Source organism: Vulpes lagopus, chromosome 1, assembly GCF_018345385.1.
Source record: "Vulpes lagopus strain Blue_001 chromosome 1, ASM1834538v1, whole genome shotgun sequence".
Lineage (NCBI taxonomy): Eukaryota > Metazoa > Chordata > Mammalia > Carnivora > Canidae > Vulpes > Vulpes lagopus.
The window spans coordinates 26,072,492-26,360,849 of record NC_054824.1 but is presented as its reverse complement, the minus strand read 5'-3'; the positions used below and the strand labels follow the sequence as shown (position 1 = coordinate 26,360,849).

Sequence of the window (288,358 nt, the reverse complement as noted above, 5' to 3'; positions counted from 1 at the left end):
TGGTTCAAGTGAAGAAAGGAGACAATGGTGTTTTAAGAAACATCAATGACCTAAAATATCTTTTCTTACTGTTACTTCTCTGTACTAGTGAACCACTTACGCTGAAAATTAACTTCAAAAGAAAGGGATATAAAGCGTAACTCACAGTTCATTTTAATTTAAGTCTTTCCTTACTCATCGGTAGATGAAGACAGGAAGTGTTGATATGAGAATGTATGTGTGTCAAAAGCGAAAGCAAAATAGTTTTGTGAAGTGTATCCTCTGTACTGAAGAGAATCAAATACATATGCACGTATGAACTAAGAAATACAAATTGTATAATTTCAGTAATTAAGTGTACAAGAAAAATGCTCTTATACATATTTAAAAACCAGCATCACACAATATATAAAGATGAATGATAAAACTCATGATGATTCAAAATTTTAATTTTTCTTTACTTACAATGATATAAAGTGGCAAACAAAAACACTATAACAACTGGACAGAGAGACTGTGGAAGAAAGGAAAAACTATATATTTTTTCCTGCTTTTGGGAAAAGGACCCCACAGTCTCAGTTTGTACTGGACCATGCAAATTATATAGCCTGCTGTGACAACATAAGTTTGTGCGATATAGAAAGTCCCAAGTTAGAGGAACATATAATGTATTGTTACTGTGATTGTTGGGAAGAAAGGAGAGATTTGAGTCAGGAAAGATCATCCAGCCATCTGGTTGTAAGGGGAGGACAGTGCCTTTGAATATCAATGAGAAAATACCAATTTTCAGAATCAAATATTGGGGAAAAACTGATAGGGATTTTAAAAGTCTTGCCAAAAACCCACTTAAAGGTAAAAGTCACTGATTTAAAGGAAAAAAACCAACAGATTTGCACTATGGAAAGACTATGTCCATGGCCGCCACAGAGAAAAAATGACATATGTGTTAAAAGGGGTATATACAAAAATATTTGGAGCAGAGTGCATATAATAGCCCCAAACTGGGGCAGCCCAGGTGGCTCAGCAGTTTAGCGCAGAGACTTTTCTTTACCTGACAAATGGGTTCATGCAAGGGTATTAATTTTAATATTTTTCTTTGGACAGTACATATATGTTTCATAGACTTTTTTCTATATATGAGGTATTTGGTCATTAAATAAAAATATTTAATATAGCCATTTCGTTAAACATAATAAAAAACATTTGCTTTTTTAAAAAAATACTTTCAGCAAACTACACATAGGGAAAATTCTGCATTCTGCATTCTAATGAAAGCTATCAGACAGAAACCTGCATTAAGCATCACAAGTAAGAGCAGAACATTAAAAACATCCCCAGTAGGGTCAGGAGCAGTGCAAGGCTACACTGTCACTGTTAGTCTTCATTCTGGATAAGAAGCATATGATTTTTTTTAATAAATTTGAAAACATTTAATTCATTAATAAGTAGTTGATTCTTATTCCACTTATCATATTGACAAAAGGCAGGCCAACATTCTCATCATAATGTGACTTTGTCATATTCCCAGGAACAATTACAAATATGCATTCCAACTCATTTAATAATGAACTAAGCATCCCAACGATACTAATTGCCTTGAACTGAACTTTGTGGACTTCCTTTCTCTGCTTCCTTTGGCCATGGATTACCTTTTCGAGATCCATGCATTAGAAGATGAAACAATGAGGCAATCTGGTATAGCAAAAATGTGTAGACCTTGAAATCCATCACATATATGTGCCAATCCAGCTCAATCACTTCCAAGTTGGGTACAAACATAGGCATATCACTTAATGTCTCCATTCTTCTATTTGGTATCTTAAAAACTGAAGATTATAATGCAGACTTCAATATCTACTTTGCAGAAATCTCATCAACCTTAAAAATCATATGTGGTAATAATATCTGTCTAGATATAAAAGATGATTAAAAACAATGTAGTCGAGGGGCACCTGGTTGGCTCAGTCATTGGAGCAGGTGACTCTTGATTTTGAGGTTATAAGTTCGAGTCCCATCTTGGGTGTAAAGGTTATTCAAAGAAATGAAATCTTTAAAAAAAAAAAAAAGTAAAATAAAAATACACAAATACATAAATAAATGATGTCGTTGTGATTATGTTCTTAATTTCATACGAGCCAGCCAGCTAAGTTTCTGAATCCAACCTACAAAATACTGCCAAAGGAGCAGCCCCGGTGGCTCAGTGGTTTAGCACCACCTTCGGCCCAGGGCGTGATCCTGGAGACCCAGGACGGAGTCCCACATCCGGCTCCCTGCATGGAGCCTGCTTCTCCCTCTGCCTGTGTCTCTGCCTTTCTCTCAATCTCTTTGTCTCTGAATAAATAAATAAAATCTTTTTTAAAAAATGCTGCCAAAGAGTCCTGGGCAGAACTCTGTGTGCAACCACTGTACCTGTTGGCCATCTCCTATTCTACATGTTTATCAAGAGCGTGAGACACAGATGGAATGATCATTACATTTCTAGATGACATAAAACTAGACCAGATGAATAAAACAATTCAGTACTCCCCAAGAACACTGGGACCAACACCAAAAAGATAAAATTTGATGTGAATGGATCAAAGGCCCCAGGCGTGATCTTTCTGACATTTGTACGCACTGTGCACCAGTACCCAGTCACGTCTGAAAGATCTATGTGGCTTTGAGTTTGATATGACCTAACATGAGAGCCCTATCACAGATGCAAATTTAGGCTACGTTAGTAGCCCTTATCCACAGGTGTACATTCCAAGACCCCTAGTGGATGCCTGAAACTTCAGACAATAAGACTCTATATAATATTATGGCTTTTTTTTCTAAACAGATATACCAATCATAAAGTTTAATTTATAAATTAAGCCTAGTAATAAACTAACGATAACTAATAATAAAATAGAAGAATTATAACAGTATACTATTAAAAAAATTTGTGAATATGGTCTCTCTTTCAAAATACGTTAATGTACTGTACTCACCCTTCTTGTGATGATGTGAGATGATAAAATGCCTATATCACGAGGTGAAGTGAGGTGAATGACTAGGTTTTGCAATGTAGCATGAGGCCACTGCTGGCCTTTTGATGATATGTCAGAAGGAGGATTATCTACTTCTGGACCACAGTTGATAGTGTGTAACTAAAATTGCAAATAAGGAAGGACCACTATACTTGACAAGACAGGCAGTGTCCAAAGGAAGCAACTGAGACAGGATATGGCAGGCTCCAGTGCAATAGCCAGGGAAGGAAGCTCTCAGCCTTCTCAAGGCCCTTGTAAAGTGGCGGTGGGAACACACAGAACTTGGATTATGTGGATATCGAACCAATTTTTAAACTGCTAGAGTGTCTATTTCAATAACAGCCTCCAGGAATAGATATTACAAACCATCACAAAAACTTGGGTTTGTATTTTGCGGGGGTGGGGGGGTGTTGTTGGTTTGCTTTGGTTTGGTTTGGTTTGAACCATCGTGGCAGCAACAATATAATGAAATGTCATGAAATAATCAAAGGAACAAAAGCAAAGAGAAAGAAAAGGTAAGAATTACAGTCATGGTGATTGCAATGACCTCTTCACATGCCTGCTTTGGAATCGCCAGTTTCTTCAGTTCATTTCAAAGAAAACTAATTGTTTCTAATATTTTCTTCCAACTCCAAATTCTTTTTTTTTTAAATGTTTTTGGTCACATATCACCACTGGGTGGTGCTCAAAGTCCACAAAAGTATCTGGGGTTGCAGCAAGCAATAATATGCAGGCAGCCGTGGACTGGTTTTCAGACACATGTACAAAACATTTAAAATATTTTCTCTCTTGTGTTGATGCATAAAGGAGCACAAATACCGAAGGGAAAGAGGGAGAAGGAAGTAGCCATCTTTAAAGAAAAAAAATGCATCTCTGCTACTGAGAGAAAAACAAAACAAACAGAACAAAAAAACCAGCCAGCTATGAAAAGAGACTGCTGAAGCAGTTTTCAGAGATCGATAATGTGCAATCTCCTGAAGGTGTGATCGGTGGCTTATAATAATGACAGAATCGAGGTGCTTATACAGAGAGATATGGGTTTTTTTATTCAGCTTTTTCACTAGCACAGAGGCACTTGCCTCTTCTGAAGCTCTGTTTTGCGTATGGACGCTGTGTGGATACGTGCTTCTCATAGGCATATGTTAAACATGTTCCTGTAAAGAAGGCCAGGGGATGCCCTTGGGACCCAGACAGTCTGTCTGGTTCCAGCATCTATCCCTTTGGGAAAATCAAATACAAAATGCCACTCGGACAACCAATTACTGCACTGTTTTAGATAAGGCAACTTGCCCTTTCTGCCTGTACCAAATTCCTGAAAGGAAGGGGTGCAAACCAGAGAAGAAAAGAATAATGAGCTTTTCATTACCTATAGAGCATGTGCTGAAAGGTCTTTTGACAAAGAAAAGATGGAAATCAGATGTGCCTTGAATGGCTCTTGTATTTTCTTTTGTAGCTATAATAACATTTGTTTCAATTTTCAGTTTCTTTTTATTGTACTGATTTACCTGATACAAGTTTAGCAAAATATCCACTGGATAATAACAAAATAGCTCGCCGTGCTGGGTAATTTTTAAGAAGCTGACAAATAATGAGCTTTTACTACATGCCAGGTGCTGAGCAATTTGCCTCCTCATTTCCTTTAATACAACAACCCTATAAGGAAAGAATTATTATTATATCTACTTTGCAAGTATAGAAATGAAACCTCAGCAAGGTTAAGTAATTTGTGAAGGACACACAGCTAGGAAATGACAGTACCAGGCTCAGATGCATTTCTGCACCAAAGCACATGCTCTTCCTTTTCTAGAAGCACATTTCACTGAGATTTCAGATGTCCTACTTAAAGCACTGCGCCTAAGGGATGGTGTCCTGGTTATGAGCTACCTTGCTGGCCCTGCCCCATCAGCTACTTGGTCTCACAGAGCAGCACTATAATCTGAATGTGAAGGAAGGCCTGACCTTCCAGCATGAATTTTACCCAAAATAAGCTCTGCATCCCCTCTGCTCCCAAAGGAGAAGCTTGGTGGAGCCTTGATTCTACGGACCTTCATTTCCATCCTTGGAAGTCCCTAGAGATCACCCAAATCTAATGGGCCATAAGGTTACTAAACTGCACTTGTGGTTTTGAGTCATTGAAATACAAATAATATCTACCACTTAGAGTGTTGGGAGAACTCAATGAATGTGCATAATGCTTCCAACATTGCCTGGCACGCTATACAAGCTAAGAAGCGTTGACCATTATCAGTATCATTGATCCTACATTTCTAGATTTGCAGCCCCTTTTCTAATCAGTCTCTCTACCTGCCACCTCTCTGCACACATGACTGCTAGTCCACCACAGAAGTATCTGCACTTCCAGGTCCCTCCCTCTCCAAAGAATCTTGCAGCTGGCTGACAAAACTAGTGTCACTAAAATGCCACCAGGTTTCTCATACTGTCCATATTAAAGAATAATAGTAATGCTTCTCCATTATCTAGAAGCTAAAGTTTTCTATTCTTAGCCCACTATCCGATGCTTTCAACAATCTGCTCCCAACCTATCTTTCCAAGCTTTTCTCCTCAGTTCTTGCTTTATTTCAGTCATGCCTCTTGACCACACCAAGCCTTTATACACAATGTTCCACATGCCTGTATGCCCACCCCATTTGTCAAAAGCTGACTTACCATCCAAGACATAGATTAAATTCTACTTCCTTCCAGCCTGAAATAACTGTTTTCTAGTAGGAATTACCACAGCTTTTCTTTTTGGCCACTCATTTATTCCTCTGCACTTATTCACTTGTTTTATCGTTACTCCACCCTTGCTTTTATGGCTTTTTCCTCAAGTAGGTTATAAGCAGAATGAGGGTGAAGACTAATGAAATTGTATATACTGATTTCTATACCTACAGGTCCTGAGCTGGTATATGAGAAACTCTGAAGGAATTATTTTCCAGAACAAAGCTAGACAGAACTCCTCCCCCAGACTAACAGGAGTCAATATTTGTGGTCCTGAGAGACTGAAAGCTTAAGTGGAAGCTTCTTAAGAGGGTGGATGTGAGGTGTTTGGTCCTCTGGATTTCCTGAGGTAGCAAAGTATTGTTGGAATTGCCAAAGGGAGAGAAAAGCAACCTCACTGGCGCCAAGCACCAGATTAATTTTTCCTAAAGACTCTGGTCAACCAAACACTTCAGCAATCTCTAAGGATGTAACAGAACTGCTATTACCAAGAAATTTTAGGAATTATCAAGAGAGAACATACAGTATATTTTTTAACGATTTTAACATTCTTGAGTAAGGAGCTATTCCCTAAGTATCAGAGTCTTCTGGCCAAAAAGCTTGTGAAATATAATGTGGGGTTTTTTGTTTTCTTTTCTTTTTCTACATATTTTATTGCTTTAAATTGCTTCTCTTCCCATGGGTTTGATTTTGATTTTCCAAACACTGACCACTCTGAGGAAAACACGGCTCATGTCTTAGAGAATTCTTTGGTAGGTCATAATGCTTGCATTGGTTGAGTCTATGTAGGCAGTTCTACAGTGGCCAATCCCAAGTTCTCAGTGGCTCAATAGAACTAAGCTTAACTTTTCACTTATGCTACATGCCCATTGCATATGGGGAGCCCTGCTGCATATAGTAGTTACTCAGGGACCCACACTCATGGAGGCCCCATCATCTGGAAATTCACCCCGGAACAGTCAAGTAGGAGGCAAAGAGAACTTACATGAAAGTCACTTACACTCATAGCTTATTGGTCAGAAGTAGTCACATAGGTCTACCCAGCTCTACGTGGACCTCTTGATGAGCATTTCTGCATTCATCCAAGACAACTGATCTACATTTCTCCTCTGATAGATATCAATAAAAGGAACATGAAATTCAATAATGTTACTTAAATAAGTGAACACATTGGGAAGAACAAATAGTCCAAGCAGATTACCTCAATATGTTTAATTCCTGGTTAGAAAATTAAATTACTTCTGAACTCCACCAATATCTGTCTTTTTGAGTTAAAATAATCATCTAGGCCATCTTTGATATTTTGATTAATGGAACAATCACAGAATGTGACCAAGTGGAACATTTTTCTCCTTCCCTTCTGAGTAGAGAATGAACAGACAATAAACACTTGAATTTATTTGATTAAGAACAAGGTTATAAAGACAAGATTTTCCTTTGTTCTCTGACTTCATGGAGTTGTTGTTTGTGATAGCAGTGATTTTTTTATTGCCTGTGTCCTATGAGAAGGAATATGCATTAATAAGAGCCCCCTAACCAGCTTTCTTCACATAAAAATATGAGGTAACATGACAGACGAATCTATTGGGAAATTCCTCTAATTTGAGTTGAGCCAAAACTACAGGGACTGAGGGCAAGAATCATTGCTGCTTTCTCTTGCTAAAATATAGTCCAAGATATTTATTTGAGAGAGTAAAAGGAGAAGAAATGCAAAATAAAGGATTTTCAAGCAGTACTTCAAAATTAAGACTGAATGTCCCTAAGGAAAGCAATTTCAAAAATAAAAATAGATGACACCAGTCGCCATTCTTATTTGTATTCTTACACCAAATAGGACTTTTAGAATCATCTGGAACAGCATTGTTCAATCAATGATGGACATTAGAAACTCCTATGCAGGGGTGCCTGACTGATTCAGTTGGTAGAGCATGCAACTCTTGATCTCGGGGTTGTGAGCTCAAGTCCAGAGTTGATGTAGAGATTACTTAGAAATAAAATCCTTAAGAGACACCTATGGGGGCACCTGGGTGGCTCAGTTGGGTAAGTGTCCAACTCTTGATCTCAGTTTAGGTATTAATCACAGGGTCATGAGTTCTAAGCCCTGTTTTGGGCTCCATGCTGGGCATGGAGCCTACTTTTAAAAAGAAAAGAGAAAAGGAAAGGAAAGAAAAAGGAACACCTATGGAGTTTTGAAGTATGCACATACCTAGGTTCAAAGACATAGGGATACTGATTCACTGGGTCTGGGGTTGAGCACAACGATCTATCATTTTTAAAGTCTTAGATGAGATTATGATTTTTTTTAAATTAGAAAATGCATCTAAAGGCAAGACTTCTGTTACTTAGAGGAACATATTATTCTGCCTTTTAGTCTTCAGTGCAATCGTCAACAGCATCCTCCATTTACTGAACTAAGGAAACTGAGTCAGGCCACCAAGGGAAAGAGTCATTATCACTACTGAAATCACATCTAGGATTTCTTAACCAATAATCTTTCTGTTATTAGCAGCCACATAAGCGATAACTAAATCCTGCTCATCAAAGTTACTCTCTGAACTGTGTATGGTCTTTATCTTGCTAGGAGTAGATTGTTAGTCCATGACACGAGAACAATTGGCATTTATCTTCTCTCTGTACTTGGGACAAAAGCAAATTTTTTGTGATGTGGCCCTTATCTACCTTTACCCATTCCAGCAATACCAGATTTTTTCTATTTCAGTATGTCAGCTGGACTCTAAGTGGGGCAGGAACATGGACTACTGAGGAACTGAGGCAGGGAGCCGGCTGTGGCCCTGGGAAGAGTCCAGCCTAGCTGGAAGGACATGAGTGACCAGTCAGTGTCAGGAGGCACACCACAAAGTAAGGAGTATGTGGGGGTACACGATCACCCATAATTCAAAGGTAATTGAAACCTGGGGAGCCACTAGCAGCCAGACATTCAGAGTCTGGAAAGGCATTGAAATTAGGGTCCATGCCTGGTTCCGAGTTTCCTCGAAATATGCAAAGGGTCAATAAGCTGATTTTCATGAGATTCATTTTCTGCTCTAATAAACATAGAAAAGTATCTTAGATGATGTTCAATAACATTGAAAGTCAGGAAGATTTTGTCACAACTGTCTGTGATTATAGAACAATTAAGCAGCTTAATTGAATTTCTTTACTAATTTTTTTAATGAAAACATGAATAATTCTTTTTACTGACCCCTTTACATAGATTGAGAGCAAAACTCAATTGAGAACAAAATAATTTCCTTAGAGCAGCTCCTTTGTCCTGTGGGCTTCTCATACAGATTTAGCCAGGGCTCCACATTTCCCAGCCCACAGCATTGAACCGCTGCATCAGAGTACTGGATTATTCCTCACTCACACCAAGTCATAGCAGGTCCCAGAGCATGGAGACAAGCTATTTCCTCTGACTGGAATGTCGTCCTTGGATTTCCTTTCCTGCCATGTGAGGTGATGTTTATGGGTCAAAGCCTGGCTTAGATATTACCACCTATTGAAAGTGGTCCCTGCCCAAACCTCCTGTCCCAGGCAGAGCTGAATACCCCTCTCTCTACCTTAAGCTAGCACATCTCAAGGCATTCTCATGGGCAGCCAAGGTTGAGAATTATTGTCTTAGAATGAGTGTCTATTACACATTTTTTGAAAGCCAACAATTCTCTTTTTCACTTAGATTGAATCCAAATGAAACTAAATTAAAACAGCATATACAGTGCGACCATGCTAGTCTGCATATTTATCCTTCTTTGGTGTATGTATTAAAATATCTGGTTATGATGATTGTTTCTGAGTGGTAGGATTATGAGTAATTTTTTACACTGATTTTTATATTTTTCCATATTGATGAAATTGTTTTAATAAGGATGTTTTTATAAAATTAATAGTCATTTTAAAAGAGACTTTATATTATCTAAAAATGTCTATGCACCCCCACCACATTATTCTCTATCACTTCATGATATTGATTTTCTTTATAGCTCCTACTACAATTTGTAGTTATATATTTATTAATTCATGTGTTTCTTTGTTTTCTGTCTTTGCCTCTTGACCACAAACTCCTCAAGGGAAGGAGTTTACCCTTCCTTTGAGTTCCCGTATACCCTTCCTTCACTCACCAGTGTATACTCAAAACCTAGCTCTGGGCCTGGTATGGAGCAGTTGCTCCAAAATCCTCATTGCCTGATGGATGCCTACAGAGCATCTGCTCAGAAATATTTGTTGCTAGATGAACGAGTGAACAAACAAATATGTGATATAATAGAAGGGGATCCAGCCTGCCTTGAGGAAAAAAGAAAAGAATGAATACTGTTAGAGAAAATCAAAGAAGGCATCATAGAGAAGGAAACACATGAACTCATCTGAGTGGAATAACAAACAGGATTCTAGACAGTGAAGAAGGAGAGATTTCTAGGAGGTCAGGATATCCAGAGCAAGGGTACAGAAGCATGAAAGGATATAAATGTGAAGCAAAAGTTGCATGTGGCCAGAAAGTAGGCAGAATTATATGAAAAAATGAGGCAGGAGGGTTGGGTTGGAGCCCACTGTAAAGAGCTGTAATCACACTAAGAAGTGGAGACTTATTTATCAGGCAACTTTAGAACATACAGGCAAAAGAGAAGGAGAGCAAAGGACAAAATTCTGAGAAATACCTTCTGGAGAGACAGAGATGGGAAATGGGTTCAAATAGAACAATTGGAGGGAAGGAAAATCAGGAGAAAAAAGTGTGATGTGAGGCAGGGAAAAAAGAGGCTTACACTGGAAGAGGCCCAGAAGGTCAGATGCTACAAAGAGACAAAAACAATAGAATTTGGCACATAAACTGATCAGTGGTGGCCATAAAAAGACTCAATACACTAGAGTAAGGGATATAGGAATATGGTCAGAAGGAGGATTTCTGTTAACTTTTTACATTGGAATAGTTTTAGATTTGCAGAAAGGTCAGAATGTAGAACAGAGTTCTCATATACCCTTCACTCACCTCCCACTGATGTTAACATCTTGCACAACCAGAAACCAAGAAATTAACATTGGCACAATACTGTCAACTAAAGTAGAGATGTTATTTGGATTCCACCAGTTTTCCACTACTGTTCTTTTCCTGTTCTGGGATCTAACCCAAAAACCCCACTTTGCAGTTAGCTGTTGTGTCTCCGAGGTCTTCTCTCACATGTGACAGTTTCCTATCTCTCCTTGTCTTTCATGACCTTGACTTTTTTTGAAAATAACTGGTCAGTTATTTTGTAGGCTTTCCCTCAATTTGTGTTTATCTGATGTTTCTCACAATTAGAATGAGATTATGCATTTTCAATCCATCTTGTGTCTTCCTGGGGGCTTTGATGTTGACAGCATCTTATTATTGGTGTAAAGTTATGACGGTTTCCCCTTGTAATGAGTAGGTGTCTTTGAGCAAATTCTTTTTGGTAATGTATATATCCTGTTTTTCCTTAAACTTCTGCCCACCAATTTTAGCATTCAACAGTGGACCTGTCTATGACAATTATTACTGTGGTGGTGACTTTCTATTTTTCTCATTTCTTTCCCTTCTATTAATTGGGATTCCACAATAAGGGAAAGCTGCATCTTGTCCTTATGTACCCATACAGTTAAGCATTTATGTCAGCATGGATTCGTGGATATTTATATTATGAGCTTAATCCATTACTATTACTATTTATCTTGTTGCTCAAATTGTTCCAACCTTGGTCATTAGGAATTATTTTAGGTTGGCTCTGTGCTTTTCAAAATGCCTCTATCAGGTGAAGTTTCTCACTTAGAGATTTGATTTCAGCTTTTAAAATAAAATTTTAGGGATCCCTGGGTGGTGCAGAGGTTTAGCGCCTGCCTTTGGCCCAGGGCGTGATCCTGGAGACCTGGGATCGAATCCCACGTCGGGCTCCCGGTGCATGGAGCCTGCTTCTCCCTCTGCCTATGTCTCTGCCTCTCTTTCTCTGTGACTATCATAAATAAATAAAAGATTTAAAAAATAAATAAATAAAATAAAATAAAATTTTAAAAATAATAAAATAAAATCAGCCTTGTAGAAAGGTTGTGCTATAATACTCTAATAAAAACTCTCCACTCATTTCCTCCCCAAACCTTGGAACAGATTTATTAGGAGCCTTAGGTAATGTCAAAGACGCTATAAAGTAGCCAGTAAGATTTTAAATTATGTGCTGCCATCTTAGAGATGGGTATGAGAGCAGGTGTGAAGGAGGCACATGCTCCTGGAGTGAGTGTCAGAATCACCTGTGGGGCCCCAACCACACCATCTCCTTCAAAGCAGCCATGAGCATCCGTTACTAATGTGTATTCAAACAATCCTCCAAGTCAGTTGTTGCAAGGGGGTGGGGGGACATGAAGGCAGAGAAACACTAATACAAGAAGTTCTGGAAATGAGAAGACAGCAGTTTGTCAAACCCCCTTGTAACCTGCCTTTGGCCATGGACTTACTGTCCTTTTACGACATAACTTTAATCTACAACTCTTGAGTTCCCAGGCTCATCAACCTTCCTAAAGCCCAATCCTGAAAGGCAAAGGGACCATCTGGTACTCAAGTGGACCTCATCTGGGAGCTAGAAGAATTTCAGAGATTTTAATATTCCTGGTGTGGGGTAAGCATCAGCCTTCAAGAAGATCTCCTTCACCTCCAACTTTCACCACAAATTGCTGCTTCCCAGTTTTATGTTGAAACTGGTCACACTAAAAAGTAAAAGTATATTATTTCTATTCTAAAATATAATCAAAGACTTACTGAGGTTCTGCTATCCAGATAAAAGAGCCTAAAAACTTCAAAGACCGATGCAATTGGAGGTGCCCTTTGGAAAATTGTGGAATTGATAACAGGTGTGGGATAGAATTCTTTGAGAAGAAAGTTTGTGAGGTGCCCATGAGAGAGCCATAAACCTGCCCAACTTTGGTTTTTCTCTACTACTCCTTTACCTCTATTTCCTTTTCTGTAGCAAAGGGGTCCATCTACAACCCCTTCCCCCTAGCAAACAATGGATAGGTGGAGGGAAACTATTTCCTTCAAAGTTCAGGAGCTAAATAAGTCCTGGGGAATGTAATGTACAATATGGTGACCATAGTTAACCATACTGTATTGTATATCTGAAAGTTGCTAAGAGAGTAGATCGTAAGAGTTCTCATCACATGAAAAAAATTGTAACTCTGTGAGGTGATGGATGTTAACTTGTGGCAATTGTTTCACAATAAATATATATCAAAGAAAAAATATACGTATATCAAAGCATTATGTTGTATACCTTAAACTAATACAATGTTATATGTCAGTCATATCTCAGTAAAAGTGGGGGAGGGATAAAAGCATAGTGGTTTTCAACATTATCTTCTGAATAAACTTATTTAAAATTTAATTTCATGTTTAAAAAAAAAAAAAAAGCCAGGATCACTGGTTCCAGTTCATCTCTACAGTAAACTGGGCCCAGAACTCTCTGAAACCTGAATAGCAAGTCATTCTCACATCCTACCCAAATTAAGCTCTCAAATTCAAGTAAAGAGACACACGAGTAAATGAGCCCACAGAGATGAAACAAATATTTGTGGCCCTTTTTCCAACCACAGGAGAGAGAATGAACTTGGCAGAATGAACCTATGAAAGCACTTATAAATATTTTTATGTTCACTAATGTAAAACGATAAAGACAGCAAACCAAATTATGATAATGTTAATGGCATTTCACATATCTTAAATTATATAATAGGTTATTATATATTTAATTCTATTTCCCATCCTTATCTTACTAAACATTTTTCAGGATCTCTCTTTACTGAATGTTCAGTAGATGAGTTGGTGATGCTTTGTTGTAGAGAGCAATCAGTCTTTTTTTGTCTTTTTTTCTAATCTTGTCTTCTGTCCTATTGCTTCCCAACCTTTCCCCTCATGGCACACAGAATGGGGTGAACTGGAGAGTATTTGGAGATATCCATATAGGGTTTGGTTTAAGAAAAAAAAAAAGACATGAAATTCATCATGGAGACTTTCTAATGACAATCTCTTCCAATTCATGATAGTCCTTACCGGATGAAAACTTTGTGCATGTTGGGAATAAAAGAATTTTAGAGCCATTATTTCACAAGCATTCAAAAATTTATAATAGTTTAAACTATATGTAACGGAGCCAATGGCTTTTCTTTTTCTTTCATTGACAATTGTCATGTTGAAGTTAATGTAATCATGTGAATAGAATTTGAGCTTTAACTTTAGCTCATCAGATATTTCTGAATAATGTTAAAGCTATAATTTGCTGAGTGCCCATGCATAAAACCTGTCACCCTGCAGCTGGCTGAGTATCACTAAAAGGACACATCAGAGGCAAACGAACAGCAGGATCCCATCAATATGAAGACAAATGTACCCAGTTAGCTAGACCCATCCTGCTGGCATCCTCGGAAAAGCACATGGCTCGCCAGCCTCACACACCAACTCTTCCAAATCCTCAATGAGCCACTTGTCCAGTAGGTACAGCAGCATCTCTGCTCCTGACTGATGGACTAGAGGAGAGAGCACATGGGAGAGATGCTCCTTGGCCAGGCTCAGCTTCACCATGTCACAGTGAGCGCTAGTGTCTTCAGCTTCAGGAACCACAGGGCACACCTTCAGAGCTTACTCCGTCTAAACAGTGAATATATCCCTGATGTTATGACTGTCTTCCACATCACAGAGTGGTAAGAGAGACACTCTGTTATTTTTATCATAATTTAATTTAAATAGTTAAGAAATTCTCTCTCTAGGAACACCTGGGTGGCTCAGTCGGTTCACCTCAGGTCATGATCTCGGGGTCCTGGGATCAAGCCTGGCCTCAGGGTCCCTGCCTAGCAGGGAGTTTACTTATCACTCTCCCTCTGCCCCTCCTCCCACTTTTTCTCTCTCTCTCTCTCCCAAATAAATAAATAAAATCTTTTTAAAAAAATTCTCATATCCACATGCCCATCATCCCACTTCCTCCGTCCTCACAAAGCAGCAGGTGCATTTCTAGGTCAAGCCCAGGTTTCCTTTCTTCCTCTTCTTTCATGCCTCTAAAACCACCTTGGGCAAACCACTACTTCTGCTTTACCTCCCAGTTCCCCTCTGTTTCCTAGGCCTAACCCTTATGCTGCCTTGTTCTAATTATCCCCAACATGAACTGCAATTGAGAAAAAGGTATGTGGAAGGAAATTTGCACATTCTGAAATTCTACTTACTGTCAACTTACTTGAGAATCAATTACTGTTAGAGACAATTTACAACTGAATAAGTGACTATAAGTCAAACACTTTCTGATCAAGAGCATTTGGAGAAAAGTCATATAGTTTTCTGTTCTTTCCAGCTTTCCTATCCTACTTTTTTTTTTAAAGAGGGAAGGATTTTTTTTAAGGTTTTATTTTTTTACTCATGAGAGACAGAGAGAGGTAGAGATATAGGCAAAGGGAGGAGAAGCAGGCTGCCACATCCAGGGTCCCCGATGTGGGACCCCAGGACTCTGGGATCACGCCCTGAGCCAAAAGGCAGACGCTCAACCACTGAGCCACCCAGGCGTCCCCCTATCCTACTTTTCTGCAAACATTTCATTCATGGATAATGGCTTTAAAACAGCAGAATATCTTCATTGGAAACATTCTTACCAACTTTCAATTATGTGCCAACCACCCTGGCTGCTTCTTCATAGACTCTTCCCTAACCCCCATTTCCCTCATTCTCCTCCCAAACCCTCAGCTGGTAAGCCCTTCAGATGAGTGAGCTCTGAAAGTCAGGTTCAACAGGCAAGTACTTTTCAGAGCATGTGCTTCTCTGGTGTTCAGAAGGGGAATTCATTAAAAAAACATCCAGCCGTTATTTCCTTTTTATGTCTCCCATTTTGAAGTTTGATACAATAATTAACTTCTCTCTTTGCTGCAAGCAAATTCAGACTTGGCTTCAGTTCTTTGTGAAAACAGCATTTAATATTTACAATTCCATATGCTACACAGTTTTGAATAGAATATGGAAATCCTACTTGGGTTTCAGAACAGAGAAATCTCTTTGTGTTTCTCCTAATTAAGTTCAAAAAGAAAGTGTCTGAAGGAGATGTTGAATGAATTTTTTAAAAATGCCATAAAGGTAAAACTGAAGTTCCAACTTCCAGACAAAACATCGGTGGACAATTCATAATTCAAACTTCATTTCTTTTAATATGATGGTTTTTCACCCTGGGCAAATCTCCAAGAGGGTTCTCCTATCCAGGGAAATATAGGTTCTTTGCAGTTAAAGCAAACACTTCACACCTTGAGAGAAAATTGGAATTTGAAAGAAGCAGCAAAAAACTGGGCATGGGGAGACCCACGATCCCACACATTCTCAGTCCCTGGACAACTAGAGTTCACTGTGGCTCCATTTATTCAATTTTCCATGGAGATAGTACCACCTGTCCTGACTGGCAGTTCACAAGGGGCTGAGTCAGACTCACCGGCATTAGGCACAGAAAGCTCTGGGAAAGTAAAAGTGCTGTACTAGTGACAGGTGGTTTGACATCTATTAACTTTTTATTAAGTAAAGTGACCTCTCTGGACCTCTTGAGGTTTGTGGTCCTAACCAACTTCTTCATGTCAGCTTCATGGTCATTTACACGTGGATTCTTGTTTTTACCTTCCTGTTGGACCAGATTATGGGCTGCTCTTCTAGTTTCCCCATAGCTAGTAAAAGCAAAACCAAACTATTTGGGGGAATATTTTCTCCAGAAGCCTCCCAGTGCTATAAGAATAATTAGGAATCAACATTTGGAATCTCAGACATCAACTAAGATTCTCATCAATTTGAGACATTATCTCCCCACGGTCATATCAGGATAAAGAGATCATGGTTATGGCTGCCACGTACAGTTGCACAGTGTGTGGACTACACAAAAGGGTTAAGGATTGTTTGATATCCACTTTTCTGTGTCATTTAGTTATGAAGCCATTAACTTAAGGTGCTCTGCTTGCTCAGAGAGCACATTTCATCCATTTGTACAAAGGCTCCATAGAGGCTAGAGGTCTTGACTTTGGGTGATTACTTGGATTCCAGTGGTGGTGAAGGAAGAGATGGCAGTGTGTAGAACCATGGCTTTTTTCTTTCTGCTTAATCCAAGTCAGCCACCTCAGAGGCTGTAGACTCCTCCAGCACCCCTTCTTGTCTCTCCTCCATAGCTCTCACACATTTTTTGTGCCCCAACTTTTTCTACTCCCTCATTCTTCTTTCTCTTCCATTCCCAGTGTCTTTTTCCCTCTCATCTTCTCCTGCCCTCTCCTCACACTCTCAGGAGACAGACTGATGCACAGGAGCCATCCCTATTCCCTGACCTTCTTGAGCCCTCATCATCAGTGACATTCCTGTAATCACTTAGGAGTTTCTGCTCATGGTTAATTCTTGACACAACTACAAAGTAGAAGAAGTCTTGCATTTTTGTTTTATCCTTTTATTATTTTGCCTGGCACCTCTCTCCCTAGTGACCAGGATCCAGGATCCGTGCAGACAATACCTAGTGGTCTGGTTAATGTATCTTGTGGTGTTAATGGTCAACTGCGTCGCCTCAGTCATATGTGTCGTCATGTAGAAAGAAGGTACCTGAGATAGGAAGGAATCTCAAATGGGAGAATTTCAGGCAACTCTCTGGATGAGATAAATGGTAGAGAATTTTTTGATGGAATAATCCCTCAAACACATGCTCATTTTACCTCTTTCTTTTAGGAATTTTTCACAGATTGGCTTGAAATAAAATGTCCAGCCTCCACGCCTGCCTCTCTTCTTCCTCCCTGATTACATATTTTAGATTGTCATCTGTTCTTTAGAGGGCTCATATCAAGGCTTCCAAATTGACTATACCACAGGACATAATAATATTTTTTTCAGCTGGGCTGGCCCAGAATCTATCCTTGGTGGTCCAGCATCTTCTCTTCGCCACAACTCCACACTCTCCTGAGCAATCCTAGCCACCCCTGTGCTTTTGGCACCACCCACCACTGATGATTCTCAAGCCTGTACCTCCAGGCTGAAGTCCTTTCCTGAGCTTCATATCACTTCATATCACTGTACATGCTGCCTATCAAACATGTTCACATGGTACTCCTTAGACAGCTCAACTCAACAGGCCCTAAAGTGAATGTCATCTCCCCACTCTGCTGCCATACCAACCTTTTCCATTTCCTAGTTATTGACACAATTGTTCACCAGCCACCCAAAAAGCCAGGAGCCACACTCACAATTATCTCTTCATTTCCTCCTAATTCCTCCCAAATCTGTCCCTCCCTCATAGCCTCACCCTCACTGCTAGCACCATCTCTTGCCAAGACAATTGCAAAGACTCCAACTCATGATCCTGTGTCCAGTCTCTCACTTTTTTGAATCCCCCTTTGCTTGCTGCCAGAATGATTTTTCCAGAGTACAAAGCTGACCACGTTAATTCTACAATAATAGCTCCTCCATTTAAGTACTCCTAAGGCAAGAAAAGTGAAGGCGCTCCCAGCAGGTTTGGGAGGGGTCAGAAGAGCAGGATCTGGAAGGCCCACCTTCAGCAAAAACATTCTTTTTTTAAATCTGATTCTTGCAATTTTGCATTCTATTCTATAATGTATCAGTCTTTGTTTTAAAATTAAAGTAACATTTCCACAAATCTTCAAGCAAAATTGATCCTGTAGAAAGGGACATGTTTATCCTGTAGCTTCAGGAACCCCAGGCTCTCTAGTTTGAAAAGCTACTATCCTAGCTGGAATGCACATTTCTTTGCACGTTATACAAGGACCTTCTTGACAGATGTCCATTTTTCTGTGCAGCTCTGGCTCTTTATCCATCTCCCTGCAACCCAGTCACACTGAACTTCTTACAATTCTCTGATCATCATACTGGTTCCCATCTCAGGATGTTTACTTACTCTGTTTTCCTCAAATTAGACTGAACCCATCCCCCTTCTTTCTACTTAACTTCTAGATCCAACTTAAGTACCCCCTGCCCTGTGAAGCTGTCCATGACAAACACTACAAGGCTGAGCTAACCATCCCTGTTTTGGGGCCACCAAAGTCCCACACCTCTCCCATAGCATGTATCCCACTAGATTGTAATTATTTATTTAGGTCTCTCTTGCCCCACTGGACTGTGGATTGTTTCATAGTAAGGTCTATATCTTATTCATCTTGACCTTGCCGGAAACAGCACCATGCCTGGCACATGCCCTGATGGGAGGTCAATATGGCCAAGACATTTCATCCCAGTGCTCTCCAGGATTGATTTGACTAATCTGAATGACCATGGGGGATTTCCCCTTCCCCTCTGTCAGTTAGATGATCCCAGATGGACAAGGGCACTCTAGTCTAGGGCATATCAGTAGCTTTCCTCTCCTGCTGAATCCTCTCATGAGCTCTCCAGACCTGACACATAGTAGATTCTCAATGAATATCTACTAAATATCTGGATGTACTAATGATTGGCACCACTGTCTCTCAAATCAAGCTACATTATATTTTCTCAATCTTATCTTTCAGAGAATCCTGATATCTCTGAATCCCTATAATGTAACAATGTGCCAACACTTACAAGACACTAAATAAATGTATAAAAAATGAATGAATGAGCAAATGAATTCATATGTTGTGTTTTTCTTAAAAAGTACATGCATTCATCTTAATTTTTCATCCTGACACCTGATATGTTTACCAATGTGTTAGGAACCAACTTTTCACTTAGAAATGGAATCTTAACAAATTGATGATAACTGATGTTTTTTTGAAAACCTTATCTGTGACCAGTGTGATTTTTTTTTAATTTCAGGCTCCTTTAGGAGTAGAATTTTTGAGTAACTTTGATCTCTTCCATAGCTAATATAATTTTATGTATAAAAGCATGATCTTCAGAGGAAGGGCTATCTCTGTTTTTTAAGTATAAATACTCAATAAATGTGGCATTGCTCTTAAGCATTTGGATATAACTACATAAAATTTTACTAAAGTAAAAAGCTTGGCACCTCACCTAGCCCACAGTGAGGGCTCAGTGAGCACTTAGCTCATCATTTATTCATTCCCTTCCAAGCTTGAATGTGGAATATAAGAGTCAATGTATCTAGAATATTCAAAGCAATGACCAATTTCAGTTGGGGACAATAATGCCCTTTCTTTAGCCACCATTCAATCATAACTTAGTAGCCAGGGACCAATATAATGTACTCTTTTTTTGGACAGGTATAAGCTAAGTGGATAAAAACTTCAGGCTGGGAAGGATTTTATCTGGCTCAAAACTTACAGCAGTATTCTCTTTTTTTTTCCCTGATTCTACACACTTCTACCAGTAAAAAGTGTCTGACCAAACATCCTCAATATATGCATAACTATTTATTTAGAAATTGCATACACTTATTACAATACTAATATTATATACTTTCCTAAAAGTCATCAAAGGAGTGATATAAAAATGAATAGCAGTGGAAGTTTTTATGTTTTCTTTCCTCACCCCAACAGATTGTTTTATAGCTATCCCACTGGCTAAAGGATGCACAGCTTTCTCTGGAAGCCTTGGTGGGATCAAGGTTCTCCAGTGTGGGATCACTGAGTGCATGGGACCCAGCTTACCCACTGGTGTCTTCAATTGTCCTTATCAAAAGTAACTGGCTTAAAACTCTCAAGAAAAAATTAGAATCCAATGATAGAATGATGATTTAAAAGGGTTTATTTGCAGAGGAACCAGCTTTTATGGTCACACTAAATGCTGTATTTCACGCCAATTGAAAAGAACTAGACTTCTGATTATACTGTGGGATAAAGAGAAAAGCAATAAAGCTGCAGTACATCCTTGAAGCATGCCAAAAAGAACATAGTAAGAGAAAAGAGGGTTTTATCTCACAAGGCCATAAACACTGAAGAAATTAATTTTCATTCCAGGAAATCAGCAATCATCAATATGCTCTTTGCAAAATATTTAAGATTTGTGATAATAACAAGTACTGCAGTGGCACTCCGTGTGATTCTCCACTTTGGCATTTCCCATCACTGTGGCCTAGAAGGGAAGGGAAAAAAAATGAATAGATGGGTGGATTGATGGATAGACAAAATTGAGAATGTTAAATAAAATTGTCAGTAGCCAGCTAGACTAAATAAATGCTAGCTACTTTTGCACATTCTCCATTTCAGCTAATATTTCACTCTAAAAGATTAGGTTTGCTCTGTGTGTGTGTGTGTGTGTGTGTGTGTGTGTGTGTGTATGCTATACTCTCTTCTAACCTACCCCTCATCACCTCCACAGCTATTCCTTTCATTCTGAATAAATCCAGCCTGTCTCCACAAGGTTATTTTTGATTTAAGGGGACAAATCTCTGTACAAATCTCAAGCCAAGGATGGGTCATTAGACACCTCTGACATTAAACCTCATGCATGTGCTCTGGGGACACTTCTCAGGTTAGACTGTTAGAAAACTTCTGGGACCCCTTAAGTTCTCACCTTGGTAAAAGCTTTGGCCACACAGCATGTGGCTTCTGAGGTGATGTTCTTTGGGACCAACATTGTCTTCTTAGACCTTGCAGGAGTGGGATATGCTCTGGAGAAGCAGCAGCCCATGCATTGATAAATTGGGGCACCCAACTTGGAGAAGTATTTGTTTTCCTTTAGCTTGCATTCTGGGCAACCTATCACCAAAAAAGGCAAAGAGTAAAATAATCCAAGAATGATTCAAAAAGAAACAGGAGCACCTGGCTGGCTCAAATAGTGGAGCATGTGACTCTTGATTTTGGAATCCTAAGTTTGAGCCCAACATTGGGCACAGAATTTATTCTTTTAAATTGAAAAATAATAATAAAAAAAGGAAACTCAATTTTCCCTTATTATGAGATGGTGAATTTATTTTTCCATTAAAAATAGAAGGAAAATAATAAACACTTTTTGGCTATCTCTTAATTTTCATACATAGTATTATTTGTACTGATTATATTTATCTTCATGGGAAACAATTTTTGTCAATATGGATGGGAGATCTCAAGAGTAGTAGTTTCTCACAAATATATATTTAAAAAAAGAGTAGTAGTTTCTGTCTCTTCAACCATGGATTCTGTATCCCAATGCCTATAGAGAGCACAAAACTTGACAGATGAAAGCACCACGCTCATCTGAAAGGAAGATTTTGCCCAGAGGCAAAATATTTTCCCCTTTAGATTCTGCTATTGTTTTTTCCCCCATGGAAACTCCAAATATTGACAGAGAAAAATATGTCAGAATTAAGAAAGCTTGCTGAGTGGAGAGCCTGATATTAGATGGAGCAGCTACACATAAGAACTGGAATTGAAATATTACCACTTCTCTAAGAAAAATCATAACTAATAGTAGCTCACAGTTTCATAACAGATGGAATTATATCAGTGACTATATGAGATTTTTCAAACAATACAGTGAAACAAATGTACTGCATAAAATGGTTTTGTTTTTCTCACTTGTTAACTGATGTGAATTCATCTACAAAGGCAATGTTAAAATCTTCCCAAAACTTCTGGGAGAAATGTAAAAAAAAAAACTAGGCTAACTGAATAAGGAGCATTTTCGGCTTGTAAAACTCAGATAAAGAATAATAAGGAATCTATTTCAGATGAATATGTACATGCTGCTATTTAAATGGACATGTTAGATAAATTTTCACTATACATTTTCTGAACCTAATTTGACTTTATATGTACAATCCAAAAGAGCCTGGATATGTAGCCAGCAGCAAAGATTTATCACATTTGAAAGGAGGTGGAAATGTAATTAATGGAGTTATTGATGTACATGTAGGAATGTGTGTTTTTCTTATTACTGCAAATCCATTTGGTCACATACCCTGCATTGTAAACTCTCCATCAGGAAAGGAATGGAGAATATGCAGAAACACAGACAATGCGGCCAGAATGACAACTGCATATTTTCTGTAGTAATCCATGGCTCTCCTGCAAAACAGACGAGGAAACAAAGTTACTCTGAAATTGGTTTACCATTCATAACAACTTGTAGTTTTAACATTACTAATAATAGTCATCAGTGTCTTGATCATTCTGCTTACATCTCCCAACACACTCTGGAACTGTGTAAATAAGAAATAAAATAAAACAAAATAAACTTTTTTCCTTAGGGAAGAGCTAGGGAATAGAATCTATTGCTCATATAAACCCATAAAATTGGATTTTAAAATGTTGTTTTTAAATATATCATTCTGCTAAGCCTCAGTGTCCTTATTTGTAAGACATGGAACTTTAGATAATGTCTAAGAAGACAGATCAATAAACTCATATAAAATAGATAAGCTTATATATGATATGAAAATGTATGAGCATTTGAGTTCATCCTTCTCAATCCTATATTCCCAGGCGAGAAAACAGAAGGAAAGGACAGTGTCTCTCTTGCTTTTTATTCACTAATGGTAGGTGAACTCTAATGCTCGCTATCATTGTGGGACAGTAAATGCTATTCAGCAATGTGGCAAGAATAAACAGCAGAAAATGTTTATCAGTTTTTCTAAATGCACTTCTTGATTTATTTTTTGCCAGTAGTTAAACTTTACCTGAGCATTTTGAGTGCATAAGATCAGGCTAGCCAAGGTCAGCTGAGTGATTGACCATATCTAGCATTGACCTCACTGCAACTGAGAATGGACAGACAGGGAATTGGATTGTATCCACACATATCCTACAGAAATCTCATATAAGATCAAATGGGCAAGTTTTTATTCCTATTTTTAAGTGAAAGTGTTATGGATTACTTATGTTCAAACCATGAGAGATAATATGAACAGAGCATCAATTACCAATAAAAAAAAAAACATTCAGAACATTTAAAGGAGAGCTAACATCAACCTTACAGAATCTCTTTCAGAAAATAGGGGAGGGAGGAATAGTTCCAAACTCATTTTGTGAAGCCAGGAGTACCCTGACACAAAACCCGAACCAATTCAGTCTGAAATAAAGAATGGACATAAGAAAGAAAATAAAAGACCAGTATACCTCATGGAATTAGATGCAAAAATCCTAAACAAAATAATAACAAATTGAACCCAGCAATGTATAAGAGGATTTATATATGACCAACTGGGAATAATTCACATATGAAAGGTTGGTTCAATATTTTAAAATCATTTAATGAAATAGGATAAAGAAGAAAAAGAAGTATATGATGTATCAATTGACACAGAAAAGTTATTTGACAATATTCAGTACTCTTTCATAACAAAAATTTTCCACAAATGACAGTCAGAAGAGTTTTCTTAACTTGATAAAGAGCATTTATAAAAAACCTGCAGCTGACATCATATTTAATGGTGAAAACTGAATGTTTTCTCCCCAAGATTAGCAACATGGCAAGGATGTCCACTCTCACTGTTATCCAGTATAGTATAGGAAGTTCTAGCCAATGCAATATGACAAGAAAAAGAAATTAAAGGCACACAAATTGAGAGGAAAAAAATAAAACTATCCATATATGTAGATGACATAATCATCTATGTTTTTTTTTTTAAAAAGGAACCTACAGAAAAGGTCCTGTAACTAATTAGTGAGTTCAACAAGATTGCATGACATAAAATCAACAAACAAAGATGAAGTACATTTTTATACTAAAAACAATAATGTGAAAACAAATTTAAAACACAATAACATGGGGTGCCTGGGTGGCTCAGTTGGTTAAGTGTCTGCCTTCCACTCAGGTCATGGTCCCAGGGTCTTGCGATAGAGCCCTATGTCAGACTCCCTGCTCAGTGGGGATCCTGCTTCTCCCTCTCCCTCTGCTCCTCCCCTTCCTTTGCTTATGTTCTCCTTCTCTCTCTATCTCTCTCAAATAAATAAATAAAATCTTTTTTTAAAATAATACCATTTACAATTATTACAAAGAAGATACTTAAGTATAAATCTACCAAAATATATACAGGATTTGTATGCTGAAAATTATGAAATATTGATGAAATAAATCAAAGAAAGCCTAAACAAATGGAGAGACATATCAGGTTCATGAATTGGAAGGCTCAACATGGTAAAGATGTCAATTATTTCCAAATTTAATGAAATGCCTATCAAAATCCCAGTACAGCTTTTGTAGACATGGGCAAGATTATTATTATTGAAAGGCAAAATATCTAGAATAGCTAAAACAATTTAAGAGAGAAAGTAGGAGGAATCACTGTTCCCAGTGTTAGGACTTAGTATACAACAACAGTAATCAAAACTGTGATATAGGCAGAGGAACAGATACATAGACCAGTAGAACAAAATAGAGAACCCAGGAATAGACCTATACAAATATGGCCAGCCAGTTGTTGACAAAGATGCCAAAACAATTTAACAGAGGAATTCAACCTTTTCAACAATAGCTGCCAATACAACTGGAAAAAAAAAAAACTTAATGTAAACCTCATACCTTATATGAAAATTATTGAAAATGAATCATAGACAAATGTAAAATGTGAAATTACAAACATTTTTATTAAAAAAGAGAAAAAAGGGGCACCTGGGTGGCTCAGTGTTTGAGCATCTGCCTTTGGCTCAGGTCGTGGTCCTGGGATCAAGTCCCATATCAGGCTTTCTGCAGGGACCCTGCTTTTTCCTCTGCCTCTCTCTCTGTTTCTCTCATGAATAAATAAATAAAATCTTTAAAAAAAATTTGGGGAACCAAGGACTAGGTTAAGAGTTTCTAGTGTTAACAATAGAATCATGACCCATAAAAGAAAAATTAATAAATTGGACTTCATAAAAAATTATGGGTTAATCCTTCGTTAAGAAGATAAAAATACAATGAACAGGCTTTTTTTTTAAAGATTTTATTTATTTATTCATGAAAGACAGAGAGAGAGAGAGGCAGAGACATAGAGAGAGGAAGAAGCAGGCTCCCTGCAGGGAGCCCGTTGTGGGATTGGATCCCAGACCCCAGCATCAGGCCCTGAGTCACAGGCAGACGCTCAAACCGCTAAGCCACCCAGGCGTCCCCAGGTAGACTTGAAGAAAATTTTGCAAGCCACATAACTAACAAAGGGTTAGATCTAGAGTAGACAACAAGCTCTCAAAACTCAACAGAAAAAATCCAATTAGAAAATGAGTGTTGCAGGGGTGCCTGGGTGGCTCAGTTAGTTGGATGACTGAGTCTGTTTTAGCTCAGGCCATGGTCTCAGGGTCATGAGATCGAGCCCCACATCAGTCTCCACACTCAGCAGGGAGATTCTCTCTCCCTCTCCTCTGCCCCTCCCCTTGCTCATTCTCTCTCTCTCTCTCTCTCTCTCTCTCTCAAATAAATAAAATCTTTAAAAAGAAAAAGAAAATGGATTCTTCAGCAGAAAGAGAAAGGATATATAGATGGCAAATCAGTACATGGAAAGCATTTAACATTATCAGCCATTAGTAATATACAAATTAAAACTATAGCAAAATAGTATATATGCATCAGAATAGCTCAAACAAAACATCATGATAATACCAAATGCTGTTGTGGATGCAGAGAAACAGGATAATTCAAACATTGCTGGTGGGAATATAAAATAGAAAATCACTTGGAAGTTTCTTATAAAACTTACCATATAACCCAACAGCTGTACTCAGGCATTAACCTCAAAGAATGAAAATAATGTTCATACAAAACTTGTGTACAGAGTTTCAGAGCAGCTTTATTTATAATAAGCAAAAACTGGAAACAATCCAAATGTCTTCAACAGATAAATGGTTATATAAGCAATGGTACATCCACACCACTGAATACCATGTAGCGACATGAAGGAATACATATTGATATGCATGCATCGCAGATGGATCTCAAGAATATTGCATTGAGTGAAGGTTGCATACGGTATGATTCCATTTATATAACACTCTCAAAATAATAAAATTAGAGAGATGCAGAATAAATTAGCAGTTTTAAGGAGTTAGTGTTGGGGAGGGAGTTGAGGGGGGATAAGTGCAGCTATAAAGGGAACTATGTGGCAATGAAACAGTTCTGTGCTTAATTGTGATATTTGTAAACTAATGTACACACAGGATAAAATTTCATGGAACTATACACACTCACCCATGTACACACACATACACACACAATACCAGTGAAAGCTGAATAAGCTCCATGAGTTGTACCAATGTCAATTTCCTGGTTTTCACATTGTACTACACCTAGGCGCAGTATTATCTTTGGGAGAAACTGGCTAAAGTATATCCAGGACTTCTCTGTACATATTTTCAACTTCTTCTAAATCTATAATTCTTCAAAACAAAAGTTTATTTTAAAAAAGGCATTCTAAAATAAGCTTTAAATTTGCATGAGTCAAAATTTGTGGTTATTTTTCATGCAGACTGACACAAAGAGACCATATTTTTGCAAAGCTTTATATGAACTTATACATCATTTAAGAAAAAAATGTCAGCAGAACTAACAGTTTAAATTATAGAAAGACAAACTGCATAAATATTGGTAAGGCTAAAACAAGAGTAAGCCATTATTTCTCCTTGATGTATATACTTATACATCAGTAATTATGGGTTTTATTTATCTCCATACTTAATTAGCACCAAATAAACATTGTTCTAAGTTGGTGGTTCTCAGATTGTGATCTGAGAATTTTAAACACTTTTCAGTAAGTTTGTGAGGTCAAAATGATTTTCATAGTAGTCCTAAGATGTTACTGACTTTTTTTCACTCTCAACCTCTCATGGGTGTTCACAGAAATTTTCCAAGGGCTACATAACATGTGCAATTGCAGTGGATTGAGTATAGATGCACATGGGAATCTAGCTAGGTTCCACTGGACCAGTCTTTTTTTTTAAAATTGCAGAAAGATAAAACAATGCTGCCTTTCTTAAAAATACAATGAACAGGCTTTTTTTTTTAAAGATTTTATTTATTTATTCATGAAAGACAGAGAGAGAGAGAGGCAGAGACATAGAGAGAGGAAGAAGCAGGCTCCCTGCAGGGAGCCCGTTGTGGGATTGGATCCCAGACCCCAGCATCAGGCCCTGATGTTTTTTGTTTTAGAAATTGTCTTTTTTTAATAAATATATATTTCTGTTAACATGTGATAGTTGTTTTTTAATAAATAAATATGTTAAGACTTTTTCTAACATAATTTCTAAATCAGTAAATATTGGAAAATACAATTTCATAAAAAAATTCTTTAGACTCTTCAACAATTTTTAAGAGCATAAACAGTTTCTGAGACCAAATAGTCTGAGAACCACTGCTTAAGTGACACACAAAGCCACAAGGAAGTTTTCAGAATTGAAACTGGTTTCCTTTTTTAAACTAAGTATCATTTTTGTGCTTTGATATTGCAGCTCATATTTTATGAAAATTCAGCATTATGCAGTGAACAATTATATCAGAATTAATTCAGAGAGAAACATTTATAACAAGATTGCAGAATGTGAGAGCATGAAGTCAATGCACATTTCAGAATTTGCTTTATTATAAAGTGAAGATTGAAAAAACAGAACTAAAGTCACCATTGCTGTAGCTTTCAATAACAGAAGTGCCTTTATCTTTATTTTACAAAGAAATGGGATTCATCAAAGGATTAACCTTCAAATCTTGAAAACATTTTAATAAATATTTGTATCATTCTAATCATCTTTAGGTCTTTATGTTTTGGAATTTGAGAGAAAAACATTAAGAATCAGGACAGGAAAAAGAATTAGGTTCGACTGGAATTTATGCTATTTTGCAAAATATGCTCAATCTAAATCAGATTTATTAACCTCGCTCAGCCTTTATTGGCATTCCAAGTGAGTACCTCGCAAACATCACAGTCTTTATACATCTGACCCCACAGTGCCTCCCCAATGTCCACTCAACATGCTCTTACCTCCTGCCACCTGCCACAGCAGAATGGTGTGAATCCAAGAAATGTGTGTTTTCTCATCTTGGCCAGTAAAGCCTTTCTTTTCCTCCTCAGTCCATCCATCTCAGTCCCTTTAAGGACTGCCCAGCTGTCAGCTTCCCCATGAAGGTTTCACATGACCTCAAAGCCAGAATACATCATTCCCTCCACTACATTCACCTATCACTTTGCTTAGAATTCCTAGATGAAAGTTCCGCAATCTGCCCTGAACTCTAGCCAGTGATTGATATGTTTGTCTCTCCAATTCTGTGAAAACCTCATAAGGGTTTGCAGAGTAGATGTCATTATGTTGCACTGGGACTTTAGAACAGTAATAATAATAGCAAACCAAAGTTGCTAATGTAGAGCTGTCATTAAGGAACAAGGTAACTCTCAAATGAGGACTTAAAATAAATGTTTAATAAAACAAAATAATTTCAAATAATAAATTCATTAAAAACTGTATGTTCTCACTAAGCTCTATAATTTGTAGGTGGCTAATATGAGAATCTATACGTGTTAAATACGTCACAGGTAGAAGCCACTTTATGCTGATATAAAAGTCATAAGAATTCAAAAGAAAGTGGGATCCCTGGGTGGCGCAGCGGTTTGGCGCCTGCCTTTGGCCCGGGGCGCGATCCTGGAGACCCGGGATCGAATCCCACGTCGGGCTCCCGGTGCATGGAGCCTGCTTCTCCCTCTGCCTATGTCTCTGCTTCTCTCTCTCTCACTGTGTGCCTATCATAAATAAATAAAATTTAAAAAAAAATTTTTTTTTAAATAAAAAAAAAAGAATTCAAAAGAAAGCATTAATAAAAAGCATACATAAGAGCTTCAAGGCTTAAATTAGGGGTCTCTTTACATCAAACTGTATGTGTGCATAAAATTTAATTCTTGATAAAACAGGAAAATATAGCATGCTTGAAAGTATAAAAGAATATTATTGTCATAATTTACTACTATTATCTAATGTGTTTTCATGTTATTTATTGTGATTATATATAATTAATATATTAAATGATTTACGAAGTAGGTAAACACTCTACCAGTACCCCATACAAGCTAGACAGATAGACCAAGTATCCTATACACACACACACCCTGCGTGTGTGGTTATCACCGTGGTCTTCCTCACCCTGCTCTCAGTGGTGATCTTGATCTTCCTTTGCCTGTACAAGAACAAAGGCAGCTACGTCACCTATGAACCTGCAGAAGGCGAGCCCAGCGCCATCCTCCAAATGGAGAGTGACTCAGCCAAGGGCAGGGACAAGGAGGAGTATTTCATCTGATGATTCCGGGCCCCGAGGAGCTCATTCAGGCTCCAGTGCTAACACACTATTTATTAGGTGAAAGTTTTATCTGAAGCCAGTGAGAAGCATCGACTGATACGAGCAAACCTGAGCTCCTTCTAGGACACAGGCCCAAATGCCAACATGACTGATGCCAGGGACCCAGGGAAAGCTATTTATGGGGTCTCTAACCAGGCCTTTGTAGTATAGCTGGTTTCTGTGGCTGCCCAATGAGGTGGAGCAACACCAGGCCACTATGAGTTATGTGCCCGGTCATCTTCAGTTTTCAAGGTGGAAGGGAAGGAGAGTTAGGCCCACTGGCTGCTGTTTTTTGTTTTTACTGGAAGCTCAGGTGGCACATGACAGTTCATAAAATGGCTTCAAAGGTATGGGCTGGGGTTGGTGGGGGGTGGGGGGAGACAAAAAATAAACTGGGGTGGGAAAGAAAACCAGGAGGAGGTAAGAGCTGGCTGGTTCCTTCTCAGCCTGATTTAGGGGAGGGAGCTGGTACCTATGAACAATAGGATGGATCCCTTCCTTCACCCCTTGGTAGGGGAGAGAGAAAAAGCAAAAGGCTGTTGCTTCAGCCCTCCTGAGTCTCAAGGAAAAGGGGAAAGCCGGTGTTCTGATGTCATGAATTCTGGGAAGGGGGAGAGGGCGCTGGGTCGGGTAGGGGGCAGCTGGAAAAACTGGCAGATAACCAGATGATAGCTCTAGGGGGGGTCCTTCATGTTGGAGTCACTCCAGTATGGTGGGGTGGGCATCCCCACTGTTGATGGGGGCCGAGGACTTCTTGTTTTTTTTTTTTTTATTTAAAATGTTATCCTTTAATTAGCAAATTTGGGGGGTAGGGGAGAAGCCACATTAGGACTCAGACAAAGGCAGAGACCCCAAATCAGCTGGCTTTTCCCTGTCAGGCTGGAGCAGAATTTCAACCAGACCATATACATTCCAGCTCTGGAGACAACAATCTACTCTTCAAATCCTGATTCCAGGTATGTTGGTGGCAAACTGGCTTCACTTCATCCAAGGACCTAGCTGTAGGGCTTTCATGGCATCCTCAAGTTTGAGCATCCCTCGTTCCTGTCGCTGGCGGTGCCACTCGGCCATGGACTGGAGCATCCACTTGGCCCTGAGCTTGTACAAGTAAGAGCCATAAACCAAGACCTCAGTGAGGCCCGAGGATTCCAGAACCTTTAGCTCGAGCATGACTTTGCTCACTTGCTCGATGTACGGGATTCGAGATCCAGCTAGGCCAAACATAGCTTCCAAGAGCTGCATCCGGGCCTGCAACACCTCGGGGTCTTTCAAGTCTTCCGGAACTTTCACCCATGGTGGAATAAATGGGCATTAAATGGGGTGCAAAAATAGACACACCACTTTTTGATGTGGAAGTGGCACACATACTCTCATACTACAGAGGGAATTTAGTCCAAGATATTTGTGTGGCCTTCTTTGGAAATACAACCTGCTATCACATGAAAACTTAGGGACAATGAATACCCAGGGGCCTTCTCTTTGGAGCTCCTCTGTTCTGTTTTTACCACAGAAAAGGCCCTTATAAAGTTTGGTGTGTGTCTATCAACAATCCTGCCCTGTCTGTTGTAGCCTGGAAAGACTTCAAGGCTAATTAAATGTTTTTACATTATTATATGTGAGTAGATGTGTGTGTCTCTATGTGCGTACACATCTGTACATATAAAAGATAGCTCCAAGATTACAAGTGCTTGGTACAATATGAAATCCTGCCCTTCACTTGCAAAGATGATGCCATCGTTCCCCAACTGCCAGAGAGCAAGGTTTTCGGTTTTTCTAATGGTAGTGATGGCAAGGGTGACTCATCTATACTCTGCACACCCAGAAGTCATCTGACTCATAGCACACTTTTGAGATGACTAGTTAGGGTTAGAAGCACAATTCTTTATTAACAAAACAGTAGAAATCTAACTGACTTCTAGAGGCTTCTCATTAGCCACATCTAACTCAGCTAACTACCAAGGAGAGGCAAAGTCAGTTCCCTTCAGTGAACAGTAACTAATGAAGGGAACCTCTAAGGTAAAGCCCTTAATCCCTAGCACATTGCCTGGCATGAGGCAGGTATTCAATAATTGTTTATTAAACAGAGGATAGGCCTGTAAGTTTTAGCATCTTGCCTGGTGAGAGAAGATAGCCTTGGCTCACCTTGAAGAAAGATTTGAAGGAAGAAAGTCACAAGGGAAAGTAGAATGTTTGGAATCCATCATCCCACCACTTCCACAGAGTCAGCTCATCTCTACTTCCTGCTGAGTGACCACCTCTGTCTCCAGCTGGACGAATTTAAAGAGCCTGGGGCCCGTAGTAAGAAAACTCAGCTTGGAGTGACCCTGGTAACTATTTTTCTTTGCCCATGCTCTCTAGTTGCAGTAAGGGGGTTTCTACTTTGTCCTTGTAACAAGTTCTTCACAGCAGGTAGAGCATGAGAGTGTTTCACGATCCCTTACTCCAGGCCCTAGCCTCAATAGTCCTCCAGGTTCCCCGTTCTTCCAAGTAGACAGTCAAACATTGTTTCCAGGCACCACAGTGACCTTCAGACCCATTAACATATTCACTGATAGTTTTTCCAAAGGTGGTGACGTGGATGGCTGACCAGTTGTGGGGACAAAGGGAGACTGGTTAATACTCCCTCAATCTGTCCCCAATCATCTCATCGACTCTTGAATATAGATAATTACTGTTTTCTCTATCCTGTGATGAGTTTGGGTGGGTACCTGGGTGGCTCAATTGGTTAAGTGTCTGTGTGTGGCTCAGGTCATGATCCCAGGGTCCTGAGATGGATCCCTGCATCAGGCTCCCTGCTCAGTGAGGAGTCCGCTTCTCCCTCTCTGTCTGCCCCCCACCCACTCCCCAGTCACGCACTCTCTTTCTTGTGCTCTGTCTCTCAAATAAATAAATACAACCTTTAAAAAATAATTTTAAAAAATAGAATAAAAGTAAATAAACAAAAAGATGAGTTTGGGATAATTTGACGGGAGTTAAGTGCAAAATTGAAGGTCCAAGCTGAACCCTTGAGAGATTTAAAGACTGAATAAGCACCTGCTACATGTCAGGCACAGTGCTAAGTACGGATGACACAAACTTGAATAAGTTTCCTGCTATCTGACCCAGATACAAAGGCAAGTAACCGTGAGAGTGAAGAATGTTGTAATGAAAGCCTTTGTAGACCCTGAGCATTCGCTGGGCAGAGGACATGACAAAGGAGAGATGACAAGCAAATGAGAATTAAGAACGTCTACTTGACTGAAAGAGAATCTCTACAGCAGTTAATATATATTTTAGGATTTTGATATTTGTGCAAGAGCTTCATGGATTCAGTAGTCCCCATAATTCATGAAGCAGCTAGAGGTGGCAAATAATATGCCTCAAAGAGCCCCATGATCCAGAAGGAAATAAGGCCGAGTGAAGCCACACAGCTCAGTGGCACCATTTGGGATGGGATTTCGGTCTATCAGTCACTTCACAGTGTTTTGTGCTTCTTTCGTTGGGCTGTAGACATGCCATCCAGACTGAGGAAGATCCAGAAACCTCAGGGGCACGTGAGGCATGGCCCCAGCCACATGGGCAAGCGCCGGAAGCACCCAGGAGGCCAGGGTAATGCTGGTGGAGTGCATCATCCAACAGGATCAACTCTGACAAATAACACCGAGGTTACTGGGGAAAAGTTGGTTTGAGGCGCTACTTAACGAGGAACCAGAGCTTCTTGGCCAGCTGTCAACCTTGATAAGCTGTGGACCTTGTCCCTTAGCAGACACAGATAAATGCTGCCAGAAACAAGGCTGGAGCTGCTCCTATCATTGATGTGCTGCGATCTGGCTCTACAAACTTTTGGGAAAGGGAAAGTTTCCAGAACAGCCTGTCCTCGTGAAAGCCAAATTTTCAGTACAAGAGCTGAGGAGAAGATGGGGGGGGGGGGGGTGCGGGGGGGAAGGGGCTGCATCTTGGTAGCTTCAGGACATGTGGAAGGAGGTTTATTAAATGGTAACAGGTGCTTTTCAAAAAACGAACAAAACAAAACAAAACACAACAACAACAGTGCTTTGTGCCTTCCCAAAATCTTTAAAGGGAGCCAACTCCTTTTCCAGATGAAATGGGGAGAAAGGAAATGGGGGAAAAAGGGGTCTCATAGATAGAAATATACAGCATAGCTTGTACCACTATGTTTTACAAAAAAAAAAAAAAAAAAAAAGTTTCCATAAAGAAGCACTGAACAAAAGAATGACAGTAAAATATTTACCTTAAAAATATTTATTTTTAAAAATAAAGGAATGGGGTACGTGGGTGGCTCAGTCAGTTAAGCATCTGCCTTCGGCTCAGGTCATGCATAACCTCAGGGCTAGATCCTGGGATCCAGCCCCACTTCCGGGCTGCCTGTTCAGCAGGGAACCTGCTTCTCCCTCTCCTCCCACTCCTGCTCCCTCTCACTATCTCTGTCTCTCTCTCTCAAATAAATAAATAAAATTTTAAAAATAAATAAATAAGAATAAAGGGGAAAAAACAAGCAATAATTAGAAGAAAATTGAAGGACTTATGGACTTATGAAAATGATTTTAATCCCTTTATGACCATTCTTTTAACAATTATATTTTGAGAAGTTTCTTTTCTTAATTGAATAAATTTAAGGGGCTTATAATAAGATGCATACCTTCTACTTGAATTGTTATTTAAGGCACGTTACAATGTTAACTTAATTATGTAATTAAAATCTTAGTTTTTCCATTACCCTTTGGTTTTCCTAGCACATGAGCATTTTTTAAATCGTCTGCATACAAAATCAATAAGGAATTTTGATAAGACAAACTCTGTGCCCCATAAAATATTGTTCTCAATGAGAATTTCAAATGTTTGTTGTTTAAAAATGCCCAATTTTTTAAATTAACATTATTGAAGTAATAAATGCTGGCAGGAATAGAACATCAGATAGTTATCAATTTATCACTCAGAAAAGTAAAATATCCAAAGGCTAGAAAAGTTTTATATGGAGCATTATTATAGGAATCTAAGAATATTTCCTGTAACTTTTCAGATTTGTGCATTGTATTTTGTTATGTTTAGCTGAGCTATTTTTATGCAATCTTTTGACACACCAAGTGTCATTCCCATTTAAAAGCATTAAAGCATAAAAACATATTTCATTTGCCTTGAAGTTTTTCAATAATAGAATAGACAGGCCAGAATTATTGATTTCTCTTCCCTAGAACCTTACTTTACAAGGATGTGTGTGTGTGTGTGTGTGTGTGTGTGTGTGTGTGTGTGTGTGGTAAAAACAGCAGAAGAGCTTCAAAGAGAAGCTCCTTTATAGCCCCTATGTTTCATTGCTATGGCAGGTCATACTTCCCAAAGATGGCAACAAAAATATCTCCCAGCTTATATTCCTTCTGTAATATGACACTTCCACTTCCACATCAAAACACACCATGTTTCTTTTTGTACCACATTTGAGCGAGGTGGGCCCTCTGCCTACTGGAACCAACAGAATATGGCAGGTGCAACTTTGGGCCGGTTGTTGGTAGATCCCAGCCCAAACCTGGCAGTTCCCTGGTTTCTGTCTCTTGAAAGACTTCCATAGGAAGTGCTACTACTCTGAGACCACCCAGAGATAAGAAGCAAAGCCACTGGGACACCTGGGTGGCTCAGTGGTTGAGCATCTGTCTTTGGCTCCAGGTGTGAGACTGGGATCCGGGATTGAGTCTCACATTGGGCTCCCTGCATGGAGCCTACTTCTCCCTCTGCCTGTGTCTCTGCCTCTATCTCTCTCTCCCTGTGTCTCCCATGAATAAATAAATAAAATCTTTTTTAAAAAAAATTTAAAAGCATTAAATCATAAAAACATATTTCATTTGCCTTGAAGTTTTTCAATAATAGAATAGACAGGCCAGAATTATTGATTTCTCTTTAAATCTTTTTTTAAAAAAAAATTTAAGAAAGAAGCCAAGCCACATGGAGAAAGAAAAGAAGGCCAAGAAGTAAGAAATGAAGAAGTCATCCTAGATGACCGGTTTGGTTGTATCTCCAGATGACTCCAACCCCAGCCACTATCTGATCACAAATACATGAGAAATCCAAGTTAAAAACTGCCCAGATGATCCTGGGGCCACCTACAGAACCAAGACAAAACAATAACTTGTTGTTTTACCCACTAAGGTTTTGGGGAGTTTGATGTATCATGGTAGATTCCTGGAACAATCAGCTATTGCTCTGTCTTATAGCAAAAATTTTTCTTCCACGGTCTGCAATATCAGACCCCAGTCTTGCCTTTCTGCTTTCTCCTCTTTCTACTGTCTCCTTACTTTTCTTCTGTGGGAGGTTATTTATATAACAGGTATTCAGTTACTCTATTTAGGAAATGTAGCGATGTGTGAAAAAATTTTGGAGTTAGCATTCTACACAGTATCTGTAATACTGGGTTTGATAATAACAATAACTATGCTTTAAAAATAATTCCTACATTTAATGGGGCACTTTCGTGTGCTAGATGTTCTTTTGGGCATCTTTAAACACACAAACATATTCAATACTCACAACAATCTTGTGAAAGAAATTCTTGAGGCAAAGTAACCCAGACAAAGTCACAAAATTTGTTGCGGGTGGAGCCAAGATTTTAGAATATCTCTTTACAATTTCAAGCTCTGAACCACGCTTCACTGTAGTGCCTTCAAATCTTTATATTTTACAATGAAGTTCTTAAATGATTTTTTTCAGATGGTATATCCCTAAATAAGATGCTGACATTTTTTGTTGAGAGCAACATTATGTTGTGCCAGCTTAAATATAACTTACCTATGTAATCTTTTATTTTACATGTTTATTTGACTTCACCTTCTTCAGAACAGCCTTGAGAAAGCCATTTCATGTGGATTAGGAGGCATTTTATACCTGCTTAAGTTATGAGGACTGCTGTCTGACTGTGCTAGAAAGAGGGTAACGTTGGCTTTCACATACATTCTTTTGTTTGATTCTCTTTACACCTCTATGAGGAAAACATTAATATGGCACCTATTTCATAGACTAGAAAAACTACACTTCAGAAAATTAAAGGGCTCTGCCAAAGTCACTCAGAAAGTGATCTGATCCTAAAATCATACTTTCCACCCATACCACTGCTATGACCCAGAAGTACATAGTTAATCCATTATCTCCTTTAAGACATTGATTTACACAGAGATCATGCTGTTACAATTGTCTTTTCTAATTTGATTTCCAATATTGCCTTGATTCCACTCTCGGTTCAGCATCAGTCCTGTCTACACCCTCTCTTTCTCTTAGACCCTGGTGTATAAGGATGCTAGAGTATTTTTATAATATTATCCCTAATTCTGATGGACCAAGAAATTACCAGATTACTTTATGCTACATTACAATAGGTAATGCTGACATGTTATACATCAAAACAGAAGTTTGCAAAGATCATAAATTAATGCCAAACTACTCCACGATTCACAATCTGTAAAAATAGAAGTTTGGTGCTATGGGTCATACTGTTCTCAGTGGGAAATATTAATTGATCCTGTACATCTTCTCTTTGTGAAAACAAATTATCTTGATCTATTTTTGAACAAGATGCATATTACCTTCTAATTTTACTATTTCTATTTCCCAGCTCTTACTGTGAGTTTTCATGTAAATTTGAGTCCCACATTTATAAGAAATGTACAATGAAACTGAGAATCTATTCTGGAACATAATCAATTGCTTTTCTAACATTGTACACATGCTACCTTTTTCAGCAGGAAATGGTAAGAAATATGACTCAAAATTTCAAAAACTCTATTACTGAAAAAAAGAAAAAAGAAACTTAAACCAAAACCAAAGTTAAAATTGAAATGAAAGCACATGAACTGTTCATAAGTGGTAACTGTTCTTACCTTTTTAAAATAATTCAAGACTATAGCAAAGGATTACAATGCAATTTGGATGGCCAATATTTTTAATAATTGATTTGGTATTAAGTCGGGTAATTATTTAAAAGACATCCTCAGAAAATTAAAAAGATTCCTCTGATCTAATATAAAATATCTTATTTTTGAGTAGGGAAAGGATTGTAAGTACTTAGGAAATAGAAGTTCCTATGAAGTTTAAATGGAGCTTCTGCATTCCCAAGGGACCCATAATTCTTCCATGTGCCCAAATCCTGTTCCTCAGCACTAATAAAGAGGAACAAGAGACCACTTTTATTTTCTAGTCTCAATTTCCCAATAAGTTGCCATTTCAACTACTCATGTAAATACAAGTAAGGTTAGCAAGTTTCCAGAAACTCTCACTGGAACACACCAACTAGATTTGGTCAAGAGATTCAGAATTACAAGGTCATCAGTAATACTTGGAGAAATAGCACTGAGTCTTAATTTTGTAGCATTTTATGAAAGAAGAAAATAGAAACAATGTTGTCCAAAAATTGTCAGTGTTACTATATGCAAGTCTATAGGAGATCATCTATTCAAAAGATATCAGAAGCTATGGTCATCTGAGTAAACAAGTGAGCTGCTTTATGATTGGCCAACTTGAAGATACAATCATGCATCATTTAAAAACTGATGGTAGGGGCCACTGGGTGGCTCAGTCAGTTAAGCATCCCACTCTTGATTTTGGCTCAGGTCATGATCTCAGGATCCTGGGATCTAGCTGAGAGTCTGGTTCCCCACTCAGCATGGAGTTTGCTTGAAATTCTCTCCTTCTCCCTCTGCTTCTCCCCCCACCCCATCACAGGCTTGCTCGTGCTCTCTCTCTCCCTCTCTCTAAAATAAATAAATAAATAAAATCTTTAAATAAATAAGCAAATAGAGGCACCTGGGTGGCTCAGTGGTTGAGCATCTGCTTTTGGCTCAGGTCATGATCCTGGGGTTCTGGGATTGAGTCCCTCAAAAGGCTCCCTGAGGCGGGGGGAGCTTGCTTCCCCCTCTGCCTATGTCTCTACCTCTGTGTGTGTGTGTGTGTCTCTCATGAATAAATAAAATCTTTAAAATAAATAAATAAATAAAAACTGATGGTAAAACAATATCAGCAACTTATATAATGTCTACTCTCCTTCTGCCTGTAAGCCACTCAAACAAATGTCTTTCAAATGATACCCAATATTTCTTGAAGAAAATGTTTAGATACTGACAGGCACTTGCACATCTCAGCAGGAGACATTTGGTTTCTGGTTTCTGTTAGATAACATCTTAGCCTGTGATCAGACCACAGTTTTGCAGACTTCCTCCCAATTCAATCATGAGTGTTGAAAAGAGAATGTGTAAATGTCTGTCTCTCTCCTCACTAAGGCTTATGCATAGCTGACCTATATTATAAAATAGTTTATACCTCACTCAATTAAAATCCCACAAAATTGTTTCATTCATATTACCTTCCTCCGGACTTTTTGCAGGATGTGCTCAGGGCAGCTGATTGTGGATCTGAAGATGGATTTTAGCTTTGCCTCGTGATTTCTCAGTAACTACAGTTAATAAAGTCCTCACTTGTCTTTTATACCAGCAGAGTAATAAAAACTGCATGTTCCCACCTGCATCTAAGCCCAGGGATCAACAGTAAATTCCATCCAGTGATTGAATGGTCCTTCATGTAATTACTATGACATCAATTTGATCTTATCTTGTTTCAATCCTTAGATCATTTTTTGTTTTGAGCCATTTTCAGGAGGTGGTGACTGCAAGGTCAGCCTATGAAAAGACAGTACACGTCATTTTCTACGTAATTTTATCAAGACTTACATACAACATCCTGAAAGTTGACACTTTTCTATAAACAAGACTCTATGAGTATCACATTTAATTAGCTAAGTAACTGATGTTTACTGAAAACAGGAGAAAACTATAAATTTCAGATAATAGATACAGAACATTACCAGGCTTACTTTATTCTAGTAGGAAACAGAAAACCAAAACGCATACCTATTTAAATTTTTCTAACATTAAGTATGTATTTGGATTTGATAAGGATGCATAGAGAAAGTATGAGATGGTTCTGAGAAGGACTGATTCATTCTCAATATTGTACTCTCTTTTTCCTTTTCTTTTTTTAAATTTCACTTTGGTAAAACCCAGTTTCTTCCTAAACAAAAAATACATGTCTACAACTTGCCAGATGTGGGACACTTAACTCCAAGATTCCCAATACATGTCTCTCTAAAACTACCCAGCTCCTCAGCATTCAGCTCTGGCTTTTATCCAGAGATTATGATCCCTCAAAGTTTCCTGTCTCCATATACTCAGCTCAGTACCATTTCTGTAGGAATTGGCTTGGAAATAAACAAGGACCCCCAGGGGAGAGTTTAGGAGATGTGTGTGATACAAAAAGCAACTCTTGTTTAGGTAAAGACACAGACTGAAGAAAGAAACATTGTGGTGTGATTTATTATCTGTGATAAGTTGATTTGTTTCAGTTCTTACACCTTTTCAGATTTCCATTATCTCCTTCCAATGGTTTTTCCTAGGATCCACTCTATCCATTCACCTTTTTCAGGTGACAATTGTTGTCACCGTTACTCACGAATTTCTATCAGTTACATCTTGAAGGATTAACAGTCTATTTTCAAAGTAGCAGACTTATTGTGGAAATCTTGAGACTTTATAGCTCCAGGAGAAGGAAATCTCTCTTAGTCTTATTAGTCTCCCTTCCCTTCATTCAGACATTGTCTATTCTCTTCCCTCCCTTTGGGCCTTCTTTTGATCCTTCTTTCTTTGTTATTTACATGATTAAGTAGATATGATGTTTCTTATATTCTCTTATTAAATCATTTTCATTTGATTTATGATTTAGTAATAGGTTTCATTTTTTTTCATGTTTCTGATAAGAATGAGGAATATTATTATTATATTATCATATGAAGGTTTTTATAGTATATTTTTTAATTTTTTTTTTAAGATTTTATTTATTTATTCATGAGAGACATAGAGAGAGAGAGAGAAGCAGAGATACAGGCAGAAGGAGAAGCAGGCTCCATGCAGGGAGCCTGATGCGGGACTCAATCCTGGGTCTCCAGGATCATGCCCTGGGCCAAAGGCAGCCGCTAAACCGCTGAGCCACCCAGGGATCCCTTTTATAGTATTTTTAAAGTTTACATTGATTTATATTTTTTTTAAACATGATGTGGCAAAATAAATAAATTAGACAAAAGAGTTGTCAAAACAGTCCCTTCCACATGTGACCTCTCATCCTCCCCAGATTCTCAATTTCTCTATTCAGGAGTGACATTTGATTCACTACATTCTACACCTGAAATCAATACTATGCTGTATGTTAACTGGAATTTAAATAAAAACTTGAAACAAAAAAAGAAGAAAGGAGTAATATTTTTAGTTTTTATATATGTTTCTGCATTTATCCTATGTATATATAAGTAAATGATACATAACTCCCACTGTCCATCCAAATTCTCTTTAACATGATAAACAGAATACAAAAATTGGAGGAAACTGAATTTGTGTTCATAATTTAAAGACATTTCTGTTAATATAGTACAAATTATAGTTCTCCATACTTTCAAAATCAAACATATATTACTTTTTTGAGCGTATGTTACTTTTAATTATAACTGGAGAAATGAATTTTTAGTTAATGGGAAAATAACAATCTTCAAGTACTGGTAGGGAAAATATGTTTTTTAAGTCTCATTGTTTTGTATAGCTGCTTTCCCATTCTGTTGACAATTCTATCCCATACCCCACAAATTCTCCTCTTGGATAACTGATAGGGCTGGTGGGTCAGAGATCCAAACCCCTCCTCATTCATTTATAGTTACTCTTCAGATGTACAATTTGGAGTGCCCATTTCCGAGAAGGTAGACTGGCTGCAGACACAGGGATGACTGGGCAACTAGTCACTTTTACTAGGCAAGGTCCTGAAAGCATATCATGCCATGTAGAGTGTGTCAGGAACATCTTTGCCTGGCAATATAACACTGAATTTCATACACGCTAGGCTAAATGCCTGAATTTTTCCTGATGAAGTTTTGTCATCTACACACTGAATTTTTTAAAATAACCACCTTTGTAAATGTTTCATATGCTTAATTGATCTGTTTTATTAAACATAATTTGATCTTTCTAATAGCAAAGTATGATTATCACAAACATTATGCTACAATCAGAACAGCTGAGGCATGTTAAATACTTGCTTTCTCCAGTAGTTTATTCTTCAGTAATTTTAATAATACATGACATGATTTTAAATTTTCAAGCAATCCAAGAGTATATATAATGAAAAATAAGTCTTCCTTCTACCCCAAAATCTTCACTCCCATTCCCAAAGTTAATCCATGCTTAATAATCTCTTACTGTTTCCTGACATTTTTTAGGCATATAGACACATTTTCTGAAGTTGGAAAACCTGTGTCAGGGAGCAAGAATTCCTGTCCCGTTTAAAGGTCCTTTTAGCTGGACTAAGAATCAAATTGACACAAGACAGTTTATCAGGAGAAAATCAAATTTAATAGGCGTACATATAGGGAATCCACATAGGCATGGAAACTCCAAAGACAGTCAAAATGAAGTATATATGCCATTCTGAACTAAGGAGAGGGAGATTATGAGATTCTGGGAGATAGGGGTCTGGGACTTCCGAGAGAGGAGTCTGGGACTTCTAAGGAGAGGAATGCACTTTACAGGGTGATAAGAAGCACAGATATTTAGTAATTAGATGTTTGCACTGCCATACAGATGGGTCACTCAGATAAAATTTATCTCTGTTAATAACCCTTATTCTGGGAAAGACCCCTAAATTTAGGTTCTTCTGTATGGTTAAGAAAAGGACAAATGTTTCTCTTGAGCCTATAGGGTCTCAAGTGCCTTCAGCTCAAAATAATCCCCATGCCAAAATGGCACATTGTACAGAGGGGCCCGTACTGAACCCCTTTAACTGTATAGAAATATACACAGTGTTTAGGACCCTGACTTCTTTCCACTTCTTAAAGTTTATTTATTTACTTATTTATTTATTTATTTAAAGTAATCTCTACATCCAAGTGCGGTGCAAACTCATAACTCCAAAGATCATGAGTCATGTGCTCTTCCAATAGAGCCAGCTAGATGTACCTTTCTTCTTTTTAAACCTAATGATGTATTTTGGTGGGTTTTTTCCACATCCAGATATGCAGATCTAACCATACTTTTTAAATACCACAAAGTATTATGGACCATTAATTATTTAAGTAGCCCTCTGTTAATAATCATTTGCATCATTTCTAGTTCTTTACTATTACAAACAATGCTATAATTATCATCCTTGTTCTGGTTGCATGTACAATTATAGTCCTAGAAAACATTTTTAGGAGTGCAATTGCTGGATCAAAGAATATGAGTATTTTAAACCTGTATAGAGATTACTCAAGTGCTCTTCACCATTCCTTAAAGCCAATGCTATAAACTATGTTTGTTTTTATGAAATAGATGAAAATTTATCTTATTTTCACTTGCTTCTATATGATTTCGAGCAGGATTAAATGTCAGCTCCTAAATTACAGTTCACTTATGGGTTATTTTTCTATGAACTGCCTATTCAAAAATCTTTCTGAAGTTGTTAATTTCATCTTTAATTTTAAGCTTGAGTTTTGACTCTTTTATGATATTTTTATCACACGATAGTTTATGTAGGCAAAGATATCTATCTTTAACTTTTAGACTTGTTGGTTTTATGCAATGCCAAGATACTAAAAAGAAGTGTTCATTTTTTTATTCTAGAATATATACTGCTTTATTTATTTTCAGTTTAGATCTTTAATTCACCAATAACTTATTTGGGAATGAAGAGTGAAGTAGAAATCCAGCTTCTTTTTAAATCTAAATGGCAAATCGGTTGATATAATACCATGTAGGGAGTAATCAATCCTTTATTTTTCTGATCTAACTTGAAATGATACTAAATTCTCAAATATTTGAGATCTAGTTTTGGGTTCTCTATTGTGATTCATATCAACAAAAATCATTCCATAAATGATAATAGATGTCTTAAATTTGTTAAGATAATTAAGTAGATTTCATTATTTAGTAGACTCTCTGTACCAACCAGAGTACATTAGCAACCAAAGAGAAATTAGATGTAAATCATATCCTTAAGTTGCTAACAATCTGGTTGCTATAAATTGAGCTATAGGGATTTTCCCTCATCAATTCTCTTTGACTTATTGTGAAGCTACTAAGACAGAACCCGGATTTCCTAACTTCCACTCAGCTCGTTGATGCTATGTAGCTATGTTTCCTGAGGTATGTCCCATTTTTCATCAATATCAGAATTTTCAGGCTGTTTAAGATACAGATTCCTGAGTCCCATCTGAGACCTACTGCATCAAGATCTCTGCTAGTTGAGCTGAGAAATTTGCATTTTATGTACCAAAGCATGAAAACCATGACTGTACAGCATTGTTTAGTAAGCCAGAACTGTAGTTAAGGAACAATATGGTTTGTTTTCATCATCAGCTGCCCCTGCAGCACAACCAGATTGAAAATGGTAAAGTCATTTGTTCAGCTATGTGAGCCTCCACTCCGCACAAACCCTGAAACACACAGCAGTGGGAACACGATAAAGATAGCGCAAAGCACCGAACAACTACCCCACGGTCACAGACACAAAAACAGCAGCAGTTTCTTGGTTGAGATAAGGTTTTTAATCAGCGCAGCAGGTAGGGTGACTGACAGTCTGAAAGAACAACGTGAGACGTGATGTCTAACACAGGCGGCGGCAACAAAAATCTCCCCAGAATTGATGGACAAGAAGCAGGCCGACTTGACACATGCAAAGCAGCCAAGAATATTCTTTACTATTTCAGTCAAAACAGCAGAGCCTAATCAATAATGCAAACATCCTGTTTCTCAGGCTAACAACCTCTGTCACTTGAACCCTCAGAGAGATAAAGAAACTGCCGGTGCGATTATGCATAATCTTCCTCTAGTCTGAAATGTCAATAGACAAGGCAAATAAGGCGGCGAAGAAAGGGAGGAAAATCTCACAGGTGAAAAGTAATTTGTTTAACATTTTTCCATTTCTTTCGCTTTGCACATATCTCCTCCCAATTCCATTCCAGAAAGCTTTCAGGGATGGGCTATCGATGAAAAGCTTCACAAGAGAAATGGCTCTTGCGCAGAGCCAAAAAAAAGAAGCAATGGTACTGATTGAGAGAAAGGTCCAGTTGTATTTATAGTGCAGCCTGGGAGGGGACAAAGGAAGCCCAACAGAACTTCCTATCCCGATTTTGCAGGGGAACCTTGGGAAATGAGATGTCACGTGGGTTTGCCTAAGGCATCTCTGTCCTAACGGGCTTGGCTATTTTGCCCGGAGAGGAAAGGGTGCTACATAGAGAAACCTGTGTTTTTTCCCCTCTGTGGCTGTATACACAGCCATGTGCAGCTTTAGAGACAGTGAAGAACTTAGTGGAAGGGAATTGGAGCCACTTTAATTAAGTAAAGGAGATTTCCTTTGGACAATGTTTTTTGTGTAGGTAACAGAAATCCCATTGTTTCCATGAGAAGGAGGTGCCAATGGTGCCAGTTGTCCTGGCCTAAAACCTTGGCTGCTACTCCAAAGACAATACTCTTAGAGAGAGAGAGAGAGAGAGAGAGAGAGAGAGAGAGAGACCCTGTACAAACATTATCCTGACATCCCCCTCCCCACAAACCCAACCACCCTGGAGCTCAAACTGAATTGGAGGGTGGGAGGATTCGGTGTATTCTCAGACTCTCATTGCTGTCAAGCACTCATTTGGGCTGATGTGAGTTACAATCATCCTTCATTGGGAGACTATCCCTCCCACAGGGTGCCTCCATGCTTTGCCAGCTTTGTTTTTTTTTTTTTTAAGTTGTTATTTATTTACTCATGAAAGACACAGAGAGAGAGAGAGAGAGGCAGAGGCACAGGCCAAGGGAGAAACAGTTCCCCGCAAGGAGCCGGATGCAGGACTCGATCCTGGATCCTGGGATCATGCTCTGGGCGAAAGGCAGATACTCAAAGGCTGAGCGACCCAGGCATCCCTAGCCTTTTAGAGGCAATTACCCACCAGCCCTACTCCACACCCACATATTCCTCATACTCACATCTTCAGGATAAATGTACTCTCTGGGTTTGGAGGACCAGCTGGAAAGAGAGGTAAAGATTTCCCCACTTCATACTTCTTTAGGCCTGATCAGATTCCTTGGGAGCTGTTTTAACTTGGGTCACTGTGAAACACTAAAGCTGGATTCCGAGGGAAAAAAAGAAGAAAGAGGAAGATTGGGAGATAAGGAATTTGCATATAGCTGAAAATTGTCAAAAGAATAGAACGTCATATAATACAGCATTAGAACTGTTGATAAAGATATGGTGAAAACCAATGTGGGGACTGACACCTAGAATTCAGCGAAATGAGACAACTCAATCTTTATTTGAGTATGTGGCCCCCTCTCCTTACCCCCCAAATACTGTATTTTTTAAAATTAATTTTATTTTGGGGTGTCTGTGTGGCTCAGGATCCCGGGGTCCTGGGATCAAGCCCTAAGTTGAGCTCCCTGATCAGTGGGGAATCTGTTTCTCCCTCGCTCCCTCTGCCCTCCCCCATGCTGTCTCTCACTTTCTTTCTCTCAAATAAATAAATAATTAAAAAATAAAATTAATAAAACTAATTTTATTTTGAAAATTATTTATATCCTTTGAGATAAAGACATTTTGGATGTGGTCTCAGAACTAGGGTTGTAAACTCTGACCTTAAGCACAATCCACACAAAATTAGTCTTCTCTCATAATTTCACATGAAATCTCTATTCCACACCTGGCATCATTGTTGAACTCCACACCAGTGTCTTACTTAGTTCAGTGTACTAACTACCTATTGCTGTATAACCAATTATCCCACACTTAGAAGCTTAAAACATTTTATTATCTTACGTAGTTTCTTAGGGTCAGAATTCTGGGAGCCTCTTAGCCGGGTGGTTTTGAATCAGGTTTTGAATCAGGCAATCATGAGATTGCACCCAAGCTATCAGATGGGGCTACAGTTATCTCAAGGCTCAGTCAGGTGAAGAATCCACTTGTAAACTCATTCATGTGGTTGCTGCAAGCCTCCATTCCTCAGTAGCTGCTGGGCAGGGACAGGGTGGTTACCATGTAGACATCTCCTTGGGGCTGCTAACAACATGGTAACTGGCTTTCCTGAGGGAGACAGAAAGCGAGAGAGAGAGAGAGAGAAAGAGAGAGAGAGAAAGAGAGAAGACACCCAAATTAGCCACTGCCTATGAGGATACAGAGTAACTGGAACTCTCATACGTTGTTAGTGGAAATGCAAATCATTTTAGAAAACAGCTTAGCAGTTTCTTATGAAGTTAAATATATAATGTATATTTACATTATGATCCAGCAATCTCTCTTCTAGGTATTTATTTAAGAGAAATTAAGACATATGTCCTATGCAAAAACCTGTATGTGAAAGTTTACAGTAGCTTTAAGCATAATAACCAAAAACTAAAAATAATTCAATTGTTCTTCAACTTGTGAGTGTATATACAAAGTATGGCACATCCATACATAGGAATGCTATTAAGCAAAAAGAAGACGTGAACTATTGATACATGCAACAGATGAATGAAACTCAAAATCATTATGATAAGAAAAGAAACCAGACACAAAAGGCTATATACAAAGTGTGATTCCCTTACATGACATTCTGGAAAAGGCAAAACCATAGGGACAGACATCAGTTTAGTGTTTGGGGGATGGAGTGAGGGGATGGACTCCAAAGGCACATACACAAATTTCTATATCTTGAGTATAGTGGTGATTACATGACTGTATATTTTGTAGATATTCAGACCATACATCTCAGAAAGGATTGATTTATTGTATGTAGATTATACATCACTAAATCTGACTTTAAAAAATAATAAAAATAAAGGTAGGAAAGACATTTCATCAGAGGTAACACAAGAGAAGAGAAAAGGCATGGAAGTATGACAGTAGCGCGCGTGCAAGAAAGAAACTACAATATTACAACACTCAATATTACAAGGACATAACAATCAAAGCAAGGGGTTCCAGGCAGTGAAATCCTGACCTTTTCACAAACATCTCCATCTCCACCTCAAATTCAATATATCCAACATCACCTGCTTCCTTCTCTCCCCAGAAGAGCACCATCTTGCCTATTGATGATGTCATTTCCCTAATCACTGAACCTCTAAAGCTCAGAATCATTCTTGACTACTTCTGTTACCTGTCCTACCAAATCCATGCTACTCTCTTGCAATGTTGTGTTTTTTGTGGTGTCTGCGGGGGGCAGCAGTCATGCGATGATGACAGAAGTGATTTTCTACTTCCATTATATACCCTCTTACTTACCCCACTGCTGTCATACAGTTCAAGCTTTTATTTCCTCCCACCAGGCAGCCCTCTGCCTAGTCTTCGTGCACCTGATTACTCCCCCTTGTTGTCAGCTACCAACACCATCCCACTACATCCTCATCAGAAGTTCAAGGTCCTTGTCGATGAAAAGATGCTCTCTACTTGATCCCAATCCACTTTTTAAGTTTATTCCTCAATACACCTAAGCCAACAACCTGCTTCAGAGGTGACCAGCTTGAGTCGTTCATTCCTACCTGTGTGCGTTTACAGTTCTGCCCAAGGTACCCACTCCTCTCCTCTCCTCTCCTCTCCACATATTTACCTCCTCCCTGTCCACCATGGCCCAGCACAAATCCTGCCTCCCCACTCTCACATCTCCCTTTCAAAGAAATTCTTCCAGTCACACGTTATTCCTTCTCCGAACTGCAACGCTTCTTGTTCCACCCTTCTGAGGTCTTCGAGTTAGATTGATAATGGTAGCTTGTATTTCTACAGCCCTTGAAAAGTTTCAAAGCCCTTCCTATTCCTCATTCTATTTGAGGTCTTCTCAACAAACTGATGAGATAGTTCCTTTCTCAGAGATAAAGAATGTAGGGCTCCATAATGCACTGTAAATTGCCCAGGTCACACTGCTAAGTGGAAAATTTTTATTTATTTTTAACTTTTTTAAGTAGAAAATTTTTAATGTATATATTTTTTAAGATTATATTTATTTATTTGAGAAGGAGAGAGAGTAAGTGGGAGAGAGAGGGAGAGAGAATCTGAAGCAGATTCCATGCTGAGCTCAGAACTGGACTCGGAGCTCAATCCCACAACCATAAGATCACAACCTGAGCCAAAACCAAGGATCAGATGCTTAACCAACTGAACCATTCAGGTACACCTAAAATTTTTAATATATTTTTTAAATGAACAAATGAAGACAGAGCCAGGATCATGACTTGGCAATCAAGAGGAAGAGGCAAGACTTATTTGTTTGGTTTTACAAAATTGTAATATGTTCTACTTAACTCAATGTATTCAAAGAGGAGAAGAAACCATTTAAATGGAGAAGAAACTATTTAAAGTCCAAAAAAGACTGTGTAGGGCAGCCCCGGTGGCTTAGAGGTTTAGCGCCGCCTTTAGCCCAGGGCGTGATCCTGGAGACCCGGGATCAAGTCCCAGGTCAGGCTCCCTGCATGGAGCCTGTTTCTCCCTCTGCTTGTCTCTGCCTCTCTCTGTGTGTGTGCGTCTCTCATGCATAAATGAATAAAAAAATAAAATAAATCTAAAAAAAAAAAAAAAGAAGACTATGAGAAGTCAAAATTTGACCACGACTACATTCAAAGTGACCACATTGTCTGCTCGGCTTTTGTGAGACTGGTAAGACAAAGAGCAGAATTTAATCTAAACAGTTCAACATGGAACACGTGGTTGGTTAAGTTGGTGGAGCATGAGATCGTGGGGTTGTGAGTTCGAGCCCCATGTTGGGTGTAGAGATTACTTAAAAATAAAATCTTTTAAAAATAAATAAATATTTTAAAAATATAAATAAGTAAATAGACACTACATCTGAAACTAATGATGTACTATATGTTGGCTAATTGAATTTAAGTTAAATAAATAAACAGTTCAACAGATGAATTTTTTAAAAACTTAAAGCTGGGAAACTATACCCTTAGCAAGCACTTATTTCTGTTTTTGTGACTGCTGGAGCTAACTGTGTGGGAGAGTTAACTGCTGCGTAAAAAAGTGAAATTAAAATTTTAAAGTTCTTATGTATATTTTTAGAGAACAGAAACAATTAAGATTAAATGTAACTCAAAATCCAGTTAGTAGAGTTGGCATTTAAATTGGCTGTTTAATTAGCAAAATTCTATATGATTAAAGTAGTCACTTGAAAATGTCTTTTAGAGCAAAGCATTTTAATATGCTTCAGTTCTTAGATGACCCGTATTACTGGATCTTCATGTTCCCCTCCGGAATTGACTTGTTATACAGTCTCAGTTAAGGGGCCCCTGGACTAATGATTTAAAAAGAAGCTTATCGGGATCCCTGGGTGGCGCAGCGGTTTGGCGCCTGCCTTTGGCCCAGGGCGCGATCCTGGAGACCCAGGATCGAATCCCACATCAGGCTCCCGGTGCATGGGGCCTGCTTCTCCCTCTGCCTGTGTCTCTGCCTCTCTCTCTCTCTCTCTCTCTGTGACTATCATAAATAAAGATTTAAAAAAATAAAATAAAAATAAAAAGAAGCTTATCAGAACAAGAGCAGAAAGTGAATCTTATTTGACAATAAAATACACTAGGCCTTCATAAACTGTTAGCTATCTCTAGTAAATAAAAGATTAGAGGGAGAAAACTTTTTCCATACTGAAGTCTTAGATGCCTAGCCTACATTTCATCTGAGACAGTGAATGGGTGACTACCTTTGAGGGCATTGATGAATCAGCGAATTCTTCAGGGTGTGCTCCTGATCTGAAATATGTTTTAGAGATGCCTGGGTGGCTCAGTGGTTGAGCGTCTGCCTTTGACTCAGGGCCTGATCCTGGAGTCCCGGGATTGAGCCCCACATGGGGCTCCTTGCATGGAGCCTGCTTCTCCCTCTGCCTGTGTCTCTGCCTCTCTCTCTGTATGCTTCCCATGAATAAATATATAAAATCTTTTAAAAATATATGTTTTAAACAAACACACATTTTAAAAACCCTTACATACAACTATAAGAAAGTCTTCAAGAAAAGATATGTAGTTCAATCCCTCTTTTACATTTAGATCTAGACTAAAATCATAACCAGTGGATAAAAATCTAAATAGGTTTTTTTAAAAGATTTTATTTGTTTATTCATAGAGACAGAGAGAGAGAGAGAGAGAGAGAGAGAGAGAGAGGCAGAGACACAGGCAGAGGGAGAAACAGGCTCCCCGCAGGGAGCCCGATGCGGTACTGGATTCTGGATCCTGGGATCAGGACCTCAGCAGAAGGCAGCCACCCAACTGCTGAGCTACCCAGGTGTTCCTTAAATTTTATTATTAAGTAATCCCTAAGCCCAACATGGGGCTCAAACTTGCAACCCCAAAGATCAAGAACCATATGCTTCACCAACTGAGCTATCCAGGGACCCTCAAATAGTTTTTTTTAAAACTCCCCATGGCAGAGACTAGCTAGATATATGCCAAATGTCTTTTGGCCTCCTCTGTACCCGGATAAATTACATTTTCCTGACTTCCTTGCACCTAAAGGTAGGATCATATGATTACTACTTTTGAGTGAAATGTGAGAACGGATGTGTTACTGCCCCATCATGGCAGTTAAAAGGAGCATACCTTCCTCCATGTACTCTCATTTTTCCCCTTTGTGCCATCTGGATGATGCCAGGTCCTTTGAGGTGACACGTTGAGTCTGGCAGAGCCACAGCATGGAAGGAGCCGAATATCTAAAGGTCTGTATACAGGGGTGCCTGGGTGGCTCAGTGGTTGAACATCTTCCTTTGGCTCAGGTCATGATCCTGGGGTCCTGGGATAGAGTCCAACATCAGGCTCCCTGCAGGGAGCCTGCTTCTGTCTCTACCTCTCTCATGAATAAATAAGAAATCTTTAAAAATAAATAAATAAAAATAAAGGTCTGTATACAGAGACCCTCCCGACATTGTGATGCACAGCCCCATAACTCTCCCACCACTGACTGCATTGATCTGTGAGGTGAGCTGGAGTTAAACTGCAATTTTGAGAAGTCTCCGGGGTTTGGGGGATTGTTTATTAGACCACTGGGTGTTGGCCCGCCCACCTGCTAACTCTACCATGAAAAGAAATTCCCACTGCCACTATAATTCACAGTGCAATGTCCAAGCAATGTTGCTTCATGCCCTTTTGTATTAGTTGCCTATGATAGAAGCCAGTGGATCCTAACCTTTTTGGAGTCAATGACTTTTTGAACCTGATAAAAACTCAAAAACCTCTCCCTTGAAAAATAAATGTACACGTTCTCACAATTTTATCTAAAATGTCAACATGTTTAAAGAACCCCAAGAAGCTCATCAATAGTTTCCCAGCCTAGATCCCTGATATCAGTAATTATTGTATTAGAAATGTAAAGGAGCTCTGAGTAAGTATTAAATATGTATTACTCTAAGCTTTTCAATTTTATTCATCATTTTTTTCATATACAGCTGCCCCATCATATTCATGCCTATGATCTTTGGATTTTAAAAATGCAGAAAATTAAGTGTTTCAACAATGATGTTTCTCTCACAGAGGAAAGATGTCAGTGTAACAGTCCTGATGCCACACATCAATTCTGTGACCATGCCTTTTGATTTCTGGATCGATTGTGAGCAGCCTCTACATCAGAACCATCAGCAATGTGATGGTCAATATTCTATGCCAGGTACTGTGCAATTGCTTTTGGAAACAGAATCTTAACTACCTAGCGTGACCCTTGAAACCTTTTCAATTTTGTTTTGTCAAGCTCCCTAACTCCTTTGTCATCACTCCTCTAAATCAACTGTTTGTTCTTTTTTCTTTTTTAAAAAATATTTATCTATTTTTGACAGACATAGAGAGAGAGTGTGTGTGTGAACAAGCAGGGGGAAGGGCAGAGGAAGGGAGAGAATCCCAAGCAGTCTTTCTGCTGAGAGTGGAGCCCATGAGGGGCTTGATCTTACAACCCTGAAATCATAACCTGAGCTGAAACCAAGAGTCTCGTGCTCAACCAACTGAGCCACCCAACTTGTTGTTCTTTTAATACATACTAGTCATGGTACACTGAACCTACCATGTCTCATGACTTTGCCTGTAATGTCTTTTCTTTGACTATCCAAAAATTCCTATTATCCTCTAAGATTCAGCCCTAGCAACACCTTTCTGGTAATCATCCCTGGTCTGCCCTATCCTGAGTGAAGCATCCCCAAGAGTACTCCTTCGATGTTGTCCAACCCCTGCCATCATACATGGTGAGGATTCAGTGCTCTGCCTCCCCTTGAACTGTTGTCTCCTTTGGAGTAAAGACTATTTTCTATTGCATATTCTTTATGTAGCATGGTGCCTGACACAGACTGAAGCATACCACCCATATACCATGTCTAGGTTCCAGACAATATTAGAGAGTGAACAGTTTTTTACTTGATTAATCTGTTAAACTCCCTTGAGTAGCCTCAGCAGCTAAGATTTCTTTCTTTCTTTTATTTTAAGATTTATTTATTTATTCATGAGAGACACAGAGAGAGGGATCCCCGGGTGGCTCAGCAGTTTGGCACCTGCCTTTGGCCCAGGGTGCAATCCTGGAGTCCTGGGATCGAGTACCGCATCGGGCTCCCGGCATGGAGCTTGCTTGTGTCTCTGCCTCTCTCTCTCTCTCTCTCTCTGTCTCTCTCTCTGTGGTGTGTGTGTGTGTCTATCATGAATAAATAAATCTTTAAAAGAGAGAGAGAGAGAGAGGCAGAGACACAGGCAGAGGGAGAAGCAAGGCTCCTCGCAGGGAGCCTGATGTGGGACTCGATCCTGGGACTCCAGGATCATGCCCTGGGCCAAAGTCAGATGCTAAACGGCTGAACTACCCAGGCACACACACACACACTCAAACAAACTCATCTTGGGTTACAGCAGGATCTGAGCTTAACTATCAGATCAGATCGGATAAGGAGGGCAAGATCTGGGGCCAAGTTATTCAAGGTATAAATTTGTGAGTTAAACTGTGGAACCTCGGATCTTGGTTGATGAAACCATCATTATTATCATCATAGTTATAAGTTATTTCTGGGGGTCAGAACCCAGACTAAGCAGTTGATATACATCATATCACCATAATATGATCATAACAACTCTGAATGAAAGGAACAATCTTGACAGAAATGAAAAGACACTTATTAGAAAACTGGGAAGCAGTAGAGCCAACATTTGAACTCAAATCCTAGCTTCCCACAATCTAGGATGCTCTCTGGTTAAGTATCAGTATTGTTTTCATCTGTTGTATATTGACTTTATTTTTTTTAATATTTTATTTATTCATGAGAGACACAGAAAGAGAGAGGCAGAGACACAGGCAGAGGGAGAAGCAGGCTCCATGCAGGGAGCCCGATGTGGGACTTGATCTTGGAACTCTAGGATCACACCCTGGGCCGAAGGCAGATGCGGTTAACCGCTGAGCCACCCAGGCGTTCCTGTATATTGACTTTAAAAGCTCAACCTAAATGAATAAAAGAGTAGGAGCACAGGAGATTGTGTGACTGTAAATTGTCAAGCCTGAAGCACTGTTCCTGAATGCACACTACTTTGTTCACCTTCATTAACTCTACACATAGAAACCTGTCAAATTAGATACCAATAGTACTTTAATCCCATTTTCAAAGGGCAATTCTTTAACCTGGTAACTTACTACATCTTCCATCCAATGTGCATGCCAATTCTGTGTTTTTTAAACTAATGCTGGATTTCTCGAACCAATGTTTGCTATGAAGAGCAGGCATTCTTTAGAGAAAGCCATTTCCCTATTAACATTATTAAGCTCTTCGATTATCTTGTCGGAGAACTCTTTTACAAAAAAATGTATCAGTGGGGGAGGGGAGGAAGAAAAATGTATTAGTTGAAAACCAATAGGAAGGGTGTGATTTCCACCTTCCCACTCACATAAGGTCCTGACCAGCAATTCCTACTGATTCAGCCTCCGGAGTTGTCGCAAATCTGTTCACCTGGATGTCTCTCGCCATCCCCCTCCTCCCATAAAACCCTGCCGGTCTATTCTTCAGCAGTGCCAAGGAGAATCTTTTTTTATTATTATTTTTTATTGGAGTTCAATTTGCCAACATATTGCATAACACCCAGTGCTCATCCCACCAAGTGCCCCCCTCAGTGCCCATCACCCAGTCACCCCAACCCCCCGCCCACTTCCCCTTCCACTACCTCTTGTTCATTTCCCAGAGTTAGGAGTCCAAGGAGAATCTTTTAAAGCACATCTGCCCCATCCACCCCCCACTTACACTCCTTTCATCTCTGCCCTTGCCAACTGGGCAATATCCCAGCCTGCTCCCATGGTCCCCTGAGCCCTGAGGGGCCTGCCTGACTCAGGCCCACCTCTTCAGCCTTCTCTTTGGCACCTGTTCTTGGAACATAGCAGTGTCTCGCCTTTGCACATGTTGCCCTACTAAACCTTGACTTGCATTGTGCTTGTCATCCCCACCACCCACCCTTCCCTTTCAGGGATGGAGTGAGACCGTCCATCCAAACCTTTTCACACTGGCCCATCTTTGTTCTTCTCTTGACCTGACCTTCTACTCTCCTCATTGCTCTGTCTGCTCAGCCACATCCTTCTTGCTGATTCTAGAGATAACAGTTTTTCACTTAAGGGCTATGCCTTCTGCCCCAAATACACTTTCCTCAGACACAGCTCACCCTCTCCCTCACTACCTATCTGCTCAGGTGTTGACTTCTCAGTGGGGCCTTCCCTGAGCATTACATTTAACATCACATCTCCTTGCACCTCCTTCTCCTCTCCTCTTTCTTTTTTTTTTCCTCTCCTCTTTCTTTTCTCCCTAGGCAGTCATCACCACCCCCTAATACACTCTATCGAATACAATTTTTTTAAAGTATCAGTTGAAATATACAAAGTTACACTGTGGTTACAAATTAATCTTGATTTCTCAGTGGCTTAACTTGATGCAGATTTAGGGGATCCCTGGGTGGTTCAGTGGTGTTTAGCGCCTGCCTTTGGCCCAGGGTGTGATCCTGGAGTCCCAGGATCCAGTCTGGGGATGGAGTCCTGCATCGGGCTCCCTGCATGGAGCCTGCTTCTCCCTCTGCTTATGTCTCTGCCTCTCTCTCTCTCTCATGAATAAATAAACAAAATCTTTAAAAAAAAAAAAAAAAGCTTAATGCATTTATTTCTTGCTCATACTACACATCCATCACAGATCAGAGGAGTTTCTGGGACCCAGGCTGGCCAAGGCCCCACCAACGTGTGGATGCTCTATATGGAACACATGCATCCTTGATCAGAAGAAAAGAGTGACTGAAAAATCATACACAGACTTTTCACTACCTCAATCTGAAGATGACTTTTGTTCCCAAACTAGTTACATGGGCTTACAAACTATAAGAGGACTGATAAATTAGGAGATCAAATGGAGCATTTAATGACCATTACTGTCTTTGCCACAAATAATAGTTATCTCATCTTTTATTCATCCATCTTCTCCTTTGAGAATAGAATAAATTATTGGTTAGGTTACATGAACTCAAATAGAAATCTTTTTTAAATTTTGTTTTGTTTTATGCTCATTTAAAATCTGTATATACTTAAAGTAGCTTGAGAAAAAGAGTGAAAAAAAGAAGTGTTGTTTTTTTTTTAAGAGTGATTTCTTGATATATTAGCTAATGATTTCCACTGAGGCAAAATGGGTCTCTCCCATGCAATGGTCTCTCCCTTTGATATTTTTTTGCCCTTGTATTTGACATTTTTCCATGATCTGGATACATGACCCAACTATGAAGAAAAGAAAGATAAACACTCTCTTATATAGATGATGTCTCTATTCAAACATTCCAAGATGGGCTTCAAGAAAGAATTAACCATTACTTCCCCAAAAAAGGGTAGAGACTAAGTATTCTAGAATTAAAGTCATTATACTTGTTCAATCATTACCCAACATTAAATGGGCTCATGATTTAAAACTCTGTAAATCTGGGACACCTGGATGGCTCAGCAGTTGAGCATCTGCCTTTGGCTCAAGGAGTCATCCCAGAGTCCCAGGATCAAGGCCCACATCAGACTTCCTGCAGGGAGCCTGCTTCTTCCTCTCCTGTGTCTCTGCCTCTCTCTCTCTCTGTGTCTCTAATGAATAAATAAATAAAACTTTAAAACATAAAAAATAAAAATAAAACTGTAAATCTACTTATCAGTATTTCACAGTTTAACTTACTATGTTCACCAGGAAATTATGTTTCTCAAAGGTATACCCCTTCTAGGTCCTTTACTAAAATACTTTTATGACCAAGGTCAGTGTCTAGTTACAGCTACTCTGAAGTTTCTCTGGGATAAAATAATTGCAGACATCATCAAGGTGAAGAATTTTGACTTTCTGAGAGCTCATTTGTCTATGTTTTAGTGCTCACCAAATATCACTTTGAGAAGAGTTTTGGCCCGCCTAAAGATGCTGTCATAGCTATCTTTGTGCAGAGGTGAGGTGGCTGCCTTTTCAGATCCCTAAACTGTGCTTACAACCAGTATACTGTAAAATACTAAAGCCTGGGGCTCTTCATGTTTACATCACCAGAGAGTCTGTTAGATTATCAGAAACTGGGGCCCTAACTCAGACCTACTAGATCAGAATCTGGATTTTTTTTTTTTTTTTTTTTTTAGAATCTGGATTTTTTAAAATAATTTTTTAAAATTTTTATTTATTTATGATAGGCACACAGTGAGAGAGAGAGAGAGGCAGAGACACAGGCAGAGGGAGAAGCAGGCTCCATGCACCGGGAGCCTGACGTGGGACTCGATCCCGGATCTCCAGGATCGCGCCTCAGGCCAAAGGCAGGCGATAAACCGCTGCGCCACCCAGGGATCCCTAGAATCTGGATTTTTAACAAGAATTATACGTCTAGGGGCAGCCCCAGTGGCACAGCGGTTTAGCGCCGCCCGCAGCCCAGGGCGTGATCCTGGGGACCCTGGATCAAGTCCCACATCAGGTTCTCTGCATGGAGCCCGCTTCTCCCTCTGCCTGTGTCTCTGCCTCTCTCTCTGTGTCTCTATGAATAAATAAAAAATTTTTTTAAAAAATAAGAATTCTTATTTTTAAAATAAGAATAAGTAAAGTTCAAGAAGCACTACTCTAAACCACATTCTTAACCTTTGGTCTGTGGATTCCTGGATGGGCCTCAGGAAGACCCTAAATCCCTTGAAATTGTGTTTAAGTATTGTGCATTTGTACATTTTCTAGGGAGAGACTACATGACCATCATCAAATTTTTGAAAGGTTTTGCTTTGAATGTATTCACGCAGATTTTCTAAAATATTTTCTAAATTATTCTTTGTTTCTGTCTAAAGAATCAGAAAGGTTTGTACCTTTACCACTTCTATTAATTATCTATTGCCACATGAGAAATTACTCCCAAATTGAGTGGTTTAAAATAACATTTATGGGATGCCTGGGTGGCTCAGCAGTTAAGCACATCTACATTTGGCTCAGGGTGTGATCCTGGAGTCCCAGAATCGAGTCCCACACAGGGCTTCCTGTGGGGAACCTGCTTCTCCCTCTGCCTGTGTCTCTGCCTCTCTCTTTCTGTGTCTCTCATGAATAAAAAAATAAAATATTTTAAAAAATAACATTCATTATATTGGTTTCTACGGGTCAGGAATTTGGAAATGGCTTGGCTGGGTACTTTGACTCAGGATCTCTTACAAGGATGCAGTCAAGCTTCTGAGCAGGGCTGCAGTCCTGCAAAGGCTCAACTGTGGCTGGAAAAATCTACCTCCAAGCTCCCTCACATAGCTGTTGACAGAAGAGTTCCTTATTAGCTATTGGCTGGCGGCCTTAATTGCTCACTTAAGTGGGTCTCTCCATAACTTGTTTGAGTGCCCCTCAACACGGGGAGAGGGAGGTCTACCCCCAGAGCGAGTGAGCCAAGAGAAAGACAGAATGAGGCAAGAAGTCACACTGCTTTTTATGACCTGTCTCCAAGTTACATACTATCACTTCAGCCTGATTCTCTTCCATATCACAATGGTTTTGCGAGGATTAGTTGACATGATGCATGTAAATAAATATCTTCATCATTGTTTCTCACGTGGTAAGTTCTTAGGAAGCGTAATCATTTCACTGAAGGCTACTATAAGGAGCAATCCTATAAAGATCACTATTATAGAAAATGTAAAGGTATTACTGAGGACACTGTCCACTATGCTCCTCAGAAATCTCTTCATGAAATACTATGGAAGGATTTCTATTTGGACTCAGTGAAAAGAATAGTTGATCCAACTCCTAGATATTGTTAGATGACTGTGTCCTTCCCGTGTTGACTGGTAGAAAGTATATAACCACATTCACGGCCTGACCCAGCAAGGGTACAAAGACCCTCTCAACAAGCATTTTATGCTCTACTCTTGCTCTTTACATTATTTTCCTACCCTGTGTTCTATCTACTCTGGCCCCTCACATACCTAAAGTAATATTTTATTTTGTTTTATTATATAGAGTTTTGTAAGCTGTTGAAAACTTTTTGGAATCCTGTAAGGTATAAGATAATCTTTCAACTTTCACTAGTAAGGAAGAATGCATTAGTTACAGTAAGACATTAAGACTTAAGACATTCTCTCCATAACACGAAATTTAAACATTTTTAGTAATAGTTACTTACTGATGAAGGCTGTGGAAATCCTCCCCGCCCCCCTCCAAAATGCACAAACACACAAAAAAATTTAGCATAATTTTAGGGAGCTTATGCACTATGCTAAAGCGCATCCACAGACCCCAGGTTTAGAACCTATTTTCCACGAGTGTTTCCTTGATAATTAATTAAGAAGATTCCACTTCTCCAAACTTCCTACAAGTAAAGCAAAGTCTTTAATTGAGATCTGCATGACCCTGGGAGTACTCTAAGACTTTTCAAAGGATAACGGGGTGTGAATAGTTTTAGGACCATCAAATTTCCAAATCCTCAAATTCCATAGCCATTCTTTTCTAAACTTGATCTGCTTAAGAACATATCACAGTCAAGACATGTCTGTGCTCCTTTCCCACCTTCGCTTTCTTTTTATAATTGCATTTCTCATATTACAAAATAAAGATATGTCTCTCATGCAGCCCAGAACTTACCATATTGTATTGCCCTGAGAGTAAAAACCACAGAGTGAAAACATAGGGAGAATTCAAAATATCAAAAAAAAAAAAAAAGAATTCAAAATATCTGTATTGATCAAGCCATCTCATTTAAAAATGTTTTTATTTAAATTCAATTTGCCAACATATAGTATAACACCCAGTGCTCATCCCATCAAGTGCCCTCTTTACTGCCCGTCACCCAGTTACCCCATCCACCCATCCACCTCCCCTTCCACAACCCATTGTTTCCCAGAGTTAGGAGTCTCTCATGGTTTGTCTCCTTCTCTAATTTTTCCCCACTCAGTTTCCCTCCTTTCCCTTATAATCCCTTTCACTATTTCTTATATTCCACATATGCATGAAACCATATGATGATTGTCTTTCGATAGACTTATTTCACTCAGCATAATACCTTCCAGTTCCGGTCACATCAAAGCAAATGGTGGGTATTTGTCCTTTCTGACGGCTGAGTAATGTTCCGTTGTATATTGATGAAGCCATCTTTACTTGAGATAGCATAAGCCCACAGTAGACCTTAGCACCTTTCTCTGTCTTAAATCTATTTCCAGGGATCCCTGGGTGGCGCAGCGGTTTAGCACCTGCCTTTGGCCCAGGGCACGATCCTGGAGACCCGGGATAGAATCCCACGTCGGGCTCCCGGTGCATGGAGCCTGCTTCTCCCTCTGCCTGTGTCTCTGCCTCTCTCTCTCTCTCTCTGTGTGTGTGTGACTATCATAAATAAAATAAAAAATAATAAACAAAAAAATTAAATCTATTTCCATTAAGAGTGAAGGAAATTGCTGGAAATCTTTGTTGAGATGTTTCAATTTTACTTTTTTAAGCAATCTCTATGCCTAAGGCGGGGCTCAAACTCACAACCCTGAGATCAAGAGTCACATCCTGAGCCATTCAGGCCCCTTGAGATATTTCAATTTTATTTATTTTATTTTATTTTATTTTTGAGATATTTCAATATTAGATGGATGGTAGAGGAGGACAGCAGAAGTCATGGCCATTTTTGCTCAAAGACCTCATTACCTGGATCACCTACATAGTATCACAAAGTGCATTGTCCCTGAAGATATACCTCTGAGAGCAAAACAAAAGAATCTTAGGCAAAATAACAGTCTTTTCTTTCACTTAGTAATGAATTCCTAGCAAAGCTCCATGACTTAATCTAAACACTTAACTCTAGCATTAGAATTAGGAAGGAACCAAGTGCCTGGGCGTTTCAGTTGGTTAAGAGTCTGCCTTTGGCTCAGATCATGATCCCAAGGCCCTGGGATTAAGCTCTGCATGGGGGAGCCCGCTTCTACCTCTCCCTTTGTTGCTCCCTCTTGCTTGTGCTTTCTCTCTGTCAAATAAATAATTAAAATCTTAAAAAAAAAAAAAAAGAATTAAGAAGGAGGATAATTGATTGGATGTATACTAATTTATACATTTGATTTAAAAAAGAAATCAGGGATGCCTGGGTGGATCAGCAGTCAAGCATCTGCCTTTGACTCCAGTCATGATCACAGGGTCCTGGGATCGAGTCTTGCATTGGGCTCTCTGCAAGAGCCTGCTTTTCCCTCTGGCTATGTCTCTGAGTCTCTCTGTGTGTCTCTCATGAATAAATTTTTAAAAATCTTTAAAATAAATAAATAATAAAGAATAAATCAGGTTTCATCTGATGGAAAGTATGATTTGGCTCATTGGCTGGACAAAAGGGCTGGTGTGGCCATTTTACATGTTGGACATTTTTCAATAGACTGAATGAATTAACCTAAAGCTCCAAAGATTTTACCTCCTCTCAGAAAAAAAAGTCAATCACAAGATATATTTGCAAAGGTGAATTGACATCAATAGTTTCTCAATATTCCCAACCCTTTCTGAATACATTGAGATGCCTCTAAGTGAATGAGTAAGAGTAACTAATACTCATTTGCTAACTCTTAGTGAAGCCTCTTTGGGAGACTTCTGAGAAATCAACGGACTCTAATGACTAACAAATACTTTGTAAATTTTTGTGCTTTCAACAAAATTGAAGGAGCCCCTAATCAAGTTGTCAGTTGCAATATTTTTAGCATATAACTTGAAAGAAGTTTTAAAAATTGAGTAATATTGCCACAACATAACTTCTTCCACTCCATTACATTGCCTGAATGTTTTGTGTTAATATTTTTCAAATCATAATACATATACATTGTTTTGGTAAATTAGAACTAAAAATATTTTTGTGGCCCAGAAGGGATGTTAGGATTATCCACTAAAAATTTTCAAATATTGAAATATATTATGTTGGGATAAAATTGTGTGGAGAAATGCAATAGAAATTAATTTGAAAAGAAAAGGCGAGGATGCCTGGGTGGCTCAGTCAGTTAAGCCTCTGCCTTCGGCTCAGGTCATGATCCAGAGTCCTGGGATCAGGGGCTGAGTCAGGCTCCCTCTCAGCAGGGTTTCTGCTTCTACCTCTCCCTCTGACTTGCCCTCCTGCTTGTCCTCTATCTCTGATGCTCTCTCTCAAATGGATAAACTCTTAAAAAGAAAGAGAAAGAAGAAGGAAAGAAAGAAAGAAAGAAAGAAAGAAAGAAAGAAAGAAAGAAAGAAAGAAGAAAGAAAGAAGGTGACAATGTAAAATTCCTTTATTAAAGAAGAGTTCATATATTTTTTTAAATGGCTCATGATAGATATCAAATTGGTATAGCATTTGCATTACATGTGATACATTTAAAAGAGTGATATAACCATTTTAATTTAAAATGTCAAACTTAGAATATGCAGGAAATTACACAACTTGCAACTACTTAAATTTATGATAGAAATATTTTAGAACCTAAAAAATATATTGACTGGGCACATACATTATGAAGATTGATGAAGACCACTGCCCTAGAGCTCAGTCTTTGGTTTTCCACTTACTCTCTATCACCTGCTTAATCACGCTCATTGTTCAATTAGCCTCATCATCAGCTTTAACTGTTAAAGGGAGATTCTCTGAGCAGACATCTTTACACATTTGCATTTTAGTTTATATTTCCAAATGTCTGTGGAACATCTCCAGTTACTGTTCTAACAACCTCATGCACAACTTGTTCAAACCAAACTTATTTCTCTTCCAAATTCTTATTCTATTTTTGTTAGTGTATGTATTTTTAAGTTACAAAAAAAAAACCTAATACAAATGTAGCTTATTTTAGAAGGGGATTTATTGGTTCATATAACTGAGGCTTTCATTATGAGGGATAGTTGGACTGGTTTCAGGGCTCAAGCCTTGTCTTTGGAGCTCAGCAACCCTCCACAGCTTGATTCTCCCTCTACTGTGTGGGCATTAGTCACAGACTCCATATATATGACAGCAGATGGCTACAGCAGCTCTGGACTTCACAATCTCTGAGTTCTAACTCAGCAGTCAAGAGCATCTGCCTTTCTCCTCAAAAAAGACTCCTACTGTCTTATGGGTTCCTTTGAGATCAGTCACCCATAAATGACTAGGGCCAGGGGACCTGAATGCCTGGCCAAGATGGAATCACCTGAATCACTTGCCTCCACAGTTCAGGGCCCAATAGAGTCCAGTGTGTGAGAGCTACACAGACTGAGATTCTGAGAGGAAAGATCCCAAAACAAAACTTGAGGGCTATATCTAACTACAAGGGAGTTTAGATACCAGGCCACAATTCCATTGTCCACCCTGCAACTTCCCTTCCATTCCAGCCTCATTCTCCATCTTGCTAATAGTATCACCAGTTTTCTTGGGATTGCTTTGACTTCTCCTCTTGTTTGATCCCTGTACGCATTCACTCAGAGTGAGACTGTCTGGGCTTAAATCCCTACTCTTTCCTAGCTCCACAAATCTGGGCAAGTTTGCTTCCCTGTTCTTTTTGTTAGTCTATTCATCTATGAGATGTGGATATAGTATCCTTTTCATGGGGTTACTGTGAGAAGTAAATAAGCTAATTCAGGGGCACTGGGTGGCTCAGTCGGTTAAGCATACGACTCTTGATTTCAGCTCAGGTCATGATCTCACGGTTGTGATATCCACCCTACCTCAGTCTTTCCACCGGGCATGGAGCCTGCTTAAGATTCTCTCTTCCTCTCTCCTCTGCTCCTTCCCAACCCAATCTCTACATCTCTTAAAAAAAAAAAAAAAAGCCTAAGTCACATAAAACACTTAGACAATGCTTAGCACATAAAAAAATGTTCTGTGCAAATTTATTATACTAATAATAATAATTATTATTATTATTATTATTATTATCCCCCCTACACTTGGCACAAAAGTTACAAAGATTAATAATGGAGACACTATAGCACCTGCCTATCAGTCCCTGCCTGGTCCTACCCTGCTTTTCAAGCTTTCTTTTCAGTTACAATCCAAGATAGATTTGGGATCATCTTATCTGGGAGATTCTTATCTACTTTCCTTACATTTCCTGTATTTCCTGTCTTCTGCTTCTCTACTTTGTTCACTCATTCATTTTTCCCAAAATGTTCATGTCCAGGTGTAGCCGAGTTTGGTGTTGGTATTTCTTTTTTTGTTAGAGGCATAGGCTAGCGTAACTGCAGGCTGGGCTGCAGTTTTTGAAGCCATAAGGGTCAGCTAGTTAATGGCACACTAGATCCCAGTCTGACGGGATCCCTGGGTGGCTCAGCAGTTTAGATCCCAGTCTGACTTTTAGTAATAGTCCATGCAGCATGTTTTTAGCAGCATAATTGAGATCTTGTTGATGAAAAGAGAGAGAATGCTATTGGTGAGCAATAAAATATACACTTTATCTTAAACGCTGAGCAGAATGTGCTCTTCACTGCTTGGGGGCTTACTGGAGTTTGATAGGACGAGTCAGCATTCTGGGATGAAAAAATGAAGCAGTGCAGAATTGAAACACCCTGGACTCCTGACCATCTGTAAGGCCCAAAGAGATTCTAATAAGATTGCATATCTCCTCAACCTCATCAAAGACTTTTGATAAAATTGTGGAAAATTTGAACCTGTCCTTCTGACCAGCATCACAAAACAAGATTCTTTCAGAGGTTCTGTGCATCCCTGGTCTCTATGAGGAAATGCCTCCATAGTCAGCTCTCATGAGGGATGCTGTATCAGTCTATACCTTGTCCAACCCAGATTTATGACCTCAGTTGTCATGGAAAAAGTGGGAAAAGTACAAGTTGGCATACATAACTCAATAGTTTTTAGCCAAAACTGAGTTTTGGTTTTAAAAAAAAAAAAGTCATATAAGTTCATAATTCCACAGCCCTATGTCTGAAATTTAAAAATGTCTTAAACCTGAAATTTTAAAAATATTTTTAAAAAGATTTTATTTATTTATTCATGAGAGACACAGAGAAAGAGAGAGAGAAAGAGAGGCAGAGACACAGGCAGAAGGAGAAGGAGGCTCCATGCAGGAAGTTCGATGTGGGACTCGATTCTGGGACTCCGGGATCACGCCCTGGGCCAAAGGCAGACACTCAACCAATGAGCCACCCAGGCATCCCATAAACCTGAAATGTTATTTATAATTTAGTTGACAGTAAAATCCAACCCAACTTACACTCATTTGGCAGTAAATCCAAGCCTAAACTGAGAAGACCATTTATAATCTTTATTTTACTTTGTGTGAATATTTATGTTTTGCTGAGAAATACTGGTACACTTGATTATGAGTTACTTTCCCAAACTGTACCCAAGAGAGATACCAAATAATATTATATTCTCTATATGCATCTATATCTATGTCTATAGCCTGATAGAGCTAGGAAAAGTAACTCATAGTCAAATAATCAAACACCCCAATATTTTTCAGCAAAACATGTATATACATATACTTTTCCTAAAATTAATGCCTTTTTTTTAAAACATCTATGAATTCTGAAACACCTGTGTCCCCCAGGGTTGCAGACATGGAATTATGAAACTTTTTAAAAATGTTTATTTATTTATTCATGAGAGACAGACTCAGAGAGAGAGGCAGAGATATAGGCAGAGGGAGAAGCAGGCTCCTCACAGAGGAGCCTGATGCGGGACCCGATCCTGGATCCCAGGATCACGACCTGAGCCAAAGGCAGGCACCCAACCGCTGAACCACCCAGGCGTCCCTGGAATTATGAACCTGAACAGATATAAAAACAGCTACCAAATATAGTCTTCCTTTTGCTACGTGTTTGACCTATTAGATAGGGACTGGGGTTGATTGAGGCTGGGTCTAAAAACATTTTAAATGAGTAATAATGGGCACCACACAACTAATTTTTATTTACCATTTCCTGCTTTCTAGAAAGTTTTCCAAATCTCCTTCTTAAGTCCCACAAAAATGCTGGTAAACTCATTTCACTTCCCTGGAGATAATGTCCATTCTAAAAGTTGTGCTTTTTGTGCACCTGCTTCTTCACCCAAATGCTAAGGCCTTTCCTCTTTCATTACTCAGAACTTGTACTGCTGTCCGCAGAATCCCAGTGCATGCCTGAAGCGAGGCCCCAATTCACCTGCTCCTTTAGAGATATCTCAGGGTCCTTTGTCCTAACAGAGGTAGCAGGCTGGTTCCAACATTAGGCTTATTTTTTTCCGTCTTGTCTAACTCTAGATTTCTAAAATCCTATTCTCCTAATTCTCCATTAACACTTTTGTCATTTTCTTCTTTTCTGTTTTCAACTCTCTCTTTACTTTATTGGTCCCAAAATAATTGTGCACCTGTTTTGGAAATAAAATCTTCACGATTATCAAAATGCATACAGAAATAAAATTAAGTATACTAGAATTTCATAAGAAGGAGCTTGCATCTAAGGAAGGATTGCTGGCCTTCTAAGACTTCAAATATAATTTCTAGCTGCCACTTTCATACAGACAGCCCTGATTCTGTATATGCAGCACAGTCATAATAATTCATGGGATAATGTGACTTTCCTCTGAAGGTGAGACTGATAATTCTTTTTCCTGGCTTATGAGTGGCTTAAATAACTCAAGCAGTTTTTCTCCTGCACATGCCTCCACACCTGATGCAAGCCGTTACCAATTTGGGATTAGTTTAATCATTCAATCTGATTATCCTGAAGTTTCTCCACACTACACTTTTCCAAGAAGACATTGCTACAGAGTCAGGCATTTTCTCTGGTAGATGGCTCAAATCTTAAGCATTAAACTCTGCTTTTCAGGTTTATACTTGTTGAAGTAGACATACACCTCAAACAAAAAATCTTGAGTTCTGTGTATGCAATGATAATTAGCAGCACAGGATTATTTTTCCATAAGAGTCTCAGAGAAAGTGTAAGCTGTACAAATTGCAAAACCTTGGCCTTAACAGAGGAAAATGTGAGACTTCTTAATCCCTGAGACAACATGAGGGCTTCTCTGTCAACTGTGCATATTTCTGTTTTCTAAGTCATATTCTCTTAAATAATAACAATTAGTATGTCTTTGCCACTGGCATTTTATGCAGACCAGCTCTGGCACTGATGTAATGATATATAAGTGGTAAGAAGCAGTAGTTTGTGTTCATCTTAATACACTCCTGTAGACTAAAAGTGAATAACCACTTGACATTCAGAAAACATCCTCACACTAGAGAGTCCAATTCTTCTGCTTGGTTTGCTCAGGCTGCCATAATAAAATACTTCTTGGGATTTAAACAACAGAAATTTATTTTCTCACAGTTCTAGAAGCTGAAAGTCCAAGATCAGGGTGCCAGCATGGTCAGTTCTGGTGACAGCTCTTTTCCTGGGTTGTAGATAAATACCTCACCATGTCCTCACATGGTAGAGAGAAAGCAAACTCTGGCTTCTCTCCTTAAAGGGGCAGTAAACTTATCACAATGGCCCCACCCTTATGACCTCATCTAAATCTAACTACCTCCCCATAACCTCATCTCCAAATGCCATGACACTGGGGGCTAGGGCTTAACTATTCATTCGAGAGGACACAATTCAGTCCACAGCAACTTCATAATACCTTTTCCAAGTAAGCAATGGAATAGTTATACAGAAGCTAAGCTTTGTGTGAAAAGCACCTGGAGAGAATGATGTGTCAGACACAGGTGCAAGGGCTTTATTGTGAACTATACACACACACAGACACATATACACACACACGATTTCATGATGTGGCATCTGAGAAAATCCCCCAAAGTGTAGTGCTTGGTTCTTCACATAAGCAGCAATGTGCTCTCTAGTTTGATGATTCTATTAGTTTGATTCTATTATCAAAACTATTCTAGTTTTGATGATTCTAATACATTTCAGAATAATTTTTGATTTTTTTTTTTGACAATTCCACCAGAAGACTAGCCAGAGAAACAAAAATAGGGAGCAGTAATTTTTCCCTGGCCCTTTTTCCTGCTGAAGTGGTCTCCTTGCATATTTGCATCGACAACCAAGCCTTTACAAAGGCACTATTTTGCCCATTACTGGATTGGACACATTGAAGGGAAAAGGCATTGTCATTTATTGTTCATTTTTAATTCTTTTCAGTTTCTGTAGAGCCATGCTACAGTGGTGGGATTTAGCCTACAGGGGATTCCAGGAATAAAATATTATTCTTTAAAATAAAAATAAAAGATTATTCTTTTGAAGATCTATTCCTTCCTTGCCTGGTTTTTGTGTTTGGGATTTGTTGTATTTTTACTAAAAACCAATATATCTCCACCTCCTACCCAAGACCTGTCTCCTCCATGAATCTTATTTCATTCTTCTCTGAATTTTTCCTTTCTCTGGATCTTAAAACACATGTTATGTGGCTATACAATAACTTTCTAAAAAGTTTTCTTTTTTTTTTTAATTTTTATTTATTTATGATAGGCACACAGTGAGAGAGAGAGAGAGGCAGAGAGAGAAGCAGGCTCCATGCACCGGGAGCCCGACGTGGGATTCGATCCCGGGTCTCCAGGATCGCGCCCTGGGCCAAAGGCAGGCGCCAAACCGCTGCGCCACCCAGGGATCCCTCTAAAAAGTTTTCAAAGGTGGTCAATATAACATTCAATAAGTATTTGATTGATTCATTGATATTTTTACAGATAGCTCTAATCCATTAATTATGTATCTACTATGTACAGTTCTTAAAAAGAGAGAGGGATGGGCAGCCCGGGTGGCCCAGTGGTTTAATGCCACTTTCAGCCCAGGACATGATCCTGGAGACCCGAGATCAAGTCCCATGTCAGGCTCCCTGCATGGAGCCTGCTTCTCCCTTTGCCTGTGTCTCTGCTTCTCTCTCTCTCTCTCTCTCTCTCTCTCTCATGAATAAATAAATAAAATATTTAAAAAAGAGAGAGAGAGAGGGAGAGGGAGAGGGAGAGGGAGAGGGAGAGGGAGAGGGAGAGGGAGCAGGGGAGAGAGCAAGTTGTATGCAATTGAACTTCTTCCTGGAAGCCTCTTTATTGTTTCTGCCACCCAGAACGTCTCATCTGACCCATGGGGCCACCTGAAAGAAGGCAGGACACCAGACACACCCACTCTTGGATACCCAAATTTATCTGTAGAGTCTGTTAACATCCCTCTCCCAAGCCAGAATTTTGTTTGAAGAGGTGCAGACATCTTTTCAAGGGACTTGTCACTAACATCTGACTACAGTTTCCTTTCCAGTGTCTTCTTCCTCATCCAGGATAGGATGAGGTTTGTATGGAGGTTTTGTTTTGTTTTGTTTTCATTGCTCTTAGGATCAAAGGGAGGTTGGGATAGAGTGGAACTCACTTACCCAGTATTCTTTCCAATCTTTCTGCCTTATACCTGGCCCTGGAGATTTGAACCTAAAAAGCAAGCAAACAAACAAAAGCAGAAAGTTGCTGCCTCAGTTCTCTGGTTCAGTTGTCCTTGGGGAAGTTAGGAAAACCAAAAAGGAAGGGAGGGGACCACATCCATTCATATTTTGAAACACCATCTAGATGTAGATTACGGTAATTTGGTTCAATGTCAGTGGTCTTGCAATAAGTATTGAAGAACTTATTAAAATTATACTTCTGGGAAACAGGATTTTGTAATAAATTCAGGTACTATTCTTAAATAAATCATAAAATTAAGTTTATCCTGGATTCCATTATATTTTCTCAAGTCTTAGCTCAGGCAACAACAACCTAATACTATCTATGATCTTTTTCCTGTGAAAGTCCATGTGCAATTTATATCTATAAACTGGAATTTTGATCTCTGATTGCTGTGAAAGCAGTGGGTTGCTTTCAGCAAAGGTGACATTTTGCCCCTCATCAAGTAAGAGAATAGCTGTGAAGAAGCTGTTATCTTGTTGTTAAAGAATGGAGACTGTGTTTCTCTGACAAGGAATGTATTTGCAAGTTGTCGATCTCGGGGGAGATTTAGGGGAGGAAGTTAATATTTTCTTGCTAAAATCTCTATCATCATGACTATGAACTAATTGTAAATAATGCAAAGGCTTGTTTGAGCAAAAATTATCTGTATACAAGGAGCTGTGGGAAAGGAAATTTAGCTACTGAAGATATATATTATAAAGATTTTCTATTAAAAAGTGGTTAATATTACAGTCTTCTCCCAATATTTTCTACATTCTTATTACTGCTAGTCAATTATGGTACAAGAGGAATTTATTATACTCCTTGTATTCCTATTAATCTTTTAGAAAATAAATATTATATTGTTTTTCATTTTATCATTTCACAGCTATTGTTTCTTCACTAAGCAATGATTTTTACCATATGGTTGAAATCAATAGACATTTCACAAGTAATATGCATAGGTTTATCAACAATCAAAAACCTCAAAGACCTAACACAACACTTAGTAAATTGAATTTGAACTCATCCTTGCTATTATTGTCTCTTGTGAAAGTATTTTTTTAAAGATTTTATTTATTTATTCATGAGAGACACAGAGAGAGAGAGAACAAGGCAGAGACACAGGCAGAGGGAGAAGCAGGCTCCATTCAGGGAGCCCGATGTAGAACTCGATCCCGGGGCCCCAGGATCACACCCTGGGGTGAAGGCAGATGCTTAACTGCTGAGCCACCCAGGTGTCCCTGAAAGTATTTTTAAAAGATTCTTGTTTGTTTTACTGAGAAAATAATGCAATTCTCAATACTAATTCACAAAAATTTAAGGAAATATAATTCAGAAAAAAATTATTTACTTCACGTAGTTGGAATGTGAAAATTTGGAAGCTTTTTCTTTCATACTTGCTCTACCTCTGGTAACAGAGTACAATAGGATATTTTGAGACTATTTTGATTTTTGCCATTTTTGCATAGAAAACCTTCACTTAAAAAATGGGTTGGAGGTAGAGTGTTTATTTTCCAGGAAGACAAAACCAAATCCTCTCTTTAGGAAAGGCTATAGGAAACCATGTATTGCTTTTAATTATTTGATTATGACACCTGCCCCCAAGTCAAGACACTAAAATGAGACAAACTAAAAACTTAAAGGGCCGAGGCACCTGGCTGGCTCACTCTGTACAGCATATGTCTCTTAATCTCAGGGTTATGAGTTCAAGCCCCATATTGGGTGTGGAGCCTAAAAGAAAGAAGGAAGGAAGGAAGGAAGGAAGGAAGGAAGGAAGGAAGGAAGGAAGGAAGGAAGGAAGAAAGAAAGAAAGAAAGAAAGAAAGAAAGAAAGAAACCTAAGGCAAATATTAAAGTGATTGTAGCACCTAAATTAGAGTATGACACTAATTGATTTTGAGAATAGAAGAGGAAATACATAGTTAAAATTAAGAACATTTGAAAATGTGGCTGTGGATTGGTATGCATATATAAAGAATCTAACTAGGACTTAGAGGTCCTGGTAATGAAATCCCGACAATTCCAGGGATAGAAAATACAGAGATGATAGAAATCAGCTGCTGCTGTGCCAGGACCTCAGACTTCATACATCAGTTTCCATAGTTGCAGAGTGCTTGGGAATTCCTGCTTCATACGCATAGTATAATCCTCCTTAATACAAATACCTAGTCCTTTATTGTAGCCCATCATAGTCCAATCTGCACTAGTTTCTCTGGGTAGGAACCCACCTGTAGGTTTCTCTCACCTGCCAGGAGGAATTTCACAGTTGAGTGTTTATGAAAGAATAATTCTCACTTATATTAACATGGCAGGGCAGCATCAGTGTTATAAGCACTCTCTCTCTCAATTTAAAGAAACTTGCTGCTATGATTTTTATACATTATCTTCATGAAATTGAACTTGGCGTCATTTGCAATGGCAGTATGCATGTACATGCACACAAAGTTATAGAGGAAACTTACCAGGAAATGTTTTGATAGTAGAGAGAAGGAAAAGAAAGGGAGTAAACACTTTGAACAGAATTAAATTTAACAATTAACTATAAATCTCCGCAAGATGGTGGGAATTTCATAAAATAACCGTAAACCCTCTGGGCTCACAAATCATTCTATAGTCATTCTGACCTCTCCATAAAAGCTATCAGTGAACTATCCTTCCCCCTCCCCCTTTCAAATGGGAAAAGGACAATTTGAAATTTGAAATTTGGAGAAAAGGCAGAGACAGAAACCTCTTGACTTCTCTATGGCTAATATTATTTTTGCAGAATATGATACAACTTGACTATATAGTAACCCATAAAATGTTAGAAGCAAGATTAGGGTAACAATCATCACTTCAAGCTTTAGTTAGTATTCCTTTAGAAAAGGGTGATTTTTCAGAAACTTAAATGCTTGCAACTGAAAACAGCTTTTATGAATAAGAATAAGGTAGATTCTTACCAGATCAATACCTTGTTTTCAAGGGGCCAGGTTCTCATTCCATGTAACTATGGAAATCAGATTACACAGGAAGGCAATCTTCCCCAGAGGGAGCTGGTTACAGGTGAACTTTCTGATACTGCCAGTGAAATTGAAATCCAGCTATGTTAATTGAATTCCACACACTCTAACGGGCATATACATCGTTTTAGTAAATTTTATTCTGGTAAAGGGAAACAAAGCACAAGTAATATGACTGAAAGGTTTACTTATCCTCTAAACATATGCTACTGAACAAATATGGCAACATTCTCTGTATCAGATCCTTGTCTATTTAATATGGCATCTTGTGACTACTTCCAGCAGTAACAAGTTAGCAATTGATCTTGATAAATCATTATTTTTTTTTTGATAAATCATTATTTGAGCCAAATTACTAACATCTACCTTAAGTATGTTTTTTTTAAAAGATTTTATTTATTTATTCATAGAGACACACACACAGAGAGAGAGAGGCAGAGACACAGGCAGAGGGAGTAGCAGGCTCCATGCAGGGAGCCCGATGTGGGACTGGATCCCAGGTCTCCAGGATCAGGCCCTGGGCTGAAGGCTGAAGGCTGCACTAAACCGCTGAGCCACTCAGGCTGCCCTAATCACCTATTTTAAAGTCAGATTAGCAAGTGTAATTCCACTTGCAACCATAATCCTCCCTGGCTTTGTAACCTAACATAATCACAGGTTCTAGGGATTAGGGCATGGACATCTGAGATGAGAGGGCATCGTTCTGACCACCACAATATCCCAATGTTTATTGTAATTTATCACATCCTCAAAGACTCATTTTTGGACTAAGATATATTTCAACTTTAAAAGATCTTTATAGGGCAGCCCCGGTGGCTCAGTGGTTTAGCGCAGCCTTCAGCCTAGGGCGTGATCCGGGAGACCCAGGATCGAGTCCCACATCAGGCTCCCTGCATGGAGCCTGCTTCTCCCTCTGCCTGTGCCTCTGCCTCTCTCTCTCTCTCTTTCTGTGTCTCTCATGAATAAATAAATAAAATCTTTAAAAAATAAATAAATAAAAGATCTTTATAGGTTGTACTCTGTTATAGGTTGGATTGTGTCCCCCAGAAAGTCATGTCAAAGTCCTAACCTCTGTTACCTATGAATGTGACCGTATTTGGAAATAGGGTTTTTGTGGATTCAGTCAAGTTAAGATGAAGTAATTAACATGGCTCCTACTCCAATATGACTAGTATCCTAAGAAGAAGAGAAAAATGTCTTGCGATCTGTAAATACACAGACCAACCACCACAGAGACACAGGGGGAAAATGCCATGTAATGGCAGAGGTAGAGACTGGAGTTGCAAACCAAGCAATGCCAAGGACTTAGAGCTACCACCACCAGGGGAAGCTTCAGAAGAGGCAAAGAAGGATTCTTCCCCATGGGGTTCAGAGTGAACATGGCGCTATCAGGATCTTAATTTTAGAACTCTAGACTCCCAAACTATGAGACAATAAAATTCTGTCATTTTAGGCCATTTAGCTTGCTACTAAAGCACTACTCTATCGCAGCAGGCCTCAGAAACTAATAGTGCATACTCTCCGTTCTTATCACCTTTGTTGACTCTGCATGGATACTTTCTAGTCTATCAGCATCTTTCTTCCACTGGGCTCCAGAGTACACAAAGCTTTACACAAAATGAAGTTTTACCAAAGATGAGTTGAGATGACTTTTTGCATTTCTTCGAAGTTCCCCGGTTTAAGACATGTTCAAGTATTTCCTTCATTTTGTAGCAAAATTTTCCATTGCCCCATGAGGTCCTGTAATTTCCAAACAAGCCTGTATCATTTGCTGCAGATAAAGCAAATTATAAGTTTAACTTCACTTTTAATATCAGCACTGTTTTTTAGCAACCTCGTGAAAGATATTTTCAGATCTTTTCATGAAAACTTATTGAAGGGGGTCTATGTAACGGTGAGAAAATACAAAAATGATGAAACACTACTCATGCTCTAATGACCTTATTTTCTGCTACATTAAATATCTTTGGAGCATCTTACCCTGCAGGGACTTTCTCTGAGAACTGCCCAGCACGGGTAAGCCCTGGCAGCCAGGTTTGTCTGAGATCGCCTGGCCTGCTGTTATGACGGACTGACCGGCTTAGAATATGTTCTTACCTAATTCTATTTCCCAGAAATTTAGAATTAGGATGTAGTGCCATTTGATTTGTGCGTGAAACCAAGTAGACGAAAATAACAAGCCCTGAACTGAGATGGTTACTTCTGGGTAGAAGGAGAAGTAAAAAAAGTCAAAGTGCAGAGGCAGAAACTGAAGCCCAAGTGCAGAAACAAGTGGAGCCCCCAGGGCCCCAAATTGAGAGTGATTGAGGGAGTGCCTTCCATGGTTCCTGAATGCTTTCCAGTTCCTGACTAGTCCATACATGTGAGTTAATGATTTCCTTCCTTTTTACTCAACTAACTGTGAAGAGTGTACATCGTCTATAACTGAAAGAATGGGGCAGCCCTGGTGGTGCAGTGGTTTGGCGCCGCCTGCAGCCTGGGGTGTGATCCTGGAGACTCAGGATCGAGTCCCACATCAGGCCCCCTGCACGGAGCCTGCTTCTCCCTCCGCCTGTGTCTCTGCCTCTCTCACTCTGTGTCTATGAATAAATAAATAAAATATTTTAAAAATATATATATAACTAAAAGAATGTTGACTAAGACAAGGGAATTAGATAAATAGCTAGGAGACAAACTAGAAAGTAAACACTTAGATAAGCAATATGCATACAGAGAAAGGTTTAGCGTATATGACTAAAGAGAGTTTTAGAAGGTCAATAAGTGGGATTCAGAGCTAGAAAGGTAGTTTAAAGCAGCACTGTTTGGTTGACATGGCACTATTGACAGTTTGGAGCAGCAAAGTGGCAGATAATAACTGTTAACATATATTGAGCACTAATTATATGCCAGGGATAAGAATCTTATGTGCATATTTTCATTCCGTTGCAATAACTATAGGTTGTGGGAATTATTAACATCCACAAAACAAATAAGAAAAGAGGGAATGAGAGATAAAGTGGCTTAACCAATCCTCCCACACTTAGCTCACTCCAGATTTGGGGTTCAACTCTTTTAGATTGTCTCATCTTAAAATCAGAGTTGTACTTTAGAAGGACAGCTCTAGCTGGAAATCCTTAGCACAAAATAGAAGAAGAGGCAGATGGTAAAGAGACAAATTAAGAAAACTTTCCCTAGGAGAGATTTGGGAGAGCTGCTGGGAATGACATTGGGAATGGAAAAGAGAAAGGATACAATGATTTCTTTGGCACAGCTGAACAGCTTATGGCAACAGGGAAAAGGAAGGAAAAAGTAAAAGCTGAACTCAAGGTTTGGAACCTAAAGCTTGGAAGGATAGTAATGCCCCAAACAGAAAGAGAAAAGCGAAGTCTGAGTGAGAGCAAGGGTGGGAGGGGACTTTGATGAGTTCATTTGGGGGTTGAGATGCCAGCAAAAAATCTAGGTGGAGCTGCCCTACAGGCAGGTGGATGTGTGAAGCTAAAGCTCAGGGGAAAATTCAGATTGGAGATATTGATTTGGGGAGTCATATTCAAAAAAATAAAAATTAAAGCCACGATAATGGATGAGATTGCCAAGAGAGAGGATGCAATGAAAAGGTTGATAGCAGAATACTCAAAGAAAATAAAGGCAAGCATTTATATAATCTTGAAAAAAAAAAAAGAAAGAAAGAAAAGAAAAGAAAAGATTGATAGCAGGAACTTAGAAAAACATTTAGCAGCCTGAAGAGTTTCTAGTGAAATCAAAGTTCTAATATATTGGAATTACGTTGTATCACTGGAGGCAAGAACAAAGAAAATGATTAGTAACTCAGTATCTTGAGCAACTAGGAGGCAATTTCAGGTCTTAGGGACCTTCAAAGATTCGCCTTCAAACTAGAAACTTAATAGTGGTAAACGTGGCTCTTTCTGGGCTTGGTCCTAGCTTGCAGCAATATAGCTAAACTTAGTAAGGTCAGAATCATTGGCAAATACAGGAGCCATTATGGTGCCTCCCTCCAGAAAATGGTGAGGAAAATTGAAATAAGCCAGCATTCCAAGTACACTTTCTCCTTCAATGGTGAAACCAAAGTGAAAAGACCAGCTGTGAGCATGTGGCACTGTGGTTCCTGCATGAAAACAGTAGCCAGTGGTGCCGGGATTCACACCACCATCTCTGCTGTCACAGCACCATCTACCATCAGAAGTCTGAAGAATTGAAAAACCAGCAGAAGCTCCACCATTTGAAATCTTGCCAGCCTATACTAAATGGGTGAACTTATATAACAAAATTACTATTTGTTGTTAAATTTATTAATTAGATGTTCTGACTTGCATTGATTTTGCTTTCTCAAAAAGAAAAACTTGGAAGCTAAAATCCTTTTAATTTTTATGGGAAAAAATCATGGTAAATGTGTCATGAAGAAGTTATTTTCCAAAATAATTGTATAAAAGGGGGCTTTATGAGATCAGAGGTGGACGTAAGGAGTTTGAGGTTCAGTTCATGAAGCTCTTCACTGTAAGTTTCTGGGCATCCTACATTAACACACTCAAGGCACATGTAATAATCTGCAATCATCTTTAACAGAATGAGGTGCTTTACTTTCATTGGGCTTTGAAGGGAAGAGCATTTGGAGTAACTGAAATTTCTCAGTGCAAAAAAACTTATACAAGCAAGTGATGGTAATCAGTTACCCTTTTAAAAATATAGTCTTTTGCTTCCCATATAAATAGTTCAAGTATGTGAAAGATTTAGAATACTCCAAAAGATTGAGTTTGTAATAAAACCAGCTTTTAAAGTTTATAGCTCTATAACCTCAAATAAAAAGTTCAGAGCAGTTTCTCATAATACTGTGAGGAACAATACACAATGATCATTTGAAAGTTTAAAAAATCATGTTTTGACTTTAATCTTGAAAGTTCATTTGAACCACATCTGGTTCATTTTTAAGTCCAGGTTTTATGCGTTTGACAGGAAACTTGAGCAAAGAGAAAACAAATTTCTAGTAGTTTCTCCTTTCAGCTTTACTCCCCTGCTGTGTGGTGCCAGTCAGTGCTCTGCGAGAAATGATTCTTGCTTTCTAAATGATGCACCAAAGCTGCAGACAGTTGAGTGCTTATAAATGTTCTGTTACTTTCTATGCTTAAAATAGGGCAAAGCACCAAAGAAGGAAATGGAAATGACAGCAAGATTTGAGCATCCTGAAGTAGAGGGGAAAGGAAGTTGCCTCCTTGTTTCACGTTATATTTCATGCACAGAGTAAGTAACTCTTCCTAGAAATCAAACAATTTACCTTTGTCACTAATTCAAAAGAGGAATAATATACCAGAAAGCTATTCAATTGGCAGAAATATCAAATAAGAAAGAAACATTAGCTCCATCTTAATATTCCTCTATCAACTTATGAGTAAAGTATTTCCTTAAAGGTATATATGTTAACATCTAACTTAAAGAATTCCAAGTGCAGTATATTCATGGAATTCCATATTAATGTTATACAGAGCTAACAATTGCTTAAAATGCTTTCTGACTTTTTAATTATATCCTCCAGAAATTAATAGGAGCAATGACCAAGTCAAGAAATGCTCAATCTGACCTAAAATTTAAGAAATGCTCATTAAAATGGGATACTATTTTCAAACTGAAATTGTTTTTTTTTAAAGGAATGAAGTTCTTTTTTTAAAATTTTTATTTATTTATGATAGTCACACAGAGAGAGAAAGAGAGAGAGGCAGAGACATAGGCAGAGGGAGAAGCAGGCTCCATGCACTGGGAGCCTGACGTGGGATTCGATCCCGGGTCTCCAGAATCGTGCCCTGGGCCAAAGGCAGGCGCTAAACTGCTGCGCCACCCAGGGATCCCCTGAAATTGTTTTAAAAGTTTGACAAAACAGTTCTACTAAGTATTTAGAGAAAACAGACTCTCTTCTACTCTGTTGATGGGACTATAAATTAGTTCGACACTTTGGAAGGGCAATTTGGTTATATCTGATGAAATTAAAAACACACATTGCTTTTGATCCAATAATTCCTTGTTATGGAATTTATCCCATGGATATTTACTTGCTCAGGTAAGTAGATATATGCACAAGGAAGGTAACTGCAGCATTTTTATAAGTAATATAAAAAATGAAATAATTGCTCATCAATCATATAAATAATAAAATTATCTTCATTTATACCATGAAATACCATACAGTCAATGCAAATAATGCTGATACGAAAAGATTTCTGGATGAATTATTAAGAGAAAAAAAACAAAATAGAAAAATGCTTGAATGGTCTGAGTTGATTTGCTTAGGAAAGTGAAGTGGTGATATATACACAAATGCTTCTGTACGCAGACAAAAATTCTTAAGAATAAATTAACTGTTATTGAGTTTTAAAAATGGTGCAAGGGCCATGAGTTGGAAGGAAGGAAAGAAAAGCAGAGGTATACAACCATAGATCTAGAACAGTATGATCTGAAGGCCCCTGAAGCAGGTTTCCAGGGCCCAGTTATAGTCCAACTGAGTTGGACAGATTTTCTAGAAGTCTGGTCTGGAAATCTGCATTTAAGTTAAATTGTACAATTGATCTTAACTACACTGAAATTTGAAAGCTTTTCTCTCAGATAATTCAGATCCTGAAGAGTAAGTCCTACCTGGACCCAGAAGTAGTCTCCATATTTATTTTCTCCTTAGGTTTCTAGGAAGGTAGTAAGAGCCCATATTAAGCAGTGCATTGGATGTTAATTGGTAAACTCATCGTGAAGAAATTGCAAGAAGAACCAGTCACGTTAAGAAAACAATTGAGTTGGGGATCCCTGGGTGGCGCAGTGGTTTGGCGCCTGCCTTTGGCCCGGGGCGCGATCCTGGAGACCCGGGATCGAATCCCACATCGGGCTCCCAGTGCATGGAGCCTGCTTCTCCCTCTGCCTGTGTCTCTGCCTCTCTCTCTCTCTCTCTATGTGACTATTATAAATAAATAAATAAATAAATAAATAAATAAATAAATAAAAATTAAAAAAAAAAACAATTGAGTTGGAAATTTAGAACCTCTCAAGAAGACGATAAAAAAAAAATCAATACTGTGACAAAATATAAGAGCAAAGACAAAATTAAATTAGACCTAAAGCACAGATTAAGTTTGTAAAATAGAAAGCTAGAGCCCACATGTTTGCAGTTCATCTATTACAGTGTAACAACTGAGCATATATCTTGTCTTCTTTTGATTGTACTTGAGTCACAACTTTTGGTTATAGACAATTTTATTGCTAAAGTATAGATTCCCCCAAATATTTGAAAGACAGTCATAGATAAGCTTCTAAAGTTTGGAGAGCATCTGTTCTCCCTGCAAAGTCTATTACATTTCAAATAATGAAGGTAAACATAGATCTGTATCCACATGACTATAAAATATAAACTGAACTGAATTGGTTTCAATGGGCATTTATGGACTACTTATTATTACCTTGCAACATACCAAAGGGTATTAGAGAACTGAGGCTGAATACAAAACACAATCTCTACCCTCACAGGACTTACAGGCTCCTGAGTAAGGCTCGTCTATGAATTAACTGTAATAAAAGGCAAAGTGACAGCAAAGTGACAGATTCCAACCCAAATATAGTAAGTAGCAAATCAAAGCTATGGGAGTTCTGAAGAGCTGTTATTTCTGTAAGGGAAGGGCAGGTAAAGGAAAGCAGAACAAATGAGTCAAATCTACTCTAATGACGGATGTTACACCTAAACTTCACTCCACCCAAGCAGACCGAGGAAGGCTTCACAGAGGAGCTCTGGTTAGAGAGGAACTCAGGAGGATGGATGTGGGGAAAGAAATAGTAAGAGAACAGTTTTGTAAAGGTCTGATGAAGATAAGTGCTTGGGGGACTGATTCTGCCCAGGATATGAATAGAACTGCAATACTCAAGTTGATATATTTTTTAAAGATTTTATTTATTGGGGGATCCCTGGGGGGCTCAGCAGTTTGGTGCCTGTCTTTGGCCCAGGGCGCAATCCTGGAGTCCCCAGACTCCGGGGTCACACCCTGGACTGAAGGAGGCGCTAAACCACTGAGCCACCGGGGCTGCCCATCAAGTTGATATTAATGGAATGATTGTTATTGTTTTATTGAAGAATATGTCGGTAAGATTCACAGAAATCAGCAAAATTTCTTAAAGCAAACCTTCTTAAAGTTGATGTCCTAAAACAGGAAGAGATCTGTGCATTTCCAAGTTCATCACAGGTTGACAGTCCTATTTTTAAAAATCCAGATGCTTACGGGTGAAATAGCTGAGGGGCAGTAAGAGATACAAATTTCTAGTTACAAAATAAATAAGTCATGGTGATGAAAAGTTCAGCATAGGGAATATACTCTATAATATTGTGATAACATTGTACGGTGATGCATGGTGACCATACTTATTGGGGTGAGCATTGAGTAATGTATACAATTGTTTAATCAATATGTTATATACTTAGAATTAATATCACATTGTACACTAATTTTATTTAAATAAAAGAAAGCATTAAAAAAATCCAGATGCCTGGAAGAGAGTAGAATTTGCCACCCCAAAGTGTTTCTCTTTAGCATGAGGATTATTTTATTAATTAATTAATTTATTTATTTATTTATTTTTAATTCAATTAACCAACATATAGTTTATCATTATTTTCAGATGTAGAGTTTAGTAATTTTCAGTTGCATATAACACTCAGTGCTCATTACATCATGTGCCCTCCTTAATGCCCACCACCCAGTTATCCTATCCCTCCACCCAGCTCTCATCCAGCAATCCTCAGTTTGTTTCCTAGGGTTAAGAGTCAGCACAAGGATTATTTTAAACTGATTATTATTATAAACTGGTTAAGAAGTGGCAGACACAGGGCACGTGGGTGGCTCAGTGGTTGAGCATCTGCTTTTGGCTCAGGGTGTGATCCCAAGGTTCTGTAATGGAGTCCCACATCAGGCTCCCCACAGGGAACCTACTTCTCCCTCTACCTATGTGTTTGCCTCTCTTTCTGTGTCTCTCATGAATAAATAAATAAATCTTAAAAAAAGAGAGAGAGAGAGAAAGAAATGGCAGGCGGAGGTAAAGCTGTGAAAACTGAGTAGAAGTTACTCTTTTGTAAGAGACATTTATATGTATGAGGGAAATCTCTGTTTCTAATGGTGTATCCCTCTCTGTGCCAGGAAGGGGGGAATGACTCAATCTCTAAAAACTTTTATCAGTGGAGAATACAAGGACTTAAATCTGAATTACAACCATACCTTGGTTTGCTGTGCTTTTCTTGGTCACCTCCCACAACTGACTCCCCCGCAACATTTTCTTTTGTCTTTAGCTAAAGATGATATTTAAGGTGATGGCTTTGGCCATTTGGGGGAGTTACTCAGTTTTTCAGGGTCTCTTCCATGTATACAGGAAGTATATATCAGGAAACAAGAATTCTTTTTTTTTTTAGATTTATTTATTTATTTGAGAGAGAGAGAGCGCGCGCACTTGCATGTGCACATGCTCATGAGGCAGTGGAAGAGGAGAGGGAGAGAGAGAGAGAGAGAGAGAGAGAGAGAGAGAAGCAGACTCCACACTGAGTGGGGACCTCACGTGGGGCTCAATCCCATGACCCTGAGACCATGACCGGATCAGAAACCAAGAGTCCAAGGATGCTCAACCACTCAACAAACTGAGCCACCCAGGCACCCCAGGAAGCAAGAATTCTTGTCTGTAGAGGGCACTTTTAAGCAACATGCTTGAGCAAAGAAAACCTGAGCAGAGTAGAAGGGCCCACAGTGACCATGGGGCTGAATGGAAACAGGCTCATTAGCAACCCACTTTGAAACAGCCATAGGCCCTAGCTGACCAAAGGGCTACTTACAACTGGGAACAGGTACCAAAAAAGGAAAATTCTATATGTTCCCATACCTCCTCACTTCCCCTTTAACTATAGCCCCTCGCCACTGCCTACCGGCAGACAGTCTCTCCCTTTGCTATCCTGCCTGCTGCTCCTTTGCAGTATATTCAATAAACTGCTGTCTCCTTTGTTCCTCCTTGGGTGCATTCTTCCACCACCGGTGCCACTGGGTTCCATTCAATCAGGTCACCCTACATTGTCCCCTCAAAGGTCCTTCTAATTGGACTAAGATTCAAATTGACATAAGACAGATTAATGGGAGAAAATCAAATTTAATAGGCGTACACACAGGGAATTCACATAGACAAGAAAATTCCAAAGACAGGCAAAATGAGTCATATATGTCATTCTGAACTAAGTAGAAGGAAGTAGGGGTCTGGGATTTCAGAAGAGAGGAATGCACTTCACAGAGTGATAAGAAGAGCAGATGCTTGGTAATTAGATGTTTGCCCTACCATACAGATGGGATACTCAGATAAAATTTACATCTGTTAATAATTCTTAGTCTAAAAGACCCCCAATTATGATTCTTCTTCTGTGTGGTGAAGGGAGGAACAAAAAGTTTCTCTTGAGCCCACAAGGTCTCAAGTGCTTTCAGCTCAAAATAATCCACATGCCAAAGTGGCACATTTGGGGAAGGGCCTGTTCTGAACCACTTCACAAACATGTTATTAAAGTTCACTTTTCTCCTGTTAATTCTGTTTGTTTTTTTTTAAGATTTTATTTATCTATTCATAAGAGACTGAGAGAGAGAGACAGAGAGAGAGAGAGAGGCAGAGATATAGGCAGAGGGAGAAGCAGGCTCCATGCAGGGAGCCTGACATGAGACTGGATCCAAGGACTCCAGGATCACGCCCCGGGCCTAAGGCAGGTGCTAAACCACTGAGCCACCCAGGGATCCCCTCTTTTCTAAATTTATATTAGCAGAGAAAATATTTGTGGAACTAGTTCCTTGGGTGTAGTGACTTTGGTAAAGGTTTGTTTTGAGTACTCTTGGTTTTTATTGATCCTTTTCCTCACAGAGATTGTCAATGTTTTTCTTAGTTTCTGTCTGTTGTGTTGTTTGTCATATAAAGAAAAACCATAAGGTAGAATGTAGGAATAGGTATGCCTCTATACCTGTTGTTCGAGCCCGCCTCAGACTGGCAGTTCACAGTTCTTACCAGACCAGCATCTGTCTAGACAAACTTGGCTGTAGGTTAATGTGCAAATGAGGTAAAGGTTGTTGCTATGGGACATATTGGAAGCCAAAGCCACTATATTGGTGGGCACATAAAGAGCACTTAAGGGCAGTAAGAGTGCTTGGCACCTAGCCCAAAGACCCCCATGTTAGGATAAGTCGGTCACAGAACAGGTTAGATTGATACAAGGTCACCCACCAATGCCAAGACAGTTTCTGTGCAATGAGACACTTTGTAAAACACCACACAGTCCCTCTAAGGTATTATTTTGATTCCAGGAGACCCCAGGCTTAAAGTTGGGTGCATATAATAAATGTGCAAATAAGAAAAACTGAATGAGGCTTTCCTTTAGTCTTCTATGTCTTGGGAGCATGACTTTGTCACCAAAGGGAATATGGCTTTGTCACTGCCAACTGTAGGACACATGTACCAGTGTACATCTGGCAGACGGCCGAATAGGCTGTGGATCCAAAAAGAGAGGGAGTCATGGGAACCTCTGATTTATAGCCAGTCAGAAGGACGGGTAACAACTTGGACTTGCAACTGGCATCAGCATTCTCTTCATCCAACTGTGCCAGTTCAGGAGAGTTTGTTATAAGGGGTCTCGGTTCATAAGGGACCTTTGTTTCCTCAACCTCTGTTGTTTTGTTAGTGCTGGAAAAGTCCCATTCCAGTAGCGCCTGCCCAGTGTCACAGATTAGTGGGTCTGTAACTGGAGGCATCTCACATTCTTGTGGGAAACTGGATACACTGCACTACACCATTCTTACCACTGTGCCAATGAAGTCTGACTTCTGAGGCTACCTCTGGGAATGAGCTTTCTAAGTCTTGTGATAGCTGCATCTTTTGCACTCTTCCTTGGGGATGTGTCCTATGTCCATGGTTAAACCATAATAAGGCTTATTGGTTTGAGTCACTGTTGAGATTAAAATAAGTTCCTACTCATCAATGGTCAGATGATGGACCCTTTGAACTAGACAAATTTCTATATCTAATTTTTCCCCAAAGAGCTTTTATCCTAAACAATTGTCTTAGTGGTACCTATGGAAAGGCCAAATTGAAAAGTAGATACAAAGGATGATGGCTAGCCTTAGGGGCTCTCTTAATAAGATGAAAGAACAGAAATCAAGCATAGCACAAAAATTAGAGTCCACATTATAATGTAAATTCCCCTTCTCTACTCTCTCATATAGCCTCTTATGCCCACCTACCTGTACCGGACCCTCCAGGAGATCTTTTATATCTGGGCCCCTCGTTTAACCTCCATTTCAAAATCCAGCCCAGGTAGCCCGGGTGGCCCAGCAGTTTAGTGCTGCCTTCAGCCCAGGGCGTGATCCTGGAGACCCTGGATTGAGTCCCACGTCAGGCTCCCTGCATGGAGCCTGCTTCTCCCTCTGCCTGTGTCTCTGCCTCTCTCTCTCTCTCTCCGTCTCTCATGAATAAATAATAAATAAAATCTTAAAAAAAAATCCAGCCCCATTGCTCCAGCAAATTCCCTTAGATACCAAAACTCCTCCAACTTCATACCTTAAATACCCAGTTGCCTGTTTTGAAACACCTTTCTTTACAAGATTTATAGAGAGCACCCTAGTCTGATTTCTAGCCCCAGGGTATACAGGTTACACAAGTAAATATTAAAAGTAAAGAAGTGAATTTAGCAGAAGTACGAGAGAGTGATTGTGGAGCTCACTGTGCTATGTTCCTTACAATTCCTCCTACTTTCCAGGGCTCTGTAATCACAGAGTGACAACTTAAAGCCTCCCTATACAAGGTTCTTTGTGAATGTATCCTGGACCTCCACTGCAAAAAAATCCATATCCCGTGGACAGCAACAGATCTTCTATTTTTTTTAATTTTTTAAATTTATTTATGATAGTCACACACAGAGAGAGAGAGAGAGAGAGAGAGAGAGAGAGAGAGAGAGAGGCAGAGACATAAGCAGAGGGAGAAGCAGGCTCCATGCACCGGGAGTCCGACGTGGGGCTCGATCCCGGGTCTCCAGGATCGCGCCCTGGGCCAAAGGCAGGCGCCAAACCACTGCGCCACCCAGGGATCCCAGCAACAGATCTTCTAAACTATAAATCCCTCTTAGAAGACCCTACCAAATTTAGAGAGGAGTTGGAAAGTTTAGTGGTCATTCACAAGCCCACTCACAGGGGCCTAAATTGGCTGTTGAGGGGTGTTCTTCCCAACCAAGATTATACTATAACCATCAGACAAGCCAGATGGCTCCCAGGGAGACTCTCCCCCACCCCAAGGAAACAGATGACCAGAAACTCTTTCAGGCCCTCTCTCCTACAAATAACCAGGAAATAGTTCAGCTGGAGATTGATAGGGACTTGATAAGAGAAATATTAGAAGTTTTCACCCTAAAATGAAATGGTCTAAGATTGAGTTATGCATTCAGAAAGAAGAGCATCCAAAGGCCTTTTGTTAAATGCTTTATACAGACTTCTTAAAGACATTAAATACATTAAGCCCTGAAGTTCCAGAACAAAGACATTTTCTGAATTCCCATTTTATTTGTAATGGAAGTCTTCCTGATATAAAGAAACAAATTGAAGATAATTTAATTGAATGGGTAGCTCAGCCCCTCGATATTCAGGCTGCAATCCAGTTCTTTAAAGAATTGGAAACAACTGTCTTTGTCTTGCAAATCTCTACAAAGCCAGAAATGTGGTTCTAGAAGCAATTCAAAGCCTACTATTCTCACTAATCCTCAAGCCCCTATTCATCTCAAAATTCTTTTTTTTTAAATCTTTATTATTTTTTTTAATTTTTATTTATTTATGATAGTCACACACAGAGAGAGAGAGAGGCAGAGACACAGGCAGAGGGAGAAGCAGGCTCCATGTACCGGGAGCCCGACGTGGGATTCGATCCCAGGTCTCCAGGATCGCTCCCTGGGCCAAAGGCAGGCGCCAAACCACTGCACCACCCAGGGATCCCTCATCTCAAAATTCTTATAGGTATTGCAAAAGATCAGGAAATTGGAGACACAAATGTCTTACACTTAAGGAAAGGAAAAATTTAATTAGTAACTAATGTAGGGGTGCCAGCCTGGCTCAGTTGGTAAAGCATGCGACCCTTGACCTTGGAGTCATTAGTTCAACCTCCACATTGGGCAGAGAGCCTACTTAAACAAAACAAAACAACATAGTAATTAACTTAAACCTCTGATAATAGGCAAATATACCCTCAAAACTCCTACTGTGAGGGAAGGCCAGGTCCAAGGATCTGGGGAGCAGGAGGGAGAGGTCCCAAAGGACCAGCCAGAAAGGTCCTTGGCTATATGAAGGATAGAAATCAAACCTGAGCCAGCAGGAAGTGAGAACAGTTTTATTATATGAATAGAGAGCAGGTACTGATGGAGAGTCTGGGAGACTCAAAAAGGAAAAGGAGAATGACTTTTGTTTTTGCTTGGGGTCTGGAGTTTTTTTTTTTTTTAATTTTTATTTATTTATGATAGTCACAGAGAGAGAGAGAGAGAGAGAGAGAGAGGCAGAGACATAGGCAGAGGGAGAAGCAGGCTCCATGCACCGGGAGCCTGATGTGGGATTCGATCCCGGGTCTCCAGGATCGCGCCCTGGGCCAAAGGCAAGCGCCAAACCACTGCGCCACCCAGGGATCCTTTTTTTTTTTTTTTTTTTAAATTTTTATTTATAAGGGTCTGGAGTTTTTATTGAGGACAATCATCTGCTCTATGTGTCTTCTTGGGCACAGAGGAACTGGTTGAACAAGGATGAGTGTGCAGATGTCCTCTGTAAGTCACTTATGCCCTAAATCCAGGGGTCTTTGTGTAAGGGTGTCAGTGGTCTCAGAAAATGTATGTGATAACCTTACCTGGTCACTCCTTAGATGTTATCTATTGTGCTGGAAGTCTCAAAAAAAATTATTACCTCCTTGACCTTTATAAGGAGGACATACATTAAGGCAGGGTTGCAGGTTCTAGCAAGAATAGAAGCAGGAAAAGGAGCAAAGGAAAAAAAAACAGCTTTTTTTCTTTGGGTCTCTTCAGTTTCCCTCTCTCACTCTCTTGGAGAAAACTTGGATAATTTCTGTGCCTTTGTCATGTAGATTTTCTACTTCCACTTTCTCTTGGAACTAAGAGCCAGTTTTTGAAATGCAAACTTTAGGGAGAGGTTTCTCATTAGAAGAAACACAAAGGGGGCAGGTATTGAAAAAGTGGGCTAATAAAAAATCTTGAATGTATTCTTCACAAATATTAGTAGAAAAAGTTTTAGCCATCTAAGGAGGTAACCTTAATTTATCTCATCTGCCAGAAACACAGCTTGGATCCAACTTCTCTTTTATAAACCAGTGAGTTTTGGGATGCCTGGGTGGCTCAGTGGTTGAGCAGCTGCCTTTGGCTTAGAGCATGATCCTAGAGTTCTGGGATCGAGTCCAGCATCAGGTTTCCTGCAGAGAGCCTGCTTCTCCCTCTACCAATGTCTCTGCTTCTCTTTCTGTGTCTCTCATGAATAAATAAAGAAAAATCTTTAGACATCGATAAGTATAAAAATCTTTATATATCGATAAGTTTTGCATTATTATGCCCATCTCATAGCTAAAGTTTTATTTTATTTTTAAAAGATTGTATTTACTTATTTTAGAGAGAGAGAGAGAGAGAGTGCATATGGGCAGGGGGAAGGGCAAAGAGAGAAAGAGAGGATCGCAAGAAGACTTGCTGTCTATAAGGTTATGTGTGTCTAGCATGTATACACGTTATAGATGTGTGTTATTTTTGTTGCTAAAATTAGTTTGTAGGAGAGCTCTATTTAATCGGATTAAAAACAAATTCTTCTAAGCAATTGTTGGGAACAAATTATGTACATAGATATAAGTTGGATAAGAATTATAGATACATTTTTTAGCAACAATTATATTTTAGGGTATGCGTACTTAAAAACAATGTTCCAAATCTCTTTGGTAGTTTGAAACTTTAGTTTTTCTAAATTAAAATAAATGATGAGATATTTGTTGAATATCTAGATCATTTCCAAATAATATAAAATAGTAATTATAGAAAGAAAAATTATACCTCTATAGAAATTATAACATGTGGATATCAAATTTTAGTCCTGGGGATCCCTGGGTGGCGCAGCGGTTTAGTGCCTGCTTTTGGCCCAGGGCGCGATCCTGGAGACCCAGGATCGAGTCCCATGTTGGGCTCCCGGTGCATGGAGCCTCTCTCTCCCTCTCTGTGTGACTATCATAAATAAATAAAAAATTTAAAAAAATAAAATTAAAAAAAATTTTTTAGTCCTGTTAACTCCGGTCATGGTGATTGTCTTTGAGGTTTTGGTATTTATGCTAAATTCTTCTGGTTTCCTCATCGGGCTACAATCTCTAAATTAACATTTCCAATTTTCTCCCATCCTTTAGTTTGGAATCACTAAGTACTAAAACTGTCCTTCACCTTAAGGTCCTGCAAACTGAAGCTTGACACTTGATATAATTTTCAGAGAAATTGGGGCTCTTTGGTGGCTCAGTCGGTTAAGCATCCAACTCTTGGTTTCAGCTCAGGTCATGATCTCAGGTTTGTGATGCCGAGTCCCAGGTCAGGCTCTATGCTCATCTCCGAGTTGGTTTGACTTTCTCTCTCCCTCTCCCTCTGCTCCTCCCATCCCCCATGCTTTCTCTCTCAAATAAATCATTTAGAAAATCTTCTTCACACTTGTTGCTGTATGTTCCTCTCAGAACGTTTACTGGTACACTGATGATATAATCAGAGGCATTCAAACTGCAAACCATGAAAATCTCTCAGATTGTTACTGCCTCCCCTCACTCCATCTGAAAGTGCTTCAACCCTGACATCTAGAAATCTTGACTGGCTGTCCTCTGGGCTCAGAAACTGATTTATCATTTTCTCTAATCATTAACCTTTGCTTTTCTTTTGTTTCTGCAGAAACAGTTCCTGTTCATTACCTGATTCCTTGCACAACATAGGCCTAACTTTGGAGCCCACCTAGGCTGCCTTCTGAAATGAGACACAAGTGTTTAACTGAACTGGCCAATTTTCAGAACTAAGAGACAGTTTCAGTAAGATGAGCAATTCAAGCTTCTTCTTCTTCTTTTTTTTTTTTTTTTTGCAATTCAAGCTTCTTGATCGTGAAACGTATTTAAAGTTTCAAAGGTGAGACTAAAGAGCAACAGAATTTGTTACCCCAAAATGTGTCTCTTAGCCTGTGGATTATCCTAAACTGGTTATTTTTAAGAAAAAGCTGACACAGGTAAGCTCTGAGAACTGAGTAGAAGTTACTTTTTTGTAAGGGACACTTATATTTATATGGGAAATCTGAGAGTGTGTCTCCTTTGTCCACTGTATCTAGAAGAAGGGGATGATTCAACCTCTAGAAACACTTATCAGTAGACTAGACCAGGACTTAAATCGTCGTAAGAGCCATATCCTGGCTTACAGTTTTCCTGGGTCTATTCCATGTATATACAGGAGGTATACGTATTACTAAACTTTGTTTTCTCCTGTTAATCTTATAGCAATTTAATCACTGGAACCTAGAAGGGCAAAAGGGAAAGCTTTTTTTGATCCTTCATGCTACAAAAGGAATACTCTCTGATGGATTTCCAATGAGGTAAATGAGATACAGTGATTAAAACTTGGAAATAAAAAAAAAAACTTGGAAATAGAAAGGCACTTTCTACATCTCTCTTTGCTTCTTTGGAGAGATACTATGAACTGACTCAAGGACTCTCCACATTCATGCTTGCAAGATTTTATTTTGCTTTATTGAGTGATTATTTTCACCTTGGTTAATTTATAAGCTTGAATAACCGAGGCTGTTTTAAAAGCGTTTCCTTCAAGTGTTGTTCCTGGTTCTCATTCACATGTGGCTTTTCCTCCTGTGGAAAGAGAGAAAAATAAAAAAAGAAAGAAAGATCCAAACAGGCAATAAAAATATCCCTCCTCATTTAATTACCTGTCCATCTTCTTTCTGGGACAACTCAAGGACTAAAATCAATCCTCCTAAACGTGGGCCTGTGTTCGGAGCCCCTGGAATCGTTTCAGCATGTGGAGCAGCACCTGCCTAGGGTTTCCAACATCCTATTTGAGTCCCTCCACCGCTCCTCTCAAGAAAAATGTCTTCCTTGTCAAAATGTGGCATGTTTGTAACCGATGCCAATAGAGCGTCAAAGCCGCGCTCCTTCTTTGTGCCTGCGGGCACGGCAGGGGTTCGCACACTGGGGCTCCCTTCGCCTGGACCGAACCCACGCAGACGGCAGCCCTCGCCTCGGAGTCCGGGAGGGGCCTGCCTGGGGCCGGCGGCCCAGCTCTTCGGGGAGCGCAGGTTGAGCCGCCGGAGACCGAGCAGCAGTGCCCGCGCCGCGGCCTCGCCAGGACAGCCTGGAGCATCCCCTCCCGGCCGGTGTCGGGGGGCCCGGCGCCCCGCCGCACCCAGCTGAGGCTCCAGCATTTCTGGGCCCGGAGGCCCCCGGCGGCCGCTGCTCCCGGGCCAGGAGACCCAGCGGCTCTGCGGACTCGATCTGCAGCGCGAGGTGGAAAAGCCGCCTTGGCCACCGCTGGGTCGGCGGCGCGGGCGGCGGCAGCGGCCCGGGACGGAGGACGCAAGCACCGCACGGCTGCCGGGCTAGCGAGCCATGGGCCACGGGCGGGGGAGCCCGGGCTGGCCTCCGCCGACGGGGCTAGCGGAGCGGAGCGGAGCGAGCCTTAGTCCGGCTCTAGTCCTGCGGCCCTTGTCGGCCGCGGAGGGCCGGGGAGAGAGCCCGGGAAGCGAGAACAGAGGCTCGAGAGCTGCAAGCTCTCGCCGCCACCTCCTGGCCTGGCGCGCTCTCCTTGCATGTGGGGGTGGGGGTGGGGGTGGGGGTGGGGGCCCGGCTGCGGTGGGTCTCTGCGCCCGGGTCGGAAGGACCTGCCCGGCCTCACCCCCCAGCGATCGGTTCAAGCAAGCGCCGCGCTCGCTGCATCCCTGGCCCGGCCCTCTGGCCCGGTTAGCAGGCATAACCCAACTCCCTTCCTGCCCCTGGGCCCTGCTATTTCAAGAATTCTAGTGAAAAAATGTGCACCGGAGAGATGCAGGCTGGGGCAAGCAGGGCACCTCGCGAGCAGACAAGCCCAGGTGGCCTGGATGCAAACACATCTGTCCCCTAAAGGTTTCCCCAGCTTTATTGATCGCAGGAGTGGGTAGGGGTCTATTCCTATCTCTCGGATTTACTCTGAAACAGAGCCTCTTGGGAGTGAAGTCCATATGATTATATCATGTTCATAGTCGCGCTCTGTCCAAAATGGGCACGGGCACTCGCTGCTCAGACACTGAGTTCCCCAGAGAGGAGCATTCTCTTGGCCCTAGGGCTTATTCTTGTTGCTCAGTGGAACAGGCCTCCGAAATCCCCCAGGAACTTCTCAGTAAGTAGGTGTGTGTTTATGTATGTGTATATGTATGTATGTGTGTATGTATGTGTGTAACGAGTCCCATGAACTGACAGTTTGGTATTTAGGAAAAATCGGGCTTAGGTACAAATAAGTCATGTACTTGTTGATACACGTCTTCTATGGATAAGAATGAGATTTCTGAGACCTCCAAGACAATGTCGACCTCATAAGGGAGAGTATTTCCAATCCTTCTCATTTAATTAAAAATCTGTACGTTGTTAAGATTCTGTAGACGTTCTAGGTAGCACTTCAGACTTTTGTGTTCTGAGTTGAATCTATACGCATTTTCATAAGAGAACACTCGTCCTGTATATAATGCCTTTGCAGGTAACTCATCACACCTGTAAGCTTCTTCAAGCTAAGAATAGTTTTTTTGTTTTTTTAAAGATTTTATTTATTTCTTCACGAGAGACAGACAGAGAGAGAGGGGCAGAGACACAGGCAGAGGGAGAAGCAGGCTCCGGGCAGGGAGCCTGACGTGGGTCTCCATCCCGGGTTCCAGGATCAGGCCCTGGGCTGAAGGCGGCGCTAAACCGCTGAGCCACCTGGGCTGCCCAAAGAATAGTTTTTATGCACCTGTGATTTTCCCAAACCAAGCAGTGCCTGTGCATAGTCAGTAAATGATGATTAATTACACCACTCGTTCCTAGTCCTTCCATTTCCTGTAGGCTCTGAAATACAGAATAGGGAGGTAGAGCTCAAAGATAACAGATAAAAGTGAAGCACTTAGTTGCTCATGGTGGGGGACATTTGCAAGACCTTAATAGTGTTCAGAATCAATTTGCTAATCAAGTCTCCTTGGTTTTAGGGCTATCCTGGGCAGGAGGTGGGAAAGATGTACATTCGCAGGGTATTTTTTATTTTATTTTTTTAAAACTTTTATTTATTTATGATAGTCACAGAGAGAGAGAGAGAGAGAGAGAGAGAGAGAGAGAGAGGCAGAGACACAGGCAGAGGGAGAAGCAGGCTCCATGCACCGGGAGCCCGATGTGGGATTTGATCCCGGGTCTCCAGGATTGCGCCCTGGGCCAAAGGCAGGCGCCAAACCTCTGTGCCACCCAGGGTTCCCTCTCAGGGTATTTTTTAAATCAGTATTTGGATATATTTCTTTTCCTGTATTTTCCTTTTCTCCCTTTTTCTTTCTTTCTGTAGATTAGGTGTGATATAAGTCCTTATAACTGAAGTGAAAATATACTTTATTAACCTTTTGATATCTTTGGATTTACTGCTACATCTGGCTCATTTCATATTTCTCACTTTTTATATTTGCACTGTCATCCTAAAATAACATAAATTGGAGAAACATGGTTTTGGATATCTAAAATACTTCACTTGGGAAAGTGAGCTGCAAATATTAAAATCTATTAGCTGCCTTAATTGTTGCTTTAAAAAAAAAAGATTTTATTTATTTATTCATGAGAGACAGAGAGAGGCAGAGACATAGGCAGAGGGAGAAGCAGGCTCCGTGCAGGGAACCCAATGTGGGACTCCATCCCAGAACTCCGGGATCACACCCTGAGCGGAAGGCAAACGCTCAACTGCTGAGCCACACAGGCGTCCCTAATTGTTGCTTTTTCAGCTATCAGGGATACTTCACTTTTTAAAATATCTTATTTATTTGACACAGAGAGTGAGAGAGAGAGTACAAGCAGGGAGGGTGGCAGTTAGGAGGAGAGGGAGAGGGAGAAGCAGGCTCCCTGTTGAGCAGAGTGGGATCCCAGGAACCCAGGATCATGACCTGAGCCAAAGGCAGCTTCTTACCCAACTGAACCACCCAGGCACCCCATCCGTGATACTTTAAAAAATATCCCCACTCCTTTGAATGTACTCCCCAGACTCTTCCATAAGTACATATTTGAAGAACTTGTCTTAATATGTAATATCAATAATACATGTTGTACTAATATTTTAGCTGATACTGTTGTTCTTCTATCTTTTAAAAAAAGATTTTACTTCTTCATTTGGCAGATAGTGAGAATACAAGCAGGAGGAACTCCAGGCAGAGAGAGGAAGAAAGCAGACTCCCTGTTGAGCAGGGAGCCTGATGTGGGGCTCGATCCCAGGGCCCTGGGATCATGAACTGAGCTGAAGGCAGACAGTTAACCGGCGGAGCCACCCAGGTGGCCCCGGTACTGTTTTTCATGAGGGGTTCAGTTGTGCCCACTCACCTTATAGAATGGCACTCAATAAACATTGCTATCGCTGATGCATTTCAAAACATTCATTCTGGACAACATACTATCGAGAACATTTTCTGTAGCGCCTAGAAATCTCTAGCAGCACACAATACGGATTCTTATTTTAAATTCTTGTACTAGAAGGATACACATCACGTGGAATGATAGTGAAAAGACTAGGTGCCTGATCAGTATCACTGCTTCTGAATTTGTGTAGACCGTTCAGTTTTAAGAAAGATAAGCATCTTGTCTAATTTTCAATTACTAACAACATATTCGTTTTATTAATCTGAACATTAGGAGTTGGCTTTTTGTAGTACCCCTTCTACTGTTTTGTTCAAGTGTCACCTATTCCTTCCTTCCAGGTTGTAAATAAACTATGGTTGAGAATATCATCTCTATTTTCAATACGGGGGGGGGGGGAATGCTGTCAGATTTATAATAATTCTTGATAACCTTGTTCTTTTATCGTAGCACCCATTTCCCCTCCTCCGTTGTGATTTTTAATGGAGTTCTTATTGCTGTTTTTTTTTTTTCTTGACCTACTTTCAAGAGCTTTCCTATAGAGTGTGTTTTCAGTGATGGTGATTTCTGTAGCGTGTAGGACAAAGTCTTAAATCACAGAACCAGATTAGTCGTCTATCGCTCATTCTAGAAATGTCTTCGTGGTTTAAAAAAAAAATCATCTGGTTACGACACCCACAATTTCATAGAGTGAAATCTCTTAAGCTTGCTTTTTCGTGAGTTCGCTCCGTTTTCCCGACTGAGGATTTGAACCTCATTCCGCTCCGATCTAATTGTTATTTTTCTTTGTTGCCTCCGCCCCCTAGAGATTGGGTTTCCAGGGGCGGGGGGGGGGGGGGGGGAGGCGTTCTCGGCTGGGGCTGAGGAGGAAGGAGAGTCTAGTGGGATGAGATCTGGTACCTCGAGCACTAGATCCCTCCTCCCCTCCCCCGCCTGGTGAGAAGTCAGACAATTTTGACAGTTCATAGACCCGCTTTGGCTCTCACGCTTACGGTCCATGGGTAGGTTTCACCTTCTCCCTTTCCCCGTGTCTCTGCCCTGCCTACAGGCCGACCGCGGATGCAGCCATTGCCCCAGCCCACCCAGGGCTTTCTCTCACCCGTCTTCTTGGGGAACTGGGGCATACGTCCGTAGAAGACTTCGGGGATTGGGGAAAGCCACGCCGGAATCGGGACACTGGAGAGGGCTGCCCCTCCCCAGGCTCCCCCCCACCCCCTCGTCGCGGCGCCCACGTGACCGAGAGCAGGCCTCCACGGGCCCGCCCCTTTCGGCCGCTGCAGCCCACTTCCCGCTCGGGGTAAGTAAAGCGCGGTTTTCCGCGCCGCCCCAACCCCGCCCTCTTCCTTTCCCCTTCCCTTCACCTCCCTGGGGCTCCCTCGCGCCACTCTCCCGGCTCCCCCGTCCTCCCCACCGGGCCCTTTGTACGTGCTCGGCGGCGTGCGAGCGCGCCCGGCACGTGACCCCGCCGAACGTGGCATTGTGTTATCACGTGACCCAGGTGCGTACGCGACGGAGCGGGGTGTGAAGATGGCGGACGAAGAGGCCGAGCAGGAGAGGTTGAGTGGCGGCGGAGGCGGCTGCGTCGCGGAGCTGCAGCGCCTGGGCGAGCGGCTCCAGGAGCTGGAGCGACAGCTGCGGGAGAGCCGCGTGCCGGCCGTGGAAGCGGCCACTGAGTACTGTCAGCAGCTGTGCCAGGTGAGGGCGCCCGGGTCCCCTCCCCCTTTTCCCCAGCTAGAGGGAGAAGAGGGCGAGCGAGCGCCTGGGGGCCGAGCGGTGGTCGTGCCTTCTCTGGCATCGTTGGCGCCGCCGCCCAGGCGGGAGCGGGACTACGAGGAAGGCGCCTTTGTGTGCTGCCTGCCGTTGCGGCGGTTGTTGTCGGCAGCTCCCAACTGGGGGAAGGGAGTTGTGGTCAGGGCGGAAAATCCCCCTCCCCTTTCCTCCCCTGAACTCGGGACTGCGCGGTCCCCGAGGCCGAGGGGATGAGACCGCCGAGCCCCGGAGCCCTCTCTGTCGCAGGGAGAGGGTAAGGGCGGAATGGAGGCCAGGTCCTCCTTTTCCTCCTCCTCTTATTGTGCACTGGGGATTACCGCGCCCCCCGCCTCTGCGCCTCTGGTTTCCCACTCCGACGGGCCTCCGCCCCCACTGGTTTGATTCCTTTGCTTCCCCCTGCTTTCATCCGTCCCGCCCCCGGCCCCGTCCTCGCTGTCTCCCGGCCTTTGTTGTTCGAGTTTCGCCTTGGGACTGAAGGGGCCTTTGTTGACGTTCCGAGGAACGGTCCCCGCCGACCCCTTCTGGCTGCCCGAGATGTTCGGGGGTGGGGGGCGCAGAGGTCGTCCCTTCTCGCCTTTGCTGGCTCGGTGCACCGCCTCCACGGTAAAGGTGGCTCTCCTCGGCCGAGGAGAGGAGCTCTCCCTGTATCCTACGGTCGAATGTTCTTGTGGAGCGGCTTTCCCGAGTCCGCTTCTCTCTTGCTTTCGCCCTTCAAGGAGTACGGTTCCCTGTGTCCTTCCTCCCCATCTCCCCAGCGCCCCTCTCACTTGGAGCCTTCCCTGTTGGGCCTCCTGGTGGAACAGGGAATTGAGGTTCTTGTGGAACCTGTGCACAGGTCAATTTTCAGACCTTTCCTTCCTTTTCCTGCACAAGGACACTCACTGCTTTCCAGTAACTGCGTTCTGACCAGGATTTGGAATCTTAAAAACGGTGCTTGATAGAAATCGGAGAGTTTGGGTCTGCGTGTAATGGACGTGATCACAAAATCCCCAGCTAACGTTTGAAATTTTAAGGAGTTGCTACTGGATGTGGTGAAGATTTTGGTTGGATTGTCGCCCCGAGGAGGAAAAAGACAATGTATAACAGGTCACATGTAGAGGTAACTTGTGGATGTATCCTTCTAGAGAAGTTGTTTGGGAAAGATACTGAGCTTAAGGCCGAACAATGGGTTCTAACTATTTTAGAATCTCCGAATAAATTACATTTTCCCTTAAGTTTTAGTCTTCAGAAATCTTTCCTGTGGAAGATCAGGGGATACTAGAACATACACAGAAATTCTCCGTTAATGTGTACAGGTTGTTGTCACTAATTATTTGGTAGTATTTCATTATCTTTTTAAAAACAAACACACAAAAACTTTGTGAGATCAAGTGGTGACTTGTCTAGGAGTATATGCAATGTGAAAGCTCCACACTTACGATAATAAAGGTCTGATGAATACCTGTGGCAAAATTAGAGAATCCTTATTCCAAAGAATAAGGAAATTTGCCGTTGAAATTTGCCGTTTTGACCTACCTTGGCTGGGCCAACTCGTGAATTGGTGTTATAAAGATTTTAATTAGAATACTTAAGATACCCATAAAAGGAGGTCTTTTCTAAGTTAAGTCTGCTTTTTAGTCATTGAAAAGTATTAAAGTCTAGTTTTGCTGAAGGATACTTTTCAGATAGCAGTGTCCACTGATGGGTTTAAGGCTAATTATTGTAAATATTCTTGGCCAGCAATGTTTATAAATGGGATTACTAATTCTGAGAAAATGGACTCTCGTGCAGGTTGGACTTTTTTGAGCATACACAAGGTCATCAAGTTATCACTTTAAAAAGTATTTTTAATGGATGAAACAGCATTGTATTTTTATCAATATGAACGGAATTCCTAGTGTTCCTTTTAAGTGATTAGTCTTATAATACGGAAATAGTTTTTATTGACCAGTGCTACAGGAAACAGTAATAAAACAAATACTGCGTTTCTGGATTTTAAGATAAATGAAATATTTCGTGCACTAAAATCCCACAAAAATTTAAATGCATTTAAAAGTAGTCTCCATTAATTGAATACTTACAGAGTGTATCTAATATTTGATCCCCTCTAGAACGTATTCTGTTTTTCTTTTTTAAATGTGCTTGTTTTAGTGATCTTGTCAAGTGGACAGTAACTTGAAACATAATTGTCTTTTTAAAATTGTATCCTAGCTATTATTAACATTCTGATTTGAGTTGAGCGAAGCAGTGGTTAACAATTAAAGAATTTATTGGAGCAATTTAAAAACTGCTTGAAATGCTAGGAGCCAGAACTTACGTCTTGTTTCTAACCTTGAGATTAGTTTTTTTTTTTTTTTTTTTTGTAAGCTTTCTCTGGGAAAAACTGGGATATTTATATGCTTCAAAAAGGCAAAGATGAACATACTTGTCAGAGTTGTTGAGCTTCAGACTTAATATTCTGTATGTCTTAACACCTAGTGCTTGTAGTAATCCTTATTGTTGCATTTATCTTTAAAAAATCGGTTTAAGAAATGAACTAGTTTGTATTTTGAATTTTTACCTCAGTAGAAGAGGAATTTCTGGAGAACATAGTGAAACCTACAAAAGTATAAGTTGCTTATCCATCCTCGTTTATAAATTTTTTTTCTTTTTTCTTTTTTTTTTTATTTTTTAAAGATTTTATTTATTTATTCATAGAGCCAGAGAGAGAGAGAGGCAGAGAGAGAAGCAGGCATAATACAGAGAGCCTGACGTGGGACTCGATCCAGGGTCTCCAGGATCACACCCTGGGCTGCAGGCGGTGCTAAACCGCTGCGCTACCGGGGCTGCCCAGTTTTTTTTCTTTTTGAATGAAATACAATGTAACAGATTTTTTTTTGAGTTCTAGAAATAAAATAGAAATAAAAGACATTTTTTCTTACTGTTAGGAGTATTGTTTTGTTCTTTATATTGATTGGAAGTATGCCCCACTTTTACTTGTTTACCTGAACATTTGCTTAAAGCTTGAGTAGGAGGAGGATGAGTATAAGGGAGTGCCCTGTCAAGAATCTCAAATTTCCTTAAATCTTTACAAGCTAGCTTTAATCTGGGTAATGTAGTTCACTTAATTGATTTTCTTAAAATCGACCTAGAATAGGAATACAAACCAGATAACCAGAAATAATTTCTTGCTTTATTTGTGTCAGGACCATTACTATATATAAAAACTGATTATAGTTGGAACTTCTTGGACTATTTATTGTATTAGACATGTCCATATTCACTTGCTCAACATTGCTATTGAATACGTACACTCTGGGCCAGGCAATCATGATCATGGTCCCTGGCTTCAAGGAGCCTACAGTCTCTGAAGGAAGGTAGACAACTAATTGTAGTAATCTGTGATTTGTATCCTTTGTTTAGGAGATCGGTGCAGTACAGTGGAAGGTTATTTTTTGGGGAGTTTAAACAGAAGCATTTCAATAGAAGAATTGTTCTAAAAGGATTTTAAAATATTTACTCATTTAAAAAGTTAAGCCATTGTACTATTTCAAGGTTGGTTTGTCAGGGCGTCATATTTGTTGACAGCGTTACATACATGGCTGGATGACTGATTAATACATGAGTTGTGACTGGTTTTGCTCATTTATCTTCTGGTGGCCGATAATTGTTTAAAAATGTTGAATTGCAGTTGGGAAAATATGTATTTTGCCATGCGCGCGCGTGCACACACACACACACACACACACACACACACTTCATACTTTGATTCATATAAGCAGCGTTTTTCAACTGGCTAGTACTTTTTCCCTGGAAATTCTTTCTTCAAGGACATTTGAAAATATGTGGGGTGAGTTGTTTGGTCGTTGCAGCCTCTGAGGATGTGAAACTGACATTTAGTGTACATGGGCCATGGATACTAAATTTTCTGAGGTGATTAGGATAGTCCCACCCCATTGAAATGTATCTCTCTGTCTGAATATCATATCCACAGTGTTCTTTTGAGAAACACTAAACAGAAAGAAAAATAACATATTAAGATTTTTTTTATTGTTATGATCTTTTCATGTTAAGATAATACAGTTTTCACGTTAAGAAAAGTAGTTAATCTGGAACAGGTCCAGGTAAATGCTGTTCAACCATATTTAAATTCACACTGAGCTTGAGAGGTCAAGAAAATTTCTACTTCCTTAGTAGAAATTACAAGCAATTACTTAAACAATTACTTAAACAATTCACTTTTAGTGGGGTAGGAGGGTAGCAATTTCAGCATACTTAATTTTCCTGATTAAAGCACATATTTGACCTTTTGATATAATTAAAATTCTGTACTTTTAAGAAAGCATTTAATGCAAAGACTAGATTTAGATTTTAGAGGATATAAGATACAGAAGACTCTAGTAGTATATAAAATAATAAGATTTATTTATATATTTTTAAGATTTTTGTTTATTTGACAGCAAGAGAGAGAGAGAGTTCAGAATCAGGGAAAGCAGCAGGCAGAGGGAGAGGAAGAAGCAGTTTCCCTGTGGAGCAGGGAGCCCCTATAGGGCTCAATTCCAGGACCTTGGGATCATGACCTCAGCCAAAGGCAGACACTTAACCAACTGAGCCACCCAGATACCCCTAAAATAATAAGATATAAATAAAACTTCAGGATGACAGTTGAGGTGTCAGAAGGCAGTGTATTTAAATTAAATACACATTAAATTTATTTTTATTCTATTTTTTAAATTGAAAATGTAGTGCATCTTTTATTCAGCAAAAAATGTATCTTCCAGATCATTCCATAGCTCCTCATGTAAATCTGTGGCTTTCTGTTTTAAACTGTGTAATAATTCCATGGTATGGCTCTGTTTAATCTGTTAATTATTGGTAGCTGTATAGAGAAATAAGTTAATTTTATGTATAGTAATTTCAGTCAATTTTTCAAAGTAGGAGGTAAACATTTCTGGCTGGTCAGAGAAAGCTTTATTGAGATAGGATTTGAGCTGGACCTTAGTACTTTTATTAACTGGTGCTTTATTGATAAGAAACAAAAATCAAAGTAAAACTGTTAAGAGCTACTGAGTATTTAAATTATGTAGTTAAAATATTTCAGAGCATATTTTTGTTTCATCTGTTTGATACAAGTTGATTCTTTCGTTTATCTACATATTCTGCTTAGCTTTGTTATAGTGGCAATTGTTTTGAAAATGCTTACTTTCCTCAAAAAAAAAAAAACTAGACTTTTTTCCTTTTGATTATTAGGGGATATCTTAAGTTAATTTTTAGGACACTTCAAATCAGAAGAAAGGATGGCTTGCTTATTAATTAGTGATAATTACTTTAGGTATTGAGGGAGTAACAAGTCATTTAAACTTTAAAAGTGTAGGTAATGCTCAAGGGAAATAATTTTTTAAATGTTCATGATTAGTATGATTCCATATTGGAGATAATAAATTCCACTTTCCAGAATATGCTTATACCTGTTTTAGCAAAGGAAAACTTTACCAAATTTTTTTTGCCTCCCTCTTGATACTTCCTGGTCCAAAATTGAAATGGAGGAAGATAAGATGTATTCTGCAATTGCCCTTCATGATATTTTGTATGACTAACCTGCAAAATCAAGGATTTTTTAAAAAATATATGTTCTTAACTCTATGAAGCTGCTGCTGTATTCATTTTCCTTGAAATTCTATCAAAGTGGAGAAATTATTTTTTTTCCAACTCCCACACATAAATCCAGTTCATAAAATTTACCAGTCACTATGGGAGGAACCTAATTTATAAAATTGAAAGTTTGTTTTTTACTATTGTGTTTGTTACATACTCCCTGTAACTTTTTAAGTATGTATTGTTTTCCAGCAGAACCTCTTGATTCATTATTTCTTTTTTTTAGCATTGAGAGTTGCACAGTGCACCTCAGAAGAAAAATGTTACCTTCCCCCCCTCCCCCTTAACTTTACATTAGGAAAACTTTATGGTCTGTGAGTACTTATCTTTAGCCAAGAAGATGTGTTAAAATTCATTCAAGTACATATATATTTTTCTTAACTTATTTTAATTAGGTAATTAAATTCCTAATGTGGGAACACTAAGCGATGTATGGAGAATTATGAAGATCTCTGCCTTCAAAGCCCTTACAAATTTGATGCATACATTAACAGTTAAGCATTAGTATTAGATAGTAGAGTATCTCGTGATAAATAACATTGTAAGTAGAGTGTGAATTATGAGCATTTTGAAATTAATTTAGTAAAAATTGATCAGGAAAGGAAAAACACTATTTACATTGCATCTTGAATGAACTTGGATGACTAAATGGAAGTGGGAAGGATGGAAATAAACACTCAGATAAATAGAGCAACTTCAAACTGGCATCTTGGAGGAAAATGTCAGGTGTTGGATTGACAAATAGGATAGAAAAGATAGATTAGAACCAGAGGAAGGGTTTAGGATCCAAAACGAAGGAATTTTAATTAATCTTTTAAGTATAGATAATATACATTGCTTAAAGACTCACCCTTCTAAATTTGGGACATTGAAACAGACAAAAACAAGTTCAGAATGTTACAGCATTAGGTATTTGTTTTTAAAGTAAGCTCCATGCCCCATGTGATCTTTGAATTCTCTATCCTGAGATTGAGAGTCACATGCTCTGTAGACTGAGCCCACCGGGCACCCCCAACTTTGGTTTTTCTTGAAGTATCCTGTATAAGTTTTATTGCAGTGTAACAAACTGCCCAAAAACTTAGTGGCTTTAGAAGAACAGCTTCTTTTTTTGTTTTAAGTAAACTCTACCCCTGATGTGGGTCTGGAACTCAAGACCCTAAGATTAAGAGTCACATGCTCTACCAATGGAGGAGCCAGTAAGACACCCCAGAAGAATAGCTTTTTTATTACTGTTCTCAAGTCTATGGGTCTGTTGGATGGTCTCTAGTCAGCTGGTAGGTTGTCTGGAGCAGAACGGTCCCAAATGGTCTCACTCATTTGTCTTGTCCCGTGAGTTGGTCAAGGTTCCTCAGTTGGTTCAGTAGTTTTATTTCAGTTGGCTCGTCTCCACGTTTATCATCTAGTAAGGTAATCTGGGATTTCTTTACGTGGCCTGAAGAGAACAAGTTCTATTGCACAACTGCTGTGTAAGCCTCTGCCTGTGTCTTGTTGGTCAAGGTTCTTTTGGGTACAAGTGGTCAAACCTAGCTTCTTTTGGGTGCACGGCGATATGGTTCTTCTTATAACAGTCTACCACATATCCCAGTTCCCTTTATTCCCTGCTGCAGTGTCAGGCACTTTCATGGGTTAAATTTTTCCTCTCTGTAGCCCTCTGCTTTTTTTTCTTGTCATCCATATTCTGTAATCAAAGCACATCTTTTTGCTCCTTTTCTCTTAGTTTGGCTAAAGGCATTTCCAGTCCTCTTTTCTAATCTCAGTCTCTTAAGTAGAAGAAGGGTGTCCCTACTACATCACTCAAACTTTGGAAAATTTGTAGAATGTTTTATTTACAACAATTCTTTGTCTTAATTAAATCTGGTCTCGTTTGGTGTTTTGAGTTGTCTGTACATTGTGCAGTCCAATAATAGCATCCTAGGTCTTGTCCTAATCTTTGGTCGTCTTTTTTTGTAACTGAACTTGTTTTTGTTTTTGTTTTTAACAGGCACTGTATTTCCTGAGCTTGTTTTTTAACTTTACTTTCAATTTGTGAAAGTCCCCAGTATTCTACTCTTCTTATGTTTCTACCTAATTGGGAGTCCAATTCTTGTAACAGTGTTTCTCAAATTTGAGTTTGCAGAAACCCAAGAGAGTCTTTAGATCTTAAAGTTTTGACCTTAGCTCATAGTAAGATCTAACTTTTTAAAATTTCACCATTTAGTCACACTGAAACAAAAGTATCACAAAACAGTACTTCTACCTTACTAGGTGTGATGCATTCTATTTTGTTATTTGTTACTTATTATTTTGCAGAGCTGCTCTTGATTTTATAGTCCACTGATGTAATAACCAACAGTTTGAAAAATACTACTTATGGGGGAATGACTGTACTCAGTTTAGTAGTAAGCACAAAAGTAGGTAGTCCTAAGTTATAAGGTGGCTTTCTAGTTTAGCTGATTCAGAGCATCCTTACATTTTATTTAGGAGAGACATCAAAATTAAAATACAGTTTTAAATGTCTTACAGTGAATGCTAGAAACTCAGCATTATGGCCGTGGAACCCGATTTGAGAAATACTGGCGCATAGGATAACATACAGATTTAAGCCTCAGCCCAGGGGTGTACTTGCTCTGTTAATTTTTTCCATCCTTTCACAAGAACTCTCTGCTCCATCTAAGTTGGTCTCTTCATTCCTCACAAGTATACCTGTTTGTTTTATTTCCTTTGTGATTTTGCTTATGAACTGGAAAGCCAAATGGATTTGATTTCAGATATGAGCTCCTCTCTAATCTGGACAAAACCTTTAGCTTATTTTTTCTTTGAAAAAATAAGGTGGAGTGAGATGAAGCTTGGAGTTAGAGGCTGGACTAAGCAGATTGAAGAGGAAGAGAATTAATGTTCAGAAAGGCACTGTTAGATGCTTTACTAACAGTGAATTGTTTAATCTGAAGACCTGTGAGATCATAGGATTAAGCATCATTTAGTTTGTTTAAATGTCTCATTTAATGCAAATTGCTTCCTGAGATCTCATCATTACTATATAATAATTATTTGGTACTGAATCATCAGAAAATGTTAAATTTTATGCTTTGAAGATTTTATTTATTTATACATGAGATAGAGAGAGAGAGAGAGAGAGAGAGAGGAGAGGGAGAGAGGAGAGAGAGAGAGAGAGAGAGAGAGAGAGGCAGAGACACAGGCAGAGGGAGAAGCAGGGAGCCTGATGTGGGACTCGATCCTGGGGTCGCAGGATCACACCCTGGGCCAAAGGCAGGAGCTCAGCCACTGAGCCACCCAGGCATCCCAGAAAATGTTAAATTTTATTAGGCATTTGTTTAGGAAGACTGAGATTTGGTTAAATGGCTGAAATGAAGCAGTTAAAATATCTGGACAATGTATCCATGTGTAACATTTGGCATCCTTATTGATGCTTCACATAGATAATGTTACATATTAACCTCAGAATTCTTAGATACAGGTTTTAAATTTTTTTTTTTTTTTTAATTTATTTATGATAGTCACAGAGAGAGAGAGAGAGGCAGAGACACAGGCGGAGGGAGAAGCAGGCTCCATGCACCGGGAGCCTGATGTGGGACTCGATCCCGGGTCTCCAGGATCGCGCCCTGGGCCAAAGGCACGCGCCAAACCGCTGCGCCACCCAGGGATCCCTTAGATACAGGTTTTATATATAAAAAGGTAATCTAAATTTGGGCAGCCCGGGTGGCTCAGGGGTTTAGCGCTGCCTCCAGCCCAGGGCATGATCCTGGAGACCCGGGATCCAGTCCCACTTCAGGCTCCCTGCATGGAGCCTACTTCTCCCTCTGACGGTGTTTGTGTGTGTGTGTGTGTCTCTCTCTCTCTCTCTCTCTCTTTCTGTGTCTCTCATGAATAAATAAATAAAATCTTAAAAAAAAATAAAAAAGTAATCTAAATTTTAAAGTGGTAATTAATAATTGACTTGATTCCCATCCCAATCAATTTTATAGGGATATTAGAAAGTTAGTAAATCAAATATTTAATTCCTGTAGTAATTTTAGCTTAGCGAAGTTATTTGAAACCGATATCTGTGATTTTTTTTTTTTTTTAAGATTTCATTTATTCATGAGACACACAGGCATAAGGAGAAGCAGGCTCTCTGCTGTGCGGGGAGCCTGATGCAGGACTCGATCCCAGGACCCCAGGATCACGACCTGAGCCAAAGGCAGACGCTCAACCACTGAGCCACCCAGGTGTCCCTATCTGTAAGTTTTGAGAGAAAATATTTTCATTAAATAGGAATGATTTTACTACATATTTTAAATAAGCCATTATCATCAAAATGGTATTTAGAATTTTATTTACTTCAAATTAATAGCTTGCATTTTATATTTTCTGTGTAAAACTTGTACATATTCTTGATATTTCCCTAATTTTTACAAATATAAGTCTGTCAATAAAAAACTGAAACGTTATGTTCAACTCAAAAGCATTATCATTTTGTTAATTTATATTCTGAAAAATACGATTTTTAATTTTGGAACAAAACTTAAACAAGATTATATTTCAAAAGAATAAAACATAGAGCTTAATGAAATATTTACTAAAATTGATAGTTAAATAATTGGAATCTTGTGACTTACCCCAATTATCCAAACCATATTTGTATAACTTTTTTTTTTTAAAGATTTATTTATTTATTTCAAAGAGAGAGCATTAGCATACACGAGGAGTGGTGGTGCAGAGGGAGAGGATGAGAATCTCTTTAAACAGGCTCCATGCTGAGTGCAGAGCCCAACTTGGGGCTTTATCTCATGACTCTGAGATAATAACCTGAGCTGAAACCAAGAGTCCCACACTTACCTAACTGTGCCACCCAGACGCCCCTGTATATAACTATTTTAAAGCTGTATTAGGGAAATTAAAAAAAAAAATGCTGCCTGCCCTAAATGGGATATTGCACTTAACAACAGGTAATATGAATAAAATTTATATCCTCAAACAAATTGATCATGAACTTCATGGTCAGCATGAGATTTTTTTAAAAAAATATTTTATTTATTTATTCATGCGAGACACAGAGAGAGAGGTAGAGACACAGGCAGAGGGAGAAGCAGGCTCCATGCAGGGAGCCTGACGTGGGATTCGATCCCAGGTCTCCAGGATCAGGCCCTGGGCCGAAGGCGGCACTAAACCACTGAGCCACCTGGGCTGCCGGAGAAATTATTTTTAATTCTGAAAAGACCTTTGAGCATTTACTTCTCTTGAATGAAACCATTTATGGTGTTTGATTCCCCCTCTACCCTGAGAATCAGTTTTTATAGATCGGGTTTTACTTGATGAAACAAGCCTACTCTTTACATCTTGTCTTCCATATATACTTTGCTTGACAGCCCATTAGATATTGTGAATTAAAGTCTTAGGATTCTAAGGATCCTGGTTTTAATTTTGACAAAATTGTTTATTGTGACCTTTGGCATGCTACTTACAACTTTTCTTTGCTTCTTTATCCTTGAAATGAAAGTGGTACAGACCTTTGTTGTAAGGATTGATCAAAGGCATAGTTATTTTAAATGATTGTTACAATATAAAGCAACATTTTCATTTACACTTAGAGACTACTTGGAAACACCTTTGATGTTTTATATATGATAATGACCTAGCATAATTTGAAAACAATAATTCTGTCATTTTCAATGTCTTCTGTTATCATCACCTTGAAAAATAACATTAGATTACTGATCAGTTTTTTTTGCAGTCTAGAAGAGGTATTCTAGAAGAGGTAGAATTTTATTTTATAATAATTTATAAAAATTCTTTTGATTTTGATGTTGTGAGCTGAAGAGAGAATACTTAATGTATGGAAGTTAGCAGGAGAAGATTATTGGCTTTACAATTGGAACCTTTTCTTCGTCCAGATTTTTAAACCTGAGATTTGAGAGGCTGGGATGAGAGAAGGTAGTATTACATAGTAACCAAAAGTACAGATTTTGAACTATGATTTGAATTACAGCTCCCTTACTTTCTTGTGGACTTCAGGCTTGGTTTTGTGTCTGTGTCCTCATCTATAGACTGGAGGTAATATCTGCCTTTTAAAGCTGTTGTGATTAAGGCATAATGTTTGCCGAGCACTTTGCATATTACTATGCTGGAAATACACAGTAAATGCTAGCTGTTGATACTAATAAAAGGATTAGATCTGAAGTTTTCCCTCATAAAAGCACATTAACCGTAGTGTTAGTAAAATATTCTTTATTGTCATCTAGATAATGGTTTTAAAACTTAAAATATTAAGGGTACTCCTTCCCTTTACCCCAGAGTTTTACTTGATATCTTGATGTATTTAAAACAGAAGTTACATCTGCAGAGAAGAGTGACAAGTACTAATCTAGCATATAACAGTACTGTTGCCAGAAGTTGTAAAGGGAGTTCAAACCTACTGCTGACATTATTTTTTTCTTAAACAGGTGTGGGGTTTTGAAACCCCCTTATTTTTTTTTCTTCATTTTACTGTTTTTTTTCTCTGTATTCTAGAGAATATTATTAATGTTCTTGTCTCAGAGACAGTATAAAGCCATCATTGAGAACTCTCATGTATATTCTATTTAATTTTTAAGGAATTTTAAGGAGTTTATGGAGTTTAGTACAATTAAAACTAGAATAGTTTTAATAGTTTAGAATACTGCTATTCTATTTAATTTTTAAGGAGTTTTAATTGTGCTGCTTACTTTTGTTTTACATACTAAGGCACAATAAATAAACTTGGGTTTTTTTTTTTTTGTATCTAATATTAAAATACATTTATTTCTCCGGAAGCATGGCACTGACATGTGTATAGTATGAATAGAGAAATTGTACCTTATCAGAGGAACAATAAATGTTAAATAATATTGAAACTTAAAATAGTGAAACTTAATGCACAGCTCCATGAATATACTCAGTGCTAATATTAAATGATTTTTGAAAGTTTATTAAGAAAACCTGTGCCATCTTACACTTTCCCCCCAATCTTTGTATCTTTTTCTCTGGATCTTTCATTTTCTTCTTTGGGGTTCCAAAGAAGTGACTGTTCCCTGGAAAGTGGATCTTTTTTTTCTGTACAGTTGATTCCCTTTCTCCTCAGAGAACCTTTCCACTTGTATGAGGTCTTCATTTTTCTTTCCATCACTCCTGTCCTTAAGCCTGTAGATGTCTGTGTGTCTTTTTCATCTTTTTGCTTTGCTTTGTTGGTCATTTATCTTCAGGTTTCTTTTTTTTTCTTGAAGCCCTTCTCTCCCATATGAGACCTTAAAGAGCGGGGGCTTTAAAACTCATTTTCTAATCTTATTGCCATGCTTCTTAGAAAGGTACCCTATATATTGTCTTCATTTCTTAACTTCCATTGCATCATTCTTATGGTGAGGATTCTGTCCCTCACCATACTGAAGAAAATGTTCTTTTAAAGGTCTCTTGCTTAGGTGTGTAATACTTTATCTGTAATAATTCTATTAACTGTAGACCCAAGTTGCAGTCTAGTAGCTCAGATTACTTCACGTGCCTGCGTTGTTTTTAAGAAATTGTATTTGTCCACATTTTAAAAATTACAAGCTTTCATGTTGAAATATAATGTTTGGCTTATCTTGAAAAGTCAAAAGATCTGGTGGTATTGGACCCATTCATGGCTACAGGCTGAAGTGGCTGCCTGCTCAGCCCCTCTTGGCATTTTAAAGTGTTTGTGATCCCATCTTAAGCTCATCTTCTTTCAGCTTATTTACATTCACCTCCTAATCTCTTAACCTTTGTGACTGTTTTTCAGTCATCTCCACTGACTCTTCCTTTCACCTACTGGAATTGCACAGTAATTATTAGCCATCATTAATATATATATCTTTTAAGATTTATTATTTGTTTATTTATTTATTTATTTATTTATTTATTTATTAATGATATATAGAGAGAGGCAGAGACACAGGAGGAGGGAGAAGCAGGTTCCATGCTGGGAGCCTGACATGAGACTCAATCCCGGGACTCCAGGATCACGCCCTGGGCCAAAGGCAGGTGCTAAACTGCTGAGCCACCCAGGGATCCCACCATTAATATATTTAAGACTAGATCCAAAATTACAGATTTTATTTTTTTGTGTGGCATTTCCTCAAATGTGCTTTTCTTCCTTGCATTTTTCACAAGTGATCCTCAAGCATTTTCCCACCTTACCATCATGTCAGAGATTGGATTTTTACCAGTGACTCATGATGCCCTGGTTGATAATCCATGCTTTACATACTAATCTTCAGCAATCATCCACTTGACAGCATCCCTTGTTACTCAGTCTGGATAGGATTTCTAGCTATCTATTCTTTTAGACCTTACTACTACTGGTAGCTCTTGGCTCCTATTTCCAGCCACCGATTGAACTCTTCCTTGTGGAGTTCATAGGCCTTCCTTCCTTCCTTTCTTCCTCCCTCCCTCCCTCCCTCCCTCACAGGCAGAGGGAGAAGCAGGCTCCATGCAGGGAGCCCGATGTAGGACTTGATTCTGGGACTCCAGGATCACACCTTGGTCCGAGGGCAGGCGCTAAACCACTGAGCCACCCAGGTGCCCCTCAATAGACTAATTCTAGATTTCTAATTAAATATTTGAAATCGACCTCATCCACTTTCCCTTATATTACACTACTGCCTGCCAAACAGAAAGCCTATTGGTTTTGGTGACATAGCCCCCACTCACACTTAAATTTAGGTTTTGAAACCTTGAGTCATTTTTAGTTCCTCCTCTCACCTCCACAACCTAGTCACCAAGTTCTGTTGATTTTATTCATGCACTGCTTCCTATAGCCTTCTCTGGCTAGATGACCTGGCTTCATGACCTTTCAACTTGGCTTCCAGTGCAGCAGCATGGCTTATTGGGAGCCATATTTCTTATTTCTCTGTAGCCTTAAGAGCTTTAGGTCCTGTTCTTATATTTCAGTTTCCATATCCTCCTTCACATCTGTGCTTTGCTTTTTAGCTTTTTCCTTTAGTGTTTCCTCTTTTTATCAATCCCATGCCTATACATTTCTTTCCCTTGATGTATTATAAAATTATTAGGTATTACATTTCTAATGGGGCTTTCCTATACTCCTAAATGGATTTATTTATTTTTAAGATTTTATTTATTCATGAGAGACGCAGAGAGAGAGAGAGACATAGGCAGAGGGAGAAGACATAATGTAGAACTCAGTCTCAGGACCCCGGGTTCATTTCCTGAGCAGACACTTGACTACTGAGCTGCCGAGGTGCCCTCCTAAATGGATTTAATGACATATTTCCCATATTTATATTAGACTGTATGTTTTTCTAGCTTTTATCATAACTTCTCTGTATTATGATTGCATTTATCTCCTCGCCTTATCCTCAAATGGAGCTTCTTAAACGCAGGAACCATGGTACGCCTGGATGACTCTTGGTTAAGAATCTGATTCTTGGTTTCGGCTTAGGTAGTGATCTCAGGGTCATGAGATGGAGCTCTGCCCTTAGTGTGGAGTCTGCTTGAGATTCTCCCTCTTCCTTTGCCCCTCCCCTCTTTCTCTCAAATAAAATAAATATTTTTTATTATTTATTTGAGAGAGAGAGAGAGAGAAAGAGAGCGAGCACTAACAGGGGAAGGTGCAGAAGCAGAAGCAGACTTCTCACTGAGCAGGAAGCCTGACTCAGGGCTTGATCCTAGGACCCTGAGATCATGACCTGAGCTGAAGGCAGATGCTTAACTGACTGAGCCACCCAAGCACCCCTCAAATAAAAAAATAAAATCTTAAAAAAAAAAAAAGTAGGGGCCATGCCTTATTTTACTGACTCAAAGTTCTGACATTGGGTATCTGTTTTTGGGGAAGAATGGAGTTTGTTCAAATACATAGAGTCCTTATAAAGCAAACATGAGTATATGATCAGTAGTAGTCATTTTAATAATGTATATTTATTAGATGCAGACTTTGTGCCAGGAACTATTAAAAGTGTGTGTGTACATGTGTGAGGGAGAATGTATGTTGGGGCAGGAAAGGGAAAGAGATTGAGTGAGAGGAACTCATTTAATCCTCAAAAACTAAAAAAAAAAAAAAAAAAAAAAAATCCTCAAAAACTGTCTGAAATAGGTGGAGTTGCTATTCCGTTTATATATGAGATTGCTAAAGCACAACGCAGTAAATTGTCTAAGGCAAGTAACTAGGGTTTAATGTTTAAAAAACAAACAAGGGGCGCCTGGGTCGCTCAGTCAGTTAAGCATTCACCTCTTGGTCTGAGCTCAGGTCTTGATCTCGGGGTTCAGGCCCCACATTGGGCTCCACAGCCCAGTATGGAGCCTTTAGAACAACAAAACAGAAACAGGAAAAGCAAAATTCAAACTAAGTAAAACAATTTTTTTCTTTTTCGGAGGAATATGTAGGTGGTGTTGATTATTGAAATTTGTTTTAGGGTACAGAAGGAATTTACAGTAGTTTAATAATTTGAAACAAAATTGATCAGGAAAGCAGAATAAGGAATATAAGCATTTTACTATTATAGTGGAGATAAATTAATAGCTTTATTTAAGGGTATGTTAATTATTTTCTTTCTTCCCCTATGAGGAAAAAATAAAACAAGATGAAATCAGAGAGACAAACCATTTAAGAGGCTCTTAACTATAGGAAACTGAGGGTTAGTGGAGGGTGGGGAGATGGGAAGATGGGATAACTTGGTGATGGGCATTAACGAAGGCAGGTAATATAATGAGCACTGGGTATTATATAAGATTATAAATCACTGCCCTCTACCTCTGAAATCAATAGTACATTATGTTAATTGAATTCAAATAAAATTCTAAAAAAATAAGTATTATTACGGTTAGAGAACTTGTAGAACTTTTAATAAGTAAATTTATTACAAGGTCTCTTGCTATCTACGTATTTACATTTCTTTTTATCATTAAAGTTTTTTTTTTAAGATTTTGTTTATTTATTCATGAAAGACACACAGACACACTCCATGCATGGAGCCTGCTTCTCCCTCTGCCTTTGTCTCTGTCTCTCTCTCTCTCTGTGTCTCTCATGAATAAATAAATAAAATCTTAAAAAAAAGCATATTTAAGTGGAAATATGCTTTCTTTTCTCATTTACTTTTTATTAGAAATAATGTTTAGGCTTCAAGACTGTCAATGAGAGCACTGAGTGTTGTATGGAATTGTTGAATCACTATATTATATCGCTAAAACTGACATAACACTGTGTGCTAACTGGCACTAAAATGAAAACTTAAAAAAGAATGTGTTAATTAGGGTTCTTTGTTTAGCAATAGTGGGAATTTTATTAGTTTTGCATTTGAGTAATGTGTGAGTCTTTTAAAGGTAATCGGTACATACTTAGAAGTTATAATGGCAGCAACTTGTTGAAGAAATTAGTTTCTAATCTCCACATATAACTGAGATAATTTCTCTATTTTACTAGATTAAGTATTTGCAGTGTGTTTTGTCTTTATTTGGCACAGAGAAAAGTATCTAAAGCTCTTGGGGAAAAATAGGGTAATTGTCTACATCAGTGATCTTTAAGCTGCTTTTAATTGGGTATGCTACCAGTAAACATTTGAATATGAAACCTCAATTTAGGAATGTCTAACTGTAAATTACATAGATTTATATACACAGTAGTCCCCCTCTTATCTATTCTGTTTCACTTTTTGTGGTTTCAGTTATCCATAGTCATTTGTGGTCCAGATCAGATGATCTTCCTTATAAATTATAGTCAGATCAGTGGTAGCCTACTGCTACATCACAATGCCTATTTCATTTACCTCACTTTGTCTCCTTGGGTAGGGATTTTACAATTTCATCCTAAGAAGAAGGGTAAGTACAGCACAATAAGATATTTTGAGGGCAGTCTGAGTGGCTCAGCGTTTTAGCACTGCCTTCAGCCCATGGCCTGATCCTGGAGACCCGGGATCGAGTCCTGCATCGGGCTCCCTGCATGGAGCCTGCTTCTCCCTCTGTCTGTGTCTCTGCCTCTCTCTCTGTCTCTGTGTCTCTCATGAATAAATAAATAAAATATTAAAAAAAAAGATATTTTGAGAGAGTGTATACACACTTATGTATTGTTACAGCTTTTATAGTTATTTAAATCTGTATACTAAACTATAATGTTTATGTTTTAGATAAATTCAATAGAAAAAGAAGTCCTCCCCGCTATACTTCACTGTATATATTCTTTCTTTTTGTAAACCGCTGGTTTATAGTGCTGAGTAGCTGAGGTTTCTGAGGTATATTATTAAATAACCTCCTGATTTATTTTTCCCATTTTCAGAGTATACTGGAGAAATGACAACAGTGACAGCAGATTTTTATAATTACTGTCTTTTAGTCAAATTTAATGTAGTGTGTATTTCCAGTGTACTGTTTCTGTCGTGCTTTACCCTTTATAAAGATACGTGGGTATTAAGTGTGCCAGTTATCCGATTCCATCTCAGCTCTAAATCAACTCTATTACTTGCTCTGTGATACTGGAACTTGACCCTTTAAGCATTTCTTCTTTGATTGATGTTCTTTGTCAGTAGAGGATACTTAAGGGACACTGTACAAGAGAAGGGGCTTTTGTTTTTCTTTCTTGTTCCTGCTGCATGGCTGCTAGTGGGACAGCTATGAGGACATCCAGTGGTCCTCTGCTCCAGGTTGAGTGCCCATAGTAGACACACTCTTGGTGAGCTCACAGCCCTAGCCCTAACTTAGTGACCGTCTCACTGTAGTTCTCCTAACGTGTACGTTGCACACCTCAAGCATCATATCTCCTTCCTGGAGAGACAGCATCCAATTCTCCTTGTATGTCTTCTTTTACCATAGAGAATTTTTTTCCCCTGGCACTCCCTATTCAGGCACTGCTGGTTCTCAGGTTCTCAAGTGTTTCATCTCCCTGTGTGTGCTCACTAACCAGCCTATTAGACCCAGGCAACCCAACCTGGTGAACTTCTTTGCCATCCAGCAGGCTACAACCACACCACCTCCTTGGCCTAATTTCCCCTAGTTTGGGGAAAGGGCCCTCTTCTACGTTTGTTTCTGCCTTAGATACTCTTCACTCGGCCGTCTGGAATTCTTTAAAGTTCTCTACACATTTCTATATGTTACTCCTCTGTTATAATTAATTTTTTATAATTTCTTTTTTTTAGATTTTATTTATTTATTCATGAGAGACACAGAGAGAGAGAGAGGCAGAGACATAGGCAGAGAGAGTAGCAGGCTCCATGCAGGGAGCCTGATGTGGGACTCAATCCCAGGATTCCAGGATCACACCCTGAGCCAAAGGCAGATGCTCAACCACTGAGCCACTCAGGTGTCCCTAATTAATAATTTTTTAAGTGAAACTTTCCCTTTTCAAATTTCTGTGTGGTTCCTATTTCTTAGTTGGACACTATCTGATGAAGTAGGCTAAAATAAATGAAATACTATACTTATGCATAAAACCTATAGATGGGTACTAATACTTTTTCCCTCCTATACATTCATTATTTGGGCCATCACCTAATCCATGGAAACTTAGTTGAGTATTAAAAAATAGTAACATGTTGGTACAATTCAGTTATTCGTTCTAGTGGGATTATAACTATGCAGGAATTATCCTTAAAAGTTACTGGTCATTGGGTGCCTGGATGGTTCAGATGGTTGAGCGTCCACCTTAGGTTTCACCTTAGGTCATGACCTCAGGGTCCTGGGATCCAGCCCTCAGTTGGGCTCTGGGCTCAGTAGGGATTCTGCTTCCACTCTTCTGTACCTTTCCCCTGCTTGCTCACGCATGCTTACTCTTTCCCTTTCTCTCTCTCTCTGAAATGAATAAATCTTAAAAAAAAAAAAAAAAGCCACTAGCCTTAAATTTGTTAAGATAAGGGAATGGAATAATTGTGTGTGTTTTCATAGTTAAATGTGTCTAATTTAAACAATCAAGAAACATCAAGTGAGAAACTTTCAATCCTCTTAGGTTATTAGCATATTTGATAGCTCAAAAAATTTCCACCTGGTCGTTTCTTTTTGACTAAATTAGCAAACGACAGTCATGTGAATTATCTTTTAAAAATTTACCCTAATAGGAGGTTGGATTAAAAGAAAAGCATACCCACACTCCCAGAGGATGTGGGACTAGTAGGTCAATAGGACACAGCAGTGCTATTGTGACTAATTTATTAGTAGTGCTAACATGTTAAATGTTCTATTTGTAGACAAGTAAACTTGATTGTTCATCATTTTCATATTTGAATATTCTTGTGGGTATTTAAAATCAGTACGTTTGCTAATTTTAAGAGCCCCTCATATCTTTCAGAACATTTACCACATATCTACAGTTATTTCTATGTAGTTGATTAAAATGTTCTGTTACTACTTCCTTCATTCCCAGGAATTTTTCTTGATTCAGTGGATACTGGATTTCTGACATATGGGCTTTTGTGCACCCTAGTCCTAGCTTTTGTTTTGAAGCTGTGATATATATTTAAAATGGATGACGATGGTGTCTCCAGAAATTGAAGGAGGAAAGAATAAAATTAATGACAGATTATTGATTCTATAGCAAAATTTGTTAAATCTTCTATATCTAATAGCCTTTATACTGGTACAGAAGTAATAAATCTGCATATTGTATTAAATAAGTTAAGTAACTTATTTAAACAATATTTAAAATATTTAAAAATATTTAAAGTAAAATCAATAAAATAGGAACTAGAATCTTGTTCCCTGCCTCCTAGTCCTAGTACTTTAACTTCACTATTTGTTACAGCTTTGGGTAGAGATATTATTGAAGATAAAACTGATGCCACTGTTTGTATAGCTGATGATCTTCCCAATGGAACATTTATCTAGTTAGTATTTTAAGTAAATTTTTAGCAGCAAATGATATTTTCTGTAGAGGAGCCCATTTTTTTTTTAAAACTTAGGATATAATTACTATGTATAAAGTGAATGTTCTGGACTAGAGAAAGATAATTACAAGAAATGAAACTAATCATCATAACGGAAAATAAGAGTAAGAGTAATAGGGAAGAAAATATATATTGCTGTCAAGTACAGTTTTTTCTTTCACGCTGCCCCTGCAAGAAAATAAAACATTAAATTCATATGGTATATATTGTATCTTACTTAGAAGTTACTTTTTTTGGCGACGTCTGGGTGTCTCAGTGGTTAAGCCCCTGCCTTTGGCCCAGGGCGTAATCCTGGAGTCCCGGGATCCAGTCCCACATCAGGCTCCCTGCATGGAGCCTGCTTCTCTCTCTTCCTGTGTCTCTGCCTCTCTCTGTGTCTCTCAATGAATAAATGGATAAAAATATTTTTTTAAAAAAGAGTTACTTTTTTTTTTTAAAAGCCTCTTTCAGTAACACAGTATGGCAGTTTAATTAACAATAATAGTTTTAATTTTGTTGGTGTACATTTGTGTTCTTTTAGAACAGCACACATACTTTTCTGTGTTTATTAGTAGAGATAAAATTCCCAGGCTAATCACAAAAGTCTTTTTTTATTAACAGTATATGCTTTATTTTTTTTTTTAAGATTTATTTTTTATTTGAGAGAGAGAGCATGTGCACATGGAGGGGGAACAAAGGGAGAGTGGAAGCAGACTCCTTGCTGAGCTGAGTCTGACTTGGGGCTGATCCCACTACCCTTGAGATCATGACCTGAGCCGGAATCAAGAGTCGCACACTCACTGAGCCCACTCAGGCACCCCTACAGTGTATGCTTTAATGTTATTTTGTATTCTAGGAACATAATGCCATGCAAGAAAGAAGGGTGTGTTTTCCTGTTAAGGAACATCTAGAACAATTTATGAGGATGTGTGAATGTGCCTTAAATAGTTAAGATTTCAAGTAGATAATAGTGGGAAAATATGAGTGATTTGGGAAGGATAATTTGAAATAGAAGAGTCTTCAAGGAGACAAGCCACCTTGTTAGTGCTGAGTGCAGTCTTTTTTGTTTGTTTTAAGAGTTCCTGTACTTCTGAACCCATAGTTTCTCTGAAAACTTGAACTCAAGACTTTTTCCTAACTACTTCCATTACATTAGCAGCAAGGCTTCATGGAGTAGATGAATAGGGCAAGACTGTGTGTGCTTTTATAAATTCAGGATTCCTATTATGCCGTCATCACTCTGGTCTTTACCAGTTTTGTGCATGAATGAAATACCCGTTTTTCACTCAGGTGACCTTGTGTTGAATTTTTCATCCTAATAAAAATAGTGATCCAAATTTTTAGGTAAAAAGTTGCTTACATATGATAGTTTTATCAATTCTTCTTGTCCTAAATACATAAAAAGTATTGTAAATTATGGATACAGATTAGTCATGATAATTATCAGTGAACTTTAAAAAAAAAATGATCTTGTCTAGTAACTCACTTAACTCAGTCTCTGGATTCCAGCGCCTGGCCACTTAGTACTGGAAAGTACAGATTTCCATATAGGCAGATCTTCAGCTGAAGGGCTATTGAATGAACCTGTTTTGTGGACACATGTTTGATATTTACTGATGACTTAAGGTAGTTTGGTGTTTCTGTATTAAAAACTACTGTCATTACTTTTAACTGCCTGTCTCTGCCAGCACTAACAACACTAAATGTCTGTAAACCCCAGGAGTGTAAAGTAAATGAATGACTTGGGTAGGAAAGAACAGTGAGGAACCAAAGAGTTCGCACCCAGATTCACTAACTGCTGACTGCCTGCTTATTACTCCTCTGTGGGAATTCTGGCCTAGTGTTGCTGGATCTTCTGATTTCTCAAGAAGAACTAGAAATCCAGATTCTTAGTATAACATCACAATTTTGAAATATTGGCAACTAATTAGAGAGATCTGGAGGGGAAACACCCCAAACATTGTGTGAGCCAAACAAAGCATGTCTGGGAAATTTTGAGCAATCTATTTTTTGCCAGATACAGGACATGAGAAACAACTCCTCCCCCAGAGTGAATTTTGGTTCTTTATGATTCCATTACAGTCTGTGTATTTCCATTTTTCATTTGCATCCCTGGAAACTGTAGTCTCCTGAATGCATCTAGAAAGAGAGGTGTACAAATAGCCAATAAGGGAAGGGAAGGGAAACAACCTAGGTTGCTTTGGTACCTAATTTGAAATAGATCTCCAAGGTAAAGATTTCTATTGGCAGATAGGTAGAAATCTTTTACCACCTTTCCGGTCGTCTTTTCTTGCTTTGTTTAATTTATCCTGAAGCCTGACAGATTTTTACCCAGTATTTTAAATTTCTAGAACTATTTAAACATTGTATATATCCAAGGGTGATTTTTTTTTTTAAAGATTTTATTTATTCATGAGAGACACAGAGAGAGAGAGAGGCAGAGACATAGGAAGACAGAGGAGAAGCAGGCTCCATGCAGAAAGTCCGATGCGGGACTTGGTCCGGGGACTCCGGCATCACGCCCTGAGCCAAAGGCAAGACACTCAACCCCTGAGCCATCCAGGCATCCCTCTAAGGGTGATTTTACAAATATTTCAGTGGGAGGATGGAAGAGCGCCAGTCAGATAATACTAGCTTGGAAGCATGTTAACTTACAACTTACATGATTCAAGTTTTAAAAATATACATATAAAAATATGTTAAAATTAGTTTGTAGAAAAATATTAGTTTGTAGAAGGTGATGTTAGCATTGCTTAATTTTTTGCGGTATCTGAGAAAATTCTCAAGTTTAGATTAATAATGGCCAGCTGTATTATCTTCTGATTATTTTTACCAACTTTCGTTCACGGTGTTGAAAGATAGCCAATAACAAGTTTGATAACCAAGTAAAAATAGCCAAAAATAGTATGGAAATAAATATAGTAATGAAGGATTTTTAAAAATACAAATCTTAGGGGAACCTGGGTTGGCTCAGTGGGTTAAAAAACATCTGCCTTCGGCTCAGTTCATGATCCCAGGATCTTGGGATTGAGCTTTTCATTGGGCTCTCTGCTCAGTGGGGAGTCTGCTTCTCCCTCTTGCTCTTTCCCTCTCGTGTTCTCTCTCTTTCTCAATTAAATAAAGAAAACTTTTTAAAAGTACAAATGTTGGGACCCCTGGGTGGCGCAGCGGTTTGGCCCCTGCCTTTGGCCCAGGGCGTGATCCTGGAGACCCGGGATCGAATCCCACTTCGGGCTCCCGGTGCGTGGAGCCTGCTTCTCCCTCTGCCTGTGTCTCTGCCTCTCTCTCTCTCTCTCTCTCTCTCTATCATAAATAAATAAATAAATAAATAAATAAATAAATAAATAAATACTAAAAAAAATAAAGTACAAATGTTAAAAATAAATAATTAAATACACATGCTTTTTTGTTTTTGTTTTTGAGTAGGCTCCACATGAAGCCCAACTTAAGGATTGAAATCATGATCTTGAGATCAAGATCTGGACAGATATCAAGAGTCGGACACTTAACCGACTCAGCCACCCAGGCACCCGACAAATATTTTTTTGAATAAATTTTTGTTAGAATGGTTTTATTTATTTTTTTTTTTTTAATTTTTTTTTATTTATTTATGATAGTCACACACACACAGAGAGAGAGGGGCAGAGACACAGGCAGAGGGAGAAGCAGGCTCCATGCACCAGGAGCCCGATGTGGGATTCGATCCCGGGTCTCCAGGATCACGCCCTGGGCCAAAGGCAGGCGCCAAACCGCTGTGCCACCCAGGGATCCCATTAGAATGGTTTTAAATTTACAGAAACATTGTGAAGACAGTACAATGAATTCCAAAATACTCTACAGCTAGTTTCCCACATTAGTCACATCTTGCATCAGTATGGTACATTTGTCATAATTAATGAACCAATATTGATATAGTATTAAAGTCTATACTTCTTTTTTTTTTTTTTTAAAGTCTATACTTCATTCAGATTTAGTTTTTATCTTAATGCTTTGTTTTGTTTTTTCCGTCAGGATCCCATCCAGGATACCGCATTATATTTAGTTGTCATCTCCTCTGAGGTGTGATGATTTCTCAGACTTTTCTTATTTTTGATAACTTTATGTTTTGAGGAGTACTGATCAGATATTATATAGAATGTCCCTCAATTGGAATTTGTCTAATGTTTTTCTCTCGAGTAGGCTGGAGTTAAAGTATTTTCACAGGAAGACCACACAGGTAAAGTGCCATTGTTATCACAGTCCTATTAAGGGTGCATATTATCAACATGATCTAACACTGTTGAAGCTAACCTGGCTTAGCAGTGTTTGTCAGATTTCTCCACAAGTCATTCTTTTTTTAGTCCTTTTCATACTATACTCTTAAGGAAGTCACTATGTACAGCCCACAATTAAGAGATAGGAAGTTATACTCTACTTCCTTGAGAGTGGAGTCTAGATAAATTACTGGGAATTTTTTTCTATGGGGGTTTGTCTCTTCTGCATTTATTTATTCAGTCACATATTTACATCAATATGGATTCATGGATATTTATTGTATGCTTTGGGTTATAATCCAGTACTATACTTTCTTATTCAAATTGTTCTAGCTTTAGCCATTGGGAGCTCTTTCAGTTGATTCATATGTTCCTTAAACATATGAATATCACCCCAATCTGTGTTATGTGTGTGTTTTGCATGTGGGTACGTTTTAGCACAAGTCTTTCGATCTAGAAGAAAAATTTTAAAATAGAGGTTGTTTTATATACTAATTATCACTCCATTTTTACACCTTTGCTAACCCTAAAACCCCATTATTAACAAAATTCAATTACTGTGGTTATGACTTGCTATCAGCATTCTTCGTTCAAGTACTTTCAGGAGCATTGAACACTGTCTTGGAAGTGAACATTGTCAGATAGAAGATCCTGGAAGATTTTGAAGTTCTCTCTCTCTCTCTCTTTTTTTTTTTTTATTTTGAAGTTCTCAAAGTAGTGAAGAATGCCCATGCTTGCTACAGGGAAATTTACTAGGAAATGGAGTTTTTAGGCAAATGAATATATTTTTTTAAGAAGACTGGAGAAAAAAATTCCTCAAAGGAGTATTTAAGTAGCTAAAAACATCTTTGAACCATAAGTTTGTCTTACTTTTGATCAACTTTAATATTTTCTGATGATATAAAACTCATTTCCAGTGATTGGACTTTCATATATAATCTGCCTATATTGTTTGACTTAATAGGACCCAGTGAAGTCATTGGTTGGAGTGGGGTGACTGGTGTTAATACCTTTATAGAAATGTAATTCAGGGATCCCTGGGTGGCGCAGCGGTTTGGCGCCTGCCTTTGGCCCAGGGCGCGATCCTGGAGACCCGGGATCAAATCCCGCGTCGGGCTCCCGGTGCATGGAGCCTGCTTCTCCCTCTGCCTGTGTCTCTGCCTCTCTCTCTCTCTGTGACTATCATGAATAAATAAATTAAATCTTTAAAAAAAAAAAAAAAGAAATTCAGACATCAGCATCCTTTGAAAGTCCATTCTAACAGTTTTCTAGGTAGTAGAAACATCTTTTAATGTTTTAACAGATATAATATTTTTGTGTGATTAGTTTTACTTAACTCTGTAGTACAATAACTTCTTCCTAGTTTTTTTTCTTCACTAATTTCTTTTTTAAGTTATAAAAGTAACACTCTTATTATTTAAAAATCCAGACACTACAAAGGTTATTATCCACTCCATTCTCACTCCTGAAGTAACTAGTTATGAAATTGAATATCTTTCTAGATGTTTTCCTGTATATTCGCATAAGTATAATTCATCATATTTATATGTTCAAGCTTAAAAAGTGGGATCATATATTGATCATATATATTTTTTACCTTGTAATAAGTATTTCCTAAAATATATGTATATATACTGATCGTTCCATGTCCATAAATTCAAAACTGCTTCATTCTTTTTATTTACTTATTTTTAATTTTTTAAAAAGATTTTATTTATTTAAGTAATCTCTACACCCAACATGGGGCTCTAACTCACAACCCCAAGATAAGAGTCACATGCTTTTCCACCTGAGCCAGCCAGGCTCCCTTACTTCATTCTTCTTAAATAAAACAGTTTGTAGTATGGACATACCATAACTTATTAAACAGACCTCCATTTGTGACATTTATATTATTTTCAATATTTTGGATCACAGGAAGTATCAAAATACTCCTATCTATTTCTTTTTTTTTTTTTTAATTTTTTTAAAGACTTTATTTATTCATGAGAGACACAGAGAGAGAAAGGCAGAGAGAGACACCAGCAGAGAGAAGCAGGCTCCATACAGGGAACCCGATGTGGGACTCCATCCCTAGACTCCAGGATCACGCCCTGAGTCAAAGGCAGACACTCAACCGCTGAGCCACCCAGGTGTCCCTCTATCTCTGTTTTTGAACATATGTGGCAATATTTGTTTAGGATTGTTTTATGGAACAAGAATTTTTAGTGTAATGGTTGTGCCTGTGTAAAATGTTTGTATTGCCCACTTGACCTCAAAAAGACTGTACTGGTAAATATTCTACAGCACTGGTCATTTTTAAAGTTTTATAATTTTTGCCATTTTGCGGAGTGAAACAGTATTTCTTTGTAATCTTTTTATTTCTGACAACTGTGGAGGTTTAGTTTCTTTTTCTTAGACATATGCTTTGCAATGAAGAAGTCTTTCAAAAGTTTTCATTTTTCCATCTGAATCTGGGTATTGAGAGTGCTATAGTAAAAGTAGTTTTCAGATAATTTCTATTTTGGGAGTATTTTTTAAGTACCTCTGAATCAGAGTTAATGTTTTTTGAAAAAAGTAATATGATTGTGAACCACTAATGTTTTAAGCAATGTTTAATATATGTTGATTGGTATTTTCCTTTTCATTAGGTTCAAATTATTCTTATGAATTTGATTAGTTATATCGGAAAATTCAGACAGGGATCTAAGCCTTAAGTGACACTAATTTGTTTAAAATTTAATTCTAAAGTAACAAAGTCACTGTTACATAATGCATATAACTATGTGCTGTATGTTTAGTCATTTTAAAAATATTAAAACCAGGACTAATTTGTAGTTGGGAAATGGATGATGCTTCCTATATAGATTATTGAAGATATGTTAGATTGGCTTGGGAAAGTTATTAATTCTCTGTGAATTTCATAATCCTTATCAGAAACTATTGAGGCTAGATATGATTCAGAATTTGGAATTTTATGGCTTTCAGAAAAGTAGGGGTGCCTGGGAAGCCTAGTTGTTTAAGCGTCTCTTAATTTTGGCTCAGGTCATGATCTGAGTTGTGAGATTGAGGCCTGCTTTGGGCTCTGTCCTAGGCATGGACCTTGCCTGATTATTTTTCCAGAGTGGCTGTGTGTACCATTTTACATTCCTTCTAGCAGTGCATCAGTTCTACTTTCTCTGTATCCTCACCAAAACTTGATATTGTCTGTCTTTTTAATTAAAGCCATTCCTTGGATGTGTAGTGGTTTCTTGTGGTTTAATTTGCATTTCCCTAATGACCAGTAATATTGAGCATCTTTTCATGTACTTTTTTAGCCATTTGTTTCCTTTTTTATTTTTTTTAAGATTTTATTTATTTGAGATACAGATAAAGAGTGAGAGAGAGAGCAGGGAGCAGAGGGAGAAGCATACTCCCTGCTGAGCAGGGAACCCAATATGGGGCTTGATCCCAGGACTCTGAGATCATGACCTGAGCTCAGCCTAACCGACTGAGCCACCTAAGTGCCCCTACCCACTTGTTTCCTTTGGCAAACTGTCCATTTAAAACCTTTCCCATTTTTGAGGGTCATTTATCTTTAATAGTTATTTATGCATTCTAGATACAGGGGCCTTTATCAGATATATCACTTAAAAAAACATTCTCTTTCTAGCCTGTGCCTCTTTTCATTTTGTAAATTTTTTTTTAATGAGAAAGCTTTTACTCCCCCATTTTTTGAGGTATAATTATATGAAGTTGTGCAAGATGATGATGTAATATATACATTATAAAATGATTACAGTCAAATTAATTAAAACATTCATCACCTCACAGTTGCCAGTTTTGTGTGTGTGGTGTGTTGAGAAAACTTAAGATCTATTTTCATACCAAATTTGGAGTATACAATACAGTATTAATAGCAACTCTAGTCACCATGCTAAATATTATCTCCCCAAAATCTCTTCATCTTATAGCTGAAAGTTTGTAGTCTTTGATCAACATTTCTGTTTTCCTCACCATCACTTCCAGTCATTAGCAACCACATTCTGTATTCTGTTTCTTTGAGTTTGACTTTTTCTTAAAAATTCCATGTATGATTGCCATCATACAGTATTTAACTGTGTTTGGCTTATTTCACTTAGCGTAATGCTCTTTAGGTTATTCCAGCAAATAACAGAATTTTCCTTTTTTTATGGCCGAATAATGCTCTGTTGTGAATATATACATTTTCTTTATCCCTTCCTCAATAGGTTATTTCCATATATTGGCTTTTGTGAGTAATGCTGCAGTGAATATGGAAGTGTAGATACTTCTTTGAGATACTGATTTCATTTCCTTTATGTATATACCCAGAGGTGGGATTACTAGGTCATATGGTAACCCCATTTTTAATTTTCTGAGGAACCTCTGTAGTTTTCCATAATGGCTCTACCAATTTGCATTCCCACCAGTAGTGTATGAGAGTTCCTTTTTCTCCACAGTATCGTCAACACTTATCTCTTATCTTTCTGGTATTAGATATGAGGTGGTATCTCATTGTGTGTGTGTGTGTTTAATATTTTATTTATTTGTTTGTTTGTTTGTTAATGAGAGACATAGAGGCAGAGACCTAGGCAGAGGGAGAAGCAGGCAGCTCCCCCCCCCCCCCCCAGGAGCCTGATGTGGGACTCAGTCCTGGATCCCTGGGATCACGCCCTGAGCCGAAGGCAGATGCTTGACCACTGAGCCACCCAAGCATCTCATCATTGTGGTTTTGAATTGCATTTCCCTAATTGATGGTGTTGAGCACCTTTTCATTTGCCTATTGGCCATTTCTCTCTGTCCTTTGGAAAAATGTGTCCAGGTCCTTTGCCCATTTTTTAATTGGATTTTTTTGTTGTCATATAATTTAATATGACATTAACATAAACATTGTTAAGACCAATGTCAAGAAGCTTTTTTTCTATGTTTTCTTTTAGGAATTTTATGGTTTCATTTTTTACGTTTATGTCTTCAATAAATTTCAAGTTAGTTTCTGTGAGTGGTTTGAGATAGTCTAGTTTCATACTTTTGTATGTGAATATTCAGTTTTGTCAAGACCATTTATTGGAAAGAGATTGTCTTTCCCCATTTGAGTTCTTGGCACCCTTGTTAAAAGATTAGTTGATCATGTATGTATGGGTTTATTTCCAGGCTCTCTAGTACATTCCATTGATCTGTATGCCTGTTTTTATGCCAGTGCCTTACTGTTTTGATTACTCTGGCTTCATAATATAGTTTGGAAACCAGGAAGTGTTGATGCCTCCATCTTTGTTCTTTCTCAAGATTGCTTTAGTAATTTGGGGTCCTTTGTGGTTCAATACAAACTTTAAGATTGTTCTTTCTCTGTAGCAGATGTCATTGGAATTTTGATAGAATTGTATTAAATATTTGGATTGCTTTGGATATTTGCAAACATTTTAACAATATTCTTCTAATCCATGAGCATGGACTATCTTTCCATTTACCCATTTCTCCTAAGAGTAGAGCATTCCTATGAAACTTTTCATAAGTAAAAATTGTGTAAAGTGAAGAAGCAATTACCATTTCATAAAAGTGAAAATCCTCTTCAGATTTCTTTCATTTAGTGAAAATGTATTAATATAGGTTTTTAGTAAAAGCATACATAGCATAAAGTGAACTTCAGATACAGGAAGGAAAACTGTATCTTCTGCAGTTTCTTTCATTGATGTCTTTTTTTTTTTTTTTTGAGATTTTATTTATTTATTCATGAGAGACACACAGCACACAGAGAAGCAGGCTCCCCGATGTGGGGCTTGGTCCCCAGACCTTGAGATCACACCCCAAGGTGAAGGCAGACACTCAACCACTGAGCCACCCAGGCATCCCATTTTGCATTGATGTCTTATAGTTTTCAGGGTACAGGTCACAGGTCACCTCCTTGGTTAAATTTATTCCTAAGTATTTTACTGGTTTTGATGCTATTGTTGGTGGGACTGTTTTCTTAATTTCTTTTTTCAAATAATGTTATTAGTATATAAATGCATCGGATTTTTGTGTTTTGGTTTCATACCTTGTAATTTTACTGAATTTGTGTCTTTTTATTTTTTTAATGGAGTTTTTGAAGTGTAAAATATTTAATTTTGAAGAAATCCAATTCAACTGTTTCTTTTTATAGATCATGCTTTTAGTGTTAGGAACTCTTTTCCTAACTCATTGTCATGAAGATTTCATCCTACATTTTTTTTCTAGAAGTTTTATAGGTTTAGCTCTTCATTTAAATATGGTCAATTTTGAGTTAATTTTTATATGTGATGTAAAGATCTCATTTCCTTTTTATGCATGTGAATATCCAATTGTCCCAGTACCATTTGTTATGTTGAGAATGGATCACATCCGTCATAGTTCAGCTTATGTTGATTAACATTTTTCCTAAGAAAAAGAAGTAACTTTAAATTGTTTTTAATCAGAGCTCTTTGTGGATCAGGGAGTATAAGTGACCGGGGGAAAACTGGTTTCTAATGAATTACCACCCAGGATAGTTATTAAAAGTTACAGAAATGAAAGAAATCCAGCATCTTGTAAGCTGAGTTTCCTGCAGTTGTGTTTCATGATCTAAGGTAAGTGTACTAGTCCATTCAGGCTGCTGTAACAAAAATAACACAAACTGGGCGGCTTAAAAACAACAGAAATTCATTTCTCATAGCTCTGGAGGCTGGAGAGTCCAGGATCAAGACACTGGCAGATTCATTGTCTGTTGAGAGCCTGCTTTGCAGTTCATAGGCAGTGCCTTCTTGCTGTGTCTCACATGGTGGAAAGGGCAAAGGAGCTTTCTTAAACCTCTTTTATAAGGGCACACTCACATTCATCAGGGCTTTACCTTCGAGAGACTAATCAATTCTCAGAGGCCCCACCTCCTAATACTCATCTTGGAGGTTAGTATTTCAGCATATAAATTTTGAGGGGACACATGTATTCAGTCCATAGCAGTGGTGATGTTATATATGTGGCAATTGGCCCATGATAGACATACCCAGTAGATTCTGATACCTTTTCTGGTTAAGCCCATGTCAGTTCAGATTGAAACTCATGTTGTTATTATTTATGGCATCTTAACTCTGCTTCTTTGAATATGGTTATGTGCATAAATGGGTTTGCAGGTTCCTGGACATATTAAGGTTAAATTTTGTGTAGAGGGTTTTTTTTTTCCCCCTGTAGGATTTTGGACCTTCCATATGGCATTTAGCTGTATGTTGGAATAAAGTCAGCCCTCTAGACTTGAGCCATGTTTTTTCCCTTTACTGAGTGTTTGACTATTAGAGTCATGATATAAAGGTACAGGTCCACCAGACATACGCTGTCATGGTTCTTGGGATATAAATACAAAGTTAGAAATGTGGAGATTAAACTCCATGGTCAGAAAGGGCACTTTCTCCAGTGCCCTTTGTACAGAAATATTTATATAGCATTATGAGAATTAGTTCATTGGGTGGGATCTAAAAACATTCTTTCTCTAGGTTATGTAGTAGGCACTTTTTTAAAGATTTTATTTATTCATGAGAGACACGGAGAGAGAGGCAGAGACACAGGCAGGAGAAGCAGGTTCCTTGCAAGGAGCCCAATGTGGGACTCGATCCCAGGACCTGGGATCATGCCCTGAGCTAAAGGCAGACGCTTAACTGCTGAGCCACCCAGGTGTCCCATGTAGTAGGCATTTTTTTTTTATCACTATTTCCATTATATTGAGTTTCAAGCATTATGAATAGTTTAGTGTTAAACATTTTCATATTGATGCAGTATTTGCACCTTCTACACCAAGAAACTGATCTAGTTGGATGTGTGTAAGCCTTGCTTATAGCGAAGCATATACTCTACAGGAACTGGACCATGTCAGGGTAGAGAATAGGAAATTGGGGATCATGATGTTCATGCCACCAAAGTGCTGTGAAGAAAGTAGGCCTTAGAGTCTGAGAAACTCTGGAGAATGAGTGTTTATAGCATCTGTATTGGAGGTTTTTAGGATTCAGAGCTATCAGAAGTTCAGTTTCTGAATGATTACCTCACTCCTAGAATGAGTATATGGGAGTGTGAATTATGTCATTCATATTTGATTTTCTTTGTCATAGTAAACCTTTATTTATTAAAGTGGTGTAGGTTATTCAAGATTACGCAGTTTTAAATCATGGATTACGGTGTGACATGGATTGACACAGAACTCAATGCCAGTGTAGGCTTTTTTCTTTATTACTTTGAAAAAAATATTTGTAGGCTAGAAGAAAAAAAAATGTTTTGACTTTAAAAGGTGATAAACCATGGTCTAATGTAGCCAATTCTTTTGGCATGAGACTTCTGCTTTGGTTCTTGTGGACTGTTTCCTCAGGACACCAGTTCAACAATTAGTCTTTGCGAATTGAAACATTTTTGACCTTTATCCAGTAAAAATATCAGTGGCAACTTTTTTTCAAGTGAGTGAGAGGAATTGTGGTGCTCTTCAGATTAATTTCAGCCTTTCTGGAGCCATAAGTAGTCAGCACTTATGCCTGGTTGCTGCAGAAGATGGGCAGGGTAAAAGTATCTCCAAAGCTGATTCTGAGGATGGTGTTAACAAGAAAGGGTTCTCAGCTACTATGTATCTTCCTAACACCCGAATGATTATAGGAACTTAGATTACTGGTTTATTATGAAAGACTATGACCCAGAAACAGGCAGGTGGAAAAGATGCACAGGGCAAGGTAGGTGGAAACGGCACAAAGTTTCTGTGACCTCTCCAGGGATGCCACTCTCCTAGCACCTCCTTGTGTTTATCCTGGAAGCTCCTGTAATTGATTTTCTTTGAAAATACTAAAGTGTTACTGAAATAGCTATGACAGTGGCCATTTGCCAAGAACAGTAGACTAAGATGTGGGGCAACAAATATCAGGACCAGAACCATATAGAAGTAAGATGATAAAATGGATCTTGGATTTCATTGTAAGTAAGAAACTCTCCTGAATTCTTACTGTTTAAGGAGAAAGGTATATAAAAGTAGCACCCCCAGAAGAAAATATGGTGATGGAAAACTCAAACCTGAGATACAGAGACAGACTTGAGGGTTGGAGTGCTGTAAATGAACATTGGTTCTTTAAATTAGACTTCTGACAAGCTTGGTAGTTGGGATTCTCTTGGACTTACGTATGCATTGTCTACCATAATGACATTTTTATTTTTCCTTTCCAGTCCTTATTACCTTCATTTCTTTTTCTAATTGCACTGATTGGCCCTATGGTGTTGAATAGAAACACTGGTAGTAGGCATTTTTGTTTTGTTTCTGATCTTAAAGGGAAATGATTTTAACATTTCACCTTTTACCAGTTCTAGTCAGAGGTATCTTTTACCCCAAAGTTTACCTGAGATTTTAGTTGATCACAATTTTATCTTTACAGTGGATTAGCCATTTAGCTAATTGTTTCTATCTTTGGCCCATTTTAGTTGGATTGTGTGTATTTTTTTTTTTACTAATTTGTAAGAGTTATTTTTATATTATGAATATATTAAATAAGTATTTTTTTGGAATATGGGTTGCAAATATTTTTTCCCAGTTTGTGGCTTTTCATTTGATTTTTTTTGTGTGTGTGTGTGAGGTTTTGATGAATGGAAGTTTTAAATTCTAATGTTGCTGCAGCTGTCATTGTCTTCCTTTATGGTTTTGTGTCTTTTTTTTTTTTTCTTTTTTAATTTAAAGACTATGTGAGAAAGAGAGAGAGAGAGAGAGCACCTGCACAAGCGGGGGTGGGGTGGAGCAACAAGCAGAGAGAAAGGAAGGAGCAGACTCCCCACTGAGCAAAAAGCCCATCATCGGGCTTGATCCTAGGACCCCGGGATCATGACCTGAGGTGAAGGCAGATGCTTAACTGAATGAGCCACCTAGGTGCCCCGTGTTATGTGTCTTGTTTAAGAAGTCCTTCATTTTCCCTTGAGATATTCTCTTATGTTTTCTTCTTAAAGTTTTAGAATATTGCTTTTCACATTTTTGTATTCAAACCATATGGGGCATAATTTGCTCTGGCTGGGAATAGTTGTCATTTTTTCCCCCTGATAACTGGTTATTTCTATAAGGAATAGTCTGGGGATGCTTTGGTGGCTCAGTGGTTGAATGTCTGTGTTTGGCTCTGGTTATGATCCTGGGGTCCTGGGATCAAGTTCCACATCAGGCTTCCACAGGGAGCCTGCTTCTTCCTCTACCTATGTCTCTGCCTCTGTCTCTGTGTGTCTCTCACAAATAAATTTAAAAATCTTAAAAATGAAAGAAAGGGGAATAGTCTGTACTTTACTCACTGATTTCCAATGGCACATCTTTCATTTACCAAGTTCCTATTTGTACTTAGTGCTGTTTTAAAGCTCGAATTCTCTTCTATCATCTGTTCTTGTACCAGTATCACATTCTTAATTTTTCTTTAGGGTGAGTTTTGCGATATATCTAATTAGGGCAAATACTGCCACCTGCCTCTTCAAAATTGGTTTGTCCTTTTGTATGAATTTTACAATCACTTACCAAGTTATATGAAAAATTGTATGGGGAATTTCATGACATTGCTTTGGTTTTATAGATTAAATTTGGGTCACATTACCATCTTTAAACTTTATCTTACTACATCCGTGAATATGGTATTTCCATTTATGCAGGCTTTCCTTTATGTCTTTATGTGAAGTTTCATAATTTTTTTCTGACTAGATCTTAAAAATATTTTGTTAAATTTATTTCTAGGTATATCACAGGTTTAGTTTTATGAGTGGTATTTTTTGACAATTATATTTTCCACTTGTGACAATTATATTATTTACTTGTGAACAGAATTAATTTTTTGCCTTGGTTTTACAACCCTACAGCTATACTGAATTCAACTTATGTATGCATTGTCTGCAGTAATGAGTTTTTTTTAAAAAAGATTTTATTTATTAGAGAGCATGGACGGAATCAGAAGGGAAGGGCAGAAGGAGAGGGGGAGAGAATCTTAAGGGGGTTCCATGTCCAATGCAGAGCCCATAGCGGGGCTCCTTCTCAGGATGCTGAGATGGTGACCCGAGTAGAAACCAAGAGTCAGAGGCTTAACCAAATGAGCTACTCAGGTGCCCCAATAATGACATTCTTATTTTTCCTATCCAGCCTTTATTACTTTCACTTTTTTCCTAAATACACTGATTAGTCCTACAGTGTTGGATAGAAGTAGTGACTGCAGGCATTTTTATTTGATTTCTGACTTTAAAGGGAAATCTCTTAAACACTTTACCCATAAGCATGAGATTTGCTGTGGGTTTTATTGAATACCCTCAATCATGTTGAGGAGCTTTGGGTTGCATTTTTCTATGTACTTGTTTGAGCAGTTATTGAAATAATCATATAATGTCCCCTTTAAATCTATTATAATGGTAAATTAGTAAATAGATTTTTCTCATTTTTTTAAAGATTTTTATTTATTTATTTATTAGAGACACACAGAGAGACAGAGAAAGAGAGACAGGCAGAGGGAGAAGTAGGCTCTATGCAGGGAGCCCAATGCGGGACTCGATCCCAGGTCTCCAGGATCACACCCTGGGCTGAAGGCGGTGCTAAACCGCCAAGCCACCGGGGCTGCCCTGATTTTTCTCATTTTAAACTGTCCTCGGGGATCCCTGGGTGGTGCAGCGGTTTGGCGCCTGCCTTTGGCCCAGGGCGCGATCCTGGAGACCCGGGATCGAATCCCACGTCGGGCTCCCGGTGCATGGAGCCTGCTTCTCCCTCTGCCTGTGTCTCTGGCTCTGTCTCTCCTTCTATCTCTCAAGAATAAATAAATAAAATCTTAAAAAAAAAAAAAAAAAAACTGTCCTCGTATTGCTAGGGTAAATCCTACTGGGTTCAGAATACATTTTAAAAATACATTGTAGCCATTCTTCCCGAATAACTCAGTCATTATTTTTAATCCATTATGTAAGATGAAGTAGGTATCTGGGGATGGCAGCAAGGGTGTTGCATTGACCCAGAGTGAGTGTCAAAGCCCAGATTAGACAAAGAGGGTATCTGCATAGAGTATAGCTCAATGGGGTGGGAGTCAGAGCCCAGTTAAGGTGAAGAATGCTCCGTAAAAAGGTGGCTCACATAGCTGTGTGTGGAGATTTAGAGCTCAAGTGTAATGTAGAGAACATCCATGAAGGGGGAGGGAGCAGCCTGAGTTGGGGTCTCAGAGCCAGACCAGGGTGAGGGGGGCATTTCTGCAGAGGGGCAGCCTTGCCATAGGATGTCAGAGCCTAAGCAGAAGAAGGCTGGTGATGGGGGGTGGGTGAGACAGCCCAGTTCCGGCTTGCTAAGTCCGAACCCAAATGGAGTAAGGAGGGCGGACCCTACTTAAATCAGGTGATCAAAATGAACATCATAATGGAACAGATTGAGATCAGGTACTACTTAATACAATGAGAAGAAAGCACTATCACTTCCATGGTATTCCTGCTAAGAAGCATAACATGAATACAATTATGAGAAAATACCAAACCCAAATTAAGGGACATTCTACAAAATGAATTGCCCATAATCTTTGATAGTGTAAGGGTCCTAAATAAGTCTTAGAGACTGAAAGGACATGATAACTAAATACATTGCATGGTTCTGAATTGTATCCTCTGCAAGGCATGATTGGGATAATTGGCACACTCAGATGGTGGCTAAGGATTAAATGGCATTAACTTATCAATATTCCCTGGTTTTCATGGTCATATTTATGTAGGAGGTCCTTGTTTGTAGGAAATACAATTAAAGACTGTGGCACATCAGGTTGGCACCTAATTTACAAATGGTTCAGGGAATATTTTTGTACTGTATTTCCAACTTTTCTGTAACTCTGTGATTGAAGATATTTTTTAAATTTTTAAATGTTTATTGTAGGTATTGATTTAGTGATACTTAGGATTTTTAAATCGCTGTTTATAAGTGAGATTGGCCTGTGATTTTCTTTTCTGATACTACATAGACCCAGTTTTCAAGTTTTAGTAGCCTGAAACAATGAATTAGGAGAGTTTTCCCTCCTTCCATTTTTCCCTTCCTTTTTTCTATAATAAAGAGATGATCTGTTTTCTAACAGATTATTTGCTGGATTTTCCTGTAAAAATCATTTGGTAATTTTTTTCTTTTTTAAGATTTTATTTATTCATAAGAGACACAGGCAGAGACCTAGGCAGAGAGAGAAGTAGGCTCTTCTAAACAGGGAGCGGGATGCGGGACTCGATCCCGGGACTCGATCCGTGGACTGGGATCATGGCCTGAGCCCAAAGGCAGACACCTAACCACTGAGCCACCCAGGCATCCCTGATATTTGTTTTTTGAAATTGGATTCTGTTTCTTTATTGGGTAAAGGAGTCTCTACTTTTTTTTGAGATTCTTATAGAAACTTTTTCTAAAATATTTCCCATTCAGATTTTTAAGCTATATCATTGAAAATCAATTAAGTTAAATAGTAATAAAAATTTTTTAAATTTAATTTTTAAGCATTTCAAATAAGGAATAGGGTATTGTACTATTTTAAAAGTTAAAAAATTGTATTGCCTTTGTAGTGGTGGTCTCTTTCTCATTCCTAAATTCAATTTGTGCTTTTTTTTTCCCTTGATAAATTTTGTCAAAAGATACTTTATTTTTTAATCTTTTCAAATGACCATAATTTGGGTTTGCTGATCCTTTCTCTTGTATCTTTATTTTCTATTTCATTTATTTATTTATTTACTTACTTAAAGATATTTTATACTTTGAGTTTATTCTCTTCCTTGTCTAAATTCAGTTGGCTTAAGTTGTCTACTTAGTTTTCACAAAATTCTGTATAACAATCATAGAAATCTTAGTGACATTTAACAGTAAGCATGTACTGCTCACTCATCCAAGATCAGGAGATGGTGGGCTAGGCAGTTTGTGAGTCTTGACTGGAGTAATGCATAGGTTTAAGGTTAGCTGGATGTTGACTGACACAAGTTGACCTCAACCAGAACAACAGGATGACATCTATTTCTCATGCTCCTGATTATGGTAAGCTGGATATGTCTTCTCATGGTGATGGTAGAAGCATAAGACAGGGCAAGAACTTTAAACTTATAGCTGGCCTGCCATTACTCCTCCATTCTTTTTGGTTAAAACAAGTTGCAAGGGATAAGGAAATACCCTCTACCTGTATTGGGAAGTATTCCAAAGTCATGTATAATAGGACCTGGATGCAAACAATAGAGAATTCAGTCTACCACACTTGCTATCACCAATAGTTTGCTTTTCCAAATTTTTTATTACAGAAAACTTACAGAATAGTTCAGTGGATACTTTTCACAAGATTTGCTAGTTGTTAACATTTTGCTGTATTTGCTTTGTCTCACACGTTCTTTTCTCTTTTTCCTGGACTTTTTTAAGAGCAGACATCATGACATTGTTCCCCTTATATTTTTATCTCTTCAGGCCAAAGACACAGTCCTCACACTCAGGAAATTTAATATTGACAGAATAATATTACCTAATTACAGTATATGTTTAGACTTCTCTATTTGTCCCAATGATATCCTCTATGAGTGTTTTTCATTCTTCTTTTTTCTAATGCAGTCAGTTTTGTTTTATCACAATATATGTATTCCTACCAATCACTGTATGCAGAATTGCACAACAAAAATCACAAGGCTTACGGAGAATATGGAGTTAGAGACACAACACTCAGAAACTTAATTCTCTCTCTCCCTCCCTTCCTTCCTCCCTTCCCTTCTTTCTCCCCCCACAGAGAACCTTATAAAAAAAGTAAGAGTACTGTTTTATATTCATTTATTTATTTATTTTTAAAGATTTTATTTTATTTATTCATAGAGAGAGAGAGAAAGGCAGAGACACAGGCAGAGGGAGAAGCAGGCCACACAGAGAGCCTGACGTGGGACTCGATCCCGGGTCTCCAGGATCACGCCCTGGGCTGCAGGCGGTGCTAAACCGCTGCGCTACCGGGGCTGCCTGTTTTATATCCATTTAGTGGTTAAACATACGTAAGTACTAAAATGAAATGAATGTGGTACTTGACCTTGAAAAAGACCTGAGGTTTGCTTGGGGAAGTAGGTTTGAGAAGGGATACAGCTTGTGAGTTATTGTGAGGTTGTGGAAGGAGAGTTCTCTGACACTGGACAGAAAGTATAATACTATGTGCGTAGATGTGGCTCAACACACCTGGTGAACTGAGATAGATGGTACATGTTTTTAGTTGTATGTATTTTGCATATTCATACAGCTCATTTAAGCTGGGCTCAGTTTTCTGCTTTTACCTGATGTTTCTCACCAAAAAAAAAATCACACATAAGCAAATGGGAAATTTATGTCTTGCTCATACTGTGTTGAAGCAAATTTGTGGGTTTTTTTTTTAACTATAGCAGAAGTTAGAGTATAAACATTCGCATCTATAAATTTCCCTTTTAAGATTGCTTTAGCTGCATCCTACAAATTTGGTATGTTGTGTTGTTGCTATAGTTCAAGTCTAAGTATTATTCTCTGATTTCTATTATGATTTCTTCCAACCATGATTTAAAAGTACATTTAAAGATTTTCAAGTTTGTAGTTTTCTTTGTAGGGGTACTCTTTTGATAATAGTTCCTAACCTTATTTTACTGTGTTCAATGAAATGTATGACATTAATTGTTTGGTTTTTTTCTTGTGATTAAATAGTTTGTGGTTAGTTTTTGCAAATGTTTTGTTTGTGTTTGTAGAGAATGTTCCTTCTCGTTTAGTTGCCATTTTCTGGAGACTTGTCTTATTGCCTTAGATGAATTTTCTATATATGTATTGCTAATTGAATCCAAACTCTTCCTTCAGTTGTATAAATCTCCTCTCAGCTTATTCAGGCACATAAGGTAGTCTTTCAAGTTCATCTTGAAGAAATTTCTCCGAGAGCCATCTGTTATATTGCACTATTCTTCAGGCCTGTTTTACAGCTTTCTTCTGGGATCTTTATCGCCTCTCTGTTAGAATCCCTTTTTCCTAAATATCACTTTCACATCTTCCTTGCTTTATTCTCTCATTTTGGCAAAATTCACCCTTCAGTAGCATCCTGGAAAAATGTCCTTAGAAAGTGAAATTTTTGAGAACTTACATGTCTGAAAATGACTTTGCTGTCTTAATACTTAATGATAGTTGGATGGAAATAATTTCCCTTCAGTTTTTAATGCAGTGCTTCTTTTTCCTTTGGCTCCAGTGCTGCTGTTGAGAAGTCTACTGTTTTCCTCCTTTAGGCTTATTTTGATCCTCTCTTTGCCCTTGAGCTCTGAAATTTTATGAAAGAGTACCTTGATTGCAGATCTACTTTCAGGAATTGTGATGGGACTCAGCGAGTCTTTCCATTAAAATTCATGTCCTTAGGTTCTTGTTCTTTGATTTCTTCCCTTCCATTTCTCTGTTTTGACTTTCTGGAATTTCTGTTGTTAATTATGGGACTCCAGCACTGTTCTCCAAATTTTCTTTTCTTTTCTCTCCTATCCCTTTTATTTTACTTGCTGGGGAAATTTCCTCAGCTTATCTTCTTGGCCTTGAGGATTTCATTTCCATTACTTTAATTAAAATTTTTAAAAATATATTTCTTGGTGATGTGTTTTTGTTCATAGGTCTAATATATTCTTTCACCTCTGAGACATTAATGATAGTTTTTTGGATTTTTGTCTTCTCCCCTAGTCTCATAGTCTCTGCTCACTCCAGGTTTCTTTCTTTTTGTTTTTGGGGTTTTCTGATGTGTTTTTGTTTTTTTTTGTTGTTGTTGTTTTACTGTTTGTTTTGATTTCTCACTCTTTAGATGCTATCCTCAAGTGTCTAGTTGGTCTTTGGCTGTGCATATTTAAAGGTATACTGCTGAAAAAATCATTCAGAGCTCCAAGCTCCTAACTATGGTTTGTTGTAGTCTTCATAAGGGAACCAAGCTGAGTTTGCTTGTTTGTTTTTTCTGGGAAAGGCCTGGGAGAATCTTTGGGTCCTTTCTCTTGAGTTCCGAGAGAAGGACTCCACTAAAGCCTCTGGAGGTTCTGACAGTGATTTTGGGAAAAGGCCTGAGAAAGGGAGCTGCCTCTATAGCCAGTGTGTAAAGTTGATTCAATGCCTTATTATAAAATTAAGATACCTCCCCTCAATTGTATAGAGATACTGTGGGGTTTTTCCCCCCTTTTTTAAAGAAAACTCTACAGAATAAGCTTCTATTGGCAATAGAGAAGAATAGTTCATAGATTGGGTCACCTCGCTCTGGAGAGGAACTAGGAAATCAAAGATTTAAGCTTAACCACTTAAATAGGCTTTCAACCGGTCTTCTTCCTAGACCTCCATTTCTAGAGGCACCTAGTGCTCCCAATTCTTGAGCCTTTGGTGATCCTGTGGTTAGTGTCTTTATGTAGTCTCCTTAGGAGTCACTTTTCTTAGAGTGCCACTCTTCTGTATGCTCCTTAGTGTTTAACATTTTCTCAGGGGCGCCTGGGTGGCTCAGTGGTTGAGCATCTGCCTTTGGCTCAGGTCATGATGCCAGGGTCCTGGGATTGAGTCCCACATCAGGCTCCCACAGGGAGTCTGCTTCTCCTTCTGCCTGTGTCTCTGCCTCTCTCTCTCTCTTTATCTCTCATGAATAAATAAATAAAATCTTAAAAAAGTAAAATAAAATTTTGTTTCTCTTTTCTCCATTTCTGTTTTCTTAGTTTATGTGGGTTTATGCCACTTCTAAAATATTGTTGTTTTAGTGAAGTTTGGAGAGAGCAGGGTGCAAAAATGTGTGTATCCGATCCACGATTTTTACACAAAACCTTAAAATAAATTTTAATAACTTTGAAATTTAAAGAGCATTACACACCAAAAGCTCTGGGGGTCCAAAAGGTCAAAACTATAAGATGTTATTTGCTTTCTTTCACTTGTGTACAGTGGAGTCTTCCAGAGGTTATGTGATGTGTGATGTTGCAGCACATTAAATGCAGAAATAGGCAAATCCTGCTTTTTTCTAAGTCAAACATTGAAGAAAGTTTTTACTAACTTTTTACTAATTTTTTGAACAGTTTTTTCCACTAAAAATATCTTATTTATAGTAACATGATAGTTTTATTATTGTTTTTTAAAATCCATTCAAAAATGTATAGTTTAAAATCTTAGTTTTCATTTCTAGTATGATGAATATCAATAGTTATAATCTACATAAAAAATCTTTGGAATCCTCAGTAATTTTCAAGAGAGTAAAGAATCATGAAGTCAAACTTTTGAGGGCTTCTACTCTAGACAATCCTAGATATAAACTGGAACTGAACATGAGTATAACAGTGTAAACATATCTAATGCTCCACTAGTCTCACCTTTTTTTTTTTTTTTTTTAGTTTCGCCGTTACATTGGATGATAATGGGATTTACTCCTCATGTTCATTAAATTCAACACTCCTGTGGTTTTATTCAAAATTTTTTTGTTTTCTCTCCTAATAATCTTTAGAGGAACAAGAGGAAGCTGCTGGAGGAAGTTAATCTATACTATCTTTCTCCCTAGAGTATATATATTCCAGTCTCTGCTGACTTAGATAATGAGAAATAGGTACAAGAGCCAAAATGTTAAAGTGTGCATTTTTTTTCCCCAATGGTAAACATTGGCTCTTCAAGAGGAAAAAAAAAAAACTTAGATATTATAATAGTTTGTGTCCCATAAACAGGTACACAGTACATCTGGGTATTAAAATTTCATTGGAGATAGGGGTTCATTAGGAAGAAAAATCAAAAAGTTCCTTAGGAGGGGATGGTAAGGAAAAAGGTTGCAAAACACTGTGTTAGAGCACAGTCTTTTAGTCTTTCTTTTACTTATATTTCTTTCTCTCTCTAGGCTTGCTCTATAGGGCCACAGAGTAGAGGCTATGACCACAAATACCTTGTAGGAGTCCAATAGGTCGCTTAAAGAGGGAGACATCTAGGTGAGGCTTTTAGCAACCAGCAAGTTTATGCCCGAGGTCTCTGACTCATCAGTCAGCTCCAGCTGCTTACTGTCATGGTGGAATATGGGCCCAAAGTTGCCAGGATTTCTGTATTTTTTAAAAAGAAAAGCCAGAAATCCAAATTTTATGGAAAACTTATTTTTAGGGTGCCTGGTAGTCAGTTATGCATCAGACTCTTGATTTTGGCTGGGGTCATGATCTCACTGTTGTGTGTTGGAGCCCCAAGTCGGATTCTTTCTTTCCCTCTCCATCCTCCCCTTTAAAAAAACTTATTTTTAAATATCAGAAACTAATTCAAATAATTTAAAAATAATACAGCAATCAAAACTTCCATGAACTACTGGTTTAGGACACCCCTCTCCCCACACAGTAAGTGTAGTCTTTTCCACTATGATAGAACTAGTCTCCAAAATAAGACTCTTTGACAGCAGCCTGAACTCAGAGTCCTCTTGCTCCTACATGAATAACTGTGGTAGATTCTCTTGTCCCAGGATGCTAACCTGTCCTATTTTGGTTAACTCTAATTGTTTGATGGCTCTGCCTCAGAGGAAGCAGGAATATAACTCCTTCAAACTTTAGCCTAGTGGTCCTGGTTTGTTCTAGGAGACCACATAGAATAAAATTTACTCTTCTCTAACATGACAGGTCTTCAAACTTGTTAATTTGGCTGTGAATCAAAAATTTCTCCAAACTTAAACTCTAAATTCAAACTATTAGGGTTTGAATCTCTTCTCTGCCTCTTAACTAGTCTTGGGACTTGTTACTTTAACCTTTTTGTACTCCAGTGTGTCTGTTTTAATATATTACTCTAATTTATCTAATTGCTGATAGATACTACATGTAAAGCTCTGAGAACAGTGCCTAGCCTATAGTAAATATTCAGTAAATGTTATCCAGATTAGCATCCTTATTCTTCATATAACACAGTTTTAAATTTCCTTATAGTTTACTCATTAATGGAAGCAATATGGTGCCATATAGGAAAACTTTTAAGTTTCTTTCCCTAGCTCTTATCTTCTATAGTATCCCCCCCCCCCCCCGCCACTTCTCTCAAAACCAGGTTACAATGACTCTTAACTCTGTTGTTTTTTTTTTTAAGATTTATTTATTTATTTATGATAGAGAGAGAGAGAGGCAGAGACACAGGCAGAAGGAGAAGCAGGCTCCATGCCTGGAGCCCAATGCGGGACTTGATCCCAGGACTCCAGGATCACGCCCTGGGCCAAAGGCAGGCGCCAAACCGCTGAGCCACCCGGGGATCCCCCTTTATCTCTTTTATATGTATGTAAAACATTTATATGTATGTAAAACATATATGTATGTAAAACGTTTATATGTATGTAAAAATATAAAATACAGACATATATACACATAAACATTCACTTCTTCATTCTTGAGGGCAAAGGGACATAAAAACCATTAGTGAGACAACCGAAGTGTAAGACTGGCCTCTCCTTCACTGTCCTCATAGAACCCTGATTTTATTCACAGTTTCCTTCCTCATGGCTTTATGCTTCAGAGAACCAGTCCCTCCCAATCTGTAGTGTTGGAGAGTGGGTTCTGAGTGGTTTAAAAGTCAACCATCGGGTTCCATGATGGCTAGGTGATTTTTGACATAGGTATGTGATGTGATTCTGGCCCGTAAGACCTGAGGAGAAATCTGATGGGAATTGGGTTTTGGGTTTCTGAGAAATGTTTTTTTGTTCCTAAATGAGATGCACATGAAGAGATGGTATCATCTTTCTGGTTATTGCTGAGTCTGGGTAAGAAACCTGTTACACTATTTTCAAGCCTGGGATTGGGTGGGGGTACCACCCGAGGATGGCAGAGTGCAGACATAAGTGGGTTCTTGAAGACATTGTTTATATTTGTTTGTGTTTTTCTTTCAAGTTTTTATTTAAATTCCAATTATTTAATATACAGTGTAATATTTGTTTCAGGCGTAGCCTTTAGTGATTCATTACTTAACATACAACACCCAATGTGCATCGCAGTCTTGAAGACATTGTTGAGCTTCTTACTACACTAACCAATTCTGGAAACTGCCCTTCCTCTTAATTCCCTATTATGTAAAAAAAACCTTTCTTATGTATGCTGCTTTGAGTCAGAATTTCTGACTTCCAACTAAAATAAGTTTGATTGGTAAAGTTTCTTTAATTCCAGTATAGCTGGCAAATTGGGTAAAAGGTACTTTGTAGTTATAAAGTAATACCACAAATTTATAGTTCTCATACATTACCACAAACAGTAGTTGTTTGTAGTGGACAGAATGTTTCACAGAGAATAAGAGTTCAAAGCCAATTGGTAATGGGCTTTGCTAATTACCAATTCTATTAATAGTATGCAGGTCACTGGATCCTTTAATTACTACTCTGTAAAAGACAATTAAATGATCTTTAAGGTCTCTTCTAATTCTATGAAAAGAATAGGAGTCTTGACCATTCTGAGATTTCCACCTAAAAGCCCTTGTATAGAGTAAGGCAATAGATATCACTAAGTAACTTTTTTTAATTGAAGAAAGGATAATTTATTAACTGATGTGTTGGGGATACTTCAGTCTCACAGTGGTTCTATTGATCTTAGTGTCTTGAGAAGCAAGGGAAGCTCTACTATTAATATACTTGCTGGCTATAAATATCAACTCTCAAAGTTTTATACATCTAAATAATACATCTAAATCTTTTTTTAAAAAAGATTGATTTACTTATTTATTTATGAGAAACAGAGAGAGAGAGACACACAGGCAGAGGGAGAAGCAGGCTCCATGCAGGAGCCTGATGTGGGACTCAATCCCCGGTCTCCAGGATCACACCCTGGGCTGCAGGCGGCGCTAAACCGCTGTGCCACCGGGGCTGCCCCCTAGATAATTGCTTTTTAACTTATTCTCTTCTATGTAATCACTATGAGTATATCATCACTTTTTTCATTCTGTCTCAATCTGCTGTCATCTTTCTGCCCTCTCCCTAGTTATGTTATTCCCAGACTATTAAATAGCCACCTGAGTGGTCTCTTTTTCACCAGAATCTGCTTCCTCTTCCTCTTTCCTCATTTATAAAGTGAGGTGATAAAGTCTTTAAGGTACTTTCTGATTCCAACATTCTTTTTTTTTTTTTTTAAGATTTTATTTATTCATGAGAGACCCACAGAGGGGGGTGGTGGGCAAAGGGAGAAGCAGGCTCCATGCAGGGAGCCTGACGTGGGACTTGATCCCAGATCTCCAGGATCAGGCCCTGGGCTAAAGGCGGCGCTAAACCACTGAGCCACCCAGGCTGCCCAACATTCTATGTTTCTCATCATTTCAGACTCTATTAAATCCATAAGGACTTACCTTTTTTCTTTTTCCCAATTAGAATTAAGTTTAAAAACTTCTTTCATCTGAGGACAGTAGAACTCAATTCATAAAGGGAAGAAGTAAGGTATAAGTACTCTTTGCAGAGCTAGACATATCAAGAAATGTAGGTCTTGGGGAAAGTGTAGGTATAAGCGTACTTTGGAGATATTGCAGGTTCAATTCCAAACTAATGCAGTAAAGCAAATATCACAATAACATGAGTTAAGTGAATTTTTTGGTTTCCCAGTACACATAAAATAACACTACACCGTATTCTATTGAGTGTGCAATAGCATTATGCCTAAAAAATACGTAATTAATTTTTTAAAAGATTTTATTTTTAATAATCTCTGCACCAAATGTGGGGCTTGAACATACAACCCCAAAATCAAGAGTTGCATGCTTCACTGACTGAGCCAGCCAGGCATCCTTGTACTTAGTTTAATTTAAAAATACTTTATTGATAAAATGTGTTAACCATCATCTGCTTTTAGTGAGTCTTAATCTTTTTACAAGTGGAGGGTCTTGCTTTCATGATAGCTGCTGACTGGTCAAGATGGTAGCTGCTGAATATTGGGGTGGTTTTGGTATTTTCTTAAAATAAGACAACACTGAAGTTTGTTTTGATTGATTCTTCCTTTCACCAGCAATTTCTTTGTAGCATGAGATGCTGTGTGATAGCACTTTGCCCACAATAGAACTTAATTCAAAGTTGGAATTAATCCTCTCAAATCGTGCTGCTGCTTAATCAACTTAAGTTTATGTAACTTAAATTTCTGTAATATTCTCAATGCTTTGTTGTCATTTGAACAGTCTTCATAGCATCTTCACCTGGAGTAGATTCCATCTCAAGAAACCACTTTCTTTGCCCATCCATAAGATGCAAACTCCTTATGTGTTCAAGTTTTATCATGAGGTTGCAGATAGAGTTACATCTTCAGGCTCCACTTTTTTAAAGTTTTTTTTATTTAACCTCTACCCCCATGTAGGACTTGAACTCATAACCTCGAGATCAAGAGTCACATGCTCTTCTCACTGAGCTAGCCAGGCACTCCTTTAGGTTTCACTTGTAGTTCTCTTGCTGTCCACCATATCTGCAGTTACTTCCTCCACTGAAGTTTTGAACCAGAGTCATCCATGAGCATTGGAATCAGCTTCTTTCAAACTCCTTTTAATAATACTTATTTTGATCTCTTCCCATGAATCACGAATGTCCTTAATGGCATCTAGAATGGTGAATTCTTTCCAGAATGTTTTCAACTTAACTTTGCTCAGATCCATCAGAAGAATCACTGTTTAGGGCAGTTCTAGCCTTATGAAATGTATTTCTTAAATAATAAGATTTGAAAGTTTAAATAACTCTTTGGTTATTTAAACCAGATGTTTAAACTGTGCTGCAGAACAGATGTTAACAGGTATGAAAAGAACATGAATCTTATACATCTCCATCATAGCTCTTGGATGACCAGGTGGATTGTCTGTGAGTGGTAATATTTGAAAGGAATCTTTTTCTCAACAGTGGGCTTAACATGTTCAATAAACCATGTTGTCAACAGATGTGCTATCTCTCAAGTTTCATTTATAGAGCTCAGGCAGAGTAGATTTAGCATAATTCTTAAGGGCCCTAGGATCTTCAGCATGTGCTTCAACTTAAGGCCACCAGCTGCATTAGCCCTTTATGGGAGAGTGGGCTTTTTCTTTGAACCTTTGAAACCAGGCATGGATTTGTCCTTTCTAGCTAAGGAAGCCCTAAGGTGGCATCTTCTTGAGATAGAAGGCTGTGTTGTCTGCACTGAAAATCTGTTGTTTACTATAGCCACTTTTGATTAATGATCTTCGCTAGATCTTCTGGATGACTTGCTGCTTCACCTTATACTCTTATGTTAGAGTTGGCTTCTTAAACTTTAAACCTTTCTTTGAACCAACCTCTGCTGGCTTCAGACTTTTCTTCTGCCACTTACCTCTCTGCCTTCACAGTTTGAAGAGAGTTAGGATCTTGCTCTGGATTAGGCTTTGGTTTAAGGGAATGTTGCGGCTGGTGATTTTTTTATTCAGACCACTAAAACATTCTCCCTATCGGCAATAAAGCTGTTTGACTTTACGAACATCTGTGTGTTTGTGGGAGTAGCACTCTTCATTTCCTTCAAGAACTTTAACTTTGCATTCATAAATTGGCTGTTGGGCACAGGAGGCCTACCTTTCAGCTTGTCTTAGCTGTTGACTGCCTTCCTCTTTAAGTCTAGTCATTTCTAGACTTAAAGACTTCTAGTCTTCACTTTTGATTTAAAGTGAAGGATATGTGACTCTTCTTTCTCTTGAATACTTAGAGGGCCATCGTGGGGTTAATTATCCAACTTTCAATATTGTTATGTCTCTGGGAATAGGGGAGGCCTAGGAGAGCAAGAGAGATGGTCAGTGGAGCATTCAGAACAAATGCAACATTTACAGATTAAGCTCACTGTCTTATATGGATGCGGTTTGTGGTGCCCTAAACAATTACCATAGTAACACCAAAGATCAGTGATCACAGATCACCATAGCAAATATAATAATAATGAAAATGTTTGAAATATTGCAAGAATTACCAAAATGTGACAGACACAAAGTGAGCAAATGCTGTTGAAAAAATTGTGCTGATAGACTTGCTCAATGCAGGGTTGCCAAAAACCTTCAATTTTTAAAAAACCGCAATACTTCTGAAGCACAATAAAATGAAATGCAATAAAATGAAGCATGCCTAGATATGTACATATATAGAGAAATGTAGGACCTTTGAAATGTATGACCTCGGGATCCCTGGGTGGCGCAGTGGTTTGGCGCCTGCCTTTGGCCCAGGGTGCTATCCTGGAGACCTGGGATCGAATCCCACGTCGGGCTCCCAGTGCATGGAGCCTGCTTCTCCCTCTGCCTATGTCTCTGCCTCTCTCTCTCTCTGTGTGACTATCATAAATAAATAAAAATTAAAAAAAATAAAAAGAAATGTATGACCTCTTTAGGGTTTCTTTCAGTTAGGAGATAGGAAAAGGAAGAAGCTTATAATTTCAAAGTCGTTGGGAAATTGGTATGATATATTTGCTTTTCCATTGAAAAATTAAATCTATTATGGAAATTGATTCATTATTGCAAGAGGACTAATAAGGGAAACCTAAGCATTGAATCAAATCCATGTTAGATTAGGAACATTTGCCAGGCATGAAATTCTCTAGACATCTAAACATGTTTTTCCAGAAAAAGGAAAATAATATTTAGTAATTTTGTGTAGAAAGGTGCTAACTAAAGTAAGAATTGTATGCATAGTTGGTGTTAATTCTGAAATTCTTAAAGATGTGAGGTCATCCTCTGCCATATCACCATAAAATGCCCAAGGAAAATATTAAAACCAACCTTAAAAACAGAACATTATACTCTATTTCATTCCTAGAAATAAATGGATGATTACAAAACCATCCCAAAATGCTGATCTTTCCACTCAGTTGGTAGGTTTGGTTTGGATTTTTATAAGTTCTTTTTTTAAGATTTTATTTATTTTTTTTTTAAATTTTTATTTATTTATGATAGTCACAGAGAGAGAGAGAGAGAGAGAGGCAGAGACACAGGCAGAGGGAGAAGCGGGCTCCATGCACCGGGAGCCCGACATGGGATTCGATCCCGGGTCTCCAGGATCGCGCCCTGGGCTAAAGGCAGGCGCTAAACCGCTGCGCCACCCAGGGATCCCTAAGATTTTATTTTTATTTGAGAAGGAGCATGAGTGAGTGTGCGCTTGCACGAGCAAGAGGGGAGGGTCAAAAGGAGAGGGAGAAGCAGGCTTCTTGCTGAGCAGGGAGCCCTTCATGGGCGATATAGATATTTATAAGTTCTGTTGAGGGATTTTTTTTTTCTTTTTTACTGCTAACACGAAATATGTGTTCTTTCCCATTACCATTTCTCTAACTCTCCAACACCAAATAGGTGTCCTACAATTAAATTCTGACACTCACTACTTGAGCTTAGCGGGAGACCCCACAGGTTTATTTTTATTTAAAAAAAAAATTTTTTTTATTATTTATTTATGATAGTCACAGAGAGAGAGAGAGAGGCAGAGACATAGGCAGAGGGAGAAGCAGGCTCCATGCACCGGGAGCCCGTCGTGGGATTCGATCCCGGGTCTCCAGGATTGCGCCCTGGGCCAAAGGCAGGCGCCAAACCGCTGCGCCACCCAGGGATCCCGACCCCACAGGTTTAAAGGGCTTAGTCACACAAGACTGCTCTCACTTCAGATGTTAGTAGCAAGCAAGTGCTTGGGTCTCCAGGTTACCTGCACTTTCTATCCAATTTGGAGAGGATGGCGGTTTATGAATATATGACTGCTCAGGAAGTGAGTTGTTATTATGTTGCTCTTTAATTTACCAGATTACCCTTCCTTCCTTCCTGTTCTTTCTGATCACTTACTACTGTTAAAGGTAATAAAGAGGACAAGCAGTGTTCTGAGTGTTTGATAGTAGAATGTAACTTCTTCCTTCCTAACTTCTTAACTTCCTTCCCACCTTCCTACCTTTCTACATATTTTTTAAAAGCTTCTGTATGTCAGTTGATACAAGCCCTCATGGAGTTTTCATGTAAGATACCCTGATAACCTTTTTTTCTTGGAAAAGGACACCCAAATTTCCACGTGATGAGATGAGTCTTAAATCTTGAAGTGTGAAAAGGACTAATTATGGCAGTTTTCTATATTATAGAAACAATTAGTCCTTTATTTAGCATAATCATAGAACTTTTTAGATAATACTTTTTAGTAACACACAATTTGAATAGCTCTAGAGATTTAAGAATATGGGTGTCTTTTAAAATGCTGCTGCCAGGGACGCCTGGGTGGCTCAGTAGTTGAGCATCTGCCTTTGGCTCAGGTCATGATCCCAGGATCTAGGCTCCAGTCCTGCATCAGGCTCTTTGCATGAAGCCTGCTTCTCCCTCTGCCTCTCTCTCTCTCTTTCTGTGTCTCATGAATAAATAAATAAAATATTTTTTAAAATAAAATGCTGCTGCCAGTTTCTTCCACCTTCTCCTTCTATAGGATAATTTTTTTTTTGGTGTTTTTGTTTTGTTTACTTTTAGTAATTCTGATAAGGTATATCTGAAAGATTTACTTCCTTAAAGGATAAAGAGTTTTTTATTTTAAAAAATAAACACTTTATTATAAAAGTTACTTAACCATATCATTCTTTAGTATCTTTAATACTGATTTTATGTATGTTAAAGTACTTTAGATGAAATTTTAAATGATTAAGTTTGTTATAAAACTAATAATATGTTATACTGTCCTTTTTATTAACTGAAAAATTACATGTCTCTTCTGACCATATGCAATTTATTTATTTTAGGCATTGAATTTTATGTTCCTTATATGAAAAATAGAAATGTAAATATTTGAAATTCTTTACTGCATGCCTTCTGGTCAAGCTGGTCTAGGTATCTTCTTTTTAAAATATCTTTTACTTAGAAGTTTTGGGGTGAAGGTGGCATTTGCTAGGGAAGAAAAGATAATGCTTGTACTACTTATCCTTCATGAAATTACGCTATTATTGGATGAATTAACACTAATCTTTTCTCCAACAGAGAGCTGCTGGAAATAAGACTGTGGCTTTATTACTTTTAATATTTTAATCAGTGTAAGCTATTTTTTGTTTTTATAAATAAAAAATGTTATTTTTCAAAATTTCTCAGGCAAGAAAGAAAAACAGTTGATTAGCGAGTGTGTATTTTGATTTACATTGAATACCTTTTACTGTTCCTTCCAAAACAGACACTCCTTGAATATGCAGAGAAATGGAAAACTTCAGAAGATCCTTTACCTTTATTGGAGGTATACACAGTGGCTATCCAAAGTTATGTTAAAGCGCGACCTTATCTTACCTCTGAATGTGAAAATGTAGCATTGGTTCTGGAACGCTTGGCATTGTGAGTAGACCTTTGAAAATAAAAAAGTTAAATTTAGCTTTTTGTTTTAATTCTGTTTCTCAGTCTTATGATGGTTTAATTTTAAATAGAATAGTTATTGGGTATCTATGATACTGGGATTATTTTGTTTTACTTTGAATTTTAATAAATATTTGTATCCATACCAATTTTTTGTTTTTTAGAAGCTGTGTTGAACTTTTACTGTGTCTGCCTGTCGAGTTATCAGATAAACAGTGGGAACAATTTCAGACACTGGTGCAGGTGAGAGTATTTACCTATTAGATTTCATATAGGCATACCTTATATCCATTTTCTTTATCCTTCATAAACTATTTTGTTACACTTTAAAACTCTAAGGAGTAACAAGCATTAATTGCAGCTCTTGTTAACAATAATGTCATGCATATAGTAGATGTTAGATAAATGTGTGTTAAATGAAGATGTACATTTAGATAGATGGTTGAATATTGCACTGTTTTTTAAGATGAGTTAATTAGGACTTTGCCAGACTAGTAAGGGAAAACAAAATGCCCTAATTTGTATTTAGAAACAATTTAATTGCTGAACATCTGCAATATGCCTTATTAGAATTTAACATATCTTTTAATCCTTATGAAAACTTTGTGGGGGTAGGTATATTTTTTCCCATTTTAAAGGTGAGGAAACTGAGGCTCATACTTTTTATTTACCCAAATTTATACAGCTAATATTACAGAGTAGTTATCTAAATCAAGATTCTTTATTCCAAAGTCCATGCTTTTCTCCTATAACTAAAAACACATGCTGTGTCTCTCTTATTTAGTGCTGTTATTCTACCTTATAGAAGTACACAGTTTAGTTCTTAGTTGTCTTGGACTATTTTCAAGAATGTTAAATTTTGTTTCAAGCACTAGACTGTGCTGTATATACTATAGCTTCAAGTAGGTTTTGATTAATTGATTAATAAAAAAGAATGTTTTTTACTAGCTAGCTTCAGAAAGTATAGTTGTCTCTTTCTCTACCCAGAGTTCATAAAATATGTTTTGGCTTGATGTTTTTTTCTGTAGGAGATACATTAAAGAGAATTAGTCTCAAACTTCAGAAGCATGTGAAATAAATTATAGTTACAGAAGTTAGCTTTCATATTTTAATATTAACCATTAAAATCTTCATCAGCTGTAAAATTCTTGAAGGTAGGCTTTATATCTTAATATCATAGGATCCCACATAGTGTCTTACACATAATAACTGTTTGTTGAAATAAAGGTGTCCTGTCTTGTTTGTCACGTTGCAGCTATTTGATTGCTCAGTTTCTACTTCAGCATATCAGTAACTCATGTCTTAGAGGTTGTTTTGACAGCAAGTATTTATTTTTAAATAATTATCTTAGAACTTTTCATTGTTTGGCACTCTACCCCAGAATTAAGTTGTTTTTATATACAAATACAATACTGAATTCCTCATGCTATTTATTTTGTCAGTATATAATAAACTTTAAAATTTTTCTTTTTGAAACAGCACTAGTTGATACTTTTTCATAGGGGTTAATGAAAAGGAAATAACTCTTTAAATCCTTATATGGTAGCTTTCAACAGTTGTTCAAAGAAACTTTCTTAAAGCACTGGAACTTGTTGCGTGGGAAGACTTTATGGTTTTGAGGAATAGACTTTTCGTATAAACATTACATGTAGCTTCAAGAGTTTCCGTGACACTTAGCTCTTATTTCAGAGCTTCCTTGGGGTTATTTTATACCTGCTTAACAGCATTTGTTTGATTTTGCCTGTGTTTTACCTTTTTAACCTTTCTTTACCACATTAGAGGATACACCCCATAAATGCAGGGACCAGTTGCTCTCTTCCCTAGTCCTTTGCCCATGAAATTCCCAATAAACGTTTTCTGAATTGAATAAAAACCATTGGTCTTTTGTCTTGAAGAATATGCTAATTGCATGGACACTTGAGAATAACTAGTAAGCAGGTTTTAATGTCAGCTTTAAATAGAATATTGCCAAGGTATGTAATGAATAAATGAAAAATCATGCATTTAGTTGTTTTCATAAGTTCCTTTTATTGGAATTTGTGTACATTGTCACTTAGGCCTTGATGCAAATCTGTCCTTTATTAATGGTAGAAGTGTTTTTGGAAAAAGTTTTTTACTAACACAAAGGATATATAAAATGTGTAAGGTCTTTTATGCTGTGGATATTCTGATAGCTTCCCTGAGAAATAACTTTGCTCTTGGTTTAGATTTTGGGGGAAAATAATTTTGACTTAATTCTAGAAATACATTGTATTTATTTAAAATTTATAATTGATACAGTTCTTGAGATTCATCTTTAAAAATTAGAAATAAAAGAATTCAGCACTTTGTAATGTGATGTGAAATTTTTAAGATAAAACTCTTATTTTTCAAAAGTTTAGTATTATTTTTAGAGCCTGATAAGCTTGCTTTTAAAAAATCTGTTGTAATTCTTTGGATGTTTATTTAATATTTATAGGTAGCTCATGAAAAGCTGATGGAGAATGGCAGCTGTGAATTGCATTTTTTAGCTACTCTAGCTCAAGAGACTGGGGTGTGGAAAAACCCGGTACTGTGCACTATTCTTTCCCAGGAACCATTGGATAAGGATAAAGGTAAATTTTCTAGAGAGAGAGAAAAAAAGAATCATTAGACTAGAAAAAATAAGTACTTAAAATTGTTTTGATAAATATAATTTATCTCAAGATTTCCCAAAGAAGGACCAATTAATAAATTTTAGCTGAGGTGCTTCAGGCCCTTCACCTTTATTTTATTTGGGGGAATATGTATTTGTAGGATATTACACAGTCGTAGAGTAACAGCAAAGCTAAAATTTTTCCCAACATCATTTCAGTAGAGGAATTCCCTCTGCGACATCCTGACAGGTGGCAATCTCGCTTATATTTGGTAACTTACTTGACAGATGGGGAAGCAGAAGTAGGGTAGTTAAATGATTTTCCTCAAAATAGAGAAAGAAATTAAACCTGGAACTCTTCAAGTCTTCTCACTCTAAGATTAGTACTCTTTCTCAAACAGCTTATTGCTTCATCTTATTTTATTCCGTTTTGTTGTAAACTGGCAGATGTCCTGTTGGAAGGAGATGGCTAAATCACTAATAATACGTATAACACTTAATGTTCAGAGCTGAAAAATTGTACATACGATGAGGAAGAGCAGTTATTGTCTTTGGTACTTTCTTGAAATTATTTTTCAAGAACCTTTCCCAAGCTATTTAACTGAAGAAGTAAATAAACTTCTTCTGTTGTTTATTGCTGCTTTGCTTGTTGATTAATGGCAAACTTTAGGTACTTTGCTATGTAATAGCAAATTATGAAGGCTCTGAGAAAGGAGTGTTAGTTAGGTCCATTGCTTGTGAACTCTTCTGGTACATTGATATTTACCAAAAGGCTTCCCAGCCAATCTCCAAACTTCTTTTCAAGCTGGTTTTTCCTACCTGGCTCCCCCTTACCATTTCTCCATGCTTTCCTGATAGTTCTAGAAATGTTATCTGTTCCTTAATTTTCATAAGCAAACTATTTTTAGTACCTCCTCACATTGTGGATATCCACAGATTAGCTGCAGTATTCCTATGACCTTGGAGAAATGAGGAGTGGACTCTCATTATTTAAATCAGTAATAAGAACAACATTTAAAAGTTGAAAATCTTAGAATTTTTTGCCTTTGGCCTATTAGTTACATTCCCAGTATACTAATATCACTATGATTTTGTTCTTATAAGCAAATTATACTTTCTAATCTATTCAGCTTTTGGAAATACTGGATGTAATATATTCATAATATCAGATTACATTGTATAATTCCTAACAGTGTGAAATGTGCTTTTATATTCATGATTTCATTTAACCTTCACAATGATCCTGTGAAAAAGGTAGGATCTTTATTATCCCTGTTTTACAGATGAGAAAATGGAGGCTCAGGAAGATTGGTTGTCTTTTCTATATCACATTGCCAGTGATATGAGGCAGAGCCAGGAATTGAAGTCAAGACCTCTCTCCTTTTTATATCATGCTTTGTTGCACCTCGCCTAATAAAATCATACCTAGCTTAAATAATTAACTCCTTTTTTCTGTTGTCAATTTCTGAAGAGCATTTTTGCCAAACTCACACATTACACTAAAACAGGAAAATGGAACCTTTACCTTAGCAGGATTTAAAATTTATTTTAAAAGAATATGTGCTCAGTTTCCTTACTTGCTTAAATGTGCCTAACATCATTTCTATTAACACTCTCTGCCCATCTCTGTGCTGCTTTATTTCTCATTCTTTGCCTGACATAGCTACTGGAGTAATTTGGACTATTCAGTCAAGACAAGTTTCTTACAATAGCAGTGGATTATAGGTAGCTAGACTTTAATAAAACTCAATGAAGCAATCAGATGTTAAATGACAGAGATTTTGCAGCCATAATGACTACTTGGTCCTCTGTTACTTAGAATGTGTCTTTGATGAGAGTCATTTTATGGATAATCACATAACCTAGAAGTGTATGTTTGTTACCTCTTTTGAAAAAGCTGAAGGAATTAACATTTTACACAAATGTTAATTTATTTATTAATTTATTTACATTTTCAAACTTGATGGTTCAAAAGGATAGGGAATTTTTAGCTTTAAATATCCAGCTTCTTAGTTTAACTTATCTATAACAAGTTTGAAGGGAAGAATTAGGTCTTAGAGAATAATGAGTATATCTCAGTAGGCTATGCTTATTAGTTTGTTTATAGTGAAGCCTTTGGAGGTTGATGTAATAATTGAAAGTAATCTACTTAATCCTGAATATCTTTTTTGATTGATTTAAGTTTGGACCCACTAAAACTCAGGTAAACCAATAAATGCTCTTTGATTTGGGGGATTCAGGGTGGGTGGAAATGCTGATTTGACTTCAATGTTTTAGCATCCTAGAATAAAGTAACTAGTAACTAAATCAACATAATTCAAGTAGGTGGCCTTTGAATATCACAGGACCTTTAAGCTTACATGTTACTTGTACCTTTCTTTGGTCATAATCTCAAGATTGGAAAGACAATGAATGTTTATTTTTTTACTCAATTTTAATGCCCTTCTAAAATATCACTGATAAATTGGCCTTTGCTTAAACACCAATTTATTTGCTAGAGAGTGCTTTGCTGTGTAGTTCAGTCTATTCTTAACCTGTGATTAGAAAATCTTGACTATGAAAATTGTGAAAACTACATTCTTAGAATTCTATGTTTTGGATCTAGTGCTACTGCTAGAGCTATGCCAAACAAAGTATAAATCCCTCTTTCATGCCATAGCAATTGAGATTTTTAAAGATTTTATTTTATTTTTTGAGATTTTAGAAGATTTTAAATCTACAATCATGATTCTGGTTTTTTAGTGCATTTTGTTCTCTTTAATATCTAATTCTCAGAACTTAACGTGTACCCTAAATATGATCTAACAAGCTTTGAGGTCATTGGTACTCTATTTTTCATTCTAACAATTTATACTTGTAGTGTGACTTAAGATGACATTAAACTTTTCGGTAGCCCCATCATTCTCACGACTTGGTGCGATTACTAAAACCACACAAACATTTTAAGAAATAAGTGCTACCCTTAAATTATCAACTACATTTTTATACTTTGTCTTTTGGCACACGAAGCATTGCTTTTTTTTTTCCTGCTTAATTTCACTGTTAGATTCATTCTGTGTTTTGCAACTTTTCAATATTCTTTGCAGTCTTGATTTTGTTATTCAAGGTTTTTGTCCTTATCAGTTTCCTCTTATTAACATATATTCTGTTGGCATCCAGGTCCTTGAAAAATAACCATAAAATGGTCATGTCCAGAAGTCTAGCCCCAGGATACTTACAGAAACCTTCCTTCTTGCCTTCAGTCCTTTAATCAATACTCTTTGATTATGGTTGTTTGATAAAATACACCTGTCTTTCCTTATGTCTTCTGCTCCATCATTCTCCTTTTTTGTATATAAGGATTTGATAAAAGACCATAAACACCATAACACATGTTTGGCTAGAATTCTCTAAAGCCATAGTGTTTAGTACTGAGGTTAATATGACCTAATTTATTATTTTTAAAAATGAACTTTTAATTTTAGAATAGTTTTAGATTTACAAAAAAAATTGTGAAGAGTTCCAATATACCCCACTACCAGTTCTCCTTACTCTTCATATCTTACCTTAGTATGATACATTTGTCACAGTTAATAAACCAATATTAATATAGTGTTATTAACTAACTTCCATACTTTATTCAGATTTCCTTAGTTTTTATCTAATGTCCTTTTTCTGTTCCAGGATTCCATCCAGGATACCACATTACATTTAGTCGTCATGTCTTCTTAGGCTCCTCTTGGCTGTGACAATTTTTCAGACTTTCCTTGTTTTTGATGACCTTGACAGTTTTGAGGAATACTGGTCAGGTATTTTGTAGAATGTCCCTTAATTGGGAGTTGTCTGATGTTGCTCTCATGATTAGAATTGGGCTTACGGATTTGGGGAGGAAGATAACAGAGGTAAAATGCCATTTTTACCACATCATATCAAGGGTACATACTGTCCGCATGACTTCTCACTATTGATGTTAACTTTGATGACCTGGCAGAGGTAGTATGTCAGGTTTCTCCATTTTAAAGTTACTCTTTTTCTCCTTTTCCATATGGTATTCTTTGGAAGGAAGTTGCTACATGCAGCCCACACTTAAGAGGTGGAAATTTAAGCCCTACCTCCTTGAGGGGTGAAGTGTCTACACAGATTATTTGAAATTTATAGAGATTTGTCTTTTCCCCGTTTATTCAGTCATTTACTTATATCAGTATGGACTAATGGAAATTCATTTTATACTTTGGTCATAATCCAAAACTACTTTATTTACTTTGTTGCTCAAATTGTCCCAGCTTTGGCCATTGGGAACTCTCTGATTTCACTTTTGTATCCCTTTATACCTGTCATTATGGGTTGTTTTTTATTTGGGTACTTTCTTGATTTTTGACATTATAAAGTACTCTAGCTTATTTTACATATTTCCTGCCCTACTTCTAGAATCAAGAGCCTTTGTTCTTTTTTCTTGGAGACCAGTGTTAGAAGCCAAGACCTGGTAATTGGGTGTGTTTATTGCTACTAAAGTGACATTGTTTCTAGGGTATCATTGCTTCTAGGAACACTCAACAGATAAAGCAAGAAAATATATGTAGGTATACTAATCTATGTATAGATACATCTATACATATTTCCATATATAATGAGCTGTATTTATATAAAACTAAATAGGAGAGTTCGTACTAATGTTTTCTAGTCTAATCCATACTGAAAGAATGATTCAAGTCTTCTGGCTTATCTATAACCTCTCACTTCAGCAGAGTGTTATATAATTGGAATCATGCAATAATATAGCCTGTTCAGACTGACCTAGTATCACTGGCCATCAGTCTTAGTATACATGTATAGTGGTTTCAGAATTGATAACTTACACCTCTGTGGAAAACAACTTTATTGATTAGAATACAATGCTATGTACAATTTCTAATAGACTCTACTCATCCAGAGTTGGTTAGGTGAGCACTTTATTTCCCTGCCTCTTTCAGTGAAGTTCTTTCATAATATTTATAATACAGTGGGGTTTTTATTTTTTGGGGGGGTTTTGGGGTTTTTTTGTGTTTTTTTTTTTTTTTTTTTTGCCATATTCTTCATTTCATCCTGGGCTTCCCCAACCTCCTAAATAAAATTTGCATACTTTAAGATTCCTTCTTTGTGCTGTAAGGTTCTAGAGGTTTTGACAAATGCATAGTACCATATATCTACCATTATAGTATCATACAGAATAGATTCACTGCCATAAAAAAAATCAACATCTTCACCTGTTGAACCCTTTCCTGAACACCTGATAACTACTGATTTATTTACCATCTCTATAGTTTTGCCTTTTCGAGACTGTCATATAATGATACAGCCTTTTGGTCTAGTTTCTTTTACTTGGCAGTATGCATTTAACATTTACCTATGTCTTGAATACTTTAACAACTCATTTCTTTTTATTGCTGAATAGTATTCCATGATAATATATGTGGCATGAATGTACCATTTTCTGTATCCATTTACCTATTAAAAGACATCTTGGTTGCTACCATTTCTGTTTATGAATAAAACTACTATAAACATTTGTCTGCAAGTTTTTGGGAGAACATAAGTTTCACAGGAGTTGAGTAAATACTAGGGATAAGATTGTTAGATCATATGTAAGACTGTTTTGCTTTGTAAGAAACTGCCAAACTGTTCTCTTAAGTGGCTATACCATTCTTCACTCTCACAGCGATGAATGAGAATTCATGTTGCTCTAGACCCTCATTGGTAATTGGGATTACCTATTTTGGGAATTGTAGCCATTCTAATAGGTGTGTAGTAATATCACATTTTTGTTTTAATTAGCATTTCTGTAATGATATAAAATACTGAACATTCTTTTCATATGCGTATTTGCCATCTGTATGTATTTGGTGAGGCATCCCTTTAGATTTTTGTTCCCTGTTTTTAAAATAAGGTTGTTTGTTTTCTTATTGTTAAATTTTAACAGTTCTTTGTATATTTTGGATATGAATCCTTTATCAGATACAAATTTTGCAAATACATTCTTCTAGTCTGTGGTTCATCCTTTTCCTTAACAGTGTCTTTCACAGAGCAGAAAATTAAAATTTTAATGAAGTCCAGCTTAGGAATTTTTTTCTTTTGTGGGTCATGCCTTTGATGTTTTATCAAAAAACTCATTACCACTATGTGAACTATACTGAAAAAAATAAATAAATAAATAAATAAATAAATAAATAAATAAATAAAAATAGCAATACATACATACATACTCATTCATTACATAACCTAGAGTTCCATAGATTTCTTTCATAATTTCATTTATCTCTTACAGTTCCACATTTTACATTTGGGTCTCTGATATATATTGAGATAATTTTTGTGACAACTGTAACCTAATTTATGTTTATTGAATCTGTCTTGGCTCTGAATGCTCACATATCCTCTGAATGATCACAAGCCATGTTTTTAATGTAATTAATTGTGAGACTTTTATTCAGGATTACATCTATTGCTCAGCCCCATTTTGAAAATTAGGTTTTCCCATCTATTTCCATTTGCTCCATTGTTCATTCTGCCCCTTTAAATCTAAAGCTTATTAACAAAACCACCGTTAGAGGAATTCTCCTTTTTCTCTGTCAGGAGACAGAGATTATTTATTTGATTATTTATATCAAACCCAAGGAACCGTCTTTTCTCCAGAAGATACCCACCTCTGCCGATTTGATTGTCCTCAGTATTTTTGGTGAGCTCTAGGGGTCATCTTGGGTTCTAGCTTTAATAACATTTTGCATAGGTTAGAACCTAACACTCATGATGCATGCATCCTTGGTCCTCAGCCTGCTTTCTGTTTTGTACATGATGTCATCTTACAATATAAACTTTGTGAGACCTTTCTATTACAATCACACTGAATTTCTTCACCCCTTTCCTTATACTTCTATATTGGGATAATTTGCAGTTGTACAATTCACATTTTTGTTAGCTTACCCATCCTTTCTTGAATCTTAAGCCCTGCTGTCCTTCCCCCCTCCCCCCCCCGGAACCCTTTTTTTTTTTTTTCAAAGGAAATTTCTGAAGCTTAAGCTTTCCCACAGTACTTATAAATCTTTAAGAATTTTGTGAGAAAATAAATCTTTATTTCAGTAATAAACTTTGCATTTAAAAGCGAAGGTGGATAAGTTCTCTGGTTTATCACATGTTAGTATACATAAGATGTAATATTTTGAAGGGAGGGGAGATAGAAGGTGAGAGCAGGTGATAACTCATTCTTTCCAGGTAAATAGGATGAGGTCAGATCTGATTGCATGCAGCTGCATTTACTTTCAGATGGTAAATCTTTAATTACTATACTGATACTTTTTTGATACTTTTGGTATATTTTTTGTGTATGTATATGTAGCTTTACGTGTCTATACAGAGAATGCCTGCTACTCCCCACCCCCCACTCCTTACCTCCCTCACCCCCACTTGTGCCCTTGCTCACTTTCTCTCTCTCTGTGTGTCAAATAAATAAATCTTAAAAAAAAAATCACTTCTAAATTAGACTTTACTTACGTATAACCCTTAAATTATCAGATAGTGACTGGATAGAATTAAGCTGATAGAATTTAACTGTCGTAAGCCTGTGAAAGTGTTTGCTCCCATTTTACACTGATGACATATTTGTATTTAACATTAATTATACTCTATTATATAATTAAATAAAAATATAGTGACCCCAAATTTTCATTTTTACTAAAAATGATTTTAAAATAAAATACACTCAATCATTTCTTAAAACATCTTGAAGCATTCTGTTTTAATGAGTTTGTTTTATAATAATTTATATATATATATATAAATATGTCAGTTTTTTATTTTTAGATGTTATTTATTTTTTTTTTTTATAAAATCTTTTTTTTTTTTTTTTTTTTATTTATGATAGTCACAGAGAGAGAGAGAGAGAGAGGCAGAGACACAGGCAGAGGGAGAAGCAGGCTCCATGCACCGGGAGCCTGATGTGGGATTCGATCCCGGGTCTCCAGGATCGCGCCCTGGGCCAAAGGCAGGCGCCAAACCGCTGCGCCACCCAGGGATCCCAGATGTTATTTATTTATTCATGAGAGACACAGAGAGAGGCACAGACATAGGCAGGAGAAGCAGCAGGCTCCTCATGGAGAGCCTGATGTGGGGACTCAATCCCAGGACTCCAGGAACATGCCCCGAACCAAAGGCAGACGCTCAACCACTGAGCCATCCAGGCACCCCATGTCAACTTAATTAATGCAAAGGTCATAATGAAATTTTAATTCGCACAAAAATTTTAGGTTCACCTATGGTATGGATTTTTTTTTTTGTCTTTTAAAAATTCTGTTTCACAGCAGTCAAGTCAGAAAATCTGTTATCATAAAGTTTTACCATAATCAGGTAATAACCATAAAGTTTCAGATTTAACGAAAGAAGCAACATGATTTAAGACATTCTGAAATCTTTTAAGTAAAAGATTCTGTTTGTTATAAATGTAATGTATTCCCTCAAGAAAGGGTTGAGGGATAGGGCAAAGATTAAGACTATCTCTAATTGGTAATTTGGACATGAAATATAGATTCCCAGAGGAATGGTTCTCAATCCTGGCTATGCTTAAACCACCTATAGAGTTTTTAGGCATTTCAAGGCTGGAGGTCTACCTCCGACCAGAGTCTCTGGGTCTCAGCCCCAGGCATATGTGTATCACTTGAGGACCCTCCTTTCAGTTCTTTTATGTACATAACCCAGACGTGGTTGAATCATATGGTAGATAGTTCTATTTTTCACTTTTTGAAGAGCTTCCAGATTGTTTTCCATAGAAGTTGTACCATTTTACAGTCCCATCAACATTAGTACTTTTAAGAAGATCAACCTAATTGTACAACCATAGTTAAGAACTGCTTATCTACAGCTTGAAGTATTCTATTTTTATTAAATTTCTAAATATGAAATTTTTGTGATTAACAGTGCTGCAGTGATTTTTGATTGTGGTAAAAAACATACCATTTTTTTTTAAAGATTTTATTTATTTATTCATGAGAGACAGAGAGAGAGAGGCAGAGAGATAGGCAGAGGGAGAAGCAGGCTCCATGCAGGAAGCCTGACATGGGACTCGATCCCAGGACTCCAGGATCACACCCTGGACTGAAGGTGGCGCTAAACCATTGAGAGCCACCCAGGCTGCCCAACACATACCATTTTTAAGTGTAAAAGTTCAGTAGTGTTAAATATATTCATATTGTTGTAAAATCTATCTCCAGAACTTTTCATGTTGCAAAATTAAAATTCTGTAACAGTTTTTTTTTTAATTTTATTTATTTGAGAGAGAGAGAGAGAGAGAGTGCACACACAAACAGTGGAAAGGGCAGAGGGAGAGGGACCGGCAGCGTCCCGCTGAACATGGAGCCTGACACAGTGCTCCGTCCCAAGACCCTGAGATTATGACCTGAGCTGAAGTTAGATGCTTGACTAAGCTGCCTAGTCTCTCCAACATTTTTTAAAATTCTGTAACAATTTAGTTTCAACTCCTTCTACCACAAGTCTCAGCCCCTGGTTAACCATCATTTTACTTTTGGTTTCTATGACAGATTACTTTAGTTACTTTTATAAGTAGGATTATATTGTATTTACCTTTTTGTGACTGGCTTATTTCACTTAGCATAATGTTCTTATTGTCAAGGATCATCCATATTATAGCATATCCCAGGATTTCCTTTTTTGAGAGTGAATAATATTCCATTGCATGGATATACCACATATATGTATTTATCTGTTGGCGGACGTTGGGATTGCTTCTACTTCTTGGCTCTTGTAGGTAGTACTGTCATGAACCTGAGGGTGCATATGTGTATCACTTGAGGACCCTCCTTTCAGTTCTTTTATGTACATAACCCAGACGTGGTTGAATCATATGGTAGATAGTTCTATTTTTCACTTTTTGAAGAGCTTCTAGATTGTTTTCCATAGAAGTTGTACCATTTTACAGTCCCATCAACAGTGCACAAAGCTTCCAGTTTCTCCACATCCTCACCAGCACTTATTTTCTGGGCTTCTTAGCATTTGTTTTGTTTGTTTATAATAACTATTCTAATGGACATGAAGTAATATCTCATTGTTTTGATTTCATTTCTATGATGATTAGTTTGGTGTCTTTTCATTTGTTGAATGTATATCATCTTTGGAGAAATGTCTGTTAAAATCCTTTGTCCAACTTTTTAATTTGATTAAAAATTAAATTTTTAATTTGATTTGATTATTTGATTATTTGACTATTTGATTTCTTATTGTTGAGCTGTAAGTATTCTTTTTTTAAAAGTATTCTTTATATAGATATTAACCCCTCATCAGGTATATGATTTGCACATATTTTCTCCCATTATGTAGGTTGCCTTTTCACTCTGTTGGTTCTGTCGTTTGATGCATAAAAATTAGGTTTGATGTAGTTCCAGTTGTCTGTTTTTGTTTTTATTGTCTATCTTGATGTCATCCAATAAGTTCTTGCCAATTCCAGTGTCTTCAAGCTTATCCCCTTTGTTTTCTCTAGGAGTTTTATAGTTTTGGGTCTTAAATTTAGATCTTTAATCCATTTTGAGTTGAATTTTTATATGGTATACGGTGAATGTCCAACTTCATTCTTTTGCATGTGAACGTGAGTTTTTCAAGCACCATTTGTTGAAGAGACTGTCCATTTCTCATTGAGCGATTTTTGGCATTCTTGTCGAAGATCATATGACCATATATGAAGATTTATTTCTGGCCTTTTTGCTCTGTTGCATTGCCTATGTCTGTCTATATGCTAGTACCACTATGTTTTGATTACTGTAGCTTTATATATATTATTTTGAAGTAAGGAAGTGGGACACCTCAAACTTTGTTCTTTTTCAAAATTGTTTTGCCTATCAGGAGTTCTTTGAGATTTAATATGAATTTTAGAATAAATTTTTCTTCTTAGTTTCCTTTTCAGGTTGTTCATTGTTAGTGTATAAAAATTGACCTTATTTTTATATTTTGATTATTGTATCCTGTAACTTTGCTAAAGTCATTTATTCTAATAGTTTTTTTGTGGAATTTTTAGGGTTTCCTACAAATAAGGTCATGTCATTTGCAGTCAGATTATTTGACTACTTCTTTTCCAATTTGGATGCATTTTCTTTCTTGCCCAAATGCTGAATTGTTTTTAAGAGGAAATACAAATTGTATTTTTAAAAAAGGAATAGTTGATGGAGATTCAGGTAGGCCGTGGTAAAAATTTTAGAATTTACTCTTTGAAGGCAAAGGGAAAGCATTGGAGGATTTTAACTTAGGAGAAGACAATCAAGTCTGTTGTACTTTAAAAAAAAAAAAAAGAAAGAAATCGGGTCTTAGTAGAAATGTGATGGTATAAGAGTGGATGCAGATGACTAGCAGAATGCTACAAAGTGGAGGAGTGGGTGAATGAATGGCAGGAGGAGAGACGGGAAAAAGTGAATGGGATGGAGTATTTAGGCAATAAGCAGTGACAAAATTAGGTGGTGGGCTGAATGTGTGTGTGAGAAGGAAGCACGAGAGGGCACTTTTAAGGAAACTGTTAGGTTCTTTGCTTGAGCACAACTAAGTGAATTGAGATAACATACTGTGGGATAGAGATTTCTGTATGCAATTTCAGATGCTTGTTAGAGATGTTGTCTATACCTTGCCAGTAAATAAGTTGACTCCACTTTGAGGGAAATCTAGGACCTAGTTAACCTAAGCTTTGGTATATAGGATGCTCATTTAATATTTGTGTAATGATTTATCACAAAAATTCAACTTATATATTGTAAATATTTAATTATCTTTAATGTGGAAACTAGTATTTTTTACTATTATGTAAGTGGCATTCTATGAAGAGAAGCCATTCTTTCTTAATTGAACTGACTATATATTGATTTACATTGTGATATTATGTCATCCAGCTCTCTTGTTAGGCTCGAAGGTAGTAAAAGCTGCTTTTCTGTTCAAGTCCATAAATATAGAGAGAATAGATTAAAAAGCTACACACAAGTAAAATTCAAGATATTTTTATTTTTCTGGGATGGGAGTGGGAAAAGCAAGGTGTAGAGCATGAGATGTGGTGTGACTAGCTACTCAAGGATATTATTATGCTATAAGAAAAAACATGTTCTAGATAGGAGAGCAGTAAAAAGATATAAAGGGATGGGAAGTGGAAGGCAATGCAGTAGAAATGGAAAAAGCTAGGGGGGAGGTTCAGCAGGTTCTGATTGAGTATTAAAATATAATCTACTTTTGATCCCTGTCAATCCTGAGCTTCAGAATGCATGATTATTTTCCTTTAAAATAATGCTACTTCATAGCTCGTTACTGCTATAAAGTGCCAATCTAATTAGAAGTAGTCACATTTACTGTGAATTTGGTTTTCTTATCCCACCACTATATTAAGCTGGAAGTCAAAAGACACATTATTCTGGTCCTGGTTCTGTCATTAACTGGCTTTATGATCCTAGGAAGTTACTTACTTTCTGTGAGCCTCAGTTTACTCATCTGCCAAATGATGGAGCTGGACAAAATTATCTGTAAAGTCCCTTCTGCTCTAATAGTCTATATTTCTTTGGAATCAATTTTGCACTAAGTGTGGCAGTGGTTTCCCATCATTAAAAAAGAAAAAATATCTATGTTTTTGAAATCTTATGTTAACATATATTCTATATATTGAATTAGCTCAAAAATTATTTTGCACAATTTGTCATTCTAATTTATGTGTTGCTATTTAAGATTTTTAGGTACTATTTCATGTTCTACTCAGTGTCATCAGTTTTACTAAATACTTTTGCCACCTTTAAATAATATCTTTGCCACGATCCTCAGAATTTGTTGATTACAAGTTTTAGTGGGAATATTTTAAATAATTCTCAGACTTTGTATTGCTGGATTTTTCCTTTAAAGAGAATTATTGTATTAGGAAACTAAAGGTGTTTTTTAAGTCTATGACCTATTTATAGCCAGAACTTTAACTCTTTTTTTTTTTTTTTTTTACGTTTATTTAGAATCTTTACTGATTTTTGGTTTGGCAGTAAACTAAATGGTGAAAAGATATTTGCAATATAATTTTCCCAGTGGGATCATGTGATACTAAAAACAATAATAAAAGTAATGTCCTGTATATGTAAGATTAGAGGCAACACAGAGTTATGCACTTAATTTTATTTATGTGTTCAATCTTTATACTTTTTGATTTAGTTTAATATGGCAGAGTGTAGAATAGAATGAAGAGTGGCAGGTACAAAGGTCTAGAAAAGGATGGAATTTGGGATCCTGTGTCAAATTATACGCTCATGGTTTTAATACTGAGGAGCCATGGTTATACTGTCTCATAGAAGAATCTCTTCACCATGAAATACAGTGCAGTTAGATCCAAAAAATAAAAGTACAAGAGGGTAGTAAAGGCTATTTAAAGAAGGAAGAATATCTCTCATTCTCCATCCTTTAATCCACACATTACTTGCTAGACATGTTTTCCAGTTTGTTCATAAGTAGACAAATTCTGTGTTTTATTTAGAATATTTAAAAATTATATTACTAAAAGCCTTCCAAAGGTTTCAGGCTAGCCATAGTAAATTTTTAAACATTTCTCATTCTGGTACAGAAAACAGAAGTTTAAATTTGCACTTGTTAAAACTTAAACTCCTTCACAAATACAAAAAATAAAAATTCTTATTTGTAGTTGATCAAACAAGTAGTAGGAAATTCAAAGAGTTGAACAGACTAGACATGTATTATGTGTAAGTGGGTCTTAAGCAAATGTTGAGGTTTATTTATCAGTTCCTGTTTTAAAATTTTCAAACCTGCAGAAGTTTCATCAGACTTTCTTGAACCACTTATTTATTTTCTGTAGATAATTAATTTGTTCTAAAACACCTATTAAAGCAAAATAGACTTCACTTTTGTAACATGAAAAATACATCATCAGTATTGAACACAATATTAGTTGAGTCTCATCTTCTAAAATACCCAAACATTCTTTTGTGATTACCCATGTAAGTGTGTAATGCCCCAGTACAGCAGATTTGCAGGGATACTAACTTCTGATATTCAAGAATAAATGCTGTAGGGAAAAGAATTAGTGTAATTTTAGTAGCATGGGCTATTATAAATCAATGCAAAATTACTTTTATCATATAAAAGTTAATTCACCTCAATCTAAGTGGGTAAAAATATTTAATGCACCTTTTAAAAGTTAGCAGTATAAACTCCTTTTGCTTTATAAAGTCAAGTATTTTATAATAGCATGACAGTAATAGAAAATCACAAAGAAAAAAGAGTATTATTAGTTCCTGTGCTTTAAAAAAGATATTCCTTTTAAGTATTTGTATTGCAAATGAATTATTACCAAATGTTAATAATCTATTATGTCTTGTTTTTTAAAGTGAATGAATTTTTAGCTTTTGAGGGTCCCATCTTGTTGGATATGAGAATTAAACATCTAATCAAAACCAATCAGTTAAGTCAAGCAACTGCTCTAGCAAAGCTGTGTTCTGACCATCCAGAGATTGGTACAAAAGGTAGTTTTAAGCAAACTTACCTTGTTTGTCTTTGTACATCATCACCAAATGAAAAGTTAATCGAAGAGGTGAGTATGTTTTCTTTTGTTAGTAATTATTTTTAAAAGTGAAGAAATTAATTTTCAATTAGATTAGAATGTCTTTGACGACTCTTTCTCTTAGATAGTGAGGGACTGTTGTCAATCTTAAATTTTAGTATGCTCTTGGGTAGTGATTCTAAGAAGCTTTCAAAGTTATATGTAAACTGATTTCACCTAGCTTCTGTTTTAAATTGAATCTTTTTCCTGCTGTGGTTAAATTATGGGAAGATGGGAGTAGCTTAACAATTAAGTAGGGTGTTTTTATTTGTTAGCAGTTGGGCCCTACCTTTCATTTTACCTGACTTCAAGATACTTGTAGATCTTTCTAACTGGCTAATTTAAGTAACTAGAATTTACATGACTTCCTCCTAAAAATATGTTCTCTGTTTTATACACATGCATAATGTACTCAAAAACATATATTCCTAGGGAGCAGTCATATATATAGATAAGTATATATATTAAGATCAAAATTTTATTTGCATATTTAATATAAAACTTTATTTCCTCTGTGAGACATAATTTTTTTTTTTTAGTTTGGCATAAAGCATAGTATTTATGTATTTGTTTTATACTACAGAATTCTGAGATAGAATCATGGTCCAAATGGGAATTTGCATTTTGAAGGACTCATAATTCCAAAATGAAGTTGGAGACAGGGTAGGAAAATTAAAAGTTGTTGATCAAGAAACAGGGAATATGCATTTAAATAATTTAGGTAAAGCTGTAATGTGTTGAACAGCATTGATTGAGCATTTAATGCGTACAAGTGTCTTGTATCTCTAACTATCTTTCAACTCCAGAGCAATAGAGAGAGGAGAAGAAAATGACTATAGATACCCTTAAAGATGTGTAACGGGAAGAATTGAGATACAGAGCTCTGACAATTAACAGAGCTTGCAGTCAGCTGAGTAGACAGATACAAACAGCTGAATGCTCAGATGAGGTTAGAGGTTGTAATTATAGTATTAATTGTGTGATTTTTAAAATTTATTTATTTATTTATTTGAGAATAGAAAAAGAGGAGGAAGATGGTAGGTAGGCTTGGACCAGGATTAGAAATAAGGTTATTGTGGATGGTGAAGATAATGAGGGTTCTGGGAAGAGTGATGTCTGGGAATTTTTAGGCTAGGTAGAATAGAGCCCAAGGTTGTAGCCTAAGAAATTATATCATTAGTTTGGACATTGGCTAAATCAGAGGGTTTTTTTTTTCCTTTATTTCTCTTTTTATCTCAGATAATTGGCAATTTAGTCTTTGTATATCAGAGCAAAACAGGAGATTGAAGTTTTCTTATTAGTTCAGAATAGCTATGTAGACAGTTAAATTGGCAGACATAAAGTTTCTTGAGATAGCTTTTGAAATGTTTTCAACAATTTTTCTAAAATTCCTAAATTATTGTGTTACTCCCACATCTTAGATATTTTTCAGCTCCTTAGTAAAGCTTTAATCATCAGTTCATTCCTTTCCCTTATGTCAATCTGTCCGTCCATCCTCCCTTTGGCAGTTTTTTATTAAGTGAATGATGTGTGCTATCTAAGCACTGGGGGGGTTAAATGTGAGTTAAAGCATAATCTTGGCCTAAAGAAGCCTGACTTCTAATAGCAAACTATCTAAACGTTGGATCACTAGATTAGCTCTGAAGTCCCTGTTTGAAGGTTGGAGACTGTGAATTTGTAGTAGTATCTAGGAAAACAAAGTGAGCAGTGTCCTAGTATCTTATAGATTCAGTATTTTATTGGTTGTGTCATTAAAGTAAACATAGAATTTAAAAGTAAAATCCTCTTACTCTGTAACCATTACTTATCCATTTAATACTCCCCCAAGTAATCATTCAGTTTGAAATTTGATATATAACCTTTCTGATATTTTTCTATGCACATATATTTTTCTATGCATATATACACATATATGCACATATATTTTTCATACATATATACACCCTGACCGCTGGTCACTTTTCTCCCATTTATTATGAACATCTTTTCATATCATTCCATATAAATCAACTCATTCTTTCTCATGGCTGCATAATTCCATAGTATGGATTTGTAATATCTTTAATCAGACTAAGGGACATTTAAATGGTTTCCTTATATATACATCCTTTCATTCTTGTCAGGGATACACTGCTAATAGGGCAAATTTCTGGAAGCAGAATTGCTGGATCAAGGAGTCTACAGATTTTAAATTAATAGATAGGGCCATACTACTATCCAAAAAAGATAGATTATGCCAATTTATACTCCCATAAACAATATATGAAATTTCCTCTTTCCTAATACTGGAGATTATTTGTCTTAAATTTTTGATAGCCTGAGAGTTAAAAAAAAATAGCTCATGATTTGATTTTATGTTTCCTTAGTATGAGAAGTTTATCACTTAAGTTCTTTTTTATTTTTTTTTTTAAAGATTGTAAAGATTTTACTTCTTTATGTGAGAGAGAAAAGGCATGAGCAGGGGGAGGGGCAGAGGAAGAAGCAGGTTCCCCTCTGAGCAGGGAGCTTGATGCAGGGCTCAGTCCCAGGACCTGGGATCATGACCCAAGCTGAAGGCAGATGCTTAACTTGCTGAGCTACCCACACGCCCCAAGATTTATTTATTTATTTATGAGAGAGAGCATGCCTGCCCATGAGAGAGCTAGTGGGGGTGGGGGGAGCAGAAGGAGAGAATCTTTCAAGCAGACTCCCTGCTGAGCACAGAGCCCACAGGGGAAGTCCAGGGGGGCTGGATCCCAGGACCCATGAGATTATAACCTGAGTCAAAACTCAGAGTTGGACAGTCAAACAACTGAGCCACACAGGATCCTCTAAGTTCCTTTTTAGATGGAACTCAATTTTATGTGATTAGAGCCAATACATTTTATTTTTTTAAAGATTTTATTTGTTTGAGAGAGAAAGAGCATGAGTGGAGGGAATGGGACAGAGGAGAAGCAGCCTTCTCCCTGAGCAGGGACCTTGATGCAGGGCTCAGTCCCAGGACCCAGAGATCATGACCTGAGCCAAAGGCAGATGCTTAACCAACTGAGCCACCCAGGCAGCCCGCTCAATACATTTTAAAAGTATACTTGGCAGTCATACATAAAATCCTGATGAAGTGCTCTATATATTTTGAACACCTGGCATAAAAAGCCATTTTATTTTTTTATTATTTATTATTTTTTTGGAATTTTTTTAAAGGTTTTATTTATTTACTCATGAGAGATACACACAGAGAGAGAGAGAGAGAGAGAGAGAGAGAGACAGGCAGAGGGAGAAGCAGGCTCCACGCAAGGACCCCGATGTGGGACTCGATCCCAGGACTCCAGGATCACGCCCTGTACTGAAGGCGGTGCTAAACCGCTGAGCCACCCGGACTGCCCTAAAAAGCCATTTCAAAACTTAAAATGATTTTTCTGCTTTACAGAGGGAGTTAGCATAATATGCTTTTACAGATCATTCTGATTTTAAAAATTTATTCACAGTTCTAAATTTTCTGGTATTTAAATTTTTGCTGGTTTTTCAAAGCAATAGAGAAAAGATGTTTACGATAGATGGTCACTATTTATTTATTTATTTATTTTTTTTTAATTTTTTAAAATTTATTTATGATAGTCACACAGAGAGAGAGAGGCAGAGATACAGGCAGAGGGAGAAGCAGGCTCCATGCACGTGGAGCCTGATGTGGGATTCGATCCCCGGTCTCCAGGATCGCGCCCTGGGCCAAAGGCAGGCGCCAAACCGCTGCGCCACCCAGGGATCCCAGATGGTCACTATTTAGATAAATACTGGTAATTCCTACTTTATGCTGCCTTGGATTTTAAAAAAATAATTCTTGTTTATTGATACTTATATTTGACTTGTATTTCACTTTTATGGTTTGAATTCAGCCATCCATTAGTTTAATTATGTTTTTATTTTCCCTGCCATTCTTTTTAGTGTCCTATTTTTTTCAAGAGGACCATCTAGTGGCAAGCCAGGGAAATGAAGGCTATGAAATACACACTAAAAAGTATTTTCCTAGTATAACTATAATAAAAAGTGAGATTTTCTGTATTATTGAATATGACAAATGTTTCAGTTGATATGTTGTATATATGTGAAATATGGAGAGGTTATTTTACACACAAATATATATTTCCAGTTACTAAGTGTAAGTTAATAATGTAGGTAATGTCATTGGGAAAATGAATTTCCTCGTAGGTAATGTATGCATTTTACATCATTTGAGCATTCAAGAAGAGTGGCTTAGGTTTTAGAACAACAACAAATGACCAGATTCAAAACAAATCAGACTTTCAGGATATAAGATTTTTTTATTGGGGATCCCTGGGTGGCTCAGCGGTTTCGCGCCTGCCTTTGGCCCAGGGCATGATCCTGGAGTCCCGGGATCGAGTCCCGCGTTGGGCTCCCGGCATGGAGCCTTGCTTCTCCCTCTGCCTGTGTCTCTGCCTCTCTCTCTCTTTCTATGTCTATTATGAATACATTTTTAAAAAATCTTTAAAAAATATTTTTTATTAAACCTGAACATGTAAACAATCAATATTTAGCAGTAAAGGGCCTCATTCTAGAAAGAGCACAGACTTGGAAGCTCCACTTGGGTTGAAATCTTAACTGTCACTAATTAAGCATGTGACTTTGATCAAGAACTTAACCTCTCTGAACCTTATGTCTAAAAAGTTAATAGTATCTACCGGGCCAGCCATTTTGCTGGTTAGCAATGCTATTTCTGAAGAAGCTGGGACTAATAAATAAGTAGTAGCTGCTATGACAGTTATCATCAACATGAAAAAATAAAACTTAATGAGTTGACTTCTAAAAAGATTTGCATGTGTGTACCAGGGTATCTGTTTAAAGTTAACACAGCTTGCATTAAAGATAATATGATGAAATGGAAAGCATGAGTGTTTAATGTCAATTAGACAAAATTTGATTTGTAGCTCTGCCACTTGATTAACTATTGCAACTTGGGCAAATCACATAATTTCTTTGAGCCCCATATTCATTGTATATAAAATGTCAATGACTATACCTACCTAGGAGAAAATTTATGATTAAATAATAAAATATATCTGATAAAGTAATGTAGATATTTGAAAATATTTATTGTGTAATTATATATTGTTCAGCCCTTTTTTTGTTTGTTTAAATGGGGTTGCTTATAGATAAAGATTTGTTAGAAAGAGTGAGATGGAGTAGTAGTGGAAAGAGCACTGCACCAGGGAGTTCCAGGACTCAGATTTCAGTCTTAACTCTGCCACTAACTTCATCATTCCCGTGAGGAATCATTGTTAAACGCACAGACTCAGAGTTGGGTCTTTTCTTGTTTTAGAGTTTTCTAGCTCAACTTAATGTATACAGTGAAACCTTTGAATCTATCCTCATGCAGCTTTTATCCTCCTCAAAGATCAACCTTAAGATTATCCTCATTTAAACACTTTTTTAATATTTTATTTATTTATTCATGAGAGACGCTGAGAGGCAGAGAAACAGGCAGAGGGAGAAGTAGGGTCCCTGCAAGGAGCCCCGTGTGGGACTTGATCCCAGGACCCAGGGTAACCACCTGAGCTGAAGGCAGATGCCCAACCACTGAGCCACCGAAGTGCCTCTCATTTAGACACTTGTTCAGTCCTAAACACATTACCTTTTAAACATACACTTTTCCTGTACTCAAAAGTTGATCAGGCGAGACAGAAGATCAACAAGGAGGAGGGGTATGGTTATCTCTTTAGTACTTGGGTGCCAATGGTCTGTATTGGTCTTCAATTTTTTTTGCCATTTGTCAGTTATACCATGTTGGAATTAATCTTTTTATTTTGTGGAACACCAGTGATTTGTGATCCTATGTTGTTTGCCATATCTTTGTATTACAGCAAATGCTTGTAGAGATCTGTTTACGTAGTAAATCATTGTATTGTGGTAGTAAATTTTAATTTTTCAAAAAATAAGCAATAGATGTAAGTGTGTAATTAAATGAAGAAGTTGCCTTCATCTAGGTTATACTTATGCATGCATGACTGTTGACAGGCTTTGAGATGGAATGAATTTGTATGAAAAGAAAAATAATGGAGATTTATAGAACACTGAGGTGAGCTTAATTTAAAGGTGGTATAAACTGCATAAAATGTTTCATAGTATACTTTTTTCCCTCAGATGAGTAGACACTTTATTAGTCTATATTCAATAGACTTGTCTGTGTCTTTCTGCTGATTCTAATGCTTTTTAAATTACCAGTTAAAAGGGGGAAAAGTACAACTTTTCTTTTTCAGTATCATAGACCTGATTAATGGGTAGAGGGTGCTTATAATTAACCTTAGCTATTTCATATAAATACTTATAAAGTTCATGAAAATAGTTGGTTCTCTGACCTGAAGAAAGATTACTTCTTCACTGTAGCCCAGTAATGACGAAGTATGAATTGATAGTATGAGTTAATGAGGTTTTACTGATAAAAATGATCTGTAAATATCCAGTGAAGATTTTAAAGTATATTATTATATATCTTAATAATAAAACCATTTTATGGCATTTTCTATATCCTTTTTTCTGTAGATTTCAGAAGTTGATTGCAAAGATGCACTAGAAATGATCTGTAACTTAGAATCTGAGGGTGATGAAAAAAGTGCTCTTGTCTTATGTACCGCATTTTTGTCACGTCAGCTCCAACAAGGAGACATGTACTGTGCTTGGTGAGTTGGTTTTATTTTGTAAATAAAAGCTTGTTAAATAAGAATACCAGCGAGGTTGTGAGAATTCAGAGAGCTTAAGAACATATTTTTTAATCTTTCAAAGTCTTAAAACAAAAAGCTTATTTTCAGTTATTAAATACTGTGCAAACTGATTATTGTTCATGTTATAACTTTAAATTTTTTTATATTAAGGACCACACAACTCCATAGTATAACAGTAATCACTGTGTTATTAATAATGATCAGGAAATTTTTATATGTTAGAAGATGAAAGAAAGGTTTATTTTGTCTAATGCCACAATTTTTTCATATGTGTTTCAGTCTGTGATTGAATGTGTATATATTTTCCTCTGCATATTGCACACTTTTAACTGTATAATTAGCTGCTAGTGATTTACGTATGGAAATATAGTTCATTTTACGTCTGTGAGATATTCTACTTCACTAACTTCTTGAGTACACATTTCTTTATATGGTACATTTTCAAGTGTGCAAAGCCTGTTATATATGTATAATATTCGGAGCATACAACTAATAGAGATATTGGCCTCAACTGACTCAAAAAAATCTTAAGATTAGTTGTAAATCAATGTGTTAGCTAAAACTGACCTTTTATCTGGTCATTGAACAGCATTATTAGTCTTCAGTGTTGTGTGATACTGGAAACAAAATTTAGTTTACAATTTTCTGACACTTAAGGATTTCTATGAAATGAAATGACATACAAATGCCATGAATATAGGACAGGCAAGCTAAATAAATGTGCAATTAAAGAAGAATAAAGTTCATAATTATAAAGGTTTTCTGAGCAGTTGAGTGTTTTGTTACGAAGGGAAAATCGTATCTGCAGTACAGAGAGGATGTAAAAGGTGGGTAGAAGGATTCTGAAGGGAAAATAAGAAACATGCATTTACTCAGGAAAAGTAGATTTTCCATGTAATATAAATATTAGAAGTGACTAAAAATGAACTCTTATATTGCTTTTTAAAAAAAGCAGCAAAGTCCGGATTTCATATCAACAAAGGCAATCTATTATAAGCCTTTAAATAGGAGGACAAAATAGAAATTTGTCTTTAAGAAATGCTGTTTAATACAAGTACTTGAGAACAGATTGGGGTCTGAACAGTGAGACAGTTGGGGGAAAAAGTGGTAGGACAGAGTTGAGCTAGGAAAGTCAACTAGAAAACCAATTAACAGTCCAACTGGGAAGTTATGAAGGCTTCCTTATGGATATGGGATGGGGTGAAAAAAATGTTAAAGATAACAGTCTTTAGGATAGTAGAAAGCAGAGTTCGATAGGGTCAGTGATAATGATACATTAAATTACAAAGATGGTGAACTGGAAAGGATGTTAATAATCTTTTTCATATGTTAAGTTTCAGGTTTGTTTCAGGTTTCAAAAGAGATCAAAGTGGAGAAGTCTTATAAAGAACTAGAGAGGTGAAAGTGGTCAAGACTGGAGAGAGAGATTTTGAATATATAGGTTAAAATCCAGTAAATGGACAAGTTATTCAAGTGGGTGGTCAAGGGGCAGAGTTCCTAGGAGTACAAACTAAGGAAATAATAGTAGGAAAGGCTTGTATTGAGGAGAATACTTGGTGAAAAAAGTTGAAGCAAGAAAGATGATTTTTGGAGGACAGAAGAGAAATAGGATGATAGGTAAAAGAGAGGAAAAGTCATCATTTCAGTAGGATTATTTTTCTGTGAAAAATATACTCTAGTTGCATTTGAAATAAATTTTAAAATTCATTTTTCAAAGTTTCTTTTATTCACTAATTTGACAGAAATTAGTTAAATTTCTTTTGAGTTCTGTGTTATTGTTAACATTTATCTAATAAATTTAATCGACCAATTGATCAATTTTCAATTTAAGGTAGAAGGTAAAATTAAATGCTTTTACCTGTATTTTATATAAATACACCATTTATCTATATGTGCATTTTATACATACACACATTTTGTACTTTATTACATAAAGTTCAGATGTGGCTCAGTTACTGTTTATATTAACTTGTTTAAATGAGAGGTGCTTTACTAATAATTGGCAGTACTCGCTGACATTGAAAAATATTAATAAAATGATTAATCATTTCTTGATTTTATTTAGTCTCTAAAAGTTGATATATATTTTATATTTAATAATCAAATTTAAACTTAATTTCCACATGTAGAATTAGAATCTAAAACTAGTTTTAAATTCAAATGTAATGACTAGACCAACATAGTCCATGATTATTACATTACTGCTTCAATTTATTTTTTATACTTTTTTTTTTAGGGAACTCACTCTCTTTTGGAGTAAATTACAGCAAAGAGTAGAACCATCTATACAAGTGTACCTAGAAAGATGTCGGCAACTTTCTTTGTTAACCAAGACGGTATATCACATTTTCTTCCTGATTAAAGTTATTAATTCAGAGGTAAGAATAATTGAGCTATTTTTTCTTAATTTAAGATATATTCATTATCTTTAATAAAAAACTATTATTTTGGCACCTCTTCCAGTGATTTTTGTTATTTCATTTAGAGTTTTGAACATTGCTTTTTTTTTTTATTAGTCTTAATAGGTATTTGATACAGAAAAACTTACAAATGCAAATGGGGGCTTACTCTTGACCTGAAGAAAAGTAATACACATACTCTGGTATTTTATCATTCTACAATTTTTACTTCTAGGTGTTATGCTATTTTGATAATTTGTAGAAATTTAGAAAGTATAAAGAAAAATATAGAGATAGCTTCCGTTGCTAGCTGTCTGGCAAATTACATTATCTAAAAATCCTTCTTCCATAAAATGCCCCAAAATAATTGATGAAATAAACATTTTGATGTATCTGATATTGTAAGAATGTTAGGGGAAATCCATAGGCTCAAAATGAGGAGGAACTTAAAAACTGGAGCAGAAAGCTTGAGCTGTTGCTGGGTCTTTCCTGGTGGATATTGGGATATGTTACTAATTAGAGTGAGGAGTTTGCACATGGGGATGGGAGGTAGCTTTATGGGGATAAGAGATAAGATCTTAGGACCTCTCAAGTTGGGAAGTTGGAGCTGAGCTTTCTGTCTGCCTGCCCTACTTGTGAAGTCCTATAATTTCATTGAAAAACTAGACTAGAAAATACTACTTTAAATACAGATAGATGGGCAGCCCAGGTGGCTCAGTGGTTTAGCACCGCCTTCAGCCCAGGGCGTGATCCTGGAGACCTGGATTCGAGTCCCACATCAGGCTCCCTACATGGAGCCTGCTTCTCCCTCTGCCTGTGTCTCTGTCTCTCTCTCTCTTTCTCTCACTCTCTCTCTCTCTGTATCTCATGAATAAATAAATAAAATATTTTTTAAAAAAAATACAGATAGGGATCCCTGGGTGGCGCAGCGGTTTGGCGCCTGCCTTTGGCCCAGGGCGCGATCCTGGAGACCCGGGATCGAATCCCACGTCAGGCTCCCGGTGCATGGAGCCTGCTTCTCCCTCTGCCTATGTCTCTGCCTCTCTCTCTCTCTCTGTATGACTATCATAAATAAATAAAAATTAAAAAAAAAAAAATACAGATAGATGATAGGGAACCCTGTGCATGTCCTACTGGGCTGTGGGTCAGACAAGGATAAATGTTTCCCTTAAGAAGTTATAACCATAGGTCTACCCTCACACAGATTGGGGATCTAAATTTACCCTATCTGTATAGTCCAGAAATCCCCATGCCAAGTAACATTTAAGAAGGTAAGGGTGGAGTACTGGGCAGGTAACACCTGGCAGAAGCAAATGCAGAACTTCTTTAGAGGGACATAGCCTCAATGCAGCATTCTCAGGTAAAGCTCTCCTTAAGATGAGTTCATGATCAGGGTTTACAGAACATGAAGCAGCTTGTCATGAGGGAATTTTGGCAGAGAAAAATAACAATAGGATTAAACATGCAAGGATAGACACTATAAATTACATATATTTAAAGACGTAAATAAATTTAACCAAGATTTATAAAGCAGGCGCGCCTGGGTGGCTCAGTTAAGCATCTGCCTTCGGCTCAGGTCATGATCACAGGGTGCTTAGATCAAGCCCCATGTTGGACTCCCTGCCCATCAGGGAACTTGCTTCTCTCTCTCTCTCTCTGCCCTCTGTCTGCTTATGCTCTTTCTCTTGCTCTCTTTCTCTCAAATAAAATCTTTAAAAAAAAAAAAAAAGTTTCATAAAGCATATGAAACAAAGTGACACAAATGAATGTCAGTAGACAAAAAGAATAGAATTATTTGCCTAACACTTTAAATAACACAGTTGTGGAAAATTCTATAAAATACATATATTTAAAGACCTAAAGTTAAGAATTAAAACATGAGAAAGAAAGATACTATCAAAACAACCAAGCAGATTTTAAAGAGTCCAAAGAACTTTTAGGAATAAACAATCATTGAAATGGAAGACACTTAATAAGTAGATTAAGCAGATTAGATACAACTCAACAGGAAAGTGATAGCAGAGGTTGCATATTCATTTTTATTTATTATCTAAATTGGAATCCAAGTTTTACAGAATTAATTTATTTTCTTATAGTAACCCTTGTAGTAATGCAGTGGGTTTCCATTTTAAATGTACACAGAAGGTATTTTCCAGAGTTGCTACCATTGCATAGAATGGGGTGCCAAACAGCATTTAAGGAATCCTTAAGACAGAGATGTAGCATGATAAGTATTTTTTTTTTTTTAAGGTCTGTTTATTGAAGACAGAGAGAGAAGGAGCACATGAGCTGGGAGTAGGGGAGGCAGATGTAGAGGGAGAGAAAAAATAATCTTGATCACACAAACCTGCATTCATGATCTGAGCCAAAATGAAGAGTCAGACATTTAACTGACTCAGCCACCCAGGATCCCCAAGAGATATTTTTTAATTCACGTGTAATTGCTTTTTTTTTTTTTTTTAAGGAAAGACCAAAAGATAATCTCCTGTCCCCCTTTAAAGGTAACTTTTAAAATCTGTAGTTGGTAGGACACCTGGGTGGCTCAGCGGTTGAGGGTCTGCCTTTGGCTCAGGGTGTGATCCCAGTCCCAGGATCGAGTCCCACATCAGGCTCCCTGCGAGGAGCTTGCTTCTCCCTCTCTGTGTGTCTCTACCTCTCTGTCTCTCATGAATAAATAAATAAAATCTTTAAAAAAAAAATGTGTAGTTGGTCAATAAATCTTACATATATCGTCATTTTTTCTCCTGAAATAATTTCTTTTCAGGAATAAAGAATAAGAGTCAGTTCATCTCCGTTCTAGTTTTTGTCTGTCTGGCTCTTATCCTGATTTTTCATCTTATATGTTGTAGTGTTGCAGTTTAAAAAAGGTAAACTTAATAGTAAGTTTCTTTAAAAAATTACTGTGCAGTTTTGGGGCGCCTGGGTGGCTCTGTCAGCTAGGCATCTGCCTTCAGCTCAGGTCATAAGGCCAAGGTCTGGGATCAAGCCCTGCATCTGGCTCTCTGCTCTGTGGGGAGCCTGCTTCTCCTCCCACTACCCCTGCCTATGTTCTCTCGCTCTCTCTGTCAAATAAATAAAATCTTTTTAAAAAAATTACTGTGTAGTTTTAAAATATAGGTTGTGCCACTGCTTTATGTCTGACTTGAAGAGCAGTATAGCGCAGTGGAAGGAGCTTGAAACTAGAAGCCAGACAAATTAAATATAAATCTTGAGTTTCTGTTGACCATGTGGTAACTAACCACTTTGTATTTCATTTTTAAATAAGATTAAAAATGAATATCAGAAGACAAATAGAATAGGATAATTCTATTATTCTAGATAGGTAAAAGTGACTCTCCTCCCTCAACCTTATACCCTATTCATAAGGAGATTGTGTTAGAGAGGGAAAAAACTTGGACAAGAGCTATACTGTCCATTATGGTAGCCAGTAGCCACATTTTAGGTGCTTAGTAGCTCCATGTGATTAATGACTACCATATTGAATAGCATACAGAACACTTCATCATAGACAGTTCTGTTGAATAGAGCCTTTCCAAAGAGACTTTGGGGTCAGAAGTAAAAGCACATAAAAAAAGTGGTTAAAAGCATGAATAATAGCTTAGAAAGTTGGGCCAGGAGAGCTCACCTATTAACAAGAGTAACTTGCAACTTGCTAATTAATTACTCTGCTCCAAAAATCTGGTTTCCCGTTGCATAAAATTTTTCCCCTTTGGTTTTTACTTTATGAAAAATGATCAGGCATAGGTTTTATCTTAAAACTAGAATCATAGGGGCAGGTGTGTGGCTCAGTTGGTTAGGCATCTGACTCTTGATTTCAGCTCCAGTTGTGATCTCAGTAAGAAAGAGCCATGCATTGGACTCTGAGCACAGCTGGAAGTCTGCTTGAGATTCTTTCCCTCTGTCTCTAGTCCTGCTGGTGTCTGTGTATTCACAGTCTCTCTCAAATAAATATTTAAAACAACAACCCTAAAATCATAGATTTTTTTGTTTGTTTTAGGACTAAAAGAGACCTTAAAGTTAATGCTGTAATGACTAGGTTCTAGTATAACTCGTTATCTTTCACGTCATATAATTTAGTCTCAAGGTTAGTGGTTTGGGTTAACTGGTGGCCCTTTTTCAAAATTCCAGGAGCTGTTGAAGACTATTAATTGGCCATTTTACTCTGCGTTTTCCTAGACTCTTGACATTAAAAGGTTGAAAAGTATTGCTCTGCCCTTTAGGCTTTCATAGTCTATTAATGGGGAGACACACACAGAGTTGCAATATGGTATGGGTCTTTCTGTTTTGGTGGAGTGCTAAGACTCCTGTGGGAGCACAGTGCCTAGTACAGTGCCTAGTATAAAGTAGGTGCTGAATGAATAAGAGAGGTGGGCCATCTAACCCTCTTGTCTGTTTTGACTCTGAGTAATAGCCAGAGTGGGAGGGTAAAAAGTGTTCCTATTACTAGAAAAAGCATGGGAAGTGGTGTAAAGAAAAAACTTTTTCTCCTCTATTCTCTTCTCACTGAATACTTCTGGTCATCAAATATGTGGAGAATTTTCTCCACATCGAGGAGATATCTGATTCTGTGGACACCAGCTGGGTATCCTACAGCTTAACTCAAGTCCGACACTATTTACCTGGAGATAGCACAATTGCACAAGAGTGCCACATACACACCCCTTCAGATACCACTCACAAGTCCAGTTTGTCTTCATCTGTAATTCTGACCAACTGGCTAAAATCAGAAGTTCCCACAACCTCCTCTTCAGATTTGATTAATTTCCTAAAATGACTCACAGAATTCAGGAAGACAGTTTACCTACTAGATTACTGGTTTTATGAAAGGATACAACTCTGGAAGAACTAGATGGAAGATATGCCTAGGACAATGGGCAAGCTGCTGTCTCAGATCTCCACCTGTTCACCAGTGCAGAATGTCCCTGAACCCCGTTCTTTTTGGGTTTTTATGGAGGCTTTCCATTACATGGGCATAGTTGATTAAATCTTCAGCCACCATTGACGATTGATTCAGACCCCAGCTTTTCTCCCTTCCTTGGGGTTGGAGATGGGGCTGGGGAGGGGGGCAAGAGCTGAAAGTTCCAACCCTGTAATCACAGGTTTGTTCCCCTATCAGCCCTCATCCGGTGGTTATCTAGGGGCTTTCCAAAAATTGCCTCATTAACATAAACTCCTTTGTGGTTAAAAGGGCCTTATTAATAACAACACCTGTTTCACAGTTTAAGGCTCTAGCTATTTCAGGAGCTGGCAACAAAAGATGCCCTTATAGCTCTTCACAGAAAATTACAAAGGTTTTAGGAGCTCTGTGCTGGAAACCCTGGATGAAAACCAAAATATGTATGTATTTCTTATTATATCACAAAATCACAAGTGATACCAAGACAAATGAGAGAATGGGATATTTGAGGAATTACAGTTAGTTGAGTTTACCTGGCATATACTTGGGTAGGTAGGGCAAAAGATAAAAGATGGGTCTAGACCAGATGAGGCATAGGTAAAGACTGTGAAGCCCTGTTTATATTCCCCATTAAGAGTATATTTAACTCTAAAGTAGAAAAGTGGCCATTTAATAATTTTAAAGCAGGTTAAGACATCATGCTATGTGTGGATAGAGGAGGGCTGAATAGGATGTACATGGGGGAACTAATCAGTCTGTAAACCTCAGGTAGCTTTGGGTCAAGGACATTAGGCAGTCAGAGGAAAGGAACAGAAAAGTGGGGGGGTACCAAAGATAAAACCTTATATTTCTCAGAAGGTTGCCTCATATTGGATCATTGTCATTGGGGGGTGAGTCTCTATTCCTGCTCTGAATTTTTAGCAATTAGCTTTCTTCTGCTCCTATCACTCTTAAATTCAAGCTGGTCTTGTCAATACTTTTACTTTAATTTATGAATGAAGTAGATTTTTATAGGCTAATTGTTTAATCACATATTTATGGGAAATTATGAATTCAAACTCATTTTTTAAAATACTTTATATAACTAATTTATGATTTGAATTATCACCTATAAACAATTTTTAATCATGCACAAAGATGAAAAACTTACAAGAATAAAATTTTGTCATTTTATTGGCATTACTTAAGATTTCACATTTAATTACAACAGTAAGATGTTTTTAAAGCAATTTATTCAAATTAATTTGTCCTTAATGAGTTGAGATGCACTCTTGAATCTAGTAGCCAACTGTATTAGAATAGAACTATTTATTGAGTTTCTCTCCAAAATAATTTTAGTTGCATTTTCTAAGCAATAAGTAGAATTTTTGAATCTGCTTTTGTTCTTTATAAAGGGATCAACATTCACTTGACAAAGAATAGTTACAGTCATCTTCCTCAAGGCAGATGTCTTTCGTCCACAAAATCTGTTTCCTGGATCCTTTCTTAAGTCATTTCTTTCTCTGTCATCCTTTTTCAGAATTCTTATCCTATACATATTTACTAGTCCTTCTGATATGTGTCTTCATTATCACTTCAGATCATCTTTATGGTTGACTTGACTTTTGATTTCTCCAAGACCTCCTCTCTCTAATATGAATCTTTTCTCACCACATGTCTTTTTTGTTTCCTTCATGTTCTAACAGACAAGTGGCCTGATTATCCATTATTAGTGGTAGCCCCTAAGGCATGTAACAGAGGTGCAGATGTTTTATTGTAACAGTTTTCTGGCTCCCATTTATCTCAAAATAGTATAAAATAACTATACAGGTTTGACGTAAAAGCTAGAGACAACCGTATGGTTCTACCTCTTTCCCTGTTGTCCTTTCTTGTCACTTTTAAAAATAGGTCTCATATTCTATTCTTGTCCATTTGCTTCTTGGTCTTTGTGCCCTTGTTTCTCCTAAAGTTAAAGCCAATTTAGTATTCTTCCCTCACTTTCCTATTGGCCTACAAATCTAAGTTGCTTTTTCAGTAAAATATTTTAATTCCTTCTTAGCCTATGGAAATATAGACCCTATCAGCTTTTTTTTTCTTTTTTTCTTTTTTTGCTTATTTCTTTCCTGCTTTTTGATTCTGTATAACACTCCATTTCAATGAATATGGCCACATCTTATAGCTGCCTTATTTCTTATATTTATGTTCTCTTAGTCCTTCTAAAATCCATTTTTATCTCTTCACTACAAATATCTTCAAAATTACTCTTACTTTCATTATTGGTATCTTATAATAACAGTTCAAGATGCTAATTCAAAAGGAAAAACACTTACTGTGTCTCCTTCTAGTTTTTAAGATGGTTCAACAATGTGGTAGGTGATTGGGCATTCAGCCAACATATGATAGGACTAGAATCTCCCTTATAAAGGATCAAATAACTTTATTCTGTTAAAAGTGAAAATCTCCTTTCATTACTAGTCTTAGGAAATATGGGGATGTTCTCAGTTCTGTAATTGAGTGAAGAAGGTTTTTATTTCATAAGGATTGTAAATACAGACTTAGGAAATAAGATTTATGATAAGGTTGACATGTATTAATTCCTGTGTACCAGACATTATACTAAGCTGTATCAAATACTTTAGATATATAATATTCATGTTTTATGAAATTTAAATGCTATTTTGATCTTTATTTTGTAAGTGGGCTGCTATGAATGGTTAGAGAAGTTAATAACTTCCAAGTTTGCCTAGCTATAGTTAATGATTTTATACCCAGGTCTTATCTTAGTTCCCAATGCTTTTCTTTCTTTTTTTTTTTCCTATTTTTTATAATTCATTTTACACACACATACACACGCACAAGGCTAAGCTGTTGTGCCTTAGAAGAGACAGCATTTCATATGTTGCTGCTGCAAAATTTGAGAATAGCAAACATCAGTTTTTAAAATTAATAAATTCACAAATCTGTATTGGTTAGTATAGATTAAATTAACATTTCCTATTGCTCTTTCACAGACTGAAGGGGCTGGACTTGCCACCTGTATAGAACTATGTGTAAAAGCTCTTCGTTTGGAATCTACAGAAAATACTGAAGTGAAAATATCTATTTGCAAGACCATTTCATGCTTGTTGCCTGATGATCTGGAAGTTAAACGTGCTTGTCAACTGAGTGAATTTCTTATTGAGCCTACAGTAGATGCATATTATGCTGTGGAAATGTTGTATAATCAACCAGACCAGAAATATGATGAAGAGAATCTTCCAATACCAAATTCTCTGCGCTGTGAGCTCTTACTTGTATTGAAAACTCAGTGGCCCTTTGATCCAGAATTCTGGGATTGGAAAACATTAAAACGACAATGTCTTGCATTAATGGGGGAAGAAGCATCTATTGTGTCTTCAATAGATGAACTAAATGACAGTGAAGTTTATGAGAAAGTAGTGGACTACCAAGAAGACAGTAAAGAAACTTCTATGAATGGACTTTCTGGTGGAATTGGTGCTAATTCTGGCCTTCTTAAAGACATCTGTGATGAAAAGCAGAAGAAGAGAGAAATAAAACAATTAAGAGAGAGGGGATTTATTTCTGCTAGGTTTAGGAATTGGCAAGCCTACATGCAGTATTGTGTGCTATGTGACAAAGAATTCCTTGGTCACAGAATAGTACGACATGCTCAAAAACATTATAAAGATGGGATTTACAGTTGCCCTATATGTGCAAAGAACTTTAATTCTAAAGAAACTTTTGTCCCTCATGTCACATTGCATGTTAAACAATCTAGTAAAGAGAGACTAGCAGCTATGAAACCATTAAGAAGATTGGGGAGGCCACCTAAAATCACAACTACCAATGAGAATCAGAAGACTAATGCTGTGGCTAAGCAGGAACAGCGACCTATAAAAAAGAATAGTCTCTATTCAACAGATTTCATAGTATTTAATGACAATGATGGTTCAGATGATGAAAATGATGACAAAGATAAATCTTATGAACCAGAAGTGATCCCAGTCCAGAAACCAGTACCCGTTAATGAATTTAATTGCCCTGTAACTTTTTGTAAGAAGGGCTTTAAGTACTTTAAAAATTTAATTGCTCATGTAAAGGGGCATAAGGATAATGAAGATGCCAAGCGCTTTCTTGAAATGCAAAGCAAAAAAGTTATTTGCCAGTACTGTAGACGGCATTTTGTAAGTGTTACTCATCTTAATGATCACCTACAAATGCATTGTGGTAGTAAACCATATATCTGTATACAGATGAAATGTAAGGCTGGTTTTAATAGTTATGCAGAGCTCTTAACACACCGAAAGGAACATCAAGTCTTTAGAGCAAAGTGTATGTTTCCTAAGTGTGGCAGAATTTTTTCAGAAGCTTATTTACTGTATGATCATGAAGCACAGCATTATAATACCTATACTTGTAAGTTCACAGGTTGTGGTAAAGTTTATCGTTCTCAGAGTGAGCTAGAAAAGCATCTGGATGATCACAGTACTCCCGAAAAAGTGTTGCCTCCTGAAGACCAACTTAATTCATCTGGAGATTGTGTTCAGCCTTCTAAAGTGAATCAGAACACAGAAGTGAGCATCGAGAAAGAGAGATCTGTGCTTCCTTCAGAAAATAATATTGAAAATACCTTACCAGCAGATAAAAGTGATGCTTGGGATAAAAGCAAAACAGAATCAGCTGTGACCAAACAAGACCAGATTTCTGCATCAGAGCTCAGGCAAGCTGATGGACCATTGTCAAATGGTTTGGAAAACCCTGTGACTACTCCTCTGCTTCAGGCCAGTGAAGTAGCTGTGTCCATTAAAGTGTCCCTCAATCAGGGGATTGAGGATAACTTTGGAAAGCAAGAAAACTCAACTGTGGAAGGCACTGGTGAATCACTGGTCACAAACTTACATACACCAGTTGGAGATACCTGTAATGATTTGTGTCGTCCAGGTTTTCAAGAAAGAAAAGAACAGGATTGCTTTAATGAAGCCCAGATTACTCAGAATTCTTTAGTAAATTCAGAAACCCTCAAAATAGGCGACCTTACCCCACAAAACTTAGAAAGACAAGTGAATAACCTGATGACCTTTTCTGTGCAAAATCAGGCAGGATTTCAAAACAGTTTACCAGCTTCCAAGTTTGAATGTGGAGGTAATGTTAAAACATCATCCAGTCTTTATAATTTACCTCTTAAGACATTGGAAAGTATCACATTTGTTCCACCACAGCCCAACCCAAGTAGTTCTTTAGGAACTCCATCAGTGCCTCCAAAAGCGCCAGTTCAGAAATTCAGTTGCCAGGTCGAGGGATGTACTCGAACCTATAATTCTTCACAGAGTATTGGGAAACACATGAAGACTGCACACCCTGACCAGTATGCTGCATTTAAAATGCAGCGGAAAAGTAAAAAAGGTCAGAAATCTAACAACTTAAATACACCAAATAATGGAAAGTTTGTTTATTTTTTGCCATCACAGGTGAGCAGCTCTAACAGTGCATTTTTTACATCACAGACCAAAGCCAACGGGAATCCTACTTGTTCAAATCAGTTGCAGCATGTCTCGCCTTCCATTTTTCCAGCTCATTTAACAAGTGTGTCAACTCCACTGTTGCCCTCAGTGGAAAGTGTCATAAATCCAAATATACCTTCTCAGGATAAAAATGAACAAGGTGGTGGTATTATATGTTCCCAAATGGAAAATTTACCTACTACTACCTTGCCAGCACAAATGGAAGATCTAACCAAAACAGTTTTGCCTTTGAATATTGACAGTGGCTCAGATCCTTTCCTTCCTTTGCCTGCCGAAAGTAGTTCAATGTCTCTCTTCCCTTCACCAGCAGATAGTGGGGCTAATTCTGTTTTTTCCCAACTGGAAAATAATACAAATCATTTTTCCTCACAGATTGAAGGAAACACTAATTCCTCCTTTCTGAAGGGAGGTAATGGTGAAAATGCAGTTTTTCCTTCACAAGTCAATGTTGCAAATGATTTTAATAGCACCAGTGCCCAACAGTCTGCACCTGAAAAAGTTAAAAAGGACCGTGGGCGGGGCCCAAATGGAAAGGAAAGAAAACCCAAGCACAACAAAAGGGCTAAATGGCCTGCAATTATCAGAGATGGAAAATTTATCTGTAGCAGGTGTTACAGGGCTTTTACTAATCCCAGGTCTCTGGGTGGACACTTGTCTAAGCGATCTTACTGTAAACCACTGGATGGAGCAGAAATTGCTCAAGAACTTCTACAGAATAATGGACAGCCTTCTCTTCTTGCCAGCATGATTCTCTCCACAAATGCAGTAAATTTGCAGCAGCCACAACAGTCTACCTTCAATCCAGAAGCATGTTTTAAAGATCCATCATTCCTGCAACTTCTTGCTGCTGAAAATCGCTCATCAACATTTTTACCAAATACATTTCCTCGGACTGGTGTGACTAGCTTTAGTACCAATGTCAGTCAAGAAGGAAGTGAGATTATTAAACAGGCTTTGGAAACTGCTGGCATCCCCAGTACATTTGAGGGTGCTGAAATGCTTTCTCATGTTCCAACAGGTTGTGTTTCAGATGCAGCACAAGTAAATGCAACAGTGATGCCAAATCCAGCTGTGCCACCTCTGTTGCAGACTGTATGCCACCCAAACCCCCTGCTGACAAACCAGAATAGGACACCAAACTCCAAAACTCCCTCCATTGAGGAATGCAGCAGTTTGCCTGTTTTCCCAACAAATGACTTACTGCTGAAGACTGTTGAAAATGGTTTGTGTTCTAGTTCATTCCCTAATTCTAGTGGGCCATCACAAACTTTTACCAGTAATAGTTCACGTGTTTCAGTTATAAGTGGTCCTCAGAGCACGAGATCTAGTCATTTAAATAAAAAGGGAAACAGTGCTTCGAAGAGAAGAAAGAAAGTTGTTCCTCCCCTAATTGCACCTAATGCTTCCCAAAACTTGGTAACAAGTGACTTAACAGCAATGGGACTCATAGCAAAGAGTATTGAGATACCAACTAGTAACCTCCATTCAAATGTAATTCCAAATTGTGAGCCTCAGGGTTTGGTGGAAAACCTAACACAGAAATTAAATAATGTTGACAATCAGTTATTTATTACTGATGTGAAAGAAAACTTTAAAACCAATCTTGAGTCCCATACGGTGTTAGCTCCTTTAACATTAAAAACTGAAAATGGTGATTCCCAAATGATGGCTTTGAATTCATGCACAACTTCAATAAATTCCGATTTGCAGATTTCTGAAGATAATGTTATACAAAACTTTGAAAAGACTCTTGAAATTATTAAAAGTGCTATGAATTCTCAAATACTTGAGGTAAAAAGTGGATCTCACGGTGTTGGTGAAACATCACAGAATGCTCAAATAAATTATAACATTCAGCTTCCTTCAGTAAACACTGTGCAAAATAACAAGTTACCTGATTCTTCTCAGTTTTCCTCCTTTATAGGTGTAATGCCAGCAAAAAATAACATTCCTCCATCTGAAGTATTACATAAGGAGGATCAAATACAGGAAATTTTAGAAGGCTTGCAGAAATTAAAATTAGAAAATGACCTGTCCACTCCAGCACCCCAGTGTGTACTAATAAACACATCAGTGACACTGACTCCCACTCCTGTTAAACCAAATCCAAATGTCACAGTTGTTCAGCCAGTTTCTGAAATTATAAGCAACATTCAGTTTAGTGACAAAGTTAATAAACCCTTTGTGTGTCAAAACCAAGGCTGTAATTACAGTGCAATGACAAAGGATGCTTTATTTAAGCACTATGGTAAGATTCATCAGTACACTCCAGAGATGATTCTTGAAATTAAGAAGAATCAGTTGAAATTTGCCCCATTTAAATGTGTAGTACCTACCTGTACAAAAACATTTACAAGGAACTCTAATCTCCGGGCACACTGCCAGTTGGTCCATCATTTTACAACAGAAGAAATGGTAAAGTTAAAAATAAAAAGGCCTTATGGAAGAAAAACTCAGAGTGAAAATTTGTCAACCCCACGAATTACACAAGTAAAAAGACAGCTAACTATGACAGAGGAAAATAAAAGGGAATTCCAACCAACTTTAGACTTGGGAGCAATAAAGGAAAATTCCCTCAGTAATGTAGCAGTGATCCCAGAAAAACAACTTCTTGAAAAAAAAAGTCCTGAAAAAACAGAAAGCTCCTTGCAAGTGATCACAGTTACTTCAGAACAATGTAATACAAATTCTCTCACAAACATACAAACCAAAGGACGGAAAATTAGAAGACATAAAAAGGAAAAGGAGGAGAAAAAACGCAAGAAGCCAGTTTCTGACTCCCTTGAGTTTCCAACAAGATACAGTCCCTACAGACCTTACCGATGTGTTCACCAGGGTTGCTTTGCCGCTTTTACTATACAGCAAAACTTAATTCTGCATTACCAGGCTGTACACAAATCAGATCTACCTGCATTTTCTGCAGAGGTTGAAGAAGAAAGTGAAGCTGGTAAAGAAAGTGAAGAAATTGAAACTAAACAGACTGTGAAAGAATTTCGATGTCAGGTGAGTGACTGTTCCCGAATTTTCCAAGCAATTACTGGCCTGATACAACACTACATGAAACTTCATGAAATGACTCCTGAGGAAATTGAAAGTATGACTGCTTCTGTGGATGTTGGGAAATTTCCATGTGACCAGTTAGAGTGTAAATCTTCATTTACCACATATTTGAACTATGTTGTTCATCTTGAGGCAGATCATGGAATTGGGATAAGGGGAAGTAAAACTGAAGAAGATGGCATATACAAGTGTGACTGTGAAGGCTGTGACCGGATATATGCAACTCGGTCAAATCTCCTCCGACACATTTTTAATAAGCATAATGACAAGCATAAAGCTCATTTGATTCGGCCAAGAAGATTAACACCTGGTCAGGAAAATATGTCAAGCAAGGCAAACCAAGAAAAGACAAAGTCTAAATATCGGGGAACAAAACACAGATCTGGAAAGGAAGGAATCAAAATGCCTAAAACAAAACGAAAGAAAAAAAATAATTTAGAAAACAAGACTGCAAAAATTGTGCAAATTGAAGAAAATAAGCCTTATTCTCTGAAACGTGGAAAGCACGTATATTCCATAAAGGCTAGAAATGATGCCTTATCTGAGTGTACAAGCAGATTTGTAACCCAGTATCCATGTATGATAAAGGGGTGTACATCAGTTGTTACAAGTGAAAGCAATATAATTAGACATTATAAATGCCATAAATTATCAAAGGCATTTACATCACAACACCGAAATCTTCTCATTGTCTTCAAACGGTGTTGCAACTCACAATTAAAGGACACTTCTGAGCAAGAAAGTGATAAGAGTGATGTGAAAAATTCTGATGCATGTGTATCAGAGAGCAATGATAACTCTAGAACAGCTACAGTTCCACAGAAGGAAATTGAAAAAAAAGAAAAAGATGAAATGGATGAGCTAACAGAATTATTTATTACAAAATTAATAAATGAAGACAATGCAAGTGTGGAGACCCAAGCTCATACCTCTTCAAATGTAAGTAATGATTTTCAGGAAAATAACCCATGCCAGTCAGAAAAACAAAAAACAAGTAATTTGAAGAGAGTCAATAAAGAAAAAAATGTCTCCCTAAATAAAAAGAGAAAAGTTGAAAAAGCAGAACCAGCATCAACAGTTGAGTTAAGTAGTACACATAAAGAAGAAGAAACCGCTGTTGCAATTCAAACAACAGAGGAGCATCCTGCATCTTTTGACTGGAGCTCATTTAAACCAATGGGATTTGAAGTATCCTTTCTGAAGTTTCTTGAGGAGTCTGCAGTGAAGCAGAAGAAAAATTCTGACAAAGACCATCCAAATAGTGGAAACAAGAAAGGATCCCATTCAAATTCAAGAAAAAATATTGATAAGACTGCTGTGACTAGTGGAAATCATGTGTGTGCTTGTAAAGAAAGTGAAACCTTTGTACAGTTTGCCAATCCATCACAGCTTCAGTGCAGTGATAATGTAAAAATTGTTTTAGACAAGACTCTTAAAGATTGCACTGAACTTGTGTTAAAGCAACTTCAGGAAATGAAACCTACCGTCAGTCTGAAAAAACTTGAAGTACATTCAAATGATCCAGATGTGTCTGTTATGAAAGAAATTAGTATGGGTAAAGCCACAGGGAGAGGGCAGTACTGATAACTAATGTACTATAAATACATTATTTACCATTTTATTTTAAATAGGAAGCCATCAAGCATGCTAGAATTGTGAAACTTTTCATTAATTTTTGTTGTTGACATGAATTAACCTGGCCAAAAAAAAAAAAAAATGAAAAAAAAAACACATGACATTTGTCATGTAAAACTTTTTTTTTTATCCCTATGGGACTTGAACAGAATCAATATTTCAGTTATATTGTAAATAATTGAGCTACACCTCAAATTTCTATCAGCCAGTTGCCCCTTCCATGAACTAAACTGAATTATCTGTGTGATTGATATGTTTCACCAAGTCACTGCTCATGTAGAACAGTACTCTTTGTTTGTAGATCTTTTTTGTATATATTTATTATTGTAAATCATTTGCTGCCACCAGCAGTATGTAAGTCTAAACTATTAAATGACACATTTATATTTGGAATTTTAATTTTTAACTAAGTGATCAAGTTTTTAAAACTGTTCTTTTATTGTTTTAAATTAAGAATTTTTTGAACTAAAAGTAGAAACTCTGCCATAGTTCATTGATTTTTACATAAAACATTTATTTACAAGATGATCTCAAAATTACTCTTCACAAAGTAGGCACATTATATCAACACCTTGCTCTGCTTTGTAAATTTATCCTCCAGGATTTTGGGATGGTATTCATGTGAAATTATAGATTCTTTAGCAGTTTCCTATAGCTACAGGTTTTTTTTTTTCAGTGCTTCTAATTGGATATAGTTACTATGATTCCATGAAATATAATGGAAATGTGAATAAAGAATTTACTACATCAAAGATTTTAAACATTTGGTATTAAAAAAAAAATCCTTTGTGAATGTGATAGAAACTAGTAGTGTGGAGCAGTGTAAATATTTGAGGTGGTGATTTGTGAAGTAGCCCAGTATTGCCTTAAATAAAATCACATTTCATTTCTTGTTTTATACATGTGATCTTATAAAGTTTTTTTTTCCATTTTCTGAGATTTATAGATTGGTGTATAGCTTTAAACTGTATAAACTTTTGTGGAAAGATTTTTTTAAACATTTTTATAAATCTTAAAATTGGTATCATCAAAGTGAGCCCATCTTGTGTTTATAAAATGCAAGAGTCCTTAACATTTATAATTACATAGATGAAACACTTTCTATAAGGAAGTTGGATGTTTTGATTTTACTGTTTATAGATGTTAGATTGTACAGATTTGTATTTTCCCACCACATCTAATGATACTTTTTTCATTAGATTGGTCTTCCAGAGCAGTATTAGTTGTTATAATTGATTATTTTGGTTATTCAGTATATAGTTAGCTCTTATAGTTTAGCTTTATTCACCATATTTATACTGTGGATTCACGGCAGAGATAGAGGTTATTTCAGGAGAGTTTATTACCTTCATTTGAAGTCCAACTAAAGTCAGTACGGGAAACAAAAGAAAACATCTTTTAAGTTTACTTTTGTTTCTATTTGCCATAGATAGCATTGATTTTTGACTTTGTGTTTGTTATAAACCAGTTGCATCCACAATATTATTAGCCTGAGATATTGACGATGTTGTAATAATATGAAAATGTGTATATTCCCTTGTGCAACATCAGATTTGCAGGAAAAATGAAGCACTTAACTGAAATTGCTGGTACTCTGAATAAATAAGCATGGTCAAGGAGTGAATTATTTTCTTTTGGAAAATATTTTTTTAAGTTTTATTAAAGTATTATAGTTTTATTTTTAGGACCTAATGGGTTATATTGAATAGTTGGTTTCACCTCCTTAAGGTTTATTACCAATATGCATAAAACTTGACACATTAAAATCCCTTCCCTTTGGTAAGCCCACTGTTATTTATTAAAATAAAAGTTGTTCTTATGGGTGATTAATACATGTTTTTTTTTCTAAATTAACAATAACTTAACTGAATAATTTTAATATTAAATTTTTGTTAACAACTGAATGTTTCTGTACAGTTTTCTTGGAAGTTGACCTAGCTCTTAAAGATAGGCATTTGGCAAACCTGCGCTAAATAGTGCAGTAGCAAGTAGATTTATTTCTGCTTAATGTAGTAATGAGCCACTGTTAAGTGAAATACCATTGTATTGGGGCTTTTCTTTTGCTCATTAGCTGAAGAAAATTAACCCCTAGACATTTTTTTAATTGTTCTCCTACAAGTCAGGAGAAAGTTTGCCAACACTGAGTTAATCTTTTTTATATTCCAGGTACTGTTTGCTAAAAGTAATTATGGCAGAGTGGGCTTTTTAGCATGAAACAGAAAATATGAATTTATAGAACAGCATGTTGGTAAAATTTGATATGGAATGTAATGCCTAAGTATTAAAAAAGGAATCATAAAGTATATATTTTTCATGGTATACTTTCCCTCAATCTATTGTCTTGAGATTTTTTTTTCTTCCTACAGCCTCCGTTTGCTTAAGGTTTTATCATTTAAAATGGATTTTTCTCCCTCTTCTAAACCCAAAGAATTTGGATCTACAGATCAGAACATGTTGTTCAAAATACATCATGTGAAGTGAAATGGTAATAGTTTGGGAAATCTTCAGCAATGTTAAATTGAGCATAAATTATTCTAAAGGGCTAGACAGAGTTTGGCAAAGCAATTTTTTGATCATTGGGTAATAAGCAAGCAGTTGCTATAGCTATTAAAATAAGACTACATAAATACTATAGAAAGAACAAAGGGAATGCTCTATTGCAGGGGTGGGTATTTATGAATGTCTTTATAGAAAAGAAGAGTCTTGAAAGATGAATGAATAATCTTTGGATGGCTTTAGGGGAAAGGTGAATTCTAGGTATGGAGGTATGAGGAAGCAGCATGTGCATTTGCAGTATTGCAAGTGGTCTATGTGGAAAGATAGGGAGTTGGAGAAGCTGAAGAGGCAAATGGGCCAGATCACAAAGGGTCTTGTATGCCTTATAGTTTTCAGTTTTGATTTATTAAGTGGTTACTGAATGCATTTAAGTTCAACAGTTTGCCCAGGTACCAATTTTAGAAAGATAATTGATATTGTATAGAGGATAGATTGGATAAGTCGGAAATTAAAAGCAGAGAGACTCAAGACAAAAATTGGTGGTTGTCAGAAGAAAAGATGTTAACAGAGTTGAGAAAAAGTATAAGCAGTAAGGCAAACATTTTCAAAATATTTATTGTAGTAAGATACGACCAGGTTGGAACATCTGTGATCAGTTTTCTAAACAGCATGTTCTAGTTGGCTGTTGAAGAATCCAGTGCACATTAGTATGTTAAAGACAAAATTATGTGCAGAGAACATGTTAACTGTTAAATGGGAATTTTTCAGACTTAACTGACAGTGAATATATGTTTTAATGTTAATACTTAGGTATGTCCTACTTAGTATTCTAAGGAGCACATTTTAGGAAACACTTCTCTAAAATGGCATTCCTTGAACCGGGGCTGATAATCAGCAGATATGTGCACCAATGCAGCTTGTATCAGCTGTTTACAAATGGTGATTTTTCGGATTATTAATTGGAATGGATAAATTGGCAAAGTTTCACACATCCTTCTATAACAGGGTTTCTGATTTTATATTATCTGCCTCCCAACACTACCTACCTCTCAGTGTACAAAATGATAGTATCTGCTTTATTTTCCAGTGGTTTTGCTCATTAGAGGTGCTTCATTTCAGTCATTGCTCCTCATAAATAGGAGCCCTACATGTATCACTTCCATTTTTGGAATTCAGATTCCCTTTGGCCAGCCACAAACTTGGAATATCACCACTAAAAAATACTTCTACCTCATCACAGCTAATCAATTAATCCTACGACCTGCTCACTATTCATCAGCTCACCCTGTCCTCAAATTGTCCTACTTAGAAACTAGATCCCACTGTTACATGCACTCCTTTGTATGTATCCTAAGACTATGCCCCTCTCTCTGTGTCGTGATCTAGAACAATTTCAAAATCTGTAACTGTAATCTTTCAACTGCTCTTGAGCAGTTGAATGGGAGGAAATTATTACAACAGGCAAGTTTATAATCTCAGAGACTCAAAACCACCTGGCAGTTTTTCTGCAGTTTTATTGTAGTAACTTGCTTCCACAAATGACTTGCATGCATTTTATTATTTTTTATTTTTATTTTTTTTTACTCAGTGCTCTTTTACTCAAATTTTGCTGAGAAAATAGAAAAGTTTGATAGAAATTTTCTCCAATGGGAATTTATAAACCCATCTACAGATCTGCACTCATCAAAAATCAATACTTCTCACCTCAAAAACGTTCTGTTAACTACTCTATTATTACTTTTAACTATGCTATTTTCATTACACTTTCTCCTACTAGATTCTTTTCAGTGGTTCATATACATGCCCTAGTAGCTACTATTAAAACAATGGGGTGGGGAGGGTGATTCTTTCTAACTATAATCCCTTTTATTTGGTTTCCATCATAGCTAATCTGAGTTATCAAACATTCCATTTTGCCTCATTTACTCCCACTTTAAATATCCCCACAACTGTTCTGAAATTGTTCATATCAGGACCACCATTCTTTTCCATGCTGCCATATCTGTTCATTTTTCTGCTCATTCACTGCCTTAGGGTTAATGATTTGCTCTTGGGAAATATTCTCTTAGTTATCTCTTTATCTTTTCTGGCTGCTCCATCACTGAGTCCAACCCTAGTACCTCTCCCAATACCTGACCTCAGCTTATTGTTTGTGTGTCTCCAGTCTCTCGGGTGATTTAGTCCATTCCCTGGAGTTCAGTATGAATGTACCTGTCACACCCAAATGTATACCTCTAAGACAAAATTTTAATAGTTCACGCTTGTAATTTCAGCTGCCTACCTCAAAGTTAAACATAACACCTCCAAGTGATCATCTTTCCCCACCCTACCTTCAATCTGTTCCAGTATTCCTTATCTGGATAAGTGAAATCACTACTTAGGTTTCTCAGTCTAGGTTCTTCAACATCATCATAGTAACAAATTCACACCTTTTCCCTGTGGTCACAATTATAGAGATTTTTACATTAAGCAAAACGGAACCCACTTCTCCAAATCTTCATCATTTCTTGCCTAGACCACCATAACATTCTCCTTATGAGCTTTCTTCCAGAATATTCCCCACTAAACAGGTTGATCTTTTTTTTTTTTTTTAATTTTTTATTTATTTATGATAGTCACAGAGAGAGAGAGAGAGAGGCAGAGACACAGGCGGAGGGAGAAGCAGGCTCCATGCACCGGGAGCCTGATGTGGGATTCGATCCCGGGTCTCCAGGATCGCGCCCTGGGCCAAAGGCAGGCGCCAAACCGCTGCGCCACCCAGGGATCCCGGTTGATCTTTTTTTTAAAAAATACTTTCAGTGGGTCTGAGGGGAGTGGAAGGAGAAGGGAAGTTTTTTCTTCACATTGCCCTCTGAATAAAATAAGGTGTGTATTTTAGTGTTTAGACGTTTAGATGCCTGTCTCTAATTGCATCTTGTTACTCTCCTTGCCTACTGTGTTATAGCCACATTGATTTCTTTTGAGTTCCTCAAACCATTTGTCAAGTTGTAATTGCTTTTTATTCTGTGCCAGGAACTAATCTGGTACCTTGAACATAGAATGTATTCAGTGGTAGTAAAAATTTCTTGAATGCTTAAACGGGAAGAGAACTTGATTCTGACTCCTGGAGCTCAGAGTCTACACAATTATACTATAACTGTTAGTGCTAAAGGCATTATAAGAAAATGTAAAAGGATGAGAATTTGGTACTATGTAGTCTGTGGTAAGGGAAAGCAGTTAATAAAGACTTCTCTAAAGAAGGAGATAAGGTGAGGGAAGTAAGAGAAAACTCCAGGCTGATTTTAAAAGTTCATTCTGATAAGTGTGCCAGTGGAAAATTCAAGGAGATCAGTTAAGGAGGCTGTTGAAGTTGTTCAGGGAAGAGAATACTTGAAGAGTAGTGATAGCTAAAGGAGAAAAGTGAACAGACAAGATACCTAGAGTATTTAACAAAACTTGATCATTTATGGATAATGGGAAAGAGGAAGAGGATAGAAATTGAGAAAATGTACAGGTTTTTGGTTTGAATAAATGGTTGAAGAAATATTATTTAGGATAAGGATTAAAGAGCAGTTTTGTGAGTTGTTGATTGCCTAATGGAAGAGTATAGAAAAGGATCCAGGGCATAACTCAAATAGTATATCAAAGTAGATTAAAAGAGAAATGGGAAAAATCCTGAGACTAGTACGATGGAACTATTTCAAGGTGTGTACAAATCTGCCACATTCTGCTGAGGCAAAGGAATTATAAAGTGTTCTTTGATTTAGTGGTAAGAAAGTAATCCATGGCCTTTGCAGTTACTTAGTCTGAGAGTTTGAGAAGTGTGGAGAGCAAGTATAAACACTTATTTTTGGAAAGTTTGGTTGTAAAAGAGGAATGATACAGTGGTAGCTGAAGAGTAACTTGGAGTCCATCCAGTTTTCCACAACATAGGCAAATTGAGTATATTCAAGTTCCAGTGAAAAGGATTTGGTAGAGAGGGGTTAAGATGTAAAAATAGCATATGTTACAAAATTCTTGAGTTTCTGGCTTTGGTAATTGTGAGTAGTGATGCTGTTATCAAGATAATATAGAAGGAATAGAGTTGGAAGAAAGGTTAATAATACTGAGTTTGAGGTTCTTATACATCATTAAGGCAGAGAATAGTGATCAATTCTTTATAGGGGTCTGAAACTACAGTTGTGGAATTTAATCCCTTGAATACAAGTATCTTGGGTTTGTCTCATGAGCATTTTACTCAGAATCTGAGATATAGTGAGCACTTACTACATTTTGCTGAAATTGAAAGAAATAGCAAGCATGTAGGAAAAGATCAGCAAGGAAAGAACTCTGAGGAACACTAACATTTAGTAGACAGAAAAAAAGAAACTAGCAAAGATGACTTGGAAAGGAAAGTTTAGGTTAGGTGAGGACCAGGAATGGAGGTGAAGGTATGGGGCATTATGGAAGCTTGAGGAAGGATGAAGGGTACAGTTGGTTCTGCCATGTGGCACTGGGAGATCATTAAGAATAAAGAGGCTACTAGAATTAACCTTTGGTGGTCATTGATCTTTAGAAAAGTTTTAGTGGATACAAGCAATGAATGTTTATCTAATTATATTCAACTGAATGTTGAATGAGCTAAGGAAGTGAAAGCAATGAATTATTTAAGTATCTTGCATGAAAGAAAAGGAAATTGGTCAGTGCTTGCCCTTATATGAAGGATTTTAAGATGAGTCTTGAATATTTGTGGACTCTGAGGACGTACCTGTTAAAGAGGTAGATGTTTAAGTAGAGTAATAGAACCTGGTCCTAAGAATGCAGTTTAGAAGTATTAGCTTTACAAAATTAGAAAGGACATCTCTTAGACTATTGTTAAGTAGAAATATTGAGCTTGTCACAAAGAAAGGAAACAAATGTACAGAATAGCAAGCCCTGGAAAAGTAGGAAACCAAGGTTTAAATGGTGAAGATTTGAGTTGAAGAATGGGAGAAGGAGCTAAATAGATATAAAAGGATTACTGAACAGGGATGCCTGGGTGGCTCAGTGGTTGAGCGTCTGTCTTTGGCTCAGAGTATGATCCTGGGGTTCTGGGATCAAGTCTTGCACCAGGCTCCCTGTGAGGAGCCTGCTTCTCTCTCTGCCTATGTCTCTGCCTCTCTCTCTCTGTCTCTCATAAATAAATGAAGTCTTAAAAAAAATAAGGATTACTGATCAGCATTCAAGGCACAGCTGAGTTGAGAGCATGATGTTGTAGTGACAACATCTGCATAATTATGTAATATTTCCAGTACTGTTCCTCAGCTTGAATGGAGGAGAAAGAAGGAAGAGGTGTGATAGTCCTGGCAGGAGTAAATTGAGCTCAGTTAGAGTAGGAAACGAAGCCAAAAGGACTGAAGAGAGAATGGTCAAGGGACTGGAGGTCTTTATGGCACAAAGGCAGAGTATAGTGGGAATAAAGCCAAGAATTAGGTATGAAAGACCAGGGGATTGAAATTTAAGATTTTAGGAACAATGCAGCTTGCAGTGTCTGGAAATGGCTGTAGTAGATTGCTGTGAGTTAGAATGTAGATGAAAGTTGTTGGGAGTTGAGAAATTTAAAGAATATTTGTCTGATTTATTGAATGGACTGCACAGAAGATATCCCTAGTAGGAACTAGGTGTAAGGAGATAGTCAAGTGCTGAAGTCCTTAATTAAGCCATTTGTCAGGGAGAATCCTTCCAGGCTATATGGGACATGTAAGGAGTTTGGAAATGTAGCTTCTCATATCCTCTTGGCCTAGAAGTCTTAGGAGATCCAGATTCAGTTAAGATTGCAGAATACAAATTTGTGAAGAGGTAAACTGCAGTTCCAGAGTTAACTCTTTAAAGAGCATAATTAATAGAATTGAAAGGCTTACACAGAAGTCAAGGAGAGGAATTACAATATTAAGAATGGAGGTGGAGGTAGTAGGGAGAAGAGAGGGCGTCTTTAGTGACCAAGAGAGAAGCTTTGAATATTCAAGACCAAGGCTACAGTCTAATAAGAATTATGTATCAGATCTCCTAATGATAGTAATAGCTAATATTTATTGGCCCCTACTATGTGCTAGACTGCTTAAGAACTTTCCTTGTATTTCCATTCTTTTTTCATTTATTCTTACATCAATTCTTAGATGCTTTTATTCTCATTTTAAGATAAAATTGAGTAAGATGAGGAAAGACTAAGTATCTTGCCTAAGGTATATGTGGCAGAGCCAAGAGTTGAAACCAGGTTCATTGACTCCAGAGCTTATCTGTACCTTTATTTGGAAAACAGGCAGCCAAATGAAATAAGTGTCTTTATTTGGAGTGATGTAAAAATTGTGGTAGCTGAAGAGAATCCCCACCCAGGCAATTAGATAATTTGTAAATGATATGTTATATATATTGTTGTTTTGTTGTTGTTGTTTGTGGTTAATATGGATTCCAAAGGGGGAAAAAAAGAACTTCTGGAATCAAGTCTCGTGCCACAAAGAGAGGGTAGCTGTGTTGATGAAGGTAGGGAACAAAGGGCTCACTACAAGGGATCTTCACTGCATCTGTGTACTCTTAAACCAAAGAAGCTAAGAGAAAAAGAAATAAGCAGTTGTGGAGGGGTTGAATGGATTCTGACTAGCTCTCTTCTCACTCCATAGCTGGTGTGTAATGGGAGCCCTATAACTGAAACTAGTAGTCAGAGGTTTTGTTTGCTACCATTTCAGCTTCCAGGTTCTTGTGTTTCCCTAAAATAACTATGAGTATGTCAGAAAAATGTTCACTATGCAAGCTACACTTAAAACAACCTTTAGTACTACTATCCCAAATGGCCTAAATACCCCTGTCACCCAGGGTAGGTTGGAGAAAAGGAATGGGGTATCTGGGTGATAATGATAGCCCTCCTATGCTGTATTCCCTCTGTAACAGTCAAATGTTTAAGTCACTGGGCTTTTGAGGACATGGTAGCTTTCAGACTATTAAGGAGCATATCGCACCAGGAAATTCTTCATGGAAACAGATACCTAGGAGTCACCCCTACAAGGAGAGTGCCCCCTTTCTCACCAAGCCAAAGTAACCCCTTTTAATGTGGAGGCTTTAAGATGTTAACCAACAACTAAACACTTATGGGTGGGAAGGGGGATGGGATATACAGTGAAATCAGTCTCTTACATATTTGGGAAAAGATTTCTGTAATCAATATAGTCAAACAAGTCATTTTGATAATTCTTATCTGTTACCTCTAACCCTAAAACCTGGTAAACACATTATTATATTATTTGAAAATTTCAAAACAATCATTGAAAGAATTTACTAAGCCTACTTAACAGCTGGAGCATTACAAAGTTCATCTCAAGTGCGTATGCCTTCAATGGGAATGTTCTCATCCCATGATGGCAATTGGGTGCTGGTCAAACCTTATTTACGCAATTTCAAATGGAATCTCAAGCTCTGCCCCATGGGAGGAAGAGAAAAAGTAGCAACACCGTTTTATAGATGAGGATAATGACATGGGGAAATGTAATGACTTGTAATAGCAAACCTACAAAACAGGTCTGACTCCTTCCTTAGAATGCTTTCTCTACTGTCCTACTGGCTGAAAGTATTGCCACTTCAAAACAATGATACATAAGGAGAGTATCGTGATTATATGGTGAAAATTATCATTGCAAATATGGAAGGCAGTACAACATACTTATGAGTAAGACAAGTTCTGTCACATGTAATGGCATATGTTGATGTCTTACACTTTAAAAATAGGGTTTGTTTTAATGCAGTCTACATGTTACCAGTATAAAATGTGAAACTAAAGCAATTCTAGTTTTTTCCAGTAAAATCTTGATACTACACCAGCTCCCCAGCTACAGTTGATGAGCCAGAAGTATGAAAGACAACAGCTGTTCTCCTAGAAGTGTAAGACCAGAAACATCCAGAATGTTCTATATAATGATGTGACCCTTCTACCACAAAATGGTGGGTTGTGTGTAATCACTGAGATTTTAGCTGTGCTTTTGCTCTTTCTAAGCCAGTATTCCTGACAATGAGAGAAAAATTGAATTTTGATTTTTAAAACTGTCAGTAGGAACCCAGTCCTATAACCCAGTCCTATATGGGTACATTTTTTTTTTCTTTTCATTGACCAAGCTATAACATCCACATAGACAGCTTTTCTCAGAAATGCAATACTGAAGCAAAGGGCAGGCATGCTCCATGTGTCAGAGCCTTTGGTACATTGATTTTTGTGCAGTCAGGGGAGCAGTAGTTACAATGCTGACCTCAAAGGTCCTGGAAGGGGGCCTTGAGAAGCCAAAGACTGAAATCTGGCATTATCTATTATAAGGACAGTAGGGAATATTTAATAAACAATTGTGTCAGACCTCTGAGTTCATTATATGTCAACTCATTTACTCACAGCCATAGAAAGGAAGTAACTGGTATTGGAGGTAATTGTCACAGTTTTTATTCATATGTTACCATCTGACTCCTCTATTCTGAGAGAGACCCATGTGTTCTTACTGAGGTTAAACCTAGAATACTTTCTAAAGGAAAATTTAAATCGTAGTCACAGTGGTGTATATGTGTGTGTATACACACATGTATACCTTCAGTAGAGAAAGCAAACATTGTAGTAGATTTTGTAATTGTGTCAGAATGGGAAGAAAGATCATGTCACCATTTTGATTTGGTAAAATCTACATCTAAAACCTGTTACTACCTTGCTTCTCCATCTTTATCAGAGGCCATGTTCATATTGACTTCACCAAAAAAAAAAAAAAAATGACGCACACTCCTATTCAGCAAACATGCATGTTCTATTCAATAAATATTCAGATGTTTTTTAAGTACTTGTCTCTCAGAGCATATTTTTTTAATTAGGTTATTCATTTGTAGCTGTCAGCATTTGTATTTCACTACAGGTTTGTCAACCTTTGCTGAAATGAAGTTGGTCTGGGAGTGAAATTGGATGTGCACCTAACTTACACGCTGCATATAAAACAAATTAAAAAGTGGATATGTGAGTGTGTGGTGGTCAGATGAGTTGCACAGGAGTAACAGACCACAAGATGGCAAGCTAACATAGGAGATGTGGTGTAGAGCTAAGGGCTAGAAATTGAACCAGAAATTACTTTTCCATTTTTTATTTATGTGTTATAGAGAACATGGGCTTTGGTGGTCATTTATATTTTTGAATATTTACTAATAAACAGCAATTGAAGTACAATTTTGAAAATTTGGAAATGACTGATGTATATTTAATAGACCACCATTTACAAGAAGGTAGTCATACTGCTACCTCTATATGCAAGGAGACTTGAAAACGTGCATTTTTTTTTAAGCTGGGTGCATTGTCACTCCCAATAAAATCAGGATTTAGTCGACCACTAAGATAAACAACAATAACAAAAATAACGGAGTGCAATGCAGTTGGTTATTATGGGATACCAATATTCGAAATATCTTTTAAACAATTTTGACCAGAAAACTTGTGAAAGACTAGATTTGGAGTTTTAAAAAGTCCTGTGTTCTTATTTCATAGCTTCATGTAATATCAGGCAAGTCACTTTTATCATTCTGAGTTGTAGTCTAATAAACATTTTAAAGGTTTCTTCCATTCCAGAATACGATGATTCTTTTAGTTCCTGCAACATAGACTGTAAGATTCATGGATATGTAATCATTGCCAAGCAACTACTGTGGGTAGAGCCTTGAGGGTACATGGTAAAGGACGTGGCTCTTGCCTAAACTCAGTATGCTCATAATTTAGAAGGGGATACAAATGCACAAGCAAATTATATAGGGATACGTGATATAATAAAGTCATGTATTGTTAATTACAATATCTAACATTTAAAAAAATAACCTCTACTTACCAATGTTTTGCATGGATCATCTCTAGTCTGGTTAACGATCTGTGACATAGGTATTATTTATTCCCATTTTACATTGTTAGAAAATGCTCTCTGGTAGAAATATTTAATCCAAGCCTTGAAATAAATTTAGATTTATCAAGAAGAGGATGAAATTATAGAAAATATTAAGTATCTTACATATATTACAATGCCATGATTAAAAAGAAGAAAAATCTTATTACCATCAGTTCTATGAAACCGCATAAATTATTTAAAGAGGTTGTCTTATTGTACATGAAATTTTTTTATTTTTATTTTTTTTTGTACATGAAATTTTTTTAAAGGTGATTAATCAGATGTTTCTATGGTATCAGGTTTATATAGTGAGATAACCAATAAAAGTCTTATTTTGCCATTACTCCAGTATATGTTCTAGTATGAGAACCATAGAATCTTGGAGAGTTAAAAGGAAATTTGGATGTCATTTAGCTATACCTGCCATACAGTTCAGAAATATTCTTGATCATCTCCCTCAGTGTTAGGCTTCTCACTATTTTATCAGGCAGTCATTTCATTTTGAGGTAGTCCAAATTAATAGAATATTTCTATATTAGGTAAAAATCTTTTTCTTTGATGTTAACCAGTTAGTCTTGGTTCTGAAACATTGGTACATAAACTATTTCTCTTTCAAGTTTGGGAAAATCATTCCCTATAGTTGGGACACAGCATCTAATACAAGATTAACTTTTTTCAGTAGTCTTATACTATACTCATTTCGAAGGTGTAAGCTTAAACTCCAAAGACTTTATGTCATGAGAACAAAATTCTGTGATTTTTAACCATGTTTTACATCTGGCATTCAACATACTGATGATCATTTGTTTTGTCCTCAGTAGATAAAAGCATACCATCTGTGTCTTCATCCTAATCACCAACATAAATATAGTCAGGAACTATTTTTGGCTATAAGTAAAAGAGCCTAACAAGGCAATGGCTTACATCAGGTAGGAGTTACCTCTTACACAACAACAAAAACAAAAGCATGGAGATAGGCTGTTCAGAGTTGATACAGCAATTTCATGACAGCAGCAAATGTCTCAGGAACTGTTTTTCTACCTCTTCACACATGAGGTCATACTTCCATTTTCAAAGTCACCTCATGGTAGAAAGATGTTTACTGCATCTCTACTGATGATGTCTCAGGCAGAAAGTGGTTGGAGAGTGAAAAAATGCATTCAAGCTAGGTCAGCCCTACTTTTTAACTTTCCCCAAAGCATCCATCAAAAAAAATCTTACTTTGATAAGATTTCAGACTGCTACCTTTACATGCAAAGGAGACCTGGAAATGTGACTTTTTAACTGGGGACATTGCCACCTCCAAAAAATCAGAATTCTCTTAGGTGAAAAAGAATAAATGTTGGGTAGCCAAAGAAGGAAGAAGCAAGAGGAACAGATTTTTCCAAGAAACCTTGAACTCAAGTACCAGGGACCTAAGCTGTAAGGTACAGGTTATGAAAAGATGAGTTAAGACATTCCTTCACCTTAGCCACAGTGAGTAGTTTTTAATGTCATCATCAAATTAATGTAATTAGAAGCCATTTCCTCTGTGAAGATTGGTTCATCACATTTGCTAATCTTCTGTAGAAAGTCAAATCTCAAGTTACTGCACTGACTCTTTTAAATAAATGCTTTATAAATGAAAGTACTTAACCTAATGACTAATACTTCTTTTAGTTACAAGGGATTGATGATCATCAGTTTACTTAATAAAGTTTTTGTAACAAAATAAAAATGGGATTGCTTAATATTTATCTCCTCTGGATCCAATCTACTCCACAGAGTTCAACAGTGACCTTTTTCTAAAAGATAGAAAACGAGTCAATTTCTTCAATTTCTTATTCTGTACAGACAATTCTATACCACAGCCATCTGTCCATCTCTACTCTGACAGCATTAATAGCTGAAAAAATCTTTCAAGACCAAAAAAAATTAACAGAAGTTAAATATATTTTCTCTAAACAACATTATTCTTTTTCCTTTTTAATAGAAAATTACATCTCCATAGTAGGGGAAGGATCAGACACTTCACGTTTAAGTAGATGGGAATGTTGACCTATTTGGGTAACATCCAGAACTTATTTTACTTTCAAACAGAATATATGGATACATTACAGCCTTTAAAAAAATAATCCCCAGGATCCCTGGGTGGCGCAGCGGTTTGGTGCCTGCCTTTGGCCCAGGGCACGATCCTGGAGCCCCAGGATCGAATCCCACATCGGGCTCCCAGTGCATGGAGCCTGCTTCTCCCTCTGCCTGTGTCTCTGCCTCTCTCTCTCTCTCTCTCTCTCTCTCACTATCATAAATAAAAAAAATTTTTAAAAATAAAAATAAAAATAATCATCATCTTAGAATAGGAAAATTGTTCAGGAATGGATGCTGTATTTTGTCAAATGCTTTCTCTGCATCTATTGAGAGGATCATATGGTTTTTGTTTTTTCTCTTGTTGATGTGGTCTCACATTTTACGAGTGTTGAACCAACCTTGCATCCTGGGGATAAATGGCACGTGGTCATGGTGAATAGTCTTAATGTACTGTTGGATTCTCTATTGGCTAGTATCTTGTTGAGAATTTTTGCATCTGTGTTCATCGGGATATTGGTCTATAATTCTCCTTTTTGGTGGGATCTTTGGTTTTGGAATTACAGTGATGCTGGCCTCATAAAATGAGTTTGGAAGTATTCTGTCCCTTTCTTCAGAGTGTAGAGATGGAACATTCCTCAGCATCTTAAAAGCCATCTATGAAAAGCCCACAGCAAATATCATTCTCAATGGGGAAACAATGGGAGCCTCTCATCTAAGATCAGGAACACGACAGGGATCTCCACTCTCACCACTGCTATTCAACACAGTACTAGAAGTCCTAGCCTCAGCAATCAGGCAACAAGAAGAAATAAAAGGCATTCAAATTGGCAAAGAAGAAGTCAAACTCTCCCCCTTTGCAGATCACTTGATACTGTACGTAGAAAACACAAAAGACTCCACCCCAAGATTGCTAGAACTCATACAGCAATTCGGCAGTGTGTCAGGATACAAAATCAATGCCCAGAAATCAGTGGCATTTCTATACACTAATAATGAGACTGAAGAAAGAGAAATTAAGGAGTCAATCCCATTTACAATTGCACCCAAAAGCATAAGATACCTAGGAATAAACCTAACCAAAGAGGTAAAGGATCTATACCCTAAAAACTACAAAACTCTTCCGAAAGAAATTGAGGGAGACACAAAGAGATGAAAAATTATTCCATGCTTATGGATTGGAAGTATTAATATTGTGAAAATGTCTATGCTATCCAGGGAAATTTACACATTCAATGCAATCCCTATCAAAATACCATGGACTTTCTTCACAGAGATGGAACAAGTCATAAGATATGTATGGAATCAGAAAAGGCCCCAAATAGCCAGGGGAATATTGAAAAAGAAAACCAGAGCCAGGGGCATCACAATGCCAGATTTTGAGCTGTATTATAAAGCTGTGATCATCAAGACAGTATGGTACTGGCACAAAAACAGACACCTAGATCAATGGAACAGAATAGAGAACTCAGAAATGGACCCTCCACTCTATGGTCAACTAATATTTGACAAAGCAGGAAAGACTATCCACTGGAAAAAGGACAGTCTTCAATAAATGGTGCTGGGAAAATTGGACAGCCACATGCAGAAGAATGAAACTGGACCATTCTCTTGCACCATACACAAAGATAAACTCAAAATGGATGAAAGATCTAAATGTGAGACAAGACTCCATCAAAATCCTAGAGGAGAACAGGCAATACCTTTTTCTTTTTTTATATATTTTATTTATTCATGAGAAACAGGCAGAGACACAGGCAGAGGGAGAAGGCGGCTCCATGCAGGGAGCCCGACGCAGGACTGGATCCCGGGTCTCCAGGATCATGCCCTGGGCCGAAGACGGCACCAAACCACTGAGCCCCCCGGGCTGCCCAGCAACACCCTTTTTTAACTTGGTCACAGCAACTTCTTGCAAGATACATCTATGAAGGCAAGGGAAACAAAAGCAAAAATGAACTATTGGGACTTAAAAAGCTTCTGCACAGCAAAAGAAACCGTCAACAAAACTAAAAGACACCCTAAAGAATGGGAGAAGATATTTATTTGCAAATGATAAATCAGATAAAGGGCTAGTATCCAAGATCTACAAAGAACTTACTTAAAAAAAAAAAACTTATTAAACTCAACACCCAAGAAAAAAACAATCCAATCATGAAATGGGCAAAAATCATGAACGGAAATTTCACCAAAGAAGACATACACATGGCCAAGAAGCATATGAGAAAATGCTCCACATCACTTGCCATCAGGGAAATACAAATCAAAACCACCATGAGATACCACCTCATACCAGGGAGAATGGCAAAAATTAACAAGACAGAAAATAACAAATGGAGAGGATGTGGAGAAAGGGGAATACACTTGCACTGTTGGTGGGAATGCAAACTGGTACAGCCACTCTGGAAAACTGTGTGGAGGTTCCTCAAAGAGTTAAAAATAGATCTGCCCTACGACCCAGCAACTGCACTGCTGGGGATTTACCCCAAAGATACAGATGCAGTGAAAGACCAGGACACCTGCACCCCAATGTTTATAGCAGCAATGTCCACAGTAGCCAAACTGTGGAAGGAGCCTCAGTGTCCATCAAAAAATGAATGGATAAAAAAGATGTGGTACACACACACACACACACAATGGAATATTCCTCAGCCATTAGAAACGACAAATACCCACCATTTGCTTCAACATGGATGGAACTGGAAGGTATTATGCTGAGTGAAGTAAGCCAATCGAAGAAGAACAATCATGGTTTCACTCATATGGGGAATATAAAAAATAGTGAAAGGGATTACAGGGGAACGGAGAGAAAATGAATGGGAAAAATCGGGGTGACAAAACATTGAAGACTCCTAACTGGTAAACAAACATGGGATAGTGGAAGGGGAGGTGGGCGGGGGGACAGGGTGCCTGGGTGATGGGCACTGAGGGGGGCACTTGATGGGATGAGCACTGGATGTGATACTGTATGTTGGCAAATCAAACTCCAATAAAAAAAATACCCCCAAAATGCTTAAAAAATTGTTTAATAGACTCGACACAGTGGAAACAGGATGTGTCTGTGGAAAATTATGAGAACTCTCCATAATCACCGTTGTCCTTTACAACTGGAGGAAGATTTGCTCTGTGAGAAAATACTCGATTTTATACTAAAGAAAGAGCTTCTGGTAGGTTTCTCCTAGAACACCTCCCTCCGGATTTTGTCATAAAATTCAAAGGAATGCTGACATTTTTGCCTTCAAATGCTCCATCACTGGTTCTTTCCTTACAATTTTTTTTTTAATTTTACGGATGTGGGTTATACCTTCTTTTTCATGGTCTGTGCAGTACTAAATATACAATAAAATATAAACTAGGAATAAGTTGGCATCAATATTTGAGAAAGATGTTCTATGCATGTGATGGGATAGGGCACTTTGGGCTTTTAATTGTTTTATTAAAATTTTAAGAACAAAAATAATATGTTAAAAGATTTATCAAGAAAAATTCAATTCTCCTCTTATAACCAATGGGATCCTTCCACATCTCTTCTCCTTATTCACACAAACATTCTATATGTACACACGTGTAGAAGTCAGGATGCTCAGTGCCTAAAAAAGGAAGAATAAGTACAAGAGAAGTGTTCTGCCTCCAGCCCCTTTTTATTTGTACAGGAAAGAAATGTATGAAGATCGTGGTTTTATTAGAATTCTTCCAGTTCTGAGATACAGAAACCCTATTTAAGCCAGTTTAAACAAAAATGGGGAATTTACCTTGCATGTAACTAAACTGCAGAAAGCAGAGGTGGAGGGGGTAATGGGGAGCCTGTGTCAGGGACAGCAGGATTGAAAAGTTCAGTCATCCTCAGGTCTTTGCCTTTTTCTCCTCTTTGTTGTCTTTTTGTCTTAAGGAAAATGGCTTAATTTCCTTGGGAAGAACCATAGGTACTTGCAACCCTAGGCACTGTTTCATATAAGCACTTGAAAAAAATTCCCTCCAGCTCCAATGAGAAGAAACCCTGTGGCTACAGACAAAATCTGTAACCAGAAAGATTTGGGGAATGAGTGCTAGAGAGCCGAAATAACTGCAGGTCAGGAATGACTTGAATGAAGTTAAGACAACACTTGTTCAATGATCTGGGAAGGCTGACAAGGTGAGAAAGTGGTTTAAGGAAGAACTATAGTTGTTAACTCTGCTTTTACTAGATGTATGGTCCCTGAAAAGTGAATTTTTGAGTCTCACTTTCTTCATCTCTAAGGTTATTGTCTGCCTTCTGAGCACCAAGGTGGTAGGGTAGAGGAGGTCAAGTGAGGTGGCCATGTCAATACAGGACACAAGTGTCAGATACTTACACCCATCTTCACCTCCGTGCTCCTCCATGCAAGTAGAGATTTTCTTGAGGCAGGCATTATACACCTCTGAAAGTATAATAGTGTCTTATTTCTATTGTAACTCAATAAATATTAATTTATTGGTAAGAGAAACAACATACCAAAATTTAAACACTAGTTTCAATCAAATGCTTTGGGTCTTTGCTGACACCAAGAAAACTTCCAGAGTATTTTTTTAGAAAACTCATTTTGTAAACGAATTAAGCTCATTGAAGAAAAAATTCATTCCCCCTCCTGTCTAAACTTCATTCACAGTCCTTGCTCCCATTACCTTTTCATCTCTTCTCCATGCGAACTGGGAAAGCAAGCAATGCACATGTCCCACCAATCCGTTTCCCTAGAGCAGAGCTTGTTATCATAACTGATATTAAGAGGCTGAGCTCCTCAAAAACATTTTTGGCAGCAAACTCTTCCTCAGACTGAAAAATAGTCTTTTCTCCATTCTAGTTCTGTGTACTAAAACCCTATTTTCTAGATTCTATGCCATGATTGGGGACTCAGAAACAAAATTATTTAACCCCCATCACTGTAAGAAAAAATATATATGTATTCACATAAATCCTTCAGTGGCTACCTGCCACTTGTGAAGATGAGGTGTCTTCATGTCAAATGGATATAAGCTTATGAGTGCAGCAATGAATGATTGGCATAAACTGAAAGCAGGAGAAAACCACAAAGTTCACCTTTCTCTGTGTTGTCCAGGGCACAGTCTTTAAGACAGATTATGACCACTGTTGGTGACACAGTTTGTAGATAATGACGGAAATAACCTTCATTATGCATGAATCACAGTGGCTTTCTGCTGAAGAGGGCAGTGCCATGGAAGACATGACATAATCAGTTTAAGTTAAAATTACATTTATATGCACTGACTTCTCATTAAAAAAATTCCAAGTGGAGAAGAATGATTTCTGAGCTATTCTCACCAAGGAGGATTGCTAGTCATGTTTGGAAACTGTCAGAAAAGGTTTATTTCACAGAATAATAATACTCAGTGCAGTCAAGTAACAGTAACAATGACAGACAACACAACAAAAACACTTCATTTTTATTCTGGAGAAATACACATCCATTAGAATATTAAATCCAAAGATAATATATCTGTGATTTAAAAAAAAATAAAGTAAGAGATGCCTGGGTGGTTCAGTCAGTTGAGCCTCTGACATCTGATTTCAGCTCAGGTCATGATGTTAGGGTGGTAAGATCCAGCCCCATGTCCAGCTCTGTGATGGGCGTGGAGCCTGCTTAAGATTCTCTCTCCCTTTCTGGCTCTCCCTCTGCCTTCCCACCCACTCCTCATGCTCATGTGCTGTCTCTCTCTAAAATAATAAAAATAAGAGCTAGGCTCCAAATCAAGTAATAATAAACATCTTTTTTTTTAATTTTTCACAACAATGTAACAGCATTGTACAGATTTTACTATCTATTCTAAAGAGAGATGTACTAGTAAATTTTGGGAAAATTATGATATATTGTATTATACATTCTGATTTCCTGACTCTAAAAAGGTCCAACAAATAGAGAAATTTATGAAGTATTTCAAAGTTCCATGGCTAAAGAGAAGTGTTAATTATCAAGTGGGTATGTTCTCTTTCTGGGTCCTACCCTGCTCCCTGTCTATGTACTCAGTGGGACCTGCCTTCCTGTGTGACTCCAGAGTGACCCTTTCAGGGGTCTCCTAGTTCAGGCTTAAGCAGGATATCTCCCAGTAATATTTGTATCAACTTGAAGACCACAAATAATGGCTTTGTTCCCTCTCCCCTAGTCCATATACATCCAGGGAGACCTAAACTGCAGAGTCTTGGGCTCTGTGGTCATTTCCCCAGGCCAAGCCTTCTCCCTGAGTGTCATTGTGTGTACTTCTGTGTACCCTTGGTTAGCTGCTGCCCACCCTCACCATACTCTTTCTCTGCAACTATTAAGTAGGGCTGAGTGAGGGAGCCTTGGCTGACACTTTGGAAAGATTGCCAGTGCTTCAACTACAGCTTGGAGCCATCACATCTGTCATAAATGTCACTTTTTATATTTTCCAGTTGACAGATCTAAGCATTTAAAAGAATACTGCTTGTTGAATTTCTTCAGACTAATTTGCAATTAACTATTCAAATACAACTTACATACCCACTTGAGCCCTACAACAATGACATCTTTGTCTAGTATATACAACTGAGCACATACTGAAAATTAAAAATGTTCTCAAATGACAGTAAGGCTGACACCCTTTGTTTTCCAATGCAGCCCAGGTCTTGCTTAGAAAGGATGCAGTTTCTAACCCTCTTCTGTGTCAAAAAAGTGACTTTGTTTCACCTCGCTGAGATGCGCCTATGACCAAATCTGAACGGCAATTCTGGAGTAGGGGAGGAGCCGCTATCACACCACATTCAACATATCTGAGATCGTGGCACTCACATGCTGAGGACTTGAGTCTTTTAGAGTATTTTTGGAGGCAGCACGTAATAAGGCACTTGAGAACCAAAAAGCTCAGTTCAATGAAATTCAACACAATGCACAGGCATGAGGTAATAACCAAGAAAAGTATAAAGATTGTTTTCTCGGTGGGTTTGGAGATGAAGCAGTCTACAGTGTTGGGACAAGGCTTCAAAGCACATTTCATAAGGTAGGGAACACTAAAGCCATTATACAGCTTGTAAAATAAAACCAGGAAGCCAACTTCAAAACCAGTTTTAACAATGAGGCTGATAAGATAAGTGTACCACAAGCCCCCATCCATTGTACCTGGGCTGACATACAGTTTCTTTCTGTGCCTTTTCTCTCTGCCCTCACGATAGGCTACATGTAGAACCACCAGAAGTGAAGGTGTGGAGACCATGATCAGTTGTAAGGCCCAGAGTCTGACTTGGGAGATGGGGAAGAAGTGATCAAAACAGACATTTTCACAACCAGGCTGTTTAACGTTGCACTCAAACTCTTTCTGCTCATCTTTCCATACATGCTCTGCTGCCACTATGTAGACCAGCAAACGGAAGATGAACACAACAGCCAGCCATATCCGCCCAATCCCAGTTGAATATTTGTTTACTCCAGTTAGGAGGTCTCTGAGGAACATCCAACTCATGACTTAGGCTCAAAAGGAGGTCAGATTCTGCAAAAGAAAACAATTGCATCATGATTCATTTATTTTTATTTCATTGATCATTTCTACTGTCTTACTTGATTATGGGATTATGGAAGATAAACTCAAATTTCAATGCTGGATATTGAGGACTCACTTTCAAACAAGGGAATGACACTATTGGTCTACAGATGTAATTAATCCCATGACCAGTTTAATTTGGAATTTAGTTGGTGATCCCACACATACTACCCTATTTTCAAGCAAATTATTTGGCTAATTGCTTCAAAGGATGAATGAGTTCTGTTACTGATCTAGAAAAAATTAGATATGAATCCTAAAGTGACCTTGGTATCTTGAGATAGCCCTCACATACCTACTTCTTGAAGTTGTAATCTCTACTCACTTTTTCTACTTTGTCAATGCCCCTCCCCAATCACTAAAGATTATTCCCTGCACCTACCTCCTGTAGTGTCCAGTATCCCATCCCAACAGAGCTCACTTCCAGTCTGATAGTGGAAAGTGAGGCTCTCCAGTATGAACGTTTTCAAAGTTATGTTTCCTTACTCCTCCAGACTCACATCCATGCCCAACTTAACCTGCTCCACTCAGTTTAGAGAGAGAGGTCAGTCTCATCTTGCCTCAGAATGATCATTCCAGCTCTACATCCCATTTTTTATCAAGTTTCCCTGGTTCTGTATTCTGTATCTCCAATTTCCATTGTTTCCTTCATCTCGGCATATAAATGTTCTTAAGTGTTACCCATTTTAACGGGGGAAATCTGCAAAGCTTATCTCGCTGACAACTATCTTCCTTTATTCCTTATTTCTATTTCCTCAACTATTATTTACTCTTCAACTCATTGAGTCTAGTTTTTCTGCTCATCAATGCACACTAAAATTTCCACAACCACTCAACTACCAAGTCTTCTAGATGTTCTGGATCTCATTTAGTTTTTCTGATACTGTTGCCTGCTCTTGTGTTCTTTAAACTTTTTCAGCCTTGACTTCCATATTACTCTATCTTGTCTTTCTATTGTTCTGATCCTCTTGATTGTGCCATCTTGTTTTCTTTAACTAGGTTTTTTTTTTTTACGATAGTCACACAGAGAGAGAGAGAGAGGCAGAGACACAGGCAGAGAGAGAAGCAGGCTCCATGCACCGGGAACCCGACGTGGGACTCGATCCCGGGTCTCCAGGATCGCGCCCTGGGCCAAAGGCAGGGGCCAAACCGCTGCGCCACCCAGGGATCCCTCTTTAACTAGTTCTTAAAAGCTCTGTCTTCTGCTCTTTTTGCACTCCATATGCTCTCCCTAGAAAATCTCATTCATTCCCATGGATTCAACTACTCCTTTCAGATCCTAAATCTCAAATCTTCAGCTCCTCCCCAGATTTCCACATCTCTCTGCCTCTTGGTTATCATTTAAATATGCCACAGTCATCTCAAACTCAATATATCTACAGCTGAATTTATTATCTGTCCTGCCCTTTGATTTTTTTTTTTTTTTTTTGCTTAATGGCATCACCAATATCTAAGCACCCAAGTTGTATATCTCATGTTCATTCTGGACCCCTCACCATGATCCTTTTTTTTTTATGATCCTTTTTAATTGCTCACCAAATTCTTCTGATTCCTCCTATCTCTCAAATTTCCCTCCAAGTTACTACTGAAATCTCTCTACCTATACATCCTTCCATGGCTTTCTATTTCCAATTCATCTTCATTTCCTCTCTCCTCCTCATATGTCCTTGATGCTGTTTAATTATCTTGCACTTCTGTCCATCTCTTTTGCTGTTTTCCATATAAAAGCTGATAGGACAAAAAATCCAGTCAATAAATGGACAGAAAACATGAACAGACATTTCTCCAAAGGAGACATACAAATGGCCAACAGACACATGAAAAAAATGCTCAACATCACTTGGCATCAGGGAAATATAGATCAAAACCACAATGAAAGACCACCTCACATGGGTCAGAATGGCTAAAATTAACAAATCAGGAAACAACAGATGTCGGTGATGATGCAAAGAGGAACATTTTTACACTGTAGGTAGGAATGCAAACTGTTGCAGCCATTCTGGAAAACAGTATGAAAGTTCCTCTAAAAGTTCAAAATAGAACTACCCTATGACCCAGCAATTGCACTACAAGGTATTTATCCAAAGGATACAAAAATAGTGATTGGAAGGGGCACATGCTCCCCAATGTTTATAGTAACAATGTCCAACAATAGCCAAAATATGGAAAGAGCCCAGATTCCATAGGCAGATAAATGGATAAAGAATATGTGGTATATAAAATAGAATATTACTCAGCCATCAAAAAGAATGGAATCTTGCCATCTGCAATGACATGGATGGAACTAGAGGATATTATGCTAAGTGAAATAAGTCAGTCAGAGAAAGACAAATACCATATGCTTTCACTCATGTGGAATTTAAGAAACAAAAAGAGATGAACATGAGGAAGGTAAGATAAAAACAGAGAGGGAAAAAAAACAGAGAGGGAGGCAAACCATAAGAAACTCTTAACTATAGGAAACAAACTGAAGGTTGGTGAAGGGGAGGTAGTTGGTGGTTGTTAACTAAGTTGAATTTAAATTAAAAAATAGTTTTTAAAAAGTGGATAGGATGCTAGGGAGCCTTCTTTTTCATTTTAGTGATGTCTTTCTGGCTTCGATTTTGTCTTATAATTGAATTCTGTGGTGTGGCCCACAACTTTTGTTTGTTGGGCCCATTACATACTCAGCATTCTCTGTTCAGTGCTTTTGAGTTGGTCACACAACTACCCTGGAAAGTGGAGATTCTGTTTGCTTTTCAGTTTGGTTTGTTTGTTTATGGTGGTGGATGCTTTGTTCTCTCAGATGAGAAAGCTACTTCCCAAGTATACGATGTAAGATACAGAGCAGGGTTTAAATCCAATTTACATCATTCTAAAATAGAGCTTCTCAACAGTGACACCATTTATATTTGGGGCTAGATAATTCTTTGTTGGATCAGCTGCCCTGTGCATTGAGGTTGTTTAACAGTATCCCTGGCCTCTATCAGCTAGATCCAGTAGTAGCAGCTCCTGCCTCTATTTCAACCAAAAATGGACAACCGAAAATGTCTCCAGATATATCCAAATGCATGGTACCATGCAGAGATGAGACAAAATCTCTCCAAGTGAAAATCACTTCTCTTAACTTTCTAACGTCATCAGAAGATGTGGGCCAGAGTTCCAGTTCTGCCACTAATATACTTTGTGATTTCTCAGGTGAAATCCTTGCCATTTCAGGTCTTGTTTTCTGTTACAAAAATTACTTACTTTTTGTTTTTTATATTACTCAGTTAAAAGAGTATCATGGAAATTATGGTGTGAGGAGAATGAGGAGGTTAAGAAAATTGGGATATTGTTATAGCAGCACACCTGTTGGAGCATGTCACATTACCTCTTACAGAGGGAACAATATGTAGTGAGCCCACACACTAGAGCCCTAAGGAAATATATGAGAGTTAAGAGATGTTTTCAGAGAAAACAAAGATACATGTACACAATGCTCTATTCAGCAGGGAATAAATACTTCAATGTCCTTGGGTTCAGAACACAAACAAAATTATATTAAATAAAAAGGATTCTGAAATCCACCTGAAAGGTTAGTGTCTCCATAAATTATTAAAACAAAGTCCCAAAGATTAAAAAGGGAAAACAAAAGGTATTATGTTTTCCTATAACATGTGTCATTGGGCATTTGTCCATATTATTCAAAAAGATATTTACGTAATGTTACAAAACATTTGGAAGTGCCCTGTTGGGCATTTTAGAGAAGGGAAGAGGGCAAGAGTAGATTCAGGCTTTTTTGCTAAAAGAAAAGCAGTAAGAACATTTTGAATAGAATTGGAAGACTGACACCATTAAATATGTCAGGATTATGAATTTCACTTGACTGATGAATGTCTATCCTATTTTGAAGTTCTCTGCTGATGGAAAGTCAATGGCTTTTCTCAGAGAGGGAGGTGTTCTAATTTTAACAAAGGTGATTTAGCATAGCACATAAGAGCCTAGGCACAGTGCTGGACTCCTTGGGTTCAAGTCTTAAGTTCAGCTGTGATTTTAGAAATACCTACCATGTGGAGCTCAAAACAGAGTGTGATACATGGTAGGTGATCCATAAGCATTATCATCATCACCACTATTACTTTGCCAGTAAAAGTCTTTTCTTGGTGTCAAATTGGAAGCCTTTCCAATTGCAAGTTAAGTATATTTTTTTTCTCTAGCTTTTTTCCTATGAAGATGGATAAGTTAGGAGTCTCCATATAATAGCCTTTTAAGCATTTGAAAGCAGTCATTGTTAGTTTGAAATCATTAGCTCATCATTCTTATGTCTTAACAATAATTCAGATTGTCTCTTTATTTTTAATTTATCCCTTAAACCACTAAGGATAACTACTGATATTTTGAAGAGTTTCTACTTATCAATTCTAATGTACCAATTCTCCTATGACCTTCTCTCTTAAGAACTAGCAGTTAATTGCACAGGAATTTAGTTTGGAAAATTCAATTAATAAAATATTTTCAGAAAGTAAAATATTCAACATTGCCAATATCAGGAATAATTTTGGGAAGTTGTGAATTCTCCCCAAACATTTTATCTAAATTAAAATTGGAAGTGAGAAGAAGGTGCTGGATCAATCAGATTTCCATGTCAAAAAAAATTAAGTTGGATCCCTACTTTATGCAATTTAAAATATTAACTCAAAATGGATCAAAGAACTAAATATAAGAGCCAAAAAAAAAAAAAACCCCATAAAACTCTTAGAAGGACACAAAGGGATAAATCTTTATGACCTTGAGTTTGACAATGGATTCTTAGTTATGACACTGAAAGCATGAACAACAAAAAAGAATAAATAAATTGGACTTCATCAAAATTATTATTTAAAGATTTTATTTATTCATGAGAGAGAGAGAGAGAGAGAGAGAGAGAGGCAGAGACACAGGCAGAGGGAGAAGCAGGCCCTATGCAGGGACCCCGAAGTGGGACTCAATCTTGGGACTCCAGGATCACGCTCTGGGCCAAAGGCAGGCACCAAACCACTGAGCCACCCAGGTGTCCCAAGACTTCATCAAAATTAAAAACCATTGTTCATCAAAGGACATTATTAAGAAAGCAAGAAGAACCAAAAGTGGGGGAAAATACTTGTACAGAGAGAGAGAGAGAGAGGCAGAGACACAGGCGGAGGGAGAAGCAGGCTCCATGCACCGGGAGCCTGATGTGGGATTCGATCCCGGGTCTCCAGGATCGCGCCCTGGGCCAAAGGCAGGCGCCAAACCGCTGCGCCACCCAGGGATCCCTGGTAAGGTTTTAATATCCAGAATACATAAGGAACTACTAAAACTCAACAACAAAATATAATTCAAAAATGAGCAGAAGATTTGAATAAACATATCTCCAAAGAAGACATACAAATAGCCAGGACATACATGAAAAGATGCTTAACATCACTAGTCGTTAGGGAAATGCAAATCAAAGCTACAATGAGATACTGCTTCACATTTACTAGGATAAGTACAGTTTTTAAAATATAAAAAAGAGGGCAACTGGGTGGCTCTGTTGGTTAAGTGTCCAACTCCTGATCTCGGGGTTGTGAGGTGAAGCCTCAAGTCATGCTCTGCACTGGGCATGGAGCCTACTTAAGATTCTCACTCTCCCTCTGCCCCTCGCTGCCTGTGCTTTCTCTCTTTAAAAAAAAAAAAAAAAAAACGAATTGTGATAAGTATATGCTCTAGCTGCTGGGATACAAGAGTGAGCTAGATAGAGAATAGAGATAGCTCCTTGCTCTCATGGAGCTTATACTCTAGAGAGGGAGAAAAATAATAAACAAGAAACAAGTAAATGCATAATATTAGATAATGATGAAGGCTGTGAAGAGGCATAAGCAGAATGATGTAATTATGATGGGGCCAGGAGAGCCTCTTTGGACTGAGGGGCCGTGGGAGACCTCTCTACTGAGGTAGTGTTTGGATTGAGCCCTGAAAGGCAAGAAGTCAGCTACATGAAGCTATGAGGAAGAACATTTTAGGAAATGGAATACCTAGTCAGAATGAATTTATGTGTTTGAGGAACAGAAGGAAGGTCCTCAGTGAATGAGGGGTGGATGGTCTGAGATGAGTTTGGAAAAAGAGATCCAGCCAAGTTGTATAGAGCCTAGGTGGTCACACTAGGCTGTTCTGTGCTATGTCACTATAGACAAGAAGTTCACTCTTTTGAGACTTCAGTTTCCCTGTCTATAAAATGGGGTTACTAATATTCCACAAGCTGACTTCATGAAGTTTGTTGTGGTCATAAATCAAAATGAAATATAAGAATTTCATAAAACACACAAGAAAAAAAAGAGATAGCAAAGTTGAATATTGAATTCTTAGGTGAAATATTCAGTCTCAAATTTCTTTGCTCTTTGCCGTAGAATAAATCACTTATGCATTCTTCAAAGGCCTTAATTCTTCCCACTGACCACATTAAGAAAACTGAACTAAAAGATGAGAAAGTAATTTTCATATCACTTTGCTGTCATATTTAATATTCATATTAATAGGAAATATCCATTCAGTCCTATTTACTCAAATAATTCCAATGTCAAACCTATTGCAAGGATTCTTTTCATTATTGGCATCAATGTTGATTCAAGTATTTCATAATTCTATTAAAAATCCCAAATGAAATGTATCTGGGAAGTGGAGACAGAGGGTATGTGGGTACACAAATACACATGTTCTATGGGGATGAGAAGTTAGAATGCTCAAATAATGACTGACAAATTGTTTTAACCCTTCTCTTAACAGCAGAGATTTAATCCTCAAAATGGAGACCTTGGAGAAGAATTGTGTAAATGTAAAATTTTAGATAACTATCCCCTGTGTGCTGCATATCCAAAAGTTACAACCAAATGAATAGGTAGAGGAAATAAATTTATACATGTCAGAGTCTACTCTCTTAGAAGAAACTTGCATTAGTATAGCTCTGAGTAAATAGATACAAATGAATAAGTGCATTTGAAGCAATTAGGATATCATTTGATGCCTGACAAATATCAATTTAAATATCATCATCATTATCAAACCAATGAAAATTGAAAGACCCCCCCCCCAAAACTCAACTAAAAATCCTCCACCAGCTATACTAAGGTTCTACTAACTGATTTTTTTTTAAGATTTTATTTATTTATTTTGAGAGAGAGAGGGTGAGCAAGCACAAGCAGGGGGAGCAACAGAGGGAGAGGGAGAAGCAGACCTCTACCCTCCCCCTCTGAGGAGGAAGCCCAATGTGGGGCTCAATGCCAGGACCCTGGGACCATGACTTGAGCTGAAGGCAGATGTTTAAACAACTGAGCCACCCACGTGCCCTACTAACTGATTTTTTTTTTAAAAAAAACAAAGACTACAACCACAACCTCCATATAACATGACATCCTGAAGGGAAAGCATAATCAGACCAAATTAAGTAACTCAGATTTGGAGACAAATACTTCCTTTGAGTATGAAATGACTAAAAACCAACATGGGAAAGGATTAGTAATTTGTAGAAGAAAACGATCCCAAAGAGATAATCTGTCTTATATTCCTGGGATAACCAGAAAAATACTAGAATGTTAGTAGATGTAAGTATGTAAAATTATGTAAGACCTTAAACTTAAAACTTAAAAAATTATGTAAGGTGAGAATTAGAAACTTATTTTCCCATCATAGCAACCAGAGGGTACCTAAGTAAAGTAGATAGTAAACGAAGAAACAAGCTAATCAACCATGTGGTCCCATGACCGGCATAATAACATGGTAGCAGAGGTTAACAGAAGAGTAGAGCTCTGCATGAATGCCAGGTGAACAGAAACTATGTAGACCTTCTCAATGTCTACATATTTCCACACACAGGGAAAAGTTTATAATGTACAGATATAAAATACTCCATCACTCTCTTCTGCAACCAAGGATTCTGGATTTTTCTGGGACAACCTTATTGCAAACATGCTGATGTCTAATGAAAACTAATGAGAACGTGTATGAGTTTTGGGTTGAGAAAATGAGTTACAATAACCATACAGTAGAGGCAAGGATAGTTAATGCATCTGACTTTTCTACATCGTGGATTAAATATCCATTACAGTCATTTGATTCTCATTCCTCCAATTTACCAAGCAAACTCTGAGTAATAATTTTCTTGCCAAGGAGATTCCCTAAACTGTGTGAAGATATTCCCCTGAAATTACATACAAGAGTTCCAGTCCCTGGAGAGGCACCTGTTAAATCAGGCTCCTCTGGGTTTGGTTAATGAGTCCCTTAGAGCTGACTCACCTCATGGTGAATCATACACCTGAGCTTCTGAGCCTTTGGGACTGAGCACCAGTCCACCCATCCTTCACTTATTCCGAGATGAGCTTTTGCTATGCCAGCAACTTCCCCCACACTGAAGCTTCACTTCATGTGTGGTTCAGCCATCCACAGGTAAGTGCCTTCTTTGTGTTCTTGAGTGGGCACAAAACCACTGAGAAGCCCTGGCACTGCCAGAAGGCAGAGTCCCGCACTGAAATGATCAAAAACTGCTATTTTGAAACTTGTGTTTTAGGGGCACTGGATTTCCAATTTCCTAGCAGAACACCAGTGACAAGCCTTGAAAAAGGCATTAGCTTCTATATCCAGTTCCTTTCGTGTCCCAGTAATAACAGTGCCTGTCTGTGGGTAGTGCCTGAGCATTTCCAAAATGTCTCACAGCATCTCATGTAATCCTCACCTCCACCCTCTGAAAGAGGTGAGGTCTGTGGTATGACCCCCAATGTAGTGACGAAGAAAGGGAAATTCAGAGAAGGAAGGGGCTTGTGCAAGACTCCCCCTAATCAGTTGGAAAACTGGCAGCAGAATGCAGATCCTGAATGATTGGTTTCTAGTTCCCCTTAGCATGCTGGGTCTTCTGGTTCATTAACAACTCTGTGCTACATTGTACACAAATTATTTGACCCCTAAAGAATAGAGTTTCCTCTCAAGAGTCTCTTTCCACTACCTGCTGACACTTGCAAATTCCATAAAACCCCCATTTATATACAAGGCATTTTCATTTTTAGCAATAGCCTATTTGGAAAATCCGTAAAGCAAGGTGTTTCTCAGCCCAGGATCTATGACCCCTGAGGGTCTGTCATTAGATTCTCAAGGGCTTCTGAGAAGTTTATGCGTGTGTATTTTGTTTTTACAATCTTAAAAAAAAAAAGAAAGAAAAAGAAACAATGATGCTGGATGACTAGCTCATAACCAAGGACTGCCACAGGATTTCAGTATTCATAGTCACCAGCATTTGGTAAACTACACAGCCTTCAGGCCAAATCCAGTTGACTACCTGTTTTGTAAATAAAGTTTTGTTGAGGCACAACCGTGCCCATTCACTTATTGTTGTCTATTGCTGTTTCCATGCTAAAATAGCAGAGTTGACTGGTTGCAACAGAGATAGTATGGCCCTCAAAGCTATAACTACTATCTGGCTTTTGCAGAGGCCATTTGCCCACCTCTGATATTTACATTGTATTTGAAATCATATTGGAACCAAGTTACAGAACTTTAATTTTTCTGGGCTTCCGAGAAACAACACATAATGGATTCTACTCAGCAGAAAGCTACATGAAGGCATATTGACAGCGCAGCCTGAATGAAGCCTGCTGGCAGTTTGAATGGAGACATGCTGTGAAAGAACAAGCCGTAACCCAACCCACAGTGAGGTAGGTAGGACCAACTTTAAAGAATCTGGGCTTCTGCAGTCAGTACCTTATTCTCTTAATGAGTGGTAATTTAATTTCAGCCAAATCAAACCTTTTGTCCACTAAACTTTAATTAATTTTATTGGTTTTGTGATGTTTGATTTTTCTTTTGTAAATATAGTTGCATAAGAGCTATAAGTCTAAAGATTGGCCTGTGGATATAAAATTATTTCACATCTAATCTTAGGTTTTATACATATAAATAACAGTATACTAAAAATATAAATCGTTAACACTGAGGATCCATGGACAATGCTGAGTAGAAGAGTACCCACACAAGCTGACACGTATACATATACACCTCTTGCCTAGTATTTTACTTTCCTGTATGAATAAAGGCATTGCCATTTTTACTTTTTTATTTTTTAAATATTTATAAAGATTTATTTATTTATTTGGGAGAGAAACTGTGTGCATGAGTGAGGCGGGGGTAAAAGGAGAGGGAAAGAGAATCCGAAGCAGACTCCTCAAAGAGCACAGAGCCCAATGCAGGGCTTGATCCCCTGACCCTGCAATCATGATCTGAGCCAAAATCAAGAGTCAGACGCTTAATGACTGAGACACCCAGGTGCCCCAAGGCATTATCATTTTTAGAGGATCCCCTCTTAGAACAGTTCAAAGGTTGTCCTTAAGGCAGACAGAAGGGGCCACTGAGAGGTCTTGGGCTGTTCCTCTATGACCCCCAAGTCCCATTCATTCACATTCTGTGCTTAGGCCAAGCATTTTGACGTGGCCACAGCTGCCAAAGCCCTCAAGTCCATCACACGTTCCAAATGGCAACTTAGAGGCAGCTTATCCAGAAAAGGCATCTGTGATGCAGCACAAAACTGGATAGCTGTACATCTAGTTTGTAATAATTAGGATTACTTCTCTCATCAAAACTTTTTGGAAGAAGGTAATGGCTAACTACCCAATTACAAGAAATGCCATCTTCCCATTAAATAAATAAATCCTATCATAAGAGAAATAAGCTTAACTTACCTCTTGACACAGATGTGGAGATTAAGAAGAGAGCCAGTCAGTTGCTCATTTGATTAAAATAAAATCATGAGCTGATTATATTATTTCCCTGAGAGGAAACTAGTGCGTTAAGCTCAGGCAAATGGAGTCTAGTGGTTTCCAAGGTAGCATAAGCCAAACAGGTGTAACCTGATCATTTGTTTTGCCTCATAACTTAGATGAGAACTTTTGTGTCTCTGCTGTTTATAACATATGTTAAAAGGGAATTGAAACCGGAAAAACTAATTCAAAACCATTCACATACACACAGTTCATTGAATATCTCTTTTTATAAAACCTTATCATCATCTACACAAAGAAGCTGGAACAATGAGAGAGAGTGTTTCATCTCTTTAAAGGATTTTTCCAAGATTATTTATCAGAACCTATCTACTATCTACCAAAAACAATAGGCAAAAGAACAATTTAAGTGAATCTATCTTTGATGAACTTATTTTAACTTCATATCATACACACTATTCTTAGAAACTCAGAAAGTAAGAAGACATAGTAAAAGTCACTCTCACAAAACCAGGAAGCATCAACAGACATTTTGTATGTACATAGCAAACAGATGAGAAAGAGAGGGAGAGAAAAGTAGGGAGGGGGAGAGAATATTTTATCTTTTTATTTCAGAATGAATTCAGCTAAAATTAAAGATATGTGGAATAAAAATGAAGCCATTTTCTCATAGAATAAGAAAAGCTTACAAATAGAATCTCATAGTTGGAAATAATATTAGATGTCATGAAATTTGATGCCTTCGTTTTAAAGATGAGAAAAAAGAACCACAGAGAGCAGCCTGCCTCAGGTCCTAGAGCCAGGAGAAAAAGTCTTCGTACTGAGACACCTTCTGCCAGGAGCAGTTGGAGTGAGGCCATACTGAATCCTTGAGCATTAATGATTCAGAGAATACGAACCTTCCAATAATGTTAGCACTAACCCAAACAAAGGTAGGATTTGGCAGTTTTCTAAACAAAGGTCTCTGTCCTAAAGAATCTTGCAGCACCTTACATAGAAGCCAGGAGAGGGAGAAATTACCAGAGGCAAAGGGCAATCATAAAATGCTCTATAGAAGAGGGGGGTTATGAGTTGGATCTTTATGGGACGAGAGGCAGAACATAGGTGTGCTCTGGACAAAGTGTCTCTGTTGAATCCTACACCTTCTCAATTACACTCATGACTCTTGCTATGTTTTTGACAAAGAGATTTAATTCTTCTGCCACCATTTTTCATTTGGAAGAAACAAACATAATAAAAACTGCAAAAACAATGCTGTATTGTAGTGGAAATAATAGCATCTTCAAGCCAGAAAGCTAAGGGTGGTAAGAAATAAGAGAGGGCAGAACTGGTAAAAAAAAAAAAAAAAAAGGAATGAATACTGTAAATCGTGTTCTCCTCTGCTTCTTTAAGATTTGGATTTTTGTAGCTTTCTCTTCAGTGTGAGAAATGCATTTCTCTGCCCCTGTGAAATGTTAGCAAGAGCAGAGCCCAGAGCAGAGGCTATATATGCCAGAGCCTTCAAATGTCCAGTGTGTCCCCTTGGACGAACGGAATAAAGATGGAGGCTTAAGATCTTAATAAAGATTTTAACACTGTTAAGAAAGACCACAAAGTTGTGTTGAGTGCAGAAACCATATGAGAAGAACATGATCAAGGTTCTGAGAGTTACCATCACAGCTGGCTGCAGTGATAGCAATATAAATGCTACTATACATTGGGGACTATCACACACAGACCACTGTGCTCTGAATTTGACTTTTATTGTTTCTCAGCATTTCTCTTCCAAGAGACATGGGAGTCTTTTCTGCTCAGTTTGAATATAGTTGGAGCACTTGGTTTTTTTCTGGAGTCAGTTGGATCTTGGACAAACTCAACTAGGTCTAGAAGACTGACCAGGGTGGAGAGAGTGTCTCTAAACAGGCTATAAAAATGATTAGAGCAATTGAGCTGTTTATCCTGGAGAGGCAAGGTCCAAGGGAGTTACTTTTCAGAATTTGATGTGAATTTGGTCAATTTCAAGATTTTTTGGAATAGTAGATATCCCATAGATTCTGAGTTCAAACAAACCAGGGTTGGACTCTTAAACCTATTTCTTACTTAACTTTGTGGCATTGCCCAAGATGCTTGAGTTCCTTGAGCTCATCTACCAAATAGAAAGGCATTCCCTATGTTAGCATTCTTACGACGGTTAAATGAAATAATAACTGTTCGATAAATGGTAGCCAACATTATCCTTGTCTATGGAAAGCAGCACTGACCTAGGATTGTGAAATTTCCTATCAAAAGAAAAAAAAAATGGCACCAGAAATGAGAGACATATGCATGGACTTGACAAACCACAAAAGTTACTTTTTGTGTTGGCAGGAACTTGCCTAACACAGAACAATTGCTTTTTAGTACCATTTGTGAACACAAGACACCTACATGAAAGAAAAAGTAATTCTCAGTTACACAGGAGATTGTAGGAGACTTGTAGCATCTGGGACAACTCCAGGGACACACTATATATTACTTAATAATGCTTGATGTTTGTGAGATCACATGCTTCTGAGGTTTCCCATTCTGGTAAGAGGATTTGAGGGGCTCTTTGCCTTCTGCTGCTGTGTCTTCTTATGCCATACAGGATTCATTCCTTTCTGACTGATGTAGGAAAGGATCAAGGAAAATGCTCCATGGGTACAGAATACCTGAGGGATATAGGGAAGGTCACATATTAGCACCATTTTTAAAAACATTTTTAGAATGAAAATGTCAGCATTGTATCTTTGATTTTAACCTCTCTTTAATTAGCCCTTTCTGGACCTAATGGCATGAATAGCTTGCCCCAGTGGCAGCTGGCTGCCAGCAGAACCATGGTCCCAGGCCCCATTCAGATACCATATCTCCTCCCAGGTCATTGGAAGGGCTCACATTTTCAAGATTGGACTTAAAGCATCATATACTTTCTACACATTTTCCGTGTCCAAGAAATGTTTGTGATATTGTTTTGCTAAGAATAGGAAACATGTATTACCTATCATGAGTGTGACCACCACTCTTTCAAAACTTTCAGGGCTCAAAGTTGATAGATGCATGTGCCTCTAACTCTAGTTAATTTTTTTGTTGTTGTTACGTCAACAAATATAAGGCCATATTTTACTTATGAGTGTTTTGTGCACCTTAAGAAAACAGGTGCGCAATATTGGAAAACATTTAGATCCAACTGGTATGTTCACAGTATATAGAATATAATAGTTATTACACTTGTGTGACAGATAAGTCTAAATTTTTATCTCTCTTCCCTTATTATTTGAATCTGCTTTAAAAGAAATAATGGAGATGGTTTTGTGAGTGTATATAGATGTTATTGCAAATATTAGAAATTAAACAACACATTTTGTCTCTTCACCAACTTTTGCCAAATAAACAGGTCTTAATTTAATCACTTGCATGCCCCCCAAGAATATTACTTTAATAGTTAAATTTTAGATGGAGACATAAATATAGGCAACAAAAATCCCATTTTGTATAGAAAATATATATAAATCCGTATATGTAACCTGGAGATTAATAATGTGAAACATACATACATACGTGAGCAAGGATCTCCTATTCCAGGATGAGTGGAATACATTGGACTCATTGCAACTATAATTTCATTATGTGCATCGGAATTGTTGGCTCTAATTATCTAGCAATAATGTGAAAGTATTAGGTAACAGTGCTCAACATATAATAGGCATTTGATAAATGTTACTGCAACTTAAAGTTGAAAAGACAAAGTAGGGGTGCCTAGGTGGCTCAGTCAATTAAGTCGTCTGCCTTTGGCTCAGGTCAGTATCCCATGTTCCTGGGATTGGGTCCACATCAGGTTCCCTGCTCAGCGCAGTGTCTACTTCTCCCTCTCTGTCTGTCCCGCCTCCCTGCTCATGCTTTCTCTCCCTCACTCTCTCCCTCAAATAAGTGAATGAAGTCTTAAAAAAAAAAAAGAAAAGGGAAAGTAATGAATAATAGTTAATAAAGTAATTCAAGATTCATATTTGAAAAAGTATCACGGTATGTTAAAAATACCATATTTCTTCAGGCCATTGGTTAGTCCATTGGGATAGAAGGGTAAAAGTATTAACACTTACAAGCATAATTATAGAAGATGGAATAATTGGGTCAAATGCTTCTCCAGTACTTGACTAAACTGAAAAAAACATACAAACCATAAAAAAGTACCTTAGACATCTCTTTTTGTAATTCAGATGAAAAGCACACACTTCATATCCCATTCAGGGTTTAAGGTCTATGGATTGTGCCACTCTACATGTTGCCGTAACAGCTCAGCAGATGGTGTTCTGTAAACATGGACACAGCATAGCCATCCGTTCTTCTAAGTTCTAATGCCCAAGTATGCTTATATTTTGCTTCTTGTGGTGTAATAAACATAGCTAGCTTTGCACACAGCCTCCATATGGAAGAAGGCATAGAGTTAAGACAATGGCACCCAGAGCCAACACATTGTAGTCACACTCTGAATCCCAGAGACTTCAATATCTTTAGCCTATTTGAAAAGTGGAGAAGGAAACCCAGTGTATACAATGGTCTTCTATCAGGCATTTGAGAGAAAGAAGAAGGATTAAAGACTATTCCAGTGGGTTTGGGGGGAAATGGGGAGTAAAGAGGGAGGTAAAGTTTTATTCACTCCAGTCTTCTGTAAGGACAATGTATTTCAGAATACTCTTACCAGTCTTTGTCCTCTGAAAACTCTGAGAATGAGAAAGAAGAGAGGTGGGGGCAGTATATTTGACTGGACATTTAGAGAGAGAGAAAGAATTTGGAGAACAGTTACTGTTCTTACTTCTTTCCTCAGGCAGCCCTACTGAAATGAGACAGGGGACATGGTTTGATGTGGTACTGAATCTCCCAAAGACCAAATGTATGAATTTATATAAAGGGCAAAGACTCAGCTCTCCTTTCTTTGAACTGTTTTCTTTTTTTTTTAATTGAAGTATAATTAGCATACATTGTTACATTAGTTTCAGGTGCACAATAAAAGATTCAACAACTCTATACATTACTCAGTCTCATCATGATAAGTGTATTCTTAATTTCCTTAACCTATTTCACCCATCCTCCTACCCACCTCCCCTCTGGAAATATAGTTTGTTCTCTATATTTAGGAGTCTAGGTTTTTGTTTGTCTCTTTTCTTTGTTCATTTGTTTTGTTTCTTAAGTTCCACATATGAGTGAGATCATATAGTATTTGTCTTTCTCTGATTAACTTATTTCATTTAGAACTATGCCCTCTAGGTCTACCCATATTGTTGCAAATAACAAGATTCCATTTTTTAAAAGATTTTATTTATTTACTCATGAGAGATACAGAGACAGAGGCAGAGACAGAGGCAGAGGGAGAAGCAGGATCTCTATGGGGAGCCCAGTGCGGGACTTGATCCCAGGACCCTGGGATCACGACCTGAACCAAAGGTAGACGCTCAACCCCTGAGCCTCCCAGACATCACAAACTTCTTTGGATAAATAGCTAGTAATGGAATTACTGGATCATATTGTAATTCTTTTTTAATTTTTTGAGGAACACCATACTATTTTCTAAGTAGCTATATCAGTTTGCATTCCCAGCAGCAGTGCACTAAGTTTTCTTTCTCCCAGAGTCTACATTCTAAATGAGCTCCCCTGTGGGGAGTAATTAAATAAATAATATTTAAATACAGGGTAGATTTATTCTGAAGCTAACAAAGCCTCTCCTCACCAGCACAGCCTCCTCCAAGGCCCTGGAAATGGCCCCAGTAGTGTGTTTTCATAGGCATGTGTTTCTATAAAATTTGCAAAAATTAAGATTTTTTTTTTAAAGATTTTATTTATTTGACAGAGAGAGAGAGAAAGAGAAAGAGAGCAAGCAGGGGAAGAGGCACAAGGGGAAGGGAGAAGCAAGCTCCCCACTGAGCAGGGAGCTGGATACAGGGCTCAATTCCAGGACCCTGGGATCATGATCTGAGCCGAAAACGACATTTAACCAACTGAGCCACCCAGGCATCCCCAAATTTAAGATATTTTAACTTATAAGATAATCAGTTGAGACTGCTGTGCCCTTCTTCTACAATTTCCCTTTGTTGTGCTTCCCCTCCAATCAGAGTTTTGGAGTGACTGTGGACCCAACTAAGGAAAGTTGTTTAGGCTTAGTTTTGGTTTAGTGAAATATATTTGCTTAGTTCCTGTTCACTTTTGTTTACAGTTAAGTTATTACAAAGTATTCTGGTGTAAGGACAGCTTTCAAGAATCATCCTATTGTCCATCGTGCCCACTCACCCATTACTATAACCAAAGGTACAGAGATTATGATCTCATTGCAATTTGAATATGTCTAGTGAAACCTATTACCAGAAGGATTTGGGGTATGGAGGAGAAATTAACTTTGAAATATATCAAGGCAGTTTTTGGTCTGGAAGATTCTTCTAAATATGAAGAAACCTCATGGAGGCTTTCCTTCAAATTGGCAATAATCTCCACTTTATTTTTTTTTAATTAATTTTTATTGGTGTTCAATTTACCAACATACAGAAAAACACCCAGTGCTCATCCCGTCAAGTGTCCACCTCAGTGCCCGTCACCCATTCCCCTCCAACACCCGCCCTCCTCCCCTTCCACCACCCCTAGTTCGTTTCCCCGAGTTAGGAGTCTTTATGTTCTGTCTCCCTTCCTGATATTTCCCAACATTTCTTCTCCCTTCCTTTATATTCCCTTTCACTATTATTCATATTCCCCAAATGAATGAGAACATACACTGTTTGTCCTTCTCCGATTGACTTATTTCACTCAGCATAATACCCTCCAGTTCCATCCACGTTGAAGCAAATGGTGGGTATTTGTCGTTTCTAATTGCTGAGTAATATTCCATTGTATACATAGACCACATCTTCTTTATCCATTCATCTTTCGATGGACACCGAGGCTCTTTCCACAGTTTGGCTATTGTGGACATTGCTGATAGAAACATCGGGGTGCAGGTGTCCCAACGTTTCATTGCATCTGAATCTTTGGGGTAAATCCCCAACAGTGCAATTGCTGGGTCATAGGGCAGGTCTATTTTTAACTCTTTGAGGAACCTCCACACAGTTTTCCAGAGTGGCTGCACCAGTTCACAGTCCCACCAACAGTGTAAGAGGGTTCCCTTTTCTCCGCATCCTCTCCAACATTTGTGGTTTCCTGCCTTGTTAATTTTCCCCATTCTCACTGGTGTGAGGTGGTATCTCATTGTGGTTTTGATTTGTATTTCCCTGATGGCAAGTGGTGCAGAGCATTTTCTCATGTGCTTGTTGGCCATGTTTATGTCTTCCTCTGTGAGATTTCTCTTCATGTCTTTTGCCCATTTCATGATTGGATTGTTTGTTTCTTTGGTGTTGAGTTTAATAAGTTCTTTATAGATTTTGGAAACTAGCCCTTTATCTGATATGTCATTTGCAAATATCTTCTCCCATTCTGTAGGTTGTCTTTTAGTTTTGTTGACTGTATCCTTTGCTGTGCAAAAGCTTCTTATCTTGATGAAGTCCCAATAGTTCATTTTTGCTTTTGTTTCTTTTGCCTTTGTGGATGTATCTTGCAAGAAGTTACTGTGGCCAAGTTCAAAAAGGGTGTTGCCTGTGTTCTCCTCTAGGATTTTGATGGAATCTTGTCTCACATTTAGATCTTTCATCCATTTTGAGTTTATCTTTGTGTATGGTGAAAGAGAGTGATCCAGTTTCATTCTTCTGCATGTGGATGTCCAATTTTCCCAGCACCATTTATTGAAGAGACTGTCTTTCTTCCAATGGATAGTCTTTCCTCCTTTATCGAATATTAGATGACCGTACATTTCAGGGTCCACTTCTGGGTTCTCTATTCTGTTCCATTGATCTATGTGTCTGTTTTTGTGCCAGTACCACACTGTCTTGATGACCACAGCTTTGTAGTACAACCTGAAATCTGGCATTGTGATGCCCCCAGCTATGGTTTTCTTTTTTAAAATTCCCCTGGCTATTCGGGGTCTTTTCTGATTCCACACAAATCTTAAAATAATTTGTTCTAACTCTCTGAAGAAAGTCCATGGTATTTTGATAGGGATTGCATTAAACGTATAAATTGCCCTGGGTAACATTGACATTTTTGCAATATTAATTCTGCCAATCCATGAGCATGGAATATTTTTCCATCTCTTTGTGTCTTCCTCAATTTCTTTCAGAAGTGTTCTATAGTTTTGAGGGTATAGATCTTTTACCTCTTTGGTTAGGTTTATTCCTAGGTATCTTATGCTTTTGGGTGCAATTGTAAATGGGATTGACTCCTTAATTTCTCTTTCTTCAGTCTCATTGTTAGTGTATAGAAATGCCATTGATTTCTGGGCATTGATTTTGTATCCTGCCACGCTACCAAATTGCTGTATGAGTTCTAGCAATCTTGGGGTGGAGGCTTTTGGGTTTTCTACGTAGAGTATCATGTCATCGGCGAAGAGGGAGAGTTTGACTTCTTCTTTGCCAATTTGAATGCCTTTAATGTCTTTTTGTTGTCTGATTGCTGAGGCGAGGACTTCCAGAACTATGTTGAACAGCAGTGGTGAGAGTGGACATCCCTGTCTTGTTCCTGATCTTAGGGGAAAGGCTCCCAGTGCTTCCCCATTGAGAATGATATTTGCTGTGGGCTTTTCGTAGATGGCTTTTAAGATGTCGAGGAAAGTTCCCTCTATCCCAACACTCTGAAGGGTTTTGATCAGGAATGGATGCTGTATTTTGTCAAATGCTTTCTCTGCATCTAATGAGAGTATCATATGGTTCTTGGTTTTTCTCTTGCTGATATGATGAATCACATTGATGGTTTTACGAGTGTTGAACCAGCCTTGTGTCCCAGGGATAAATCCTACTTGGTCATGGTGAATAATTTTCTTAATGTGTTGTTGGATCCTATTGGCTAGTATCTTGTTGAGAATTTTTGCATCCATGTTCATCAGGGATATTGGTCTGTAATTCTCCTTTTTGGTGGGGTCTTTGTCTGGTTTCAGAATTAAGGTGATGCTGGCCTCGTAGAACGAATTTGGAAGTACTCCATCTCTTTCTATCTTTCCAAACAGCTTTAGTAGAATAGGTATGATTTCTTCTTTAAACGTTTGATAGAATTCCCCTGGGAAGCCATCTGGCCCTGGACTCTTGTGTCTTGGGAGGTTTTTGATGACTGCTTCAATTTCCTCCCTGGTTATTGGCCTGTTCAGGTTTTCTATTTCTTCCTGCTCCAGTTTTGGTAGTTTGTGGCTTTCCAGGAATGCGTCCATTTCTTCTAGATTTCCTAATTTATTGGCATACAGCTGTTCATAATATGTTTTTAAAATCGTTTGTATTTCCTTGGTGTTGGTAGTGATCTCTCCTTTCTCATTCATGATTTTATTAATTTGAGTCTTCTCTCTCTTCTTTTTAATAAGGTTGGCTAATGGTTTATCTATCTTATTAATTCTTTCAAAGAACCAACTCCTGGTTCTGTTGATCTGTTCCACAGTTCTTTTGGTCTCGATATCATTGAGTTCTGCTCGAATTTTAATTAACTGTCTTCTTCTGCTGGGGGTGGGGTCTATTTGTTGCTTTTTCTCTAGTTCCTTTATGTGTAAGGTGAGCTTTTGAATTTGAGATCTTTCCAGTTTTTGAATGGATGCTTGTATTGCGATGTATTTCCCCCTCAGGACTGCTTTTGCTGCATCCCAAAGATTTTGAACGGTTGTATCTTCATTTTCATTAGTTTCCATGAATCTTTTTAATTCTTCCTTAATTTCCTGGTTGACCTTTTCATCTTTTAGCAGGATGGTCCTTAACCTCCACGTGTTTGTGGTCCTTCCATACTTCTTGTTGTGATTAAGTTCTAAATTCAAGGCATTATGGTCTGAGAATATACAGGGGACTATCCCGATCTTTTGGTATCGGTTCAGACCCGATTTGTGGCCCAGTATGTGGTCTATTCTGGAGAAAGTTCCATCTGCACTTGAGAAGAATGTGTATTCAGTTGAGTTTGGATGTAAAGTTCTGTAGATATCTGTGAAATCCATCTGGTCCAGTGTATCATTTAAAGCTCTCGTTTCTTTGGATATGTTGTGCTTAGAAGACCTATCCAGGGTAGAAAGAGCTAGATTGAAGTCACCAAGTATAAGTGTATTATTATCAAGGTATTTCTTCAGTTTGGTTATTATTTTTTTTTTTTTAATTTTTATTTATTTATTTATGATAGTCACAGAGAGAGAGGCAGAGACACAGGCACAGGGAGAAGAAGCAGGCCCCATGCACCGGGAGCCTGACGTGGGATTCGACCCCGGGTCTCCAGGATCGCGCCCTGGGCCAAAGGCAGGCGCTAAACCGCTGCGCCACCCAGGGATCCCTAGTTTGGTTATTAATTGGTTTAAATATTTGGCAGCTCCCACATTCGGGGCATATATATTGAGGATTGTTAAGTCCTCTTGTTGGATAGATCCTTTGAGTATGAGATAGTGTCCCTCTTCATCTCTCACTATAGTCTTTGGGGTAAATTTTAATTTATCTGATATAAGGATGGCAACCCCTGCTTTCTTTTGAGACCATTTGAATGGTAAATGGTTCTCCAACCTCTTATTTTCAGGTTGTAGGTGTCCTTCTGTCTAAAATGAGTCTCTTGTAGACAGCAAATAGATGGGTCCTGCTTTTTTATCCAGTCTGAAACCCTGTGCCTTTTGATGGGGTCATTAAGCCCGTTCACGTTCAGAGTTACTATTGATAGATATGAGTTTAGTGTCATCATATCTATTCAGTCCTTGTTTTTGTGGATTGTTCCACTGAACTTCTTCTTAAAGGGGAATTTTAAGAGTCCCCCTTAAAATTTCTTGCAGAGCTGGTTTGGAGGTTACATATTCTTTTAGTTGCTGCCTGTCTTGGAAGCTCTTTATCTCTCCTTCCATTTTGAATGAAAGCCTTGCTGGATACAGTATTCTTGGTTGCATGTTCTTTTCATTTAGGACCCTGAATATATCCTGCCAGCCCTTTCTGGCCTGCCAGGTCTCTGTGGAGAGGTCTGCTGTTACCCTAATATTCCTCCCCATAAAAGTCAGGGACTTTTTTTCTCTTGCTGCTTTAAGGATCTTCTCCTTATCTTTGGAATTTGCAAGCTTCACTATTAAATGTCGAGGTGTTGAACGGTTTTTGTTGATTTTAGGGGGGGATCTCTCTATTTCCTGGATCTGAATGCCTGTTTCCCTTCCCAGATTCGGAAAGTTTTCAGCTAGGATTTGTTCAAATACATATTCTGGCCCTCTGTCCCTTTCGGCGCCCTCAGGAACCCCAATTAAACGTAGGTTTTTCTTCCTCAGGCTGTCATTTATTTCCCTTAATCTATCCTCATGATCTTTTAATTGCTTGTCTCTTTTTTCCTCAGTTTCCCTCTTTGCCATCAACTTGTCTTCTATGTCACTCACTCGTTCTTCCACCTCGTTAACCCTCGTCGTTAGGGCTTCTAGCTTGGATTGCATCTCATTTAATTGATTTTTAATTTCTGCCTGATTGGATCTAAATTCTGCAGTCATGAAGTCTCTTGAGTCCTTTATGGTTTTTTCTAGAGCCACCAGTAGCTGTAAAATAGTGCTTCTGAATTGGCTTTCTGACATTGAATTGTAATCCATATTTTGTAACTCTGTGGGAGAGTGGGCTGTTTCTGATTCTTTTTTTTTTGAGGTGAGGTTTTCCTTCTAGTCATTTTGCTCAGTGCAGAGTGGCCAAAAACAAGTTGTAGTGGGAAAAGGAGAAAAAGAGAGAGAAGGAAAGAAAAGAGAAAAAGAAAAAAGAGAAAGAAGAAAAAAAGGGGAAAAAGAGAAGAAAAAGAAAGAAAAAGAAAGAAAGGAGAAAAAAAAAAAAAAAAAGGGGGGGGGGAAGCCATCAGAAATCAAGAAGAAAGAGAAAGAAAAAAAAGCACAAAACAAAACAAAACAAAAAAAAACCAAAGACAAAAACAAAAACAAAAACAAAAAAAAGCACGGGGGAGTATCTTCCGATTCTGTGTACTTTAAGTCCCTTGACTTCCCTTGGAACTGGTCCGTGTCGCTGGTCTTCTGGGGGAGGGGCCTGCTGTGCTGATTCTCAGGTGTTAGCACTTGGGGGAGCTGCTCTGCCCCTGCCTGGTGCAGGGCTCAGTGGGGGTTGTTCACCCCGTGAGGCCCCGGGAGGAAGCCACAGTGGCGGGGGCAGCTCTGGGACCCTGGAGTCAGCCCCCGCAGTAGCTCCGGGGCTCTCCGTCTGCAGGGCCTGGGGGCTCCGGGGCGGGGCCGCTGATCTGCTCAGTTCCAGGCAGGAGCGTCCTTGCTGTCCTGGGCCCTCCCGGCCTCTGCCTGTCCCGGGGGAGGCCGGATCCTGGGCTGTGTCCCGGCGCCCTGTGCTCCGGGGCCTGCGCTGTTGGATTCGCGCCGCCGCCCGAGCCCCTCCGAGCTGTTCCCGGAGCCGCGCCGCCCCCTCCGCGGAGCTTCTTCCTCTGCCCGAGCCGCCGCCGCTGAGCTGTTCCCGGAGCCCCGCAGCCCCCTCCGAGGAGCCGCCGCCCGAGCCCCTCCGAGCTGCTCCGGGTCCCGCCGAGCGCTGCAGCCCTTAGGGAGCTCGGCGCATCTCCCGGGGCGCAGTTCCTCTGTTACTGTCCCAGGGAGCCCGAGGGCATCCGCTCCCTCCTGGGTCCTGCTCTAACTCCCTGCGATCCCCTTTCCCCCGGGAAGGTTGGTGCAGCTCCTGCTCCTCCGGGACGGGGCTCTCCTGTCCTGGGGACACTCGCCCCGGCCTCAGCCCGGCTCCTCGCGGGGCCCCTCCCCCTTGGAGGCCTTTTGTTCCTTTATTTCTTTTTCCCCGTCTTCCTACCTTGATAGAAGCGCGAACTCTTCTCACTGCAGCGTTCCAGCTGGTCTCTCTTTAAATCTCAGGCCGAATTCGTAGATTTTCAGGATGATTGGATGGTTTTCTAGGTAATTTGTTGAGGACAGGTGACCTGGAGACCCTGCTCTTCCGCCCTCTTGCCCCTCCCCCTAATCTCCACTTTATATCTATTAGTAGAAAGTAACCAGAAAAATATTTTTCTAAATTATCAATAATAAAAAGCAAATTTTGAACAACTCTGCTAGAGAAATGATTGTATTGTCTCTGTATATTCTCTGGAGAAAATTTAACAGTTATTGTCATAAGGAGAGTCAACAGAAGAGTATGCAGACAATAAAGTTGCCTTAAGGAACTCAGTCTAGTGGAAGACAGACATTTCCATGCTTACACATATGATTACAGTGTAATGAGACGAGTGTCAAATGGGATAAGCACTGAGTCAATGATGTTCCTTACTCCTACTGGACAGGCATAATGAAGGGCTTAAGAATTTTGTGGAGACAGTTCAACGAACCCTTGAATGCAAGGCCATTTTTTCTGTTTATTTCATTTTCTTATAAAGATTCTCCAGAAAAGAGGTACCATGGATAAGGGGAGGAGATAACAGATGTCTGTACAACTTCGTCACCAGAATTAAAGGTTCTGATCAGTTCAAGGAAAGGGAATGCAGGGACTGAGAGTCAAAGACAATATCAAAAGAAATGGAAGAGGACTCCTTCTTTCAACTAAGGCAGATTAATTTGTAGCAAATCATTTATGTAGTTGATAACAACTAGAAAGCTGAATACAATACAAAAACAGACAAAATTGTTTGAAGGCATCAGAAAGCCACCAACATAAACACGACTTAAGTAGCCAAGGTCCCTGAACGAAAAGGAAGTTCTCTGGGGTAAATTATAATTCAATTTATCTGTTTCCTTGATATGGAAACAGCACAGACCAGGAGAAAGAGAACTGCCAGAAAAGTATTATGAAACTGAGAACCTAAACAGAGTTATTAGCATCTCATAGTTCTAGGGAGTTAAAATTGGTCTTCAGGGTTTGCCAAAATATAGAGGTCCTGGTATGGACTCCCAAACTTTGAGTAAGGAAGTAAGAAATAGACAAGGCTTTTAAAAGGCTAAGGCCCAACTCTGAATCAGATCAATTCCTTATTAGATGAAGATAATATACTCCTATTTTAACTGAGTCTCACAAGCTTAAAAAAAAGCCCTCTCTGGAGGAAAATAGCTGTATCTAGAACTTCTACAGTATTAAATACACAATTTCAGGGATGCCTGGGTGGTTCAATGTTTGAGTGTCTGCCTTTGGCACAGGGCGTGATTCTGGAGTCCCAAGATGGAGCCCACATCGGGCTTCCTGCATGGAGCCTGCTTCTCCCTCTGCCTGTGTCTCTGCCTCTCTCTCTCTCTCTGTCTCTCATGAATAAATAAATAAAATCTTTAAAAATAAATAAGTAAGTAAGTAAATAAATATACAATTCCAGGTATTTAATAAAAAATTACCAGGTGTACTAAAAGATTTATGTAAAAAAAACAAGAACACAAAGCAGACCCATAGGTATTAAGATATTGATGTTAATAGACACAGACTTTAAAATAGCTATAATTAATATGTTCAAGAAAGTAGATAGGATGAATTTCAACAGAGAACTAAAATATATCAAAAAATCAATTAGAATTTCTACTTAATATTCAATATCTAAAATTAAGAATGGACAGATGGATTTAGTAACAAAGTAGCTGTTTGAAGAAAAACTTCAGTTTTTCCTCCTGTGTGTTTCCTTTACTGTCTAACACACATTTCTGAAGCCAGATATGGGGTTTTCCCCCAAAAGCAGTTGCAGAGGCAACAACAGCTGAATGTCTTACAGTTCAACTAAATGCTGACAGTTTGTACCTGGAAATAGTGTCAGATCCCACAGGTTAAGGACTCAGTCCCACAAGACTGCTCTCACTTGGTCTCAGATGCCATTCTAAAAGTTATCACTTATGCTTCTGACTGAATAGCTATAAATCTGAGGTTCCCACAAACTCCTCCTTGAATTTGATTAATTTGTTAGAGTAGCTCACAGAACTCAGGGAATCACTTACTTATGTCTACCAGTTTATCAAAGGATGTGGTAAAGGATACAGATGAACAACCAGATAAAGAGATACATAGGGCAAGATCTAAGAGGGTCCCAAGTACAAGAGCTACTGTTCCTGTGGATGTGGAGTATGTCTGTCACCCTCCTAGTATGTGGATGTGTTCACCAACCGGAAGGCTCCCAAACTCTGTACTAGGGATTTTTATGGAGGCTTCCTTTTATGAGCATGATTAATTACTAATTTCATGTCTCAGCCTTTTCCCCTCTCTGGAGAATGGGAAGGTAGAGCTAAAACTTTCAAGCTTCTAATCATGGCTTGATCTCTGTGGTGACCAACCCACATTCAGGAGCTCACCTAGCATCAACCTCATTAGAATAAAAAGCTGTTCTTAGTGCTCTTATTACTTAGGAATTTACAAGGGTTTCAGGTGCTCTATGCTAGGAACTGTATATATATATATATATATATATATATATAATCTCACATTAGCTGAAGAGAGACTTAGCAACCTGAAAAACAAGTCAGTAAAAAAATATCCATATTGAAGATTGAAGCAAAGAAACAAAAAAGGATGAAAAATACCCCCCTCCCAAAAAAAAGAGAGAGTGAGAGGGACATTTGGAACCCAAAGAAAAGTTTCTAACATATGAGTTTTAGAGTCCCAAGGGAAGAAGAGGGATAAAATGGGAAGAAATAATATTTAATTATTGACCAAGAATCTCCTAAACCATATGAAAGTTATCAAGATACAAATTCAAGAAACTTTATGAATACCAAGCAGGATTAAATATAAAGAAAAACATACTTAGTCCTATCATAGTGAGACTACTAAAACCAAAGACAAAGAGAAGATCTTAAGAGCAACCAGATAAAAAGATGCATTCCTTTCAAAGAAAAAGTAAGACGGATTGCTGATCAATTAACATTAATAATGGGCATCAGAAAACAATACAATAACATGCAGAAGTGCTGAAAGAAGTGACAATGTATTACTCTAAACCCAGTGGAAATAATCTTATAAAAAACATGTCTCCATCTCTTTTCTCAAAGAAAAAACAAAGACATTTGAATAACTCCATGATGGCTTTGAAATGTCTCTGGCTAGGCTAACCTACATTTCCCAGAATTCTCTTTCTTGTACATTTCTGATTAAGATGCACTACTAGGGAGATACTTGGGAGATTTGGAAAGTAAAAGGGAAGCAGCAGCTATTATAGCTGATGCATTTTGTTGCTGATATGCTGATTCACCTTGCTGTTGTGAAACAGCAGCTGGATCCACAATCACTTCACGTTCTCCAGGATCCTCTTTGAACCTCCCTGACTCCTGGGCCAGGTATGCGTCTAGCTCTGTGACTGAGGGCTGAAGCTTCTGCAGGATGCCCCTGTTACCAAGGTCAGAGGCAACAAGAGCAAAGGTTTCAGTACTCCTTGTGGGTTTCCAACTCATGCTTGTAAGTTCTAGCCTGCTTCATGATATTCCCTTCCTGACTGCCTGCCCTGTGGACTTCAAACTCCAACATCAGACAAGGAGATAACAGCTTATCTGGCTCCTACAATTATGTAAGCCAATTCCCTGAAAGTCCACACAAACTCAACATATACACTCCTTAGTTTTTTACAGTGATATTATTGTAGCACAATGGGGGGAAATAATGTCCTTTTTAATAAACAATGCTGGTCAATTGGAAATCCATATTAAAAAATGTATCTTGGGGGATTCCTGGGTGGCTCAGCGGTTTAGCGCCTGCCTTTGGCCCAGGGCATGATCCTGGAGTCCCGGGATTGAATCCCACGTCCGGGTCCCGGCATGGAGCCTGCTTCTCCCTCCTCCTGTGTCTCTGCCTCTCTCTCTCTCTGTCTATCATAAATAAATAAATAAATAAATAAATAAATAAATAAATAAATAAATCTTAAAAAATTCATCCTAATTTCTACCTCACACAATACACAAAATATAACTGTAGAAGAATTGTAGATCTAAAAAAGAAAGAGGAAACTAAAGATTCTAGGATTCTAGAAGGTAATAAAGAAGAATATTTTCATGGCTTTGATGTAGGAAAAAAATTCTTAAACATGATATAAAAACACTAATCAGAAGGATTAGTGACGTGAACTTCAATTTTTTCAAGAAATTGATAAATTTAATTTCATTAAAATTAAGAACTTCTATTCATCAGAAGATACCACAATGAGAGTGAAAAGGCAATCACAGGTTGGGAGAAGATTTTTGCAATACATCTGAAAAGAAACTCATATCCTGTATCTTTATAGAAGTCTATAGTCTATAGACTTGCATCTATTTAATAATGCAAATTAATAAATACAAACTAGAAAGCTCAGTAGAAAATGAGGCAAAATAACAGCATTTTTGCAAGAGGATGCCTAAATGAAAAACAAGCATATAAATGGGCAGCAATAGGCAACAAGCAAATAAAAACAACCTAAACCTTGTAGTTTACCCAAAAATTGTCTTAAAATGGATTATAGAGCTAAATATGAAACATATTACTATAAAACTTTTAGAAGGGAACACAGGAGAAACTCATCACAATCTAGGGATAGGCAAAGACATCTTAGAAATGATACCAAAAGTTTTGGCCAAAAAAAAAAGGAAGAAAGAAAGAAAAAGAAAAGAATGAATGAAAGAAAGAATAAAAAATGGATAAATTGTACTTCATCAAAGCTCAAAAATTTTGCTTTGCAAAAGCTCCTGTTAAAAAGATAAATAGACAAGCCATTGACTGGGAGAAAATACTTACATATATGACAAAGGACTCATATCAAGAACAAATAAAGAATTCTCTAAACTCAACAATAAAAAGGCAATCCAATTAGAAAATGGGAAAAGACATGAACAGACACTTCACCAAAGAAAGTATATGAATGGCGAATAAACACACGAAAAAATGTTCAACATTGCTGACCATTAGATCAATACAAATTAAAAGCACATGAAATACCACTACAGGGACACCTGGGAGGCTCACCAGTTGAGCATCTGGCTTTGACTCAGGGTGTGATCCTGCTGTCCCAGGATCAAGTCCCACATCGGGCTCTCTACATGGAGCCTGCTTCTCTCTCTGCCTATGTTTCTGCCTATGTCTCTGCCTCTCTCTTTGTGTCTCTTATGAATAAATAAATAATTTTTTTTTAAAACCTGCACATGAATGTTTATAGCAACTTTATTTGTAATAGCCAAGAAACTTTAACAGTATAGGTGGATCTTACAGACATGATGCTTAGTGGGGGGGTGGGGGAAGCCAATCTCAAAAGATTACATACTGTATGACATCATTTATATGACATTCTTGAAATAACACAATTATAGAGAACAGATAAATGATTGCCAAACATTAGGGAAGTAGAGGGAGGATGTGACTATGAAAGCAAAGCACAATGGAGTTACTTTGTGGTGATGCAACAGTTTTGAATCTTGATTTTGGTGGTGGTTATAGGAACCTATATAACAAAATGTCAGAAAATTATACACAATGACATACAAAAAGAATAAATGCATCCCCAAAACTGGTGAAATATTATCAATATCTATTGTCTAGTTAATTGTATTGTGTTGATCTTTTCCTGGATTTGATACACTATGAAATGTCATCATTGCTGGGGAAAGCTGGGTGATGGATATGTGGGATCTCTCTATTACTTTTGCAACTCCTTGCAAATCTATTATTTTTTAAGTTAAAAAATGGCATATGAAAAGGGAAGGGAATGGTCATCAACTAATTACAAATTAAATCATAATGAGTTACATCTATATATTCACCAGAATAGCTAATACTAAAAAGGCTGACAATATCAACAATTAGTTGTAATGGGTAGCAACTGAAAGTCTCATGCAATGCTGGTATGAGTATAAATTGGTACAATCACTATGGGAAACTATTAAATCTATGAAAAGTGAGCATACACCCACTGAGGATTCAGCAATTCCAACTCCAAGTTTATACATATGTGCATCAAAATAGTGTTCATAACAGCACTGATCATAACAGTCTTAAACTGGAAATGCCCATCAACATAAAAACTGGTAAATAAATTGAGATATAGTCATATTGTCAACTTGCTCATAAAGACCACCAGAAAAACATGTGATTCAGCAAAGCTTACAGAATCTTAGTGTAAATGACCCGATATGAGTTTGTTCTTTGGTGAGTCAGAAGAAACTGCACGATTGAGTTGTCGCACAAAGAAAACTTTATTTGCAGCATATAAGGAGATCATGGGGAATAACTTCCAAAGCTGTGACTCCTTGAGCAAGGGTGGATAGATTCCTTTTGTTTAGGGTTAAGAGAAATGTTTAAGTAGGAAGGGCTTGTCTATTTTAGGTAGAGGTGGGCATAAGGTCAAGCGTGTGCCTTAAGGAAACAGATCTGTATGCACGCACATTGTATGTTATGTATAAGAGTTTGAGGTTCCTCCTTGAGTGAAGATTTTAGTATTATGTGATAAAGGTTGTCATTGGTCATCTAGAGGTCAATCTATGGTCCATCTGCACTAGTGCAAGTTAGAGGTTTAGCTTAAATAGGTCTGGCTGGTTTGGGCTGGCTGGAGGTACTGTCAGGGCAGTTGCTAATGCTCCATGGACAGTTTTGCTTTCCATTTGCCTGAGTTTAGAGATAAGCTGGAAACAAGAGCTTAAGGAAAAATTAAGGAAAATGGTAGGGAACTGGTTGGGACTGGATGAAGTTCATGATGCAGTATTTTAGGATTGTTGGTCATAGCAAGGTTACAATCTGGAGATGAGTTTTATGAAGAGCGTTTGCTCTTCAAGCGCATCTCAGAGCAGTTCACGGCCATGTTCCGGCGCAAGGCCTTCCTACACTGGTACACGGGTGAGGGCATGGACGAGATGGAGTTCACAGAGGCCGAGAGCAACGTGAATGACCTGGTGTCTGAGTACCAGCAGTACCAGGATGCCACGGCCGAGGAAGAGGGGGAGTTCGAGGAGGAGGCGGAGGAGGAGGTGGCCTAGAGCTGATACCTGGTAAAGCGCGTGGAAGCTGTGTGAACTCTTTATTCGCTCACAACCTGTTCTCTGATAGCCGTGTCTCTGTGTGCACTCGCTCTTTTTCCTGTGTGGACGTCACATGCTGTACAGATGCCACCATTAAAGCATTTTCATAGTGAAAATAATAATAATAATAATAATAATAATAATATCAGGATATTATCCTGATAAGTAAGTTGTTTACTCAGATAAGAAAACTATTTGCTTATAAGAATTGGTTTGCAAAGTCATCCTGATGTGAACACTGAAGTATTTTATTAATTTGCTCTTTTATCTCCTTTGGCAAGAATTCCCTGGGGATTAAGGGTAGTCATTTAACACAGGTAGTTTCAGCCATCAGTCCCATCAATTAAGATTATGTTGGTGCAAGTAATCTTTGTTCTTAATACAATGGAATACTCTATAGCAATGGAAATGAACAACTGATAAATGCATCTATATGAATAAATTTTAAACATAAACTTTAAAAAATTAATATGGTGATAGAAATAAAAATAGAAGTTAACAGAGGGGATAGATAGTAACTGAGAGGTTATAATGGGATTCTGGGATGCTGGTGATAGTCTAGATCCTATTTTGGGTGGAGGTTAATTGAGCATGTTCACTCTGAACATGCTTATTCAGAGGCAAATATTGATCATGAATAAATAGGACCTCACGAAGAAGCAGCAGAGATGGAGCCTTTCTAAGATAGAATCCCCTCAGCTACCTCAAAACCATATAATAAAAGCAATTATGTATTAATTGGCAAATGAGGAAGGAAAGTGACCCATCATATGGGTCAGCAGTTCTCAAGGTGAGGTCCAAGGAGTGGTGGCAGCAGCACTTGGATTTGAAATGCAGTTTCTCAGGCCTCATTCCAGATCTATTTTATGAGACACTCTGGAGATGGGATTCTGGATAAAAATGAAGTCACTTGAACATTGATGCTGGCATATCACTGACTTATTGGCAAGGTTTAGGACCAAGACCCTCCCTACTCAGGGGCATGGCTAGTTACAGTAAGCCATTACAAAGCCTCATTGGGGCCCTTCTCTACCTCTGAGACCTTCCCTCTTTTCTGGAAATTGGGTTTGTGCAAGGGTGGAAGAGTAAGAATGGTAGTTTGAGGGACTGTGTTTTTATTCAGTGATGGGAGCGGGTTGACAAAGGAATAAAAGATCTAAGCCTCAATATCTAGAGATAAGTGGTCTCTGTAGGCCTGGGTGCTATTAAAGACAGAATTGACTGGTACCTGTAGACCCACCCTGGAAGCTCCACCCTCCTCCACTAGGCTCCCTTTCACAATATCTCACTCTCACCCTGATTCTCACTGGTCCATAGGCCCAAAGTAATGCTTTGGTTGGCCTTGCTTCCTTATGGTATCTCCTTCTTAACATCTCCCTAGTTCACTCAGCATTGCTTCAACAAATATTTCCAGAGCTTTTCAATGTGTCTGGGAATATAGCTATGAGCAAAACATGGAGCCTTCTTGGAGCTTACATGGAGTTTTATGGAGCTTTTGTGGGGTATTTGTGCCTTCATGGAACTTGCATCCTAATAAAGAAGAAAGACAAAAAAGAAATAAACTTTGTACGACAAATCCCCACAATTTGCTTCGACGTGGATGGTACTGGAGGGTATTATGCTGAGTGAAATAAGTCAATCGAAGAAGGACAAACATTTGGTCTCATTCATTTGGGGAATATAAAAAATAGTGAAAGGGAATAAAGGGGAATGGAGAGATAATGAGTGGGAAATATCAGTGAGGATGACAGAACATGAGAGGCTCCTAATTCTGGGAAACAAACAAGGGGTGGTAGAAGGGGAGGTGGGCGGGGGGATGGGGTGACTGGGTGATGGGCACTGAGGGGGGCACTTGACGGGATGAGCACTTGGTGATATGCTATATGTTGGCAAATTGAACTCAATAAAATAAAATAAAATAAAATAAAATAAAATAAAATAAAATAAAATAAAATAAAATAAAATAAAATAATAAAATAAAATAAAATAAAATAAAAAATGTAACCAATAAATAAATAAATAAACTGTGATGTCAGGTAATGATACATTATATTTATTTACTTATTTTGGAGAGAAGGAGTGAGTATGGGGAGGGTCAGAGGGAGAAGGACAGAGAGAGAATCCCAAGCAGACTCTCTGCCCAGTATGGAGCCTGATGCAGGGCTCAATACAACAATCCCAAGATCACAACCCAAGCTGAAATGAAGAGCCAGATGCTTAACTGGCTGAGCCACCCAGGTGCCCCATGATATACTCTGTTTTAACATCCCTTGGGGTTCTCTCATGTGCATTTGGCACCAGGCCACCTATGTCTTCCATTCTGGCCACCTCATTTCATTAGCCATGACAGGAAGAAGATATCTCTTTACCAGCATGTGAGAATGTGGCAGCAGCACCACTCAGTGGAAAAGCTCTGCTCTATGGTCCCTGCTGGCTGCTGTTTTTCAGGCGCATACTCATTGCCCCAGCTGTGCATAACCTCAACTGGAAAGCAGGTCTACCTGTTGGGTGGACATCTGCCGAATTTGTCTTCCTAGCATCTCTATCCTATCCAACTCCCAGGTAGCTGCTCCTCCACAACTGTGATAACATGACTCAACCCTCAACCCAGGCCTGACCAGTCATGGTACCCCCTTCCTCCTGTGCACAGCAGTTTGTCCTGAAAAAGGGCACATGACCCAATGGTCATAAGGATAATCAGAACCCTTCTATAAGATTTGAGATATGAAGGATTAGAAAAGCTCCCTTTCTAGTTGGATGTACTGTAACATGGTAGATGCCCAAAACTACCAGCAGGTATGTACCCAGTATATGGAATAAGTGTATCTAAAGAGATGAGACAAGGGAGTCCTGTTGATGTATTTGGGTGTCCCATAACTCAATGTTCCCAAAACCAGTTGTCCCCTTGTACTCAACATTTTATGATGTAATACAGATCCTTTTGCACTTGAGTTAGTTTCAGTGATTTGCAACTGAAATAACAGTTATATGGTAAGTTTCCCAAGATCCTATATCCAAAAAATGCTCCGTTCTGTTTCTCCCATGTTTCTAGGGGGTCAGATCTTTTTTCTTATTGGCCACAGAACAAGTAACTCTCTCTTTCCATTTCTTCTCTATGAGCTTATGCATAAATCTCATCCCTCCCACTTAACCAAGAAAGACAGTCTGCTTATCTATCACCTCCTACATAGAGACACCAGAGTTTTTAGATGAGTAGGGGCAGGGTTTGCTGGCTCTTTGTGCTCAGTCTTTTTGGGGGCTCAAAATTACCCTGCTAGACTTCTCAGCTTATACAATAAATGAAATAAATGTAGCCACTTAACCTTACCCAAGAATGCAAAAAAAAAAAAAGAAATTTTTCTTCTGGATAGATATGATTCTTCTCCAAGAGTCAGCTTCCAGGAAGATAATTTTTACACATCAAGCATGACTGAGCTGTGAGTATGATGTCTCCTCTGATTAACCATATAGAATAAGGAGTGAGGCAAAGGGCAGGGACAGGAAAGGGGATCCCAGCAGGAAATGTTGAGTGGAAAAGTGACACGACTAGACTTGTATTTGAGAAAGGAGAAGAGTTTAGAGAGGAGTTTGGCTGATGGCAAAGAAGCCTGTAATTAATCTACTCTCCTCTTAATCACCTCAACTCCCTTAGATTACTAGGCATTCCTGCCCTGTTCTTCACACCATTCTGACTATCCTTTCTCAAACCCTTTCATGATTTCCTCCTGCTCCACTCACTCCCTCACTGTTGATGTTCCCAGTGCCTTGTAGCCCACCATTCTTTCTCTGCCTCCTCTCCTTATATGCTCACATCCACCCTCATAATTTTGCCTATTCTGTATGTTGATGATTTTTATTTTTTTAAAGATTTTATTTATTCATAAGGGACACAGAGAGAAAGAGAGAGGCAGAGACACAGGCAGACGGAGAAGCAGACTCCTTGCAGGGGGCCCCACGGGGACTCGATCCTGGGTCTCCAGGGTCACACCCTGGGCTGAAGGCAGCGCTAAACTGCTGAGCCACCCAGGCTGCCCTGTTGATGATTTTTAAATCTTTATCTCCCCCCAAACTTCAGATGCATATATCCAATACCATTAAAAGCCTGTCATCAGTCACAGGCAAACCTTGAAGGACTGGATAAGCCATAAGAATACCCAGCGAAGGAGCAGCTGGGGGCAGTCAGCCGCAGATCTTCCAGGTTTCCTCTAAGAAGGGGATTCTGGGAAGAGTACCACAGGGTCCACTACATCATCCTAATTTCCTTTTTCTCCTCTCACCTCCTACCCTTTCTACCCCAATTCAAGACAATCATCAGTCTTACCAGTTTGCCTGCTAATACCACCAAAATCCATCCCATATTCTCTATACTTCCTATTATGGTTCTAATCCAGGCCTTCACTCCCTCTCCTAGAATACTGCATTGGCTTTTTAACTAGTTCTGTGCCCTGTAGCCCGTCTTGCTCTCGGAGAAAGTTATATGAAACATACATTTGACCATGTAGTTCCTGGTTTAAATGACTGTGGTAACTTCCCATGACCTTCAGAATACTGTTCCAGTCCCTTACCATGGATGAGAGCCCTCCTGGACTGACCCTATATGTTTTTCCAATCTCATTTCTTCCCATTTTCCATTTTATTATTCACACTCTGGTGAATATGTAACACACTTCATTGGACTGTATGGTTTCATGCTTTGAAGACTATTCATTCTGTTTCTCCTGCCCTGAAATATCCTTTCTAGCTTCCTTGCTTAGTTAATGCTTCTGATTCTCTCAGCTTGGTCATCAGCCCTTCCAGGGCAAGCGACATACCATTCTCTGTGCTTCCAAAGAAATGTGTGCACATAATTATGTTATCACTCATCGCATTATAATTGAGATGATCTGTTTTTATATTTGTCTCCTTCACCAATCTTTAAGATCCTCAAGGGCAGAGAATATATCTTAATCTTTAAATTCCCAATGTCCAGTATAGTACCTGTCACATGAAATGCACTAGAATTTTTTTCACTAAATTGAACCTAACTGCACTGATAAGGAACTCCAGCTTCTTCCACTCAATTAAAAAAACTTGAAATAAAAATGGTTTTAATTTTTCTTTTTTAAGGTGCTTGAGATTATGAGACTTCAGAAATATTAATATAGAATAAATCTTTTTTTGCTAGTATTTATAAATGTGATAAGAGTAAGTATAAGATGACCTGACATGGAAAGTACCAAAACCAGTTTTGCTAAAAATATTATGTGGAACAAAAACAGTAAATAATATCAGTTCCTCATTCTCATTTTTTAAACTAATTTATGTTTCCTACCATTTGATAGATTTTGTTTCTTTCCCATAAAAGATATTCCTATGATGCTAGACCAAAATATAGTTTTTACAAAAGCAAACATTTGTTCTTCTTAACTGTTCCCACTGGAAGTGGATTACTCCTCAAGCTACCAAACAAATCAAATGCTCTTTTATATCAGGGAATTTGTAAATGGAGGACATTGTATCAATTACCTATTGCCACAATAAAGCTGCACAACAACCAACACACCTATTTAAGCTCAGCTGATCTAGCAGACTTGTCTGATCTTGGTAGGTGGCTTTGCTGATCGTGCCTGGGTTTGTTCACATATCTGGGGCCAGCTGACTGATGGCCAGCCTCAGATGGCCTCAATTGGAATGATGAGGATGACTTGATTTAGCACTATGTGGTTTTCATCTCCAGTTGACTAGTTGAGGTATAGTCACCAGTTCAAGCACTTTGTCATCCTCTGCTCCTGTCGTACTTGTTAATATCATATTAACCAAAATAAGTCACAAAGCCAATTCCAGAATCAGAGTGGGAGTGGAAACAGGAGCGAGGGGGAGGGTATAGAGGAGTAGAAAATTGGGATTATTATTATTATTAATTTTTAACGATTTTATTTATTCATGAGAGTCACAAAGAGAGAGGCAGAGACAAAGGCAGAGGAGAAGCAGTCTCCCTGCGGGGAGCCTGATGCGGGACTCAATCCCAGGACCCTGGGATCATGCCCTGAGCCGAAGGTAGATGCTCAACCACTGAGCCACCCAGGTACCCCGGGATTATTTTATATCATACATGCTTAATTTTTCCCAGTTTGTCAGCTAATAATTCATTCAATGGAGTCATGTACCCCATGGCCCACGTTAATTATATTACCTACTTTGTCTTGGCTTAATGCTGGGGAAAACAAGCCAGCATTTATCTTATAAAAACAACAGCAACAACAAAAAAACAAACCCTGCTTTTGATAAAACAACACTAAATTAATGTCTGATTTTTATTAAATATTGTAAGTCAAGTATTAATTCATGCCGGAAAAGAAAAGAACCAGCACATCAGAGATTCCCCTGAGAAGGTTCACAGATCACCAGTATTGTCCCTGGGACACACTTGATGAACTCCTAATGGAGTTCACTTGATGAACTTCCTAATGGAAGCAGGTATATTTTGAAAATTTGAATGCATTTTCATAAAGACGAACTTTTGTTTTATGCAGCTAATCCCATCAAATATAAAATCTCTAATTCTAGCAAATACCAAATCTCCTGTTAAATATTATTAAGTATTGATGGTTCTGTTTAAAATGATTATAAAAGCTGATTTCAGACTGACCTCAGTCTTCAAAGTGATTTATTAAAAGCATGATAAAATGGAAAGAACTCTTGTTTATTCACATCACTTGCATTGCTTTCATATCCATGACTTTGGCAAAGCCTTTAGGCTTTTCTCTATTGTCTTTACCTACAGTTTACTCTTGTTTTACACATTCTTAAGCTTCATACTCTTTCACCTGATTAGTCTGGATTGATCATGACAGTAAAGGTACTTTTTTAAAAAAATATTTTATTTATTTATTTGAGAGAGAGAGAGAGAGAGAGAGAGAGAGAGGAGGAGGAGCAGGGAGGGAGAAGCAGAGAGAGAAAACAGACTCCCTGCTGCAGAGGGAGCCTGAAAAGCCTCTATCCCAGGATCCTCAGATCTTGACCTGAGCAGAAGGCAGATGCTTAACCGACTGAACGACGCAAGTGGCCCATAAAGGTAGTTTGGTTTCCATAATGATACTTGGCATTTTACTGATTAGGTAGGAGAACCCTAAGGGATGAGAAGAAAATACAGGTATGTTGATAATGAAAGACAAAGAACGTTTTGTAGTCTTTCATTTGTTCTGTGGCAACTCCACAAATAACTTTTTCTTTTCTTTTCTTTCTTTTCTTTTCTTTTCTTTTCTTTAAGAAAATTTTGAACATCATCTGGAAGTTTGATATTGTGTTTGGTATGTAGATCCTTTGGCTGATTTTGTGGGCAACTTCCCCCCCACCCCAGTTTTACTAAAATATAATTGACAGATAACATTGTGCAAGTTTGAGTTGTACAATGTCTTGATTTAACACACATATATATTGCAAGCTGATAACCACCATGGTATCAGCTAGTTTTTTGGGTGGTGTGTGTGTGTGTGTGTGTGAGAATATTTATTTATTTTAAAGATTTTATTTCATTCATGAAAGACACAGAGAGAGAGAGAGAGGCAGAGACACAGGCAGAGGGAGAAGCAGGCTCCATGCAGGGAGCCTGATGTGGGACTCAATCCTGGGACTCCAGGATCATGCTCTGAGCCTAAGGCAGATCCTTAACCACAGAGCCACGAAGGTGTCCCTGGTGAGAATATTTAAAATCTACTCTTAGCAACTGTCAGGTATAAACTACTTATTAACTGTAATCACTATGCTGTGCTTTAGATCTTCAGAAACTATTCACCTTCTAACTGGAAGTTTATAATCTTTGACCAATATCTCCCCATGTCTCCTATGCCCTTAATTCCTGGTAACCGGCATTCTAGTCTCTATTTCCACGCATTTGTCTTTTTTTAGATTCTGCATGATATACAGTACTTGTCTTTCTCTAACTTACTATGCTTAGTGTAATGGCCTCAAGATCCATCCACATTGTCACAAACAGCAGGATATTCTTCTTTCTCAGGGCTAAATAGTATTCCATTGTACATATATACTACATCTTCTTTATCCATTCACCCACTGACAGACACTCAGGTGTTTTCATATTTTGGCTATTGTAAAAATGCTGCACATAAACATAATGGCATGCAGATATCTTTTTGAGATAGTAATTTCATTTACTTTGGATATGTTTCTGAAAGTAGAATTGCTGGATCATGTGGTATTTCTATTTTTAATTTTTTGAGGAACCTCCATACTGTTTTCAATAGCGGTTGCACCAGTTTACATTCCCACCAACAGTGCACAAGCATTCTCTTTTGTCCACATCCTCATCAACATTTATCTCTTGTCTTTTTTGATGATAGTCATTCCAACAGGTGTGAGATGATATCTCATTGTGGTTTGGATCTGTATTTCCCCTATGATTTGTGATAATGAGCATCTTTTTATGTCACAAACAGCTTTTTAATTAAAATTTAACTTATTTTGTCAGAAGACTGTCTAGTAATACCAGATGCCGATGAACTTTTAGAAATTAAACCTCAAGTCAAATATAAAATCAATTTGGCTTGAATGAACAAGTTTAAATTCAAAATTCATTTGCCCAAACTTTAACACAAATCCATGCCCAAATCTGGGCACCTGCTATTCTATTTTGTTTGTTTTATTAATTTTTAAAATTGTTGTATTTTTTAAATTACTATCATTTTTAAAAATAGCTTCCAGGCCCAGCACAGAGCCCAATATGGGGCTTGAACTATGACCCTGAGATCAAGATCTGGGCTGAGATCAAGAGTCAGAACTTTAACCAACGGTACCACCCAGGCACCCACTCATGCAACTGGTATACCAACAAACTTAAACATCAAGAAAGTATTACTTTAATATTTTATTTATTTATTAGAGAGAGAGAGAGAGAGAGACAGGCTCCGTGCAGGGAGCCCGACGTGGGACTCGATCCCGGGTCTCCAGGATCAGGCCCTGGGCTGAAGGCGGCGCTAAACCGCTGAGCCAACAGCGGGGCAACCCGGGCTGCCCCCAACAAATTTATGTTTTATTTATTTATTTTCCCAATCTGTATTTTACTACTGAAATACACTGTCCTACCCACACCACCCCACAATAAAAATCTTACCTAGATTCCCCATCATCCCCTCCAGCCCCCCAGCCAGCCCTGTACAAGCGCTTCAGGATTCTCTGCCCACTGGCCATTTTGAAGTGTGTCCTTGGGTAGCCACGTGAAATCCAGCTGGTGTCTTTGTGGAGAAAATGGAGAGGAGAGAGGGAGCCTCAGGAGGGCCTTATCTGAGGGCCTTGGCCACTTGCTCATAAGCCAGCTCGATCTCCGCATCATGTGGACAGGTGGAGGCAAACTCCTCCCGAGCATAGGCATTACGCAGGTACCGATGCACTCCGCGGAACACCTCTGGGATGGAGAATCCCCTGTATTTCTTACACACCACCTGTACTATGTGGAGTTTTGGCAAGAGGTTGCAGTCAGCCAGAGTGAGCTCATTGCCATCCAGAAACTTCCTCTGTGAGATGCCCTCATCCTCAGCACTGGTCTCATCCACTTCTTCTGGGAGGGGGAATGTCAGGTAATTGTCTAAAACTTTCAGGGCTTTCAGGAGCCCCTTCTCCAGATTATCATTGAGTGCCGGGTTTGAATTCTTGATGTAAGCAGAACATTTGGCAAATATGTCCAGCCCAGCCGTGTTGGATTCAGGGTTCAGAGCTGCCAGCTTGGGGTGCCTGGGAGGGCACAGCACTGCCTCCAGAAACTCCTCAATCTTGTTGGTGTCTGTGTGCACTTCAGTGCCCTACAGAAGGAATGGGAGCTGCCCTCCTGGGCACAGCTTCTGTACTGTCTCGTCCACCTCTTGGTGTCAACAGTGGTTAGGTGACTCCTTTGAGCCAGAGTACCATGAACAGTCTCTGGGAGAAGGGGCAGTTCCCAATCTGGGCCCCATCACTGCCGGCCTTCACGAACAGTTCAACCTGAGGTTGTTCTTCAGCCATGGTTGCGATGGGCCCCCCAACAAATTTAACATCAGGAAAGTATGTACAGGTCAGCAACCCTACCTATTCTTATCACACCACAGCTCCACACACCTTGCACCTTGCAATGTCAAGGCACCAATAGAATTATTAGTTATTACTAATAACTATTACTAATAGGCAGAGCATAACTGCACATCTGACTGTGCGTTTAAAATCGGGGCAGGAGGACACCAAATCCCAGCCTTCTTTCCCATCTCAGAATACTTTGTTTCCAGCAAATAAATATATATAGATTCCTAGGTGATGTCTCCTTTTATTCATACAAAACACAGGCACACAAAATTAGAACCTTGGGAGGCTGATAAACTAAAGGTAAGAAAGGAAGAAACTAAACATGCCCCCTGCAGGTTCCTGCAGGGGAGTCCGTGGGCGCGCCCCCCCTGGGACGCACCGAGCCGCAGGCCTGGGTCCCGCGCCCCCCGCCCCCCCTGGGAGGCACCGAGCCGCAGGCCTGGGTCCCGCGCCCCGCGCGCCCCTTCGTCGCAGCCTCCCAGCTGCAGGGGCCGCTGTGGCGCCGAGCCGGCTGCGCGCCGGGCCGCTCTGTCCCGCAGGCGGAGACGAGGCGGAGCTGGGAGGCGGCGGCGGAGGTGACCTCGCGGCAGGTGAGCGGCGGCTGCTGGCAGGTGACGGCGGGGCTCGGCGCGGCCGCCCCACCACGCTCTCTGCTCCCTGACCTTGGAGGGCCGGTGGCCCTGCAGGCCTGACTCCCCGGTGCGTCGGGGCCTCGCCGCTCGTGGGGGCCCCAAGCCGTCCGGGGGAGCCCCCTCCCGTGCCAGGATCCCGGCCTGGTCGTGGACCCCCTCGCACATCCCCACATCCTGGACACTATCGTGCTGTCCCAGCTCACCAAACTCTTATTTAGGGGGAAACGGTGTCACGTGCTCTCCTGGCAGCACAGCGTCTGGAACTTGGTTGAATGCAGTTTCCTTTTCTGGAGGCTTCACGTGCATCTGTCTTTGAGTAATAGCCGCTGCACACGGAGAGGGGAGCAGACCTAAGTGGTACTTTACGGCCCTCGGATTGTCTGTCGCAGCCGCTGTGAACATCTTTCTGCCCCCCCTCCCCTTTTAAGATTATTTACTTATTTATTTATTTATTTATTTAATTTTTATTTATTTATTTATTTATTTAATTTTTATTTATTTATATTTATTTATTTATTTATTTAATTTATTTATTTATTTTATTTATTTATTTATTTATAGAGACACAGAGAGAGGCAGAGACACAGGCAGAGGGAGAAGCAGGCTCCATGCAGGGAGCCCGATGTGGGACTCGATCCCAGGATCACACCCTGGGCCGAAGGCGGCAGCACTAAACCGCTGGGGCCCTGGGGCTGCCCCCAACATCTTTCTCCCTTACTCAGGTACAGTAAGTTCAAGAAATGGAGAGACACTTTTAAAAGTAGGTGTTTTTTGTTTTTTTGTTTTGTTTTGTTTTGTTTTTTGTTTTACATCAAAAACAAGAACTACAGAATCCATTTAGAAAATTCAAGTGTTTACAATTTTAGGTTTTCTAAGTCTGGTGATAACGTGTAGGTGCAGCATCTTACCGATTTTGGAGTACTGTGGGGGTGAAGTAGTGGATTAGGGGTGAGCTGGAAATGGAGAGGCTTGGATTATCTCACTCCCATTGGCAAAGACAATCTCTTTGGGTCTAGGTTTCTCTGTTTAAAAAAGGGAATTGGGGCAGCCCGGGTGGCCCAGCGGTTTAGCGCCGCCTTCGGCCCAGGGCGTGATCCTGGAGACCTGGGATCAAGTCCCATGTCAGGCTCCCTGCATGGAGCCTGCTCCTCCCTCTGCCTGTGTCTCTGCCTCTCTCTCTCTTCTCTGTCTCATGAATAAATAAATAAAGTATTTAAAAAAAAAAAGAAAAGAATTTGACTAGATGGTATGACAATAGCTGTTAACATTGAACATCTGTTATATCTTTTTTTTTTTCTGTTAAATCCTTTTAAAAGTGTGATCTCAATCCACACAGCTGTTCCATGCAGTAGGTAACATTACCCCTTTGGGTGGAGACTGAGGCCCACAGAGGTTGTCACTTATTCCAAGAGCTCCAGCTTATGAGTAGCAAAGTTGGAATTTGAGGCTATGCTGAATTCCCTCAAGGCATAAAACCCTGATTCTATCCCAAACTTGCTTATTCTAATTTAAATTATTTTACAGGTGTTCTGTCCCAGACTTCAAATTATTTTCTTAAATATCAAGATACTGTGGTAAGTGAAACTAAAATAACAAGTATATTTTATATCTCACTAAAATAGTTTGTCCATTTTATAATTCCTTAAGTCTTAAAGGCTTTGATTATTGCTAAGGTTCCTTCTCTCTAACATTCTATAATTCTAGTAATTTTGTTTTGACATCTTCTATTGAGATACTGATTTCAAAAATGAATATCTGAAGATTAAATTTTTCCCCAAAGTAACTCATAGTCTTTTTGTCTTGGTCTGATTCCCATGTACAACATGATATAGATAGTCATGCCAATTTTATGTCAATGAGTTGTTTAATACCCGTTGCCAAATGGATCATCCCCCTGACCGAGAATTTTAGTGAAGGAAGGAAAATTATCAAAAAATGACCAGTTCTGACTGTCTAAGACTATCTCGTACAGCCTCACACATTGTGTATTATTAATTCCAGGAGGGCGCTATTCTCACACTTTGAGGTGTGAATGACCCTCATGGAGCTGTGTAAGGAGGCATCCTTTATCACGGCAGCTTCCTTTTCCCATCACATATTTCCTTCACAAGAGGATGGACAGAAGAAAAAGGTGAACTTTTTACCAGGGAGAGACATAGGAAGTAAATAGAGCTTAATTTAGATAATTTTTATTTACAGGTAGGTATGAAAAATCTTACCCTTAAAAAATATATAAACGAGAGTTTCATATCATTTGTCAATAAAGGAACAAGAAACGAGTGATGGAAAAATGAAAAAATGGAAAAGAAATACAAGAAGGGCTCCAGGACAGATTGCATCAGCCAGGGGTAGCCTCTTGGATACCTGATTTATTGAGTATTTTGCAAGTGGGCCCACACACAGACTAATCACTTAGTCTTAGCTAGGAGCAGAGCAATGCCAAGTTTCCATCATCCCTGCCAGACGCTGTGTGTGTTTGTTTTGTGTGATTTCCTTTTTAACACAATAAATGAGAAGTTTCTCCCTAGCTTAAAAATAAATCTGTCTTTAAAAGTGAGTTGAAGTAGAGATTGGTCAATATCATATGCAAATATAAGTAAGTGCTTGCAGTGGGAAACAAGAGTAAGGGAGAAAATTGGACAAAGTGATGGGAGGACAAGTTCTGGAGGAAGTGTGCTAGATATTAAATAGATGTTTTTGTCTTAGGTACAGTTCATTTGAGTGGTGATGTCAGATTACTGGTGTGCTTTGAATTTATGATTAGTTCAGCAGCTTTTACAAATGGAATTTACATTAGCTCTGCAGTTGAAAATAGCTAGTCAGCTTTCACTTCTAGATTAAAAGTTTACTTTTTTTAAAAAAAAATGAGTATCGTAAAGTTTCTTTTTTTTTAAGATTTATTTATTTATTTATTTATTTATTTATTTATTTATTAATGAGAGATACAGAGAGAGAGAGAGGCAGAGACACAGGCAGAGGGAGACACAGGCTCCATGCAGGGAGCCTGACATGGGACTCGATCCCGGGTCTCCAGGATCATGCCCTGGGCTGAAGGCGGTGCTAAACTGCTGAGCCACCGGGTCTGCCCAAAAGTTTACTTTTGATGTAGATATTTTTTTTCCCCTCAAATTTTGACTGTGAACAAAATACTCAAGGTTTTGCACTCTCTCTATATACTTATCCAACCAACACATTTTTAATTTCTGCTCCAGCCATATATCTATAGCTCTGTGGGCCAGGCATGTGAAGAGATTCAAAAGAACTTTCTACATGACAAGATACTGTATTGTTTTGTGTCTTATATATAACATTTTTGGCTACTAAAGCCCTTTTTAGACTCAGTAATCTACATTTTTTATTCAAAGTATATGTTAAGATTCTTTGTTCAATAGATTGTATAAACAAATTCATGTAATTTTGGGGAGAACTATTATAACATCTTCAGTGACTGTGGCTCATAAAAAAAGCAGCAATGGGGAACTTGGGTGCCTCAGTCGGTTGAGCATCCAACTCTTGATTTGGGCTCCGGTCATGATCTCAAGGTCATGAGACTAAACTCCGATTTGGGCTCCTTACTCAGTGTGTGGAATCTGCTTGTCCCTCTCCCTCTGCTCCTTCTCCGACTCTCTCGAATAAAATATTTAAAAAAGCAATAAAATTGAACTGTCTCATACCACATCTTATGAAAGACTGATATATAATGGAAGATGTTACCTATACACTTTGTTGAAAGTATCACAAGCAATGGAAATTGTGGCATATGAAATCTTGTTTCTCTTTTAAAGATTTTTATTTATTTATTCACGAGAGATACAGAGAGAGGCAGAGACCTAGGCAGAGGAAGAAGCAGGCTCCCGGCAAGGATCCCAATGCAGGACTCAATCCCAGGACCCCAGGATCATGACCCAAGCCAAAGGCAGACACTCAGCCACTGAGCCACCCAGGTGCCCCTGTAGCATATGAAATCTTTAATCTTTTAAATATAGTGCGGTAGGTAATCCCTTAATTTGTAAATGTCCCTTTAATAAACATTTCTGGTGGCTTCCAGTTCAAGTATTTGTCATTCCTGGTAAAAAGTTTAACATAAATAGTGCATTATTAAGTGAATATGGATGTCTAGAGATTGCAGTATAATAAATACTGCCTTAGTTATTTACTTCATTACAAAGAAAACATAGGTTCTACTAAGGAAAAGAGGAGACCAAGGAATCTTGCAAATAAAATTAAGTCCTTATAGGGGTGCCTGAGTGGCTCAGTCAATTAACCGTTCAACTTTTAATCTCTGGTCTTGATATCGGGGTCATGAGTTCAAGCCCCAGGTTGGGCTCCCCACATTGGGGGTTGGGCTTCTTGTGTTGCGCTTCCCACTGGGTATAGAGTCTACTTAAAAACAAATTAAGTCATTACAATTCATGTTAGAATACTTAGTCCATAGTTTTTGTAGACATTTCATATAGGTTGAATTTCAACATTTAACATCACTGAATCCCTTTGAGTTAATTTAAAATTTTTTTGCATCTCTTTGATTTTGAAATGGTGAAATCTCTCTTGTTTTTGGACTTGAGGTAAGGACTGAGTTAACCATACTCAATTCTTGGCACATTTTTATCAATGCAGAATGTATGTGATTAACTGTAGTCTGAAAACCCTTCTGTGCTCTACAGTATGTGCCCTCTGTACCCACCTTCCCCATTTTCTTGTTTTTCTTCCCAGTAAATAACTTTAAACCATATTCTACTGGATATCTTTGTTTTAATTATATGCAGCAGTTTCTCATTAATTGAAGAAAAATGCTGCTTTGTTAGTTTATGGTTAGATGACCTACCTTTGTGTATTTGCTTTTTCAGGCCTTCCTACTATTTTTTATCTAATGCCTTAGTTTCAATTAGCAGTATACTCTGAGGCTGTGATTCAGTCCTCACAGTATGACTATTGTATTAACTATTTCCTGCCTCACATTTTTATTATGGGTATAGCCGATTTACAGACTATACTATTGCTTCCACTTTAGTGATTGCTTCTTTCTGAATTTTCTTTCTCCCTGTTACAGTCAATCGTGTTAAGTAGAAACATCACTGGCACTAGGCTTAGGCATCTGGTAATCCACATTTGTCACTTAAATTCTAAAGGCATTAGTACATGCCAAGTACCCTGCTCTCATGGCTGAGAGGGAAAGATGAAATGCTAGCAGTTTTAATAGAAGGAAATGAAAGCAATAGGAGTAGGTTGTTGCCATGAGAAAGGAGTAGCAGCAAAGAAATCCTTCCCCCTATATTGTTGACGTTATTGAGGGATTAGGTCATAAATGAAGAGGAAGTTAAAGGGATTCTGGGCAGAAGCAAATGCCAGTTCCCTATAATAGCTATGTTTGTGTGGTATCAAGAAATTAGTGCAGGTCAGAGTGCTTGGCTGGCTCCATTAGAAGAGCAGGTGACTTTTGATCTCAGAGTTTGAGCCCCATGTTAGGTGTAGAGATTACTTAAATAAACTTAAAAAAATGTTTTTAAGTTAGTGCAGGACATGGGCACGGCACATAAGTGGACCTCTTGGTCAGCAGAAAGCAGTGGATTTTTTTGCCAGCCTTGGGCAAGATGAGTTTCAAGCAAGTGTATAATGGCTGCACAAATTTCAGGCACATTATGAAATTGTTTTAGAAGTCTGTAGTGAAAAAAAAAAAAACCTAGTTCCAGTGGAAAAAATTAGTAACTTGCATACAGGAGAAATTAAAAAAAAAAAAAAAACAATTACTAGTTACAGCTTGAATGATGTTTGAAATGCTAATTAAGTTAATGAGTTGCTACCTCATGTACTTCATGGCCAAGGTAGACTTTGCAAAAGAAGTAAACAAAGATTGATCATTGCTCTATTCTGCTATAATGCATCTTGGACAGGAAAGGTGAGACTCTTTGTCATTGGCAAGTCAGTTTACCCTCAGTGCTTCAGATATGTTTGTTTGGGGGATCCCTGGGTGTCTCAGCGGTTTAGTGCCTGCCTTTGGCCCAGGACGCGATCCTGGAGTCCCGGGATCAAGTCCCAAATAAATAAATAAATAAATAAATAAATCTTTAAAAAAAAAAATGTTTGTTTGCTCCCCTGTGGTTACCAAACCAGTACCTGTACCTGAAAAATGAGAGGTTTATTTAACGAATGGCCCGGTAATGTGGCAAGAGAATGAAAGGAGCAAAACATGATATCCTCCTGCTGGTAGACAATTGCTCTGCCTACAACATAGCCCTATGCATGGATCATGCATGTGTTGAGTTTTTCCCATTGAACTGCACAGCCATTCTAAAGCTATCAGATGGGGGTATAATTTTCACAGTGAAAGCGCACTGCTGAAACAATTCTAAATTTAGAAGAGAAAACAGAAAATAGAATGAAGCTAGCTATTGATATGATTGCTGAGATCCGGTGGTCTGTAGAGCCATCCACATAGTGAAATTTTGGCAGAAAACAGACATGATTCCTGTGGAATCCCCTGAGGTTAACCAGGAAGAAGACTGCAAACCAAGCATGGTATTTGAAATAGTCTGGTACTCAGTTGTTACTGGTCTCTCAAACCAGTTTGATTTTAAAGATTTTGTAGCTAGAGATAACAAGTTGAACTATTTTCCAAGAGTTAGCAAATCCTAAAATTGCTATAGAAGAGCTAACTAATGTCAAAGTGGATGATGATGATGATGACAGTGACAACCATAATATTCAGTGGATAATGGAACAGGGGACAGTGAACATTTCAGAAGCCCCGGCAAGTATATATAAGAAGCATTAAGAATCTATCCCTTCAAAAAAAAAAAAAAATTTCCCTTCAGGTAGGTGTTTCTGATGAAGTGTTTATCTAAGTGGTATAGATGAAGTAACTACTTCAACAAAAATAGTTTTGAAAAAACAACTCCTGGGGTACCTGGGTGGCTCATTCAGTTAAGTATCTGCCTTTGTTCGGCTCAAGTCATGATATCAGGATCTTGGGATCAAGCCCTCCATCAGGCTCCCTGCTCAGTGGGCAGTCTGCCTCTCTCTCTCCCTCTGCCCCTCCCACTCATGCATGCGCGCGCGCACTCTCTCTCTCTCTCTCTCTCTCACAAATAAATAAATATAATCTTAAAAAAATAGTTTAAAAAAACCTGAACTCCTAATTTTCTCCATACTTAATGAAATTGCAACAATATTGCTTTTATAAAATCTGTAAAATGAAAGACTTAAAGACTCTGTATGAACAAAGCCACAATGAGTGTTTAAATATGAATGTTGGACTCTTGTGTCATAACGTACTATATGGTAGGGTTGCAGCATTTCCCCAGAGAAGTTTATTATATTGTCATTAATTTCAGCCTTTAAAAGATTTCTTTACCTACCTCTTCCCTTCCAACCCTTCCCTTCCTCCCCAACATTAGGTGGCAGGAATGATAAGAATAAGCTTTTGCCTATTAGTACCTAGAAGAGAAGAATATTCACAAAATGTTGACTTTTTAGCTGGGAGAACCAGAAGCTAAAAGACACATTTGGATTTAATAGGATAGAGTTAGAGTAATTTAGAGAAAGAAGGATATTCAGATTGAGGAGATAGCAGAACAATCCTTCCCAGAAAGTCACTGACAGGACAATGAGGAGTGAAAATAACTACTTAGCCTTACTGCTTGGTGCTCATGCTTGGGTAGGCCAGAGGGAAGCTGTGGGAGAAATTGAGGGATGCTAGCGTCCTTTCAGCTGTTGGAAGGTGAGGAAGAGTGAAAATGGGAGGAAATAAGGATATGGATTAACCACTGCCCCCCCCCACCCTTAATACCTCTTTCATATAACAAGATACGATGTGACTCAGACCAAGGAATAATTCTCCAGGCTTCTGTGAAAGTAGGAAAACAACTTTTGCCCACCTCACTGGTTTGTTCTGAGAGATGAGAAAATATGTTTTACCAAACAACATTTAAAGCACCATTTACAAATACATGATATACAAAGTAATAAAACAATTGGTAATCACTTTTGGTATCTATCTGGACTAGAATTCAAAAAAATGAATGAGTACGGAATGATTTTTTAAAGAACATTATCAAAAAACATGGTCATGAAAAAAAGTATTTTTTTATTATTTTTTTTATTTTTAGGTAATAAATCATCATTAGTCAAGAAGATGTCTTCAGCACCTGAGTCTCCCGGCTTTAAAAAGGAACCACCCAAAGAGAAAGACTTTCAAAATCCAGGGCTTAGAGGAGTCCGCACAACAACCTTATTTCGAGCTGTGAATCCAGAGCTCTTCATTAAGCCTGTAAGAAATATATTTAGGATAAGATGTTATGTTCAGTTTAGTTAGGCTATCAGAAATAGGAAGTTTTTATTTTCCTGTAACATTTGATTATATCATGAAAATTTCATGTTGACTAATGACCTCTCAATAAAAGCAGGTGGAAGGAAAATTTTAAATGCTATTTTTTAAATGCTATTTTTCTGAATATACATGTAAAACTAATTATTTTGAGGGTATTGAGAACCTTAACACAATATAGTCGCACTTTAATAGATCACTTCTCAAATTCCTATTTAAACTTTTATTTTAATGGTTGTACTAATTTGAAGGAAATTTTTGTTATTTGATCAGGTACTATTAAGTAAATAAGATCTTCCCTTGAAACAAAACAAAATAAAAATCTGGTCATTCTTAGAGACTACAATTCCAGCCTTTATTATATTTTTACTTAAGGGATATTACAAATATTATGGAAAGTTACAAAACATACACTTGTACACTGTAAAGGAGTTAGCTAATCATTTATATTCTTGTTGCAAATTATTGACTATATTTGACCAGTTTTATTTTTAAATAAAGATAAATTTGTTTTAAAATGAATGTATGAAATCAAGTTACTATACAATATATTTAAATGAATTGAATTTGGTTAGAGTATTAACATAGTTGCCAGTGTAAACTGTTTTAAAGTTAAATAAGTCAGTTTAACAATCAAATCATTAAGTCAAGGTAGAATGTTTTACAACCTTTGAACAGATTTGTTGTTTTAATTGCCAAGTGCATTTCAAGATTTGTAGATTCAAACTGCTTTGAGCTTGTGGCTTTTCTTGTGTGTCCATCCAAGTGAAAAATTTTGACCTTTATTCTTTTGATGATTAAGATTTGAAATAGCAATACAGCAGATATGACAGAAGCAGAAAATACTAATTGAAAGTTGTATTGATTACAATTACTGTGTACTCACACTGACCTACGAAAGGCTAATTTGTTGAGTGTGAATGCACAAAAAAGAAGATATGAGTTATACCACAGACGGGACAAAACATTTCTGTGGAGTTGTGAACATCTTGCCTATTTTTTTTTTCCAGTTTCAAAGTTATATTGCTTTGTCTCTTAGGGTCTTAGAGTTTTCAGCAGTTAATCAAGGTTATAACAGCATTGTATCTGCCCAATCACTAAATTTATTGAGCTTATAGAGTAGGTTCCCAGAGAAGAGTGTATAGATTGTTATTTTTGTTGCACTTAATATATGACATGAAAATGAAAGGCTTTTTGCAAGTTATCCATGAACTCAGGCAAGAAGAATAGCATGTATACTTTATTCCTAATAAGATTAACTAATTGAAGTTTTGCCTGTGGGGAAGCTGGGTTCAGGCAAGTTAAGCAGCTTTTCCATGTCACCCAGATAACAATGAAAACCAGATCCATTTCCGTGCCTCATTCCCCTTCGCCTCTCTTCCAACCACCATGTTCCTGAAGGTGGAGGCCTGAGAACCAGGTTGGAGACAGGAGAAAGACTAGAGAGGAGAAGCAAGAGTCTTCTATAATCTTTGAATGATCAGGAGCTGAAGTAATTGAATAAGGAACTAGGTAAATTGTTATAATGGAAAATATCACCACAGGAATGCTAATGTGGTAATAAAGTCTTGGTGTGTCAAGGGGGAAGTGCCACAAATATTTGGGTCTCCTCAAATTATTAGTCTTAATGATGATTTATCATTTTTTTTTTTTTTGTCTTTGGCAGAACAAACCTGTAATGGCTTTCGGATTGATAACTCTTTCACTTTGCGTGGCATATATTGGTTATCTACATGCAACACAAGAGAATAAAAAGGACCTGTACGAAGCTATTGATAGTGAGGGACACAGTTACATGAGGAGAAGAACATCTAAATGGGACTAATAGTGCTGGATAGCACCAACGGATCTTCTTAAAGGGCCCTGAAATCTTCAAAGGAAAGACTTTGTGAGTGCATAGTATCAGCTTCTTGTTCTGGAAAGTGCTGATGAGGAAAAAAAGGTAGCAGTTGCAGCCAGGCCCTGAGGCTGCAGCCCTTACCTAATTCTTTTTCCACAGTGGGAGCTTCTCAATTAAGTCCTTGTATCAAAGTGCCAAGAGAACGGAAGTTGTTTTTGTTAATTATTAAGTTCTATATAATAAAAGAACCCAATGCTGTGAAATTTGCAGGGTATTTTTTAATGTTTTAAGGTGAATTGTTCATTTGCAACTGTTGTGAGAGTTTTGTTTTTTTTGCTATTTGCAAAGGCAATGTTCATTTTCTTCCTGGCACAAAACCTGTTATTTATGAAAAGATATTATGAAGCCTGCAGTCAACATTCAAGACAAAGAATTTTTAGAGTCACAGGTGGCTCATATATTTAGGTACTCCATTTCAGCTACTTTTGGACCAGAATTTTATTTCCTTTGAAAAGGTATTCCCACTCAATACTAAAATTAATAAAAGAGAGAATAACCCAATGCAATTGGAGTTCTTCTCCAAAAAAACCATATTATACTGAGGTATGATGTTTTTATGTGATTACAACCAAATATTCTATTTTAGTTTTTGTAAATTAATATTACAATGATATTATGAACATAAAACCAAATTTCCTTATGGTTATTTTAAGACTAGAACTATTTAATAGATAAGAAAAGAAGGTCTTCTTACTCTCCTGGGTTTACTTTATATAATTTAGATTTTTCTGGATGTGTTTCATTTGTAAATTTTTATCCTGTTTTCCAAATCACTGTAATCAGTAATAAATCTTATCCATGAAATTTTGTATCATTTATTATTACCAAGTAACAATAATTACATAGGCAGAGTTTATCATCATAGTTTGAGCTTTTAATTTCCAGTACTTTATTGTGGTTTTGTAAGATATGTGAAAATGCAATATGTCTTATTTGTAGATATTAAAGAGTTTAACTGTTATCAATATGCAACTAAATCAAATCTTTATTCCTGAGCCCTAAATATTTCTTTGCTATACCTCTCTATATAGTACACTGCATCAGTTTAAAATACACATAAGTGATATAAAATGCCTTTTGATTTAAAGTATTATCTTTTGTTTCTGGTATCCCTATGTTCTTGGCTGTTAAAGAACTAGAATTCTTATATTTTCAATTTACTCATTTAATGTCACACTGTCATCTTTAATAATTCCTCTATTTATTATTCAACAAAATAAATTGATATTTTGTGCGGGAGATAGGTGAACTATCAAGAGAGCATTGAAGCACAGAAGGGCAGTGGGAAATGCACAGAGCAACCTTAAGCCATATGACATTTATGTGTATGAATACATGCATATTTGCATATGTCATTTCTGCCATATACACTTTTATCAGCTCTTCTGATCAAAGTTGCTTGTCTTGCACAGGTGTCCGTTTAGCATGAGAAAAATATGGGTTGAAATCTGTCTTCTCCATTGACTAGTTGTGTGCCTTAGACGATACACTTAGCCTCTCAATCTGTTTCCTTATAGGGATGTATTCCATATTAAATAGGATCATATTGTTGCCTTTGGTTACTGAAAAATAACCATAAGAAAGTTTGATTTCATGTTTATAATATTGCAACATTAATTTACAAAAATTAAAATAGATAACATTTGGTTGTAATCAAATAAAAACATCATACCTCAGTATAATATGCTTTTTTTTTTTCAAAGAAAAACTCCCAATTGTATTGCTTTATTTTCTCATAGATAATCCCTATCTTGCAGATTGGCTATGAGGCTTTATGAAATATTTGTTGATACATATGCAGTGGATTCAGCAAAGCATGCAGCTTTGAAAAATAATAGGAGGGAACAATCATACTGAATTTTAGGAACAAGTAACCTAACTATGATACTTTTTACAGAGTAGTTACAAGTTACAGCACAGGCTTTGTGTGTGCGGAGTGTCCAAGGCTGCCTGGCTGTGTATTGATGTTCTTAATCATTCTCTTAAGGAAAAAATGCCACTTTGACAAAATCAGTTGTGTCTAAGAAGGAAATGGTCTGAGTAACAGTTGTATAGCATTTTGGAGTCAGGGTTCAAGTAATTAAAGGAAGGTCTTTCGGTATGGAAATCTGGTTGAGATTGGGCAAAACTTAGTAATGTAATAGGTTAGGTGTGGAGGCAAGTTCAGTAAGTAAACAATTAATAAGTGATAAGTGACCTTTTTGCCCAGGGAATTAATCTGTCCTGACAAAAGAGCTATTTGCCCAGAGGAACAGCTATTCAATTGATAAATTGGTTTTTAAGAATTTCCTAAATACTTTATTGGTTTATAGCTTTATCCTCTATAGGGTGACCAATTTTTCCTAGTTTGTCAGGCATGGAGGATGGTTCTTGAGATGCAGACTTTCCATTTTAAAACAAGGACAATGACAACTTACTATGTGATTTTAAAAATCAGGCTTATTAATTTGGAGTGCTGACTAAAGGAAAGTAATTTTTCCTTTAAGATACTTTGATGTTTCCCAGTTTTATTGCCATGACACCAAAATATCACATTTATAGATAACCTGAAAAAAAATTAAGTTCTCTCCTTTGCTGGCCTAAAAGAAATCACTTCTTTAAATAAACCATTTAAAAGAAAGTGTGGGAAGGAAGGAAGGGAGGGAGGGAGGGAGGAAAGAAAGGGAAGGGAAGGGAAGGAAAAAGAGAAGAGAAAGCGTGATTGGCTGAATAATGATTCCCCTGTCCCACCCCACCCCCAGAGATGTTCAGATCCTAATTCCTAGAACCTATGAATATGTTACCTTATATGGCAGAAAGGACTTTGCAGATGTGATCAAGATAGGGATTTTGAGATGAGAAATTATCCTTTATTATCCATATGGGCCTTATATAGTCACAGAGGTCCTTGTAAGAAGGAGGCCGAAGATCAGAGGAAGAAGTAATGTCACCATGCACACAGGGATAGAAAAGACTAGCTACATGATGTGAGGCCATGAGCCAAGGAATTTGAATGGACTCAAGAAAGTGAAAAAGGCAAGGAAAAACTCTCCTCTAAATCCTCCAGGAGGAACCAGCACTGCTAACACCTTAATTTTAGCCTCATAAGACTCATTTTGGATTTTTGACCTACAGAACTTCAAGAGAATAAATTTGCGTTGTCTTAAATCACTAAATGTATGGTAATTTGTTATAGCAGCAAAAGGAAACTAGTAGAGTATCTAGGAAATGAATGGCTGTACCATGCTCCTTTTGTCATTATTTCTAGTTGCTTTTATGAGCAAAGCTTGTCTTACCTAGCAACAGTTGCTAAGTAAGTTAACAATTTAATGCTAGAGTCTGGAAGAGAGCTACTGCTTAAATCTTCCCAAATCCAGTGCCTGTACCTTATATGGCAAAGGCTTTCCATACCATTCTTTGCCATTAGGCACATAATCACTACCTAATCATGGCGAATCATTTCATTCTTATCAGCCTCTAATGTTCTAAAACCTGGAATCGCTTCCAGCTTTCTTAAACGTCTGGCTTTTCTTACAACTTTTTTTTTTTTTTTTTTTTTTTTTTTGGTAGCATAAGAGTATTTTAACTGCACATAGTAAAAGACATCTAAAATTTAATTATGATCAGAAATCCGAATTACACAAGCTTTGTTTGCTGTGCTGTCTGTAATAAAATAATTCCACCTGCCCCTTTTGGGGAAACCTTCAAACGGATCCATGAATACAAGCCATTTAAGACACGCTTTTATACTCACAAAGATATACTGGGTAAGTGAATGCTCTTTTCCTTTGTTCTAGTGTTTGACAGCATATTGTGTCATTCTTTCTGCTATGTAGACTTTTCTCTTCTGATCAAAGTTGCTTACCTTGCCAGAAGTGTCTCTTTGGCATGAGAAGAATATAGGTTGAAATCTTGCTTCTCCTCTGACCAGTTATGTGTCTTGGACAGTACACTTAGCCTCTCAATCTATTTCCTTAAAGGGGTGTTAGGGATCGTATATTAAAAAGGGATGCTAATCCCTATTTGTAGGCTGGTTATGAGGTTTTAATGAGCTATTTATTGACACATAATAGTAAATGGTTTTTTTTTTTTTTTGCCCTTGCCCATACTTGTGCACCTTCCTTACATACAGGAGAGGCAATACCCCTAAGCAACACCTTACTTAATAAGTGGGTGGCACTATAACCTTTACTAGTAGCTGGTGACATAAATATAGTTAACATGGAGATAACCAGAGACTAATCTAAGCAAATCAGATTGTCATCACAATTTTTTGCTTCTATTCTTATTTCCATCAAAGTTTATAGTCTGACTTGAGCCTTAGGAATGTTTTCCTAAGGACTCTCAAAATACTTCTTTGATCCTCTCTTCTTATAAACTGGTAAACTAGTGATTTGATTTCACTCCTGATTTTTAAAAATATGAGAAGCTAGCTAAAGAATGGAGAGTATTTTGAAAACACTACAGTATAGGGGAGATCAAATTGGAGTTGTCCTCTACAAATATCAGTACCAAAACTGATTTTAACTTTCAGGACATATTTAGTATGACTTATTAATAATAATATCTAAAATTATTTGACTTTACGTCCATGTCAGTGGTTATCTTTTCTTAAATGTGTGCTTATTGATTGGTTCCTTATGCCTTCTGAGATATCTGAATCTAAACATTAAGTGGATAAATTAAATCTAGTTAGAAATTAATATTTTATATTCAGTGACCTGTATTTATCATTGACTAAGTCAAGAGTCAAAATTCTCTGTTCTTTGTAAGTAAATTCAGAAGCATGTGAGAATGTCTGTAAAAATGTTAAATGAATATTGCATAGGGCAGTAGTCCTCAACCCTAGCAGTGTACACAGCTTTTATTTATTTACTTACTTACTTACTTACTTATTTATTTTAGTAGTCTCCACGCCCAATGTAGAGCCCAGCATGAGGCTTGAACTCACAATCCTGAGGTCAAGACCTGAGCTGAGATAAAGAGTTGACACTTAACCGACTGAGCCACCCAGGTGGCCCAGTGCACACAGCTTTTAAAACATTTGTTTTTACTACAAATGTCTAAATACAGAGTCATTGGACTTAATATTAATTCAACACAGACTCCCTAAATCAGAACCTTCAGAATCAGGGTTCAGCATTGTTGGTTTTTATTTTTTTATATTTGTTTCTTATTTTTATTAAAATAATTTTTTTAATTTTATTTGGAAATTTTTTATTTTTTTAAATTTTTATTTGGAAATTAAGACTCACAAGATTAAAAAACAGAACAGTGTTCCCTTGTACTCCTCCAGTTTCTCTCATTGATATCTTACATAATGCTAGTGTATTGTCAAAACCAGGAAATTGGTATTGGAACAATACTGCTAATTCAGGTACAGACCTTACATGCATTTTTTTTTTTGGTGTATAATTTTATGAAATTTATCACATGGGTAGGATTATGTAACTATCGCCACAATCAGGACAGAGAACTGTTCTGTCACTACAAAAGAACTCCCTTGTGTTACCCCTTAATACACCTTAACCTGAACCACTAATCTGTTCATCACTATAATCTTATCCTTTTGAGAATGTTATATAAATGGAATCATACAGTATGTAACTCTTTGAAATTGGCATTTTTTCATTCAGTATAATGCCGTTGAGGTCCATCCAAGTTTTTCTTTGTATTAGTAGTCTTTTCCAACTATTTTTTTTTTATTTTTTTATTTATTTATGATAGTCACACAGAGAGAGAGAGAGGGGGGCAGAGACACAGGCAGAGGGAGAAGCAGGCTCCATGCACCGGGAGCCCGACGTGGGATTCGATCCCGGGTCTCCAGGATCGCACCCTGGGCCAAAGGCAGGCGCCAAACCGCTGCGCCACCCAGGGATCCCTCCAACTATTTTTTTTTAAGCTATGCAAGAATCCTGTTGAACAATCAGGGTTGAAAGCAACTAATATAAAATAATGGAATTTAGGCATAAAAAAGAGTAAGAGCAGCCCGCAGTTGTATCATATTTTTATGAAGTTCAGGACACTGATGGCCCATGCTTCATCACCTTTCTTCCTAGATCTATCCACGCTTGCTCTCAATGAGTTGGCCTAATTGTTTACTACCGCAGCCAGGCTTACTCTAGCAGCTGGGAAGAGTAGAAGTGGTTCCAAATTGCTCTAAGTGGCTATTACCTCTAGCTTCGAAATCTCAGAGGAAAAGCCATGTTCTCCTTACATCATCATATATAATCCCGGAGAATGGGAACAATATGATGGGCCAAGCAGATTGGTTGCTATGAGTTGTAGTCCCCTCAGAACGACCTGAGGTAAGAGAGGAATACTCTTGAGAGAAATGGGTCCTGAGGGAGTGCAGAGACATTGGGCAAACACGTATGTCCACAGTGGCTTATCTGTGCTTATCACCAAGCTGGGCATCAAGAGAGAGACACTGCCATATAAGATATGCTTTATAATTTTTGGAAGCTGATCATCAAGACCTAATCACATGAAAAGTTAACAATTCAACAAATCTAAGATATGAGAAATAAATAGAATGAAGAGTAGTATAAGAGATTGGGGCAGAGATCCCTCTGTGTGTGCCTTGAGCAATGAAAAGGCTTATCACCTGCACACAGGTCCTGAGCCACCTAACAGTCTGCTCTGGCAGGCCAAGATGGAGCTTGCTGCAGGTCTAGCTCTGTCCCTAGCTGTCTGGTACTGTGTGGTCCTCTAACCTCTTTTAGCCTTTTATTTTCTTGTCCAAATAGGGAGGCTATTATGGGAATATTATCATGTGGAAATTAAATGAGTTTATTGACCAAGAAGTACTAAACAGCTATCCCTTTACTCCACACTGAGACAGCCAAACTATGAAGACCTACCCATGGAGAAAAAGGGGCATGTAACAGAGTGAAGAGAACATTCTGCTACCACTTTCCTGAGGGAGGTAATACCCGCACTCAGGGGCAGGGAGAGAGGAGCAGGATGATGTGCTAATAGCACTTGAATATTCTCTTAGTGTTTTGCTCTGAGACCACAAAATGTGCTCTTTTCTGCCACTTTACTTCCCCAGTTGCTTATTGTGTGGCCTGAGTGTGATGAAGGGAACAGACTGTCTCCAGACCTGGTGGTGCTGTGAGCTTCTTCCTCATTAATTAGGGAAAGACCTCCCCTTTTCATCGGTATCTTTAAAGAAAAGATTGACATCTGAAAGAGTATACCTTTTAAAGAACACTAATAAGTAACTAGGTGATAGTGAAAAAAGAAAAAACAGTCTGTGGACACATGTGATTGTTTTTCCCCAAATACACAGATATCGGGGCAGATATTCTGGATAAAGAAGAGCAATTTCAAGAGGCAGTACTCAAAGAACGTATTGCAAAAGCAGAAGCTGATGTGTGGGTTCAGGTAAAAGAAGTTGGACATCAATCTAAATGCATCTTTACAGTTCTTTCACTCTTTGGATTAGTCCAAAACAATAAGCAGAACTGGCTTTGAATCCTGGCTATCTGTGGACCTTGGGCAAGTTCTTCAACTCTGCAGTCTCAGCTTCTTCGATGTAAAAGAGGAAAAATAGTATTCTATAGGATTATTGAAAGAATTCAGTGAAATAATGTGTCTGGTACACAGGAGGTGTTTAGTGAGCAGCAGACACCATTAGGAGCTTCCTTCTAAATTGCCCCTCTGTATGGAAGACTCCTGCTCCCTTTATTCTCATTGGATTAGAACTTAAACAAACAAACAAACAAAAAAACATGACATCCTTGTTGGCAATTGCTTATTATTGCTTAGTATTTAATATGTAGACCATCCATTTATGTGGTATGTAACACCCCTGACCAAGTTCCTGTTTTTTCCAAATGCTACCTTATGGCCTGCTTTCCTTGCTCCTTTTTCTCCAAAATCTTTAATACCTTGTCCCTATGACTGCTGAGGGCTATAGAGGCAATTTGAGGGTGTTGGGGCTCACAGTCAGATCCCAGACACTTAACTGAACAAAATATCAATCCTCTAACCCCTACTTCTTGCAGTCATAGGTAGAATAATACAAACAACTTCCTAAAGAGATTTAATGCTCTGTGAGAGCAGGACAAGCTACAGTGCTTAGAACATTATTTCTCAGTTTCTATATAACACAGACATCATAGCAAAGAGTGTTAGAATTATCCAGCATTAGTGCAGGCACAAACTTGGTATTCAAATACAAAGTGCAAATGCTCCAAGTGTGAAGGGTAATATGAATAAAAGTCATAGTAGTCATCTCTGTTCATCAATCATAGGAAAATTCAAATCAATTGCAAACTATTAACTATATACCTTAGTACAAAGCAATGCCTTTATGAATAATCTACCATTTGAATGTCAGCATATCTAATGATCTGGGCATGCTCTTCAAATAAAATAATATCTCTTTCTGAACACCTGATGCAGGAGGCGAGGGATGGTGCTCAGCCACCCTTCTCAGCAAGTTCTAGCTTTGTGCATCTTTCCACTTTTCTGTATTTTCCAGATTTTCAGCAATGAGCACACATTACTTTGATAGTCAGTCAAGCAAGGAATAAGTGCCAAAGAAAAGACAACCCAGCAGCTTACAGAAAAACTCTCTTTAGCAATTCCCGAAACAGTGATGTTAGCCATCAGTTGGGATGTGTTAGGGCATCTCTGGCTGAGGCAGCCAGTTTGCTGTGGGAGATTTAAGATGGAAACAGAACAAGTAATCAGGGTCCCCATGGCAGTTGCTAATTTTCAGTAAACACGAAAAATTTGTATTAATATAAATTTATACATTAATACATAAACATTAATAAATACGGGCTGTTTCTTTCAAAGGCTGATGAACGTCAAAAACAAGCAATTGAGAAAGCACTTGAAGAAGCAAATGACAAACACAAAATTAATATTCAGATCCTGGAAGAGGAACATCAAAAAGACTTACAGGTTTTCACAACAGCTTATTTGTTGTCTTTTTAAGGGTGCATAGCTCAGTAAAAATCTCTGGCAAAGGAATAAGAGAAAAAACAAAATATGTAAAACCTCAGTGGGTGTTTCGTGGAGGTTGGTCAAGAGACTCAGGATTTTCACAGAAGAGAGGCAGCAGTGATGGATGGGTGCAGGAGAATCCCATGGTCTCTGGTTGATGAATCCAAACCTTGACGGGGTTTCAAGGCCCAAAGGAGCTACCCCATGTGCTTTACCCACCACATCTCTGGCCCCAGCCCCTTTTCTGTCTCACACAGCTCTTTTTGGGGACCTCAAACCTGAATGCATCCCCTTCCTTCCTACCTCAGGAGTCTTTGCTAGAATGTTCTTTCATCTGTTCAATTTCATCTGTTTTAGCTCAAACATCACTACTCAAAGGAAGCTTTACCTGAGCAGCTCTGCCCTGCCACCACACACTGTCCTCGACACATTGTCCCCTTTTACAGTGGTCCTCACCCATCAGCATTGTAGTTAAATAGATTGTGTGATTACTTGTTGAATTTCTGCCCCCCATGCGACTGTGGCCTCTGATAAGTCCTGTCTCTCTCATTCCCACTCGAGACCCGTGCCCAGTGCAGAGCCTGGACTTAGCCAGTTGTTCAAATTGGGGCTGAACAAAGGAAGTAGTCTGCTTCTTCCTTCTCCTGGACTCTCTGATTGCATCCTCTTCCCTCAATTTGTATTTACTGTGGTGCCAAGAGGGCCCCTGAGCTGTTACTGAAGTATTTCCTGTGGCACCAGAGCTCATAAAATGAGGAGTCCTCTTTTTTTTAAAGATTTTATTTATTTATTCATGAGAGACAAAGAGGGAGAGACACAGGCTGAGGGAGAAGCAGGCTCCCCGCAAAGAGCGTGATGCGGGACACTATCCCAGATCCCAGGATCACACCCTGAGTCAAAGGTGGACCCCCAACCGCTAAGCCACCCAGGCATCCTGAGGGGTCTTCTTTCTAACCTGAAACTTGCTCAAGCACACAACTGTCAGTAACTAGCAAACCTTCCAGGCAGAGGTCCAGGAATTCATTATTTAGTTCAGTACCTCAGTCACAAAATCTGATCAAGGGAAAAAAATATAGAACTATTTTCATATGTCGGCCATGGGAGGGGCAGAACAGGATGTGGTGTGGATGTGACGACTCATGGGCAGAGGCTGGAGAGAAAGTGGCAGAAATTTGGCCCCAGGTTTGGCCTAACTTAATAAGAACGTAACTAATACACAGTTCAGGGACCACTGGCCCATTTTTTCATTGTTTTGGTAATGAGCACCTACCCTATATCATATTGGCATTAGATGAAATTAAATGGGCTGTCCTTGTCCTCAGGAAATTTGTTGACAGGAAAGGGAGCTCTGCCCCAAGGTTCCTGAACAGTAGTAGGATCCTCTCTGCTTGGCTCCACTGGCCATGGGTCCTGAGAAATTGGCTGCAGTGGTTCACTCCCCATTCCCTATTTTAGTTCAAAGCATAAAGAATATTCATAGCATGTCTAGGTGGACCTCATATTCAGCTGGCATCTTCTGGTATGGCCATTAAGAATTTACTCTATCAGTTATTAGATAACCACTCCCCAATCACTGGGCTTCTCCCCCAGACTGTAAGGCCTCCTCCAATCCAGTAAGGGTCAACCCTTTAAATTAGTGGGGAACTCCAGGACCTTGCTCCAATGCTGCAGCCAGAGGATACACATTTTGAATATCACTTCTAGAGTTAGGTTGTGAAAATGCAAGGATAATTTAGCCTGTTTCATGGAACTCACATTGATTGTACCCCAGATAGTCTTTGGGTGGAGTTGATACACTTAGGTGCTAACATAGAAGAAGCCTAAGAAAATGTAAAGGGGAAAACTTAGAAGGAGGTTGACCTTTCTAAAATATTTGTCTAGGGTTTGGGAATTTACATTTATACTGCCATCTCAGGAACATTTTTCAAAAAGATTTTATTTATTTATTTGAGAAAGAGAGTGCACAAGCAGGGTGTGGGGGTGGGGGAGGGGGAGGGGCAGAGGGAGAGAGAAAGGGACAAGCAGACTCCCCACTGAGTGCAGAGCCTGTCTTGGGACTCAATCCCAGAACCCTGAGATCATGACCTGAACCAAAGTCAGACACTTAACCTACTGAGCCACCAAGACAATTCAGGGACACTTTTAGTATAAGGAAGGAATGATTTGTCTAGGAGGGATGCATAGGATTGTTTCAATTTAGGATACCCAGACATAGACATCATTATTGCTTTTCAAGGAATGTCTACAAAACAACTGCTTTAGAATCTACTCACCTGGAAGCTTAACATGCAGATTCCCAGGCCCCACCCGACCTACAGAGTCAGCGGCAAGGTTTTTAACCAGCAGTCCATCTGATTCTCACACATGTTACAGTTCAAGATTACCAATATGTAGAGCAGAAAACCAAGCTATTCTGAAACCAAATATTATTAAATTCGGATATGTAGACCTCACCAGGTATTACTCTTTTATGATATTAAGAATTTGGCATAAGTTGCAGATGCTTACTGTTAAATAAAATTTCTAGACCTTATCCAATGGACAGGTAGTATTTTGAAAAGAGATTTAGATTATTTTTTTCAAATCTAAGAATATTGAAAAGCAACTGATAAAATGGAAGTTAAGGGAAAATTAGAGTAGAAAATATAATGAAGTCTAGAGTGAATTAAAAACTTAAAAATTGTATATATGCATGGGTTCCTGTGCAATTATCACTATTTGAGCTCTGAACTTTCTGACAGCCAGTGCAAAGAGGAAAATGCCATGAATCACCATGTCCATAAGGCAAAAACAGATCAAATACTCAGAGAGGTCCAGATATTCCTACATGTGATAGCTGAGAGAAATTTTTCCTAAGGGAGATATTATGTCATAAATGTTTGTCAAACATCAGCACAGTAAATTTGATGGATTTCATGAGGCTGTTTCTTACAATATCTCAATATATGGGCTGATTTATTCAAAATGCATTTCAGTAAAAGTAATTTAACTGGGAGACTTTCCATTGAATAAGAACACTGCCAAACAGTCAGTCATTAAATTATTTTTGTAACTTTAAAGATATATTCCACATGCTTTGTGAGGCAGTAAAATGATTTTGCGTTTAATACGTCATTACATAAAAGAAGGACTTGGTTTAATTCTTTGAATCCAAGTTCAGAACCCAGACAAAATAAAGGGGTGGGGTGTCATTTTTAAATTCTGTGATTCAGATAGAAATATTTTGTGATACTACTTCATCTATCTAAAACTCAAGCATTCAGCAATCTCAATTACTGAGAATACACTTGAAGACCCAGAAATAATTTAAAATATCCCTGAGGAATTTAAATAAAGGCCTCTGACTACAAGACAGCAACTCAGGCTTATTACTCATAGCAGAACTTCTCCATTCCCCACTCAAATATTATTTACACTTACTCAAAAGCTTGAACCCAACAGATGTGGCTGCTCAGTGTCACAAATCCAGAATAAATTAAATGTCAGAAACTAGAAATGATAAAAAGGAGATCACAAATAGTAATGAGAACAGGCAGTCCTCAGCATAATAGCATTGAAGAACCAAAAAAATTACAAAAATCAGTTATCAGATCTCAAAAAAAGCAAAGCAGTCTGGGGTCATTTTTTTTTTTAATTTTTTATTCATTTTTGATAGTCACAGAGAGAGAGAGAGGCAGAGACACAGGCGGAAGGAGAAGCAAGCTCCATGCACCGGGAGCCTGATGTGGGATTCGATCCCGGGTCTCCAGGATCGCGCCCTGGGCCAAAGGCAGGCGCCAAACCGCTGCGCCACCCAGGGATCCCTCTGGGGTCATTTTTGACAGAGACAAGTAGCCCCATAACTTGAACAATTAACTAAAGTGTGACATAGAATATTTAGCTCAATACAACCATTCTGTTTTATCTACCAGCCTGGATCACCAAGAAAGGTCAAAGTATGTTCGCTATACTCTTTTTATGAAGTAAGATAAATGTTAAAGACATTTATAAATATTTCCATTCAGGGGATCCCTGGGTGGCGCAGCGGTTTAGTGCCTGCCTTTGGCCCAGGGAGCGATCCTGGAGACCCGGGATCGAATCCCACGTCGGGCTCCCGGTGCATGGAGCCTGCTTCTCCCTCTGCCTGTGTTTCTGCCTTTCTCTCTCTCTCTCTCTCTCTCTGTGCGACTATCATAAATAAATAAATAAATAAAAATTTAAAAAAAATAAAATAAAAAATAAATATTTCCATTCAAAATGTTTTATTGTCAAAAAGCTCTAGTCCTCTAAGAGACAAAGCCTTCTGTAGTATGGAAAACCTAGCTGGCATTTCTAAATAGTCAGTGTTCCTTAAAATTTCTTTCTAAATACATGACCTGCAGCCACTCTGGAGAGATTCTTTAAGTTGTTTTCTCTTGTTTTATTCCTTTTTTAAAATCTTCACCTTTGGAGTAGCTGAAGTGAGAAATTGAAAACTTGCTTCCTCTTGAAAAAAACTGAAGCCTAGGCAGTCCGGGTGGCTTGGCGGTTTAGTGCCACCTTCAGCTCAGGGCATGATCCTGGAGATCCAGAATCCAGTCCCACGTCAGGCTCCCTGCATGGAGCCTGCTTCTCCCTCTGCCTGTGTCTCTGCTTCTCTCTCTGTGTGTGTCTCTCATGAATAAACAAATAAAATCTTTAAAAAAAAAAAAAACCTGAAGCCTAACAAATATTTTAATAGCTGAAACACTTGTCTAAAAAAGCTAAAGTGGTTTTAGTTTCCCTTGAGACATAGAGTTCAAAAGAAAGAAAGAGAGAGAAAAGCAAGCAGACATGCTCATTGTAATTAAATTGTACAGGATTTCTGGAATGAAAATAAATCGATGAATCTCTTGAAAGACCCTAGCATGACAGCCAGCAATGAAGCAAGAAACTGGCATTGAGAATTCTGTTTCTGTTCCTAGTTCTTCCACTGACTCACTATGTAAAATAACTTATTTCTTTATGCTATCTTGTTATCCCTTAAATCGAGATAAAAATTTACCTTTAAATGAAAATTTTGAAACTTTAGACAGAATTCACAGCTCCTCCTTTCTTGCATTTCTACTAAAACACTCATTGCATGATTAAGTTGCTGGTTTCTTCCACTAGACTTCCGTTGGACAGTGAGTCTTTGAGGAGGAGGAGTCCTGCCTTCTTGTGTTTGTAGTACGTGGGCCTAGCACAGTGCCTGGCGCACGGCAGAGTTGGTAGACATTTCCAAAATGGTTACAGGGTTTTCCTTGAGCATCTGTTTTTCTTGAGTCCAAATTTGACTTGTGCTTCCTCTCTTTACTTGGCCAAAGTCATCCTCCACAGGTCCTTCTACCCTGAAGCAATGGAGCACTTGTTCCTGTCCCCTTGGTGAATGAGAAAGAGTCCCTCAATGCTAATGAGCCGAAATGTTCAGATGGCAAGAGGACTGGCAGATGAGCTTCTGTAACGACAGTTATGGGCAACTATTACCTGCTTGAAATTCAGGTTCCCTTCTACCCAGGAGACACTTAGGGGGCATAGTCATTATTTCTGTCATTTTCCGGGATTGACTTTGTAAAGGAGAATCATATTATGTATCTCTAATTATGATAAAGATAATATGATATTATAGAATATGTGGACAATCAAGGAATAAAAAGACCTATTTTCCCATTCTGCATTTTGGGAATATTCCAATATTACCTATATGAATATTTACGTTCTATAGTTTGCAACATTTCTGGCATTAGCATCATATAAATGAAGTTTTCCATATTATATACACTATTTTATTTTTAAAAAGATTTTATTTATTTATTCACGAGAGACACAGAGAGGCAGAGGCAGAGGCAGAGGGAGAAGCAGGTTCCCTGCAGGGAGCCTGATGTGGGACTCGATCCCAGGACCCCAGGATCATGCCCTGAGCTGAAGGCAGATGCTCAACCACTGAGCCATCCAGGTGCCCCTATTTTATTTTTTAGAGAGAGCACAAGTGGGGGCAGAGGGGCAGAGGGAGAGAGATCGTCTTAAGCAAGCTGCATGCCCAGTGTGGAGCCCAAGGCAGGGTTCGATCTCATGACCCCGAGTTCATGACCTGAGCTGAAGTCAAGAGTCAGACACTTCACTGACTGAGCCAACCAGGCACTCCCACACTCTTCTTTTAAGTCATCAGTGTTCACAGCTGCACATTCCACTGGGTTGATGAACTGATTCTAATAACCTCTTAGTGTGCATTTTTAAACATCAAAATTTTAACATCTAAACCTCTTTATTGCTTTAGGAATTGGCAGCCAAAACCAAGATAGAGGTGCACCAAAACATGGAAGATGAACTGCAGAGAGAACATTTGGCTGCAGAACAACGCATGATGCATAGAATCCAGAGGATTATGATGGAGTGCCACAGGGAAAAGGTCCAGGCTGTGGAGAAGGCCAGGGCTGAAGAAAGACAGATGGCTCAAGAAGCAATCCAGGCCCAGAAAAGGTATTCCAGAGAACACATTTGCAAATAAGTATCTTACTCTGGCCAAATCAACTTGGAGAAAGGGTAAGGTTGAGGCACATAAATAGGTATTTTCCAGGTTCTGTGTTTTTACATTTTTATTATGGATTATATCAAACATAGAGAACAGTATATAACATATTGTAGAATGTGTGTATATGTGTGTGTGTGTGTGGTTTAAAGAAAAACAGCACAATATTGAAGGACCTACCACTCATCCGAAGAGATTGAAGATTGCAGGGCAGCCCTGGTGGCTCAGCAGTTTAGCGCTACCTTCAGCCCAGGGTGGGATACTGGAGACCCGGGATCGGGTCCCATGTCAGGCTCCTTGCATGGAGCCTGTTTCTCCCTCTGCCTGTGTCTCTGCCTCTCTCTTTCTCTATGTCTCTCATGCATAAATAAATAAAATCTTTATTTAAAAAAAAAAAAGAAAATTGCTACCACTTCTGACACTCCCATGTTTTCTTCCTCAATCACATTTTCTTCCTCTTACCCCTCTCAAGAGATAATAGCATCCTAAATAATGTGTTTTGCATTCTGTATCTCCAGTTTTAAGAGGCTGAGGAGAGGAATCAAGAAACATTTCCACATAAACACATAAAAGTCAATCTTCACATCCACTAACCAATATGATACACCAGCATGGATGTGTTACTTCTTGGTCATTTCCTTATTACACAAGTAATATATGCTGTAAATTGACACTTTGGAAATACATAGGGCAAAACTTGCTAAATCCTGACTCATTGCTTTCCTACCCTCCCTATCTCCCATGGATTTTAATTTTATTTATTTTTATTTTTTTAAAGATTTTATTTATTCATAAGAGACACACAGAGAGAGGCAGAGACACACTGGCAGAGGGAGAAGTAGGCTCCCTGCAAGGAGCCCGATGTGGGACTCAATCCCAGGACCAGGATCACACCCTGAGCGAAAGGCAGATGCTCAACTGCTGAGCCACCCAGGCATTCCAAATTTTCATTTTGAATAATGGGGTCCATGTCCTTCCATGCCCTTTTGACGTAATTACAACTTTATATTTATACATAATCACAAGTAGTGTCTACATAAATTAGATCACTTTTTTTTTTTTAAAGAATACTGAAGTAACCACTTTTATGTATGCAACGAACATTTGATGGAGTTGACCTATTTTAACAGGACAGCAGTCAGGATCCCTCGTGATTATTGGGACCAAGAGAAAACCACAGTTTCCAGGGGTTAAGTGACCTGTCCGAGGCCATATAGCTGCAGCAACAGAACCAAGACTGAAACCTCTGTTTGGCCTTTTAGTCCAGGACTTGTTGCTTTTGTTTTGCTCTTTGGCTTTAGGAATGAATCTATTTGTATGTATTTAATGGGTAAAATCTTCTTTGTTAGAACTGTTTAGAACAGGGCCAAGGGCCAAATTCCGTAGGATTCTTATTTTGCAGATAAGGAAGAGTGAGGGCTGCAGCTGTGACTGTTTAGGTGGTACCTTCCTTCATTCATAGGCGATAAATCATTGTTGAGACAGAGAAGTAAGGTGAAAGAGGATTCTGGGAGAAAGGGAAGGTGGTAACTCCCAAATGAGTTGTGGTGCAATGCAGTGAAAGAGGTATCCTCCTCTACCTTCTCCCCACCTTCTATCTACAGGAACTCTGCCTCTCCTGTGGGAGCTTCTGGGTCTACTCCTCACACACCTGCAATATCCACTCCTTCCCTTACTCTGCTGCTTTCACCATACTCCCCACCTCTGGCCCTTTCCTCTGTGAGGTTTGAGTAGAAGATTTTAAATGGCTGCCTTTTATTAAATCAGTTGCCTTTTATTAAATTAGGGAACTCTCATGTCTCTTGTTGAAGGATAGCCAACTAGAATGTCCATTTTGTTCATTGATGTATTCCAAATGCCTGGAAGAAAGCCTGGCACATGGTATGCATGTGCTAAATATTTATTAAACAAAGGTTCAAATGTGTTCCAATTAGCTGAACCCACTCTGCAGCACATCAGATCTTATTTCTAGTCATTGCTGGATTCCAGTGTTTTGTTTTGTTTTGTTTTAAGATTTTATCTATTTATTCATGAGAGAGACAGAGAGAGAGGCAGAGACACAGGCAAAGGGAGAAGCAGCCTCCTCACAGGGAGCCCAATTTGGGTCTATCCCAGGACCCTGGGATCACACCCGGAGCCAAAGACAGATGCTCAACTGCTGAGCCACCCAGGCATCCCTGGATCCCAGTGTTCTTTAGAGCATTAGCAGAAACTAATATAGGGAGAAGGACCACTGCTTAGAATTTGGCTATAGCTCTTTTATTTGGCTATAAGCTTCCACTGAAAAACTAAGGATTCAGAACATTTATATATTATGACACATACATTAAATTCACAGAAAAATTTTTTGTGGACTGGGATAATTAGATTCTAAACAGATTAGGAGATACTGTACTCTTTCTCTGGAAGGAAGGAAGGGAAGAAGGGAGGGAGGGAGGGAGGAGCAAGTAAGAAGGCAAGTTTTGTTTGGAAAGGTTCTAAATGTTTTCTAGCCCAAGACAAAGGCATGAATGAAGTGACTCTTCAGGAATGTTAGTGTGCATGGCTATAATTCCTAATGATAGCTACCCTTTATTTAATACCCAGCACATGCAACGCCCTTTGTGTGATTCTCACTGAATTCTCATGTCCCTTCTCAAGGGATACTAGCATCCTCTATATCTTCAGATGAAGTCCCTGAGTCTTAAGAGAGAAACAGAGCAACCTGCCAAAGGCCGTGTAGAAAAGAGGTGACAGGGCCAGATGTGAACCCTGGTCTACACCACACCAAAGCTTATGACCTTCCAATACATTACCCTGCTCATTTCACCAGAGGTTATAAAGTGTCTTCTATGGATGTGGGCCTGAGTTCTGGTACAAGGAAATAAGGGTGTTTACTCAACATGTGAAATAACTAAAGCATGGCAGCGCCATACACCAAGGCTAGATGAATGGGTACAAAGAACACATAAGTGCTGGGAAAGTCCTGAAAAGATGAAGCAACACGTTTGTGTGCTATGTGGTGAGGTAGGTTTGTTGGAGGCAGTTAGTCTTGGATTGAGCCTTAGAAGGAAGGTGGTCCCATTTGTGAAAGACTGGCAAGAGTGAGAAAGCACGAACAACATGTAGAGGGGAAGGTGGGTAGTGTAGTGAGGCAGAACCAGGGGAAGGTGAAAAATATGAATAACCCCAAGATATAGATGTGCCACTAACGGGTGGCCTCTGAAGATGCTCCCCCACCAAACCTGTATAATGCCTGTCACCTCTGTTTGGGGGTATCACTAATCCTCCTGCAAGATCAGGGTGTAGTAGTTTCACAGTTAGAAAATCAAAATGTATTTTCTTTAAAACACAGTGGTTATAACTGATTAAAATATTGCTAACAGTCCTATAGTTCAAGTGAAATAAATGGATTAAGGGCAGCCCGGGTGGCTCAGCGGTTTAGCGGCACCTTCAGCCCAGGGTGTGATCCTGGAGTCCCAGGATCGAGTCCTGCATCAGGCTCCCTGCGTGGAGCCTGCTTCTCCCTCTGCCTGTGTCTCTCCCTCTATCTCATGAGTAAATAAATAAAATAAAAAAAGAGAAAAAAGGTATTAATAGTTTATTGTGGGCTCATCAGGAAAATGCTCAATATCACTCTGAACATTGGATGTACAAATGAATTTTGGGAATAAATCCCTTTATAATTTAGGAATTGAAGAAATGAAGCAATGAAGTATGGTTCTTACTGCCTTGAGAGCTAGGACTTTTACTGATGGACATAGAAAGGAGGTTGAAAAGTGTGCTCTTAGCAGCCTATATGGGGAAAATGAAAAATTCAGTTAATAGGTAGAAGGGGATGAAGAGCCAGATATTATTCTTTCAACCTGTGAGCAATGTATCTTGTACCATTTCAACCAAAAGCAGTGAGAGAGAGCTAAGAGAGTCCCTAAAGAGCAAAGCACAAATCAGTTGCTAGTACGGTTTTTCCATGCTTTTTTTCCCTAAGAGTCTAATAAGGTTGGATTATTATATATTAGATTCAATTTGTATTTAGTAATCTATTTTTCTTCTCTGAGAATCCATTTTATAAAATATCAGGCTGAATCCAGTAGATATATATGGACACACACTAAAATTATTAAAAAATAGTTCCATTTCTGGCCAGCACTACATGTAAATATGGTTTGTAATTTTGAAATCCCAAGATTAGAGCCTTATAAAGTGAGAGATGCAGAGAGACCTCACCACTTACAGAAAGAAGCATGAATAATTCACATAGTGTCAGAAGAGGCATTAGAGGTCATCAAATTGAACCTGACATTCCTTCTGCTAGATGCCTGCCAGGTGTTGGTGAGCCTTCCAGGTGCTTCTGTTTCAGGTATTTTACAACTGGTTGAGGCGGTTGGTTAAAATGCTGAATGCCTCTACTTGTCAAATGGATCCAAAATGTGCTGAGTCTCATCCTCACATCCACCCTTGGCTTCCAGCTCTGCCTCCCCGCTATGCATAGTGATCCTTCAAATACTTGAGGAGAGAGAAAAAATGTCTAAGCTTTCATTTGGAGAAAAGAAAAAAAACACAAACTACTAAACCATATGATGTGATTTCTAGGCTATCTTCTGAGAAAAAAAATTATCATGGGTAATTTGTATAAATCAAAAAATATTTTAGGGATCCCTGGGTGGCGCAGCGGTTTGGCGCCTGCCTTTGGCCCGGGGCGTGATCCTGGAGACCCGGGATCGAATCCCGCGTCGGGCTCCCGGTGCATGGAGCCTGCTTCTCCCTCTGCCTGTGTCTCTGCCTCTGTCTCTCTCTCTCTCTGACTATAATAAATAAAAAAAAAAAAATTTAAAAAAAATAAAAAAATAAAAATAAATATTTTAGATATACCACAAGAATTGACTATATTTTATGATGAGTATTTTGTGTATAGTAAGAATCCTTTTTAAGTATGAATTATTTCAGGCTTTATAATGCTCTACTTTAGCTGTTTTTAAATTGGTGTTATTTGGCATAAAAAAATGTATTGGAGAGAACTACATCTATATTACCCACTTGTCTGCCCATTTATTGGTTTCCTGTTGTATACATACCAGGCACCATGCCAGATAGAACGATGAATGGGCACTCCAGACCATCTCTCCATGCCCTGCACCCACTTTCCTCCAGTCTTCAATTCCATGATTTCAAGGAAATTATCAGAATAAAGATCAGCGATACTCTAACCTAACCAAAGAGAGTGAATCCCAAAGGGTCAAAAATGCAGGCTCTAATGCAGGCTGGGAGGACATTCCAAAAAATACCAGATCTTTTTAGTGAGAACCCATCTAGAGAGTAAGGAGTTTTAAGGGGGGCTGTTATGGAGGGTGGGAGCATGAATCATCTAAGATGAACTTTATTTGAGCAGTTTTACCTGGGGTCAGCTCTGGTGGAGCCTTCTAGTTGGCCCCATAGATGAATACATCCTCTTTGTGGGCCAAGAGAAAGCCAGGCCAACCAGGCAGGAGGTTCACATCTGCATGTGACGAGGCGGTGGTTCCAGAAGGAGCACCACTTCCTCCATGAGGATTTGGGGCTGGCTCAAGGAAGCTTCCTTCCAATTCCTTCTGATCAAAGCCTCAGGGTCCCTGCTCACCACCTTCACAATCTCTCCAATATCCTAAACATTCTATAAAACATCAGACTAAATCTTCAGGGTATGTGTAGAGGCTTGTTCCCAGCTCTAGCCACTGATAGCACTTCCATTCTCCTGTGACCAAGGCTGAGAACCAGGAAGTCGGTCTTTTTTTTTTTTTTAAGATAGATTAAGTTTATTTAGTTAAATCTTTTCATTCATATCAGATAATTGATTAAAATGCAGAAGTCATAAGTGTGCAGCTCCGTAAATTATCAAGTAATGGACATACCTTTTAAAACACTATGGAGGTCTAGAAATAGAATATTAAAGAATACCTTTGAGTCCCTGTTCATACTCCTCACAATCATTACCTTTTTTTTCAGTTCTTCACATATGTGATAGGAGGCCAAAGGTAGTCACTCTCCTGACTTCTAAATCCATAGATTAGTTTTGCCTTTTTTTGAACTTTGCATAAATGGGCTCAGTAGATGTGTAATCTTGTTTATAGGGCTTCTTCTACATAACAGTGTTAATGGGATTCATTTGTTTTTTCATGTCACTATAGTTTGTTATTGAACATTATTCCATAATATAAATATACCACAATTTACTGTCTGTGTTATTTATTTATTTTATCTACATTATTGATGGGCAGTTGGGTTGTTTCTTTTTTTTTTTTCTTTTTTGCTTGTCCTGAGGGCATCCCCAACATGGCACTGAGAAAGGAAGTTGGTCTTGATTCCTCTTCTTTCTGCCTCCCCTTTATCCTAGCCAACACAAACTCTGGAACTTAGGCTTTGTAATATTTCTTGGACTTACCCCTTCTCTCCCTTTTCCTACTCCTTTCTTTTTCATCATTAATTCAGACCCTAATCATTGCACACCCAGAATGTTGCAAAATAGTAACTATTCGTCTATCTACATCACCCCTTTACTATTCAGTTTAGCCACTATTACTGGAATAACAATTCTAAAATGTTACTTTCATTGTATTGTCCTCCCAATAAAAACTTTATAATGACCTATTATGCTATTGCAGCAGGTAGTGGTTAGGGCAAGAGCTCTCCCACTTGCTCAGTCGTGTCTCTGAACAATAACTAAATCTCCCTAAGCCTCAATTTCCTCACCTGTTACATGGGAATAATAACAAATAATAAATAAAAATTGTACCATCTTCAGTGAGTTATTGTGAAAATTAAATGAGATGTAATGTATGTAAAATTCTTAGCACAGTCCCTGGGACACAGTAAATACTCAGTAAATGTTAATCCTTATTATTAGTCATAGGTATAGCATGATTGGTGGGAAAAGGAAGGAAATATTACATAGCAGCCACAAGAGGCTAAGGACAACTGATGTTTACCTCATGATTGGGGAAGTCTGTCACATTTGAAAGTCAAGTTGAAAAAACTGGAGACAATGAGAGTATTGCATCTTGGAGGATAGAAGTTAGAAGATAGAGCAGGGGCTAAGTCTTAGGAAGATTGTATTAGACCCAGAGGCAGAGGAGAAGGATCTTCAGAAACAGTCTTACATATCTGAATCAGCATTTATAAGTTATTGAATTCTGAAATCTTGGGAGGTTCTACTCAAACTAGGTTGAGCAAAGACGTCTACCAAAAGTGGCTAAAAGCTTGTGACCTGGACTTAGACCACCTGGGTTGCTCGTTTTGCCACTTGTACTGATTAAGTGAAACAGGGCAAGTCACCTGACTATTGTGAGCCTCAGTCTCCAGTCTCCTCATCAGTGAAATAGGCAGAATAATAGACCCACTTCATGGAGTCATTTTGAGGAAACATTGAGCTCTAATGTATGAATGGGATGCTCATCCACTTACTTGCCTGGGACATGGTAAGAATTCAAAACAGTTGGCTGGTATAAATTATAATTATATACAATACAACCAGAGGTTTGTGAACTCATTCAGCAGTGGTTCTCCAGCTGTGGTCCAAGGAAAGCTCAGTATCCCTGAGACCCTTTCAGGGAGTCCCTGAGGTCAAAGCTATTTTCTTAATAATACAAAGGTGTTATTTGCCTTTTCACTCTCGTTATCTCACATGTACAGAGTGACATTTTCCAGGGTTTTATGATGTGTGATGTCACAACATATTGAAACAATGTGAAAAATCCACCTTTTTTTTTTTTATTAAGCCAAGCAAGTAAAGAGTTTTGCAAAAAATGTGAAATTATGCCACTTTTCTCACCAAAGTTTTTTAATTTGGAAAATATATCTTTGACAAAAGGTAAATTAATTACATTTAACATTTAAGAGGTTTAATCATACCTTACATAAATGTATAAATAAATTTTAAATGTCTCGCTTTTAATTCTAATACTGCCAGTGTCACTAGATATAACCAAAAAAACCACAAAAGTTGTTTGGGTTCCTTAGTCATTTTAAGAGTGAAAAGGGGGGGTTTTGAGACCAAAAGTTTTGAGGTGGCTATCCTAGAGTATTGTTCAGATAAAAGTTAGGTACGGTTTCCTTCTTTCTGGCTGAGGGGAATAGCTGGATTGATACACAGAAATACATTCTCTAGGGGTTTAAAATTTTGACCCTACTTCTTCATTTTTAATTGCATTGCATTCATAGCTTTTGGCTACAGAGGATTCAGGTCCCTAAAATTACCATCAGACACTAGCCCCCAGTAGGGAAGTCAGTGGGCAATCTCCCTGCTGGAAAAATACTTTTGGATTGTTAACAGCTAATGCATCTGAAAGTTCATCTCTACTCCCCTGTCTCAGACTGATGGCTCATTTAAACAATGCAAAAATTTCTCATATATCTGAGGCAAAAAACAACATCATTTTGTTTTTAGTGGCTAACTCATCTAACTTATAAATCTGTGTCTTTTGTAGACTAGCCACGGAGGAAATTTTGAATACTGGTATAACAGCTATGAAGGATCAGAAGAAGAGTATGACCCAGATAATAAAAGAAAAAGAACATGAAATGAACATTTACTATTGCATGACTCAGAGACAGAAGCAAGAAGAAGTTCAGGAAGTACTTCAAGAAGCAGAGAAGACACATCAGGCCACGCTTGGAAATGTGATGGATAAACTGGTTAACACTCAGGGGGAGCTGCTGTCCATAGCGAAACAACTAGGCATTATGACAAATTGGAAAGATTTCCTGGAGGAGGAATTACAGGAAACAAGGGCAGCATTTCAAAAATACATCAATTATACGTTTCCTAAGCTTTCACCAGGACACGCAGATTTTATACTGCCAGAAAGAAAGAAAACACCTTCCAGTCTTATTATTCAGGAGAATGAAACAACTCCTGATTAAAAGTCTACAACTGAAATTTCACTACAAAAGTCATTGTTCCAAAGACTAAATAAATTAACTCAAAAACTATGTGTTGATCCCCAGTTATGTGCAGGATACTATTGGACTGCAGGCATTTTGACGGAAAATCAAAATATTAAAAATGCACATTCCAGGCTACTTTGAGTTCTAAATCTAATTGAGGAGAAAAAACAGTGAGAGGGATCAAAACTAATTAGGAGGGGAAAAGTTTTATTGGAAAAA

General features: G+C 38.1%; 6 protein-coding genes and 1 pseudogene across 8 annotated transcripts; 3 read left to right on the top strand and 4 right to left on the bottom strand.

Annotated features, from left to right (window-relative positions):
• Positions 1 to 20,628: 20,628 nt before the first annotated feature.
• CGA (glycoprotein hormones, alpha polypeptide) lies at positions 20,629 to 22,612 on the bottom strand. Its single transcript, XM_041725553.1, has 3 exons — positions 22,513 to 22,612; positions 21,148 to 21,332; positions 20,629 to 20,706 (listed from the first exon to the last, which is right to left on the bottom strand). Exons 1-3 carry the CDS (start codon positions 22,610 to 22,612, stop codon positions 20,629 to 20,631), a joined length of 363 nt encoding a protein of 120 aa, XP_041581487.1.
• Positions 22,613 to 30,813: 8,201 nt separating this feature from the next.
• Positions 30,814 to 31,137, bottom strand: LOC121486432 (developmental pluripotency-associated 5 protein-like; the record flags this gene model as incomplete). Its single annotated transcript, XM_041747310.1, has 1 exon — positions 30,814 to 31,137. A coding segment is annotated over one exon (324 nt), but the record flags the coding sequence as incomplete, so codon positions are not given.
• Positions 31,138 to 91,490: 60,353 nt separating this feature from the next.
• Positions 91,491 to 192,577, top strand: ZNF292 (zinc finger protein 292). Of its 2 annotated transcripts, XM_041747122.1 has the most exons (10): positions 91,491 to 92,033; positions 95,310 to 95,558; positions 95,760 to 95,956; positions 148,688 to 148,842; positions 149,025 to 149,103; positions 151,319 to 151,454; positions 165,832 to 166,034; positions 172,575 to 172,711; positions 174,990 to 175,131; positions 183,040 to 192,577. In XM_041747122.1, the coding sequence occupies exons 3-10, from the start codon at positions 95,789 to 95,791 to the stop codon at positions 190,192 to 190,194; spliced, it is 8,175 nt and encodes a 2,724-aa protein (XP_041603056.1). In that variant the 5' UTR covers positions 91,491 to 92,033; positions 95,310 to 95,558; positions 95,760 to 95,788; the 3' UTR covers positions 190,195 to 192,577. The 2 variants fall into 2 exon arrangements, with proteins under 2 accessions (XP_041603056.1, XP_041603064.1); XM_041747130.1 differs by lacking the exons at positions 91,491 to 92,033; positions 95,310 to 95,558 and having other exon boundaries at positions 95,667 to 95,956.
• Positions 192,578 to 211,132: 18,555 nt separating this feature from the next.
• On the bottom strand, positions 211,133 to 222,995 carry GJB7 (gap junction protein beta 7). The gene is made up of 2 exons (XM_041725540.1): positions 222,884 to 222,995; positions 211,133 to 212,153 (listed from the first exon to the last, which is right to left on the bottom strand). The coding sequence occupies exon 2, from the start codon at positions 212,124 to 212,126 to the stop codon at positions 211,335 to 211,337; it is 792 nt and encodes a 263-aa protein (XP_041581474.1). The 5' UTR covers positions 212,127 to 212,153; positions 222,884 to 222,995; the 3' UTR covers positions 211,133 to 211,334.
• Positions 222,996 to 252,169: 29,174 nt separating this feature from the next.
• Positions 252,170 to 252,887, bottom strand: LOC121500534 (annotated as a pseudogene).
• Positions 252,888 to 253,481: 594 nt separating this feature from the next.
• On the top strand, positions 253,482 to 264,761 carry SMIM8 (small integral membrane protein 8). 2 transcript variants are annotated; one of them, XM_041747084.1, is made up of 4 exons: positions 253,482 to 253,531; positions 255,098 to 255,147; positions 261,679 to 261,839; positions 263,563 to 264,761. In XM_041747084.1, exons 3-4 carry the CDS (start codon positions 261,705 to 261,707, stop codon positions 263,719 to 263,721), a joined length of 294 nt encoding a protein of 97 aa, XP_041603018.1. In that variant the 5' UTR covers positions 253,482 to 253,531; positions 255,098 to 255,147; positions 261,679 to 261,704; the 3' UTR covers positions 263,722 to 264,761. The 2 variants fall into 2 exon arrangements, with proteins under 2 accessions (XP_041603018.1, XP_041602949.1); XM_041747015.1 differs by lacking the exon at positions 253,482 to 253,531 and adding an exon at positions 254,135 to 254,295.
• A 2,617-nt stretch (positions 264,762 to 267,378) lies between these two features.
• Positions 267,379 to 288,137, top strand: C1H6orf163 (chromosome 1 C6orf163 homolog). Its single transcript, XM_041772099.1, has 5 exons — positions 267,379 to 267,542; positions 271,070 to 271,164; positions 272,587 to 272,694; positions 278,990 to 279,192; positions 287,680 to 288,137. The coding sequence occupies exons 1-5, from the start codon at positions 267,395 to 267,397 to the stop codon at positions 288,113 to 288,115; spliced, it is 990 nt and encodes a 329-aa protein (XP_041628033.1). The 5' UTR covers positions 267,379 to 267,394; the 3' UTR covers positions 288,116 to 288,137.
• The last annotated feature ends 221 nt before the right edge of the window (positions 288,138 to 288,358 follow it).

Coding starts and splice junctions, on each gene's coding strand:
- CGA (XM_041725553.1), bottom strand. CDS start 22,612: ATGGATTACTACAGAAAATATGCAGTTGTCATTCTGGCCGCATTGTCT. Junction 21,333..22,512: donor TGGAGAGTTTACAATGCAGG/GTATGTGACCAA, acceptor TTTTGGTGATAG/GTTGCCCAGAATGCAAGCTA. Junction 20,707..21,147: donor TGGCCAAAGCTTTTACCAAG/GTGAGAACTTAA, acceptor CTTCCCTTCTAG/GCCACAGTGATGGGAAATGC.
- ZNF292 (XM_041747122.1), top strand. CDS start 95,789: ATGGCGGACGAAGAGGCCGAGCAGGAGAGGTTGAGTGGCGGCGGAGGC. Junction 95,957..148,687: donor ACTGTCAGCAGCTGTGCCAG/GTGAGGGCGCCC, acceptor CTTCCAAAACAG/ACACTCCTTGAATATGCAGA. Junction 175,132..183,039: donor TTAAAGTTATTAATTCAGAG/GTAAGAATAATT, acceptor GCTCTTTCACAG/ACTGAAGGGGCTGGACTTGC.
- GJB7 (XM_041725540.1), bottom strand. CDS start 212,126: ATGAGTTGGATGTTCCTCAGAGACCTCCTAACTGGAGTAAACAAATAT.
- SMIM8 (XM_041747084.1), top strand. CDS start 261,705: ATGTCTTCAGCACCTGAGTCTCCCGGCTTTAAAAAGGAACCACCCAAA. Junction 261,840..263,562: donor CAGAGCTCTTCATTAAGCCT/GTAAGAAATATA, acceptor TGTCTTTGGCAG/AACAAACCTGTAATGGCTTT.
- C1H6orf163 (XM_041772099.1), top strand. CDS start 267,395: ATGATCAGAAATCCGAATTACACAAGCTTTGTTTGCTGTGCTGTCTGT. Junction 267,543..271,069: donor TACTCACAAAGATATACTGG/GTAAGTGAATGC, acceptor CCAAATACACAG/ATATCGGGGCAGATATTCTG. Junction 279,193..287,679: donor GCAATCCAGGCCCAGAAAAG/GTATTCCAGAGA, acceptor TGTCTTTTGTAG/ACTAGCCACGGAGGAAATTT.